Raw genomic sequence first — 252,037 nt, forward strand, 5'->3', positions numbered from 1 at the left:
GGGGTCCCCTGGTGTTTAATGCATGACTATGCTCCATCCAGTATCACCAGTGCTTCCTCCTCTGAGGTTGGGGCCCACATGTAGGTGACTAGTTCCTACAAGAAGTTGGCTAAACACTGCCCTTCTCCATGCATACCCAGCCTGCTGGTAACTAGAGTGGACTAATAACCGAAGACAAGGTGGTGGTGTTCAGTTGCTCTGTCGTGTTTCATTCTTTGCGACCCCACGGACTGCAACATGCCAGGCATCCCTGTTCTTCGCTATTTTCCACAGTTTGCTCAAACTCATGTCCAATGAGTCGGTGATGCCATCCAACCATTTCGTCCTCTGTCGTCCCCTTCTCCTTCTGCCTTCAATCTTTCTCAGCATCAGGGTCTTTTCCAACATGTCGGCTGTTTGCATCAGGTGGCAAAAATATTGGAGCTTCAGCTTGAGCATCAGTCCTTCCAATGAATATTCAAGGTTGATTTCCTTTAGGATTGACTGCTTTGATCTCCTTGCTGACCAAGGGATTCTCAAGAGTCTTCTCCAACACCACAGTTCAAAGGCATCAGTTCTTCAGCACTCAGTCTTTTATTGTCCAGCTCTCACATCTGTACATGACTACTGGAAAAATCAGTTTTGATTATACAGACCTTTGTCGGCAAAGAGAGCGTGAGTGGGTCCCAGTTAGCACCAACTCTAGACAGGGCATCTGTGTCAGGAACGAGCCCTGCAGTGGCGGCCGCCACTTCTCTTCCCCTGAAACTTTGTCTGGAAATTTCAGGCTCGCATCCACGTTCCCGAAGTTCAAGTGGCCAGCTGTGCACAGTCTGCGTAGGTCCAACCCCACACAGTCTGAACGTGGACATAGCTCAGGGGCAGTGCCTAGAAGGAAGGACAAATGACGGTTCATTGAAAGCCAACGTCACCTCCAACTAATAAAAAAAATTAAAAAAAAAAAAAAAAAAAGAAAGCCAACGTCAGCACCTCTGGCCTGACCTCCCTCTGATGACACCATAGCCTGCAGCCCTCACTCCCCGGGGAAGGATCCATATCTGCTGGGTCAGCCACCAGGGTCAGCCTCCCAGAGGCAGGCAGCCTAGCCTTTCACTAGGTAGAAAGCGGCTGGGCGAGCTTTGAACTTTGGAATCAGACGGATCAGCAGTCAACTTGGCCTGTCGCTGAGGACCTGGACACCTTTCTTTGCTTCCCGGGCTGGGTCTTTTCATGTGGGAAATAGAGATAAAAATGACATCTGATAAGGTTGCCCTGCAGAGTGGTGCTCATGGATATTAACTCACAAGTGCTCCATAAATGCACGTTCCCTCAGGCAACCTACTCTCTGCGGCTGTGGGGCTGGGGAGGGGAGGCAGGAATCCAGGCACAGATCACACCGCACACAGTGTGAGCCAGCTGCCGGGTTCATGGTGACTCAAACTCTTCCCCTCTGGCCCTCGGGACACCGCCGCTCCCTCCCTCACACACTGCCTGCCCTTCTCCTAGACTGCTCGCTTCTTACTGCCTGGCACGGGGAGTTGTTATTTACTAATTATTTTAGTTACTGCTTGGACAAATACAACCCTGACCCCTCACCAAGATACAAAAACAAAATAAAAAAGCAGTGATTTTATCACTGTATTTAGTTACTTAAAGCACCAATGAAAAAGTGAAAACCTCTCCTGTGGCCTTTTCGATGCCACCTTGAGAGGTCACCACTGATAACATCTTGATTCTTTTAGTCTTTTTTTTTTCTTTGCTTGTAAAGTCATCGTGATTCTTGTTATGCTACTTGCTAGCTGTGTGACCTTGGGCAATGACTGAACAACTTGATGCTTCAGTTTCCTGATTCATAGAATAGAGATATTAACAACCTTTGTTGGCTCAGACAGTAAAGAATCCACCTGCAATGCAGGAGACCTGGGTTCGATCCCTGGGTTGGGAAGATCCCCTGGAGGAGGGCATGACATCCCACTCCACTATTCTTTCCTGGAGAATACCCATGGATGGAGGAGCCTGGCAGACTACAGTTCATGGGGTCACAAAGAGCTGGACACGACTGAACAACTAAGCATATACAAATACTTGCAAAATGTTTAGAACAGCTCCTGGCACTCAGAGTAAACACATAAAACTTGTGAATAATAATTATTATTAGCATCTATGTGCATATGTCACATATAGCATTTTGTTTACGGAAGCAGGATCAGTATATCATGCCAGAAGCAAACAGTCTTTTTGCCTCTCAGTTCAAATCCGTTCTTATTAGCCTGGCTTGATGATTCTGTAGCTACATCATGTAAAATACCTTTGCCAGCCGGCACATTCTTAGATTTTGTAGGTAGAGGGCGCTGGAGGGGCAGGGCAAGCGAAAGCAGAGAGGGAGAAACTTCTCTTCCTGGTGGGGCAGCTCCTCTTCCCCCGTCAGGCACGGCTGCTGGAGGCTTGCAGAGGACCTGCGGGACCTGAGACCTGGGTGGGCACCCCGTGGGCAGCCCCCTGCTCGCCAGCCCCGCTTTCCAACTGTAGACAAGCTCTGGCTCATGACACACACACCCCCCTCCACCCCTCTATCCACTCCAGGGAAATTCTCTATCATCCGTGGACACAGCACATCTTCTTCAACCAGTTCTGATTCCCAACCTTGGGGTCATGGGGAGGAGTCTTCCCAATTTCTTCCCTCCTTGGGTACTCACCCTCAGCCCTGGAGACATTTTACCTTGAGCAGCTAACCTTTTCAACTAGTTAATCATTCTTCCTATGACATTTTCCCTTTCAAATTAAATTACAGATGTGGTTTCCATTTCTGACTGGACTGTAATATATAATGTATATATTATATGTATATTTGTATGATATGTGTATAATATATACATGTATATGCATGCGAGCTCAGTCATGTCCGACTCTTTGCAACCCCATGGACTGTAGCCCGCCAGGCTCCTCTGTCTGTGGGAATCTCCAGGCAAGAAAACTGCAGTAGGTTGCCATTTCCTCCTCCAGGGGATCTTCCTGACTCACTTTAATGCGGGATTAAACCCACATCTCCTGCATTGGCAGACAGGCGAGTTCTTTACCACTGTGCCGCCGAGGAAGCCCATATATATTTGTATATGTGTTAACATATATTAATATTTAGTTGGGGCTTCCCAGGAAAAGGAAATGGCAACCCACTCCAGTATTCTTGCTGGGAAATCCCATGGACAGAGGGGCTTGGCAGGGCTACAGTCCATGGGGTTACAAAGAGTCGGACACAACTGAGTGACCAAACAACAATATTCAGTTGGGGGCTATAATCATACATATTACAGCTTGCTTTCTTTTTACTTACCAAGTTATAATGGGCATCATTCCAGGTCTGTACGTAGAATCGCAATTCATTCTTTTAATTCATACCTGGCACGTCATTGCATACTTGTAAAATTTACTTAGCCATTCCTCTCTGTAAGGAATAATTTCCAACTTGAGTTTATGGGTAGTTTCCTATTTGGGCTACTATACACAGTGCAGTAATGAACATGTTTTTTTGGTGAACATGACTGTTTCTGAGGAAAATTCTTGGAAGAGTAATGAATCACTCTGTCCTAGAATTATGTAACTTTTGAAAGATGTGGTGAAGTTATTCTTCCTAACAGGTTAAAATTCCTCCTCAGTGTGTTCCTAAAGTATGTTTACCTTTGCAAATTTTGTTAGAGATTTTCATCCTTAGTTACTTATGTACTAAAAAAAAAAAGAAATAGGACTTTTAAAAGTATGTTTATGATGAAAGAAAAGAGATAAACACATACACATGTGTAACAAAAGTAGGAACAATAAGAGAGAATAGAAGAGAGATGAGTTGAGAATTCTAAACTCTATGGCTTCAAAATAGAAAAGCGCTACTTGCTGCAAGGGAGTCGCAGCAAGTCCATGGGATTTCCCTGGCAAGGGGCCAGGATGACATCTTGCTTTAGGACATGCTAGCTCTCAAGTGCCTTGGTCTTTGGGCAGGACTATTAAATACTGCCCTGCCTGTACCCTGGGAGGCCAGGCATCAGAGTGCTGCAGCAAAAAACAGAAATGAATGAACGGCCTTTGGTATACACCAGCCAAACAGGCCTATAAGAGGTAAACAATCTTGGTTATTCTTTAGCTGTTGCTACTAACAAACACTTGTAGCTAGACTTGTCCTTCACAAAGCTAAACAAAGCTAATCAAAACTAATTACTCTCTTCATATGAGTTGTACTCTGGACCTGGCATTCTTCCCCCATACTCTTTTGTACCATTCTACGTTTCAGAAAGAAGGTCATGGGCGGATAACTTCAGGGACACCAGATCCCATTGCTGAGTTGCCTGAGGCCAGCTGTGGCCGTTTTGAGAATTTGAAAAAGAAAGAAAGAAAAAATACAAGACCTTCATGGGGCTATGAAATCTCTCCCTTTTCCGGAGAGAGGTGGGGCATAGCTCTTGAGGCGTTAAGTCTCCTGTGTTTCCCTTTTGCCTGGTGAAAATAATGAGGCTCCTCTTCTGTTTCCTCCCAACTGTCTCTGCATTTCTGTTTGGCGTCGCTGGGCAGGCAGCCAAGATTCTGGCAACAAGGTGCAGGGGGACCTGGAAGGGGCGGTTGTTGAGATCTGAGAGCCTGTCCAGTGCCCCCATACGTGTTCTCGTCTAGCCGCTGAATTATTGCCATCAGAAACTTCCTATTGAACACAAAGAGCAAGCAGTGGGGGTGGCTTTGTCACCCGCAGGGATGTTAGACCTAAGGAGCCAGTGCTAGAGCCTGAGAAGATTGAATCCACCTCACTCTTCTACAGACGGCTGTGCTTCCAGTTACTGGCAGGATGAATCACGTTTCCTATAAATATCAGAACAGTCCGTTTTCATATTCTATCTTTAACCCGGGTGAAGTCATTTCTCACAGGCTTGAAACTGTGGATTAAATCGTCTTGTCCTAGACCATTTCAGGGTGATAATGCAAGTGGAAAGGCCAGACTTCCATTTCCAAGAACAGAGTTGTTGTTATTGTTGTTTAGTCGCTAAGTCATACCGACTCTTTGCAACTGTAGCCCACCAGGCTCTTCTGTCCATGGGATTTCCCAGACAAGAATACTGGAGTGGGTTGCCATGTCCATCTCCAGGGGATCTTTCTGACTCAGGTATCAGATCTGAGTCTCCTGCATTGTCAGGCACTGGCTAGCGGATTCTTTACCACTGAGCTACCAGGGAAGCTCCCAAGAAACAAGATAGGATGTAAATTATCCAATGCAGGCTTCTGTCCTTCAGGAAATATTTTCAAAAGAGCAGTGTGTTACACTCAGGAAGGTCAGGATCATAGACTTGGAGCTCAACTGAATAGAGTTGAAATCTGGTCCTTCCTACTTTCTAGCAGTGTGACCTTGTTTATTGCTTAGCATCTCTGAGCCTTGATTTTCTGATCTATAAAATGGGAACAGTAACACCTCTCTATCACTGCTACAGAGTCCTCATTTTTAGCCTCAGCAAGTGGCTAGACCCAAGGCCTGGAGTTGCTAATTTGGCAGCAGCAAGAAGCCCCTAGCCAAAACAAACTCACTGTCTCCTGGCAGGGTGGCCGGATCTGGAGTGCTAGGAAGGCATGAGTGAGGTTGGGGTGGGGAATGTTGAGGATTCTTTCAAATGATGGAACAAGCAGCAATGCAGGGTGATCAGAAGTAGTACTGAGCTTCTGATTGTGCATTTGGGGGCTGGAGAAATATCAGCAGCCATGGGTGGGAGTGGGGAGTCACAGACGTAGAAAATTAGGTCTGCATTTGAACCCTTTGGCTTATGCTAATTTATCAGAACAGGCTTGGGGCACTCAGAGGCATCCCAAGGGAGTTTCACATCTGCAGACATCCTGTTCCAGGCTATATATCAGAGTGGTTACTTTGCCACAGGATGGCTCGGGACAATAAAAAGTGAGCCAACAAAATTATCTCTGCCTTGGCAATGTTAATTATATCACCACCCCAGAAGCAACTACCACCGAAACTGTAGCAGGTACTGGTTCCATGTATTTCTGTATCCCTTTTCAGATATATCTATATATAGAGAGAGAGATGGAAAGATATATGGCACATACCATGTCCCAGTTTGTGGTTCATTCTTTAGTTTTTCAACATTGTTTTGATGTGTTTAAAATAGTCTGGAGAAGAGAGTGTTTCTGCTTAGATAAATTCACAAATGATAGATCTAGAGTGGGTTAGTAAAGAAAAGGTAAGGCTTTTTAAGAAATAGCTCTGACCTTTCAGTTTGAGAGCATAGAAAATTCTTCCACAAAATTCTGGGCTTAAGGGAACACTGAGCTAACTCTGTGACATTTTTCATTTTCCTTTGCATATATTAGGGCTTTGGGGCATCTGGAAGGAGCTGAGGGTAGTCAGAAAGGGGGCGGACTGGGGACCAGGGGCAGACACGCTAAACACCACGAAAATAATAAATCCTAACCTGGCCTTTCAAGTCATTGCAAAGAAGCAGCAGGAGAAGAGAATAATTTATATTCATACATATGATTTACGGCCCCAGATTTTACTGTGGCCCAGTGCAAACACTGGACAGATCTGAGGATGGGAAGACAGATATGATGTGGGGTCAAGAGGGATGCAGGGGGTGCCGGCAGTGCTCTTCACAGGTCTCCTCTCACCCTTTTTAATCCCCTGGGCTCCCCACCTTGCCCCCTACCTTCCCCTACCCCCGTGAGCTTGCCAGCTGAGAGGGGATGCTTCTAAAAGTTCACACCTTTATCCGAGGGGCTATGTTAGGGACTGCCCTCTACTTGGAAGTTTTAAGTTCCCCCACCTGGGGAAGCTCTTAGCCAAGGGTGGGGGGCTGAGAGAAGATGAAAGCCTGGCTCCCTGGCCCCTGGTAGACTGGGACTCTACGGATGATTTCCAGTCAACAGTTCTCCATCCAGACCAGGCTGAGATAACAGAGGCATGGCCTGTTTTACCCGCCTCCTCCTCTTCCCTATCCTGCTCCCCGCTTCCCGCTGGTGTCTCAGAGAGCACTTCCTGAGCAAACCTCTGGCACAAGAATCCTCCACTCAGAGTTTACTTCTGAGCCTCCTACAGAAGATAGGCTTTGGTGGTGGCAGGGGTGGGGGGTGGGGGTCAGTTTTGGGTTTGTTTTGAAGGAAGGAGAAATTACAGCATGTTTTGTATCCTGAGGGGGATGATCTGGGAAGAGCTGGGGGTAATGGAGATAGGAGGGAAGGCTGTGGAGGCAACAGCTTTGAGTAAGCAGGAAGGCGCAGTCCCTATGCAAGTCATTAACTCTTGGGAGTAACAAGGGCAGCTCACCCTTTCTTGACTGGAGAGAAATCAGCAAAGGAGGCTTAATGTGCAGGAGGGCAGGGAGACTTGGTGGTAGAAGGTAGAAGTCTCTTCTGACCACTTTCCTTAAATTAATGAGACCATCACATGAGCGTGAGGGACGTGAGGATGATAGAGGTCTGAGCAGACCAAAGAAGGTGTAAAATAATCTGAGAAAGCAAAAGCCTGTCAGAACTAGGGACGTGTCACAGGATTTCCAGGAGACACTGAACATCTATTTGAGGTTTGTAGTCATTGGCTTTAAGTGAGACCAGGTCTGCAATGTTGTCTTTTTACACCAGCCACAGCCAAGAATTTTAGGACAAACATGGAGTGAACAGACTTATGGGATCAACCAGAGTTTGGATTCTAGAGTTTAGTTTCTGAAGGCAAGGGTGTTGAGGGTTGGTGCAAGAGAGTGAGTTTAATGATGACACACGGAAAAAGAGGGAGAGAAGAAGAGAGGGGCAATGCTGACATTGGAAAGATGGCAGGCAGGGCCAGTGGATTGACTGAAGGTCCTGGTAGCATTGAAGACAGCTGGAGGGAGGGTCCCAGAGGAAGTGAGACCGAACGACTGAATGTGGTTGTCAGAGAGCGGCACACTTGAAATCAAGACTTGGGTGGAAATGCAGATATTGGTAATGACAAAATGTTGTGGATTCGTGATTGAGAGGGCATGGAGGTGAGGCTCACTTAAAGGAAATAGGGAAGATCAAGGACAAATGCAGTGTGAGATAAAGGGAAAGTGCATGCCAAAATGAAATTATAAGTGAATGAACTCTCCCTTTTTGTGTGTTCTTGTATTTCCCAAATATTCCACAATGAACATATGTCACTATGTAAGCGGGAAAAAGTTATTAAGTAAAATCAAAGATACTACTTGGAAGTAAACAGGGAAAATTTTTCTTTATTTATTGGTAAGGCAATTACTACTATTTACAAGTGGCTGGTTCACAAAGTTCACAGAGTTATTCCCAATCAAGAATTGTACCAATATTTCCAGGCATCTTAAACAAATATTTTAAATGAGACCAAATGAGAGATGTGAGTTTCACAGTGTTGAGTATATACTTTATTTTAAGAAATGCCTATTGTAAAATGCACCTATATTTGTATTTGTTGTATTTGCATTTGCAGTAAGAAACCCTGAAATCATCTATGGGATAAAGAGGAGGGAGAATGGAACATTCAGTGGGCAGAAATGGGAGCAACACTCTTCTTGAACACTTTTTCATGTTTTTTTATCTTTGAACAATGTAAAGATAGCACCTGTTCAAAAATACATTTAAACAGTAAATTTTAATACAATCTAAAATTGTTAATAGAAAAACTTCCTTTTAAAATTTTGTATATGCAAAAGTTGTGTTAAATACAATGTTTATATTGCCAAATGGGTCTTTTTTTAAACAGGAAATTCCCTTAGTGTTTTTTAAAAAGGGTTCTACTTTCAGAAATTTAGTTTCTGCTTAAAGATATAAATGTGTCACTTTTACCACATCTTTAAGAGAAAACGTCAGACTTTGGACAAGACTCAGATCCTGCCAGAAAAAAAGTTAAAAGAAAAACAACTTATTACATACAACATCTCACTAGAGGTATCGAGTTGAGAGGATGCACTGGAGCAGGTTTCATACAGATTAACCACTGGCCCTGACAATAAACCTGAGAATTCCGAACCATGGACCCTAATCTATAGTCAGGGACCAACCCTGAGGGCCCTGGCCGAGAGAGATGCTGTGTGCAGATTTCAGCCTAATTCAGGCCACATCTGGAGGCAGTCTTCCCATTTATGTGTTTTCAGGTGAAAGAAGCAACCAATTTTCTTCTTTGCTTTAGTTGGTTTGAGGTGGGTGTTCTGCATCTGAAATGTCCTGACCCCAACATGGAATTTAATACAAGATTGTAAGTTTTCTGCTCCCAGAGCACCTGAATGTGTCTGTCTTCACACTGGGCTGTCATCTCCCAAGAGCCAATCCCGTTCACGGCCCAAGAGAAGCAGCTCCTGCACAAACACCTTCCTCACACTAAAGCAAGAAATGAGTGTAGCATGGACCAAATTTTAGGGGAGGACAGAGAGAGGGGCAGTGAACCACCTTCTCATCACCAACCAACATCCAAAACAAGACTGTGCAAAGGGGACACAGAATTATAACAATAGGTGGGCATATACAAGGGAAACTGAAGCTCAGTCAAAGCCATGGACAGTGGTTCTGAGCTAAAACGAATCTTAAAATATACCCGGTCCCACCTTTTATTTCACAGATGCCCAAATTGAGGCCAATCTCTTTTTTTCTCAGGGTGCACAATTAAATTCAAGACTACAATCCAAGGCTTCAATAAAGAAAGTTTTTACTATTTAGGCTTATCAGAAAGAAAAAAAAGACAGAATCTGTGTTAGAAAACAGGGCACGTTTTATTACTATAATGAACTGCCACTGATTTCTATGATGCTTGGGAGGTTGGAAGTGATGGCCAAAGGGTCTTTCAAGTCTAAGAACCAATCAAAACTCTCTTCCATGGTCACTGTTTTTCCTGTGGTGCAAGGAACACTGCTTTTTTACATAGTGGGAAAGCAGCCTGAAGCATCCATTTTTTAATTTTGTTTCTGGAAAAGAAAAAAAATAAAATAAAATTCTTCTCTGATAGTAATTTTTGAGAATATGAAAATTTTTATGACGTTCTAACAAACATATTCCAGCAATGTGTATTGAATGCTCACTCTGTGCCAGACATGCATTTTTAAGGAATTACATCATTTAATCCTCAAAAAAAAATCACGAAGCAGGTACAATTATTGTCTTCACTTTACAGATGGGAAAAGTGAGACATAGAGGAGCTGAGGAAAGGGCCTCTGAACCATTAATAAGTGGAATTCTGGCAATCTGACTCCATGCATTCCACTTTTAATTCCTATGCCATTCTGCCTCCTATTTTATGTCATTTCATTCAAAACCATTTCTGTTATTCTCATTCCTATTTAAGAATCAGAAGAAAACATTTGTCTAAAACCACTTTTTCCCACTAGAATATAAGTGCCAAGAGGGTAGGAGCTTTGCTCTATACCTTGCTGTAGCTCCAACTTCTAAAACTGTGCCTAGTACAAAGTATGCATTCAATAAACATGTGTTGAATGAGCAAATAGATTTCAAGAGAATATTATCAGAGTCATGAGTAAACATCATACATGGCCAATTGATTTAAGAATTCCCATGGTCTGGTGCAAACAAGCAAGCAAGCATAAGCTAATTACCTCTCTTTTGTATTTATCTAACTTTTCCATAAGCTTTGGCACAATATGTTGGCAGAGATTCTCCAGTAATGTCACATTGTCTTCACCTATTTTAGCTTTTTTCTCCAGATATGTCAAGAAACTTCTAGAGGTCTGCAAGAGAATCAATGAAGTCACTTTTACTTGCCCACTGATTATCCATTGCATTAATAAATAAGGCAGAGTATATATCCAGGAGGACCTAAATAGTATGGGGAAAGAGACAGTATAAAAATTGTAAATCTCTATACAATCTATATCAGTGTGTGTATGTGTGTTAGTCACTCAGGCATGTCCAACTCTTCGGGACCCCGTGGACTGTAACCCGCCAGGCTCCTGCCCACGGCACTTCCCAGTCAAGAATACTGGAGTGGGGTGCCATTTCCTCCCTAGGGGATCTCCTGACCCAGGGACACCACATAGCAAATAGACACAGCTCACTAACTACTCAGAAACAATTTGATGAGTAGATGCTATTATTATCCCCATTTTAAAGATGATATAACTGAGGCACAGAGAAGTTCAGTAACTTGTCCAAGGTCACAGAGCCAGTAAGTGGCAGAGCACTAATTATGCAATGTTTTGTGGCTCTAATAATGAGTAAGACTCATTCCCCATTCCCGAGGATCCCACAACCCATCTTTGGGATAAAGACTGAAGAGAGAAACAGTGGAAAGTCACAAGAGGCTAAAATCCCTGAGGGCCCTGAAAAGGTGGTGGGCTGGGATTGGGGGGGGGGGGGGGGGGGCGGGGCGGGAAGGACTCAAAGAGTATAGCTAGCCAAAACAGAGAATTAAACTGCAGATTAGTTAACCTAAGATCTGACACCAGGAAACATGTTTAATGGATTATGAAACATGGTCCTTGTTATACCTACCACATGTAAAACAGCTTCCCACGCCTCAGTGATTTTTCTTTAAAAAAAGAAGTTATTGGGATGTCCCTGGCAGTCCCAGGGAAGAGTGGTTAAGACTTTTTGCTCCCAAGGCAGGGAGCAAGGATTTGATCTCTGGTCAGGGGAACTAAGATCCCACATGCTACACAGCACAGCCAAAAAGTTTAAAAAAATAGAGAGAAGAAAATATTTGTCAATAATACCAGTTAGTCTGGGAAGAATGTGATATGGGAGGGCTACACTCAGCCTTTTCGCATGGGTGATGTGCTCTTTTCTGAGTTGGACAGGGGATGCATGGCTGCTCACTTGGTTCTACATTTTATAACTTCCATACATTTTACACATCTTTTTTTGGTGTTATCAAATATTATATAACTTAAAACCTAAAGAAAATAACAGTTGAATAACAAAATTAATGTTATAGGGTAAAATTTGAAAATTGGCCCCTTCCCAAGTTAAATAACTGGCTTGTCACAAGCTGTTAGAAACTCAAAAAACAAAAAGTTCTGTGGCCTGGAAGAGATATGGGCAGCTACTTTCCAGCCCTTGATTGTGATCAACCTAACAAGAATATCAGCAGACAGCATTATGTTAATATTTTTAAAATTACTATTGGTTCCAAGCTCCTGTACAGCCCTGTAGAAAGGACACCCTCAAACATTCGTCTCATTTGATTTTCACGAAACTCTTCATGGAAGACACTGCAGAATCCACTGAAGAGGATAGTCTCCCTCGAAAACCTCAACAAATGGAGGTGATGAACAACTGAATTCCACTCTGCCATTAGCTACCAGCGCCTCATTCCTTCGTGGTGCCCTGCACAGTTCTGTATCATAAGACCCAGTGAATGCCCATAGCAGTCAATCATTTACTGCATGGTTACCATGTGCAAAGGGCTTCGCTGATGGCATAGTGCTAAAGCATCTGCCTGAAATGTAGGAGACGACATTCGATCCCTGGTTTGGGAAGATCCCCTGGAGGAGGGGATGACAACACACTCTAGTTTTCTTCCCTAGAGAATCCCATGGACAGAGGAGCCTGGCGGGCTAGAGTTCAAAGACTGACAAAGAGTTGGCCATAACTGAAGGGACTCAGCATGCACACATGTACTATGTGCGAAATACAGGCCCCAGCTGACAGTTGATGTACCTTATTTCATCTACTCCTCTTCACTGTCCTGGAAGGAAGTAGTATAATTGTCTATAACAGGCTGTATTAGAAAATGGAGGGAGACTCAGAAATGTTCAGTCACTTGCCCCACATTCAGGAGTTAGTCTGGACCTAGACTCCAGGCACATCACAATCCATGTTTCTAACCCTTGTTTGATACTGACTCCCTTTCCAACATCTTTCCAAGCACTGCTTAAGGTGGTGTTCACAAAGATCCCATCGGGTATGGCTCACTCACCATCTGGATGTTTGGAACTGACCCCCTCAGAAGGAAGATCATGCTCTTTAGGTCCTCTGAGGTGATGCCTTCTGACAGTTCGTAGAGCAGGTTTCTAAGACATAGAGCAAAGAGACAAATTAAAGCCTCACACTTGCAGGACAGGCAGAAAATGGAGAGCTTTTATCAAACGTTATCCTCGTTTGAATAATCACAGCCCTGTGAGTAGACAACTGTTAATCTCATTTTATAGATTTAAAAACAAAAACTTGTAGTATTTCAATTTGACCTATTCCACTATGAGCCTTGTGAATAACGGTGAGATTTGTTGATCCCAGGTCTTCTGATTCCAGGTCCAGTGCTGTTTCAAATCCCACTAAGACGGTATAAAACACCACTGTGGCACGCCCACCCTTCTCCAGACCCCATTCCAGAAAGCAGGCTTACTTTATAGGCCCTCGTCAGGGAGCACCCAATGCCAGTGAATATGAAGTTCACTTACAGAAAGGAAACTATCCCAGCTTCTGGAAAGCCATACACTCAACAATTGGAAAAACTGAAATTAGGAACTTCCCTGGCAGCCCAGTGTTGGGCATAGGTATAATCCCTGATGGAGGAACTAAGAGCCTACATGCTGGGTCATGTTGCCAAAAAAAAAAAGAGAAATTGAATACTTCATTCATACATTAACAGCTCTGCATGCCCAAGACCATTCCTCAGCTTTTTAACCAACAGAATGGAGTTAATAATTTCCAGAATTCTCTCACTGACCCAAGGGTCACTCAGGTTCTAGGAGTCAGTTCAATTGTTCAGACCTGAAGCATTGTAATCGTCCAAGCTATAAAATAATATCACAGAGGCTCCTCCTTGCGAGGTTGCTTGATGTAGACACTGTCAGTGGACAGTTTATAATAGTGTTGCCTCAGGTCTGTTGCCTTTGTTTTACCTCTTTGGGCAAAATGCCTATATTTTACCTGTCTGGGTTTCGCCCCGAATTGGGGAAATTGGACAAGGCATAAATGACGACCTCCCTACCCTAGAGACACATCTCCTTTTTCATTTTGTCAATTTGGCTCCAAGTGTGCTTCCCTGGTAACTCAGCGGGTAAAGAATCTGCCTGCAATGCGGGAGACCTGGGTTCAGTCCCTGAGTTGGGAAGATCCCTGGAAGAGGGCATGGCCACCTGCTCTTGTATTCTTGCATGGGGAATCCCCATGGACAAAGGAGCCTGGCGGGCCATGGTCCACGGGGACAAAAAGAGGCGGACATGACTGAGCAACTAAACACATGCATGACTCTCTTTACAAACGGCAGACACACCAGTGACTCCCAGGAGGGAGGAGGCTGAGAGCACGGAGGCTGACAACGAGGAAGGCTGGAGGTGGGGCCTGCTGCCTGGAGCTGGGCCTCCTTCCTCAGTGAGAAGCAAAACAAAAGGAGGCCCCTCTCAGGCCCTGGCTGGGTTTCAAAGCTTTGTTGATCTCCCAGCCTCCCTTCTCATTAGCACCTGAAGCTGAGAAATCTCCTGGCTTAGAATCACCATACCATCCAAGGAGGTAGATAAGTGGTAAAAAAAAAAGCTTAAAATTGAATTCATTTTTCATCTTAAGATTAAAGGTCTTAACCCCGGCCTCTCCCAGCCCGATGGCCCTGCCAGGTTGATCTTGATCACCTGAAGTGGGAGACCCTGCGGCGGGCGTGCAGCCAGCTCTGCACCTGCTCCTTGGTGTAGCCAATGTGCTGCAGCAGGACCTCCTGCTGAATGGTGTAGAGGAGCTCCGCTAGGAAGAAGGGGTCTTCCGCACTCAGCAGCTCCCGCTGCAGCAGGTACTCGAAAATATCCAAGGCTCTGCTGCACTTTTCCAGTTTTCTGGGGGTGATGTAGTCTTGGCAGAGAAACTTCAAGCCCTCCACGTCTCCATCCCCCAGGGCCAAGTTAATAATCAGAAGCTTCTTTCGAAAGTTCACTTGCCGGTTGTCATCTAAAGAGGAATTGAAACGTTGGCTTGGTGATGCCATGACCTTTCTGAAAGAGAGAAGGTGGTGGGGGGGTCGCAGGTTAGAGAATGAGGACAACACAGCAGCCCAACTTCCCAGGCCCTCGCTCAGTTTAAACCTTCTCTGTTCCAGGCCTTAGACTTCTCCAGAAGTGCTGAAAGATGAAATTCACTGGGAGGTCACTTCAAAAACCTATAGCCCAGAAAACTTGATTCAAACAGTTAACCCTTTAGGAGGTCTGGAGAGAGCTTTCATTGGAACTCAGTTGACCCTGAGTTCTCCCAAATCAAAATGTCCCCACTGGGAGAGTTAGGTCTATTTGGTGGGAATTATTAGGACTTCAAGCCCAGGAGACAGCATCTCAGGTGACCCCGAGAGAACTGTTTGAGGGGGTAGGTGGGGGTTGGGGGGGGTGTTGAGTGGGGAAGGAGCCAGGTTATATATTACTATATATATATATATACATATAGGCTATATATATTATATATTATATAATAGAAGTTTGCAGCAAGGGACAGGTAATCTGAATATTAAAAGATTATTATTAATTAAGGAAAACCAGTTATTTCTCATTAAGGGATTTAGTGCCCTTCTATGTATAGGAAGATGCAAGCGTCTGGGTTCACTGAATTCGTTCCTTTCATATGCATCTCAGCTATCTGGGGCCAAATCCTGCTTCTTAACTGTTCACATCCTTAATTCTTCATTCACCATAAGGGGTGACAAACTTTCTCCCACACATCCCCCGACACACACCCACATATCCAGCTCCTCAGCGCTTACTGGGGAAGTGGCTGATGGCTGCCAGATAGAGGTATTGTTCTATTTGGGCTCAGAAATTTACATTTGGAAGGTTGAAATCCCTGATGGCTATGATATTGTTTCCTGGTATGGCAGGAAATATTAATATTTCCTTTCACAATCCCTTTCCATAGTGGGAAATTAGACCATATTAGGAGACATTTCACGACCATCTTTTTTGTCCCACTGTGCTGGGAGGCTCATCCCAGATCAGGTGAAAATTCTTATTGATATGTCACTCCAGGTGTTAATTTCTGGATTAGGCCCATTGATAGATAATAAAAGATTCTCTGGATCCTCTATCTTCTAACCTATTAGGATCCAGGAGATATTTCCCTCCTTGCTTCTTCCCATACCAAGAATCACACTATTACAATTATTCTATGTTATAAATGTGACCTGTTTCTTTAAGATGTTTAGCTATCATTAATTTGGTCTAGGGCCTGGTTACACAGTGTATAATGCAAGAAGACCTTTATAAAGTAGACAGATTACAAGTAATACAGCTAATAAAGTTATTTAAGTTACAAGTAGGGATTTAAACCATGAGCTTCCAGAACCAAACCATCTTCCCAAAAGATTATCAAGATTAGGAAGTGGATCATCTAACGCAGTAATCTGATTTTCCATGTGACTCATTAAATGTGTTACCTTAGAAGATTCACCTGGTGTGCAAACACAGCATTCAGTTTGAATGATGGCACAAGTGCTCCCTTGAGATGCTGTTAAGTTTATCAAGGGCCACACAATTTTGTAAGTCAGCTTTACTCATCATAGAGACCTCAAAATTTAGAAAGCTAATAACCTGGTTGCTAGCATTTAAGGCCTTTTGAGTGAATTCTGTTAAGGCTTTAGTGTGAGAAATAACTTTTTCCAATCCTACTGAGAGCACAAAAATAGCTGCTAAGTGATCATACCAGTGAAACACAGATCTCTTGGTCCATCAGGCTCATACTGATAGTAAATTTGCTAGAGTAACATCTAAATTTGTACGTAAGTGGACTTGAGCCCAAGGGAATCCTAAAGTACACCTTTCTAACCGTCCTGTTGGAAGCCAGGGCCAGAGATTGGTCCCACAAAGCCATTAAGCCCCGTTAGCTACCTCCCAGTATATTTCTGGTCATCTGACCCAATCTGTTCCGTACCAATCACTATCTTTAAGGGAAATGATATATGATATACTGGCAATTTTCATAAGGCATCCAGCCTAATTTTTTACTGTTATAATGCTGATTATCTTTAGTATGATTTAATTGTTCCCAGATTGGGGGGTCTTTAGGCTTAGATGACCAGAGCCTGGTATTAGCCAGATAAATCCAACCCATAACTGAGGAAGTGTCCTTCCTAACAGTCTAGAGTTTACATTTTTTGACCAAAATGTAGCTTCTTGTTCCTGTTGAGCTTGAGTAACCTTAAGGGATATTGTTTTTGCTTTGGCTCCATCCCTTCATTCTCTCTGGAGTTATTTCTCCACTGATCTCCAGTAGCATATTGGGCACCTACTGACCTGGGGAGTTCCTCTTTCAGTATCCTATCATTTTGCCTTTTCATACTGTTTATGGGGTTCACAAAGGCAAGAATCACAATAAACTGTGGAAAATTCTGAAAGAGATGGGAATACCAGGCCACCTGACCTGCCTCTTGAGAAACCTGTATGCAGGTCAGGAAGCAACAGTCAGAACTGGACATGGAACAACAGACTAATTCCAAATAGGACAAGGAGTACATCAAGGCTGTATATTGTCACCCTGCTTATTTAACTTATATGCAGAGTACATCATGAGAAACCCTGGACTGGAGGAAGCACAAGCTGGAATCAAGATTGCTGGGAGAAATATCAATAACTTCAGATATGCAGATGACACCACCCTTATGGCAGAAAGTGAAGAGGAACTAAAGAGCCTCTTGATGAAAGTGAAAGAGGAGAGTGAAAAAGTTGGCTTAAAGCTCTACATTCAGAAAACTAAGATCATGGCATCCAGTCCCATCACTTCATGGGAAATAGATGGGGAAACAGTGGAAACAGTGTCAGACTTTATTTTTTTAGGCTCCAAAATCACTGCAGATGGTGATTGCAGCCATGACATTAAAAGAAGCTTACTCTTTGGAAGGAAAGTTATGACCAACCTAGATAGCATATTATAAAGGAGAGACATTAGTTTGCCAACAAAGGTCCATCTAGTCAAGGCTATGGTTTTTCCAGTGGTCATGTATGGATGTGAGAGTTGGACTGTGAAGAAAGCTGAGTGCCGAAGAATTGATGCTTTTGAACTGTGGTGTTGGAGAAGATTCTTGAGAGTTCCTTGGACTGCAAGGAGATCCAACCAGTCCACCCTAAAGGAGATCAGTTCTGGGTGTTCATTGGAAGGACTGATGTTGAAGCTGAAACTCCAATACTTTGGCCACCTCATGTGAAGAGTTGACTCATTTGAAAAAACCTTGATGCTGGGAGGGATTGGGGGCAGGAGGAGAAGGGGACGACAGAAGATGAGGTGGCTGGATGGCATCACCAACTCGATGGACTTGAGTTTGGGTAAGCACCAGGAGTTGGTGACGGACAGGGAGGCCTGGTGTGTTGTGATTCATGGGGTCACAAAGAGTCAGACACGACTGAGTGACTGAACTGAACTGAACTGAACCTTAAGGGAAAATTCATATTTATGGCCAGGGTCAGAATATGCATGTTAGTTTCGCCAAGTGAGTGGGTCCCACTGAGTGATATCAGTAGTAGCCCAGACCAAACTATAATTCTTTTTTTCTAAAATAAACTTTCTAAGAGCCATCTAGTCAGAACCTTTAGGGGAGAAACCCACCAAGATAAACCAGAGGTACTGGATGCAGGTAATTGACTGCAAACCCAACAATTTAATTGATTTCTAAAATATGCATAAGAGAGGGCCCATGATACAAAAAGATTTGATTCATGTGCAAGTCCAAGAAATCAAGAAGAAAACGTAATGAACAATCATACTGGTCAGGTCTAGTATTTTGGGACAGTTGTCTGCTTCTGATATTGTCTTCTGATCATTCTGGCATTGGTACTTTATTATTATCAGAGCACTGCTTTAAGATGAGTTTGAGGTCAACAATTCTCTCTACAGTCCAGCCTGGTGCAGAAGCCCTTTTTAGGGGAGAAAGATGAATCCAAGAGTCAATTTACTTCAGTTTTGCTGCACATGAGCTTGTTAAAAGAAACTGATAAGGGCCCTTCCACCTAGGTTGGAGGGAGTCCTTTAAATGCCATCTTTTCCAATATACATAATCCCCTGGTTGTAAGTCACAGGACATCTGATCTTCATTTGAAGATAGATTACTGTGATAAACTTTGGAAACAAGTTTAGAATGATTTGCCAATAATTTGATTAAACACTTGCAATAATGTAATATATCTCCCTTTAGTAATGTAGGATCATATGATCCTCATCCAGTCTCATTTGTCTCCCTGTAATGATCTCAAAGGGAGAGAAATGGTGTTTGCCAAAATGAGTGGATCTGAGGTTGAGGAGGATCAATGGAAGAGCCTTAGGTGAGCATAAGGAATAGGCAGCCGTAATTTTAGCCAGCTGAGTTTTAATTGTTCCATTTGTCGTTTCTATTAACCCAGAAGACTGGGGGTAATAGGTACAATGGAAGTATTGCATAATTGGCCACATTTTACAAGCTTCCTTAACAATTTGTCCAGTAAAATGAGTTCCTCTGTCACTAAGTAGTTCTGAGGGGATTCCGCAGATGGGAACAACTCTTTCTAAAAGCATCTTTTCTCCTGATTGTGCCGTGGCCCTTCTGCTTGGGAATGTCTCAACTCGGTGTGAAAACACACAGATCATAAGAAGAACTGGTTGGTAACCTTGCAGGGGAAGCATCTGTATAAAACCTATTCTGCCACATTTCCAAAGGGCCTGGAGGTAATGGAAAACTCCCCTGAGAATTTATGCAATGGCTTTCCTGGATTATATTTTGGACATGTACTGCATCCTGAATAGATCTTCCCAAACTGTAGTAGAGGTAGGTTTCCAAAAATGTTGTTTGCCCCATAACACCATCTTATCTGTGTTCCAATGAGTTACCTCATGAATATATTGTAAAACAGGATACTGAGCTCCAAACAGAAGGACAGGCTTCCTGTTTGGACCTATCCACAGCTCTCTTTTAGAGTTGAATCCTCCTCCTTTCTGTATCTAGGTGTATTTTTCCTTGTCTGGTGCTGTTCTCTGAAATCTTAATAACATGTTAGAGAGGTTACTGGGAGACTGAAAGGGAAAGGCAGTAGTTAGTTGGTTGTGAATAATTTGAGAGGCTGCTGCTTTGCCGGTGTGATTAGTCTAAAGTTTCTTTTTGCCTCGGCAGTGTCGGTCCTTGAATGGCCTGATACCTTAATAATATCCAGCACACTTGGTAGCGGAATTGCATCTCAAACTCCACTACTGGTTTCCCACTTTTGATGGGCTGTCCTGAGGATGTTAGAAACCCTCTTTGTTTCCGAAGTATACCAAAATCATACGCCACTCCAAAAGCATACGCCACTCCAAAAGCATAGTGGCTGTCCTTTGTAGATATTGACAGATTTTCCTTTTGCCAACTGACAGGCTCTGGTTAGTGCTATTAACTCAGCCTGTCGAGCAGAAGAGACATTAGGCAAATGACATTTTCAAGGATAGACATTGGGGAAGCAGCAGCATAGCCAGCCTGGTATTTTCCATGAGGTCCTTGTAAATATAAACTGTCAGTGAATAATATAAAATCAGGGTTATCCACTGGACTCTCTTGAAAGTCAGTCCTTATAAATATAAACTGTCAGTGAATAATATAAAATCAGGGTTATCCACTGGACTCTCTTGAAAGTCAGTCTTAGGGGATAAAAGATTGTCAGTTAAGGCAATACAATCATGCTTTGTTTGCATCATCCAATTTTTCTGGGAGCAACGTAGCTGCATTGTTTGATACACCCGTGGAGAGTTATATTTGATGAGAGCAGGACAATCTCATGAGAGGTTAATCAACTTGCTGAATAATGCTGTGTGTGATGAGAGTTTAGTCAGGCTTCCACAGTGTGTGGAACAAAGACAGTGAGAGGGTGATTCATAACTGTCTCCTCTGTGGTTTGACACATCAGAGCTGCTGCAGAGATAGCTCAGAGGGAAGGAGAAAGGCCCTTGGCTGCTGCATTTAGCTGTGGGCTGTGTATCCTATTGGTCGATAGTGGCTGCTGTGCTGTCGGGTTAATACTCCTAGTGCAGTTCCCTTGTTTTCATGGACAAAGAGGAAAAAGGGTAAATCATAATTTGGATGCCCTAAGGCTGGGGCCTTTGCCAGGAAGTCCTTAAGGGTCTCCATGGCCTTAGAGTGTCCTGTTCCAATAAACAGGTTCAGTTTGATCTTGTTTAAGTAAACCATATAATGGATGAGCTATTAAATTTGGAATCCAAGTCCTGCAGTAGCCTGCAAGACCTAAAAATCCTCCTTAGTTGTCTTTTTGTTCTCAGAGCAGGGAAAGCCAAAATGCTCTTTACTCTGTCTAGATCAGTTAAAAGCCCATCTTTAGATAGCACATGCCCTGGGTACTTTACATTAGCTTTATAAAACTATAATTTCTCTATAGACACTTTATGTCCTTTTGAAGCTAACTGCTAGAGCAAGTACAGGCTGTCTTACTGACTATTAAGGAACTTAAACACAACAGAGAGCCACCTACGTACTGTATTAAGACCGATTTATGAGGAAAAACTAGATCTTCTAAATCTGCTTTTAATATCTGAGAAAAGTAAGTGGGGCTGTAAGTGTAGCCCTGTGACATCACAGTCCACGTACGTTGCTGTTCATTCCAAGTGAAGGCAAAAAGATACTGATCATCAGGATGCACAGGGCTAAAGAATGCACCGCAGAGATCTGTCACTGAAAAGAAGTCACTATTTTTAGGGATACAGGATAGTAAGCTGTGGGGGTTAGGTACCAACCACAGAGTGTCAAGGAATAATAATAGCATTGATAGATCTTAGATCTTGTACAAATCCCCAACCCTTGCCGTTAGGTTTAACTGGCAGAATGGGAGTATTACAAGGACAAGTGCACGGCACGATAAGCCCTTTATTAATGTAAGCTGATATCAAGGGTTTCATTCTCTCTATAACTTTCTGCCTCAATGGATATTAGCGAATATTGGGCAGGGGTTTATTTTGGTCCAGGGTAGTTTTAACAGGTGATGTAGAATGTATTCTCCCTATTTTAGTGGAATTACATGCCCATAATTCTTTTTTTTTTTTCATTTATTTTTATTAGTTGGAGGCTAATTACTTTATAATATTGTAGTGGTTTTTGTCATACATTGACATGAATCAGCCATGGATTTACATGTATTCCCCATCCCGATCCCCCCTCCCACCTCCCTCCCCACCCCATCCCTCTGGGTCTTCCCAGTGCACCAGCCCTGAGCACTTGTCTCATGCATCCAACCTGGGCTGGTGATCTGTTTCACCATAGATAATATACATGTTTCAATGCCGTTCTCTCAGAACATCCCACCCTCACCTTCTCCCACAAAGCCCAAAAGTCTGTTCTGTACATCTGTGTCTCTTTTTCTGTTTTGCATATAGGGTTATCGTTACCATCTTTCTAAATTGCATATATATGCGTTAGTATACTGTATTGGTCTTTATCTTTCTGGCTTACTTTACTCTGTATAATGGGCTCCAGTTTCATCCATCTCATTAGAACTGATTCAAATGAATTCTTTTTAATGGCTGAGTAATATTCCATTGTGTATACGTACCACAGCTTCCTTATCCATTCGTCTGCTGATGGGTATCTAGGTTGCTTCCATGTCCTGGCTATTATAAACAGTGCTGTGATGAACATTGGGGTGCACGTGTCTCTTTCAGATCTGGTTTCCTTGGTGTGTATGCCCAGAAGTGGGATTGCTGGGTCATATGGCAGTTCTATTTCCAGTTTTTTAAGAAATCTCCACACTGTTCTCCATAGCGACTGTACTAGTTTGCATTCCCACCAACAGTGTAAGAGGGTTCCCTTTTCTCCACACCCTCTCCAGCATTTATTGCTTGTAGACTTGGATAGCAGCCATCCTGACTGCATGCCCATAATTCTTGAGGTACCAAGCCTAGCAATTTTTCTTTTTCTGCAACACCTTTGTCATGGACCATGAACATTAAGTGATGAGAGAAATCTGATGATCTTTTAGGTCTAAAAACATTTCTCCCTTAGCAGTAAACAAAATCTGGGCTTCATAAGTTTCTAATAAACTATCAGATGAATAGGGGAAATTTCTACTGGGAAAAAAAGAGTGTTTATTATTTAAGTTCTCCTAAGTAAAATTCTAAAGGAAGTGATTTAAAAGCCTTGCTGGAAGCATTGGAAACCCCGACCACTTGCACTGAAGTATTACTTCAAGGAAGGGAGCCTTTGATTTGGGTACAGCTTCCCTGGTGACTCAGACAGTAAAGAATCCATCTGCAACGCGGGAGACCTGGGTTTGACCCCTGGGTTGGGAAGATTAACCTGGAAGAAGGCATGGCAACTCACTCCGGTATTCTTGCCTGGAAAATCCCTATGGACAGAGGATCCTGGCTGGTTACAGTCCTTGGCGTTGCAAAGAGTTGGACACCACTGATCAACTAGGCACACACAAAACTGAAGAGATGGCTCCAGAATCTACTGGGGCTTTAGTCGATTTTCCTTGAATATTCATTTCCACTTCCCCAAAGGTATTAGAAGGGAGGAGGGGAAAGACTCCCCTTGTCCTCCTCTCAGAGTAGCCCAATTTAGTCTGTCCTCAAATTTTCTTTTAAATTTTCTGCAGTCCCTTTTTAGGTGACCAGACCAGTTGCAGTAAAAGCTTTCTTTGTCAGTTGTGGATCAAACAGAGATTTGTTAACCACCAACTGTCCTGGTTTACTTAATTGGCACAATTGAAGTTTCGTAATTTTTATAAAGGTGTCTTTTTCTTTTTAATGGTTTTGAAAAGCTTGTCTGCCAGCATGGCAAGGGTGTTTGTCTATAATGCAGACCAATCTAAATTATGTCTCAATTCAAGTAGCCACATCCTCAGCGAAACCTTCTAGAAAGGCAGAGTGGAATAAAGGATCATTTTGGCGGTTAGAGAATGACTCAGGTGTTATGCTTGAATATTGCTTAAAAGTTTTCTCAAACCTCTCTTAGTAATCTGGAATTAATTCATCTGGTCTTTGTTTACATTGTTGAATCTTTGATCAATACATTGCTTGTGGAAAAGCTTTGGAATATGTTTGAGTTTTTAATGAACTAATTCCTTTTGCAGTTATCTCAATCCTATGAGGTATATAAATCAAAATCTGCTAAACAGTCTTTCCACCCTGTTCTCTCTATCCATTCCTTTGCTTTACTTTCAGAAACCAATAGATATATTCACTGATACAGCTCTAAATACACCAGCTTATAGATTCGAATGGTTAGCTCAAGTTCCTTAGCAAGTCCTGCTGGATCTTGACTAGGTTTAGAAAATTCCTTAGCTAGAGCTCTAAGTTTTGTTTGGGTCCAGGATGTACAAGTAAACACTGAGAATGGCTTGCCCTTTCCAGTAATAGGTTTCTCTCTGCAGGGAGCTAGGATTACTTCTGATGTTCTGCCTTCCTTTACTGGGGAAGGGGAAATGATAGGAGGTGGAGTTAACAGGGGAGAGGGAGAGACAAAGCTTCTGGGTTAGGCAGTTCAGATAAAGGAGGAGCAGAGATTTCACTTTTCTCACAAAACTCAGTATAATCAAAGCTATAACTTTCCAGTAGTCATGGACAGATGTGAGAGTTGGACCGTAAAGAAGGCAGAGCACAAAAGAATTGGTGCTTTTGAATTGTGGAGCTGGAGAAGACTCTTTAGAGTCGCTTGGACAGCAAGATCAAACCAGTCAGTCCTAAAGGAAATCAACCCTGAATATTCATGGGAAGGACTGATGCTGAAGCTGAAGCTCCAATACTTTGGCCACTTGATGAGAAGGGCCAACTCACTGAAAAAGACCCTAATGCTGGGAAAGATTGAGGACAGGAGGAGAAGGGGACGACAGTGGATGAGATGGTTGGATGGCATCACCCACTCAAAGGACATGAGTTTGAGCAAACTCTGGGAGATAGTGAAGGACAGGGGAGACTGGCATGGTGAAGTTCATGGGGTCTCAAAGAGTCAGACAAGATTTAGTGACTGAACAACAGTAGCCACAGGAGGAGCAGAGCCAGAGACAGGATGAACCCTAGAAACTTTTAAAAATTCTGATATATTTTCAAACAACCTTTCTTTGGTTTCCTCCAAAGAAGTTACTGTATCATTTCCTCTTTTAGAAGCTTCTAAATACCAATCAAAATAAGTATTCCATTCAGTCTGTTTGATCTTATAGCCGGCTTTTTCTGACTGCGTATGCAAAAAATCAGTTTTGGAATGTGAAAAGAACCCTAATTTGGCCATTTTAAGTTGATGTCTCCTTTAGTATAATTTCCCCAGCCAATTAGATTATACTTGCAAGTATAATCTCCATGTGTATTGTACAGGAACCTGGCTGGGGTATTAGTTGGAGGCTGGTGATTGTTCATTCTTTTTTGTTTTGAAAACCTCGTTTCCCATTCTGAAATCGGTTTGTTGACATAAAATTGCTGTTGACGATTGTGTGGTGGGCCCAGTGTGCTGCTTAGGGGCTTGCTCCTCTGGTTTGGCCCCAGAGTTTTTCTGTCCCGTCTTTCATGCCTCGGGTGTCCCAGTGCAGTATAAGACTTCCATGGGTGCTCAGATCTCGGGTTATTCAGTCCCTGGTTGACAGATTGTTAATTATGTGAGTGCATTTCCCTATAGGGCCAACTTGCCTCCACCACTCCTGCAAGTTTCTCAGTTGCCTGAGAAAGGCCAGCCAGGAGGAGAGAGTCCTTTCTTTGGAGCTCAAAAGCTCTCAAACTTTGGTTTTATTTTGACAAACTCTAGTAAGGTAGCCATTTCAAGGAAAAATGACAGTCCAGTCTTCCTCCCAATATCCCAGTCTTACCTTATTCAGGGTTTAACTGAGCTGTCTCCCCAGTTTCTAAACTGAGATTATCCACCACTCAGCATCCAAGCTGAGCCTTCCCAGTGCCTCAACACTGAGGGCTCCCTGGTCCAGCAAAATCGTCCCGGACCTCCGACCGAGGGTGTTCCTGCTCAGTAGTAAACCTTAGTGACCCAGGCACCTCTTCTTGAAACCAAGTTTCAAGGTAACATCTTCCCGCAACGAATACAAGTTAGGATCAGAGACCAAAGATGGGAGAGCCTAGAACCAGGAGAGACTCAGAATTGCCTGGACTCCTGAGGAGGCTGGAGGGTACAAGGGGCTCCTGATGGTCCCAAGGTTCCAGGCCCTCATAGAGTTCAGGCAAAGGAGAGGAATCTGCTCTGGTCCCTTCATCAGTCAGCCAAAAAAAACTGTCAACTGAAAAAAAAAAAACCACACATGATCTAAAAGTTGAGAGTTAGAGTTATTTGGTGGTAATTACTAGGATTTCAAGCCTGGGAGACAGCATCTCAGGTGACCATGTGCAAACTTCCGAGGAAGCAGGGGAGGGTGATGGGAGAGACGGAGAGCAAGGCTGATCAGAGGTTTGCATCAAGGGACAGGTAATCTGAATATTAAAAGTTTACTGTGTATTAAGGATAACCAGTTATCTCGTATTAATGGGTTGGGCCCTCTTCTATGTATGGGAAATGCATGTATGAGGAAATGACAAATTATGCAAGTCAGTATTTCCACCTGGCTAGTTCAAATGTATTTTCTACAGTAAATGTCATTCTAATCAGAGGAATAGTGAATTGACAAAACTTTCCATTCTTTATTTATTCATTCTTTAAGAATTGAGGTATATATTCACTATGCAACAGTATTTCGAAATAAGAAACGGCTTTCTAAAAGAAGAACATAGGAAAAAAATCAATAACAAAGAGTAGTATAATTAGAGATAAGATAAATTTTATTCTTGGCTCTTGTTTGAGTTTCTCAAATTTTATGCAGTGAGTATATATTACTTTTGTTGTTAAAAACAAAAACAAACAAAAAAAGAGGCATTTTTAACGTGATCATCCATAGGGTCTTCCCCTGTCGTAACTCTCTGATACTAGAAGCAATATGGCTGGATTTCTGGGGATGTATTCTACACGGTAAACTTGTTCTGCAGTTTCCTGAAGATTCTGAACTCTGGCTCTGGCGAGTCTGCCAGACTTTGTCTCCGTTTATGAACTAGCAAATCTCGACCAGGAAAGGGCTGTGTTGGAGCCTTCCAGGGGGTTTCTAAACTCCCCCACCCCCCGCCCCGACCCGGTACAGTTAGTAAATAAATACAGGCAGAAATACTGCCTTTGCTGACAATATGAAAGTTTTTGCAAGTTTCTAGGACATCAAGCACGGGAAAAGGCCGACGCAGCCCGGGGTGGGGGCGGGGCGGGGAGTGGGGTGGCGCATTGACAGTGTAACTTCTGATCAAATTTCATTCAACCTCTGGAGATTAAAAATTCGTGGAACAATTTTCTGAAAACAGAATTTAAGAAGAAATTAGAATCCTCTTCACGCTCCAAATTCCAGGAAGCTCCCCTTTTTATGGAAAGAGAATTCAACTAGTTTCTGACCCAGCAAGTGAAAACTGGATCACTTGATTTTGGTAACTTTCACGAATTGCTGATGTCATCTCAAATTCACTTGCCTTGCTTCCTCCCCTTTCCTGGGGTTAGGATAATTCTGACAAAAAGCGTCTCCTAATGGCAGATGTATAACCTTCTCATTGTAGAGCTGGAGATTTTCCCAGGGAAAGCCAAGAGCCCCCAGATGAATTTCTGGAAGACACTTAATGCTCTAGCCTTTCCCTGGGGTCACTCCCCATAACAATGAGTCAAAAAAGGAAGTATTGGTTTTTCCTAACCATTCCTTCCCCAAATGCACTAACCTTTCAAATAAAACTCAAATAGCTCATGAAATAGTAGTCAGCCATCTTAGGACATGTGCAAATAAACAACAAAAAAATTTAAGGCAAAAAAAAAAAAAACAACGGAGAGGTCAGGGGCTGGACTATAAGCGTTTTGGGAAGTATTTGCAAGGAACTCAATTAACAGTAGGCCAAGTTGGTGATGTCTCTGTCCTTCCAGCACTTTCAGTTCAGCAGGAAAAGACTTCAAAGGCGTTATATCACATAGTGAAAACAGTACCCAACACTTGTATCCCAACTGCTATGTGCCAGACAACTATTTACTCATTTAATTATCCCAACAACTCTCTAAAATAAATACTATTACTGTGACCCCTCTTTTAAGACATGAAAATTAAGACACAATTAAGCAATTTGCCCAAGATCACAAAAAGAGCTGGTGAGAGACCCAAGATTTAAACCAGTGAGTTTGGCTTTAAGACACCACGCAATAGTTCAGCTAAATCAAATGCACAGAGTTCCAGATAGAAAAGTTTAAAAAGATACTTTATCTCTGAAATAAATTATTAGAGTGCCATTTCCAAAACCTAGGCATGATCTGAACTTCTACGTCTAAGACAGACAAGACTGGACTCCACTCCACAAGAGTGGAGGTGATTGCATAACTGTACTAATTACAGTTACTAATTACTAATTGTGACTGTACTAATGCCACTGTACTGTACACCTGAAAATGGTTAAAATGATAAAGTGATGTTACATATATTTTACTACAATGTTTTTAAAAAGATAACCAAAAGACAGACAAGCTCCAAGTGTTGGTCTTTTATTCATTTCTTCAATTGTACATATTGCACCATCTGGGGAGGCAACTTGATGAAACTATCGCTGCTCACCTGGTTCATGAGATGCATTACTTTCCCAACTTTTGTTCAATAATATTAAATATCTAGCAAGCTCTTCCTATGTGTAAAGCATGAATTCTCTAAGGTCAGTGTTATTATCCACATTCAATAGATGAGGAAGTCAAAGTTCAGAGAGAAAAAGTACTTTGCCATCATCCCAATCCTAAGAAGGACTGGAAATTCAGAACTGACAGTTAGGCCTCTCTAACTCCACATCCTATGCTCTGGATCCCAAGGCTACTGCTGCCACTAACTCCATATGAGGTCATGTAACTTCTGTAACAACTGGGCAGGGTAAGGCCACAAAAGGAGCTCATCTAAGTGCTATTGGAGCCCTACAGAACAAGGCAAGAATCCAGATGGGGATGCCTTGTTGGAGGAGGTATTTAAGCTAAGCTTGAAAGGCAGAAGTACAATAGAGACACCTGAAGGAAAATTTAAACTTTATCCTAGTACTCTAAGTCCTCAAGGGAGATATTTGAACCAAGCTATGGAGGGGTGATTGTGTGAAACCCTCATACTCTGCTGGTGGGAAGGTAAAGTTGTATAGCCACTTTGAGAAATAGTTTGGCAGTCCTGAAGTTGCAGGTAGTACAAGATAATGGGAATAACACCCACGTAGTTCCAGTATTTCCCAAACAACCCACAGAAATTGCTAGTCTAGTTATACAGAAAGTTGGGCCTGAATGCAATTACACTTCAACTTAAATCTTTAGACATATCAGGGTATATTATAAAATATTTATTTTATATTAAATATTTATGTCAATACAGAGTATCAAAAATGTAAAAAATTGAGAATACATGTGCAATATGCAGAATAAATGTACAATAGCAAAAATCTGAGAGCAAACCAAATGTGTGACTATAGGAAAGAAATTTAAAAATTACTTTGTATGATGAATACTGTTCTTCCATTGACCAGTTAAGCCATTTAGTTATTCTCACAAGTCTGTCATTTATGTGTACTGTAAGATCATGTGAAATAACAGAATAAAAACTAAGAACTAACACTAAAAATTTGACTTAAAAAAAAGAAAAATAGTTTGGCAGTCCTCAAAAAGGTAAACGTAAGAGTTACTAGCAATTCAACTCTGACCTTATCGCCCAACAATTCCACTTTTATGTCTATACCCAAGAGAATTACAAACATATATCAACACAAAAACTTACACATGAATACTCACAGCAGCATTGCTCATAACAGCCAAAAATTGGACACTATCTAGATGCTCATCAATTGATGAATAGATACACAAAATGTGGTATATCCATACATTGAAATACTATTCAGGCATAAAAGTAAATGAAGTCCTTTTATATATTCTACAAAAAAATGAACCTTGAAAACATGCTAAGTGAAAGAAGTCAGATGGCCACATATTGAATGATCTGTTTATATGAAATATTCAGAATAAGAAAATGTGTAGAAAAAGAAAGCGGTAATCCAGGGACTAGGAGGCAGGGAGGAGTAAGGAGTGGTAGCTAACAGGTACGGGTTCTTTTTAGGTAGATGAAAGTGTTCTGAAATTAGGTCCTGGTGATGAGTGCATAGCCGTGAATATACTAAAACCCACAGAATTGTATGCTTTAAAAAGATGAAGTTTATAAAATGTGAATTACAGCTCAATAGAAAAAAAAAAAAGGAATATCTAAGATATGTCAAAATCCCAAGTCACAGACAGCCTTGTTATGGTTGATTTTATGTGTCAACTAGATTGCACTTGATGCCCAGAGATCAAGTGACCCTTATTTTGGAGTGTGTCTATAAGGATGTTTTTCAGAAGAGATTGACATTTGAATCAATAGACTAAGTAAAAAAAAAAATTGTGCCCTCACCAAAGTAGGTGGGCATCATCCAAGCCATTGAGGGTCCAAACAGAACAAAAAAGGAGAAGAAAGAGTGAATTCTCTCTCTCTCTTCTCCTCTTGGACATTGGAGTTCTCTGGACCTTTAGACTCCAAGATTTAAAACCAGCAGCACCCTACTCTCCCATCCTGTCCCTCATCCCAACCTCCAGCCATAGTCTTATTGTGTATGCACTAGAGAATCTCGAAGGCTTTTAAGGAGGAAAAATGACAAAGACATGTCAAGAAAGATTTTTGCAATTGCTGTGATGTTTTGCCAAAAGTTTTACTTTCGTTTTAGGTTGGAAGAATTCATTATAAAAAGAAACCTCTAGTTACAAACAAATAAATAATTTCAATTTTTAGTAGAAACTTAACTAAATTTCAATACACAGTCACTAGAAGAAAAGAAATAGAAACAATAGAGAGAAGTAACAGCATGTACATTACCAAATTACGCAGAAACTTACATCTAGACGTGAACAGCGCTGGCTGGAAAAGTCCGAAGCAACAGCAATCTGGAGTCTGAACTGAGAAGGGTCTCAGACAGAGCGTCCAACCCACGGGTGAGAGTTTGCATAGTGGCTTTGGGAGTTCTTATTTATATTCCTGGTCCGAAAATTGATATGATAATCTGTCGGCGCACAAAAGTGCAACTCTGGTTTTCCTTTAACTTTTACAGTGCTATTTGATTCACCTTGTGAGTCAGAAGATTCCTTAGACCCTGGTGGTGGTGGTGGTGTTGGGGGATGATGTTGCCTAGATCTCCAGGGCTGAAGAAATTCTTAGACCTGCTCCCTTTATTATCTAAAGTGCCACTTGACTTGCTGGTAACAATTGTTATGTTTGCATGCGGGCGGTAGGTTCCAGGCAATTTAGAAGTTCGTCAGAGGCCTGCTCCTCTACTTCCGAAGCCTGGATAAGACTATCTCCATTTTAATTTCCCTAGCATGTGATCATAGGATTGAGAAACTGGGGGCAATATCAGTGAGAAAGCTATTTTCCTAGTTCAGTGGAGTAGTGAAGTCAGAGGAAGTGTAATGATAAGGATAGATGGAAAAGACATCATAGATGCAAAGCTAACCTGATTTAGTTCCTAGCCAGATATAGAAACACAGGAGAGGGTACACTAGAATGAAAATGATGTTGGGGTGATGCTGTTACCTAAAACTGGAGGTGCAGGTAGAAGAGAAGTTTTGGAATGGAGGTTTTTTTACGTTTGGAATACACTGAGTTTGAGGTCCATGCCTGCCTACTCAGTCGCTTCGGTCGTGTGTGATTCTTTGTGACCCCATGGACTGTAGCCCACCAGGCTCCTCTGTCCATGGGATTCTCCAAGCAAGAATACTGGAGTGGGTTGCCATGCCCTCCTCCAGGGGATCTTCCTGACCCAGGGATTGAACTCACGTCTACCTGCATCTCCTGCATTACAGGTGGATACTTTACCCACTGAGCCACCTGGGAAGCCTGAGTTTGAGGTGCCAGAGGGAAAATCAAGCAGAAAAATCTACCAGGAAGTTAAAGGGTGAGATTTGAACTTGAAGAGTGGGCTTAAATATCCATCTTGTTATTGGCAAAGGAGTAGTCATTGAAGCTACAACATTGTTAAAAGAAAAATAGAGAGAAAACAAGAGAGTGGTCTTTGGGGATATACACATTTAAGTACTCCATAGAGTCTAAGGACCACTGGTTTCGTAAGTATGGTTAGTGTGACTCATGGATCTTGTACGTTTGTTTAAATGAGTAATGTGAAATCCTGATTGCAGGGGAGTATGGAATAAATGGGAAAGGTGAAATGGAGAATATAGATTAACCTAAACTTCATAGATGGAGAAGGAAATGGCAATCCACTCCGGTATTCTTACCTGGAAAATCCCATGGACAGAGGAGCCTGGCAGACTACAGTCCATAGGGTTGCAAGAGTCAGACACGACTTAGCAACTAAACCACCACCACCAAACTTCATAGAAGGCAGTGGCTTGAAAGAAAGGGAGTTTATTTGAAGGGGAAAGCAAAGTTTGTTTTCAGACTGAAGGATCAAAGAAGAAAGTAAGAAATTGAAGATATATAATAAGACTTATAATAATGCTCAGTCTTGAAAGAGGACTTACCTATGCCAGCAGAGGGAGTAAGAATCCTAGGTCTGGGGCAGGAAATCCTTACCAACTCAGGAGGAAAAGATATTTCTTGTATCCTCATACAAACAGTGAAAAACTGGAAATGACTCAAATATCATACTGAGACATATAGGTATAGGCTTGACTACATAAATAAAAAGTGAACAGTGTTAAAATATTATGTCATTTATGTTTAAAGTGAATACATTGTGTTTATACATATTAAAAGAGATGTTTTTAACAATAAGCAATTATTCTATATTTTGACATTACAATAATATGTGCTCTGTATAAAATGAGACAAAAAATACAGATGTGTTTATTCAAAATTCCCAACTTACCCATCAGGGACATCGAGCTTAATATAGGCCAAAGCATTCTTTAGAAAGAAAATCAGAGTTGGAGGAATCAGGATCAGATTCAGACAACACTACAAAGTTATAGTCAACAAAATATGGTATGGTACTTGCACAAAAATAAAAACAGAAATCAATGGAACAGGATAGAAAGCATAGAAGTAAACCCGTGCACATAAGGTCAATTAGTCTGACAAAGGGGCATGACTACACAAAGGTGGAAAGACAGTCTCTTCAACAAATGGTGCTGGGAAAACTGGACAGCTATATGTAAAAAAAAGAAAGAAAGAAAGAAATTAGATCATTCTTTAACACTAATGTACATAAGTAAGCTCAAAATGGATTAAAGACCTAAATGTAAGCCAGATACTATTTTCCTCCTAGAGGAAAATACAGATAGAACAGTCTCTGACATAAATTGCAGCAGTATCTTTTTAGATCTGCCTCCCAGAATGATGGAAATAAAACAAACAAAAGCAAATGGGACCTAGTCAAAATCAAGCTTTTTAAAAACCTTTTTTATTTATTTTTGCCTGTGTAGGGTCTTCATTGCTGTGTGTGGGCTTTCTCTAGTTGTGGCAAGTAAGGGCTACTCCCCAGCTGGCGTGTGTGGGCTTCTCCTTATGGGGCTTCCCTTGTTGCAGAGTAGGGACTCTAGGGCACACAGGCTCAGCAGTTGCATTGCAAGTCCTCTAGAGTGCTGGTTTAGTTGCCCATTGGCACATGGAATTTTCCTGGATCAGGAACGGAACCCATGTCCCCTGCATTGGCAGGTGAATTCTTAACCACTGAACTACCAGGGAAATCCAAACTCAAGAAAGTTTTGAACAACAAAAGGAAATCATAAACAAAATGAAAAGACAGTCTACAGACTGGGAGAAAATATTTTCGAGTGATATGACTTACAAGGGCTTAGTCTCCAAAATTTACAAACGGCTCATGAGGCTCAATGTCCAAACAAACAATCCAATCAAAAAAATGAGCAGAAGACCTAAATAGCAGTTCTCCAAAGAAGACATACAGATGGCCAAGAGAAGCATATGAAAAGATGTGCAACATCACTAATTATTAGAGACATGCAAATCAAAGCTACCGTGAGATGTCACTTCATACACGTCAAAATGGCTATCATCAAAAGATCCACAAAAAATAAATGCTGGAGAGGGTGTGGAGAGAAGGGGAACCCTCCTGCACTGTTGGTGGGAATGTAAATTGGTACAGTCATTATGGAGAACAGTATACAAGATCTTTTAAAAACTAAAAATTGAGCTACAATGTGACCCTGAAATCCCACTCCTCGGGTATATCCAGAGAAAAGCATGGTTCAAAAGTATGCATGCATCCCAAAGTTCATTGCAGCACTGTTTACAATAGCCAGGACATGGAAGCAACCTAAATGTCCATCAACAGAGGCATGGATAAGCAAGATGTGGTGTATACCTATGCAATGAAATATTACTCAGCCATTGAAAAAAGTGAAAAAATGCCATCTGTGGCAACATGGATGGACCTAGAGACTGTCACACTGAGTGAAGTCAAACAGAAAAGGAAATACAATATGACAGCCTCATATGGGAAATCTGAAAAAAAATTATACAAATGAAGTGATTTACAAAATAGAAACAGAGACTTAGAGAATGAACTTATGGTAATGAGAGGCAGGAAAGGGATAGTAAGGGAGTTTGGGGTGGACATGTCAGTTCAGTTCAGTCGTTCAAGTCGTGTCCAACTCTTTGCAACCCCATGGACTGCAGCACACCAGGCCTCCCTGTCCATCACCACCTCCCAGGGTTTACTCAGACTCATGTCCATCGAGCCAGTGATGCCCTCTAACTATCTCATCCTCTGTCATCCCCTACTCCTCGTGCCCTCAATCTTTCCCAGCATCAGGGTCTTTTCAAATGAGTCAGCTCTTCGCATAAGGTGGCCAAAGTATTGGAGTTTCAGCTTCAACATCAGTCCTTCCAATGAACACCCAGAACTGATCTCCTTTAGGATGGACTGGTTGGATCTCCTTGCAGTCCAAGGAACTCTCAAGAGTCTTCTCCAACACCAGAGTTCAAAAGCATCAATTCTTTGGTGCTCAGCTTTCTTTATATTCCAACTCTCACATCCATACATGACCACTGGAAAAACCATAGCCTTGACTAGATGGACTTTTGTTGACAAAGTAATATCTCTGCTTTTTCATATGCTGTCTAGGTTGGTCCTAACTTTCCTTCCAAGGAGTAAGTGTCTTTTAATTTCATGGCTGCAGTCACTATCTGCAGTGACTTTGGAGCCCCAAAAAATAAGGCCCGCCACTGTTTCCACTGTTTCCCCATCTAATTGCCATGAAATGATGGGACTGGATGCCATGATCTTAGTTTTCTGAATGTAGAGCTTTAAGCCAACTTTTTCACTCTCCTCTTTCACTTTCATCAAGAGGCTCTTTAGTTCTTCTTCACTTTCTGCCATAAGGGTGGTGTCATCTGCATATCTGAGGTTATTGATATTTCTCCCAGCAATCTTGATTCCAGCTTGTGCTTCCTCCAGCCCAGCATTTCTCATGATGTACTCTGCATACAAGTTAAATAAGCAGGGTGACAATATACAGCCTTGACGTACTCCTCTTCCTATTTGGAACCAATCTGTTGTTCCATGTCCAGTTCTAACTGTTGCTTCCTGACCTGCATACAGGTTTCTTAAGAGGCAGGCCAGGTGGTCTGGTATTCCCATCTCTTTAAGAACTTTCCACAGTTTATTGTGATCCACACAGTCGAAGGCTTTGGCATCGTCAGTAAACAGTATGAAACAGCTTTGCACACTGCTATATTTAAAATGTATAACCCACGAGGACCTACTGTATAGCAGGGAGGGCTCTACTCAACGTTATGTGGAAGCCTGTGTGAGAGGGACGTTTCGGGGAGAATGGCTACGTGTATACTTATGGCTGGGAAGCTCTGCCATGCCATGAAACTACTACAACATTTTTAATTGACTATACTCCATAAAAGTTTTTTTTAAAAAAGACTACAGTAGACATATTAGAGAAACAATAGGCAAATAGATCAGTGGAACAGAATAAAGAGCCCAGAAACAGACCCATAGAAATACAATCAACCAATCTTCAACAAAGAAACAAAGGTAATTCAGTGGAGAAATGTGTTATTGTACTGGTACAACTGGACATGCGAAAAATTAATATAGATACAGATCTTACACTTTTCACAAAAATTAACTCAAACTGGATCATAAGCTTATATGTAAAAGGCAGAGCTCTACAACATCTAGAATAAAACTAACAGAGAACCTAGGTGACCTTAGATTTGGTGATTTCTCACATACAACGCCAAAAGCACAATCCATGAAAAAAATGTGTGGTACGCTGGACTTCAATAACACTTCTCTCTGTGAAAGACACTACTAAGAAAATGAATAGACAAACCACAGATTGGAAAAAAATATTTGTAGAACATACACCTGGTAAAAGACTTATATCCAAAATATATAAAGAACTCTTAAAACACAACAGCAAGAAACTACCATTTAAAAATGGGCAAAGGAGTGGAGCCAAGGTGGCTGAGGCAGAAGACACGGATCTCCGCGTCTCCTCCTACCTGCGATACTCCCCAGATGCTGGCAGGGAACATTCAACCACCAAGGGAACAGGAGGATGCCCCCTCCCTGCCCAGCAATGCCCAGGTACAGTCCGGGGGGAGCCAGGCAGGGAGGAGAAGCCCAGGCCAGAGGTGGCCAAGGGGACCTTAGGAAAGGGGAGGGGAGGAGAGTGGTTTAGCCCCTGGAGAGGCACGCTTGTCTGCAGGTCAGCAGGGGAGGGGAGGGATCCCCGGTCTGAGAATCTTCTGGGAGAAGCGCCGGGCATTCCCCACACACTCAGCCCCAGGCAGCCTCCGGGCCCCCCTACATCCGCAGGGGCCCCCCTCCACCTTCCAAAAGCCTCCACCGTCTGGGGCCCCCTCTGCCCTCTGGCGCCCACTCCGAGGGCCCCTCTTTGCCTGGGTACGTTCTCTGGGGATGGCCGGGAAAAGCCCGCTGAGGAGAGTGCTTCAGGGTTTGGCAGGGGAGCTCCTGGTGTGACCCCAGCCCCACCCAAACCCCACCTCTGACCAAGCCCCGCAGCTTAGCCTTTCCCTACCTAAGCCCTGCTCCCCACAACCAAGATATTTTTCTGCCTTTTAAATTATTTATTTATTTTTAGTTGGAGGATACTTGCTTTCTAATGTTGTGTTGGTTTCTACCATACACCAACATGAATCCGCCCTAAGTATACACATGTTCTGGAGGAGGGCACAGCAACCCACTCCAGTATTCTTGCCTGGAGAATCCCATGGACACAGGAGTCTGGCAGGCTACAGTCCATGGGGTCGCCAAGAGCCGGACAGTACTGAGCATGCACACCCAGCGGAGGTTACCCTCCAGTGGTTATTTCATATATATTCTTATTTGTCTACTATTTCTGTTGGTTTTTGAAACATTTTTTATTCTTTATTATTGTTCTACTCTCTCTTTTTTTGTTTTTGTCTCTTTTTTTGTTCTACTCTTTATTTTCTTCTCTCTTTACTATCAGACTCCGATTTCACCCTCCAATGATTATTTCATACATATATTCTTAATTTTTTTAAAATATATCTGCTGGTTTTCCAAATCAATTTTATTTTTAACTCTTTGCTACTGTTCTATTTCCTTTTATTTTTTGTTATTATTTTGTTCTCTTTGCCATTGAAGTTTGGCTTTACCTTCCAGTACCTGTTTCATATAGATTCATATTTTCTCTAATATACCTGTTAGTTTTCTTTTTTTTTTTTTTTTTAGGCGGAGAGCGCCGGTCCTCCGGAGCCGGCCGGGTGGCGCTGGCCCTCCCCGCCCTGTTAGTTTTCTAAAATTATTATTTCTGTATTCTTTGTTATTATTCTGCTCCTTTCCTTTTTTTTTTTTTTTTGCCTTGGCCTGTGGTTTTTCCAGTAGTCGTGTATGGATGTAAAGGTTGAATCATGAAGAAAGCTGAGCACCAAAGAATTGATGCTTTTGAACTGTGGTGTTGGAGAAGACTCTTGAGACTCCTTTGGACTATGAGGAGATCAAACCAGTCAGTCCTCAAGGAAATCAGTCTTGAATATTCATTGGAAGGACTGATGCTGAAACTGAAGTTCCAATACTCTGGCCACCTGATGCAAAGAACTAACTCATTGGAAAAGACCCTGACACTGGGAAAGATTGAAGGCAGGAGGAGAAGGGGATGACAGAGGATGAGATGGTTGGATAAGATCACTGGCTTGATGGACATGAGTTTGAGTAAACTCCAGGAGTTGGTGATGGACAGGGAGGCCTGGCATGCTGCAGTCCACGAGGTTGCAAAGAGGTGGACACGACTGAGCAACTGAACTAAGTTAAACTGAACTGCAGTTTGTGGGATTGTGGTTCACAGTCCAGTAATCAGTCCTGAGCTCCTGTGGTAGGAACACCAAGTTCAAACTGCTGAACTAACAAAGAACATCAGGCCCCAGGGAATGTTAACTGGAGTGAGTTATCCAAGAGGTCCACATCTCAACACCAAGACCTAGCTCTACCCAACTTCCTACAAACTCCACTGCTGGAAACCTCAAGACAACAATTAGTAAGACAGGAACACAGTCCCACTCATTTAAAAAAAAAATGAGATGACAAAAAATAAGTTACAGATGAAGGAGCAAGGTAAATACCTACAAGGCCAAATAAATGAAGAGGAAATAGGCAACCCATCTGAAAAAGAATTTAGAGTAATGATAATAAAGAAGTTCCAAAATCTTGAAAGTAGAATGGATTTTATTCTATTTAATGTATTAATGGGCTTCCCTGGTAGCTCAGATGGTAAAGAATCTGCCTGCAATGCAGGAGGCCTGGGTTCGATCCCTGAGTCAGGAAGATCCCCTGTAGAAGGAAATGGCAACTCACTCCAGTATTCTTGCCTGGAGAATTCCATGGACAGAGGAACTTGGCAGGCTACACTCCATGGGGCTGCAAAGAGTCAGATATGACTAAACTACTAACACATAATGTATTAAATGTGTTCTATTTAATGTATTTATTCTATTTAAATGTATTAAATGTATTTAACAAGAACCAAGAAGAAATAAAGAATAAACAAACAGTGATAACACAATTGCTGAAATTAAAAATACTCTAGAAGGAATCAGTAAATAACTGAGGCAGAAGAATGAATAAGTGAGCTGGAAGAAAGCATGGTGGAAATAACTGTCAAGGGGCAGAATAAAGAAAAAAGAATGAAGAGAATTGAGGATAGTCTCAGAGACTTCTGGGACAAGATTTAAAACACACCAACATTCAAATTATAGGGGTCCCAGAAGAAGAGAAACGGAAACGGTCTGAGAAAATGTTTGAAGAGAGTCTAGTGAAAACTTTCCCTTACATGGGAAAGGAAATAGTCACCCAAGGACAGGAAACACAGAGTCCCTTACAGGATAAGCCCTAGGAGAAACACACTAAGACACATATTAATCAGACTAACAAAACTAAATACAAAGAAAAAATGTTAAAAGCATCAAGGGGAAAGTAAAAAAGTAAAAAATAACATAAAAGGAATTCCCATAAGGCTATCAGCTGATTTTTCAGCAGAAACTCTACAGTCCAGAAGGGAGTGGTGGGATATATTTAAAGTGAAGAAAGGGGGAAAACCTACAACCAAGATTACTCTATCCTGCAAGGATCTTATTTAGAATTGATAGAGAAATCAAAAGCTTTACAGACAAGCAAAGGCTAAGGGAATTCAGCACCACAATATCAGCTTCACAACAAATGCTAAAGGAACTTCTTTAGGCACAAAACATAAGAGAAGGAAAAAAACCCACAAAAACAAACCTAAAACAATTAAGAAAATGGCCATAGAAACATACATATCAATATCTATGTTAAATATAAATGGATTAAATGCCCCAACATTTGTTTTGTCTGTGCCCCAACACAGACTGGATGAATAGATAACAAAATAAGACTGTGTATGTGCTGCCTACAGGAGACCCACTTCAGACCTAGGGACACATAGAGACTGAAAATAAGGGGATGGAAAAAGCTATTCCATGTAAATGGAAATCAAAAGAAAGCTGGAGTAGCAATACTTATATCAGGCAAAATAGACTTTAAAATAGCTGTTGCAAAAGATAAGGAAGGACTCTCCATAAGGATCAAAGGATCAATCCAAAAAGATGTAACAATTATAAATATGTATGCACCCAACATAGAAACATCTCAATACTAAAGGCAAACGCACAACTATAGAAGGGGAAAGTGATAGTAACACAATAATTGTAGAATTTAAGACCACATTTATTCTAATGGACAGATCATCCAGACAGAAAATTAATAAGGAAACACAAACCTTAAATGACACATTAAATAACACATATGGACCTAATTGATATCCACAGGAAATTCTGTCCAAAGGCAGCAGAATACACTTTTCCTCAAATACACATGGGACATTCTCCAGGGTAGATCACATCTTGGGTCACAAATCAAGCCTTGGTACATTTAAAAAAATTGAAATCATATCAAGCATCTTTTCTGACCACAATGCTATGAAATTAGATATTGATTACAGGAAACCAAACCGCAAAAATTACAAAAATATGAATGTTAAGCCATATGCTTCTTTCTTTTTCTTTTTTTTTAAAGCCATATGCTTCTAAATAACCAAAGTCACTGAAGAAATCAAAGAGGAAGTTAAAAAAAAAAAAAAGCCTTGAAACAAATGACAATGGAAACACTATGACCCAAAGCCTATGGAATGCAGCAAAAGCAGTTTTGAGAGGGACAGTTATAGCAATACAATCCTACTTCAAGAAATGAGAAAAACATCAAATAAACAACTTAACCTTATACCTAAAGAAAGAACAACAGCAAAAAACCTCCCATCTAGTTAGTAGAAGAAAGGAAATCATAAAAGATCAGAGCAGAAATAAATAAAAAAAGAAAAGAAGCAAACAATAGCAAAGATCAAAAACTAAAAGCTGGTTCTTTGAGAAGATTAATTGACAAACCATTAGCCAGACTCATCAAGAAAGAAAGGGAGAAGGCTCAAATCAATCAAAACAAAGGATCATGAGAGACTACTATGAGCAAATCAGTTCAGTTCAGTTCAGTCACTCAGTCGTGTCTGACTCTTTGCAACCCCATGGACTGCAGCACGCCCTGTCCATCACCAACTCCCAGAGTTTACTCAGACTCATGTCTATTGAGTCAGTGATGCCATCCAATTATCTCATCCTCTGTCGTCCCCTTCTCCTCCCACCTTCAACCTTTCCCAGCATCAGGGTCTTTTCCAGTAAGTCAGCTCTTTGCCTCAGGTGGCCAAAGTATTGCGGTTTCAGCTTCAACATCAGTCCTTCCAATGAACACTCAGGACTGATTTCCTTTAGGATGGACTGGTTGGATCTCCTTGCAGTATATGCCAGTAAAATAGACACCTTGGAAGAAATGAACAAATTCTTAGGAAAGTAAAACCTTCCAAGACTGAGCCAAGAAGAAATAGAAATTATGAACAGACCAATCACAAGCACTGAAATTGAAACTTTGATTTAAAAAATCTTCCAACAAACAAGAGCCCAGGGACAGATGGCTTCACAGGTGAATTCTATCATATGTTTAGAGAATAACTGACACCTATCCTTCTCAAACTCTTCCAAAAACATTGTATAGAGAGGAACACTCCCAAACTCATTCTACAAGGCCACCATCACCCTGATACAAAAGCCAGACAAAGACATCACACACAAAAAAGAAATTTACAGGCCAGTGTCACTGATGAACATAGATGCAAAAAATCCTCAACAAAATACTAGCAAACAGACTCCAGCAACACATTAAGAGAATCATACACCATGATCAAGTGGGGTTTATCCCAGGAATGCAAGAATTCTTCAATATATGCAAACCAAACCATATTAACAAACTGAAAGATAAAAACCATATGATAATCTCAATAGATGCAGAAAAATCTTTTGACAAATTTCAACACCCATTTATGATTAAAAACTCTCAAGAAAATGGGTATAGAAGGAACTGACCTCAACATAAAAAAGGCCATGTAAGCCAAACCCATAGCAAACATTATCCTCAATGGTAAAAAACTTAAAAGTATTTCCTCTAAGATCAGGAAGAAGACTAGGGTGCCCACTCTTGCCACTAGTTCTAGCCATGGCAATCAGAGAAGAAGAAAAAAATGTAGATTAGAAAAGAAGTAAAACTCTCAGTGTTTGCAGACGAATTTAGTGAATTCCCCGGATACAAAATTAATGCACAGAAGCTCCTCACATTCCTATACACTAACAATGAAAACTCAGAAAGAAAAATTAAGGAAATAATCCCATTCATCACTGCAACAGAAAGAATAAAATATCTAGGAATAAACTTACCTGATGAAATAAAAGAACTGTATGCAGTAAACCATAAGACACTGATGAAAGAAATAAAAAACGACACAAACAGATGGAGTGATGTATCATGTCCTTGGATTGGAAGAATCAATATTGTGAAAATGACTATACTACCCAAAGCAATCTACAGATTTAGTGTAATCTCTATCAAATTACCAGTGGCATATTTCACAGAACTAAAATAAAAAATTTTACAGTTTGTATGGAAACACAAAAGACCCCCAATAGCTAGAGCAATCTTGAGAAACAATGGAGCTGGAGGAATCAACCTTCCTGACTTCAGACTATACTACAACGCTACAGTAACCAAGACAGTATGGTACTAGCACAGAAACAGAAATATTGATCAATGGAACAAGACAGAAAGCCCAGAGATAAACCCATGCACCTATGGGCACTTCATCTTTGACAAAGGAGGCAAAAATACATAATGGAGAAAAGACAGCCTCTTCAATAAGTGGTGCTGGGAAAACCAGGCTTTATTTTTCTGGGTTCCAAAATCACTGCAGATGGTGATTGCAGCCATGAAATTAAAAGATGCTTACTCCTTGGAAAGAAAGTTATGACCAACCTAGAGAGCATATTAAAAAGGAGAGACATTACTTTGTCAACAAAGGTCCGTATAGTCAAGGCTATGGTTTTTCCAGTAGTCATGTATGGATGTGAGAGTTAGACTATAAAGAAAGCTGAGCACCAAAGAATTGATGCTTTTGAACTGTGGTGTTGGAGAAGACTCTTGGGAGTCCCTTGGACTGCAAGGAGATCCAACCAGTCCATCCTAAAGGAGATCAGTCCTGGGTGTTCATTTGAGGGACTGATGTTGAAGCTGAAACTTCAATACTTTGGCCACCTGATGCGAAGAGCTGACTCATTTGAAAAGCCCCTGATGCTGCGAAAGATTGAGGGCAGGAGGAGAAGGGGACAACAGAGGATGAGATGGTTAGAGGGCATCACTGACTCAATGGACATGGGTTTGGGTGAACTCCAGGAGTTGGAGATGGACAGGGAGGCCTGGAGTGCTACAGTTCATGGGTTGCAAGGAGTCAGACACGACTGAGCGACTGAAATGAACTGAACTGAACTGATGCATAAACTTCCTAGCACCATATACAAAAACAAACTCAAAATGGATTAAAGACCTAAATGTAAGGCCAGAAACTATAAAATGCTTAGAAGAGAACATAGGCAGAATGCTTTTTAACATAAATTGCAGCAGGATCCTCTTTGGCTCCCCTCCTAGCATACTAGAAATAGAAACAAAAACAAAGGAGTGGGAGCTGATTAAACTTAAGAGCTTTTTCGCAGTGAAGGAAGCAATAAACAATGAGAAGACAGCACTCAGAATGGGAGAAAATAATTGCAAGTGAAGCAACTGACAAAGGATTAATCTCCAAAATATAGAAAGAATTCAATATTAGAAATACAAACAACCTAATTAAAAAATAGGCAGAAGACCTAAACAGACATTTCTCCAAAGAAGACTTACTGATGGCCAACAAATGAAAAGAGGCTCAAATGGCTCCTTATTAAAGAAATGCAAATCAAAACTACAATGAGGTATCACCTCACACATCAGAATGGCCATCACCAAAAATCTACAAACAATAAATGCTGGAGAGGACATGGAGAAAAGGGACAATTCTTGCACTTTTGGTGGGAATGTAAATTGATACAGCCACTATGGAGAATGGTGTGGAGATTCCTTTAAAAACCAGGAATAAAACTACCATATGACCCAGCAATCTCACTTCTTGGCATATACTCTGAGAAAACCATAATTCTAAAAGACACATGTACCCCAGTGTTTATTGCAGCACTATTTGCAATAGCCTGGACATGGAAGCAACCTAGACATCCATCAACAGATAAATAGATAAAGCTGTGTAGTACATATATACAATGGAATATTACTCAGCCATTAAAAGGAACAAGTATGAGTCAGTTGAACTGAGGTGAATGAACTTAGAGGCTGTTATACAGAGTGAAATAAGTCAGAAACAGAAAAACAAATATCATATGTTAACACATATATATGAAACCTAGAAAGATGGTACTGATGAACCTATTTGCAGGGCAGCAATGGAGACAGACATAGAGAACAGACTTGTGGACCTGAGAGGGGAAGGAAAGGGTGGGATGAGTTGAGTGAATATATATATATACACACACATATATAGGCTTCCCTGGTGGTTCAGACAGTAAAGAATCCATATTATATGCATATATGTTATATACATAAATATATTACCATGTGTGAAATAGCTAGCAAGTGGGAAGTTGCTATATAACACAGGGAGTTCAGCCTGGTGTTCTATGACCACCTGGAGGGGTGGGATGGGAGGGTGTGACGGAGACTCAAGAAGGAGTATACTTATGTATACTTATGTATACATATATACTTCATTGTTTAGATACACCAGAGATAGTTGGTTCACTTACAGAAGGGTATCTTGGTTGCTTAATATACATAAGTATATATGTATACTTATGACTGATTCAAATTGTCATATGGCAGAAACCAACACAACACTGCAAAGCAATTATATTCCAATTAAAAATAAAAATAATGGGCAAAAGATTTTAATATATATCTCAACAAAGAAGATATACGGGGAATTTCCTGTTAATCTAGTAGTTAGGACCCCACACTTTCACTGGGCCAAGGGCCCAGGTTCAATTCCTGGTTGGAAGAAGACATACAGATGTCAAATAAGGATAAAAAAGTACTCATCATCTTGTCATTAAATAATTGCAAATTAAAAGAACAATATGAATATAACATGTAAATCAACTATACTTCAATTAAAAAAAATATATATAGACATAATATCACTACAGATCTACCTAAAATAGCTGAAATGCAAGCCACTAACACCACCAAATGCTGGCAAGGATGTGGAGCAAAAGAACTCTGCCAAATAGTACAGCCACTTAGGAATACAGTCTTTCCATTTTTTCAGAAGTTAAACAAAGGGTAACTAGACAATATAGCAATTTCTCTCCTACATATTCACTCAAGTAAGTTGAGCACCTACATTCACACAAAAGTCAGCACACGAATGATTCTAACAGCTTTATTCATGATGCCAAAACTTAGAAGCAACCAAGATACCCTTCTGTAAGTGAACCAACTATCTCTGGTGTATCTAAACAATGAAGTATTATCCAGAAATAAAAAGAACTGACCTGACCTGCCTCTTGAGAAACCTGTATGCAGGTCAGGAAGCAACAGTTAGAACTGGACATGGAACAACAGATTGGTTCCAAATAGGAAAAGGAGTATGTCATGGCTGTATATTGTCACCCTGCTTATTTAACTTATATGCAGAGTACATCATGAGAAATGCTGGACTGAAAGAAGCACAAGCTGGAATCAAGATTGCCGGGAGAAATATCAATAACCTCAGATATGCAGATGACACCAGCCTTATGGCAGAAAGTGAAGAGGAATTAAAGACCCTCTTGATGAAAGTGAAAGAGGAGAGTGAAAAAGTTGGCTTAAAGCTCAACATTCAGAAAACTAAGATCATGGCATCTGGTCCCATCACCTCATGGGAAATAGATGGGGAGACAGTGGAAACAGTGGCGGGCCTTATTTTTTTGGGCTCCAAAATCACTGCAGATGGTGACTGCAGCCATGAAATTAAAAGACACTTACTCCTTGGAAGGAAAGTTAGGACCAACCTAGACAGCATATTAAAAAGCAGAGACATTACTTTGCCAACAAAGGTCCGTCTGGTCAAGGCTATGGTTTTTCCAGTGGTCATGTATGGATGTGAGGGTTGGACTGTGAAGAAAGCTGAGTGCCGAAAAATTGATGCTTTTGAACTCTGGTGTTGGAGAAGACTCTTGAGAGTCCCTTGGACTGCAAGGAGATCCAACCAGTCCATCCTGAAGGAGATAAGTCCTGGGTGTTCATTGGTAGGACTGATGCTGAAGCTGAAACTCCAGTACTTTGGCCACCTCATGCAAAGAGTTGACTCATTGGAAAAGACCCTGATGCTGGGAGGGATTGGAGGCAAGAGGAGAAGGGGACGACAGAGGATGAGATGGCTGGATGGCATCACTGACTTGATGGGCGTGAGTTTGAGTAACCTCAGGGAGTTTGTGATGGACAGGGAGGCCTGGCATGCTGCGATTCATGGGGTCACAAAGAGTCAGACATGATTGAGTGACTGAACTGAACTGATCATGTTATAAAAAGACATGGACGAATTTTAAACACATTTTATTGGGTGAAAGAAGTCAGTCTGAAAAGGCCATTATACTGTATAGCATTCTAGAAATGGCAAAATTATAAAGAAAGTAAAAAGATCAGTGGTAGTCAAGGGCTTAGGGGGAGAGAAGGATGAGTAAGTGGAGCACAAAGTACTTTAGGGCAGTGAAACTGTTCTGTAAGATGCATTAATGGTACATACCTGATACTATGTATTTGTCAATATCAGGAGCTGTACAACACTGAATGAACCCTATAGTAAATGCTGGTAGACTTTAGTTTAATACAAATGTATCAGTATTGTTCCTCAATTGTAACAGCTGTACCACAATAATGCAAGGTGTAAATAGAGGAGAACTGGGGGGAGTGGGAGAGTATATGGAAACTTTGTACTTTCTGTACAAATTTTCTGTAATCCTAAAATTATTCTAAAAAATAAGGTGTCTTAGAAAAAAAGTTGGGGAGAAAGGTTCATGGAACAACAAATAAATTATCTTAATCTTCTCTTTTTCCCCTTTTTAAAAAAATTTGAGGTGAAATTCGCATACAATGTACTATTTTAAAGTGTACAATTCAGTGATGTTTAGTACATTTACCGTGTTAATGCAACCATTACCTCTATCTAGTTCCAAAACATTTTAAGAACCTCAAGGGTCAAGGAGACCTTGACCCTGCTTAAGGGTCCACAAGGAAGAGGTCTAACTGAATCATTAAGATGGACCAGCTTTTGGACCTGGTGTACAGTGGGTAAGAGTTTGAAAAATACATACACAGAACTGGGTATAAAGAAGAAATAGTAAAGCTGCACATATGTTTAGGATTACCAAAGATAATGACTCCAAAGGACCCACTGTTTGTAAATCCACAATTTCTTGTTTCCCAGCCAGACCCTTTCTTGTCTACAGCAGCCCCAGAGGTGGAAATGCAGGACTCAATCAAGGCCATTAAATGAAATGTCTGATTTTTCAAGAATTTATTCTCTCCTCTATTCCAAGAAACATTTACTCTAAACATCTTGTGCCATACCAAAGCTACCAGACACATGCATTCAAATTTTTCCACTTTGGCTCTATCCAACACTTGATAAGCAAACATTCAAGAAATACAAATTCTCTTCAATAAATCCCTCTGCAATATCAGCTGGTATACACCAAGGACCACGGATTAATCAAACTCCCCACTAGATACATGGAGGGTCACTGAAAAAGTAGATTACAGGTGAACAAATACTTGTATATACATGCTCCTAGCAGTAAATTCACAGCAGCTGGAAGCCACTGGAATGTACATCAGCAGATGAATGGATTAAGCAAACGTGGCACATCCATAAAATAGTTATTTATCCATAAGAAAAAATTAAGTACTGATCAAAGCTACAACACAGATGGACCTTGAAAACATTATGCTAAGTAAAAGAAGTCACACACAAAAGGTCACATATTGTATGATAGCATTTATGTGAAATACCCAGAAGAGGTAAATCCATAGAGAAAAATAGCAGATTAGCAGTTGCCAGAGACTGGGGTAAGCGGGGGTTGGGGGAATGGACATGAGTTTGGGTAAACTCTGGGAGTTGGTGATGGACAGGTAGGCCTGGCGTGCTATGGTTCACGGGATCGCAGAGTCGGACACAACTAAGCGACTGAACTGAACTCTTTACTACTAGCACAAGCTGGACAACTAGGCTGTATTCTGTGAGGCTTTGTGCTCAGTATCAAATTAAGACTTCTATTACTAGGGATAAAGAGCATGGTATTTGGGACAGTAAGCAGGGTCTGCTACACAAACCGACAAGGCTGACCTCAATCCTGCAAACTTGCTCCTAGAATCTTAGCGAAGAGATCCCCATTTCAAACACTGCAGAGAGAAGAAGGTGTCAAGTGACACCAACCATGGCTTATTCATTGAACAGGATGGAAGGGGTTGGGGGCTGGAATGGAACTGAGGTTATGAGTCAGTCCTCCTAGCCAGTGGCCTGGAACAGCAGCCCCGAGAATATGGACCCTGCTCCTGAAAAGGACTAAAGACCAGACAGAAGTGAAGACGGAAGTAGAGAAGAGTTGTTCCTTTACAACAACTGAAGAACCAATGAGTCAAAAGTTGAAAGAATTACCTAGTCTTTACTAGTATTCTCAAATATATACAGATAAGGATTTGGAAAACAGAAAAAATATCAGTTATAGTCCTGTCATCAGTATACCACTTTTGAAATATTTATTTCTGGGCTTTTGTTTTCCTGAGACATTTGTTTGTTTTTGCTTTAAATATACTTACTATAAAAATAAAGGCTCTGTTGGGATTTCCCTGCTGATCCAGTGGCTAGGACTCCACACTCCTAATGCAAGGGGCCCAGATTCAATCCCTGGTCAGGGAGCTAGATCCCACATGTCACAACTAAAAATTCCTGCATGCTGCAACTAAAATCCTACATGCCACAGTGAAGATTGAAGAGTCCATGTGCTGCAACTAAGATCTGGCACAGCCAAATACATAAATACATTTTTTGAATGCTCTGATTATGGCTTGAGTTTTTATCCTCAGCCAGGGTGACCACGGATAATCTACTTAACATCACTGTGCTCACCCTTCTCATCTATGAAGTGGGAATAAATAATAAAGGGGACAAAAATACCTACCTTGTAGAGCTGTTCTGAGGATTAAATGAGATAATTCATGTGATGAGCTAAGAACAACTTCTGTAAACCTTTATTGTTTGTATATATAATTTTAACAGTTATATAGAATTCCAACCACTGGACTTCTCAGCATAATCACGCTCCTATTGCTGAACACTGGATGAATTTTCAGTTGGGGGGTTACTATAAAGTTTGAAGTATTTTAATACATTTATCTCTTTTATACTTAGGCCTATTACTTAAGCAATATCTTCAGAGTCTTCTCTGAAGATTTTAGAACATTTCATTTAAGCTGGGTTGTGGGTACATGAGTATCCATTGTATTGATACCTAATATAGTTCTCTTTTAGAATGCCTAAAAAACTTCATTTAAAAACTATACTCCATGAAATAAGGCATTTAATAATCAAATGCTTATATACAAAAGTGTCAAAGTAGTTCAGACTCCACTATTAAAGTGAGGAAAAATAACTTACATGAGAACTGACTAAAAGACAGAGATGGGGATCTTTTCAGCTCTTCACAGGCCAGCCACATGCCAGGCACCTCCTGGCTTGTCACCATCGCTCACATTCTCTACACTGCAGCTAAAAGTTACACTCACGGTTTTTAAAACATGCCTTGCATTTCCCCTGCTCCTTCATTTGATCTGTTTCTTCTGCAATGTATTCTCTTCTCCATCTCAACCTGCCAAAATCCTTACCAGTTTTCAAGCTTTGATTCAACGTTTTCAAAATAACTCCTCCACAGTGTGCTATTAATAATAAAAGCTATGTGCGCATGGCATCACCAGTGCAGTCACTGGGTATGATCATAAAAGCTCTCTCATTTCATCCCGGGAACAATTCTGTGAAGTAGGCAAGGGATGGCAAGTCCTTATTCCTCCCATCTTGGAGGCCTGCTCCTGGAATCAAAGTCCCTCTGCTCCGCCCTATAATCCTTGCCAGTGAGCAAAACACACAAGCAAACCCTTAACACTCTTCTCCCTGAAATCTGTGGGCTGACAAATGGTGTTAACAAAAGTAAACAGACAACATAATATAATTTAATAAATAATTGCTTTTTTATTGCTGCTTTGTTTTTTGCTTTGTATTTTTTTTTTCCTCCAAGTGCCACGTGGGATCAGTTTCCCAAGAAAGGATCAGACTCAAGTCCCCTGCAGTGGAAGTGCAGAGTCTTAACCTCTGAACCGCCAGGGAGGTCCCACTTTAAGGATAATTTTAAGCAATAATACTCTTCCAGGCCATGCTCTCCAATCCAAGGAGGAAAGGTATGTGTGTGTACCAAGTCATTTCAGTCACGTCCAGCTCTTTGAGATCCCATGCAGCGCGCCAGGCTCCTCTGTCCATGTGATTCTTTGCACCTTGAGTGAGCTTTGGCAGTTTGTCTCTCAAGGACATAGTCAATTTCATAAAAGTTTATCAGCATAAAGCTGCCAATAAACATTATTGCTGTTTTAATGTCCCTATGGGATCTGCAGTGGCATCTCTTCTTACTGCTGCTGCTGCTGCTAAGTCACGTCGGTTGTGTCCGACTCTGTGCGACCCCATAGACGGCAGCCCAACAGGCTCCTCTGTCCCTGGGATTCTCCAGGCAAGAGTACTGGAGTGGGTTGCCATTGCCTTCGTCTCTTCTTACTAACACTCCTCATTTGTGTCTGTCTTTTCCCTTATCATTCTAGCTACTGCATGCGTGCTCCGTGGCTCAGTCGTGTCTGATTCTTTCCAGGCCTGCCGAACTAGAGATCGATCTTACTAGCTGTATGCCACAAATTTTGCTATTTGCATTTTCATTTTATTCAATTAAAGATATTTTCCAATTTCCCTAGACTTTTTTGAACAGGGGGTATTTATAAGTGTGCCGTCTGATTTCCAAATATTTGTAGATTTTTCAGATGCTATTTTTAGGCTAATTTCTCCATAGTCTGAGAATATATTTTGCATGGTTTCAATCCTCTTAAATATATTATTTTATGGCCCAGAATATAGTCTGTTGTGGTGAATGTTTCATGAACATTTGCAAAAAATGCTCTACTGTTTTTGGGTGGTGGTGGTTTAGTTGTTAAGTTGTGTCCAACTCTTGGGACCCCATGGACTGTAGCCTGCTGGGCTCCTCTGTCCATGGGATTCTCTATGCATGAATACTGGAGTGGGCTGCCATGAGTCCTCAAAGGGGATCTTCCTGACCCAGGGATTGAACCTGCTCTCCTGTGACTCACTCTTGCATTGCAGGTGAATTCTCTACCACTGAGCCACCGGGGAAGCCCAAGGAAAGGTATACTATACCTAATTAGATGTAGAAAGCTATGTGAATCCTAGACAGACAGGCAACCTCAGATCTGAAAGCCACAATTTTAAACTGAATGTCTGTGTCCACCCTCCAATATGACAGTATTAGATAGCCTTCGGGAGGGGATTAGGTCATGGTGGTGCAGTCCTTATGAACAAGATCAGTGCCCTTATAAGAAGAGACATAAGACAGCCTGTTCTCTCTGTGCTTTCTGACATATGGAGACACAACAGGAAGCAGGTTCTTACACGCTGTGACTTTGACTTTTTATTTGTGAGAGAGGACGAGCTTCTTTCTCAAAGTGTGCTGCAGCCAGACGTAGTACCGCTCCTTAGCAGACACTTTGATGTTCCAATCATACACCAGGCTGTTGAGTTCAGTGTGGAGCTCCAGGAGCGAGTGCTTCCTACAGGGAACGGAAAAGGCAAAAATTAGTCCCATGCGATTATCAGTGAGGAGACAGATTATCATCAGAATGAAATCAACTCACAGATATGAAAGTGCTGTAAAACTGTGCCTTTCTAAATAGTCTACAAGCTGCTTAGCACATGATCTGAACAGGTTTGCTGCAGTCTGGTGCGATGACCACAGTCCACTCCCCCAAGGGGCAACTCTGTGCAAATGCATAATGAATGTAAAAGGCCAGGCCAACGGTGTGGCTGGCCCATGGCGTTTCCACCTTGGAAGAATGAGTCACCCCTGCTCTAGCCCTCCCCTTACTGTTGAGCCATCTCCGAGGAGGCTAGGTGTCCCAGACCCTGAGACTTATTCCTGGGGTCCCCAAGTGACAAAAGATGCCTTTCACAAGTGACTTGGAGATACTCTAAATCGTAATTAGTGGGCAACTGAAAAGGGACTACTAATCTTACATTTGAGGCACAGTGAGGCTTGCTTCCACCTAAAGGAACACCAGATCACTAATGGTTCCCTTAGAAAAGTATTCTTGCCAATAAACATCAAAAATGTCCAAGTAACAAAGACTTGCAAACCTGTACACTCTGGTACCATTTTTTACTCATCAAATTGTCAAGACACGGGGAAATAAAAGAGCACACACCATTAGTGAGAACTCAGGCATGTAGACAGTCTCATAAAAGTAGGCCTATGGGGACTCCCTGGCGGTCCAGTGGTTAGGACTCAATGCTCTCGCTACCAGGGTTCTGGGTTCAATCCCTGATTGAGAAACTAAAGTCCCTCAAGCCACATGGCATGGCCAAAATATTTTTGAAAAGCTGGTCTAACTGTCCTAGAAGACAATCTGGTAAGATGTATCAAAGGTTTTTCACATGCTTATTGGAATTCCCTGGTGGTCCAACGGTTAAGAGGCTGCCTGCCAAGGCCGGGGACAAGCGTTTGATCCCTGTTCTCGGAAGATTTCACACGCCACAGGGTAACTAGGTCTGTGTGCCACAATCACTGAGCCCATACTCTAGAGCCTGTGCTCGGCAACAAGAGAAGTCACTGCAATGAGAAGTCCGCAGACTGCAAGGAAGAGCAGCCACCACTCTCTGCAGCTAAAGAAAAGCCGGAGAGCAGCCAGGAAGACCCAGTGAGGCTGCAAATAAATAAACATATTTTTTAATGCTGGTCATTTGACACAGCAATTCCACTTCTGGGAATTTTCCCTTCAATAAAACAATTATGAATAAGCACAAATACTGACCTGAAAAAACGTAAAGACATTGCCCAATGCAAAACGTTGCCCAACAACTAAAGACTGGCCAAGGAAATTATGCTATAACCATATTAGGGACTACTCGGCAGATAGTAAAATGCTATAGAAATGTGATTCCTGGCATGTAAAAATAAGCTGTTACACAAGCTAAAAGCATGTTATAAAGTAACAGTAGATTATGATTTCACTTTGGCTTAAAAAACATGTTTATGTATAATTGTATGGGATTCAAAATAGATCTGGAAGGCAATACATTGAGATTTGGTTAAACAGGTTGGTTCTGGTAAGTTGGATTAAAACTGCTTGCTATGTTCTGCTTTCAGCATCTATATCTCATGGTTTTGTTGTCGTCGTCGTTTTTTCAGTAAGGAGCATGCATTGCTTTTGTAATAAGAAAAAACAAACATTTCTTAATTTTGAAGAAAAATATCCAAACCACAAGCTCTACTAAATCCCTTCTAAGGCACAAAGCATTCACAAACTGTGCAGAATCTATCTCAGACTGTTAAGGCAACCCCATCAAGGAATGAAAAAATCCCCCTGAAGAGAAGGGCATCAAACAGTGGCACTTCCATCTTGGTGCATGTGCGTAAGCTAAGTCGCTTTAGTCGTGTCCATCTCTTTGTGACCCTAAAGACTGTAGCCCGCCAGGCCCCTCTGTCCATGGGATTCTCCAGGCAAGAATACTGGAGTGGATTGCCATGCCCTCCTCCAGGGGATCTTCCCAACCCAGGGGTCGAACCCGCATCTCTTATGTCTCCTGTGTTGGCAGGTGGGATTTTTACCACTAGCATCACTTGGGAGGACCCTTCCGTCTTGGCCGCAGAAAATAAACAACTGGGGCCAGGATCCACCTCAGCTTGTGTGGCTCACCTTTCTTGCCACAGTTTCTGGGAGAGGCACTGCAGGTACAGTGAGGGTGAGCTGGAGGGCCCCTCCAGCAGGGACACATCTGCTTTGCACAGGCTCCAGAAGAAGTCAGCTTCTCGGTGAATCAAATCTCGGTAGGCCCCAGGCTTCCCGGCCTTGGATTCTGCACTTTTCACTGACGGCCCGTCCACCTCCAGGAAGCTGCTGTCCTCCAGCTGGCCCTCTGATTTCACATAGCTCTGAATAAAAAAGAGCTTTGGCTTCCCTGAGAGAGAGGGGCACATGTCTGCCATGAACATCCTTCTGATATGATCTAAAGGGACCCCAGAGTGAGTCTGATCCACGCCAAACACGCTCTGGGAGCCCCCTCGGCTCACCAGGATACACACGAAGCTGTCAGAGTCACGGTGCTGGGGCATCTGGGCAACTTGGCACAGAATGTCGGTGATATCTTGCATAGTGAGATATAAGAAACGCTTGACTTCATAGCCCAGGGAAGTGAAGGTGTCTCGAAGACTGTCTGGAAAAAACAAACAGGAAAAACAACACAGGAGTAAGGAATGCTCAAGGGACACTGGGTCACAATCCTCAACATGGTCTCATCTCCATTACTTGTCTGTTTCTACTTTTTGTGTCATGGTTTGAGGCTTTAACCTGGTGGCTCAGACGGTAAACAATCTGTCTGCAGTGAAGGTTCTATCCCTGGGTCGGGAAGATCTCCTGGAGAAGCAAATGGCTAGCCACTCCAGTATTCTTGCCTGGAGAATTTCAGGGGCCAAGGAGCCTGGAGGGCTACAGTCCATGGAGTTGCAAAGAGTTGGACATGACCGAGCAACCAACATTTTCTTTTCTGAGGCTTTAAAGGTCCTGAGCAGAGAAGGCAGTGGCACCCCACTCCAGTACTCTTGCCTGGAAAATCCCATGGACGGAGGAGCCTGGTAGGCTGCAGTCCATGGGGTCGCTAAGAGTCGGACACGACTGAGTGACTTCACTTTCACTTTTCACTTTCATGCACTGGAGAAGGAAATGGCAACCCACTCCAGTGTTCTTGCCTGGAGAATCCCAGGGACGGGGGAGCCTGGTGGGCAGCCGTCTATGGGGTCGCGCAGAGTCAGCCACAACTGAAGCGACTTAGCAGAAGCAGCAGCAAAGGTCCTGAGAATGGGGCAGGAGGATAGAATCAGCCTGAAACATGACTTATGAGACTCATGTCCCCGGTTCACAGTCATGGTCTGTCCTGTTACATCTCTTTCCCTGACTGAGGCCACCACCACATCTGGCCTCAGGCATGGACTGAGCCCACCTCTCATCTAAATGAGAGTGAAAAACACTTTTTCTTTTCAACCAAAACTTTTGTTCAAGGGGCTCCTTCTCAAAATAACCCACAAGTTCATAGGAATGGGTGCATTTGCAGAGTGCAGATCTAAATCTAGATCCAACGGCCACAGAAAGGTTGACCCAGGTCGTGAGTTCCCTCACCTCTACCCACTACACTTTTTTCTCCTTTTTTTAAAAAATTTATTTAATTGGAGGATAATTACTTTACAATATTGTGTTGGTTTCTGCCACACATCAAAATGAATCATCCATAGGTATACACATGTCTCCTCCCTCTGAAACTTCCCTCCCACCTTATATTCTGGGCCTCCCTGATGGCTTAGACGGTAAAGTATCTGCCTGCAACACGGAAGACTTGAGTTCAATCCCTGGGTTGGGAGGATCCCCTGGAGAAGGGAATGGCAACCCACTCCAGTATTCTTGCCTGGAGAATTCCATGGAGAGAGGAGCCTGGCGGGCTACAGTCCATGGGGTCACAAACAGTCGGACACAACTGAGTGACTTCACTTTCACTTCACTTTTCAATTCACCAGGTAAGTCAGCAAAAGGCAGCAATGATAACCATCACCTAAGAATGTAGTTAAGCTATTCACTGTTGTCCTTCTGCCTGACCAGGAGGCGAGGGCAAAAAAAAACAATGAATTATATGTATATAGTGTGTATATATATATATATGTAAAATGCCATAATGAAGAGATATAAAGAAGGTGTCAATCTCTCTAAAATCCTATGACAAGCAACCTCACTTGTCTACACAGGGTCTCAGAGTGGCAGACAAGGTGCAGCAGCATCTCCCGCTAGGCAAGGATTCCGAGGGTGAGGGCGCAGGCAAGGATTCCGAGGGTGAGGGTGCAGGCAAGGATTCCGAGGGTGCAGGCAAGGATTCTGAGGGTGCAGGCAAGGATTCCGAGGGCCTAGGCAAGGATTCCGAGGGCGCAGGCAAGGATTCCGAGGGCGCAGGCAAGGATTCCAAGGGTGCAGGCAAGGATTCTGAGGGTGTAGGCAAGGATTCCGAGGGTGTAGGCAAGGTTTCCGAGGGTGTAGGCAAGGCTTCAGGGTGCAGTTTGGGCTCAGGTGGGGCTGTACCATGAGAGAACCTGGGCGGGAACCCCAGAGCCATCCCCTCTGCTTTATTCCAAACTCTCCCTTTCAGGGGTCACTCTCCAATCATGGAGCATATTCTCCCCTAGGGGGCAGAAGCAAACAGAGAAACACCGGACTCAAAGCTCTTTTGTTTCCTTGTCTCAGACTGACTTGAAAGCGAAAGTGAAGTTGCTCAGTCGTGTCCTACTCTCTGCGACCCCATGGACTGTAGCCTACCAGGCTCCTCCGTCCATGGGATTTTCCAGGCAAAAGTACTGGAGTGGGTTGCCATTTCCTTCTCCAGGGGATCTTCCCAACCCAGGGATTGAAACCGGGTCTCCCGCATTGTAGGCAGACGCTTTACTGTCTGAGCCACCATGGAAGTCCAGACTGGCTTAGTCCCCTCAAAAGCCTCTTTTTGCTGACAGACTGACTCCCTTATCAAAGCCCTTGAAAGAAAGCCACTTCCTCCCTTTCCATCCTCGTATGCAAGGGTCTGAACAGAACCCATGCTGTCCTGCGCCTTACTTAATTTCTTGTTTTGATCTGGGCTGCCTGCAGGCTCTGGCTGGGCTGTCGCAAGGCAGTCAACAAGCCATTGCATGAATCTGGGTAAAAGAGGAAGTCTTGGAACCACAAGGTCTGAGTTTCAGTCCTGACTCCTCCACTCACATATGGGTCTAAACCTTGTCTGGTCCTGAAAGAAGGCTAATTTACACTAACAGAAGAGCTAAGAAGGAGATGGGAATCTGAGGTCTAGAAGAACAGAAGGAAAAACAATAAAGCTGGAAGTGGATCCAAAAGCCATACAGGTCCTCAAGGCCAAGTATAAGGCCAATCAGACCACCAGACCTGGATGGGCCTCAGACCAAGACAGAAGATCTCTTAAAATATTCCTGAGACACCCACTGAAATGTTGTGAAGTAATTAGCCTCCAACTAAAAAAAAAAAAAAAGATCATCACAAAATAGAAAAAAAAAAAATATTCCTGAGACAACAGCCACTCAATGGACACGGTCTGAAGGGATCCCAGCTGGCATTTCCCATTAATAACACACCTTTTCTCTATCAGATGATGAGGACTGAGGCCAGCTGTTGTCTTTTCTTGACCCAGCAAGAACATGGATATAAGCCAGTCTATACAGGATCAAGATCATGATAGTGTGGCTTTGAAGAAACGACGTCTGTAACTTACTCATCTATAAAATGGATCAGTGACTATACCATGTCCTCTAGAAGGTAGCTGTAAGGATTCACTGACATTTCTGCCAAGATGCTTTGCAAACTGTAAGTGGTTATTCAAACATAAGATATTAGTTTGGGGACTTCCCTTGTGGTCCTGCGGTTAAGAATTCACTTGCCAATGCAGGGGACATGGGTTCAATCCCTGTTCTAGGAAGATCCCACACGCCATGGGGCAGCTAAGCCCACGTGCTGCAACTACCAAACCCTACGTGCCTAGAGTCTGCACTCCGCAACAAGAGAAGCCACTGCACTGGGAAGCCAGCATACCACAACAGGGCAGCCCCTGCTCACCGCAGGCAGAGAAAGCCCATGTGCAGCAACAAAGACCAGCACAGTCAAAAATAAATATAAGTAAACAAAAATTTTTTCAGAGATATTAGTTTTAAAGAATATAAAGGCAGCCACTTCATCACAAACTATAGAGCCTGCCTGTGATGCCTCTCTTGCATGGAATCTACTTCCTTAGAAACCAGTGTGCTAAGTCACTTCAGTCACGTCCAACTCTGTGCAACTCCATGGACAGAGGAACCTGGCAGGCTACAGTCCATAGGGTTGCACAAGCAAGAATACTGGAGTGGGTCGCTATTTCCTTCTCCAGGAGATCTTCCCAACTCAGGGATCAAACCCATGTTTCTTCTGTCTCCTGCATTGGCAGGCAGGTTCTTTACCACTAGTGCCACCTAGGAAGCCCCTTAGAGTGAAAGCTAACTAAAATGGACTCAGAGTAGCCAGATTCAGATTCTGCACCCCCATGTATCAACAGTAACTTCCCTGTCCTTCTTTGCAAATAGGGGAAGAAAAATGTGGGTGTTGAGTTTGGAAAATAAAACTTCAACTGACTGCAGAAGTCCCACTTCTTCTTCTATGCATCTTAGAAACCACACCTGACCCAACCCTAGCTCTGTAAAATTCAGCTGTTCCTTTATTAACCTCCTGAGAGGGGTTTCTTCTGGTCTGACAGTTAGTACAGGGCTGTTAGGGAAAAGCAAGAAGCAGCAGTGCCCACCAGCTTGCAGACTACTGAGATGAAATCCAAAAAATTAAATACAGTAGAATGTCACGACTCCATTCAGTTAGAATGTGTTTTGACTGAAATGAGCTCACATTTATCTTAATACTGTCTACAAAATGGGATTCATTAAATAAATGTATAGAATAAAAAAGAAAGGGTGGCTGCTTCACCAGACTATTTACAATCACTTATTGAGTAACTTTAATAAGCCCAGCTCAAGTTATTATAAAGCACATGAATGCAACACAAGTGTGCAGAATATTCTTAGTGGAAGGGGGAGTTTTGAGGTCAAACATGAAGGACAACTGCAAGATTGACAAGACTTAACCAGGTTCCTTTACTCAGAAGTAAAGACTGCTCAGAAGCTTTAAGGCCAACATGCATCACAAAGCTCCTAAAGGGGAACAAATTATTCTCTTCTCTTAAAACATGCTTGACCTCAAAACTCATGCTTTACAAAGTTCCCCTTCCTGTGTTAGAGAAACACTGTGGTGACAGGATACAGATGAAATAAACCATGTAGTTCCTATTCTTCAAGAAGCCCATATTCTTGTTGGAGAAGCAAAGTGTATCAGTCATTTCAGTTGCTCAGTTGTGTCCAACTCTTTGCTGCTCCATGGACTCCAGCACGTCAGGCTTCCCTGTCCAACACCAAGTCCTGGAGCTTGCTCAAACTCATATCCATCGAGTCAGTGATGCCATCCAACCATCTCATCGTCTATCATCCCCTTCTCCTCCTGCTTTCAATCTTTCCCAGCATCAAGGGTTGCATCAGGTAGCCAAAGTATTGGAGTTTCAGCTTTAGCATCAGCCCTTCCAATGAATATTCAGCACGATTTCCTTTAGGATGGACTGGTTGGATCTCCTTGCAGTCCAAGGGACTCTCAAGAGTCTTCTCCAACACCACAGTTCAAAAAGCATCAATTCTTCAGTGCTCAGCTTTCTTTATAGTCCAACTGTCACATCCATACAAGGCTACTGGAAAAACCATAGCCTTGACTAGACGGACCTTTGTTGACAAAGTAATGTCTCTGCTTTTTAATATGCTATCTAGGTTGGTCACTGCATTTCTTCCAAGGAACAAGTGTCTTTTAATTTCAAGGCTGCAGTCACCATCTGTAGTGATTTTGGAGCCCAAGAAAATAAAGTCTGTCGCTATTTCCATTGTTCCCCCATCTATTTGCCATGAAGTGATGGGATCGGATACCATAATCTTAGTTTTCTGAATGTTGAGTTTTAAGGCAGCTTTTTCACTCTCCTCCATCACTTTCATCAAGAGGCTCTTTAGTTCCTCTTCACTTTCTGCCATAAGGGTGGTGTCATCTGTGTATCTGAGGTTATTGATATTTTTCCTGGCAATCTTGATTCCAGTTTGTGCTTCATCCAGCCCAGCATTTCTCATGGTGTACTGTGCATATAAGTTAAGTAAGCAGGGGGACAATATACAGTCTTGATGTACTCCTTTCCCAATTTAGAACCAGTCTGTTGTTCCACGTCCAGTTCTAACTGTTGCTTCTTGACCTGCATACAGGTTTCTCAAGAGGCAGGTCAGGTTGTCTGGTATTCCCATCTCTTTAAGAATTTTCCACAGTTTGTTGTGATCCACCCAGTCAAAAGCTTTGGCGTAGTCAATAAAGCAGAAATAGATGTTTTTCTGGAATTCTCTTGCTTTTTCTATGACTGTCAAAGGATATCAGCAATTTGATCTCTGGTTCCTCTGCCTTTCATAAATCCAGCTTGAACATCTGGAAGTTCTTGGTTCACATACTGTTGAAGCCTGGTTTGGAGAATTTTGAGCATTACTTTACTAGCATGTGAGATGAGGGCAATTGTGCAGTAGTTTGAACATTCTTTGGCATTGCCTTTCTCTGGGATTGGAATGAAAACCGAATTTTTCCAGTCCTGTGGCCACTGCTGAGTTTTCCAAATTTGCTGACATATTGAGTGCAGCACTTTCACAGCATCATCTTTTAGGATTTGAAACAGCTCAACTGGAATTCCATCACCTCCACTAGCTTTGTTCATAGTGATGCTTCTTAAGGCCCACTTGACTTTGCATTCCAGGGTATCTGGCTCTAGGTGAGTGATCACACCATCATGGTTATCTGGGTCATGAAGATCTTTTTTGTATAGTTCTTCTGTGTATTCTTGCCACCTCTTCTTAATATCATCTGCTTCTGTTAGGTCCATACCATTTCTGTCCTTTATTGAGGCCATCGTTGTATGACATGTTCCCTTGGTATCTCTCATTTTCTTGAAGAGATCTCTAGTCTTTCCCATTCTATTGTTTTCCTCTATTTCTTTGCATTGATCACTGAGGAAGGCTTTCTTATCTCTCCTGATTATTCTTTGGAACTCTGCATTCAAATGCGTATATCTTTCCTTTTCTTCTTTGCCTTTGGTGTCTCTTCTTTTCTCAGATATTTGTAAGGTCTCCTCAGACAACCATTTTGCCTTTTTCCATTTCTTCTTCTTGGGGATGGTCTTGATCCCTGTCTCCTGTACAATGTCAGGAACCTCTGCCCAGAGTTCTTTGGGCACTCTGTCCATCAGATCTAACCCCTTGAATCTATTTGTCACTTTCACTGTATAGTCATAAGGGATTTGATTTAGGTCATACCTGAATGGTCTAGTGCTTTTCCCTACTTTCTTCAATTTAAGTCTGAATTGGCAATAAGGAGTTCATGACCTGAGCCACAATCAGCTCCAAGTCTTGTTTTTGCTGACCGTATAGAGCTTCTCCATCTTTGGCTGCAAAGAATATAACCAATCTGATTTCGGTATTGACCATCTGGTGATGTCCATGTGTAGGGTCTTCTCTTGTGTTGTTGGAAGAGGGTGTTTGCTATGACCAGTGGGTTCTCTTGGCAACACTCTGTTAGCCTTTGTCCTGCTTCATCTGGGCCAGGTGTGGGCACCAAGGTGGCACAGAGCGGCTGGTGTGGAGGTGCTGGGTTCAGCAGGAGCAGGCCAGGGGCAAACCCCTGATGCTCCACGGTGGTACAGCGGTTAGGATTCACCGCGGCCCAGGGTCGATTCCCGGTCAAGGAAGCCTTTCTTCTTCCTCTCCCCCTGCCACCTACTGATCTCCCTGGCACAACCCTACTATCCTTTTAGCTCACGCTTGCTCTGCCGGCCTTAGCGCTGTGACACCAGCCCCCTGGGACCCTGCAGCTCTAGCCCTAGCACAGTCAGGCCACCTCAACTGTCCCCCAGGACAAACCTTTTGGCCATAGTAGCAACCTTGCCCACTCCTAGCTTCCACCACCAGCTTCTTCCTTCTCAGATGCCCCCACCACTGCCTGGACTCTCCAGCAGCACCGCGCCCACCAGGACGCACCTGGGGCCTCCCGATGCCTGCCTTCCTCCCTCCTGAGGGGCTGTGGCTGGTGCTCCTGGCGGCTGCAGTGATGCTCCTGGGCTTGCGCTGGGGCTCCTGCCATTGTTGGTGGTAAGGCGGTGGGGTTGGACAGGGTGGGGTTACGGGTGGGCTGGGGTGGTCGCCGTGGGTGTGAGCAGCAGAAGGTGCGGGAGGGGTATCTACATCTGTGAGTGGGGCCAGTGGCCATGAACACACCTCCCTTCCCACGTGCCTCATGCCAGCCACCGCTGTGGGAGGCTTAGCCGCTGTGCCAGGTCCTGGGCTGGCTGTGACTCTCGTGCACCAGTAGTGGCTCCAAGAGGGTCCTGGTCTTAAGTGGGCTCTGGGAGGCAGGCCAAGGCACCCGGGAGGCATCGGTGTGAAGATGAGTGTGGACCCATGCTGGCAGTTACACGACCGCGCGGTGAAGTGACAGGGCACGCGGAAACCAGTGGGGCCGGCCGGGAAAACCTTGCCAACCAGGTGGGAGGCTGCAGCTGTGCTCCAGGCAGAGACGCCTCCAGGGCGGACCACCCGACCAACACGGTATTCCACCTGCCTGACCACAGCTCTCGGTCCTACAACAGCGAGGCCAGATTTACCCAGAAGACCTCCCTCCCTCACTCCTAACCAAAGGTGGGCATGCGGGCACGCACACACACACAGCTCCCTGTTCCACACACCCCTCAGCTAGTTATGACATCCAATCATTTACCATTCCCTCCAAACTATCTATCTATCCAGGATACACTCCATCCCCTCTCCCCAACCTGTCATCGACTTCCCCTAAGAATTCTCCACGGGGGTAATCGCACACCACAGTCTCCTTCTAGCCCAATCTTGGGCTCCTCTATCACCAAAGGGTTTCATGTCTGTTTACAGACTGTTTTCTTCGGAGGTGAAGTGGACGGCCGATAAAGTGCACCAACATGGGGCAACGGCGGAATCCCCTGCGGAAAAGCAGCCGCTGTGGGCCGACGGGTGCTTGCCATTGCCGCAGGTCTCCTCGACAGCTCTGCCGGGGCCTTGGGCATCAGTGTGGCTCGGTGACAGTGTGGGGCAAAGGCGCTCGTGGCCGTGGTTGGTGCCCACTCCACGTGTCTCAGGGCATGGAGCAGAACGATCACATAGGAGAGGGGACGGTGGTGAGCCGTGTGCTGGGAGGCAGGACTAGGGGTACTTGGATGTGTATCAGTTCAATTCAGTTCAGTTCAGTCACTCAGTCATGTCCGACTCTTTGCAACCCCATGAATTGCAGCAAGCCAGGCCTCCCTGTCCATCACCAACTCCCGGAGTTTACTCAAACTCATGTCCATCAAGTCGGTGACGCCATCTAACCATCTCATCCTCTATCGTCCCCTTCTCTTCCTGCCCCCAATCCCTCCCAGCATCAGGGTCTTTTCCAATGAGATGTGTATAAATGCATATAAAACAATAACTGACATGTCACATAGAGCAGTAGGAGTTTATGTAAAATAGGAGATCAGAGTAGGGAAAGTCAGTGAGGTCTGAGACACCTGAAGAGGAAATTATGGGAAAGGTGTAATTCAGCTGCGGTTCCCCCCAAAAAAACACCAGGGCAAAGGAAAGGCCTCCAAGTGGAAGGAAAATGGTGAATAAAGACAGAAGCGGCGGGGGAGCGGCGGGCGCGGCGGGGCGGAGCGGAAAAAAACAACAACAACAACAACAAAAAAAAGACAGAAGCATGAGAAGGGAAGTGGGGAGTGGCGGGGCGGGGCTTGTATAAACCTGACTTTCCATTTGTTCAGATACACTAATCAGGGGGTTTTACTGGACAATCCATTTACTGGACACACAAAATTATAAGCTACTTTACAAACGTCATTTTTTTTTAGCTACACATGATGACTAGTAATTCCTTCCAGACTAGCTTTTCTTAGGAGAAAACAATATTAATAATAAACATGTCAAGTGCATGTCAAGAGAAGCTTCTGTGGTCCCTCAGGCAGCCTTAAAGTCCTCTGCTTTTCCACATACCCACCACGCCTTTTCCACAATTCCAAAACTCCAGAATCTGAAAAACTTAAGTTCTTTTCCCTAGTTTGTTTTGTAGCAAAATCTTTCCTGAACTGATGAAAAGCTATTTATAGTCTTTATTACACTTAGTGCAAATATCTATTTCTTTTGCTGTAGAAATAATCACAGATTATGGGGCACTACCCTAGACCCCACTGGAATGTTCTATAAATTACAGTATATGTACCACATCATTGTTCTGAACTCTTAAACTTTTAAATTTTGAAATACAAGGGTCTCCAATAAGGGCTTGTGGACCTAAAATTCTTCTTTATATCCTAGATTTATGCTGTCTGTGAAAAAAGGGTTTGCTATGTAGCACTGATTTAAAGGGTTTCCCAGGTAACTCAGTGGTAAGGAACCCGCCTACCAATTCAAGAGACGCAGGTTCGATCTCTGGGTCTGGAAGATCCCTTGGAGAAGGGAATGGCAACCCACTCCAGTATTCTTGCCTGGAGAATTCCACGGACAAAGAAGCCTGGTGGGCTGCAGAACCCCAGAACTGGGGTTCGCAAAGAATCGGACATGGCTGAGGGCACACACACACACACACACGCACTGATTTAAAGGGAAATTTCATTAGTGATGCTAGGTTTCCAGCTGAATGGTTGCTTAAGTCTCAGAGGATAAGAATGCTCAGAAAGGGCTTCCCTGGTGGCTCAGTGGTAAAGAACATGCCTGCCAATGCAGGAGACACAGGATCGATCCCTGATCTGGGAGGACCCTACATGTCGCAGAGCAACTAAGCCCATGTACTACAAGTACTGAGCCTGTGCTCTAGACCTAAGAGCTGCAACTGCTGAAGCCCACATGCCCGAGAGCCCACGCTCCTCACGAAGAGAAGCCAGCGCCACGAGAGGGCCATGCACTGCAACTCGAGAAAAACCTGCACAGGAACCAAGGCCCAGCACAGCCAAACTAAACAAGAATGCCCAGGAAAAAAAGCATCCACCACAGACTTCCTGGCTCCACACACCCTCCCCCTGCCCAATTCCCAGGGAAGCTATCTTTAAGAGTCTGCTAATGCCGTGGAAGTTGAGAGAGGGAGGATTCATCTTCCTTGGCACTCAAGCTGGCAGGCAACAGTGGCTGCTCTATGGGAGTGAAGCCTCCATCACCATCTCAGGTCAGACTTCCACGTGTTTTCAAAGCTCAGGAGCAGAGGCCACCATGGCTGCTCTGATTCCCCTTGCTGAGATTTGTTTATATCTATCAGCATAGGAAAATGCTGCTGATTTGGGTTGTCAACCCATTCCATTAAGCAAAATTGAGGAAAAGGGCTGCGTAACCCCAAGGAGCAGCCAAGCTCCAGTCAACACCCTTGCAAAAGAAGCTGTCTGATCAACTTTCGGCCTTCAGAACCACTGCTGCTCTGTTAGAAGAGAAAGTTTACTTGCGCAAACTTCTCAGAGATGTGTGCAGCATCAGTTAGAGAAATCAACACCTTAGCCTAGTTAAAAGAGCACACAAAAATCTTCAAGCTTTTCAGAAACAGTGAGGGAGAAAAGACGAATAAACACATCCTCTTAAAATCTGCAAACACCATCTTTCATTCAGTCTAAAAACCTCAGCCCCAAGGTCAAGGTCCAGAGTCCACGTGTCTGTGATCTGGGGCTTTTATTTCTCCCCTCCTTAACAAGATGCTCTGTCAGGGCACCCTGAAGCAGGGCCTCATGTAAGCCTAGCTTTGCGAAGTCTCTGACACAAGCGACTCAACAGTGAGGACGCCAGGCACAAAGCCACTGAACTGAGACAATTAGCCCCAAATCCTTAAGCCTCTACGTCTGCTCCAAGTAGAGGTTACTGACTTCTCTAAAGATCTTCTCAAGAATGAGCCACTAATGAAAAAAAAAAAAAAAAACTTAAAAAAAAATTTTTTTTAAAGAATGAGCCACTATACCTGCTTCACATAGGGCCATGCGTGGTGTTTTGCACATAGTAGGTGCTCAATAAACATTTATGGAATAAAGGAAGAATAAATCTATAAAGCTTTGGGGAAATCACATACTCTTTGGATAGAAGTCTCATTTTTTTTGAGGACAGGAACAGATAAGTGTAAGGGAGTCTGCTAAATTCTACAGGAACAAAGGAATGGTTTTAGAAACATACCAAGACCAATAGAGTTTGTTCCTTCGTTCATTCACCCAACAAATATTTACTGAACTCTCATGTGCCATCCAGTTCCAGGTTCTGAAGACACAGAGCAGAGGCTCATGTGGCTAAAAACAGAGGCTTTGTAGTCAAGCTTTCAAATCCCAGTTCTATTCCTTAATGAGAAAAGATAGAAAGGGAGTTTACTGTGCTCTGGTTGCTCATCTTGAAATGGGGATAAGAGTGATACTGTGCAGGGGCCCTGCGGGGCCCTGCATTTCTTTGATTATAGAAAACAGCCTTCACCCAGCTTCCATGACCCTCCCTGAGTTCCAATGGGCAGATTCCAGCAGCTGTTAATCAGGAATGGAAGGAATGGAGGGAACGCGAGACCAGGGAGAAACAAAGTCAAGGACAGTGTTGGTGCAAAGTCCTGCGTACCCATCAACAGACAATATCTTTGAGCTATTTTGCAGATACTGATACAGGCCTCTGGATCCCAGTTCTCTGGTCCCTCACTGGTTTGGGGTCAGGGTCCATGTGCTAAGCTCAGCCATGGCGAGTTCTAGCCCAGCGATCTACAACTAAAATTAAACAAACAAAATGGACAAATAACATTAACCAATGTCCACAAAATGGATATTTTAGTGCCTGATAAATGTGTGTGTGTGTGTGTGTGTGTGTGAGGCACTGCCCTAAGTTCTTAACAAGTACGACTCACTCACTCTTCCCAATCTCCCTGTGAGGTGTGTCCTGTTATGAACTCAGTTTACAGAAGCAAAATGGAGCTACCGAGAGGCTAGAAAAAGTGCCCCAGGGAACCAACTAAGACATGGCAAAACCATGACTCACACCTACGTGGTGGAATCCCAGGGCTCAACTCTGATCGTAACTCTGTAACACAGAAAAATACAAATACACGCTCCGTCCCGGCCCACAAGAGGGTCATAACTCAACAAGGGACGTAGACACTGGAGTTTAGCCACGGAAATCACAAGTCATGGCTTTATCTTTGTGATTCTCCTCACGCAACAGCTCTACATCCTACACCAAGTTCAGTTGGGAACCTCTCGCTGATGCGTGAAACCAAACTGGTGACAACTAAAACAGGAGGACGATCACACAATCTCTTTCTGAGAAGGTATTTCCTCATTTTTAAGTGAACACTAAGGGCTAAAACAGAATGAACAAATCTTGTACATCAAATACACCTCCGTTTAAGAAAAATAAAAATAAATAAATATGGGACACATCTATAGCTCAGGAGATAGCATTTCTCACATCTAACCAAATACAGGACAGGAGAGAGTGAGATCATATCTGAAATCCCAGGAAATTCAGTGTAAGAGTTGCTAACTGGACCTTTCTTGGATTCTCTTCCCATAAAACTCACCATGGTAACATTTAAATATACATATTTATTTTTACTTGTTTGGCCACACCATGTCTTAGTTGTGGCATACAGGATCTTTGATCTTTGGGGGGCATGCAGGATCTTTAGTTAAGGCAGGTGGATCCAGTTTCCTGATCGGGGATTGAACCCAGGCCCCAGGCACTGGGAGCAGAGTCATAGCCAGTGGACCACCAGGCAAGTTCCACCATGGTGACATTTTACGTGAGCCTAAAAAACACAGTTCTGACCCATTCTAAGAGAATGTTGCGAAGCTGGAAAACTGTGGAAATAAAATGATCAATCCTTTCAGGAAAGAGATAAATAATGAAACCAAATTTTATTGCACATATATAAGCTCTTCTCCTTATTTTTTGATGCATCACCAGTGATTGATTCAGTTCGAGTCAGACATCCAACGACTGAGCAAAAGAATCCATTCAGATCCAAACAAGGATAAGCAGGTAGTATAGACTCAGGCCAATAACCAAAGGCCAGGGTGGCAGACACATTGCCTCTAAATGAGCACAAATTTATCCTATTTTTAATATTCCCCAGAAAAGCTTTTCATCTAGGTGAAATGATGGGGCATCTGATAATACTGAAGCCCAGAAAAACCTTCAATTTTTAACCCCTCTTTGGACTTCAGGACTCCTTCCTGCCGCAGCATCTAGTATGGAAAGACAAGACAGAACCTCCCCAACTTTCACAAAATTTGCCTTTGTGCCCGAGACAGCACTGTGGGTTCCTCCAGCTCCCTTTCATTTTCCTCTTGACACACGGCTAGCCTCAGTTCCTTGTCTATTGTGGTTGGAAGGGGCCATGAGTTCTAACCAAAGGATTGTGGGTAGAAATGATACGTATCACTTTCAAGCCTGTCCCTGAAGTCCTTCTGAGCTCCTCCACTCACTTCCTTCACCCACCAGCCATACACAGAGGATCCAAAGAAACCTCCAAGCCCTCAGACGATGACCCCACTGACGTTCACCTGCAGTGACGCTCCCCAGCCCCATCCCTACCAGACGTGAGTAAGAAACTACCCTTCCTGTGTGAAACCACATTTCTGGCAGTGGTTTGTTAAACAGCAGCTAGTGTCGACACCTCTGATGAATACTGCTTGTGTGTGCCTCGATATCACCATGGGCATCAATTCACCTGGAGCATCCACACCTACCTGTGTCATTGCCGATGCAGTCAATTATCAGGCAGATTCCCAGGGGCTTGCTCTGCATCTTATATCTCTCTTCCACTACGTGCTGGAAAGGAAAGCAGGGATTGTCAAAGAAGCTAAACATTGTTCTCTTACCTCAACGTCCCACCCATACTATCTTTTCTTTTGGATTTCCTTAACTTTCCTTTCGGCAGATGAGTTACTCAACAGGCACAGGCTGAAGTCACCATGACTGACATTTCCCGTCAACATCAACCAGTTATTTTAGTTTCTAATTAGTTTTAATGAAGCCCGCAGTCCCTTTACACATTAGCTTTGTGACATAAAGATAACGTAAAACACAGAGAAAAGATGGGTCATAAGTTTCCACAGCAACCTGAGTTTGTACAAGTGATATTTTTCCAAACCCACACAAAAGCAGGCCTTCTATTGCCTTCTGTTATAGAGAAGACGTACCAGCATAGAAAAAGTCATAACAAGTCAAGGTTCAGGGTCACTGCTTACTTATTTACTCAGCAATCACTCAGCTGAGAAGAGAAATGCCACTTTGGAATTTCCCTGTATTCCAAAGTTCACTAATGGCAATCCACTTCAACATCTTTTTCTTTGCTACATCCAAGGTTCCCCTTTAGAACAGAAGAGTTCTCGGAATAGCATCCTCAGCATCCTTCTGTCACAAAGAATTCTTAATAGACAGATATTTGTAAAGCCACCAGTGTTCTCCACAGATACTGTGCTTACACTACCAAGTCAGATCATTTATTCTGTACCTGAGGCAAAAATGCTCCTGATTCCTGAATGGATCTCTTCACTGGTTCTCCTGGGGGTGAGAGAGAAATCATTAACAAAACTGAAGGAGAACTAGGACTGTTCCTAGTCCCTGCTGGCTTTTATGCCACACCTGTTCTCTTTCCCGATTTTCTTCCCCCCACTATCTCTTTCTTCCCCAGCTATACTCAGCCCCAAGCGTCTAACCTCACACTGAAACACTTAACTAACTGATAACAAAACACAAGTCACCATGCTAAACAGGAGTTGTGTAGAAAACCCACCTAAATAGAAGTGAAAGAAGGTTCTCCCTTGCCCTTTTCCAGGTAAGAACCCAGTGACGGGGGAGTTTTTAACCTGAGAGGGAGAATTTGATAAACTTACTTCCCAACATATCAATAGTTTTACTGCATATGCTGAAATTGCACACAATGCCTCAAGGGAACAGCCTTAGGACTCAGAGAAGGAAAAGCTTTTATGAGTTTGCCACTTAATGGAAGAGATGGCCATGTTTTCTTAATCCAGTGTCAATGGAAGATTGTAAAATAAAATGTCAATGGCAAGATATCGGACAGTGGGCTTAGCAAATGTAGATGAGCCTAAAGCAAAGTAGATAAAAAATGACTTTACTAGTCCCAGGGAAGTGGAGAAACCAACCATTTTGAAGCCATGAAGGGCTGGCTGAAACCCTAGCACCATCACTGATAAGCTCTGTGATCTGGGGCAAGTTTCTTCCTGAAGTCTCAGGGTTTGGTGGGGTTTTGTTTTGTCTTGTTTTGTTTTTTAATCTCTGAGATGAGCACCTAATTTATAAGACTGCTGCAGAAATGAGGAATAATATCTAAAGACAAGCAAAGAAAATGCCAGTGTTGGTCAAGCTTGGGGAAATGAGCACTTTCAAATGGTAATGCTGTATAAGCCGAAACAGAATTTTTAAGGGACAATTAGCAATACCCTTTAAACCAATGTTCTGCTTCTAGAAGTTTATCCTAAGGAAATAACAGAACAAGTGTGCAAAAATGTCATGGAGAGGTACTGAAGGACTGTAATGGCCCTAAGCTAGAAAGAGCCTGAAAGTCTACTAACAAGAAACTGGTTAAATAAATAATGGTACATATAATAGAATACTATGCAATGTTAAAGCAGATAACAGAGATTTTATGTACTTGACATGAAAACATATGTAGGATATATTAAGAGAAAAACAGATTACTGAATAATATGTTTAATATTGAGCCAATGTACTTAAAATCATGTATTTGTGTGTGTATATTACATATATTTATTAGAGGTACACAGATCAAACATTAATAGTGGTTATGTCTGAAACTCAGAATTAAGAGGAAATTTTCACTTTTTTATATTTTAACAATCATGGTTTGACAGAATTAAAGGAAAACACACAAAATAATCTATGTAACATGTCCATCTCAGTTCAGGGTACTGCAGTTCAGTTCAGTTCAGTTCAGTCGCTCAGTCATGTCCAACTCTTTGTGACCCCATGAATCGCAGCAAGCCAGGCCTCCTTGTCCATCACCAACTCCCGGAGTTTACTCAGACTCATGCCCATCGAGTCGGTGATGCCATCCAGCCATCTCATCCTCTGTTGTCCCCTTCTCCTCTGGCCCCCAATCCCTTCCAGCATCAGGGTCTTTTCCAATGAAGTAACTCTTCGCATGAGGTGGCCAAAGTACTGGCGTTTCAGGGTACTTAGCACTTACTAAAAGTGTTAATAAATTATAGTTATTGCAATCATCATCCAGTTGAAATCTATTTGAAAGTCCGAAATAATATGAACACTTGGTTTGATTATTTTAAACTTCTATTAGATTGAGGGCAAGTTATCAGGATGCTTTTCTCTTTTACCAGCAAATGAACCATATCCAGGCAAGAGCAGGCAACCAGCTCTCCTAAGGATCTGCAGGGCTATTGAGAGCTCCTCTACCTCACCTGTATCATTACCATTAAGGATAAATCGGCCATCACAGAGCCCAGTGGAAAGAGCTCTGATTATTTTAAATTCCTATCCAAATCTACCAGGTCTCCCAATTTAAACAGCTAACTCTCACCACCCTCACCGGTGTTTTAAGAAACATGCTGTCAGAAATTAACTCACTCTTCAACAGCTCTGGCTGGAGGGCCGAATTTTATGCATGGAATGATGGACATTCCACCTGCTCCATCTGGCTGATGTGGGCAGAATGTTTGGAGGTGCACACAGACAGTATATTGGCTGAGTCAGGGGATGTTGGCAAGGGGCCTGCCACATAAAGGAGGCTTCCATCCAGCCACCACCCTGCTTGGTACACTCAGGATCGCCACTGCACAAAGGACAAATTCCAAGCTCCTCAGGTAAGACTGAGCCCTCCTGACCTGTCTAAGCAGCCCCGCCTCTTAAGTACAATCACATCCACTACAGTAAGACTCAGCCCTCTCTTCAAGGAGGACTCAAGACAAGCAAAAAGTACCCTTCCTGAAAATGATAGCATCAAGAGCTGATGTTTTAAGAGTGATGACAGAGATCTTACATCCCTTAAATCTTTTGGTTGAAATGACTCAGTCCAGTCGCTCAGTCACGTCCCGACTCTGCAACCCCATGGACTGAAGCACTCCAGGCTTCCCTGTCCATCACCAACTCCCAGAGCTTGCTCAAACTCGTCCATCAAGTCGGTAATCCCATCCAACCAACTTATCCTCTGTCGTCCCCTTCTCCTCCTGCCTTCAATCTTTCCCAGCATCAGGGTCTTTTCAAATGAGTCAGTTCTTTGCATCAGGTGGCCAAAGTACTGGAGTCTCAGCTTCAGCATCAGTCCTTCCAGTGAATATTCAGGACTGATTTCCTTTAGGATGGACTGGTTGGATCTCCTTACAGTCCAAGGAACTCTGAAGAGTTTTCTCCAACACCACAGTTCAAAAGTATCAATTTTTCAGCCCTCAGCTTTCTTTATACTCCAACTCTCACATCCATACATGACTACTGGAAAAACCATAGCTTTGACTAGATGGACCTTTGTCGGCAAAGTAACGTCTCTGCTTTTTAATATGCTGTCCTGGTTGGTCAGAGTTTTTCTTCCAAGGAGCAAGCATCTTTTAACTTCATGGCTGTAGTCACCAACAGCAATGATTTTGGAGCCCAAGAAAATAGTCTATCATTGTTTCCATTGTTTCCCATCTATTTGCCACTAAGTGATGGGACCAGATGACTAGGTTTTTTTTTAAATTCTTTTATTTGTAGAGGTGGCGAATGTCATCTTACAGTATCTACATTTATTAAATGGGCTATAAAACAAGATCCTAGTAACCTTTTTTCTTCTTGCTCCTAGATATTTGGTTTAACATGGCTTATGACCACGGCTCGATTAATGTTTAACATGGCCTGGTTATAGTTCTGTTTGAGGTATAAATGTCACATCTTTTAAAATATATAGCCAAAATGATGAAGTCAGAGGTATTTACATTCAAATAAGCTAATTTGATGGATAACTAGAAATGCCAATGAATATACTTTAAGAGTTTAACTGTTCATTTTGAGAGCTTAATTAAAATATGTAGATAAAGGAATGGCCAGCTCTAAACATGCAACATTTTGTACTTGAATTATCAAGCATTTATAAAGGCGAATATAAAGAAAAGCTGGTCTTACTTTGAATGTCAGGTCGTCCCATCATAAGCCTTTGTTCTTTACTCCTGCCATTCTGGATCTTCAAACATAAAAAACAAGGTCACACTCCCCGTTCATTTTTCAGAGGCATATTATATTACACCTCTTTAAATATCTTGATAGGATTCTTACTTAGGAATAAATAAATGTATCACATCCACTGTTAAATTATCTAAAGAAAACTAGCAAGAGACATTAATTCCATAAAACTATAGTCTATGACCAAAGCAGCAATTCAAAGTAATACAATAAATGTGTCAATATATTCAACTAGCATGTTAGAATGTTTCAAAAACAGCTCAATAAAGTCAGACGTCATGGTACAAGACAGTTGCCACAATAACTCCAAGTTAGAACAAGCTGTTGGAACTTGCAACAATCAACATTCTGTGTTAAAGATCAGGTCATTCACCCTGATCTTTAACACAGAGGCAAGGCAGAGGTATGATTAAGAGTGGGTGTGGAATTCTGCCACTTATTAGCTTTGAGCAAATTCTTTAACTATATGTCTGTTTATCTTCAAAACGAGGACAATAATAGTACCTACCTTATAAATATTTTTTTGAGGATTACATGTATACAAGGCACTCAGCACAGTGCCTGTTAAGCATATGGAAGTGCTTAATAAATGTCCAGTTTTTATTTTTCTATGATGCCTAGCTATGCGTAAGCCACATGTGGGCGTGGCTCTTGAACATTAGCCACCCTCTCCGAGGGCCAGAATGGGATGAATCAGAGAATGAAAGATTGAACAGACCCTTTCTCCTCCAAGATGACAGGTCCTGTATAAGGCACACATAGCACATACTGTCAAGCATCTGATACGCTCAGCTTTCAAATGACAGCTCTCCTCTGAAGCTACCCTAGCCAAAAGAGAAAGTACACTATTCATTAAGCTGTGTCTAGAGCTAAGTCTGCGCAGCTAAATCAAAGAAAACACATAAACTGCTTTTATCAGTAATAACCAACGACTTAGCCAGAGGATAATGATATTAGAATCTGGAACCCCACATGGGTGTGCATTCACTCTTACATACTATTAAAGAGATACAACATCAAATCAAAGCTAGATTTACTCTAGATAAATATTAAAAAAATTATAGTACAGAGTTACAACTTTTTTTTTTTGGCTGCACCGTGTGGCTTGCAGGATCTTAGTTCCCCAACATGGGATCAAACCTGTGGCCCTCTGCAGTGGAAGCACAGAGCCCTAACCACTAGATTGCCAGGAAAGTCCCACAATTTGTTAATTCATATGTTGGTATCATGTGTCCTACAATGACACTGCAATTTTTTTAATAATAAAGAATGTATTTGAAAACCATTCAGCCAGCTTGAACTAACTGCAATGTATCCAACATTTCACTCAATAGTTGAGAACATTCTTCTTTTTTTTACAAAGTGCATATAGCATTCACCAAAACAGACTGTATAACGTACCATAAAAAGCAAACAAAAAACTCAGTGCGTTCTGAAGGACAGAAATCATACAGAGCAATTATTTGACCAAAACAGAATTAAATTATAAGTCAATAATAACAAGGAAATGTTTATATCTCTGGAAATTAACTTTAACATTTCCAAAGATATTCTGTCACATAAAGGGAAGTATTTGAACTCAGGGGCTAAATTTGGACGAAATTTTACAAAGAGATGGGGCATTTAGAATAAAGAGATAGGACATTTAGGGTGGGGTAAGCAGATAAGACTTCTCTAAGGGCATCCAGGAATCTTTGGAATTTGGGATGGCAAATGCTACTGTAATTTTAAAAGCACCTTTGCAAACTTGTATGAGTTAACATCCAGGCTCCTGAGTCTTGTGAGGAATTCACTGAATTCATACGCCATAGTGCCTGCTAACTAAATGAATGCATGACCAAGGCCACAGATTAATATAGCAAATTTAAGGCAAAATTTACAGAGCATGTGGGTTCCTAAAAAGCCACATAGACAGTGAATACAATTACTTGCATTAACAAAATAGAAAGGCAATAATGAAAATACGGCAGGCTTTTAACTAAGAATGACAGTATAATTTCTGTTAGATACACCATAGCAAAGAAAGTTCAGAAAATCTGGATCTGAATCCTAGATCAGTTTTCTCTCATGATTTGGTATCACAGAGGTTCAGAAGGACAAAGAAAAGCATATTTAATTCTGGAAAAAATACACCACGGTGTGGAAGGAGTATGGATGGGCCTAGGTCTGGCGGTAGGTAGAGTGGGCACTCAATGTTCCTTAGGCCTGAGTGAAAGTTGCTCAGTCCTGTCTGACTCTTTGCAACCCCATGGACTATACAGTCCATGCAACTCTCCAGGCCAGAATACTGGAGTGGGTAGCCTATCCCTTCTCCAGGGGATCTTCTCAACCCAGGGATTGAACCCAGGTCCCCCACATTGCAGGCGGATTCTTTACCAGCTCAGCCTCAACGGAGGCCTTCTGGTCCTTAGGTCCTTAGGCCCTTAGGTCCTTAGGCCTAAATGTCCTAATTTATTTAATGAGAGGGTTGGGCAGTTAATGCCTACCACCATCCATCTGAGTTCAGAAATTCTATTGCTTAATGCTCTCTTACAACTTATCTTCTCCACAAAACTATTTTTATTACAGGTACAGTCAATATTTTCATCACATACTTTTAGGAAAGTGCTTATGATTTAATCACAAATGATAAACTGTGGTCCTAACTATATATTCCCTATATCCTTATATGTGGATGAGGATGAGATTACAGTAAGATTAAATTCTCAATATAAAAAATTAACCAAACGATTATTCTGATGATGACCTTGCACTGCTGACTAACACGACCACCAGAAGTGACTATCTGTTATTTATGATTACAAATCAATCACTCAGTGACAAAAACACTTTTACACTTTTGTTGAAATCACTAAAATAAGCTCAATGAAAAGCAAATGCACAAAGAGGTAAATACAAGGATATTTATTTTGAAGTACTGTTTTATAACAAATGATTAGAAAAAAATATAAATCCACATATATAAAACATATTGTGATACATCTAGAAAGTGAAACTATGTCCAATCACTAAAAACAATGATTAAATAGAGGCAGTCCCATATGATTCATACGAAAAAAATTTCTAAGAATTCTCAGGTCAGGACAGTGGGCACAGTGTGCTACCATTTGTAGAGAAGAAAAAAAATAAAAATTAATATGATATGTGCATAGATTATCTCCAAATGGTCAGAGAAGAAAATGGGTAACAACAGCTGCCTCTGGGGAAAGGGACTGGGTAAGAGGAAACATACTTTAAAAATCATTTTAGCACATTTTGAACTTTTTGTCCATGGGCATGTCCTACCTATTTTTATCTAAAAAGTTAAATTCTCTAGACTTCCTTGGTGGTCCAGCAGTTAAGAATCTGTCTTGCAGTGCAGGGGACACAAGTTTGATCCCAGGTCAGGGACCTAGATCTCACATGCCACAACAAAGAGTTCACATGCTACAACTAAGACCTGGTGCAGCCAAATAAATAATAAATAAATACTAAAAAATAAAAAGGCAAAATTTCAAAGGGACACACAAACAATGGAAAAAATGTCTGTATGTGTGGATACATAAGCACACAGGGAAAAAAGACTAGTGGGGAACAACTATTAACCTGGGGGTGATTTACATTCTTTCCTTTATATATAGTTCTCTGTATTTTCCAAGTTATCTCAATAAACACATTAGCTTTGAAATTATAAGAATTTATACATATTTTATAAACAAATGCATATTTCTGTCACAATTTTTTTCAGATGTTAAATTTGAAATACATGCTAGGAGAATATGTACATTTTTATTAAAGTTATGAAATTGTTTCATGCCAGGATTCCACACATTTGCCTCAGACTCACCCCTAGTGTATATGAAGGATCTTTAATACTCAAGTTTGGCAGAGATGCCTGGAGAGCATTTACATAATTTTTGTCCGGTCCTTGAGCTACAAGCAGAAGAGAGGCACTGAGTTAAGATTGACAAATTGTCATCAAATGAATCTTCAACAAAGGCTCAGTTCAGAGTCAGTCATGATCTTTCAAAATACCCAAAACTTTCCAGCCACCTACTGAACTCAAAATGTCAGATCAGATGACTCTTCTCACAATGTCATTAAGAACAGACTAAAAGTGCTACTCCTATTCTTGATCTTGACTCATTCATGGGCATGGGGGAGGGCTGTATGCAGATCACTGGGTATCAGTCACACCCTCAGGCTCTATGGTGGCAGTAGACTGCTAGCAGAGCCCATACTGAGTGTGAGTCTAAAAGACATGGGAACTGAGGGACGGGATGGGGAGGGAGGTGAGAAGGAGGGTCAGGATGGGGAACACATGTACACCCATGGCTGATTCATGTGAATGTACGGCAAAAACCACCACAATACTGTAAAGTAATTAGACTCCAATTTAAAAATAAAATAAAAAATAAATAAAAGACATGGGAAGGGGTGCCATGAGAGAGAAGGCCAGTGTGAGCTGGTCCCCTTTATGGAAGGGGTTCAGCAGACAAGATGCCCCTTTCCATGAGGAGGTTATATGCAAGGCAGTTACAGGACCCCAGGGACAGGATGTCTCCAGAGCTTGGATGGTGGTCAGGCAAGGCAGCAGGGCGTGGCATAGACTCAGCAGCCCTGAGTGCACACAATGCCACTGGCCAGTGCAGGAAGCTGGGTGCAGACTCCTTCCTGAAGCCCAGAATGTTAACAGCTGCTTGGCGGCATTTTATAGAGGGCCAAGACTCTGTCGTCAGGGGTGCTGGGTGATGAAGTTAGCAGATATGGGGTATAGAGGATATAAAGGATTCCGATGGCTAGCCTCAGGCTGGTGAGGGCCATGGACATTCGGGTTCTGTACAATGAATCTCTACCAACCTAACCCACTACACATAGGCACTTCCTTAGGCCACAGAGAGGGCCAAAATGCTGCTCACCTGACTGCCTGTATTTCTGGATTTTTGTCTTCAGGTCTATCCTGTTGATGTTCCTCAGGCATTCTTCTAACAAATCCAGTTGATCTGGAGCAACCAGATTTAGCTTCTCCAATTCAACCATAAGATCCAAGAAACTCTAAGAGAACCATCAACAAGAAACAAATGTCAGTAAGGCTGACCATCAGGCCTCATATGCAAACATCAGGCTGCATAATTTATGACAACAAGAAAATATGACCAGAGGAGCCCTCTGAGCGACCTTCAAGGATCCTAAACCAGACTGCTTTGTTTTATTGTCTCTTCAAGGCCATGAGCAAATTACACTCCTAGAATTTACCCAGAAAAGAGGTAAGTCTTTGGGGGGTGCCAACTGCACCTAGGTTGGGAATAGATGCATGAATCATTTTTTGTATGAAGGATTAAGAAAGCAGGCCGAAAATAAAATCCTCCTGCATTAATTCTCTTCCCAAAAGCCAGGCTGGTGTCATACTGAAAAACTCTAAGGGATTTACTGAAAAAGGGAAGTGAGAAGGTAGCTGGGGAAATGGTTTTACTAGAAAAATTCTAAATGATATAATCTTGAAGTTCCTAAAATGTTTTAATCAGTGCTGGAAATTCCAGTTCATTCGATACAGTGGACAGACATGAGGTGGTAAAATTATAAGGTGAGGGTATTTTGCTACTTGTTCAGCCTGGAACATAGGGATTGCAAAGAGAACTACATTTCAGAAATAGGCATCACTTTTGGTTTTATTTTCTTTCTGTTTAACATTTGGTTACCAATGTGCTATCTTTATTTTTCAATTAATAATCATAATTAAATCTACATAAATGATTGAGAAATAAGTAGATTAGGGGATGCCAAAAAATGAGTTCTATTTTTTTAATTTTACTTTCCATTTTGCATTTGATAATGGGGGCATACAGTTGCCCTATAGATCTCAGAAATGAAACAACAATCATTAAGAAACATGAGGAGATTCTTAAGCAATGATTTACCAAAGTGCTCAGAAGCAGGTCCTTGATACTAGAGACCCGAGCTTTTCCTGGCCTGTCCACAGGTCAGAAGTACATATCAGGCCAGCTGGGATTTAAATACTTTTTCAGTGACCACAGCATCCCTGAGATTTCACCCCTAGCTCATTTTCAACTGCAAATCTCTACCTCTGCCACTCTCTGGATTCATCCGTCTCAAGGACCTTCCCCTGCCCATCTCCCCTGCAGCCTGATGACGCCACGCTGACCCTGAACTGGCTGAGGACAGAGAGACAGCAGAGAGCAAGGTGGCAGTGGGCCAGCCCTTCCCATCTGCCTCCACTCGGCGTGAGCAGATGGGACTTCCTAACCCTCCCGGATGACCTGTCAAACCAGGGAGAGCAGCTGAAGGATAAGCCAGGCACAGATAAAGGATAAAATACAAGGATGAAACACACACCCAGGGCCACACCAGCCAATATCACTCTATTGCCTCTCAATTCATGAACCAATTTTCTTCCCATCAGTGTTACTATGAAAAAACCCTCATACTCTTCTCCCTTCCCACCTTCACCCTCAATCTGGGCCTCCTTGCTTAAGTGCCTGATTCCCTCTCTTCATACCATAGAGAACAACTCCCAACTTCTGATAAGACTCTTGGGAACATGAATCAAGAAAAAGAAAGAAAACTCACCTTATCCTTGGCCATCTTGCTTCGGCCCATATAATCTCTCATGAGGAACATTAACGAGGACACGTCAGATTTATCCAAGTCCTCACCAATCTCCATTATCAGCACCCTGAAAACCAGACAAGGTTCTTTAGTAAATTCAGACACAAGTCCTAGTGAGAATACCAAGAGCACAGGTCTCCTCTAGGCCAAAAATCAGTTAAGAGACAAATTCTTGCCCCTATTTTGAATGTGTCCCCCAGAAAACAGAAAGCATAGACCACCCCAGGAGATCTTAAGGAAATTCAAAAAGGAAACTTATCCCTTCTGAGTTTTCAGTAGAACGTGGTACCTCTTTTTCCATCTGCTATGAAAAGAACAATGAAGAAAAACTTCCCCAAAGAATACCCCAGCTCTCCCAGAAATTATAGTGAAATAAATGAAGAACCTAAATGACTAAGATGAAAGATGTAAATAGAATTCAAAATGATCTCATCCTCCCAGTTTAACAAATTCCCGGGTGATGCTGAAGCTGCTAATACAGGGACAATACTTTGAATCACAAGACTGTGAAGCAAAGTAACGCCTGAGCTGTCCTGGCTCACTCCAGAACTCAAAGGGTAAAGCATCTACACCCTGGGGACTGGGACTGTGCAGAAAGCCCCTCCTCACTTAGTCATCTCTGTTACAGCTGGAGTACCAGCATGCTTTATCGGGACTCCCAAAGACATCTCATGATTGTCATTGGTACCTTGTCATTGTCATCACTGCTTAGAAGCCCATTTTCCCAATTAGACTCTCAGATTCTTGAGGATGGAAGATTCTTCTTTTTGCTCTAGTGCTTACCAAACACTTCGCATATGTCAACCCACAATAAAGCCCACTCAATAGCTGAATAAATGAAACTAGCACTCCCTGGCCTCTCTACTCAGAGGTCCCCAAACTGTCTCCATTCACTACAGCAAGGAAACAGAAGATGGAGAGAGCCGCCTGACTTTTTCACAAAAACCCAGTCAGTGCCTCCTGAAAAGTTTTAAGATTTCTGACATCATATAATGGTTGGAGAAAGGGAAGATGATTAAGAAAAACAGCAACAACGATAATTAACCCTTATATTGGTAGAGTGCTACCTGGTTTTAAACAGTGCCTTACATAATTTAAAATATAATAATTTTTAAAAGTACTTCACAAACTAAATTATCACAATCAATCCTTACAGACACACTTGTGAAATCAGATATTATTCTTAGCTTCACAAGCAGGAAAATGAAGGCCCAACCGATGGCAGCGGCTGGCTCAGCCTACATGGCTGGTAATTGGTTCTGAGGCTTCAAACAGACTTTAATCTCAAGTCTCATCCACGTTCCAAGGGCCACACTGCTTGCAACCCTCTTTAATACAGTTTTTAATCATGTATATCATCTCCAAATATACCTTAATGATATAACTAAAGACCAGTGGTCCAGAGAAAAAAGAATCACTAATTTAAGGTTACAAATTGTCTTTCTTTCCCCAGAAATGCAGCCTTTCCTGTGGTTTCTGTGCACCTCTGAGCCTCCAAGAGAATGCTCTGTGACCAGGAGGAAGGAACAATTCGAAGGCTGTCTGAACTAAAGGGAACTCCAGTGGCCATTCCCCTCTGAACTTAAGGGAGGCTAGATGTGGTTAATTGAAGAAACCGTCAATCTGGGCTCCCCAGAGCCTTCGGGAGCAGGGACCTCACAGACACTCACAGAAAGCTAGCTCCCCCACTAACTTCCTTGGGAGGGGAAAGACCAGAAGGGATTCAGGAAGGATCACAAAGCTCTACAAAGGTCAGGAAGATTACTGTCAGGCTTGTTATTTTCCTTTCTCAGAAGAGGAAATTGCCCAGCTCTGACATCACAGGCTAGCAAAGAACACAGCGGACCTCATAATTAGAAGCCTGCAAGAGCCCTAGCTCTTAGTCATTTGTCTGTACCATTCTACCCATCAGGCAAACACGTACCATCTGTCCTTTCCAGTTTCATTCTGACCTTCTACCCAGTCACTTTAAGCAAACATGTACTAAGGATTCAAACATTTCAGAAGAATGAACATCAATAGGGAAATAAGGTCGGTGGGTAGATAAAGGGATGAACCTGCTTTTCTTAATGTCCTCATTTCTATGGTTCTGAAGTCTAGACCTCCCTCCCTCCCTCCCTCCCACTGGGGCGGCCTCGGGAGGGGCTGATGCATTACCTATAGTCTGAAATCAGACGTGGGTGCCTGTGCAGGAGGGCCTCCACTGTCGGGGCATCCATATTCAAGACCTTCTTGAGCAAGTCAAACCGCCTCACCCTGTAGAGCAGCTCAGCCAAGCTCACAGAAGACAGCTTTCCTGTCTCTCTCAAAATATCCAGAAGATCCCTGACATTCAGTGGAACCACATCTGCAGCAACATCTCGGCACAAAAAAAGCAGTGCATCCTTCTCATCTTCATCAAGTGCTTCTTCCACCTGATGGATGACCTCAGCAGACATCCTGTACAGTGTCATTCCAAGGAACGGCAGGAAGAAAAGTCTAGTCCAGTCAACAGAAGGCCATGAAGCTACTGATTTCATTTCTGGTGGTTTTCTTCATTTCTTTCAGAATCCTTTCCAATGGAGGGGTTCTGTGGTTAAAAGGGAACTTTTTTTTTTTTTAATCCTCCTAGCAAAATAATGTATGCCTCAAAGTCCAGGTATAGGCTCTTCTTTTCTTGCTGGTCTCTCTAATTTAGCAGATAAAACTCACGTTGTTAAGTCTACAGAAGTGATCCTCTCCGGAGACAAAGCAACTCATCGCAAAATCAAGACAAAGAAGACAACCTACATTTTAAAGGAAAGGAAACCAGAGACAAATTATTTCCAAAAAAAATCCCACATGCTTTACCAGAATTTATCAGAGTGTGAAGTGTGGTAAGGGGAAAATCACTACTAAGGAATTAATGATGAAGTGGCAGGTGAATGGTGAGGGGCAGAGGAAAAGCCCAGTGACTAGGCTGCTCTCTGGACCACAGAAACTGAGGTCACGGGGGTTAACCACCTTTTGGTGAGCTCCTGGTAAGCTTGAACAAACACAAATCTTAGCAAAGGGGATTCTGCAATGTGTCAAAAATGATGGGAGAAAACCGGTTTCTGTCTCTACCTCACCCTTTTTTTCCCAGGTGTTCTCCTACTTGGAAATCCCTCATTCACACCTGCTGCCAGCCACCCAAAGTCCCAGGCACTTTACACAGTGTCATCATGAATGCTCACAGGACCCATCACCATGGCTGAACATAAGCCTTGCCAAGTTTTGATCACCTCTTTGGACCCCGAGCCCCTTAGGAGGATCAGAAGCCCACACTCACAACACAATTGCTGCGGGACAGCAATTGTCACTAGCATTGCTGACTGCATCAGTGGGAAAAAGGAAGCTGAGCAGATCTGCGGAAAGATCCAGGAATTGGGTGGGAATGGTGGGGTGTTCATGCCATGGGTATATTCTTCTTCCATTGGAACTCAACCTATTTTCTTTCAAAATTTAAGTTCTAAATGGGGATCACTGTTTAAAGTTTATTAGCTATACTTTATTTTAAATAAGCTTACGTTCTGGTACAATACCCTGTTGGTTTCTAGCAGAGAACATTCCAGATTAAAAGCTAATCTTAGCAAAAAAAAAAAAAAAAACCTGGAAAATAACCTAACTATAAGTTGATAACTACTGCTGCATATTTGTGTACACATGTATTAAACTAGCAGGATTTACTAAAAGGAACACTGATTCTATATTATTTACTGATATGCAATCTTGGGTTATAAAAGATGAGGCATCTTACAACAAACACATAAGTAGAAAAAAAATTTATATGAGAACAATAAATATATATGAGGAAAATAATTAGATTAGAAAGTCAAAATGAGGTGGAGGGATAAAGAATACAATGCAAATATGCAGGCCAGGAAGGCCTAAACAGATTTTAGCAGACCCTGAATGTGTCCTGAGCTTCCTGGCAGTCAAAGCAAAAAGGGATATATAGGATGTTAAATAGCCCTGCTGTCAAAAATAAGAAAAACTGAAAGATTCTTAGAGGAAGCACAATTTCCCTAGAGTTCCAGAGTTCCCACCAATGGAAATATTAATGAGTACTTTAGTGTCTGAAATTAACAAAATTATGTTTATTTAAAATTTTATTTTTTAAAAATTTTAAATATCTTATTTTAAAATAAGCCATCCATGCATACCTTTCACACTAACCTTCCTCTCAATAGTCTAAAAGGGTTAGTTTTTAATAAAATAGACACTTTAGTTAATGTACGCTTGTTAATAAGTATTAATGTGTCTGTGCCAATCCCATGCTCATTCATCCAAGCCTCACTTAAACACAGCCATTCTGAATAACTGGAGAAATGAAATTTAAAATGATTGTTTACTCAAAGTAGAAAAACTGGTACTCAGAGTACTTCATTATTTTTCTAATCTGAAAGCTCAATACTAATTTTATGTGTTTTGCAGAGGCTAAATCTGTACTCTACTCACAGGCTAACAGGAGGACTTTAAACCTAACTACTGGTTTCCAAAAAAGGAAGGCACGTTCTTTTTCTATTCATTAAAAGTCGTAGTTCTGCAGTTGCTATTATTATAAATTAATCTATAAAATATTTATACAGCACTAGAAAGTATAAAATAAGTAAACACAAGAAGAAATGAGGGGCTTCCCTTGTGGCTCAACGGTAAAGAATCCAGGACACAGGCTTGATCCCTGATAGGAAGATTCCACATCCTGTGGAGCAGCTAAGCCACAACTATGGGGCCTGCGCCCTGGAGCTGAGCTCCACCACAAGAGGAGTCACTGCGATGAGAAGCATCTAGAGAGTAGCTCCCTCACACTGCAACTGGAGAAAAGTCAGCACAGCCAAGAGTAAATAAAATTATTTAAAAAAAAAAAAAAGATACGAGATGTTATGTACATTCACTAGATATACTGAAAAAGAACCAAACAGAGCTATTAGAAATGAAATGTTCAATTCCCTCTTTTTAAAAACAGTAATTTTTATAATTCATAACCATCAATGATATAATAATGCCATCAAGAGTTAACAAAATTAGATAACTGCTTCTTAAAATATTATCAGCTCAGTTCGTTTCCTCTAGCCGTTACACCCAAGGCTGCCTTCTGCCTGTCACACACACTCAGCAAGAGAGCTGGCGTGCTGTCTTCCCTCGGTACTAATGGAAGTATAGCTTGGCAGCAAAATCCAGATTACTCAGTGGCAGCATCTGGCATAGTCAAAGAAAATATCAAAAGGAAAACTACAGATCCTGTGCTGACCCAGGCCAACCAGATGCAGCAAAATACCAGTGCTTATTGTTGGGGCAGTGTTGGGGTTGTGTTGGGGACAGTGAACTGAGGCTAGCAGTGATTGGCACTTCAAAGAAGGGAGCATGAAAGGGGGAAGTAGGGCTACAGTCCAAATACTCACTGCTTTGTTAGTTTCTTTTCATCCCAAACCAAGAAATTAACATAAAAACCACTTTCAGACTAAGGAAGTTCAATAAGGTCTTGAGAGGCAAAGCCCAAGCCACCCCCATAAGGTCACCTTCCCAACCCAGAGGATATGAGACATACATTCTGCTGAAGGTGAGTTCATGATTAAAAATCACCTGCATAAACACAAAAAGCACTATGACAGCAGACAAAGTGAAACTCACATACTAGGAATCTGTATCTGAAAGAGTTTAAAAATAAGTATCTTCTGCTCAACATCACTCATTATCAGAGAAATGCAAATCAAAACCACAATGAGGTACCATGACATGCCAGTCAGAATGGCTGCTATCCAAAAGTCTACAAGCAATAAATGCTGGAGAGGGTGTGGAGAAAAGGGAACCCTCTTACACTGCTGGTGGGAATGCAAATGAGTACAGCCGCTATGGAGAACAGTGTGGAGATTCCTTAAAAATCTGGAAATAGAACCGCCATATGACCCAGCAATCCCACTTCTGGGCATACACACCAAGGAAACCAGAACTGAAAGAGACACGTGTACCCCAATGTTCATCGCAGAGCTCCTTAAAATAGCCAGGACATGGAAGCAACCTAGATGTCCATTGGCAGATGAATGGATAAGAAAGCTGTGGTACATATACACAATGGAATATTACTCAACTAAGAAAAAGAACACATTTGAATCAGTTCTAATGAGGTGGATGAAACTGGAGCTTATTATACAGAGTGAAGTAAGTCAGAAAGAAAAACATTAATACAGTATATTAACGCATATATATGGGAATACCAGAACGCCTGACCTGCCTCTCGAGAAACCTGTATGCAGGTCAGGAAGCAACAGTTAGAACTGGACATGGAACAACAGACTGGTTCCAAATAGGAAAAGGAGTACGTCAAGGCTGTATATTGTCACCCTGCTTATTTAACTTATATGCAGAGTACATCATGAGAAACGCTGGGCTGGATGAAGCACAAGCTGGAATCAAGATTGCTGGGAGAAATATCAATAACCTCAGATATGCAGATGACACCAGCCTTATGGCAGAAAGTGAAGAGGAACTAAAAAGCCTCTTGATGAAAGTGAAAGAGGAGAGTGAAAAAGTTGGCTTGAAGCTCAACATTCAGAAAACTAGGATCATGGCATCTGGTCCCATCACTTCATGGGAAATAGATGGGGAAACAGTGGAAACAGTGTCAGACTTAATTTTTGGGGGCTCCAAAGTCACTGCAGATGCTGACTGCAGCCATGAAATTAAAAGATGCTTACTCCTTGGAAGGAAAGTTATGACCAACCTAGATAGCATATTAAAAAGCAGAGACATTACTTTGCCAACAAAGGTCCGTCTGGTCAAGGCTATGGTTTTTCCAGTGGTCATGTATGGATGTGAGGGTTGGACTGTGAAGAAAGCTGAGCGCCGAAAAATTGATGCTTTTGAACTATGGTGTTGGAGAAGACTCTTGAGAGTCCCTTGGACTGCACAGAGATCCAACCAGTCCACCCTAAAGGAGATCAATCCTGGGTGTTCATTGGAAGGACTGATGCTGAAGCTGAAACTCCAGTACTTTGGCCACCTCATGTGAAGAGTTGCTTCATTGGAAAAGACCCTGATGCTGGGAGGGGTTGGGGGCAGGAGGAGAAGGGGACGACCGAGGATGAGATGGTTGGATGGCATCACCGACTCAATGGACATGGGTTTGAGTAAACTCTGGGAGTTGATGATGGACAGGGAGGCCTGGCTGCTGCGATTCATGGGGTTGCAAAGAGTCAGACAGGATTGAGCCACTAAACTGAACTGAACTGACTGATGGAATTTAGAAAGATGGTAACAATGACCCTATATGTGAGACATTAAGAGACACATATATAAAGAACAGACTTTTGGACTCTGTGGGAGAAGGCGAAGGTGGGATGATTTGAGAGAAGAGCATTGAAACATGTATATTACCATATGTGAAATAGATGACCAGTCCAAGTTCAATGCATGAAACAAGGCACTCAAAGCCAGTGCACTGGGACAACCCTGAGGGATGTGATGGGGAGAGAGGCGGGAGGGGGGTTCAGGATGGGGGCCACATGTACACCCATGGCTGATTCATGTCAATGTATGGCAAAAACCACCACAATACTGTAAAGTAATTAGCCTCCAATTAAAATAATTAACTTAAAAAATAAAAACAGAAAAAAAAAATAAGTATCTTCAAAGGTTCACGAAGATAAGGGAAATTTTTGAAATTTGACAGGCCAACTCAATGGTTCTTAATCAGGGGCAGTTTTGCTCTTCAGGGACATTTCACAATTTTTGGTCAATTTGAGACATTTTTGGTTATCATAACCAGGTGGGGCTATTGGCATCTACAAGACAGAGGCTAGGGATGCTGCTAAATATTACACAATGCATATTCCCCTCAGCAAAGAATTATTCAGCCCTAAGTGAAACAGTGCCAAAACTGAGAAACTGTGCACTAGATAATCTGAAAAAAATGACTATAATACACACCGAAATCCTAAAGAAAACATAAAAAATATTTGCTCAAATATACAGTTGAGCATGTACACTTGTAGGAAGGCAAAAGGAAAAAACAGCTAAAAACCACAGTGATAAGCTAAAAAGATGAGCCATATACAATAGTATAAAAACAGAGAACATGTAGGAGTGAGTCTAACAAAGATACACAAAACATTAACAAAAAAAAATTAAAAAACATTATTGGAAAGACATTAATAAAGACCTAGATAAATGGACAGTTTTACCTTGCTTGTGAGCATGGAGATTGAATATAATAGATATGTGAGTTCTCTAAAATCAATGATCTACGGATCTAAAGCAAGGGACTTATGAGGCAGCAATTTATAAATAGTTTAACAGTAATTATTAATATGAGAAAAAGAAAAGTCAGCAGCAAATATTATGCTTAGTGGTGACATGTTAGCAACATTCCCTTAAAAATGAGGCTCAAGACAAGCATGATCACCCCTTCTATTCAACACTGTACTAGAGGACGGAGCTTAGCACTGAAATAAGAAAAAACTTTAATTAGAGCATAAGCATAGGAACCAAAGAACCAACTATCAATCTTCACAGGCAATAAGAGTTTCTACATAGGAAACCCAAGTATACCAACAGACAAAATGCTAGAATTCATAAGAGGTTAAGGCTTGGAGATAAATGGTTAATAAAGGAAAGTCAATTATATCTCTATCCATTAGCAAAAAATAGGAAGAAAATGTAAATTTTTAAAAAAAGATATCATCTACAAAAGCAGCAAAAGTTATATGGTATACAGAAAAAATCTCTCAAAAGATACACAAGACATTAAAGAAGAAATTATAAAACTTTAAGGAAGACTTCAGTTAAGACAAAGATAACTAAAGAAATGTATCATAATCATGGACAGAAGATTCAATATCATCAGGATATCAATTTCCAAATGAATTTGTATAAATTTAAGTCCAATCAAACACCGAAAAAATTTTGCCATGGACCATGGCAAGCTGATTTTTAAGCTTATATGGAGAAGAAGGGCCAAGAATACCCTTGTATTCTTGTACAAGCTTTAAGAACAACCAGTTGAATGAAGCTGCCTTACCAGATATTAAGATTTACTACAAATGTATAGTAATATGACACAGGAATAGGTAACAGAACAACCAATACACAGATGAGAACTCAGAAATAAATCCACACAGTGACGACTAAGGTGGTCCTGTAAATCAGGAGGGAAAGGACATTCATGTCCAGAAATGGTGCTGAGACAACTAGTTCTCCATACACACAAAGAGGATAAACTGGGATCCTTTGCTCAGACCATTTACAAGCCCATTCCACAAGTACTAAAGTCCTGGACATAAAATGTCTAGAAAAGATTCTTCAAGAACATTATTATAACCTACAAATACAAAAGTGATTTTGTAAGACGTAGCCAGAATATGGAAAGCATTTCTGCAAATCAGTAAGCATATGATAAGCAACCCAAGGGGAAAATAGGCAATAGGCAATTCCCAGAAGAAGAAACCCCAAACAGCCACAAACCATATGAAAAGATATTGAAGGCAAAATAATATTCAGAGAAATGCAAATTTAAACTACAGTGAGATATTATTTCACATTGGTCAAATCTGTTACTACATGTCAGAGAAAATATAGTGAAATTAGAAACTTTACACATTGCTAGAGGAATTGTAAATTGACTTGGTCATTTTAAAGAACAAGTTGGCAATACTTGGTAAAGATGAAAGCATACATTACTCTATGACATGAAAATTTTATTCCTAAATGAATACGCTTTTAAAATTCTTAGATATACCAAGACATGTACATAATGTTCCAACCATCAGTAAATCTTACTGCAAAATAATGGTAACCACCTAAAAGTCTATTAAAAGAGACTGAATAAAATGTCCCAGTCCTTTGTAAAATACAATATAGCCATGAAAAATGAAAAACTATGAATGAATCTCACAAACAGACAAAAAATAAAACAAATATTTTTGCTAAAGCAAAAAGTTGTTAAAGCATGCATATCATATCGTGTGATCACTCACCTAGAGTCAGAAATCCTGGAATGTGAAGTCAAGTGGGCCTTAGGAAGTATCACTACAAACAAAGCTAGTGGAAGTGATGGAATTCCGGTTGAGCTATTTCAAATCTTGAAAGATGATGCTGTCAAAGTGCTGCACTCAATATGTCAGCAAATTTGGAAAACTCAGCAGTGACCACAGGACTGGAAAAGGTCAGTTTTCATTCCAATCCCAAAGAAAGGCAATGCCAAAGAATGCTCAAACTACCACACAACTGCACTCATCTCACACGCTAGTAAAGTAATGCTCAAAATTCTCCAAGCCAGGCTTCAGCAATACATGAACCATGAACTTCCAGATGTTTAAATTGGTTTTAGAAAAGGCAGAGGAACCAGAGATCAAATTGCCAACATTCGCTGGATCATTGAAAAAGCAAGAGAGCTTCAGAAAAACATCTATTTCTGCTTTATTGACTATGCCAAAGCCTTCGACTGTGTGGATCACAATAAACTGTTGAAAATTCTGAAAGAGATGGAAATACCAGACCACCTGACCCGCCTCTTGAGAAACCTGTATGCAGGTCAGGAAGCAACAGTTAGAACTGGACAGGGAACAACAGACTGGTTCCAAATAGGAAAAGGAGTACGTCAAGGCTGTATATTGTCACCCTGCTTATTTAACTTATATGCAGAATACATCATGAGAAACGCTGGGCTGGATGAAGCACAAGCTGGAATCAGGATTTCTGGGAGAAATATCAATAACCTCAGATATGCAGATGACACCAGCCTCATGGCAGAAAGTGAAGAAGAACTAAAGACCCTCTTGATGAAAGTGAAAGAGGAGAGTGAAAAAGTTGGCTTAAAGCTCAACATTCAGAAAACTAAGACCATGGCATCCGGTCCCATCACTTCATGGGAAATAGATGGGGAAACAGTAGAAACAGTGGCTGACTTTATTTTAAGGGGCTCCAAAATCACTGCAGATGGTGATTGCAGCCATGAAATTAAAAGATGCTTACTCCTTGGAAGGAAAGTTATGACCAACCTAGATAGCATATTAAAAAGCAGAGACATTACTTTGTCAACAAAGGTCCATCTAGTCAAGGCTATTGTTTTTCCAGTAGTCATGTATGGATGTGAGAGTTGGACTATAAAGAAAGCTGAGTGCCGAAGAATTGATGCTTTTGAACTGTGGTTTTGGAGAAGACTCTTGAGAGTCCCTTGGACTGCACGGAGATCCAACCAGTCCATCCTAAAGGAGATCAGTCCTGGGTGTTCATTGGAAGGACTGATGAAGCTGAAACCCCAAAATTTTGGCCACCTGATGCAAACAGCTGACTCATTTGAAAAGCCCTTGATGCTGGGAAAGATTGAGGGCAAGAGGAGAAGGGGACAACAGAGGATGAGATGGTTAGATGGCATCACCAAGTCAATGGACATGAGTTTGGGTAAACTCCGGGAGTTGGTGATGGACAGGGAGGCCTGGCGTGCTATGGTTCACGGGATCGCAGAGTCGGACACGGCTGAGCGACTGCACTGAACTGAACTGAAGATCTCAAATGTCAGTAATAATTTGGGGCTTCCCAGGTGGTGCAGTGGTAAATCTACCTGTTAACGCAGGAGCCACAAGATGCGCAGGTTCAATCCCTGGGTTGGGAAGATCCCCTGGAGAAGGAAATGGGAACCCACACCAGTATTCTTGCCTGGGAAACCCTATGAACAGAGGAGTCTGGTAGGCTACAGTCCATGGGGTCGCAAAAGAGCTGGACAGGACTGAGTGGCTGAGCATGCACACATGCTGAGCACTCTCAGCTTACATTAAGACCCTAAATGTTAGTAACAATACCACATATTGTTTAGGGATATGTGTATTAAAAATATTAAAACATATAGTAATAATAAATAATTAACACAGAAAAGTGGTTTCTGTTGTGGGAGTAACAGACCATCACTAGATAAAAATACAGAGGGGAAGTGACTAAATTTGTAATATTTTACTACAAAAGCTCAGCAATAGATGTACAGACAGTAAAATACATACACCTCTGACCACATTCTCTGACCACAGTGCAATAAAATTAGAAGACAATAATTAGCCAAAAGGAAACCTTGTGCGTTCTTGAGCTAAAAACAGGAGTTTCTCTCTCTCTACTACATTTAACACTTACCAGTTCAGTTAACAAGCACTGCATAAAAACAACCAGAGCATGCCATATAGAAACTATCTCATAGCATTGAAAATGCCTTCAGAGCTTTTTTGGTGTATACATAGACAATCCTCAGAACAAGAAAGCCTAGAAGCATCCCAAAGTTACCATCAAAAAGAACAAGTCTGATTTTATTTAACATGATTCAAGAGATAGGGTAGAAGGGGGGCTTCCCTGGCATCTCAGTGGTAAGGAATCTGCCTGCCAATGCAGGAGCCTCGGGTTTGATCCCTGATCTGGGAATATCTCACATTCCACGAAGCACTAAGCCCCTGTGCCACAACTATTGAGCCTGCGCTCCAGAGCCCGGGAGCTGCAGCTTCGGAGTCCACATGTCCCAACTACTGAAGCCCAAGTGCCGGAGAGCCCATGCTCTGCGATAGGAAAAGCCACCTCAATGAGAGGCCCATGCACAGCAATCGGAGAATAGTCCCTGCTCTCCGAAACAAGAGAAAAGTCAGCAATGAAGACCCAGCACAGCCAAAAATAAATAAATAAAATTTTTTAAAAGATAGGGTGGAAGGGATGGGGAAGGGAGTGGCAGGTAGAATGAGTTCTTGGTGAAAGGAGGGTGCTCATTACTTACCAGCCCCGTCCTGCCTGAGCTTCCTAGTTCAGCACCACACACCACCTCTGAAGTCAATGGCTTCACCTCACTCAGAGACAAGGAGCTGTCCAAGCCCAGTTCTTTCTCTTTCCTCCTTTCAAACACCCAGCCCTCCCGACTGATCGAGACTTCTGTTAGTGTTCTTTCACACCGACTGTCTTAAGTCAATTCACCTTTCCCAGCAGGGCAAAACTGGCAGCTCTGTGTGTGTTTCTAGAATTTTTATGGAATTCCCCTTTCTGTCACCCCCTCTCTGGCAAATTTTAATTTAATGACTGTCTCTCCTTCGTTTCCTCACCCACACAAAATTTCCACAATGGTACAAACTGTTCCCCACCTTCAGAGTCAGAGCAGTTCCAGTTTCACTTCTCAACTAGTTGCGAGTGATCACTGAATACACCAAATAAAGCAGATGTAAGTCATGAGGGTTCCTTTCCACTGGTTAACGGAAAGGGAAAGGCTGTCAGCTTCTAGAAGAAGAAACCAATCCAGGTGTTTTGAGTAGAAAAACATTGATATAGGTGGATACAGGTGCTTACAAAAGGGCTGTAAGGGCTTGAGGAATGGTCTCCTAACAGCTTCTGAGAAAGACTCCCAGGGCTCCCAGAAAGACCTCGTCTTGGCCAAGGCAGTGAGGACGCAAGAGGCTGTCAACAGTAGCATAGAGCTGAAGAACACCTCGGGGCTCCCCTGGCGGCCTAGTGGTTAAGAATCTTCCTGCCAATGCAGAGAATACGGGTTCGATCCCTGGTCCGGGAAGATCCCACAGGCCGAGGAGCAGCTAATCCCACGTGCTGTAACGACTAAAGCCTATGTGCCCTAGAGCCCTGCTCTGTAACAAGAAAAGCCGCTGCAATGAGGAGCCTGCACACCACGACAGAGAGTAGCCCCCGCTCACCACAACTGGAGAAAGCCCGCATCCAGCAAGGAAGACCCAGCACAGCCAAAAATAAAATAAGGAAATTTAAAAAAAAAGAAACAGCTCAGTCAGTGATCCCAAGATCAGAGGATCAATCAGCCCCCCATCTGCCTCCTCTGTCCCCACAGCTGGTGACTGGACTTAACAATGTGCTGCTCGAACCGCCAGGCTTGCCAGCAGGGAAACCAACAAAAGCAGCCATCTACTTGGTCCCTCCTCCACTTGTTTACATTTCCTGCCCACATGTACCTTAATTCACATCCTGGTTGTAGAGGAGTCTAGGAAATGCAGTTTGTGGTTTTCCACTCTCTAGACCTAAGTGAGACGGGGTCCTGAGCGCCAACTGACGCCAACTGACAGAAGGATATCCATGAGAACATTGTTGCCCTCTTCGTGGTTAAAGTTTCTGCACAGACCCCAGTGCCTGACTCCTAGGAAGCACTCAATTAGTATTTGAATGAGTGAACAGTTTCAGAATCCGCTTCAAGGCAACGGCCTCACTTTCCTAGCTCCCCAGATAGGACCTAGAAGCAAGGGCTACAAACCCTTTTCTGGCTAGCACCTCAATTCTCTTGCCCTTTTGCCTCCTCCCTGCCAGCTCTGCCATCCCTTGGCATGCCAGAACTTTCCAGTTTGAGCACTAAAATTTCCATTGTCCACGAAACCCCTCATCGGCGAACCGGGATGGTCATGCCAGCATCCCATCCTCAGATGGCGAGCGTCCACCACTCACAGATTTATTAGAGTAGAAGCCGTGCTGAGTGGAGGGGAAAATCATCCCACACTCTTGTGGTTTTCAACATCAGCTGGCCCCTTACTGCTGCTTGGCATGCTATTTCAGGACTGCGGTCAGTTCCTTTCAAAAGCCCCTTCACCCCTTCCACCCTCACAGCTTTCTTCTGTCCAAACACCACACACTGGAGCCACTTCTCATTGACTGACCCTGCAGTTGATCAAGTGAGCTCTTGCAACCTTCCACCTTCCCCTGCTGTCCCACACCTTCCTGGGCCATCCACTCCCCATTTGCCCTCTTGTCTCCACCCTTTCATCAACCTCTCTCTACTTTCAGGGACTCCTCCTCCTTCAGCTTGTAAACATGTTCAGTCTCTTCGACCTTAAAAAATAAAGAAAACAAAAAACCCCTTCAGCCTGAGATCCCCTAGACGTAACCAGTCTTTCACTCTTTTTCCTTTCATGTGAAGCTGGGATCTCAGAAAGGGAGAGCCTGCAAGGCGTGCCCCAGGTCCTACAGTGTCTCAATTCACTCAAGATGCCTCCACTGGCATCCCCTCCACCCCACATCCTTCACACAGTGACACTCGGTGCCATACTGAACTTGAAACAAAGGAAACATCAATAATGTGGATACTGTCTTTGTTGAGAATTCTGATCATTTCTTCATCATGGATTTTTGGCATTCATGTCAATTTTTTCAAAATCTCGCGTTAAAATATTATTTATCTTGATTTTTCACACCCCCTAAATGATGGGCCTGAAATGAGTGCCTCACTTGCCTCACCCTAGTGTCCTCATCTGACGGTGCTCTTCCAGAGGCCGCGGTGGCCTCCTAGTGGCCAAATCCATGGTCACAGGGAAGTCTATTTTTACCCAAGCATTCTGATACCCTTCCTTGCAACTCTTCTCCCTTGGCTGACTTCACACCACTACATTTCACACTGTCTCCCTCTAACCTTCTCCAACCCCTCAGCACTCTTTCTGTACCTGCTTCTTAAAGGAGGAGGTGCCCCAGCATCCATCTCTCACGCTGGCCTGTCTGTTCCTCCTGCCTGTGGCCTCCCCATCTCCAAAGAGATCAGAAGGAACTTTCTGAAGTTCGTGCTTGGACCAAAGCACTTTCCTAAATTCAGACCTTTCAATGACTCCTCATGTCCCATCGCAGGTTCCAATCTCCTTTGTATTCAAGACCCTTCCTGGTCTGGCACCTGCCTTTACCTCTCATTAACACACACCTCCCACATTCAGCTTCAAACCAACCTCAACAAGGAGTTCTTACCCACGCCTTTGCACCTTTGCCTGGATTACCTGGCAAAACCATGCTCAGCTTGCAGGGCCAGCTGAAGCATCTCCTACGTGTAAAGCTTTTCTGGGAAGAACTCACCCAGACTTGGTCAGTAGCTCCTTTGTTCCATCACCATAGTATGTATACCAAGCTTTGTGGCACCCAGCATAGCCCCAGTAGGTGACAGTGAAGTGTCTCTTTATCAGGCTTTTCACTGTTTCTCACAGAATGCCAGCCTTGCCCACAAACCATCTGGTATCAAAAGCACGCAACGTTCCCAGTAGCGTAACTGCCAGTGTGACTGGTTCCCGGCATACTTAAACCTATTTCAGGACAGATACACTTAATATTCCCTTCTTTGTATCGCTTTGCTCATGGCATGGCCTGAAAGCAAGGTCATGTTCACTGAGCCACAGCAGGCAAGCATATGTAACTTCCCAGCAATACAACACAACTGAGCAGCAATGTGGAGAAGCCTGCCTTGCCAGGTGCAGAAAGCATCACGCAAATCTGGAACTTTCTGGGAATGTGTCTGGGAGGTGTCTGGGAATCCCCAGAGACATGAAGATGAAGTGCCTGAGAGAGTCATCCAGAAGCTTCTAAAGAGATATGGAAGAAAAGGCTACATGATCCTGACCATGTTATAGGAGTTCAGAGCATCCACGCTGAACAGCACAGGCCCCACCCTCCTTCTCCTCCATCCGTGTACAGAACCTGTGGATGGGGGCTCCGTGTGTGGCAATTTGAGCAGCCAATATAACAAAAGAAGCTTTTCTCCATCCATAGGCATGTTAACCCTAAGATAGTGCACAAAATGCCATTTTGTGCCCAATATTTAAAATGACATGTTTAGTAACAGATCATCACGTGGGTCCTGATTTCTGGAATGCTACAGAAACAGTCTAGAAGACCATGTACTGAAGCAGAAGCATAAATGCATTCCAATTTGGAATTATTTATTGTGCACTTTTAATTTTTCATATGTTTCATTTTTTAACTTTAATATTTAATGCATACTTTTAACCACTGATACATTATGTATATGAAAATACATAATGTATCAGTGGCTGTGCTGTGCTTAGTCACTCAGTCGTGTCAACCCTTTGCAACCCCTGCGGACTGTAGCCCGCCAGGCCCCTCTGTCCATGGGGATTCTTCCGGCAAGAATACTGGAGTGGGCTGCCATGCCCTTCTCCAGGGGATCTTACCGACCCAGGTCTCCCACACTGCAGGCAGATTCTTTACCAACTGAGTCACCAGGGAAGCCCATCAGTGGCTAAGATGATGCATTAAAAAATTATTATATTTGGCTTCCCAATCATACATTTCAATTATAGCAAACTGCCCACAAACTATAGTTGATCTCAATTATAAAATGACATAAAATTAGAAGGTATATCTTATAAAGTTCTTTGATGAAGCTCAGTCCCATGACTCTCATGGAAACTCCTACAAGTTTCAACATAACTTCACGTCACTTCTCTGATTCACAATAGCCGGATCCGGGCTGCAGAAAATGGGGGTATGGAAGAATCCCAGAAGGAGAAAGAATCTAGACGAAAAGGAGATGATGAATCATCTAACTGTACTAAAACATGAGCAGAGTCACTAGGGAAAACCACTCAGTGCAGTGGCCCACTCCTCCTGAACCAAAGCAAATTTTCAGTAGGGCAGACTTCCCCTAGAGAGCAAGCACCCAAAATTATCTCCCCTCCCTTACTTACTTTCTTCTTGAGTACTGTCATATGCGGCGTGCTCCTATTCATCTACACTCAGTTGTAGTGGAGTCCTGGCCAGGACGGCCAAGTTTACCCTCCTCGGCCTTGAGCAGACTGGTCAGCATTACAGGGCCGCAGCAGGCCTGCACTTTCGTCATGCCTACTCAGCCTTACATAACCTACAAGGAAGCACGATGGAGATGGTGGTAGAATAAGAAACATGCTTAGAACCTGGTTGTCAGATCCGGGAGACAGAGCTTGTGAAACGAAGATTTTGCAATTCTATGAGGTAACAATGCTGTTGTTTAAGAACTGGATGAGGCCCCATAGGGGCTTCACTGTTGGCTCAGTGGTAAAGAATCTGCCAACCAATGCAGGAGATGCGGGTTCAATTGTTTGGTTTGAGAAGCTTCCCTGGAGTAGGAAATGGCAACCTGCTCCAGTATCCTTGCCCGGAAAAGTCCATGGATAGTGGAGCCTGGTGGCTATAGCCCATGGTGTCACAAAGAGTCAGACCGACTGAGTGACGGAGGACACACACTGTATGGAATACAGTAGTCCATTCACTGGATGCCAGCCCCTGAAGGCCAGCTATTTACTGTACTACTACACTTTCAAAGTACTCTACTGTAAGATTTAAAATGTTTTCCTGGAACATCACTGAAGGTCCACTGTTTACGACTCTGCGCTTTCAATGCAAGAGGCTTGGGTTCTGAAGCAGGAGGGAGATGGGTAAAGTGATAGGAGATTCATTCCCTGTGAACAGAAACTCTAAGACAAGAAGAGCAGGACAATTAAGAAAGGAAGGCTGAGGGCAGCCATAGGACGCTTACATAGCAGGTAAACCCCTACATTTAGCTGGACTGTTCCCCACTCCTTCCCTAATACTTTAATCTCTGTCCAAACTCTATAACTTTGCAAGAATGTTTACCTCCATCTGGAATGTCCTCTTTACTCTCCACCTCTACAAATTAATATCTAAACTTTTCTCCGGCTTCCCAGGTGGCATAGTAGTAAAGAATCCACCTGCCAATGAAGGAGATTCAAGAGACGTGGGTTCCATCCTTGGGTCAGGAATATCCTCTGGAGAAGGAAATGACAACCCACTCCAGTATTACTGCTTGGGAAATTCCATGGGCAGAGTAGCCTGGCGGGCTACAGTCCAAAGGGTTGCAAAGAGCTGGACATGACTGAGCACGCAGGCAAACTTTTCTCAAAGCCTAACTCAGATTTCTAATTCAGGTTTCTCTATTCCTTGAGGCTTCCTGAATGATTCCAGCCCACATAAATCTCCTGAATAGACTAGTATAATGTTTACTGTATAAACGATATCACTTAGTCCTTAAAAAAAGAGACATCGAGGAGGCTGGGCCCTGTGCAGGCCACACATTTCTCATTCTCAAAGTCAGGAGACCTCTTAGACTATACATGTGCAGAAAGGCTCCTTAGAGGTCAAAAGGGAAGAAGACCAAGAGATACTCCACCCAAACACTTCTGCGGTAGAATCTATTTTAGCTTAGAATGCATGCACACGCATGGGAGGAGGATCTTGAGATATACCAAATACAGACTCTGAACCAGGCAAATCAAAATAATTGGCCAAAGGGAAACCAGAAGAAATGCCTCCTAAACGTGAGCCACAAGGGCAAGATTCAGGGACTCTCACTCTGAGTCTGCCCGTGCATCTATTCACACATATGGTACTCTTTCTCCTCCTAATAAATATTTAACTTGTTTCATTACTTTCTGTCTTTGTGGGAATTCTTTTCCTCAAAACCAAAGGAGCAGGGTCTTGTCACTGAGCACTGGTCAGGCGGCTTGGATGTGGTGCTGTCATTGCTGTGACCTGGCCTCAGTCTCTGGCCGGGGAACAGAAGCACCCCTACAAGTCACCGCAGGCTGAGGCCACCTGAGATCATCCCAATCCCTGGTCAAGGAATGAGATCCCAAATGCCATCCAGTGCGGTCAACATTAAAAAGAAAAACAAAAAGTAACAGAATTCTTGACCCATCATAAAAAATACAAATTAAAAAAAAAAAAAGAAGAAGAAACTGGGGGATGGATGATTTTAAAAAACCAAAGAAGAAAAAAGATTAATGACTCTATCATTTACCCCAGAGGAACAACAAAACAGAAAGCTTTGGTTTTGTGTTTGTTAGATATTATTTGTTTGAAAAGTATTGTACACCTAATACAGTACAGTACTGTATAGCAATGGAGAAGGAAATGGCAACCCACTCCAGTATTCTTGCCTGGAGAATTCCCAAGGACAGAGGAGCCTGGCGGGCTACAGTCCAAGGGTTCGCAAGAGTCAGACACGACTTAGCGACTAAACCACCACCACCACTGTACAGCCAACTGTGTTAGTTGGGTACCTAGGCTAACTTCATTGGACTTAGGAACAAACTGGACTTACCAACATTCTCTCTGAATGGAACTTACTACACTCGGGACAGAACAGAAACTGGAGGACAGCATCTGACGCTTGTGGTGGCTTCCACGGCAAGCATTAAGCTCCTGCAGGCTTCCTGCCTGGCAGCCTGACAGAGACCACAGCCCAAACCAAACTTCCTGCTCCAGAACTCTTTGCCTCCACACCTTAAAAACTCTACAGGTGCACATCACATGCTGTCTCTCCAGACAGTAGACTCTCCCGTGTGTGGGCAAAGAACCCACCTGGCGTTGGGCGGGGGGTTGGGGGGGACCTGGGGATTACTTGTCCCAAGCCAAGACAACAGTGGGCATGGCCGTTGCTGGTAATGGGACTTGAGGTCGCCCCAGGGACCAAACCTATACTTCCTTTTCAGTTGTGAACAAGTCCACTGCCATAGCTCAGAAAAACTACCCACAACTATCGCCCCACAACACCCCAGTTGTACAAGATTCCCAGGGGACAGAGGCAAGGGGCCCCTGCAGGCCTGCAGGTGGATTCACCTTCCAGAGCAGGTTCCAGATGATAAATAGCAGTGTTAAATGAAGTGCAAATGTCACTTTCAAATATAAAACATGAAGTCCCTAGGAAAAGCCATTTTAATCAGGATGTCCAATCCAGAAGCTATAAATAGAACAAGTGTTCACACTAAAAATGCAACTTCTGTAGGGCAAACATTCAAAAATTCCCTTACAAACTCGAGTATTTTTTCTTTTTTAAGTGTTGGAGTTAGGCCAAGTTTCTTTTTTTTGGCTCTCCCAAAGAAACTTCTTTTTTTTTTTTTTTTCCAAAGAAACTTTTTAAAGACTATTCAGGGGAACCACTGAAGGGAAATTACCCAGAACTCCGTTTATCATATCTGAAATCTCTTACCTGAAGCAGGTCAACCCTCAGAGCCCTTAGTTTTAAACCATGTTTTGTTGGTGTCCAACAAGCTCCCTATTGGCTCTGGTCTCAATGTGTAAACAAATTTCAAATGTCAACAAATGAAACTGTTGGAGAACTTTGGCGTCCTTGAACTTACTTCCTGTAACCTTCAACTGAAAACTTGTTCTGAATTTCAGTGGCCTTTGTTCTATTGCCTTCCACTGTTAATATTTAAAAAAATATATGCCCTGACCAGGCATTCCCCAGTTCCTTTTAAGGGAAAAAGCAGGGGAGGTAGAAACAAGTTTATTTCAAGGCTCTGCAAAAAGTCTTATCAGTCAGCCATTGCGAACTTCCCTAAGGCAAGCTGTTCTTCCAGTTTGCCAAAACACACATCACACACTGCTTTAGGAAACAGCAGCCCTAACCTACTTCACCAGGCTATTTCAAAAGAGTAAAAATTTCCGTCCTACCAGTCGTTTCCGCGGAGACACATACTACGCCACAGAAAGTCCCAGTTCTCAGCAACTTTTTCAAAGGAAGGCTGCCAAACTTTTCATCAGGTCACGCCCGGAAAGGAGCAACCCTCGGGATGTCCTTAAGCAAAGTTTACAAGACCCTGGGGATCTGCCACCAAAGTTGCGGTTCTGCGGCTTCATTGCTGGGCGAGTCTCTGGGTCTGGGCGATCCCGCGCCCAGACGGTACCTGGGATGCTGGGAGACTCAGAGAATTGGGCTCCAGAGAACTGGGGGCGCGGGGCAAAGCGAAGACAACAGATCTATGCGGGGGAGAGGGCGGGAGGAACTGAGAGGGGCATTGCCGTTTGTACCCTGCGATGTGTAAAACAGCTAGCGGGAAGCTGCTGCTTGGCACCGGAGCTCGGCCCCACGCTCTGCGAAGCCCTAGAGGGCTGGGATGGGGGCCTGGAGGGTGGGGCGAAGCTCGAGAAGGAGCGGATGCCCTATTGATTCTCGGCTGTTGTTCCGCAGAAACCAACACAGCATTGTAAAGCAATTGTCCTCCAATTAAAAACTTAAAAATTCATGAACATTATATATACATATATGTATCTCTACAGGACTGAGTCACCCGCTAGAAGTCCCACCCCGCCCCTGCCCCCGGCCCCACGCCCCCGCCCAGGCGCAGGGCCAGGAAGCGCCGGTCCGAGGGAGCTCGGGAGGCAGCGTGGGAGGGTCGGGGGTGGGGTGGGGGGCGCACCTACCGTCCGGCCTGCGGCTAGGCGCTCCTCTGGCGGCAGCCCAGACTTAACTCCGACGCCTGAAACTCCGCAGGCAAGATGGAGAAAAAGAAACCAAAAGTCTGAAAGCAGACGTGGCTTTCCTATCCAGCCCGCAAGCGCTCTGGCCTTCCTCTCTCTGGACGCGTCTCTCATCCTATAAAAACGTTTCACTTTATAAAAGTCCGATGGTCCGACATGCACTGTGTTAGACCCAGAGACCCCACTCACCCGCCCTTCCAGTAGAGCCGGTGCCAGGCCGCAGCCGGCTGTTGGCTATTTCCTGTTTTTACTTGCCTTCGTGTTTGCTATGAACTCTGGGCGGTTGCTTACCAAGCAGTTCTAGTTGTCTCTAGCAACAAGCACTAGTAGTTTTGTTACTGATGTACTGGAAAAGAATAAATAGCAAATGTAAAAGCGCTATATGCTTTATTCCTCACAACTACTTTCTTCTGATTTTTTTTTTTTAAGTTTCTGAACTTTTTCTTGAAATATATTTAAACGTACAGGAAAGTTGCAAAAATAACTGGAAATGGAAATATTCCATTTCCCAGAGCCCTGCTTGAATTTCTATAATACCAGATAAACCTCTATAAACCTCAGAAGAGGTTTAGCGAAATTTAAGGGGTGGGGGTTGGAGGTGGGAGGGGATAAACCTCACTAAAGTGATCCAGTCAGCCACTAAATAAATAAGCATGCACGCAACAATAAAAGAGGCTGGTGAGGCTGGTGAGTGAGGAGGAAACAAGTACCCAGAGTTGCTATATTATCTAAAATGTCCCGTTTTCTGTACACCTTTCTATATTTAAAACGTATAACCAGCAAGGACTTAATGTATAGCACCTGGATCAAAGTTATGTGGCAGTCTGGATGGGAGGGGAGTTTGGGGGGAATGGATACATGTATATGTACGCCTGTGTCCCTTTGCTGTTCAACTGAAACTATCACAAAGCTGTTAATTGGCTATATCCCCATAGAAAATAAGCTGTTTAAATTTTTAAAATATAAAATAAAATATCCAGTTTCTAACAAAAAATTATGAGGCATGCAAGGAAACAGGAAAGTATGACCCAAACATTGGGAAAATAGGCAATAGAAACTGCCTTTGAGAGCAACAGGATGTTGGATTTATCAGAAAAATAATTCAAAGTAACTATTATAAGCATGTTTACAAAACTAAAGAAAAGCATGATTAAAGTATGACAATAATGTCATACCAAATAGAAATATCAATAGAGATATATTCAGCCCCTGGATCAGGGATATGACTGTAATTATAGAAATGAACCAAACAGAAATTTCTGAATTTGAAAAGTACAATAACTAAAATAACTTTATTAGAGGCTTAACAGGAAACTCAAACAGGCAGAAGAAAGAATAAGCTACCTTGAAGATAGATAGAGATTATGTTCCCAAGAACAGAGGAAAATAAAAAACGCCTCAGAGAAATGTGGACATCATTAAGCACACGTGCATAGTAGGAGTACTAGAAGGAGAGGGGAGTGAAGAAGGAACAGAAAAAAAATTCAAAGCAATAATGGCTAAAAACTTGCTAAATTTATTGAAAAACTATCTCACATATCTAGGAAAGTCAATAAGTTCCAAATGGGATGAATGCAAGAGATCTACAAACACAACATAGCAAAAATGCTGAAAGTCAAAGGAAGAAATCTTGAAATCAGCAAGAGAAAAATGACTCATGACTTACAAGTTAATGCCAGTAAGATCAATAACTGACTTTTAAGGAAAAACAAGAGAAACCAGAAGGCAATATCATAACCTATTCAAAGTGCTCCAAGAAACAATCTTATGAAAGTGAGTTGGTGAAATAAGGAGAAATGGTTTCCCAAACAAACAAAAACTGAGAGAATTTTTGCTAGTAGATGTGTCTTACAAGAAATACTAAAGGATGAAAGCAAGTAACAAGTTGAAAGCAATAATCCCAGACAGTAATTCAAATGTATACCAAAAGAAAAACAAAACATCAGAAAAGGCAATTGTATAATTAGAAGAGACAGTATATATGAATTTTTATTAAAAAAATATAATGGATGATTGTGCCTATAACATAAAATTAATATGTATAATGTATTTGCTAATAACAGCACAAAAGAGGTGGGTGGGAGAAAAGCTACATTGGGATAAAGAAATGATTACAGACTGTAAAGTAGTATAATAACAATGTATTGTTGGTTGTATAACATTAATTGATGTTTTATATACATATATATATAAAATAAAATACTAAAAAGTGGTAGTGGCACAAGAAGAAGGGAGTAGAGCTATATAAGTAACCTTACATAAGTAACTATGTAAGTAAGCTATATAAAGTAACGTTTCTATATAAAACTGGAATTAACTGGTGTAAATCCAAAGCTGCTTCTGATAAATTAAGCTATATATGGTAAACCTCAGAGCAACCTCTGAAACAATTAAAAAAATATATAGTGAAAAATCATTAAAGAAATAAAGATGCTTTATTAGAATATATTTCCTTAATGCAAAAGAAAGCAACAAAAGAGGAACAGAGGGACAAGAAAGACATATGACAAATAGAAAACCAAAAGAAAAATGAGCCATGCGAATCCAGCTGTAACAATAATGACATTAAATTAGAATAGATTAAATGATCCAAACAAAAGGAAAGTTTGCTAGACTGGATTTAAAAAAATAAAAAATCTATGGAGACTTCCATAGGTCCAGTGGTTCTTACAAGAATAAATAAGAAATAGAAGAATCAACAATGACAGTTGAAAACTTTGACATTCTACTTTCAATAATGGACAGAACAACTAGACAGATAGTAAAAAAGAAAAGTAGAGGGCTTGAGCAATGCTATAAACCAACGAGACCTAACTGACAGCCATAGAACACTCCACCCAACAACAGAATGTACATTATCACTATATAGGAATATACATTCAAGTGCACATGGAATATTATCCAGGCTATACCATCTGCTAGGCTCTAAAACACACCTCAATAAATGTAAAGGAACAGAAATAATATAAAGTATGTTTTCTGACCACAGTGAAATGAAATTAGGAGCCAATAACAGGGAAAATGGGTAAAACTTACAAGTCTGTGGAAAATAAATAACAAATCTGTGGAAAATAAATAACACACTCCTAAGTAACCAGTGGGTCAAAAAGGAACTCAAAAGGAAAATCTGAAAATACTTTGAGGTGAATGAAAATCAAGTGTAACATTTCAAAACTTGTGAAGTAGAGCTAAAGCAGTGCTTAGAGAGACATTTATAACTTTAAATGTCCATATTAAGCAAAAAGAAAGCTCTCAAATCAATAACCTAAACTTCGACTTTAAGATATGGGTAAAAGAAGAGCAAACAAAACCTAAAGCAGCCAGAAGCAAGAAAATAATACAGATTAAAATGGAATAGAAAAACAATAGAGAAAATCAATTAAACCAGCAAAAAGCTGATTTTTGATAATTTAATTAATTTATTTTTTAACTGTGCTGGGTCTTCATTGCTGTGCTCAGGCTTTCTCCAGTTGCAGCGAGTGGGGGCTACTCTCTAGCTGTGCTGTGCGGACTTCTCACTGCAGTGGTTTCCCTGGTTGCCGAGCACACGCTCCAGGGCCTGGGCCTCAGTAGTTGCTGCTCTTGGGCTTAGTTGCCCTGAAGCACGTGGAGTCTTCCCAGACCAGGGCTCAAACCCATTTCCACTGCATTGGCAGGTGGATTCTTAACCAGTGGACCACCAGGGAAGTCCCCCAAAATAATTTTTTGAAAACGTCAAAAAAATTGCAAATCTTTGGCTCCATTGACCAAGAGGAAAAGAAATTTCAAATTACTCAGAAATGAAAGAGGGTACATTACTACTGATCCAACAGAAACCAAAAGGATTATAAAGGAACACCATGAATAACTGTCCTCCAACAAATTAGATAACCTAGATGGACAAATTCCTAGAAAGACACAAAGTATCAAAACTGACTCAAGAAGAAATAGACGATCACTCAGATTGTCACTTTGTAGATCTATGCAACTAGAGAGTAGTCCTCATTCTCCACAGCTAGAGAAAGCCCTTGTGCAGTGATGAAGACCAAGTGCTGCCAAAAATAAAAAAATAATTATTAATTTTTAAAAGGTGAAGAAATTAAAAAATCTACCCACAAAGAAAAGCTCAGGTTCAGTTTCATTTGAAAATTCTACCAAACTCTTAAGGAAGAATAATCTTTACAAACTCGTCCAAAAAACAGAAGAGGAATGTATTAGTTTGCTGGGGTTGTGTTAGACAAATTAAAATGGGAATAGTCTTGTTCGGGCTTCAGAACTAGAGCAGGCCTCTGACCGACTTCTGACCCTTCCTGGACTACATACCTGCCTGCAAGCATACCAACTGTTACCACCAAGCCAAGTGGCACTTTAGATAAGAAAAGGAGTGGATCCTGGAATTTCTTGAGCCCTGTGGACCTGTCTAGCCTCTGGGGTCTGGAAAATCTTGTGGTTCACAAGGTGAAACAAACAGCATTGTAAAAGTTACAGAAAAGCCAGAACTGCGTTTTTTTTTCATGCAAACTGACTATGATATCAATTTGCAGCCTGGGGTTATACATGGGAGCCCCCCCATAATTTGAAGTCTCACCTATGGAGTGGATGCACCTCAAAACAAGTTTCCATAACAAAACCCCACAGACTAGGAAACTCAAAACAACAGAAAATTACTGTTGTCGAGGTTAGAAGTTTGAAGCCAAGACATCAGTAAGGTTGGTTTGGTTACTTCTGAGGCCTCTGTCCTGGACTTTAGATAGCAGTCTTCTCACTGTGTTCCAACAAGCTCTTTCCTCTGTATGCCGGTGTCTTTCTGCATGTTTTCTTATAAGGACACCAGTCATATTGGATTAGGGCCATCCTAAAAGCCTCATTTTCACTTTACCTCTTTAAAGACCTTATCTGTGACTACAGTAACATTTCGAGGTACTAGGAATTAGGGCTATGGATACCAGGGAATCCACAACTTTATAAAGGGCATCTAAACTTAGGAATAAGTTTAAAAAAAAGAATTATAAAATAGTGTGGTACTGGCAGAAGGATAGACATATAGATCAATGAAACAAAATCAAGAGCCCAAAAATAAACCCATATATGTATGGTCAACTGATTTTGGGCAAGAGTGCTGAGATTATCCAATGGGAGAAATAGTCTTTTCCACAAATAGTGCTGGGACAAATATATTTCCATGTGCCAAAGAATAAAGTTGGACCACTATTTCACACCATATATAAAAATCAATGTGAAATTAATCAAAGATTTAAGCATTAGAGTTAAAACTATACATTTTTAGGAAAAACATAGGGGTAAAACTTAATGATCTTGGATTTGGCAAAGGATTCTTAGATATGACCCCAAACACTCAGCAACAAAGGAAAAAATAGATAAATGTGACTTCCTCAAAATTAAAACCTTTCGTATTTCAAATGATATAATCAGGAAAATGAAAAGACGACCTACAGAATGTGAGTTAGGGCTTTAACATATGTACTGGAGTCGGGACAAGGGTGTAGGACACAACTTAACCAATAAAAAGAAAGGAATACTCTCCAACTCAATATATGAGACCATTATTGCTACAATACCCAAACCAGACAAAGACATCACAGGCAAAGGAAACTGCAGGCAATATCTTATGTATATGTATGCAAAAGTCCTCAACAAAATACTAGCAAACTGAATCCAGTAACTTTTAAAAACAAGTGTGGTTTCCACCACAACCAAGTGGGATTTATCCCAGGAGTGCAAGGTAGGTTTAACATACACATAAAATTAGCAGGATTTTTCAAGGTTCGTCCATATTATGTCATGTATCAGTAACTCTATTCTTTTTTATGGCTGGGTAATATTTCTTTGTATGAATATAACACATTTTGTTTAGACATTCATTAGTAGATGGACATTTGGGTTGTTTTTGACTAGAATACGGCTATAAACACAAATTTGTGTAAAGTATTTTTATGGACATACGTTCGTTTCTTTTGAGTTTATACCTAGGAGTAGAATTGCTGGTTTATACAGTAGCTCTATTTTAATCATTTTTGGAAGTTCCAGGCTATTTTCTACACTCCATTTCTCATCCCCACTAACAGTATATGAAGTTTCCAATTTCTCCACATCCATACCAACACTTGTTATTATCTGACTTTTTGATTCTAGTGAGTATTAAATGGTATCTCATTGTGGTTTTGGTTTGCATTTCCTTGATGACTAGTGATGCTGAACATTTTTTCATGAGCTTATTGGTCATTTGTATATTTTTCTTGGAGAAATGTCTATTCAGATCTTTTACCCATTTAAAAATTATTTGTCTCTTTATTATTGAGTTGTCAGAATTTTTTATATTTTCTGGATACAAGTCCCTTACTGAAAACGGTAAAGAATTTGCCTGCAATGCGGGAGACCCTGACTTGATCCCTGAGTCAGGAAGATTCCCCGGAGAAGGGAATGGCAACCCACTCCAGTATTCTTGCCTGGAAAATTCCATGGACAGAGGAGCCTGATGGGCTAGTCTATGGGGTCGAAAAAAGCCGGACATGACTGAATGACTAACACTTTCACTTTCACTTGCAAGTATTTTCTCCCATCCTCTACTGCCCTCAAATGTTAGTGTTCTCAATTCTTGGACCTTCAGACTTGGACTGGGACTTACACCACCAGCTTTCCTGGGTTTTTAGCTTGCAAATCATAGGATGTAGTGTCCATAACCAATGAGGTGATCCCTCAAAATAAATCACTTTAAATCTCTTTATACACCACTGGTCCTATTTTTCTGGAGGACTATGACTAGTGTAAGAAGTATGTAGCGTCTTTTCGTTATTCTTAGGTATTCTGAAATTTCACAGTACATGCTGTACATCCACTATTTGACTTCACTGTGCTTCACACTCAGAGTCTTCAATCTGGAAATACATTCTTAAGTTCTAGGAGACTTTAAGTATTTAACTGGTGATCTGTCCTATCCATTTTTCTCTACTTCTTTTATTTTCCTTCCTTCCTTTCATTCTTTCCTTCTTTTTTACATTGCCCCTCCTGAACTTGCTCTGTACTTTTTGTCCTATTTTCTCCTTTTTTCTTTGTCTTTCATCTCTATTTTGGGGGATACTTTTTCTATTTTCCAACCATTCTATTAAGGTTTTCTTTTCTTTTTCTTTAATCCCAGAATTAAGAATAATAATGTAGTTAAGGCTCCTTGAATGTTTGAAGATTGTGAAATGCAAAAGAATTCAGAAATGTGCACTAAACATAAATACATATATTAATAAAGAATGGTAAAAACATCCATGTAACTGCCACCCAAGGGCACAAAATAGGACCATTTCAGAGGCCCCTGTGTGCCCATCTTTTATCATAACCCACGTTCTCCCCTAAGAGGTAACCACTATCTCAAATTTGGAGATAAGAATTTTCTTGACTTTATAAGTTTTACCATTTACATATGCATCTCTAAACAATATAGCTTAGTTTTTACTATTTTTGTACTCTATATGGATGAAAACAAACCATATTCATTTGTGCCTTTCTTTTTATGCTCAATATTCTGTTCATTGAGATTTATTGTGTTGTATGTCAGTACAGTTAATTGATTTTCATCACTGTATACTATAAAATTCTTAGAAGAAAACAGAATAGAAAAATCTTTGAAACTTTGGGGTAGGCAGAGATTTCTTAGAGCACAAAAAAGCACAAATCATTGCAGAAAACATTTACAAATCAAAAATTTTAAATCTGTCCTTCAAAATATCCTCATTAAAAAAAATAAATAAAAATAGGACTTCCCTGGCAGCCTGGTGGTTAAGACTGCACTTCCACTGAGGAGCATGGATTTGGATCCCTGATCGGGAACCAGATCCGAAACACCAAAACTAAAAGTTTGCATGCTACAACTAAACATCCTGGGCGCCACAACTAAGGCCTGGAGCAGCCAAATAAATATATGAACGTTTTGTTTTGTTTTATCTAAAGAAATGAAAGGGCAAACCATAGATTAGGGCTTCAATATATATCTTCAAAGGACATAAAGCCTGAATATACGAAGAATTCTTACTCTGAATAATAAAACAAATGACTCATTTTTTTAAATGGGCAAAAACTTTGCCCAGACACCTCACAAAATAGGATACACAATGGCCAATAAGTGCATGAGAAACTATTCAATATCATTAGTTATCAGGGAAATGAAAATTAAAAGCCTACAAGAATGGCTAAAATCAAAACAGTTGACAATACGAAGAATCAGTGAGAATGTGAAATAACTATAACATACATTACTGGCAGAAATGTATAATAAAACTTGGAAAACATTTGGCTATTTGTTATAAAGTACACTTAGCATATAATAAAACAAAAGCCCTCCTAAGCACTTACTCAAGAGAAATAATATATATACAAAGACTTGCATATGCATTTTTATAGCAGCTCCTCTAATAATAATCCAAAACTAGGAATAACTTACTCATCAAAAGGCAAATGGATAAACCATGTGAGTGTATCCATAAAAGGGAACAGTTCAGTTCAGTCAATCAGTCGTGTCCGACTCCTTGAGACCCCATGAATCGCACCACGCCAGGCCTCCCTGTCCATCACCAACTCCCGGAGTTCACCCAAACCCATGTCCATTGAGTCGGTGATGCCATCCAACCATCTAATCCTCTGCCATCCCCTTCTCCTCCTGTCCCCAATCCCTCCCAGCATCAGGGTCTTTTCCAATGAGTCAACTCTTCGAATGAGGTGGCCAAAGTACTGGAGTTTCAGCTTCAGCATCAGTCCTTCCAATGAACACCCAGGACTGATCTCCTTTAGGAGGGACTAGTTGGATCTCCTTGCAGTCCATAAAATGGAACAGTAGTCAGCAGTAAAAAAGGAAGAAATAGAAGGGGCTCAAGAAGGTGGAGGAATAGGTGGACATGGAGTACATCTCTCTCCACGGATGTATCAAGAATACATCTATAGATGCAACAGTTCTCACAGAACACGGCCTGAATACTAGCAGGAGTCCCTGACGACTGGAAAGGATTATATGGATATTCGCATATCTGGGTAGGACAAAAGAAAGAAAGAAGGAAGAGGAGAGTAAGCGCTGGGGGAGCTGAAGCAGGGGAGAGATCCCACATCCAGAGGAATCAGTTGGGACAGAAAGGGAAGCATCTGAAGCTGTCGGCGGGTGAAGAAGCTGATCCACGACAGTCTGGCAAGAGTGAAAACCACACAGACAATCCGAGTCGCGGCCCTACATAACCTGTCCCGGGATGCACGTCCACCGACGCGTACGGGCGAGGACTGCTCTTGATTGCTGGGAGATGACCTGAAGGAAAGGAGGAAATCTGCACCAGGGAATGCCTTTTAAGGGAAACAGGGCGGCTCCGGAAGCAGGGCGCTACTGCTGAGTCACATGCAGGGGGTGGAGCCATCTATGTAGCCTCTTTCTCCCCAGTATGAGCACTGGCCCCTGAGCAATAGAGAAGGACCCCAGCAAGGGCATCCCTTCAAACACCAGCTGCCAGAAGCTGGAAAAGATTCCTAATAGAGTCGTATCTCTTCTGCCCATGGCCACTGGCTTCCCTGGGCACCTGGTGATCTGGGAGTCCCCACGATCCAAGCAGCCACGCCATCTCCGCTGCTGATCATCACTCGGGCCGACCCAAGTCCTCCAGGGCAGCCTCGGCAGTAGACTCCGATGGATGGCCAGCAGGTAGATGTGGGGATAAAACCACAATTGAGCTCCAGGGGCAGAGTGCCTAAGGAAGAAGATCAAGAACCTTTTCATCAGCCGCGGAAGCGGCAGATTAAATCCATACGATCAATCTACCATACACAGGTAGACTCTGTGTCTGTAGAATATATGAAGACAAAGAACGTTCGCCGAAAAGAAAACCCTCTAGCTCTGGCAGCTGCAGACATTGGAGACATTGGTCCACAGGCCAGCTTTCCCCAGCCCTGGAGGGCCTCCTAGGGAAGTGGGGATGGGCTGTGGGTCAGTGAGGAGAAGGATGAGACCTGAGAAAATATTTATTATTATTCTTATGTTTTGATTCCTTCTGTTGTGGGTTCTGATTTTTTTCCTTTTTTGTTGTTTTTGTTTTTTCTCTCTTCTTTTTTCTCTGTTGTGGTTGTTATTTTTATTACTATTATTATTTCTATTTAGGTTTTTGAGATTCTTTTAAATCTTACTTTTTCTTTTATATATTCTATTTCTATTTAGCTTTCTCCTGTTCTTTGCTTTTTCTGCTTGTTTTATTTGTTTTCTGGGGGTTCTTTTTGTTGTTGTTTTTCTTTAATATATGTGGATCTTTTTTACATACTTCTGTTTGACTTTGCGTTTCTATTTTTTCTTTTTTTCCCCCCACCATTTTTGTTTGCTTTGTTTTCTTTGCTTTATTGTTCAGTTTGCACTCTGCTTTGGTTTTATTTTCTGTTTTAGTTAGTTTTGTTTTTAACTGATTGATCTAATTTTTGTTTCTTTTGTTCATCAGGTTCAAAGAACTGACCTGACTTTGTTGGAGTCTCTTGGATTTTGTTTTCCTTGGTCTGTTTTGATTTCGTGTGTGTATATGTGGGTGTGTGTGTGTGTATGTGTGTTCCTTTGTTTTTGTTTCTATCTGCCTGATTTTTCTTTTACCCTTTGTCTGGGTTTTGTATTTTGCTTTTTTTTTTTTTTTTGGTCTGTTTGTTTTAATCCCTTTTATTGCCATGATACCTTGTGGGGTCTTGGTTCCCTGACCGGAAGTTGGACCTGAGTCCCTGGGATGGGAGCGCTGAGTCCAGGATGTTAGATCACCAGGGAACTTCTGACCCCGGGAAGTATTACTCAATGAGAACTCCCACGAAAGCCTCCACCCAAATCCAAGACCTATACCACTCAACCGCCTGCAGCACTGCAGCACTGGACACCTCAGCTAAACAACAAGCCAGACAGGAACACAAACCCAAGCACCAGCAGACAGGGCCACCCACAGACACCCCGAAACACACCACCTCGCACGGCCCGCCCATCAGATGGAGAAGCTCACCTCCCACCGGGATGCAGGCACAAGGCCTTCACAAGCCACCAGACCAACCTCACCCATCAGGGCAAGAAACCAGAAACGATCCTTTCTTTCTTCGCTGCTGGCAACCAACTCTGTCCAGATATATCTCCCACCTCTCTGATCTTTCCTTCTCAATCTCTTTACAGACTTCCTTTCTTTTGCTTGTCCCTTAAATAATGGTTCTGCCTTTGACTCTCTTCTTTTTGTCAACTAGAATTTAATGATCTTTTGTTTTAATGGTCATATATCCCTCTACTGGTAGTCTCTTTAGATTGAGGAGACAGAGTCTGGGGAGCCACAGTGGCTAGAGTTCACAGGGCGAAGTCCCAGAGCTGAGAGTGTCCCTCAAGTTTTCAGCTGAATACTAATTAGTGCATTTGAGGAAGGAAATCATCCAAGTCTGGGGAAGAACTACCTGACAGGAGCAAAGGAAACAATTCTCAAAGCTCATACGGGGACAAAAATAGTTCAAATTCATATCAGACAAAATGGAAAATCTTTTAATTTGTGTTTCATTAAGTAGTAGAGAAAAATTAGTCCTACACTAACAGTTCCATACAACAAAGCTGAAGAGAAAGCCTCAGAAAGATTTATCTCTTTGGGACTTCCCTGATATTCCAGTGCTTAAGAATCTGCTTTGCCATTTAGGGAATGTGGGTTCAATCCCTGGTCGGGGAAATAAGCCTATGCACTATGCAATGTCTGCAACTAGAAAGTCTGCACACCACAACAAAGACCCTGCATGCTGCAACTAAGACCTGAGTCAGCATAATAAGTAAAGAAATATTTTTAAAGATTTAACTATTTATAAATAATTTAACTGCATTTCCAGACCAAAACTCAAAAATACAGGAATATCCAGCACCTAGAAATGTAAAGTTCACAATGTCTAGCACTTAACTAAAAAATTACAAGAAAATGCAAGGAAATGGGAAAATATAAACCAAAATGAAGACAACAATCCATCAACAAAATCAGGCTCAGGAAAACCACAGATTATAGAAGTAGAGGGCAGGGATATTAAAACAGATACTATTCTATATGTTCAAGAAGATAGAGGAAATATTGAGCATGTTCAGTCAAGATATGAAAGATTTAAAAGACCCATATTAAAATCCTAGATGCAAACTACAATGTCTGAGGCGAAAAATATACTGCATGAGGTTAGCAGCAGATGAAATATGCAAAAAGAAAACATTAGTGAATCTGAAGGCAAAACAACAGAACTATCCAAAATGAAACACATGAAGGAAAAAAAAACTATCAGGGAAAGTTAATAAAACTTTAAGCAACCTAATATATATGCAACTGGAGTCTCTGAAAAAGTATTTGAGGGGCAGAAAAAAAACCTGGAATAAATAGTGAATGAAAACTTCAAGTTAGATAAAAACTATAAACCCATAGATCAAAGAAACTCAATGAAACACAAATACAAGAAACATGAATAAAATGGTACCAAATAACATGAAAAGTTGCTTTAAACCAGTGATATGAAATGACTGACTGATCAACCTAACCCACAACTTTCCTTTTGGACCAGAACTGACTGAACAATAGACATGGTATTCCTGAAACTTCGACAAAATATTAAGTTTAGTGTCTGTTCCATTCCAGACTCTTTAAATGAATCAGATCAGCCCTAAAACATGAGATCCAGCCTCAGGCAATACCAGCTGTCCCCAGCTCTCATTCAGATGGTCTGTCATTTACTGTCCAGAATTGTCCTACTTATTTTCTTTGCCTTCCTGGATTGACAATCCCCTTGAATTTTAATCTACGTACACGTTCTTTGTAATTGCACAATCCATTTGGAAAGAATTTCCTATTTCTGGCTCTCAGCACTCTGTTCAGACCTGACTTGGAAATGTCCCCTATCCCAGCCCTCAGGAGCTAAACCAGACAGGCCACGACCATTTTTACCAGTTTTCCTATGAATAGTTTCTAGGAAATGTTTAAGAGAATAGGTCTTAAAAAGTTCTTATAGCAAAGAAAAAAAAAAGTGTAACTGTGAGATGATGGATGTTAACTAAATTTATTGTAATATATACATACACCAAATCGTAAGTTAATGCTGTTAAAGTGATGCACTCAATATGCCAGCAAATTTGGAAAACTCAGCTGAGGCCACAGGACTAGAAAAGGTCAGTTTTCATTCCAATCTCAAAGAGGAGCAATGCCAAAGAGTGTTCAAACTACTGCACAATTGCACTCATTTCACATGCTAGCAGAGTATTGTTCAAAATTCTCCAACTGAAGAAGGAATTCATAGGGCCTGGACTCCATCTCAGGCCTGTCTGTGCTGATCGTGCGCGGCCACCTCTCCAGTGGACTCTGAACTCTGTGCTTAGCGCCTGTGGGAATGACAATGGAAGGATAAGACCCCCCTCTGGGCAGGGGAATCTTGAAGAACAGACACTAATCACCCCTGCCTCCGGACACTATCTATCAGAATGTAAGCACAGGCTTATCAGTTATTAACTATTTGGAATGTAACTGCGGGCTTATTGATTATTGACTGTTTGAACACATAACACGTGAATGATGGGGTTATTGTAGTTGTATTTACCCTTCCTTTGTTTATGTAAGTCTCAAGGGAATTGGGGTAGTGGGTTTGGACACATGGGGTATAAAAGATTTTCACAAATGCTGGTCGGGGCCCTTGGCTAAGAGGAGACTCTGCCTTGGGCCCGCCGGTGTAATAAACTGCACTCCACTATCTGCATTGTCCTTCTGAGTGAGTCTGTTTCCTGGAAAGCGTGGCTATAACACAACCTTGGCTCCAAAAGTATGTGAACCCAAAACTCCCAGATGCTCAAACTGGAATTAGAAAAGGCAGAGGAACCAGAGATCAAATTGCCACTGAGAGGGTAACAGGCAGGAAGGCCAGGGGTCTCCAAACAGAGGAAATAGGTTGCAAGTGCCAGACATTTTCATCTCTCTTAAGCGGCAGGAGGAAAAAAACCAGCGATATTTTCTTCTTCTCTATACAAATTTAAAAGGAGGTTTCTCTTAAAATGTTGTGTTGCCATGACACCTGGTTTCACCTGAAGCTAACTATTCTCAAACCTTGAGTTAACCAATACATTTTTTTATGGAAATGTTTGTCTTAAGATATGTTAATTTACCCCAGACTCTGTAAGTTCCGCCAAATGGCCCAACCTACTTACTCAGGTATTGTTCCCTAATCTATGTAAACGAAACTATTTGTTTGGTAATCTGCCCTTCTACAAGATTCAAGTCAATCGTTTTATGGCCAGGGATGAATTATCTGGTGCCATTCTAAATTCTAAGACATTCCTTTCTTTTCATTAACAGACTGTGAGTGACTATATAACTTACAACTAAAGACTAGGAGGGGAGCACTCTTTCTGCCCCCTTCTGATGCCTATGTCAGAAGCTTTCTCTATCTCTTTTATACTTTAATAAAACTTTATTACACAAAAGCTCTGAGCGATCCAGCCTCGTCTCTGGCCCCAGATTGAATTCGTCTCCTCCGGAGGCCAAGAATCCTGACGTCTTATTGTTCAGCAACAACCTTTCACCACCATGAATCATAGATCATGGATCATATGGATCCATACGTTGGATATGACCCATATGTTGGATCATAGAAAAAGCAAGGGAATTCCAGAAAAACATCTACTTCTGCTTCATTGACTATGCTAAAACCTTTGACTATGTGGATCACAACAAACTGTGGAAAATTCTTAGAGATAGGAATACCATACCACCTGACTTGCCTCCTGAGAAACCTGTATGCAGGTCAAGAAGCAACAGTTAGAACCAGACATGGAACAACAGACTGGTTCAAAATTGGGAAAGGAATACGTCAAGGCTGTAAATTGTCACCCTGCTTATTTAACTTATATGCAGAGTACATCATGAGAAACGCTGGGCTGGGTGAAGCACAAGCTGGAATCAAGATTGCCAGGAGAAATATCAATAACCTCAGATATGCAGATAACACCAGCATTATGGCAGAAAGTGAAGAGGAACTAAAAAGCCTCTTAATGAAGGTAAAAGAAGAGACTGAAAAGACTGGCTTAAAACTCAACATTCAAAGAACTAAGATCATGGCATCTGGTCCCATCACTCCATGGCAAATAGATGGGGAATCTATGGAAACAGAGACAAACTTTATTTTCTAGGGCTCCAAAATCACTGTGGATGGTGACTGCAGCCATGAAGTTAAAAGACGCTTGCTCCTTGGAAGAAAAGCTATGACAAGCCTAGACAGCATATTAAAAAGCAGAGACATTACTTTGCCAACCAGGGTCCGTATAGTCAAAGCTATGATTTTCCAGTAGTCATGTATGGGTGTGAGAGTTGGACCATAAAGAAGGGTGAGTTTCAAAGAATTGATGTTTTTGAACTGTGGTGTTGAAGAAGACTCTGAGAGTCCCTTGGACTGCAAGGAAATCAAACCAATCAATCCTAAAGGAAATCAACCCTGACTATTCACTGGAAGGACTGATGCTGAAACTGAAGCTCCAGTACTTTGTCCACTGATGCAAAGAGCTGACTCATTTGAAAAGACCCTGATGCTGGGAAAGATTGAAGGCAAGAGGAGAAGGGGATGACAGAAGATGAGAAGGCTGGATGGCATCACTGACTCAATGGACATGGGTTTGAGTAAACTCAGTGAGTTGGTGATGGACAGGGAGGCCTGGCGTGCTGCAGTCCATGGGGTCACAAAGAGTCAGACATGACTGAGTGACTGAACAATGACAACAACCAAATCACTATAATGTATGCCTAAAACAAACACAGAGTTATAGATCCATCATATCTCAATAAAAAGATTTCCAGAAATAATTTAAGCCTTCTAACCATGTGACCAGATGCTAAACAAGTAATGTTGGGATCCACCTGGGTGTTGTGAAAATTTCATCAGGTTGAAAATTGAGAATTCCAGTAGCATTTGTTATATAAATTTGGAGACTAAATGGAAATATGTCCTCACATCAAATATGCCTTAAGAGAAATGCCTGTATTCTTGCTGCTGAAATCATAATTGAGCAATAAATGCTATTGGCACAAATACTAACTCCACAATAGGGCACTTTTTTATAAATAAAGTTGAAGAAAGTATTTGGGCAGCTTTTACATTACTGAAAAAATTAGCTTTTTGGAATTGATGGCTTTTATAGCTGTTACTTAAAAATTCTCCTTCTGACAGTGAATTTCTAATCATGTTGCTCTTTGTTAAAAACACCTGGTCACACTTCTGCTGTATAAACAATGCTTACCTGTAGTCACATGTGGCTTATGTGTTCAATCCTAAAATAAATCAGAATGGGTGGTACAGCTTCACTGGTCCCAAAGGAGGCTAAAACCAAAGAAGTTTTGAAACACAACTTCATTTTTATTTTGGTGAACCTTTGGATCCATCTGGACCCAGAATGGGATGACAAAGGAATAGTGAGAAGATAAAGATGAAAATACCTGGTCTTAGTCTCAAAGAATTAACAATCTAGAGGCAAGATAACAGTCAAGCAAAGTAGAATGAGGCTGCTCATGCTCAGTCATGTCTGACTCTGTGACTCTTTGGACTGTAGCCTACAAGGCTCCTCTGTCTATGGGATTTTACAGGCAAGAATGCTGGAGTGGGTTGCCATTTCCTCCTCCAGAGGATCTTCCTGACCCAGGGTTCGAACCTGCGCCTCCTGTGACTCCTGCCTTGCAGGCAGATTCTTTACTGCTGAGCCAAAAAGTCAGCTTTCATTCCAGTCCCAAAGAAGGACAATGCCAAAGAATGTTCAAACTACCATGCAGTTGTGGTCATTTCACATGCTAGTAAGGTTATGCTCAAAATCCTTCAAGCTAGGCTTCAGCAGTATGTGAATCAAGAACTTTCAGATGTACAAGCTGGGTTTAGAACAGGCAGAGGAACCAGAGATCAAGTTGCCAACATCTGTTGGATCATAGAAAAAGCAAGGGAATTCCAGAAGAGAAACATCTACTTCTGCCTCACTGACTATGCTAAAAAGCCCTTGACTGTGTGGATCACAATAAACTGTAGAAAATTCTTAAAGAGTTGGGAATACCAGACCACCTTACCTGTCTCCTGAGAAATCTTTATGCAGATCAAGAGGCAATAGTTAGACCAGACATGGAATAGCAGACTAGCTCAAAATTGGGAAAGGCGTGTGATAAAGCTGTATATTGTCACCTTCTTTATTTAACTTATATGCAGAGTACACCATGCGAAATGCCAGGCTGGATGAATTGCAAGCTAGAATCACGTTTGCCAGGAGAAATATCAACAACTTCAGATATGCAGATGATACCATTCTAATGGCAAAAATTGAAGAGTAACTAAAGAGTCTTTTGATGAAGATGAAAAAGGAGAGTGAAAAAGTTTGCTTAAAACTGAATATATATATAAAAAAAATAAGATCATGTCATTCAGTCCCATCACTTCATAGCAAATAGATGGGGGGAAGTGGAAGCAGTGACAGATTTTATTTTCTTGAGCCCCAAAATCACTGTGGATGGTGACTGCAACCATGAAATTAAAAGATGCTTGCTCCTTGGAAGAAAAGCTATGACAAACCTAGACAACATATTAGAAAGCCATTGCTTTACTGACAAAGGTCTGTCTAGGCAAAGCTATGGTTTTTCCAGTAGTCATGTACAGATATGAGAGTTGGACCATAAGGAAGGCTGAGTGCTGAAGAATTGATGCTTTCAAATTGTGGTGCTGGAGAAGACTCTTGAGAGCCCCCTGGACTGCAAGGAGATCAAACCAGTCAATCCTAAATGAATGCTGAATATTCATTGGAAGAGCAGATGCTGAAGTTGAAGCTCCAATAATTTGGCCACCTGATGCAATGAGCCAACTCACTGGAAAATCTCCTGATGCTGGGAAAGATTGAGGGCAAAAGGAGAAGGGGACAGGAGAGGATGAGATGATTAGATAGCATACCCACTCAACGGACATGAATTTGAGCACACTCCAGAAGATAGGGGAGTTTGGTGTGTTGCAATCATGTGGTCCAAAGAGTTGGACATGACTTAGTGACTGAACAACAACAACAAAAATGGAATGAGGTAAATTGTAAATTGAGTATAAGCATTGTGCTGAGGGCTTGAAGAAATGGGGCTTATTATATTTGTGGCAGGAGTTAGGTTTCAGTAAGTAAGACGGAGTCAAAAGCAGTGTGGGACATCAGAGAAAACAGCCTGGGGCTTCAAGGAGTTGCTAGATGTTGAGCCTTGAAACTCTTGTGGCAGTGCAGCCAAATGGATGTGGTTCTTGGCTGAGCAAACAGATCATGTCTCCTGAGCAAACATCATGCCTCAATGTCTCCTGTGACCTATGGAGACCACAGGACCTGAGCACAGACAAGAATGCTTCCTGTTAATCTGTAAGACCAGGTCAGTCCCACTCTACCATTCACAGCTCTCTCACACAGCCCAGGCTGCCACACAGACCCACTATAGAGCTGCAAAAGTAAGCCACTAGGTGATTTTAGCTTTTGTAACTCTTTGGAATCATACATTTTATTATGCTATTCATTAACCTTAGCAAGAATAATTGATTGACTTTGAAGGATAGTAGAAAGGGGGAAGAAATGATGTAATATATGAAGTAAGTATGGTAAATGCTTTTATGAAGATAAAAAAGAGAAGAGATCAATATATAAATTGGGTGAAGTTCTCTAGTTTGATCAAGATGAAGATTTCTGACATATTATGAAACTCTCAAAATCTGATGGCTATGTTTTTATTTCCTCATGTACTCTTTTTTTTTTTTTTTGCCTGTGCCAAGTCTTACTTGCAGCATGCAGGATCTGTACTTGTGACATGCGAACACTTAGTTGCAGAATATGGGATCTAGTTCCCTGACCAGGGGTGAAACCTGGGTGCCCTACATTGGGAACATGGAGTCAGCCACTGGACCACGAAGGAAGTCCCCTCACTTACTTTTATTTCTTCCCCCTTTAAACGATATATTTTAGGTGGTTAGGCAAAAAGAGAAATTTATAGTCCTCATAAAAACTGATTTTAAAAAAAATTTAAGTAAAACTACTTTAAATATGCTCAGTTCAATTCAGCAAATATTGAGGGTTTCCTTTTCACAAAGTACTGTGAAAGAACAAGTGTAGTTGTGTATAAATAGTTTAAATGAGGATTTATACTCATTATAAGAATTGTGATAAAGTCTGTTAAAAAACAGAATTAATGAATGGACTTTTAAAAAAAAAGAAGACATACAGATGGCCAACAGGTACATGAAAAGATTGACAGATGAATGAATAAAGTGTGGTATGTATATATAAAATGGAACATTATTCAGTTACAAAAAAGAAAAATCTTGTCATTTGTGACAACAGAAATGGACCTTGAGAGAGAGAGTTTTATGCTAAGTGAAACAAGTCAGAGAAACAAAAATATCATATGTGCAATCCCAATTATATGTGCAATTCAAAAAGACCAAAAAAAAAAAAAAAAAGGCAACCAACCTCATAGATAACAGAGAACAGATCTGTGGGTGCCAAGGTATAGGGTGGGGGATGGGTTGACATGGGTGATGGAAGTCAAAAGGACAAACTTCCAGTTATAAAACAGATAAGTCATGGGGATGTAATGTACAGCATGGTGACTATAGCTGCTAATACTGTATTGTATATTTGAAAGTTTACCAGGGAGTAAGTCTTAAACATTCTTTCTCATCATAAGAAAAAAATTTCTGTGTCTGTGTATGATGATGGGTATGAACTAAAGATTGTGGATCATTTCACATTAAATACAAATATCAAATCATTGTGTTACACACCTGAAACTAATGTAATGTGTTAATTATGCTTCAATTAAAAAAAACTCAAATTAAGTCCAAATCAAACATTTGCTGAACTTTTATCATGTGTAAGGCACCGTGTAGGAGATAAAAGAATAAATCAGTCAAGTTTTTCAAGGATTTATAACCTGCTAGAGAATAAAGCAAGTATAAAAATACCTGAGTTACAAGATAAGGCAAGATATATTTTTACTAGGAGAGTACAAAGTTCTGTGCAATTTTCAGGAGTGAAAGATCGCTGTCAGGAATCAATCTCACCGACTCAAACTGCAGAATCAGTTCCAAATGTAAGGAAACAATTACAAGCCATGAATGAAGGAATTAATACCTTGAGTTTAATCCTTGTGTGGCTGAAAATATGAATTGTGATGTTTTCTTGTTGGAACTTATTTAGCATCTACAGATACAGTTTTAGTTTTAAATTATGTTTCACTATAAAGCCTGGTCTAAATATAAAATCTAATTTTAAGCTTTTATATCTGTATTAAACCCTCATGCTCTTGGATTGTGTTACTATCACATGGGATTCCTGGGTCCAGGTGATACCACTGCCTGTGAACCTGATTCTTCCTCAGTAAGATGATTCCATCTGTGCTGATATAGGGATTCTTTATTTTTAGGACAGTTATTGCTATGGTTACTGTGAACCATAGTACTGAAGAGTTGGCCTTCAGTACTATGTCTCTGAACAGCTAGTATTTCCCACAGAAATTTTGTAGCAAGAGAATAAATGAAATAAAATATATCATACATTTAACACCAGAAAAGCTATAATCACAAAACATGCACTTAATTGTCATCATCTAAATATATAATGCAAAGATTTTTTTAAAATCTCTTCGCTCTTCTACAATAACATAAAAAAGTCTGACCAACGTATTTAAAATAAGTACATTTACAAAAATATTTGATTAATTATCAAATCAGCAGGAAAATGCAAGTTAAATGCTGTTATTTCCAAATTCGGTTTGGGAACTGAGTAATTAAAGTAGGTGAAAGATTTGCAGAGGGTATTAAATGTTTTATTTATAATGAGATTAAATAATAAATTACAGATACTATAATTGGTAAGAATCCAAATGCAAAATATTTCTTTCAAGCCATAATTTGCTTTGCAGAGCACTGTTTGAAACATGATTAAGAATTACTCTTTCAGTTTTAAAACAAAAATTGAAAATATAAGACTCTTCTAAATGACACAAAATCTTCAGATTTACATCTTAAGTGTACTTAATGTTCTTATTTCACAATGGGATTTCCAGAAACCTAAGTCTTTAGCAACAACCAAAATCCCTTTTAGTCAGTTTTGGGGCCACATTTCAAAGGAGTTACTTTTTAAAAATTCTGTATGTTATATTCACCAGAAAAATATACAGACCTTGAGACAAGATTTTGTTTGTTTTTTTTAATAGCTAAAGCCATGTTTTAAATTGTTTATACCTATCAAAGGTAACTCAATCTAGTAAGTGACATTTAATAATTTAATGAGTTAGCATTTTGAATAATTATATTTGTAATATATGATAAAGGTAATACTATATAAAAATAAAATATATTACATATTTTATATATAACATAACATGTTAAAATAAAACTCTTTACAGTAGATCCTTTCTAATAGAACTATTGGCAGGTAATTCAATTTCCATTGTGTGATCTAGTTTCTAAATTCCTAAAGCTTATTTTCTGACCAAAAAAAAAATAAAAATAGAAACAAAACAAACAAACAAACCATTTCCTTGTTGCTAACTGATATTGAGGTAAGTCAGGATTCACATGGAGGATTGTAATCTCAATAGTACAGCTGTTTAATTTAAATATCTTGAAATTCTAGAAATTCTGAGGACCCATGAGGATTATATCAAAATTTGAAACTCATGTTACCAAGTGAGTGAGAGGTCATCATGAAATAACATTTAATTTTTGTTGCTAAACTACCAAGCTTTTATATAACAAACTATATATTAAAAAAAAAAAAAACTTAATCTGATGAGTCCTCTGAATGCTATTTTCTAGTGATAGTTGAATACTCTGAGGAGAAAGTACAGTAAATTCCCCCATCTTTGTCTTAACATTTTATATGTAGTATGTAAATATCATCTGCATTAAGAATGTAGAAATTAAGGGTAATACAAAAATTAAACATTTTTAAGTGTTTAATTCAGTGATTTTTATTATATTCACAGATATTTGTACCATCACCACAGTCAATTTTAGTAATTTTTGTAAAACATAATTTTAATTGTTTTCCTAATCATGATTGACTACATGCCATCATTAGTTAATATATCAATTTATATACTCTTAGGGCAAGGTTCATTGCACTAACAGTGGGTCCAATCCAAATTTTGGTCTTTCCTTTTTTGTTGTTGTTGTTTTTGGTTGACTTTCTTTTTCACGGTTAAATCGTTATATTTACCTGGTAATAATGCTAACAGAGTTCACAACTTATTTTCTTCTTGTTTGCTTATTCTTGCATATCGTTATTAGCAATTTCTTTGTAAAACATCTTTTTAAGGCATTTATCCTTCACAAAGTTTAGTTTGGTAAAGCTAGTAGATAATAAATTCCATGAACCAAGTACACATCAAGTATTGTATATACTTCTGCATTAAGGTGAATTCTTTAGCATCTGAACCATCAGGGAAACCTATAAAAAGTATCATCTGTAACAATTCACTTTAAAAATTCCCTTTGTCGTAGAGTGTTTTGCCTATGTTCTCTTCTAGGAGTTTTATAGTTTCTGGTCCTATATTTAGATCTTTAATCCATTTTGAGTTTATTTTTGTGTATGGTGTTAGAAAGTGTTCTAGTTTCATTCTTTTACAAGTGGTTGACCAGTTTTTCCAGCACCACTTGTTAAAGAGGTTCTTTTTTCCATTGTATATTCTTGCCTCCTTTGTCGAAGATAAGGTGTCTGTAGGTACGTGGATTTATCTCTGGGCTTTCTATTTTGTTCCGTTGATCTATATGTCTGTTTTTGTGCCAGTACCATACTGTCTTGATGACTGTGGCTTTGTAGTAGAGCCTGAAGTCAGGCAGGTTGATTCCTCCAGTTCCATTCTTCTTTCCCAAGATAGCTTTGGCTATTCGAGGTTTTTTGTATTTCCATACAAATTGTGAAATTATTTGTTCTAGTTCTGTGAAGAATACCATTGGAAGCTTGATAGGGATTGCACTGAATCTATAGATTGCTTTGGGTAGTATAATCATTTTCACAATATTGATTCTTCCAATCCATGAACACGGTATATTTCTCCATCTATTTGTGTCCTCTTTGATTTCTTTCATCAGTGTTTTATAGTTTTCTATGTATAGGTCTTTTGTTTCTTTAGGTATACATACTTCTAAGTATTTTTTTTTAAGTATTTTATTCTTTTTGTTGCAATGGTGAATTGTATTGTTTCCTTAATTTCTCTTTCTGTTTTCTCATTGTTAGTGTATAGGAATGCAAGGGATTTCTGTGTGTTAATTTTATATCCTGCAACTTTACTATATTCATTGATTAACTCTAGTAATTTTCTGACAGATGTACAGAACAGACTTCTAGACTCTGCGGGAGAAGGCGAGGGCGGGATGTTCAGAGAGAACAGCACTGAAACAAGTATACTATCAAGGATGAAACAGATCACCAGCTCAGGTTGGATGCATGAGACGGGTGCTCAAGGCTGGTGCACTGGGAAGACCCAGAGGGATGGGATGGAGAGGGAGGTGGGAGGGGGGATCGGGATGGGGAACACATGTAAATCCATGGCTGATTCATGTCAATGTATGGCAAAAACCATTACAATATTGTAAAGTAATTAGCCTCCAATGAATAAAAATAAATGGAAAAAAAAATCTCCAAATTAAACAGAAAAAAAAAAAGTCCCTTTGTCCTCCACTTCAGAGGGCTGAAGTCCCACTTTCCCCTCAGGATATCTTAGCTACCAACATTTCTGTTGGATCATTTGGTATCCACCAAAAATGGGGAAACCCCACTGTCTATCTGTACATTAAACATTAGCAAAATTAATTCATTTTTATTAAATATGAAAATAAATATGTTTAAATTTCTCCTCTTCTCACATCAATGCATAGTCTTGCACATTCCCTGAATTATCTGTATCCCATTTCAGGGACCATCATGTTAGAAACTGAGTCTATTCTCTAATATGTAAATTTTTAAAAAGAAAAATGACAAATATGACCAGTAATAGGAAAGATAAAGGAACTATTTCTACTGGAATAGTTTTATTTAGTCTCTAGTCAAGCAAGCCTTGCCAATGTCCTATCATTCAGAAGTTAAACAAATTTATATTAAGAGGTAGGCTGACGTGTTGAAAACTCAACATACCTCAGATATTTTACAGATTTGGTTCAAGATCGCTGCAATAAAGCAAATAGTACAATTAAACATATATATATATAAAGCACCTTCTTTTTCCAAACATCATTAAGGTCTATATTTGATTGAAGTAGCAAGTTGATAATTGTAAATACATCCTATTACGCAAGTACTGCTCATTTCTGCTGTTCCGTCTTGTCCATATTCTGCAATCCCTTTTTCCTTTTTTTTATTTTCTCCTATTTCTTCCATCATAGTAACTGTCCACTTGGATAAACTCTTATTCTTTTCATGTTTTTGTCTTTGTATAGATTTTCTATGCCAACTTGTCCCCCAGCATCTTCACGTTACTTTTAAAAAAATGTCTGAATCTGTTTCATTAGGTGTATCAAAGCATAGTTCCATTCAAACTACAAGTATATGGTAAAATGATTATATTCATTATTTCCTTTTTCAATAAAATATTACACTCCATACTTTGGATTTTTAAAAATCCCTACTGTTTACTTCAAGCATAATTAGAAAGTAGCTCTGAGAAGAGATCCAAAAGTATACTTTAATGGCATTTTATAGTGCTTATCAGATACATGATAGGTAACATATTTTAGTGGTAACTATGGATTATAGAGTCCGACCTGGATTCAAAATCTAACCCTAGAACTTACTAGCTATGTCATCTTGTGTTTTGTTACTTTACTATGGACTTGGCCAACATACAAAAACAGATAATAATATTTTAATAATCATCTACAGTAGTCATGTATGGATGTGAGAGTTGGATCATAAAGAATGCTGAGCACGGAAGAATTGATGCTTTCAAACTGTGGTGCTGGAGAAGATTCTTGAGAGTCCTTTGGACAGCAAGATCAAACCAGTGAATCCTAAAGGAAATCAACTCTGAATATTCACTGGAAGGACTGATGCTAAAGCTGAAGCTCCAATACTTTGGCCACCTGATATGAAGAGCTGATTCATTGGAAAAGACCCTGATTCTGGGAAAGATTGAGGGCAAGAGGAGAAGAGGGCGACAGAGGATGAGATGGTTGGATGGCATCACTGACTCAATGGACATGAGTTTGAGCAAACTCAGGGAGATACTGAAGGACAGAGAAGCCTGGAGTGCTGCAGTTCATGGGGTTACAAAGAGTCAGACACTACTGAGGGACTGAACAATAACAACAGTGCTTACTTGTGAGGCTAGTAAACATAAAATCGGCATTGTTCTCAAACATACTTTCATTTTAAGAACAAGAATCACATTTAATTGGCTCTAGTTCAAGTAATGGCAACAGCTAAGATGACAGTGGCTTGTAAGCTTTGCAACTCCTTAGAAATTCAGGCAATAATTTTAAAGTTAAAGTATAAAGAAAACTTTACTTCTTGCTTCCAGCAAAAATTTGGTGGACAAGGAAAATCAATTCTAAGAATGGAGAACAAAACTGTTATTCTCTATTATAAATGTATCAAGCACTGAATTTTCCATTTTTTTCTCTACCTAACAGAGCAAATGAATTTATAATTAACAAGAAATTCAGTTTCTTTAATACAGATATGGATATTCAAGTTATCTGCTTCTTAAGTGAGCCTTGGCACTTTGTCTTTTAAGGACATAGTCAAATTCATAAAAATTTATCAGCATAAAGTTGCCAATAAATATTATTGTTGTTCTAATGTCCCTATGGGATCTGTAGTGGTGTCTCTTCTTTCTTTACTAACATTCCTGATCTGTGTCTTTCTTTTCCCTTATCATGCTAACTAGTGCATGCATGCTCAGTGCCTCAGTTATGTCTGATTCTTTCCAACCCTGCCAAGCTAGAGATCAATCTTTTCAGCTGTATGCCATGAACTTTGCTATTTGTGTTTTCATTTCATTCAATTAAAGATATTTTCCAATTTCCCTAGACTTTTTTGAGCAGGGGATATTTATAAGTGTGCCGTCCAATTTCCATATATTTGTAGATTTTCCAGACGCTATTTTTATGCTAATTTCTTCATAGCCTGAGAATATATTTTGTTTGGTTTCAGTCCTCTTAAATATATTATCTTATGGCCCAGAATATAGTCTATTGTGGTAAATGTTTCATGAGTATTTGAAAAGAATGCTCTACTGGTTTTGGGTGGTGCTGTTTAGTTGCTAAGTGCTGTCCAACTCTTGGGACCCCATGGACTATAGCCTGCTGGGCTCTGTCCATGGGATTCTCTATGCAACAATACTGAAGTGGGTTGCCACTGGGTGGTGTGGTCTGTAAATATTGTATCAAGATATTTAAGGGATTTCCCTGGTGGTCCAGTGGCTAAGACTCTAAGCTCCTAAATACAGGGGGCCCAGGTTTGATCCCTGGTCAGGGAACTAGATTCTGCAAGCTGTAACTAAAGATTACAAACACATACACAAACACACACACACACACAAGTTAGTCATTCAAGTTGTGTCAAACTCTTTGTGACCCGATGTACTATAGACTGCCAGGCTCCTCTGTCCATGGAACTTTCCAAGTAAAGATTCCACATGCTGCAACTAAAAGAGCTTGCATGAACACTATACTATGTGCTGCAATCAAGAGCTGTTGCAGCCAAACAAATATATTTTAAAAACAGATGTTAGTGTTGTTCAAGTTTTTTAGAACCTTACTAACTTTCTATCTACTTAAGAAGTTCAATTACTAAGAATGCACTGTTGAAATTTCTAACTACAGACTTGTCTATTTCTCTGTCAGTTCTGTTTTTGCTTTATACACTTTGGAGTCCTGTTCAGTTCAGTTCAGTTGCTCAGCCATGTCCGACTCTTTGCGACCCCATGAACTGCAGCACGCCAGGCCTTCTTATCAATCACCAACTCCCGGAGTCCACCCAAACCCATGTCCATTGAGTCAGTGATGTCATCCAACCATCTCATCTTCTATCATCCCCTTCTCCTCCTGCCCTCAATATTTCCCAGCATCAGGGTCTTTTCCAATGAGTCAGCACTTCGCATCAGGTGGCCAAAGTATTGGAGTTTCAGCTTCAACATCAGTCCTACCAATTAACACCCAGGCCTGATCTCCTTTAGGATGGACTGGTTGGATCTCCTTGCAGTCCAAGGGACTCTCAAGAGTCTTCTCCAACACCAGAGTTCGAAAGCATCAATTCTTTGGCACTCAGCTTTCTTTATAGTCCAACTCTCACATCCATACATGACCAATGGAAAAACCATAGCTTTGACTAGATGGAACATTGTTGACAAATTAATGTCTCTGCTTTTTAATATGCTGTCTAGGTTGGTCATAACTTTCCTTCAAAGCAGTAAGTGTCTTTTAATTTCATGGCTGCAATCACCATCTGCAGTGATTTTGGAACCCAGAAAAATAAAGTCAGCCACTGTTTCCCTATCTATTTGCCATGAAGTGATGGGATCGGATGCCATGATCTTAGCTTTCTGAATGTTGAGCTTTAAGCCAACTTTTTCACTCTCCTCTTTCACTTTCATCAAGAGGATCTTTAGTTCCTCTTCACTTTCTGCCATAAGGGTGGTGTCATCTGCATATCTGAGGTTATTGATATTTCTCCCAGCAATCTTGATTCCAGCTTGTGCTTCCTACAGCCCAGCGTTTCTCATGATGTACTCTGCATAGAAGTTAAATAAGCAGGGTGACGATATACAGCCTTGACGTACTCCTTTTCCTATTTGGAACCAGTCTGTTGTTCCATGTCCAGTTCTAACTGTTGCTTCCTGACCTGCATACAGGTTTCTCAAGAGGCAGGTCAGATGGTATGGTATTTCCATCTCTTTCAGAATTTTCCACAGTTTGTTGTGATCCACACAGTCAAAGGCTTTGGCATAGTCAATAAAGCAGAAATAGATGTTTTTCTGGAACTCTTTCTTTTTCCATGATCCAGCAGATGTTGGCAATGTGATCTCTGGTTCCTCTGCCTTTTCTAAAACCAATTTAAACATCTGGAAGTTCATGGTTCATGTATTTGCTGAAGCCTGGCTTGGAGAATTTTAAGCATTACTTTACTAGTGAGTGAGATAAGTGCAATTGTGCGGTAGTTTGAGCATTCTTTGGGATTGCCTTTCTTTGGGATTGGAATGAAAACTGACCTTTTCCAGTCCTGTGGCCACTGCTGAGTTTTCCAAATTTGATGGCATATTGAGTGCAGCAATTTCACAGCATCATCTTTCAGGATTTGAAATAGCTCAACTGGAATTCCATCACCTCCACTAACTTTGTTCATAGTGATGCTTCCTAAGGCCCACTTGACTTCACATGCCAGGATGTCTGGCTCTAGGTGAGTGATCATACCATCGTGATTATCTGGGTCATGAAGATCTTTTTTGTACAGTTCTTCTGTGTATTCTTGCCACCTCTTCTTAATATCTTCTGCTTCTGTTAGGTCCCTACTATTTCTGTCCTTTATTGAGCCCATCTTTGCATGAAATGTTCCCTTGGTATCTCTCATTTTCTTGAAGAGATCTCTAGTCTTTCCCATTCTGTTGTTTTCCTCTATTTCTTTGCATTGATCGCTGAGGAAGGCTTTCTTATCTCTCCTTGCTATTCCTTGGAACACTGCATTCAAATGGGTGAATCTTTCCTTTTCTCCTTTGCTTTTCACCTCCTTTCTTTTCACAGCTATTTGGAAGGCCTCCTCAGACAGCCATTTTGCTTTTTTGCATTTCTTTTTCTTGGGGATGGTCTTGATTCCTGTCTCCTGTACAATATCAGGCCCTCTGTCCATAGTTCATCAGGCACTCTATCAGATCTAATCACTTAAATCTATTTCTCACTTCCACTGTATATTCATAAGGGATTTTATTTAGCTCACACCTGAATGGTCTAGTGGTTTTCTCCACTTTCTTCAATTTGAGTCTGAATTTGGCAATAAGGAGTTCATGATCTGAGCCACAGTCAGCTCCTGGTCTTGTTTTTACTGACTGTATAGAGCTTCTCCATCTTTGGCTGCAAAGAATATAATCGATCCGATTTCAGTGTTGACCATCTGGTGATGTCTATATGTAGAGTCTTCTCTTATGTTGTTGGAAGAGGGTGTTTGCTATGACCAGTGCGTTCTCCTGGCATAACTCTATTAGCCTTTGCCCTGCTTCATTCCATACTCCAAGGCCAAATTTGCCTGTTACTCCAGGTGTTTCTTGACTTCCTACTTTTGCATTCCAGTCCCCTATAATGAAAAGGATATCTTTTTTGGGTAGTAGTTCTAAAAGGTCTTGTAGGTCTTCATAGATCTGTTCAACTTCAGCTTCTTCAGCATTACTTGTCCGGGCATAGACTTGGATTACTGTGATATTGAATGGTTTGCCTTGGAAATGTACAGAGATCATTCTGTCGTTGATGAGATTGCATCCAAGTACTGCATTTCGGACTCCTTTGTTGACTATGATGGCTACTCCATTTCTTCTAAGGGATTCCTGCCCACAGCAGTAGATATAATGGTCATCTGAGTTAAATTCATCTATTCCAGTCCATCTTAGTTCGCTGATTCCTAGAAAGTTGATGCTCACTCTTGTCATCTCCTGTTTGACCACTTCCAATTTTCCTTGATGAAGTTCTGTACCTATTTAAATTTTTATGTCATCTTAAAGAACTGACTTCTAGTATCATAAAACACCCCTCTTAATAATATCTGTTTTCTGATATTAGATAGCCACTTCAATGGTCTTTCCACTACAACTGAATTCATTAGTGTTTGTACAGAGTATCTTTTTCCATTCTTTTACTTTTACCCTATGCCTTTAAAGAGGTTTCCACATACACAGCTTATAGTTGGGTCTTGCTTCTTTCCCAAGATGCCAATCTATCTTGTAATTGGAATATTTTTGTTTATTTTCAGACCATTTATATTTGGTGTAATTACTAATATGATTAAGCTTAAATCTAACATTCTGCTATTTCTATTTGTCCCATTGCTTTGTTCCCTGTTAAATGCACTCCTTATCCTCTTTTGCAGTCTTTTTTATGACTCCATTTTAGCACATTCCACTTACCATTAACACCTTATTAGGAGTTCATCTGTTTCATTTATTTAGTGATTTCCCAAGTTTGTATTTATAAATAAGAAATTTACAAAGAAAAAAAATCACCCAGAGTTTTATATTAGTTTTATTTTTCAAGCAGAATTATTACCCATCTTCAGCAAGCTGAGTTTTAAGTCTCAACTTTAATTAGAGATTTAATTAAAATTTAGAAATTCAATGATATGGGGAGAATGTCTATTGTTAGAAAATACAGGAAAAAATGTCAAACTTCTCACTATGTGGGAACAATTAGGAGTAAACAAAGAGTAGAAAGTATCGTAAGAAAAACTAACATGACAGATGCACATGTTGTATTATCATAAACAAGGCAGTCAAGTATTTTATAGTATGAGCTATGTCCCTCTAAACTCCCTACAGATGATGGTAAAAGCAGCAAAGTCAACTCTTAAAAATCTGGGGACTTCTTTCTGCCTGTGGATGCCACCGAGAAAGCATTGTTGAAGTCTCCGCTCCCCCACTCCACCACTGCCGTCATGTCTAAGTCAGAGTCTTCCAGAGAGCCCGAACAGCTGCAGAAGCTCTTCATCAGAGGATTGAGCTTTGAGACAACCGATGAGAGTCTGAGGAGCCATTTTGAGCATTGGGGAAGGCTCACAGACTTGTGGTAACGAGGGATCCAAACACCAAGCGCTCCAGAGGCGTCGGGTTTGTCACATACACCACGGTGGAGGAGGTGGATGCGGCCATGAATGCAAGGCCACACAAAGTGGACGGAAGAGCTGTGGAACCACAGAGGGACGTCTCAAGAGAAGATTCTCAAAGACCTCATGCCCACCTAACTGTGAAAAAGATTTTTGTTGGTGGCATTAAAGACACTGAAGAACATCACCTGAGAAATAATTTTGAACAGTATGGGAAAATTGAAGTGACTGATATCATGACTGACCGAGACAGTGACGAAAAGAGAGGTTTTGCTTTTATAACATTTGATGACCATGACTCCGTAGACAAGATTGTCATTCAGAAATACCACACTGTGAACGGTCACACTGTGAAGTGAGAAAAACCCTGTCTAAGCAAGAGCTGGCTAGTGCTGCATCCAGCCAGAGAGGTTGAAGTGGTTCTGGAAACTTTGCTGGTGGTCGTGGAGGTGATTTCCCGGGGAATAACAACTTTGGTTCTGGAGGAAACGTCAGTGGTCGAGGTGGCTTTTGTGACTGCCATAGTGGTGGCGGATATGGTGGCAGTGGGGATGGTTATAATGGATTTGGTAATGATGGTGGTTATGGAGGAGGCAGCCCTGATACTCTGGAGGAAGCACAGAGGCTATGGAAGTGGTGGACAGGGTTACGGAAGCCAGGTCAGTGGCTGTGGTGTGAGTGGAAGCTATGACAGCTGTAACAATTGTGGAGGTAGAGGTGGCTTTGCTGGTGGTAGTGGAAGCAATTTTGGAGGTGGTGGAAGCTACAATGATTTTGGCAATTACAACGATCAATCTTCAAATTTTGGACCCATGAAAGGAGGAAGCTTGGGAGCAGAAGTTCTGGCCCCTAAGGCGGTGGAGGCCAATACTTTGCCAAACCATGAAACCAAGGTGGCTATGGTGGTCCCAGCAGTGGCAGTAGCTATGGCGGTGGCAAGTTTTAATTACTGACAGAAAACAAATGTGACGTAATTAGCCTCCAACTAATAAAAAAAAAAATAATAATAATAATAATAAAATAAATAAATAAATAAAAGAAAACAAAGCTTATCGAGAAAGGAGAGCCAGAGAAGTAACAGGGAAGCTACAGGTTACAAAAGATTTGTGAATTCAACCAAGCACCGTGGTGGCAGGGCCTAGCTGTTACAAAGAAGACACATGTTAGACAATACTCATGTGTATGGGCAAAAAACTTGCACTGTACTTGTGACTAATTGTGTAACAGGTTATTTTAGTTTCTGTTCTGTGGAAAGTGTAAAGCATTCCAACAAAGGATTTTAATGTAGATTTTTCTTTTTTTGCACCCATGCTGTTGATTGCTAAATGTAATAGTCTGATTATGACGCTGAATAAATGTCTTTCCTTAAAAAAAAAAAATCTGGGGACTTCCTTGGTGGTCAAGTGGTTAAGACTCCATGCTTCCATGGCAAGGGACATGGGTTCAATCCCTGGTTGGGAAACTAAGATCCCACATTAAAAAAAAAAAAAAAGAGTACACCTATGTTCGTAGCAGTATTATTCATAATAGCTAATATGTGGCAGCAACTCAAGTGTCCATCAGCAACCCAAGTGTTAATCAATGGATGAATGGATAGACAAAATGTGGTATATACATAAAACAGAATTTTTATTCAGCCTTAAAAAGGAAATTCTGACATATGTAACACAGATGAACTTTGAGGACATTATGCAAAATAAAATAAGCCAGTCATAAAAGACAAATTCCGCATGATTCTACATAGTCAAAAACCACAGAGAAAGAAAGTAGAATGATGGTTGCCAGAGGCTGAGGGGAGGATGGGTGTTATTAATTAATCACCATTAGATTTTCCATTTTAAAAAATGAAAAGAGTTATAGAGATGGATGGTGATAATGGTAGTACAATATTATGAATGTATTTAATGTCATTGACTGTTCACTTAAAAACAAGATGGCAAATTTTATCACAATTTTTAAAAATTAAAAAAAAGAAACCTATTAGAACACATCCATTTGTTCAAATATATGCTGGCTGTCAGCTATTTGCAGAATGTCCTGCTGCCAGTATTCAACCTCTCATGTATTCCAAGCCAAATCTGATATGGCTCGAGACACTTTTTTTAAGAATGAAAAAGCAGACTGGTACATGTTTTCTTATTTTATTAAATCTATTAAATCTTACTAGTATTCCTTAAGGAATAAACACACAGGTGAGTAGGCTACAGTGAAGAAATCTTTTCATAAGAAAGTTAAGACATTAAAAGATATTTCCAGGTATTATCTTCAGTGATGTTTCTTATCTTTTTTCTGGGACTCCAGGTAATATTCAGCCCCTACAGCTACCACAAATGCAGCAAATCCCCACTTGAATCCTTTTAATAATGCTCCAACAAAGGAAACATTATTTGCAAAGCCACCCATGTATCTCCAAGCTTCATTGCTAGAGGGGAAAAAAAAGGGGGGAAATTATAATCACATATGACTTATTAAGTAAAATGAATTTGATTTTCACCTTTCTAACAGACTTAAATGCTACCTTACATAAGATAATTTAAGTAGATCACAATAGGAATTGTCTGTGGTATAAGATAAGTAGCTCTATATGCTCACATTTCATATATGAAATACAAGAAAAAGCACTTGATGGTTTCATATTTCACAGTCATAATACTCAGAATGTTACAGAATTCTCAAATGCGAGACTCACCTTGGCCTATCCATCACAGGTCAGTTGTGTAGCTTTGCCCATGCTAGTCATTATAGCGTCATGGAAAGAGGAAGTTAAGAGACTTAGGTATTAATCTTAGCCCTGCCACTTTACGAGATACACACCTTTTAGGCTCAATAAATTACTTAATCTGTCAGGGCCTGTTTCTCTACTCAGTAATTATTACTATCAACCTTATAGTGTTATTATAAAGATTAAACAGAGTAAGATATGATGTATTTCGGCACTAGATACTACTGTTACTATTCAATGGAATCACTGCTATTCCCTGTCATATAAGTCTGACTTTAGAAGATTAATTTCTTGCTCTGGCAACAGTTCTTTTGAGTATCCAGAACACAGAAAGAAACAAATCAGAGAGTTATAGTGAGAAAAAGGGTTCTATCACAGGTAAGTATAAATCATCCTACTTAATGATGAAAGACTGCATGCATGCTTTCCCCAGTTAGGAACAAAACTAGGACGTCCACAATACACCACTTTTATTCAATATTATATTAGCAATGTTAGCCAGTGCAATAACTCAAGAAAAAAAATTGAAAGAAAAGTGCGGTCTTTGTAGATGAAATCATCTTCTATGAAGTAAATTCTAAGAAATCTCTGAGAAACATCTGCTAGAACTAAAAATTCAATTTAGCAAGTTAACAAGATAAAGTCAATATATAAAAAGCAATTATATTTTTATATACCAGCAATGAACACTTGGAAACAGAAGTTTAAAAATACTATTTATAACAGCAAAAAATATGGAATAATTCAGGATAAACTTAACAAAATATGTACAAGACTGCATAAAAACTGCTAAGAAAATTAAAGGGGATCTAAATTGTCCATGGACTAGAAGATTCAATATTGTTAAGACATAAATCATCCTCAATCGAGCTAAAGATGCAAGGTGATCCCAATTAAAATCCAAGCAGGCTTTCTGCAGAAACTGAAAACCTCATTCTAAAATTTAAATATAAATACAATGAACCTAGAATAGCTAACACAATATTTTTTTAAAAATCAGACATCTCGTTTTATACTATCTGATCTGAAGATAGTGTTGTATTGACAAAACATAGACATATTGATCAAGGTAACAAAAAGAATCCAGAAATAGTCCACACAGGTATTGTCAATAGATTTTTGACAATGGTGTCAAGGTCAACTAATGGGGAAAGACAGTCTTTTAATATACAGTGCTAGCACTGGATGTTTATGTGTAAAAACTTTAACCTTCATCCTTACCTCATATGACATTAAAAATTAACTCAAAATGGATCATGTACCTAAATGGAAGAAAGAATACTATAAAAGCTTCCAGAAAAAAGATTAGGAAAATCTTAGGATGCAAAAAGCACAAACTATAAAAGAAAAAAATGCTAAATTGGGGCTTCATCAATATTTAAAACTGTCTTAAAGACATCATTAAGAAAATGAAAAGATAAGTCATACTCTGGGAAAAAATCTGCAAAACTTGTATCTGATAAAGGACTTGGGGACTTCCCTGGTGGCCCAGTGGTTAAGACTCTGTGCTTTAACACAGAAGGCCTCGGTCTGATCCCTGGTTGGGGAACTAAGATTCCCACATTCTTCAGTGGGACCAAAAATAAACAAATAAAACCATTTAAAACAACATATATATACTCTTATAAGTCAATAAAAGAAAAACATTCTGATAAATAAAATGGGCAAAAGATCTGAATAGACATTGCACCAAAGGAAATATACAAATGGAAAATAAGCATATGAAAAGATTCTCATGATCTTCATTCTTCACGGAAATGCAAATTAAAACCAAAGAGATGTTACTATCACATTCACTAGAATGGCTAAAATTAAAAGGCTGATAATACCAAGTATTTTTTTTTTTTTTGCCACACCACAGGGCACGGTGGATCTTAGTTCCCCAGCCAGGGACTGAACCCACACCCCCTACGATGGAGGCACGGAGGCAGAAGAATGGAGTCTTAGCCACTGGACTGCCAGGAAAGACCCAACACCAAGTATTAATGAGGACACTGAACAATTGAAATTCTCATACGTTGATGGTTGAGAATGCAAAATGGTACAACCATGTTGTAAAACAGTTTGGCAGTTTTTCATTTAAAAAATAAAACAAAACCAAAAAAAAAAACCCACTTTTCAAAAGATTCAGAAATCCCACTGTTAGGTATTTATCCAAGAGAAATAAAAGCATATGCTCACACAGAGTTGTACTTGAATGTTTAAAGCAACTTTACTCATAATAGCCCTAAACTGGAAACCCAGACAGAACTGGTGAACAGTAAACAAAATGACGCACATGCATACAGTGAAGTCGTACTCAGCAATAAAAAAGGAAGAACCTATGCTGTAAGTTCACAACATACCTAAGTCTCAAAGGCATTATGCTAAGTAAAAGTGGCCAGAACAAAAGGTTATAGATTGTGTAATTCCAGTTTCATGAAATTCTAGAAAAAGCAGATCCAGGGTTGCCAGGATCCAGGGGAGGACAGCACTGAATACAGAGGATCACAAGGGGGCTTTTGGGTATGCTAGAAGTGTTCTGTGTCATACTGTGATGGTGGTCACGTAACTGTACATATCTGTCAACACTCACAGAATGATACATTTAAAATAGGGTGAATTTTACTGTAAGTGATATTTTAATAAAGCTGATCTTAAATGTAAAAAGTCATTTTCACTCTTTTTTTTTTTTTTGAAAGAATATATTGAAAAGGAACATAGATACTGTTTCTCTAGGATAAATTCTATCAAAATTATTTGATTGTTCTTACCGGCCCCATGGATCCCTTAGTCCTCGTGCAGCCAGTTTCTCCTGGACAGTTTCCAATGGTGTCCCTTCTATCTTCCATTGTTTATAATCTGGAAGTTCCATTTTACTAGGACCATGTTCATGTCCATGTCCATGGGCCATGTCTACAGAAAAAATTAATTTAAGGGAGAAATACATACATTACAGATATTGAAGTACCAAGTTTACTATTTTTTTTAAGGCAAAACATTTAAAGTGAGTTTTAAAAAGAGAGCATTTGAAAACTCTTTAAGAAATTTTATTAAAGTGTCTTACTACATAACTAGCACATGTTCATGGTTTGGAAATATACATACACAAGATATAAAAAGAGCCCATCACTAATAGAGTACATTTACTATTTGGTTTTTCTTACTTATAATAATAGCAAACATTTATCATGCTCTATGTGCCAACTGCACTATGTTAAAGCAATTTAAGTGTCGACTCTGTTACAGTCTTCCTAAAACAACTCTTTGAACTTAGATTACTATTATTATCTTCATTTTATAGATGAAGCCAAAGAGGCTCCAAGAAGCTAAGTACCTTTCTGAAGGTAACAAAAATAGTCAATGGTATGACTGGGTTTTGAAACTTAAAGCTTCATTTCAGAGCCCTCACTCCTAACTTTTAAGCAATACTGTCTACTTTTTTTTTAGTCTTTCACAGTGCATGAATATGTATAATAAAATATTGTACATACTGTTTCATTACTTGCTTTCTTCAGACAATTCTTTAAAACTGCAGTATTACTGTGGTTAATATATATGGATCACATGAACTTTTTCTGTGAAGAGTCACACAGTAAATATTTTAGGCTTTGTTGGTCATGAGGTAAAATCAAGGATAGTATGTGGATATTTATATAACAGGAGAGAAAACAAATTTCCATAAATATCTTACTGATATAATTCAAAATATAACAGCTGAGTATAATTTTTGTAATACTAGTCTTCCGATGGAAAAAAAAATGCAATTCCCGTTCAGTGGGTAACATTTTGCTTAACTGGGGCTCAAAGTTTAGTGTTCCTTAGTATCAAACTGATTGTAAACGTTCATCTGTAAAAATTCTTCTTAGCTCACTGGCCACATAAAAACAGGCAATAGGCTGAGTTTGGCCAGCAGGCTGTAGTTTGCTGACTCCTGTAGTAGATCAACAGAGACTTTTAAAAACAATTTTTATTGAAATATAGTTGACCTATATGTGTTGAGTTTCCCCAGTGGCTCAGTGGTAAAGAATCCACCTGCAATGTAGATGTGGGTTCGATCCCTGGGTTGGGAGATCCCCTGGAGAAGGAAATGGCAACCCACTCCAGTCTTTTTGCCTGGGAAATCCCAAGGACTGAGGAGTCTGGCAGGTTATAGTTCATGGGGTCGCAAAGAGTCAGACATGACTCAGTGACTACACACACACACACACACACACACACACACAATGTTGTGTTAGTTTCACGTGTGCGGCAAAGTGATTCAGACATAAACATCCATAAATATAAGTATTCTTTTTTATATTCTCTTCCATTAACAGAGTCCTGAGGACCCCCTCTTAATTGATAAGTTTGCTTAAATAAAATTGCCCCCAATGGGTATATAAAATTTCAGTTTTCCAGTTATTTTTAAAAATAATACAGAAATAAACTTGAGCTCAGTCCCCAGCTATATTGTTATGAATTTCAAATAACGAAGGTATAAATTAATAATGCTATACTGTAATTTGTGTAAGATTAGCAGTAGCAATTCTATAATCACTGCTTTCCAGAAATAAAACCAAACCAAATAATTATTACCATTTTGTCTGCATTTATAACTATAAACAAATCCAATAAGGCAGGATTCCTACACTGCATTTCAGAAGACAGAGGTAATTATTAGATAGTGTATACTAGAGACATATTATATGAAGCACTCATTTCATTAAATAATAGTTCCCAGAATATGGGGGACAAAATTGTACAAAGTAATTTCGACAAATCAGCCAACACTTAATATTTTTATTTATAGACATTAAATTGGTTTAAAACATTTATTTATTTAAAACATTATGTTGATGATTTCACATTTAAGGAGAATAAAAACCAATACCCAACAAACACAAGTTAAAACTACAACATTCACAGCTTTGAATAAAACATTTAATCCACTATTTCATTACTGTTTGGTGGATTCAATAATATAAACAAATTATAGTTTCAGATTTCAGTCTGACTTTTGAGATTCAATACATTATCACAAAAGAAATACTTTTAGAAGCATTTAATTATAATGATAAAATGTTAGCATCTTCAGATTATGTTTTCAAAAAAATTTTTAAATTTATTTTTAATTGAAGGATAGGATAATTACAATATTGTGATGGTTTCCGCCACATATCGACATGAATCAGCCATAGGGATATTTATCTCCCCTCCCTTTTACATATACATATGAGCCTCCCTCCCACCTCCCACCCCATCCCACCACTCTAGGTTGTCAAAGAGCCCTGGTCTGAGTTCCCTGAGTAAAAAAAAAAGAAATTTTTAATAATGTTTCATTCCAAAAATCTTTGGATTACAAGGCAAACTCTTTTTTTGGAAATACCAATTCTAGAACATTAAACCTGCTAAAGTATCAATGTACTTTAGAAGAAAATACAAAACCAAAGGTCAATTTTTTATTAAAAAACTTGATTTTTAAAATGAAAATTGAAATATTACTATGGTATGAAGGCTATCTCAAAGCTACAATACTACTATGCTCAAAATATTAATTTGGAAGATAAATCTTTGGAAAAAAGTAAGTATACATGAACACTCATTTCTCCTAATTTCCTCTAATAAATTCAATGTATTTTCTCTTCTGTCTAATTAAAATACTTCAGAAAGAGTCCCTTCATAGGGAATTACTAAATATTTCAACAAATTTTCAAAAAGAACAAAAAGTTGAACAATATTTTTAGGGAAGTTTCATTTACTCTTAAAAATTATTTCTACTTCAGAATAGCCATAAATCAAACAATGATATCCTAATCTTGGAATTCTACTGAAATGCAGACTTTGGTGCTGTACAGATCTGGTATTAAACCCTGAGTGCACCATTAACAGCTGTAAAATCCTGGTCAAATCATTTTAATCTTGCTGAACTTCAGTTTCTTCATACAACACGAAGTTAGAACCAACCCTTCAAGACTGTAAAAACACACTGTGATGATGTGACTTCCACTTTCACACCCAGGTGCTGAGAATGCAGCCACTGTAAAAACTCTGGTGTGACCCAGGAAAGTTAAACATGTGTGCATGTTTATCTCGCACGTGTGCACGCTCAGTTGTGTCGACCCTGTGCGACCCCATGGACTGAAGCCTGCCAGGCTTCTCTGTCCATGGAATTCTCCAGGCAAGAATACCGGGGGTTGCCATTTCCTCCCCCAGGGGATCTTCCCCACCTAGAGATAGAATCTGCATGTCCTGCATTGGCAGGTAGATTTTTGTTTCATTTTGTTTTTTTAACAACTGAGCCCCATGGGAAGTCCCTTGAATATTTTATGGACTAGCAATTCCAGTCACAGGCACTGTGTTTTTATATATATAAACAGCATATGCTGTAAGGGTAAAATAAAATACATCAATTTTGAAGACAGCATGAAGAAAATGCATTTCATTAGTAGCTTTTAATACTAAGTACATCTCACAATGATAATATTTTGAATATATATACTGGGCTACATAAAATATACTCTTAAAAATAATTTTATGTTTCTTAACCAACACAACATTGTAAAGCAGCTACCCTCCAATTAAAAGCAAATATATTTTAAAAATTAATTTTGTTTCTTTATACCTTTTTTAATATGGCTGTTAGAAAATTTTAAGTACATGGTTTGTAATTATATCTGCATTAGACAGCACTGCTCTAGAGAAGCTCTTGCATTTGGATAACAATTTAATATTATAAGAATCTTTCTAATCATATTATTTATGCTTGCCCCAAACTGTAAACAACTCAAATTCACAACCATGAAAGAGTATGAATGAATTTCACAAACAATGAGCAAGGGGTAAGTCAGAAAACATATATATAACTTTTAATGCCATTTACATATATGAAAAAAAACCTAACAATTCATTTTTTAGGAATGCATTGTGGAAAAAATTTAAGTGAAACAAGTACATGATTATCACAAGTTAGGAGAGTGGTTCCCTCCTGGTAGAGATGGCATCACAGAAACTCATTCACAGAACTTCTAAGGCAGTGTTTTTCAAAGTATTGTAATTACTGTACCCCGAAAGAGCTTTTTTAGACCTTTTTGCCCCTGTTAATTATGTTCTCACCTTACCCTTCCACATGAAATTTTAATACCCCAGTTTATGTACTACGGCTTTTTGGAGGGCCACAAACCATTGTATTGTTAATATCTAAGGTTTTTTTTTTTTTTTTTTTTTCCTTCTCACCCCCATCCAACAAGAACCAATTTTTACTGACTTAAAGACAATCATCTCTGCTGAGAATGCATATTTTAAACTTTTGGCAATGCTTTATTTCCTAATCTGAAGGTTGGCAATAGACAGGAAAACAATGGAAACAGACTTTATTTTCTTGGGCTACAAAATCACTGCAGATGGTGACTGCAGCCATGAAATTAAAAGATGCTTGCTCCTTAGAAGAAAAGCTATGACAAATATAGACAGCATATTAAAAAGCAGAGACATTACTTTGCCAACAAAGGTCCGTCTAGTCAAAGCTATGGTTTTTCCAGTAGTCTTGTATGGATATGAGAGTTGGACCATAAAGAAAGCTGAGCGCCAAAGAACTGATGCTTCTGAACTGTGGTGTTGGAGAAGACTCTTGAGAGTCCCTTGGACTGCAAGGAGATCCAACCAGTCCATCCTAAAGGAAATCAGTCCTGAACATTCATTGGAAGGACTGATGCTGAAGCTGAAACTCCAATACTTTGGCCCCCTGATGGAAAGAACTGACTCCTTGGAAAAGACCCTGATGCTGGGAAAGATTGAAGGCAGGAGGAAAAGGGGATGACAGAGGATGAGATGGTTGGATGGCATCACCGATTCGATGGACATGAGTTTGAGCAAGCTCCGGGAGTTGGTGACAGACAGGGAAGCCTGGTGTGCTGCAGTCCATGGGGTCACAAAGAGTTGGACACAACTGAGCGACTGAACTGAACAGGATCAGTTGTTTGCTTGATTATAATTTGTTTAAATGTACTTATGTTTTATATAGCCTTCTTATATGTATTAGGCCCCTGTGTCCATGGGATTTTCCAGGCAAGAACACTGGAGTGGGTTGCCATTTCCTTCTCCATCTGCTATGTATATGTCACAATAAATATTAAAATTAGATAAAGTGACTTAAACTGTCTCAAGGATTCAGTAAGAGGTGATTAATTTTCATTTCAGAGCTGCTCAAATAAGAACAGCAAGGAAATTAGTTCAACAAGGAAAGAACATGTAATCACTAATTTTTTTCCCCCACCTCATTCTATCTATGTCTGAAGTGAACCTAAAGTTTGGTGAAGATCAACCTCTACTAAAGGGAGCCGGCTCTAGTACAGGAAGAGTGCAGGCATACTTTCCCTAAGAAGGAAATAAATGGGTAATGCCACTTACAATACACATAATTTCACAGTTTACCAAAGACTTTGAAATGTATGTTTCCATTTCTCCTGTTTTAAAAAATTGTGATTACTATAGGGAAATTAGAAAATTAAACACAAACGAACTGGTTTCACCTTTAGTGTCCCTTCCAGTCCCTGCACCTCTGATAGCCAATTTAAAAAAAGAAATCACACTAAACATTAATGTGATGACTTTGTATCTCCTTTTCACTTTAACTGTGTCATAAACATTCATGCCAGAAAAATCTTATTTAAAAGTTACTACAGGGACTTCGCCGGTGGTCCAGTGGTTTAGAATCTGCCTTGCAATGCAGAGCAACTAAGCCTGGTGTGCCACAAGTGCTGACTGCCACACACTTATCCCAAACACTGCAATGAAAGGCCACGCATGACACAACAAAGATCCCATGTGCTGCAACTAAGGCCCGACTGCAACCAGATAAATAAATATTAAATCTTCAAAAAAAAAAAAAACCAAAACAAATAAAAGTATACTATACATCTCAGGTGGCTCAGCGGTAAACACTCCGCCTGCAATGCAGGAGATGCGTGTTGGAGCCCTGAGTCAAGAAGACCCCTTGGAGGAGGAAATGGCAACCCACTCCAGTAATCTTGCCAGGAAAAATCCCACGGATAGAGAAGCCTGGTGGGCTACAGTTCATGTGGTCGCAAAAAAGCCAGAGACAACTGAGCAACTCCCAGGTGGCTCAGCGGTAAAGAATCCGCCTGGGTCGGGAAGATCCCCTGGAGAAGGAAATGGCTACTCACTCCAGTATTCTTGTCTGGGAAATCCCATGGACAGAGAAGCCTGGTGGGCAACTGTCCATGGAGTCGCAAGAGAGCCGGACACGAGTTAGCGACTAAAGAACAACAACACACACAGGCTCGTGAGGCAGGCATTGTAAATTTACAAACTTTCCATTCGAGGATGGTTGCGCCATCATTCGACTCAAAGGTAAACCAAAACAACACGGTGTGGGGGATGTTGAGGGTGGCAGAGGAGGGAAAAAAGGGTCTGGACTTAACTAGAGTGATTCTCACTGCATCCTTCTACAGCCACCCCTCACTACTCCAGGACTTCATCGTTTTTCTCCTGCTAGTTCTTCGATTCTTTCCCTCTTGAGCATTCTCATCATCCTCCATTTAGTCTCTCCCTTTTGACAATCCTCAGAATAGAGTCTCATCCTTATTCCCGAGCGAGAGCTCTCCCAACAGCACCCCAATTTACCTGACAGCAATCTGACCTCTCAGGACACTCAAGATTCACCCCTCCAGCCAGAGGTAAACGGAAACGGAAGTTGTCACCTAGAGTTACTTACGGCAGGAAACCAGAGGAGAAATTAAACATTCTTGCCCTCGGTCACAGATTCCTGGGCCAGTGGAAGTGACATGAAGCAGGCTTGAAGTGGACATTTTCCCCGCATATCTGTGCATCTGTAGTTTGACCGAGGTAAGGGAAACTGTGGAGGACAGAGGGTGGGGAAGACGCGACGTCGTCCTTGCTAGGAGGCCGGAATCTTTAGACACTGCACAGTGGGAGGGCCTCAGGCATTCTGCTACCAATCAGCGGCACCGTTGTTGGAGCGTGGAATCACCCAATGAGAGGGTGGGTTGTTGCGCTGCAGTTGGCAGGCTGCTGCGGGAGGCGGTGGCGGTAAGAAGCCGGAGGCAGCGGGGTGACAGGTAGGCGGCGGCGCTGTCTTTGGGGGACGCGGAGTGCCAGATAGGAAGGATTTTCTTCTTCTCCGGCCGCAGGAGCTATAGACGGGCTCTGCCGACGGTGGTCTGGGAAGGCGTTAGCTCGAGTTTTGGTGGTTCCGGAACCACTAGGAGACAGGTAGCCGCTTGGAAGGGTCGCGAGGAGAAGCAGCCGAGACGGGTGGAGGCTGAGCCCTGCGGGGCGACGTGGGAGCCTCGGGCGTGGGGGCTGCGGTGGCGCTGGCGGAGACCGGAGAGAGGCGGGAGCAAGACGGTGTTGTGAAGGCTGGAGCAATTCCTTGTATGGAGCTCAGAGAGAGAGGAGGACGCGGCATTGCAGACACCTGAGAGAAATCCTAGGGCTTGCTTCTTCCTAGGGCCGTTTCTCAGAGTGGGAACGGGGGTAGCGGAGAAGAAAGATATATATTGGCGGGGAGATTCTTGAGACTCTTCATAGCTATACATTATGTAACCCTTGGCTATTATTTACCCAAGCAACTAGGTTGTCCCTCCTGGGAAGAGGAAAGAGGAGGTCTGCAACCTATTAATGTGTCTGAGTAGTTTTTTTTTTTTTTTCCGTTGGTTTGACTGTTTTCTATCCCGGCAGGCTCTGTGGGCGAAGAACCATGAAGGATAGAGTAGTCACGAAGAGCTTATCCCAAATATGGACTTGGGTTGAGAGATGTGTTAGTTTGAGATGAGCGTGGCCAGGTTCACGTTTTGTAGTTCGTGAATTTATTTGTTTTAAGGGTCATGACTGACTACAATTTTTTTTTTTTTCAAATCTTAAAGGAAGTGGAGACGCTGAAAAAATCTATAGCAGAAGGTAAGTGCAACTTAGAAAATGACTAGAAAATTAGTTGGTAAATTTTTTTTCTTTTACTTCCTAAATATTGTGGACGTTAGAGACTGAAAATGGGATGGTGGTCTAATTTTTTTTGGGGGGGTGGGGGGGAAGGGGAAGTTATCTTTTAAGTAATTTGCTCTGTAAGTCTGGGAAACTAGGTATGAATTATTTATTTCTTAGGTTTAAAAAGTATGTCCTTTGACTCTCTCCGATAGAGGTAAACTGTATTTACAGATATAATTCTAAGTTTCTGTCACTCATTTGAACTTTGAAATGTAGAATTAAAATGGAATTCCATTCACTGTGTGTTATGGAATGACATACTACATTAAAAACTTGATTTTTTATAGCTCACTGGAAAGCAGTTTTAAAAGAGGCATTGTACATTTCTAAAATGTAAGCTGATTGAAATGTTGCCTTTAGCTTAGACTATAAAGACTAATAGTATTTATTAGCAAGTATGTAATTTTCCTGAGCTTATTTTAATACTGCATGTCAGAAGAACTTTCCAAAATTCTTTTTTTCCTATTATTGATGATTTATATTATATATCCCTGAAACTAAATTAGAAAGTTTTTTTCTCTAAATGTCACTTGGTAAAGAGTGTTGGATCATTAAGAGTTTGTTCTGAAATCTTTAGAGTACTGAGATATTTATCAGTGTTTCAGATAAAATTTTGATACTTGGTATTTCACTCTTTTTTATCTTTTGGCAAGAATAATTCTCAGTCACAAAGAACAGGTCTGCTTCTATTTTAGGTGCAGTTCTGTAGTGTGAGTACTTATGAACAAATCTCTGCTTTCATGCAGGTTATGTGTATCTTGTGTGTATATGTATGTGTTTCTCCTTATTATGTAACCAGTCTACTAGAGATGTCTTAGAGAATGGCTGATTCTAAATGGCCAGTAGGTGTCATTGTTGAATGCAATAATGTTGAACACTGAGTAGGAAATAAGCAAGTGATTTAAGGAACACTAATCTAAATTAGAATATAATAATAATTGGCTGATTATTTATATGTGATTAGAAATTCTCTTTTCTAGTACATTTCAGTATTGAAGCTGTTTATAAGGGATTTGAAACAAAGGCCGTGAAGAAGTATAATTGTTTGCTCGAAAATGGACCTTGAAAGCCTGTTTTTCTAATCCAGCTCTTAAACTGTCTTGACAAGCAATATAGATTAGGATTGTTTGATTTTTTATTCATACAGTTTTGGCATTCTGTAGTAGTTTATTAGGTTTTAGAACGGTTAAGGTTTTTAGCTTGACTAGGTTTTATAATAGAAAAATAATGCTACATAATGAAAAACTAAAATAATAAAATATGGGCAGAAAGTCTCCAAACAAGTTATCAGCTGCACAAAATAATACTTTGTTATTGTTCTTTTAATGCAGGAACAGAGGAATTTTTGTCTTTCTTTATCTATGGCTTAGTTTTTTTGATGTTCAAAATAGCTTCTTACATTTTATCTGACTAGTAGACTGTGTGTTTTCCTCAGGATGATGAGCTGAACGTTCATGTAAAATGTAATACAATGGGTTCTGGAGGGAGCTGGCACAGAAAACTCAGGCTGCTTAGGGCTGCTGTTAGTACAGCCCCTTACCTGCTATGCTTTCTGCTGTGCTCTGGCCACTTTGTAGTTCTGCTGCTTTTGTTTGCTGTTGATACATGCTTAAAAATAGGATTGGAAAATATTTTAAAATTTTTAAAAAGCAGAGTTGGACCTAATTTCAGGAATTCTCCATGAAAGTGAGGAGTTACATATATGTCAGAATAATCTAAAGAGTTAAAAAAAGGTCCACATGCATATCTATTATATCATCTCCACTTTGCTGAAGAATCTTAGTGGTAGGGAGAATATGAAGGAGGTAGATCTATTTTGAAGGAAAAGTAAATCCCCTAGATGATACGGTTTACGAGAATCATTGATCTCATTTTAGGCTCTCCCAATGTGGTGTGAACCAGAACAGTACTTTTAGCTTGAGACAAAGGGCTTCTAAATCTAAAATCTTCTAAAATATCAATATGTTATAGCTCAATAAATTTTTTCCATTTATTGTCATAACTCGGATGGGTTTTCTAGCCAGCAGCTAAAGTTGCCAGAAATAAAAATTGTGCTCAATGTTTTGGTTGGAATTAGTTTTTACTTGGCACTTAGCTCCTTTACATAAACCACGCTAATTTCTTTCATTATTCAAACCTGTTCTCTTAATGTCTCTGAAAGCTATCTAGTTCTAAAACTAGAATTGGGAAATAAGAATTTGAAGTTTCTTCTTTTTGGTTGTGCTGGGTTTTTGTTGCTGCACAGGCTTTCTAGTTGTGGAGATCAGGAGCTACTCTCTAATTTCAGTGCGAGGGCTTCTTATTACGGTGGCTTCTCTTGTTTTGGAGTGTGGGCTCTAGGGCTTCAGTAGTTGTGGCTCTCAGGCTGTAGCGCATAGGCTCAGTAGCTGTGGCACATGGACTTAGTTGCTCTGCGGCATGTGGGATCCTCCCAGATCAGGGATCGAACCCTTGTCTCCTGCATTGGCAGGTGGATTCTTTACTGCCGAGCCACCAGGGAAGCCTGGAATTTTTCTTGATGAAAGGATTTTTCTTGCAATATTGGTATGGTATGATGAAGATACAGACTTATCTTTTGGTAAAAAAAAATAATAATACATATTAAAACTTGAAATTGTGAATGTGTTCACTTTGACACAGGATATGTTTAGAAATTCATGGTTCATCCTTATAAAACCTAGATGTTCTATGTAGGTGTTTGTCTTCCATGGAGAAAGGTATGAGAAAAAATAGATGTGTAGACTTTATTTTTGGAGAAAGGAATAAAAAACTCAATTATGTAATATATTAAAAGGTGTGACTTTGTTTATAAAATTATAATTCTTTCTCAGTTTGAGATACAACTGCAAAAAATGTAGTCATAAAATAATGGTACATGGCACTTAAACTGTTAAATGGCAAAGCATGGATTCCATAATAGTTAATTTATTCTGTTGCAAAATACTGAACTTCCAAAATGGTTACAATCAAACTTACCTATCACTTTTATCTTTATGAATCCTTGGCTTTTTTTTATTGCGGTATAATTGACATTATTCATTGACTTTTGATATTGCTTGATTCTTATTTAGCTCCTAAGATTTGTCAGTTTACCTCTTTAAATTCCTTTCTACGTATCTTTTTTTGAAAAATGGGTGGAGGGAGTTGGATGCTGAGAGAGGAGTGAAATTTATGCTTTTTACATATTCTTTTGTACTGAGGCTTAATTTTATTTTTTAATTGACTTTTTAGAGTAGTTTTAGGTTCATAGCAAAATTGAGTAGAAAATACAGAGATTTCCTATACACCCTTTCACACATGCATGGCTTCCAATACACCCCAAAGAGTGGTGCATTTGTCACAGTTGATGAGCCCACATTGATATCACCCAAAGTCCATGGTTTACACTAGGGTTCAGTTTGGGTATTGTGCACTGTATGGGTTTGGACAAGTGTATACTGACATATTAAGACTTTTTAATCAGCTTGTATTCCTTTTATATTTCTTTTTAAATGAGAAAGAGTGGGGGAGGGGAAAGTATATTACTCTTTATACCTCATACTCTATAATAGCATTGTAAAACTGATAAAGTGGACATGAAATGCTGTAAGATCTAAAGTTAATATAAATTTGCAGTCTGTCATAGTACCTATTGTTTTATTGTTAGTGGGGAGAAAAACTAAAGGGAACAATTATTTCTATTCTTCAGGGTTCTGTTGTCAGATCTCTTGTCATTTTGTACCCTGTCTGTCTCTTGTTACTCAGCATCTAAATGTGATGATTCTCAAATCTCTGTCTCTAACCAGAGTTTTTCTTGATACCTAGTTCTGTTTTGTAATCTAATTGCCTGCAAGATGGGAATGATCTGCAAATCACCTGTGTATGCGTACTCAGTCGTGTCCGACTGTTTGAGACCCCATGGACTGTAGCCCGCCAGGCTCCTCTGTCCACAGGATTCTCCAAGCAAGAATACTGGAGTGGGTTGCTATTTCCTCCTCCAGGGAATCTTCCCGACCCAGGGATCAAACCTATATCTCCTACACTGGCAGGTGGATTCTTTACCACTGTGGCACCTGAGAAACCCTGCATATCCCGTAAATACAGCATATCTAAACTTCAATTCATATTTTATCATCTATCTAATGTGCTGAAGCTGGAACCTAGTGTTAGTCTTGACACTTTATTCATATACCCCTCATCTAAGCAATGCTAGGTTCTGTTGACTCTACCTCCTTACTGTTTCTTTGATTCCGTTTATTTCTGTCAGTTTCTACAACCACTGGAAACAGTGTGAAAAGTTAGGACCTAGAGGCAGATTATCTAGATTAGAATCCCGGCTTCACCATTTATAGCTTCAGTTTCTTTGAAAAAACAGAGTTGTACAACCCAGAAACTGCACTATTGAACATTTATTCCAGGGAGATTGAAACTTAAACTCATATAAAAACCTGTACCTGAATGTTGATAGCAATTTTATTCCTAATTTCCAAAAATTGGAAACAACCCAGATGTTTTTCAGCAGGTGAATGGTTAAACAAGTGGTGGCACATTCATAGGATACAGCAGTAAAAAGAATGAGCCATTGGTGCGCGCAGCAACTGGGATGAGTCTGAAGTGAAAGAGGCCGCTCTCGAAAGGGTGCATTCTGTGTGATCCCCTTTATGTAGTGTTCCTGAGATTCCAAAATTACAGAGATGAAGAGCAGAGTGGTGTTTGCAGGGGTTAGAGATCAGGGAAACGGGAGTGAGTGACTATAAAGGATCCTCTTGGTGACAGAATAGTTCTGTGTCTTGATTGTGGTGGTAGTTACACATGTCTACATCTTTTATAAAGTTGTATAGAACTGCACACACACACGCACAGGCAAATGAATGCTTGTAAAACTGGTAATATCTGAGTAACCTGAGTGATGGTATCTGCGGACTATACCAATGTTGGTTTCCTGGTCTTGGTATTTTACTATAGTTATGCAAGTTGTTACCATTGGGAAGAGGATACGTGGGACCTTCTGGCACATAGTTTGGGAATGTGAGTCTGTAATTGTTTTAAAAATAAAAAGTTCTTTAAAAGGGTTGTATTAAGGATTAAATGAGCAAATACATAACAAATTTCTAACTACAGTACTTGGTGCATCATAAATGTGTTATACCACTACTATATATAAAATAACAGAGACTTACTGTTTAGCAAAGGAAACTATGTTCAGTATCTTGTAATAATGTATAATGGAAAAGAGTCTGAAAAAGAATACATATTCTGTATATACACATCTGCATATATGTAACTGAATCACTTTGCTGTATACCTGAAACTAACATAACATTATAGATCAACTATACTTAAATAAAGATAAAAGTTTTTAAAAGAAAGTCACCAAGTGACATTCTATAAAATAAATACATAATGCATGTAATAGTAGCAATAGCAGTAGCAGTAATTATAGTCTAGGCACCTAATTTCCTACTAGACCCTTTCTAATTTCTCACTAGGACCCTTCCAAAGTATTCTTATTGGTCACCTGCCTTTGTAGGTCTTTCCTCCCTCTAGTCCATGCTACATTGTAACCAGGGTTCTCTTTTAAAAAGTGCCTATTACATATTACTCACTTCATACAAAATCCTTTAATGGCTCTCTACTGTGTTTTCATACGTTAATTTCTTTTTTGTTTTTAATTGTAGTAGAATGAAGTGTTGGGGTCAGCATGGCTTACAAGATACTATAATAGGTGAACTAAAGATAAAAACAGAAAAATCTGAAGCAGTTGTTCTCACCTTCAAGAAGCTATTGTTTTAAGTATTATCTTAAAGTTTGTTGCTGCTGCCTAAACCAGTACCCCAAGATTTAATAACTCAGGACTAAAAGATGTTTTTATGTTTCCTGATTCTGTAGGAAGACTAGCCTACCAGAGGATGAGAAGCCACACTGAGAAGAACTGAAGCCCTTTAATGAACAGCCAGCACCATGTGCAAACGTGCGTGTGCGAACATCTTGGACCTTCTGACTCAGTCAGCCCTCCAGGTGGATTCAGCTGCGTGAGAGAGCCAGGTGAAACCAGCAAGGGACTGTGCAGCCAGCCTGCAGATGTTCACACTCGCATGTTTGCCCGTGGTGCTGGCTGTTCATTAAAGGGCTTCAGTGCTTCTCGGTGTGGCTTCTCATCCTCTGGTAGGCTCGTTTGGCATCCTTACAGGGCATTCTTAAGGTAGCCTTCTAAAAAGGTGAAGGTGGAATCTGTAAGGCTGCAAGGCCTCTTTGAGGATTAGGCTTTGGAACTTATATAACATCCCTTCCACCAAATTCTATTGGTCAAAGCAATTCACTAAGCTAGCCCAAATTCAAGGGAGTGGAGAAATAGAAAAGGACCTTTCTCTCCATCAATTTAGGCTGCTATAATAAAGTACCATAGACTGGGTGGTTTAAACAACAAACGTTTATTTCTTTAGTTCTTGAACTTAGGGAGTCCAAGATCAAGGTGCCAGCAAATTTAATGTCACCTGGTGACCCATTTCCTATGTCTGAGATGGCTGCATTCTCATTGTGTTTTAACATGTGAGAGAGCTCACTGGGGATCTTTCCTATAAGGGCACTAATCCCATTCATGAGATGCTACCCCATGAGCTAATCACCCCCCACCAAAGGCCCCACCTCCTAATCACATTGGGGGTTAGTATTTCAGTATATGAATTTTGGGGAGACACAAAAATTCAGTCCATAATAGTCCACAGAGAAATCAGGTTACTTTCTATTTTCTTAATGTATGGATGAAAAACAACCCCCAAAATTATACAGTCACTATAAAAATGTGAAATTTTTTGTTGATTTAACAAAAATAAAAACACAGTTACCAAAGACGTAAAATGGCAAGCCAAGAACAGGTTCAAAATCTTTATGAAGTAGAATATTGATCATAATATGAGAGAATCAGCCTTATCAAACTGTTGTGCTACAGTAGTATTTCTTGGAAATTTGAAGGAGTTAATATGTAGAAAATTCACTGGTTTTTATTTGAACAGGTTTTAAATAGCTGATTTAACATTTTCTATTAAAATGTTTATTTTTCTTAACCTCTTATTTTCATATAATTTGGTTTTGGCCAGTCACAATAAGTCACATTACTTTTCTAGAATATAACTCCTAAATGTTGGCAAGAAATTATAGTACTGTATTATGCAATCTTTTCAGTGTACTAAACTGTTATAAACACCCCTCCATCTGAGCTATAATGGTGGTATGCTTTCAGAGTAGATTCTTTAGTCAGTTTTGCTTCCTATGCTACCCCCCAACTTCCCACCCCCCCCCCCCCGTTTCAGTGGAGATGAACACTTTATTAGCATTGAAGCATAACTGAGATGGCTTGTTGATATCTTAGACCATAGATTTGTTGCTGGAGTCTCTTTCTTACCTTACCAGTTAGGAATTGTTTGGGCTGCTAGAAAGATAAGAAATAACCATTGCTTAAATAAGATAGTAGTTAATTTCTTTGTCTTGTAAAAACAAATTCAAAAATAACAATATAAGACTTATACAGCAGCGCCATAGGCTTGTCAAGGACCAGTCACATTCTGTTTTTCCTTTGCCATCTTTAGCATGTGGCTTCTATTTTCATGATCACAGAATGGTTGCTGTATATCCAGTTGTCATATCCATGATCTAGACAGAAGAAAGGAGGAAGAAGAGATAAAAGGGGCATACCTTTCATCTTTTAAGAAACCTTTCTAGGGATTTCCCTGGTAGGCCAGTAGTTAGGACTCAGTGCTTTCCCTGCCATGGACCTGAGTTAAATCCCTGATTGGAGAACTAAGATCCTGCAAATCATGTCGCGTGGCCAAGGCAGGGAAAAGGAAGGAGAGAAACCTTTCTATAACTCTGATCTTGATGACCAAAACTTAGTCACTTGGCCATACTTAGCTGTAAATAAGATTCAGAAATGGCTTTAGCTGACAGTGTAGACTAGATTATTGCAGATGGAGTGTGGATCTATATCAGATGGGAACTAGTAATCTTTGCCATACTTGCCTCCCTATCTCCTCTCCTGAAGGGCTTCCCAGGTGGCTCTGATGGTAAAGTATCTACTTGCAATGCAGGAGACCTGGGTTTGAACCCTGAGTCGGGAAGATCCCTTGGAGAAGGGAATGGAAGCCCATTCCAGTTTTCTTACTGGAGAATCCCATGGACAAAGGAGCCTGGCGGGCTACAGTCCATGGGATCACAAAGAGTCAGACATGACTGAGCGACTAACACTTTGACTTTTCACTTTCACTCCTCTCCTGAGTCTGCTGCTAACTGACCGCTTGTTGCTGTTCAGCCCTTCATTCAGTCGTCATGAACGAAGTGCTGACTGTGTGCTGAGCCCTGTCGGGAACTGCGAATACAGGTACATCTAAGACATACTCCCGGTCTGGAGAAGTTACAAATCTTCTAGCTTTCCTGCCCCGACCCCAACCCCAAGCAATCACAGATCTCTCCTTAGGGTGTTACTGATACCCTGTTCTAGTCTTTGACTTGCCTTTTCACTCTCTTAGTCTGCCTTTTAATGACAGGTGTGATGCAGTCGAATTTATTGTTGCTGTGGTAGTGGTTAGTGCCTTTTTGTTTGCTTAAAAAATATTTGCCTGCTGTGTGGATGGAATTGAAATTTGAGGGAGAATGGATACACATATATGTATGGTTGGGTCCCTTTGCTGTTCACCTTCAACTATCACAACATTGTAAAAAAAGAAAAAAATGCCTGTTTCAAAGACACAAAGATATTTTGCTATGGTTTTTTTTTTTTTGTTTGTTTGTTTACTTTCATTTTTAGATTTACATTCTATTTGGAATTTATTTTTGTGAGTTGTGTAAGGTTAGAGATCATGATACAATATTTTCTATAGGGATATCCAGTTGACCCTGCATCTTTTATTTAAAAGAGTCTTTTCCCAAATGCACTACAATTTGCCTTTGTGATAAATCAGACAATCCTACTTGTATGTGACTTTCTAGGCTTTACTTTTTCATTGGTAAGTTTTAGTTACTGTACTTGTACAGTTAATTACTGTGGCTTTATAATAGGTTTTAACATTTTGGAGTATAGTCCTCCAGTTTTTGTTGTTTTTAAAGGTTGCCTTGGTTATTCTTGGCTCCTTGTATTTCCATAGGGATTTCAGAATCAGCTTGTCAGTCTGTCTTTTACAGGAGAGCAGTGGGATTTTGATTAAGATTGCTTCAAAACTAGAAATCAGTTAGGGGAGAATTGACATTTTTACTCTGAGCTGCCAGGCTGTGAATGTGATATGGCCTTCAGTTTATCTCTCAAAAATGTTTTCTTGTTTTCAGTATAGTGGTCTTGCATATCTTCTGTTAGATTTTTTTCTCTCTCTTTTTTAGTGCTATTGGAAGTTGCATTTTTATTTGTTTAGTTTCTTTTTTTTCTTTTTAAGTTTTTTGGCCATGTTGTACGGTGTATGGGATCTTTGTTTCCCAACCAGGGTTCAAACCTGTGTCCCCTGCATTTAGAGCATGGAGTCTTAACCACTGGACCAACAAAGAAGTCCCTGATTTTGGCTTTAATATCTTCTTTGACCCATAGATGTTTAGAAGTATAATTTAAAATTTCCAGGTAGCTGAGGTTTCTTTAGGTTTTTATTTATCCAGTTCAGGTCAGTCGCTCAGTCGTGTCCGACTCTTTGCAACCCCATGGACTGCAGCACGCCAGGCTTCCCTGTCCGTCAGCAACTCCCAGAGCTTACTCAAAACTCATGTCCATTGAGCTGGTGATGCCATCCAACCATCTCATCCTCTGTTGTCCCCTTCTCCTCCCGCCTTCAATCTTGCCCAGCATCAGGATCTTTTCAAATGAGTCAGGTGCATCAAGTGGCCAAAGTGTTTGAGGTTCAGCTTCAGCATCAGTCCTTCCAATAAATATTTAGGACTGATTTCCTTTAGAATGGACTGGATTGATCTTGCAGTCCAAGGGACTCTCAAGAGCCTTCTCCAACACCACAGTTCAAAAGCATCAATTCTTCAGTGTTCAGCTTTCTTATGGTCCAACTCTCACATCCATACTTGACTACTGGAAAAACCATAATTTTACTAGATGGACCTTTGTTGGCAAAGTAATGTCTCTGCTTTTTAATATGCTGTCTAGGTTGGTCATAGCTTTTCTTCCAAGGAGCAAGCATCTTTTAATTTCATGACTGCAGACACCGTCTGCAGTGATTTTGGAGCCCAAAAAAATAAAGTCTCTCACTGTTTCCATTGTTTCCCCATCTATTTTCTATGAAGTGATGGAACTGGATGCCATGATCTTTGTTTTCTGAATGTTGAGTTTTAAGCCAACCTTTTTGCTCTCTTTGACTTTCATCAAGAGGTTCTTTAGTTCTTCTTTGATTTCTGCCATAAGGGTGGTGTCATCTGCATCATCATCGTCATTTAGTTGCTAAGTCGTGCCCAATTCTTGCGACCCCGTGGACTATGGCCTGCCAGGATCCTCTGTCCATGGAAGTCTCCAGGCAAGAATATTGGAGTGGGTTGCCATTTCCTTCTCCAGGGGATATTCCCGACTCAGGAATTGAACCCAGGTCTCCTGCATTGCAGGCAGATTCTTTACCAACTAAGCTACAGTATTTCTCGCAGCAGTCTTGATTCCAGCTTGTGCTTCATCCAGCCCAGCATTTCGCATGATGTACTCCGCATATAAGTTAAATAAGCAGGGTGACAGTATACAGCCTTGACGTACTCCTTTCCCAATTTGGAACCAGTCTGTTGTTCCATATCCCGTCCTAACTGTTGCTTCTTGACCTGCAGACAGATTTCTCAAGAGGCAGGTTAGGTGGTTTGGTATTCCCATCTCTTTCAGAATTTTCCACAGTTTATTGTGATCCACACAGTCAAAGGCTTTGGCATGGTCAATAAAGCGGAAATAGATGTTTTTCTGGAACTCTCTTGCTTTTTCGATGATCCAGCGGATGTTGGCAATTTGATCTCTGGTTCAAATTGATCTCTGCCTTTTCTAAATCCAGCTTGAACATCTGGAAGTTCATGATTTGTGTACTGTTGAAGCCTGGCTTGGAGAATTTTGAGCATCTTTACTAGCGTGTGAGATGAGTGCAATTGTGTGGTCGTTTGAACATTCTTTGGCATTGCCTTTCTCTGGGATTGGAATGAAAACTGACTTTTTCCAGTCCTGTGGCCACTGCTGAGTTTTCCAGATTTGCTGGCATATTGAGTGCAGCATCATCTTTTAGGATTTGAAACAGCTCAACTGGAATTCCATCACCTCCACTAGCTTTGTTTGTAGTGAAGCTTCCTAAGGCCCACTTGACTTTCATTCCAGGATGTCTGGTTCTAGGTGAGTGATCACACCACCGTGGTTAACTGGGTCATGAAGATCTTTTTTATATAGTTCTTCTGTGTATCCTTACCACCTCTTCTTAATATCTTCTGCTTCTGTTAGGTCCATACCATTTCTGTCCTTTATTGAGCCCATTTTTGCATGAAATGTTTCCTTGGTATCTCCAGCGGATCTTCCCAACCCAGGGATCAAACCCAGGTCTCCCGCATTGCAGGCAGATTCTTTACCAGCTGAGCCACAAGGGAAGCCCTTTTATTTATTATTGTTATTTTATTTGTTATTAGTTATTGTTAATTATGGGCTTCCCTCGTGGCTCAGTTGGTAAAGAATTCGCTTGCAATGAGGAGACCTGGGTTCAGTCCCTGGGTTGGGAAGATCCCCTGGAGAGAGGAATGGCTACCCATTCCAGTATTCTAGCCTGAAGAATTCTGGGACAGAGGAGCCTGACAGCCTACAGTCTGTGGGGTCACAAAGAGTCAGACATGATTGAGTGATTATTGTTATTATTTATTTATTTTTGTAGTTAAAGAACATACTCTGAATGACTCAGTTTTCTTATTGTTTGCCCTGTTGGGTTTTCTTGTTTGGTTTTGTTTTCCTCAACTGAGAGCCTAGTATCTGTATCCTTAACTTTGAAAGTCTGTCAGAGACCTATCTCTACAGAGCTTCCCAGCATAGCTCTCAAGTCTGCCTGCCTGCACTGCTTCAAAATCTGGCAATTGTCTCGGTGGTTCCAAATTCCCAAAGTTCAAAAAGACAGTCTCCTTAACATCAAATGTCTCTTCCCAAAGTGTTACCAATTTCTTGTATATCTTTCCAGAGACATTCTGTCAGTCCTTTTCAAGTTTTTTCCCCATGGCAAAACTTCTCATGAAATAAAAAATTTCATGGGATAGCCCAGTGTGTAAGAGATGAAAAGTCAGCTGCCAATCTTGGAGTAGGAGGTTTCCCGATGCACCTTCAGTTTGAAAAACTTTGGAGAATTTAGTATATGTGCTGCCGAAGCGAGTACAACTTTGGAGAATTTAAAGTGATAACGTCATTTAACTCCAAGAGAATTTTATTGCAGTATTCCTTGTATTAAAAAAGTATTTTGTGATGAACTATTTCAAAATGTTAATTTACTCTTGATGTTTTGGATTCTGAAGTTGTGATGAATTTTGAATCAAAGAAGTAGAGTATAATGTGGTCAGCAACTGCATGACAGTAGTTATGACTTTATGAGAAAAGTATACATTTTTTAAAGTATACTTTAAGCAGTTTGAAAATAATTTTTAATGTTTTTGAACTTCAAGTAGTAGCATTTTCTGTGTTCTTTCTCAAAATGATAAACTTTTCAGTCTGTGAAATTCATGCAAAATTGTAATGTGGCTATTTATATTCATTATTTAAGTTCTATTTTATGCTGCACATTAAAATTTTATTGATTGTTACGTCTGTGTGTGTGTGTGAGATCACTGTAATGTTTCAAAAATTGGATTTATAGGCTTTTTGACTAGGAAGTAACTTATTTTTGTAGATTATTCAGGTTAACCTCCAGAAATTTTAAATAGCTTACTCGAAGTCTTTATAGATATTTAATGGTAAATTTGAAATAAAACTCAGACTTTTCTCCAAATCTGATGTTTTAAAAATAAGTTTGATAGTGGTATTTGAGTATCTCCTGGTCATAATAGAAAACTTAAAAATAATCCTAATTATTTTTTAAATTAGGTAAATTGTATTATAAATGTATTTTCAAAATTATTCTTTCTCCTTTACTTTACATTCTTGATAATATTCTCTCTCGGTATTTCACAGTTTTTCATTTTCACTTTTTGTAGAGTTGGAAAATATTTAAGTCTCAACAAATGAATTCCACACTTGAACTCTGCTGCATTCCTGTGCCACCTCCTCCATTAGAACACTGATCTTACAACAGAGGTAAAATTATAGAATTTAACTTTTTAAAGGATAAAGAATGAAGTTCCCATAGTTAGACAGGTTGGAATTTTTGGTAATTTTTGGTGGGTAGCTTCTATTTACTAAGCAGTTTTTACCTAGGAGACTTGAAATAATCACATCTTAATTATTGCCTTTTAATTTTACTTTTGAAAGTGTTTCCTTTTTAATTGTTGTCTTTAAAACTTTTTGTTTCCTAAACTTTGTAGCTCTTAAATTATTGAGTTTACTCAGCATAATTGTGTTGTCTAACTACATCTAGATCAGTGCTGTTTATAGAATTTCTTTGATAATGTCTGTGTTCTACGTCTGTGCTTCTAATATGGGAGACACTAGCTACATGCAGCTACTAAGTGCTTGAAATGTGGCTAGTGCAAGTAAAGAATTGGTGGGTTTTTTTTTAATAGTACAGTTTTTTTTTCTAAATTTTTTGGCCATGCCATGTGGCTTATAGGATCTTAGTTCTGTGACCAAGGATCAAACTGAGACCCTCTTCTGTGAAAGCTCTGAGTCCTAACCACTGGACAGCCAGGAAATTCCCAGGAATTGATTTTTAAATTTTATTTTAAAACTGGACAGTGCAGCTCTAATGTTTTACTTAGAGTTTGGTATTTACAATAATAGCGTGTGTTAAGTGCTTTGTTTCATACTTATACCTTGAAATATGTAGATAGATAATGACCTTGTTTGAAAGTTTGCAGTAACAAAACCATTTTTTACTGTCATATGTCACCCTGATAATTGTATAGCTTTTTTTATCCAATAATTTTGGTCCATTAGAAATCCTTGAGAGCCTTTAGAAGTCCTTGAGAGCAGTTATCATCGTTTAGCTCACTGCTGTCTGTGAACTTATTTAACCTTTAAAAAAAATTATTTGACATAGGTAATCTCCATTTTATAAATGAGGGATTTGAGACCACAGATTAGTTAAGTAACTTTCTCAAGTTAATATAAGTTGTAGGTCATGGAGCTGGAATTCAAACTCAGGCAGTCTAGAGCAAAAGCCTGTACTCCTTATAACTAGTAGGCCCTATTGCCTGTTACATCCTGTTAGTTGTTCAGTTGTGCCCAACTCTTTGTGACCCTGTAAACTGTAGTCCACCAGGGGCCTCTGTCCATGGAGTTCTCCAGGCAAGAATACTGGAGTGGGTAGTCATTCCCTTCTCCCAGTCTTCCTGACTCAGGGATATGAACCCCGGTCTCCTGCATTGCAGGTGGATTCTTTATCATCTGAGCTACCAGGGAAGCCTAGTTCTCTCTAAATTGTCCGTTTCTAAAGAAGAATATATATCCTGATGATCAGATAAGATACAATATATATCTGTGTAGGTAGTGGAGAACTTAACTGTACTTGTACAAGTATTGTGAATTTGCTTTCTGACAAGTAGTTATTGATCTCTTTAAGATCATATTTTAGCACTTTATTTTTTTTATTATGTTTTATTCAGATCTTACTAATAAAGGTTGCCATTTCCATGGTCACTGAAAAGATAGTCATTTTCTGTGATAGCCTTTTTAATTTGTTTCATACTCTGGAAGTGAGGCAGTATGGGCCTGAGTCAATCTGCATGCTAGAACATCAGCTTGATTTTTGCTTTTAAATATAGCTTTTATATACCAAGTGATGGGATGAGTGTAATATGCAGCAGAAGAAATGATTTTCAGAATTCTGTATTGTCTATTTAAATAAAAAGAGGACTTGCAGTATGTTAATAACTATGTTCATAGCCACCTCTAAATGCTAAAAGATGCTGATTCTAGTTAAATACATATATTTAAATTTTTTCTTTGTAGCCTACTGGTTACAAAAGAAGGCACTAAAATATATTTATAGGATTTTAGATTTAGAAAGTAACTTATCATTGTAGCGACCTGAAGCCCAAAGGGTTTAAGTTATTTGTCCAAGATCATATAAGCTTTGCGGTTCATTGATTCAGCAAATAGACATTAAGTACCTGTGATATGTCTGGATACCATAAAATACTTGTTAGCTTTGAGTTCATAGTGAGCACTCAGTTGCGAGCAAAACAGAAAAGGACCTTTCTATTCTCATGGAATTTGTAATCTGTTAGGAAAGATAGACAATAAGTAATAAGGTTTAGTAAGCAAGGTATAAAATCCATGTCCATAGGAAGAAAATGAACTGTTTTTGTTGGAAAAGGGGAAAAGGACTTCTGTCTAGATAAAGTGGTCAAGAAAGGCCTGCTGAGACTGACAGGATTGGAATAATTATTGTAGGACAGCACTACAGGCTGGAACAGAATCCCTGGTGTGAAGGTGTGCATGAAGTGATAGAGACCCTGAGAAGTGAATATGGTCAGAACATAGACAGCTCTGGGGGGAGAAGTATGAGCTGTGAGAAAGGAACAATTACATCTTTCAACCATAGATTTTAGTAGGTATTAAATTCAAATTCCAGCTCTGCCACTTAAATTGTGTTGCCGTGTGTGGATCACTCAAACTTTACACTTTAATTTTCTTATCTGTTAGATGGGGATAACAGGTGTTTTATAGTACATAGTATCCTGAAGATTAATTATGTACTGCTCAGTGTTTACCTTGTTTGTACAGTGTTTACCTTCAGTTCAGTTCAGTCGCTCAGTCGTGTCCGACTCTTTGCGACCCCGTGAATTGCAGCACGCCAGGCCTCCCTGTCCATCACCAACTCCTGGAGTTTACTCAGACTCATGTCCATTGAGTCGGTGATGCCATCCAGCCATCTCATCCTCTGCCGTCCCCTTCTCCTCCTGCCCCCAGATGTTTCCCAGCATCAGAGTCTCTTCCAGTGAGTCAACTCTTCACGTGAGGTGGCCAAAGTATTGTAGCTTCAGCTTCAGCATCAGTCCTTCCAGTGAACAGCCAGGACTGATCTCCTTTACCTTAGGACCTCTATTACCTGTCTTTTTGAAATGAAAGGAATGAAACACAGGGTTTAAGTATAGCTAGTAAGGAGACAGAAGCGGCAGCTCACCCCAGTGTTCCTGCCTGGAGAACCCCAGGGACGGGGAGCCCGGCGGGCTGCCATCTGTGGGGTCGCACAGGGTCGGACATGACTGAAGCGACTCAGCAGCAGCAGCAGCAGCAGTAAGGGGGTACGATGATTTAAACGTAGAATGATGTCCACACTTCAGTTCAAAGATAAATAGGTCATAGGTATGTAATGCACACATAGGGAACGTAGTCAATAATATCGTAACAAATTTGTGTGGTGAAGGTTGGTAACTCGTCTTATTGCAGTGATCTTTTCATAATGTATAAAAATACCAAATTTTTATACATATCAAAAATATCAAATATAATATTGTATGTTAATTATAACTCAATTAAAAAAAATAAACATAGCTAGAGTTAGTGACCTGAAGCTTAATCTGGCTCCAGAGTCTGTGCTCAGTATGTGTCCTGGGAATCCTTTAAGTGGATCTGTGGAGTTAAACCTGATTTTCATACTAATACTAAGATAGTATTTGACTTCTTCTTCACTGTCATTCTTTGGTGAATATACCTTGAAGATTTCCAGCAACAGATTGGATGCAGAGGCAAGTATAAGATTTGCAGAAATTGTAAAACAGCACTATTCTTGTCACTATAGTTGTTTTTGTTTTGGAAAAAGAAAGTTTCTTTTTAAAATGTTATTTGTTAACATGAAATGGGCTTATATTAGAAACTTGAATTTAATGGGTTTATATAATAAATTTGAATTTAATGAGTTAATAAACTTGTAAAATGTAGGGGTGAAACAGTGTCTACTGAGACAAAAATTGAGGCTAAACCACTACATTCTGTTTCCTGTCATTAAATCAGATAAAGTCCAAAAGCAGCTGATACAGTGTTTATACTTAAAAGGCTCACTGATAACTCTCTTTTTTCTCACTTTCAAGACACGTTTTTTCACATTTTTGAAATCAAGATGTATATTGCCCAAATATGCTTTTCAGCAGCCAGGCAAGTAAATTTTGAAATAGCAGTAATCATTCATATTTGGTGTTTTGGGAATTTAGCTTTGTGTATTCATTTAGTCAGTTATCATTTCAGTTGATTTTAGTAAAACCACATAGGGTTGAATTGTTAACTGAATTTTTGCCCCTAATTGTTACTTAAAATGTCTACCAAAAAAAAAAAAAAGTCTACAAAATATCACAGTATAATACAGTTTTGCAGTAATAATTTTCTCAGCAGAAGATTGCCTGACACATGGCAGTTAATTCAAAGACGGCAAAATTGCCAGATCTCTGTCTCTAATTTCAGACCTGAGCAAGGTTAGTATGAATGACTCATGTATCTGGGAGAATATCTGCCTGTCAGAAGTTTCTGGATGATTTTGAAAGAGGCTCTTAGTTTCCATCTGTATTTAATTTGGAAAAAATAAAATTATTAAGCTTAATTAAACAGAAAATGCAGAAGATATTTCAGGTTTTGTTGTGACCAAAAATAAGTGTCATTGCGAAGGTGCTAAATAAATTGAGTTCATGAGCACAAATAATTAAATCAGATGTTTGAGTACCTGCTGTGTGCCTGGCACTTGGGACACAGTGCCTATCCTTGTGAAGTACAAATTCTAGTGGGAAGGCCAACAATAAGTAAATAATTAGAACATTGTACATGAGCTATGCCTCATTTAAAAAAAAAAGATTATTTACAGATTTTGCTAAAATGATATGAAGGAAAGGACAGAGTGTTAAGGGTTGGAGGGAAGAGCATGTGGAGGCAGCCAATATAAATAGAGTAGACACAGGGGACTTCTGTGAAGAGGTTAACATTGAACAGCCATATACAGAGAACTAGGAGAGTGTGGCAAGTGTAAAGAGACTAAAGGTGGCCAGAAATGTAAGGGATAATTTTTAAAAGTCTTATGGGATTATATGGATAAGCTTGTGCTCTTATCCTTTAATTAAGCATTTTGTTTCATTTTAATAAAGGATTATTTCTTAATTTGTTAATAAACTGCTGTCTTAAAATTAGTATCATAAAATCAGGGAAGTATGGTGTTTTGGTTATAATTATTATTATCACCACTATATTCTCCTGTCTAAAGTTAATTAACTTGCAGTCACATAAAAAAACAGTATTGATAGAAACTAAAGTGATTTGACATGGCAAATTTGTTTTTATGGGAGATACCATATAGAAATTTAAAATGAGAAATTAAAAAAAAAATAAAATGAGAAATTTAACTTGGATGTAATACTTTTTTTTTTTTAACTGAAGGTAGTCATCAGGATTACTTGGGGGAACTTTTTCAAAATGTATATTCTGGGCTCTGTATCAAGGATTCCAGTGAAGTAAATATCAGATTAAAAAGTTTTGTGCTTCTTTCAAAAAATAATGTTTGATTTTCTTTTTAATTTTAAAAGCTGTTGATGTTCTTTGTAAAGAATTTGAAAATTTTTTGATTAATTGTACTTGCTTTTTGTTGTCCTTTTCTATAAAGAAGTCAGTTGTAGTCAAAGTATAGATATTTCCTAAAACATAGAAATAAATCTTAATTTAAGTCATCTTCAGTATTTTAAATATTTATCTAAAAACTTGTTCATTTTGATTTTTTTTTAAAGTATTTATTTTTGTGTGTGTAACAATAGCTAGTTTGAAATGATGAAAAAGAATCACAGTTGCAACAAGAAACTATAAACTGTTGACCCTTGAACAACACTGGTTTGAACTGAGCAAAGCCACTTATACTCAGATTTTTTCAGTAAATACATGCAGTGCTGCACAGTACATGGTTGGTTGAATCTGCTGATAGGGAGGGCCGGCTGTGGGAATTGAGTATCCTTGGCTTTTGGTATCCACAGTGGATCTGGAACCAACCAACCGAGAAGATTTTACGTAGGAATCAACTTAATTTGAATGTGTTGATCTGTGTGAAGAAAACACGGAATTTATACAGGCATAAAAGAGAAGATTTTTAATAAAGAGCAATGCTGTGCTTCTGTATTGGATGACTCAATGATGTGAGGATGTCATTTGAAATTAATTTGTAAATTTAATTCCTATGAGGATGGAGTATAGAAAAGAAAGTTAGAAGTCTAATATTTAACTAGAAGAATAAAGCAGGCAATAATAATGAAATACATTTTTAGGAAAAAATTAATATGGGACTTGGGTACTATTATAAAGTGTTAAGTCATTCAGTCGTGTCCAACTGTTTATGACCCCATAGATTGTATATTTACAAAGTGCATTATAAAGCCACAGTAATGAAAATATTACAGTCCTGGTACAAAATTGGGAATAATAGCTCATAAATAGTTCCAAATATATGTGGGACTTTTTGTTGTTGTTCAGTCACTGAGTCATGTCCGACTCTTTGTGACCCCAGAGACTGCAGCACGCCAGGCCTCCCTGTCCATCACCAACTCCCAGGGCTTGCTCAAACTCATGTCCATTGAGTCAATGATGCCATTCAACCATCTCATCCTCTGTTGCCCCCTTCTCCTCCTGCCCTCAATCTTTCCCAGCATCAGGGTCTTTTCCAATGAGTCAGCTCTTCACATCAGGTGGCCAAAGTATTGGAGTTTCTGCTTCAACAACAGTCCTACCAATGAATACCCAGGACTGATCTCCTTTAGGATGGACTGGTTGGAGCTCCTTGCAGTCCAAGGGACTCTCAAGAGTCTTCTCCAACAACACAGTTCAAAAGCATCAATTTTTTGGCGCTCAGCTTTCTTTATGGTCCAACTTTCACATCCATACACGACCACTGGAAAAACCTTAGCCTTGACTAGACGGACCTTTGTTGGCAAAGTAATGTCTCTGCTTTTTAATATGCTGTCTAGGTTGGTCATAACTTTCCTTCCAAGGAGTAAGCATCTTTTAATTTCATGGCTGCAGTCACCATCTGCAGTGATTTTGGAGCCCAGAAAAATAAAGTCACTGAATAATGTATGTATTTTTCCTCCCAGCTTTTCACATTTACATAATTTTTAATGGAATTATAACTTATATACTATTATACAACTTGCTTTTTCTACCTGGACATTTTTCCAGCCTTATTTTGTATAGTGTGTATGTATGTATATGTTTATCATCATTTTGCTATACATACATGACCCTTGATTTCTAACTTTTTTACCTTTGTAAAAATCTGTCACATTGTTTATTCTATTATGTATAACTTATTCCAGTTGTATATTTGGTAAAAGCAGGGCTTCCCTTGTAGCTCAGTTGGTAAAGAATCTACCTGCAATGCAGGAGACCTGGGTTCGATTCCTGGGTCGGGAAGATCCCCTGGAGAAGGGCATGGCAACCCACTCCAGTATTCTTGCCTGGAAAATCCCATGAACGCAGGAAACTGGAAGGTTACAGTCTGTGGGGTCGCAAGAGCCGGACACAACTGAGCGACTAAGCATACACACTAGGCATGGACTGTACGTTTGTCTTGGGTAATGTGCAATTTGATTTTACTTAGTAAACTAGATTTTGTTACTTTGGAATATAGTTGTTGGGGAAAATATAAAAGCATTAGGAAATTAGATTTCAAACATATCATTAAAGATAGAACTTATTTCTTTATAAACAATTTTGTTTTAATTGAACACTAGTCTGAAACTGGGGCTTGCCCGGTGGCTCAGCAATAAAGAATCCGCCTGCGATTCAGGAGCCACAGGAGACACAGGTTCGATTCCTGGGTCGGGTAGGTCCCCGGAGTGGGGCATGGCAACCCACTCTAGTAAGCCTCCTTAACTAAAATATGCACTAGATGAGTTTCTCCTTCAATGAAAGGCACACATGATTTACTGTCCTCAAATTCAGTGCTTTTTTTTTTTTTTTTCCCTTTTTTTTCTTCCAGAAAAGAGGAATAGAAGGTAGAAGAAGATGCTGGGAACTGAACGTGGTGTTGTGGAAGAATGGTTATCAGAATTCAAGGTAAATTGCATTGAGAATGAGAATGTGTCATATGATTCTGTATGTCGTAATTCAGTGTATATGTGTTCATGGAGAAACTGACACAAAAGTTATAAAATGGGAATGGCAAAATATGAAATAACTTGTTTCTATCATTGCACCTCTTTAAAAAGACACTAATGTGAATAATTGCAAAAGACCCTGATGCTGGGAAAGATTGAGGGCAAGAGGAGAAGGGAGCAACAGAGATGGTTCGATGACTTTAACGACTCAGTGGACATGAGTTTGAACAAGTCTGGGAGATAGTGAAGGACAGGGAAGCCTGCTCTGCTGCAGTACATGGGGTCACAAAGAGTCGGACATGACTTAGTGACTCAGCAACAACAAATAATGTGAATTATGGCCAGAAGATACTACGTAAAAATGAATCTAGTTGTTAGGATTGATCAGGTAATATATAAATTTTAAGATATATTCAATAAAAGAAGGGAAGCCTCCAAGCTTTAATAAGGCATGGAAATCAAATTTGTGCCTTATGTTTTTATTTCCTGTGATTAAAAATCACTCATTAATTTGACTAAAAACTGTATAATTTATTAACAGTATAGAAATAAGTGTTTTGTGAAAATAAAATACAGGAATTGAAATATATCCCACGCTGTTTTTTTTTTTTTACTAAAGTGACTCATTTCAGCAAAGCTTGTGTAATATTGATTTCTAATCATTTCTCATGGTTGACTAGTTGGAAGAATTGTATAACATCCTAATTTATTTGTTTTATTAGCTCATGGTTATTTCATGTATTAATTATTTCTTACTTTTCTTAATTGACTCTGTTATAAATTTTTTTGAGAGGGACTCATATAAATTTAAGTTTTTGACTTCTCAAATATTAAGTTCACTTTAAGTTTCCTTTGATGTTTCTTTTAGGCATTACCTGACACCCAGATCACCAATTATGCAGCAACTTTACACCGGAAAAAAACACTGGTACCAGCCCTCTATAAAGTTATTCAAGACTCAAATAATGAGGTAGGACAGTTTATAAGAAAAATGATTTCATTGTACTACATAAGAAATACGTGTACTAAAACACATATATGTAAGTTTTGTAGTTTTCCTTTTTTTTGTTTAATCCTTCCAATGGGACTGGAAAACTTTCTTTCTGCTTTTTTTCATTCTGATAGTTGCTTTGGCTTTCCCCATGACCTCCCTCTCCATATTTTTTAATGTTTTGATTAAATTTGTTCCAGTTGAGGACGGCATATTTTAATTCTTGGTTTGAGTGACCTCCATCTTAGGAGAGTATTTATTTAATTTGAAACTTTCCTTGTTTCATGTTTTGGAATGTTTCCTTCCTGGAATCTAAATTTTAGCCATACACTGTTTGAGATTTATTTAAGTATTGTTTGCAGTCCTTCTATTGACAGTATAGAACTCTGTGTAATCACTGTAATCAGAGAATTCAGTCAAACTGGTAACGTGAAATGTTGCTGCTAGTAAATTTAGCTTGAAAATGACCAGAGAAAGCCTAAATAGTCACGATCAATAAACTTAGAGTAAGAGTTTGCTATTGTTTAGCCTTGTGCTAGAAGGGGAAAAATAGTGCAGCTATTGACTCTATATGTTAACTTATGCAAAATACACACATTATCTTTCCATTAACACAATAGTATGACATACAGTTTTATCACCACTGGATTCATGTATGCTTTAAAATTAAATGAAAGGAACACACAGGAAAGTAGCTTCTTATCTTCCCAGATACAGCCTCCAAGAGTGCCTCTGCTGTGTACTGGAGTGAGTTTGAAGAAGTTCAGGTAATCATCTCCTAACCAGCAGCTTAACTTAAAGTGCATCTTCATTTTTGTCCTATCACTAAAAGCTTGCTTATTGACCTCTTTCTTTCCTATCTCCTAAACTTGGATTGGCTCTCAGTTGGGCTTGCATCTGTTGCTATTTGTAGCAGCAACCGCAGGACTCATTTGCTTCTTTTTCTCTTGCTATGTATTTTTGAATGTTTTGTAACTTTAGGTATGGTAATGGACACATATGTTTATCCTTCTTGGTCAGGAGTTTTCAGAATTCTGTGTGAATATTGAATGTATGTATTCCCTTGTTTTGTCTTAACATTAAGCTTTGCTTATTAAAATATATTTGTTTTATGCTTTCTTTTTAAATTGTAAGTTCTTCATGGGCAGCGGTTATATATTTTTATATCTGTTTATATATGTATAGAAATATGTATGTTAATTCCCTAGAATGTAGTATTTTATCACTAGTAAATATTGATTAGAAGAATAGTGAAATACATGAAGGGAATTCCCTGGCCGAGTTCTAACCACTGGACTGCCAGGAAATGCCTGTAGAAGTTTAATATTCCATATCATGACCAATCTATACTGTATAACTCGTTTAATCTCTAGACCAACATGTTTCTTTTTCTCCTTTCCCTCCTTCCCGATCCCTTAGTCACTGCAGCAGTTCTGCTTCTTCCACTTCCAGAAAACCATTGACCCTACTGCTTCTCTATGCTTTAATTGCTCACTTCCCTCTTCTCTTAGCCACGTTCCTCGGTCCCTCATTACAGTCGTTCCCTCGCACACCTTCTCAGTCCCTTCATTCACATTCTTCAGGCAGAACCTCAGCACTGGATGAAACCCGCCTATCCATCTGCTTCATGCCTGTACCTGAGCAGCTCATCGTACCTGGAGAAAACAGTTTTGTTGACTTTCTCCGCTTAAATGCAGGACTGAAAATTAAAAATGAGCATATAATAGTTCATTGTACACTTTCCCACTGTTCATTTTATTCCTTCTTTTTCCTCACACTTACCATTCTTCCTCATTTTCAGTTTGCTTTCTGTGTCATTATAAAAGAAGGAAATAGTTGGAAACTATTTTCCTACTCAAATCTGCCACTCTGCCAGCACCTCTAGTCAAACTCTCGTGCTATTTCTGCTGTTCAGTGGATGAAGTGTCTCAGATTGTATCAAAAACTATCTCTTGCACTTAGGCCTGGATCTCATCTTCTCTAACCACCTCAAAGATTGCTCCTGCAATTGCCGGCTATTTTTCTTCTATTGATTTTTTTTTCCTTTCTTGATGAAAGGAATATGATAAACAACAATATTCTGTTTTTTAAAAACCTTCTTTGATTTGCCTCCTGTTTTATCTACAGCATTTTCCTGTCCCCCTTCCCAGTGAACTTTATAGTATTGCTGTTCAGCCTCTGCCTACTTGTGCTCATTTCCTGTCCTCATATTCTTTCATTACCCACTCATATTTGGATTCAGTCTCCATTATTCCACCCAGACTGCTCTCAATGCATTCATCATATGGCATGCCTCTTAGTAATTATCATGTCAAAACTATTTGCTAAGTTTGAGAAAAGTGTAAGTTATTCTTAACATCTTTTGCTGTAGGTGATAGCACCATTTAAGTATAAGTGTTAGTTGCTCAGTTATGTCTGACTCTTTGCAACCCCATGGACTGTAGCCTACCAGGCTCCTCTGTTCATGGAATTCTCCAGAAAAGAATACTGGAGTGGGTTGTCATCCCCTTCTCCAGGGGATCTTCCTAACCCATGGATTGAACCTGCATCTCCTATATTGGCAAGAGGATTCTTTACCATCTGAGCCACCAGGGAAGCCATATCTACCTATATTTCTGTCTGTTTACTTATTTATATGCTGTGCCACATGGCATGTGGGATCTTAGTTCCCCAACCACGGATTAAACCCAGGCCCTTGGCAGTGAAAGGACAGAGTCCTAACCATGGGGACTGCCAGGGAAGTACCTTGCTCTTTTTCAAACTCTGTGGGGAGGTCATTTCTATACTGAGAAACTGAGAACATGATGGCATGATACATATGCTTGGAATTAAAGATTTTAACAGTATATTGGCAAGTTTTTAATAGTCTTATTTTGCAGTGGTATCTGATGAAAATTTACTGGATTGCCGTCACTCCTCTGCCCTCCTTTTAAACAAAAAAAGTATTAATTTTGGTTAATCTATATTTCTTTGCAGTGCTTATTAAAATACGGTCTCTACATGCTAACGTACTTGCTACTGAGGACAGGAAATAAGGTCTTTATAACATAGACAAATCATAATAGTACCACAGCCAATGAAATTTAGAGAAGGCAATTTTAGCATCTTACTGAAGAGGAACGTAGATTTAAAACATAGACATATATTTTCAATTCTTAAATTTATGAAGGGAACAATGTTTAATTCCCCTAAAGAGCTGAATGTTGTTGTCAGTACTTTAAAAAGCTACCAGCAGTTGGCCATTTTCAAGAGTTCATTACTTCATTATTGGCACTACATAGACTATACTGCTTGAAATTAAGCAATCCTCACCTCTTCCTCCACCTCCTTTCTGGTATAAGAAAGTCGTATAGTGAAAACATCATCTGTGTCAAAAGATCTGAATTCTGGTGTCTTTCTCCACCACTAATTTCTGTGACCTTGGGCAAATTGTCTTACTGGTCTAGACTTCAGTGTAAGGGGAGAGTTGGCATGATTTTTAAGATTTTAAATTCTATGATAGTGATTTCATATAAAGCATTTGGTGGTTAGTAGACTAGAAAGTATGTAAATTTTTTTAGCTTTAGAGTTCTTAAGAGTTAAGCTTAAGTCATCTAAATAATATTAACTGTACAAGCAGTGTAGGATTTGTTGACTTTAATTTACTATTGTGAAAGTAATGACTCTGTTCTGAAGTGTTACATTATTAGAAACATATATCTACATTCAAGCAGTTTTACAGGTGTGTATATATATTATCAATTAGAATAGAAGTGTATAAATTACTGAATTATTCCTTTTTTAAAAATTTATTTTATTTTATTTATTTGGCTGCACGGGGTCTTAATTGAGGTATGCAGGATCTTTGATCTTTGCTGCTCCATGTGGGATCTAGTTCCCTGACCAGGGATCAAACCTGGGCCCCCACCACTAGGGGCATGGTGCTTTAGCCTCAGGACCATCAGAGAAGTCCCTGAATTATTCCTTTTTTTAAAGCTACTGTTACATTATTATATGTAAAATAGATAACTAATATGGACTTAATATGTAACACAGGGAACCCTACTCAATAATTCTGTAATTACCAATATGAGAAAAGAATCTAAAAAAGAGTGGATATTTTGTTAAAATGTCTAATTTGAAGAATCTCTCTCATGACAACCATTAACAGTGAATACTCCTCCTTTAGTATGTTAAATGATAACTTTGACCTAGTCCAGTAATTTTTTCCCCCTGTTATACCTAAGCTCATGCTTTAGTCAGTCACTCAGTCATGTCAGTCATGTCTGACTCTTTGTGACCCCATGGACTATAGCCCACCTGTCTCCTCTGTCTTACGAAACTCCAGAATACTGGAGTGGGTAGCCATTCCCTTCTCCAGGGGATCTTCCCAACCCAGGGGTTGAACCCAGGTCTCCTACACTGCAGGCAGATTCTTTACCTTCTGAGCCACTAAGGAAGCCGAAGCTCATCCCTTAGGTCTGTCAAACTTTAACAAATTTATTCAAATACAATTCTGTGAGCACTACCAAGGGCCAAGATGGTATGTTTCATCCTTCTTAAAAAAAACACGAACCTACTTCCTGAATCTCACAGTTTGAATGATGTCAGGCCCTCTCTAAATTTTAGATGGTTAATAAATACAAGAAAAGGATTCAGCAAAATAAAAAGAGTGGGTATATGTGTATGTGTAACTGATTCACTGTGCTATATACCTGAAACTAACACAACCTTGTAAATCAATATACACCAATAAAAATTTTTTTAAAAACAAAAAGCTGGTGTTAAATTTTAATTTATATTATTTTATAGTTTCCTTTCAGTGTTTTATCTACATTTTAAGATCATAGGCAGTTTTGTGTAGTCTAGCAGTTTTGTGAAGTTATTCTAGCAACACCATTCTAAATTAGCAGTATAAGTTTAGGAGGAAGGAAGCGGTTTATTAAAACCGCTCATTTTCTTCTTAAGATTATGAAGTTCCTTATGTTATATTTTGTGATATTATATGAAAAATTATCAAGTTAAACATTGGAAGGGCTATTTCTGTATACTTCCTCCTTTTCAAAGTCTTTCCAGTAAATACAATTAGCAAGATTTAAGTCAGTCTTAAAATATAAAAGTAATCTATTTTATTTATATGTCTTTAAATGAAAAGGTCAGTTTTCATTCCAATCCCAAAGAAAGGCAATGCCAAAGAATGCTTAAATTACCACACAGTTGCACTCATCTCACACGCCAGTAAAGTAATGCTCAAAATTCTCCAAGCCAGGCTTCAGTAATATGTGAACTGTAAACTTCCAGATGTTCAAGCTGGTTTTAGAAAAGGCAGAGGAACCAGAGATCAAATTGCCAACATCTGCTGGATCATCGAAAAAGCAAGAGAGTTCCAGAAAAACATCTATATTTCTGCTTTATTGATTATGCCAAAGCCTTTGACTGTGTGGATCACAATAAACTGGAAAATTCTGAAAGAGATGGGCATTCCAGACCACCTGACCTGCCTCTTGAGAAACCTGTATGCAGGTCAGGAAGCAACAGTTAGAACTGGACATGGAACAACAGACTGGTTCCAAACAGGAAAAGGAGTACGTCAAGGCTGTATATTGTCACCCTGCTTATTTAACTTCTGTGCAGAGTACATCATGAGAAACGCTGGGCTGGAAGAAGCACAAGCTGGAATCAAGATTGCCGGGAGAAATATCAATAACCTCAGCTATGCAGATGATATCACCCTTATGGCCGACAGTGAAGAAGAACTAAAGACCCTCTTGATGAAAGTGGAAGAGGAGAGTAAAAAAGTTGGCTTAAAGCTCAACATTCAGAAAACTAAGATCATGGCATCCGGTCCCATCACTTCATGGCAAATAGATGGGGAAACAGTACAAACAATGGCTGACTTAATTTTTGGGGGCTCCAAAGTCACTGCAGATGGTGATTGCAGCCACGAAATTAAAAGATGCTTACTCCTTGGAAGGAAAGTTATGACCAACCTAGACAGCATATTAAAAAGCAGAGACGTTACTTTGCCAATAAAGGTCCATCTAGTCAAGGCTGTGGTTTTTCCAGTAGTCATGTATGGATATGAGAGTTGGACTATAAAGAAAGCTGAGCGCAGAAGAATTGATGCTTTTGAACTGTGGTTTGGAGAAGACTCTGAAAGTCCCTTGGACTGCAAGGAGATCCAACCAGTAAATCCTAAAAGAAATCAGTCCTGAATATTCTTTGAAAGGACTGATGCTGAAGCTGAAGTTCCAATACTTTGGCCACCTGATGCGAAGAGCTGACTCATTTAAAGAGACCCTGATGATGGGAAAGATTGAAGACAGGAGGAGAAGGGGACGACAGAGGATGAGATGGTTGGATGGCAATCACCAACTGATGAACATGAATTTGAGCAAGCTCTGGGAGTTGGTGATGGACAGGGAAGCCTGGTATGCTGCAGTCCAAGGGATCGCTAAGAGTCGGACATGACTGAGTGACTGAACTGAAAAAGTTGAAATTTAAAGTTTATTTCCAACAATAACATTTGACATTCTTTTCTTCCAATAGAAATTTTTAAAAATGGAAGATTGTAAGGTTGGTAGGAACAGAAAAAGAAGCTCACTAACTATAAACTAGTATATTAGTTAAAGGACTGATTATCTAAGAAGTTAAATAGTATAGTGTGTTGAAAGAGATGTTGATATTAACATGGACATGAACGACTTCTTATAGAATTGGTCAGTTCAGTGTGTAGTTTCTGTATAAATAGAGATTGAGGTTTTGGTTGCACTGATTTCGAATAAGCAAAAATTAATATTGAGAATTTATTTTTAAAATACAAGTATATGTGCCTTAAAAAAAACACAGTTACAGCCGAAAGAATGGAAATAGCTAATGCACTTTATTTTCTTTTTAGCTCCTGGAGCCTGTCTGCCACCAGCTGTTTGAGCTCTATCGTAGCTCTGAAGTTCGACTTAAGAGGTTCACACTGCAGTTCTTGCCAGAATTGATGTGGGTTTATTTACGGCTTACAGTTAGCCGAGACAGACAGAGTAATGGTTGCATTGAAGCACTTCTGTTAGGAATTTACAATTTGGTAAGTGGCAAATAATAGTTTGGAAAATGTCAATTTTTTCTTTTAAGTCCTCTGAAATAATACTTACAGAATAGTTAGAGGAAAAGAAATTTAAATGTCTATTGATTAACTTATTTGAATTAAATTGAGTACACAGGTGTTCAATGTGTGCTTGTAATGCGTTTTATAAAGTAGGTAAAGCTGTTGTAATTGATGAAATTATTAATTTATGGCTTATTTTTCTGATTTCTAAATTGACTAATATTTGTAAACGCCTTGCATTAAAAATTTTTAAGTTTATTTTTAATAATCATTTGATAAAACATCATGTATCTGATACTGTATTGTTCATGAAATTGTTTTCTTTTAAGAAATTCTTAAGTACCTTAAACATTCTGGGTTTTTTTTTCTCATGGTGTCCTATTTAGAACATTGGTGTTGAAATTCCAACCCCTTGAATTCTTGTATTCTGTGTATACCCTGTAAACAAACACTCCGCATAATAAAACTATGTAGATGAGAGGTACCTCAACCAAAGTACCTCACAAAACATTTGAGTCTACAAAAAATATTCTTCTGCACCATTTCTCTTAAGCATTATCTCTTTAAAAATATTAAGGAACATTTCCATCACTGAAATCTGAAGGAAGAAACCTCACCTTTGAAGTCACTTGTATTTTGTTTAAAAATAGGCCCTGCCACTTACTAGCTGTTTTAAATTTAAGCAAGTTACATAATATCTTGATGTCAGTTGCCTCATCTGTGAAACAGAAATTAAACATTGATAGTAGTATTAAAAGCAGTTAGAAGAACTCAGTGTGTTGCCTGAGGTGTTTATTGAATATTTACCACTATTATTATAAGTAGTAGTAGTAGTAATAGAAGTGGTATCATAATTAAAGGTGAGTTTTAATGAAAAGCTGGTGTAGGTATAAAGTTATTTTGCTACCTTGCCTGATTTTTTTTCTTTGAAAATAGGAAATTTTGTTTCATCTATCATCATGTCTCTAGTGCTTAGCAAATGTTTATTGATGTAAGTTTTCATTTGTATTGTTTGGTATAATAAACTTCAGTGGTGGAACAAATGAAGCAAAAAATTTTGGGATGCCTGATAAGTTCTTGACAGTACTTGTTGGTGCTATGGTTTAATTATCTTTTGGTATCTTAAAAATGGTGTACTATTTTAAAAACACTCAATTATGTATCATAAATATAACCTCAGGTTTCTATCTTCTTTTAATTCCCTTAATATCTTTGTTTCTCATCTCTGTGGTTCTCAATTTTTCTTACCACCCTGGATTTCTTTGGTGTATTCATTTCTCTTTTTTCTTCTATTCTCACCCCAACACTTCTCCCTTGCTTCAGTAGCCTAACACCTTCTTCACAGATATACCTGGATAAAAATCAAAAGTATTTGACTTAATTTGAAATTTAGGGAAAGAATTAAAATTTTATCCCATAACTTAAATCAGGCCCATTCATCTTAGTATAGACTTTCTCTGAGACACAGTGGCTCGGATGTGGTAACTAGTTTGACTACAGAGTGGTTAAATGATTTCTCTAGGGATTTTTAAACCAATTTCCTGCCAAAATTAGAGGTATGGCCATTGTTTACAGGCAGCTGATACTCTCCTATGACACGTTAAACTCAGAAACTGGTTCTCAAGGAAAGTTCTTTTGGGTTTGTGTTTTGGTGATGATAGTTGTTTTTTATTGTTGTTTCTTCCTTTTATGCTGTACAACCACTCATCTCTCTGACCACCTTCCTTCTTAGGTCTACTAAGGGTAGTCTCTCTCTGGATTTTATGCCAGTCATGTATACTAATATGGTTTTAAAAGAAACAGATGATAATAAGACATAGACAAAAGGATTGGTGGAGGAGGGGCATTTCGCCCCTCTAATTGCTGGCGTGTGTAGGCAGGTTTTTACTGATACCTGTAGAAGACTGGAGGTGCCAAAGACTGTAGATATAAATGCCATGACCTTTTCAGTGAAAGATAAATGCTTTTTAAAAATCACAGGGATGTTCCTGTAGTTCACTAAAAACTATTAAGTATGAACTTATGATTAATCACTTGGACTAGTACCATATAATTATGTTAATATGTAGCTTATTTCAGGTCATTAATTTATTACTGAATAATTGTAAGATTTTCTTTTAATAAATGTAGATCTCTTGGCTAAGACCTTTAATTTTAATCTTTTATATGGGAATTCTATTTTTAGTTTTCTGAAGAACCTCCATACTATTTTCCATAGTGGCTTTACTAACTTATATTCCCACCAACAGTGTAGGAGGGTTCCATTGTCTCCATACCCTCTCCAGCATTTGTTATTTGTAGAGTTTTTAATGATGGCCATCCTGACTGGTATGAGGTAGTACCTCGTTGTAGTTTTGATTTGCGTTTCTCTAAAATTAATGATGTTGAGGCTTCCCTGATAGCTCAGTTGGGAAAGAATCCACCTGCAATGCAGGAGACCCTGGTTTGATTCCTGGGTTGTGAAGATCCCCTGGAGAAGGGATAGGCTACCCACTCCAGTATTCTTGGGCTTCCCTTGTGGCTCAGCTGGTAAAGAATCTGCCTGCAATGCAGGAGACCTGGGTTCGATCCCTGGGTTGGGAAGATCCCCTGGAGAAGAGAAAGGCTACCCACTTCAGTATTTTGGCCTGAAGAATTCCATGGACTGTATAGTCCATGGAGTCACAAAAAGTCAGGTACGACTGAGCGACTTGCACTTTCAGCATCTTTTCATGTGCCTACTGGCCATCTGTATGTCTTCTCTGGAGACATGTCTATTAAGGTCTTCCCTTTTTTCAGTGCGGTTGTTTGTTTTTTTGTTCTTGAGTTGTATGAGCTTTTGTATATTTTATCTGTAACATTTGCAAATATTTTCTCCTATTCTAAAAATGTGGAACACTTCACAGTTTTGCATGTCATCCTAGGGCCAGGGCTCTGCCAATCGTCTCTGTTATCATTCCATTAATCTTTTAAATTCAGCTAGTTTCTACTAAAAGATGTGATTACTTGTAATCTCCCTGGCTGTCCTGCAAATTTATCGTGAGGATTTATATGTGTCCTATTTCATGTCTTTATTTTCATGGTATTTTTGATTAATTGTATTATTATATCTCTCAGTGTCTCCCAAAGCATGTCAACTACCAAAGTGTTCAAATTTGCTAATTGGTTAAAGATACACAAGGGTAATAATATTTTTATTACCATTTCTAAAAGTCTTCCTCAATTGCCAATTATATATTTGTTAAATTAAGAAAGCAATTATTATTTTTTTTAATAGACTTGTGTGACTATTTCATTATCTCTAGATTTTTTTTTTTTTTTTTTACCGTAGGAAATTGCTGATAAAGATGGAAACAATAAAGTTCTGTCTTTTACCATCCCTTCCTTATCCAAACCATCAATATACCATGAGGTAAGTAAGATTGGAGAGGTAAAATTTTTTAAAATTATCAATATATTTAGCAAAAGTCAGTTTCTACTAGAGATAAATTATTCCTAACACATCTTTACAGATTTATTTCTTTAAATGTAGATGTTTGTTATTAGTGATATAAAGCTGAGCTGTTGTCAGGAGAGATAGAAATTAATTATTGGAAAATTTTCCTCTAGTTCTGGTTTATTTCTTTTTTATTCTTCTACCAGTATCATCGCTGGTCTTTTCTATTATATGAATTTTTATAAATATTCCTTTAAATTTTTAAAATCACCCATATTAATTAGAAATGATCTATGTTAGATTGATTTTTTATTATTTTTTAGGAAAATAACTACTTAGAAGAATATTAACACAGTAATTATTTCATTTCCATTTAAAGTAGTTTGATTGATGCATTCTAGATATTCAGTAACCTTACACTTCTGATTTTTCCAGTATTTATTTGGTTGAAGATTGTGAGAACACTAATAATTATGTAGGTGGATGGCTCCTATTGACCTGAACTCCTGCCTGCTCTCTTTAAGGATATATGTTATGAATCAAGCTTCTTGTCTGTCAGGCCTTTAGTGCATAAAGTTGTGAGGAAAGCATTTAAATTAACTAATTTACTAGTAGTCTAAAAATTAGATTCAAAGCAAACAGTATCCAGTTGCTTCATAGCTCAATGCAGCTATTTATTTTTAATTAATTCCCCTGGGACTTTGTTTTTCGTTGGAAATAGAATGCCTCTTACTTAACCAAGGCTGATTTTAGCATAGAACATTTCTGAATATTAGATTTTAACTGTGTTCTGTGTATCAAGTTATAAAATAAAATGGAGAGTAGTGAGACATTTACAAATTGATGGTTCTAACTTTAGAAACATGAAATCAATTATGTCACTATTAAAGAGACTTTTGATCATAATATTTATTCTTGTTTGTAGTATGCAATTATAACTCTCTACACCTTGCTTTCTTAATGTAAGATTAATGAGAGTACCAGCCTCTCTGAAGTTAGACATACCTCCGGGCTTGAATGTATAGTCCCCAAGAGTGCTCTGAGTTCTGGAAGCAAATTAAAGTTATTGCATTTGTAGTCTTTATTCTTTTAAGCAACTTTTCTTTTTCTGTGTCCTAAATATAGATTCATTCCATAATATTTCAAAAACCAAAACAGTGTATTTTTAGTTTTATATATCGTATATATGTTTTAAAAGGAGCTATAGAACATACATAATTGAAAAATTGAAGAGGTTTTGAAAGAGAAGAAGAAATGGTCTGAATTGCCTTTTGTTGAAGCAGAATTAAATATCCTTATGTTACAGATTTTTACTTTATTTTAAAGACACAATCTCATACTTTACCTTGTTTTTATAGCCCTCCACAATTGGATCCATGGCCTTGACAGAAGGGGCATTGTGTCAGCATGATCTCATCAGGGTTGTTTACAGTGATCTTCATCCTCAGAGGGAAACATTCACTGCACAAAACCGGTAATAATCAAAACTGTAGATGTTAAAATTGTTAATTTACACTTAATAGCTAGCTGTAATTACTTTGGTTCACGTTTGGTATGAGAAGAGACATAATTGTTTTCCAGAATCGTGTACCATGGTGGCTCAGATGGTAAAGCGTCTGACTACTATGCGGGAGACCCGGGTTCAGTTCCTGGGTTGGGAAGATCTCTTGGAGAAGGAAATGGCAGCCCGTTTCAGTATTCTTGCCTGGAATATCCCATGGACGAAAGAGCGTGGTAGACTACGGTCCATGGGGTCGCAAAGAGTCGGAAACGACTAAGCGACTTCACTTTCACGTTGACTTGTAGTCCCACCAGCAATGTGTGATAGTTCCAGTTTCTCAACGTCTTTACCTACTCTTTTTTTCCCAATCTTTTTGTTTATATCTATCTTAGTGGGTATGGAAAATGGTATATCATTGTGCTGTTGTTTCTGCTATATGTTTTACTTTTTTGTACAGTCAGCTATATCAGAAATACACACTTTTTTTTCAAAGTTAAACGTGCATTAGTTCTAGAGATTATTAAGAAAAACTGCAGTCTCTGGCTCCCCATGCCTTCCACTTTTCCTTTCCTATATGTAACAGCTTTTAACCAGTGGTTCTCAACCAGGGCACTTCTGCCCCTTCGGTGAACGTTTGTCATCCTCTGGAGACTTGTTTGATTGTCACAGCTGAGTGGGAGGGAAGACTGCTATAAGCATCTCAAGTGTAGAAGTCAGGAGTGCTGTTCAGCGTCCTACCACGCCTGGGCCGGCCCCCCACAACAATCTAGGCCAAAATGTCGATAGTGCTGAGGTTGAAAAATCTTGCTGTTAATATTTACCATCTTCGTAGTAATTTACTGCCTTAAAATGTTTCACTTTGGGGCATTATCTAATAATTTATCTCTATGAAAGATAAAAATTTAGGTTGTTACCTCTCGTCCTTTCTTCTCAGTATAGTTATCTTGTAATTCTGGAGAATCCGTTATTTAAATTTCTCATTATTATGAATGATTTTTTTTTTTTTTTGGCCATGCTGTACAGCATGCAGGATCTTAGTTCCCCAACCAGGGATTGAACCCATGCCCCCTGCATTGGGGCTGTGGAGTCTTTAACCACTGGGCCACCAGGGAAACCCCTTGAATGAACATTGCTCACCAGAACTATTCAGAGCTGAGCTTTGTAAGTGGTTACTTTTCCTCTCCTGCTATCTTTTTGTTTTCCTTGAAGTTCATCTTTGACCTTTTGTTTTCTTTGTTTACTATGTGCTTTGTAATTTAACCCTGTAAATTTTCTATCAGTTTTTTACGTAGCCTTCCAAAACTTTGTTTATACCACTTATTTTCTCAATTTTATTTTCCTGAAAAAGGAGCTCGCAGAGCCTCGACTTACTGCGATCTGGCCTGTGTTTCCCGCTTTACCCGGAGTTTACTTGTTATCTTGGTATTTCCCCTCACTGTTACCCTGGGAACTCCCTTTGTCTTCTTCCTGTGTGGATGGAGCCACTGTTTCTTGCACCCTGTATCCTCATTCTTTGTTCCTAGTATTCTGAAATTCCATGTGGTATTTCTTGGTGTGAGTTTATTTCCTGTTTGTGCTGAGCAGTACATGGGCCTTTTCAATTTGGACACTCATGTCCTTCAGACTGGGAACTTTGCTTAATTATTTTTTGTTAATTAGTTTAGCCTCTCCATCTTACCTAGTCTTTTATTATTTGTCCTTTATTTATTTGGTCTTTTCTTATCTTGCTTGTGGAGCTTTTATTATTTGGAGCTCCTGTTGTGGTACTCTTTCCTCTTCCATTTGCCGTATCTTTTTCCTTTGGCTTCACTTTTTATGGTATTTCCTCAACTTCATCCACCAGTTCTGTTCCTGAGTATTTAATTTCTGTCATCATATTTTGTATATCTGGAAGAGAATTTGACCACCCTAAGAGGAAAGACTTAAAGATATGGACAAAATACATCATATTTTGTATATTCTGAATGGTCTTTTAAAATAGTTCCTATTTGGATTTTTTTTTGTTGTTTTTTTATTTTTGAAACAGCATCTCATTTTTTAGAATATTAATGATAATTTGCTTTATTTAAAGTTATTTTTTTCTCTTTTATGTTTATCGTGTGCTCCAAATTGTGTTCCCCTGCCCCTGTTTCTTTATTTTGACCTTATTTTTCTATTAATGAAGTTCATCAGATGTCTGATAATCCATTTTTCCCTACTTATGTTTAAGAGCAGGGAATTTAAAAAAATGAGACGCCAAAACCATGTTGGTAGGGGCTGATTGAGTATGAACTTCACAACTTCTCACTGGGCCATTCATCTGGGGAACTTCCCAAGTCCGTATCTTTAAGTCTTTCCTTTTAGGGTGCTCAAATTCTCTAAAGAAAACTCTTCTAGTTTCTTAACCAGAGGCCTGCTAGCATTCTGATGGTCAAGTGGGGAAGGAAAACTTGAGGTCTCAGTATCCAGTAAGACCTATTCTACTTAAGTTTTCTATTTTCAGTATCTTCCCATCCTCCCCACTCCAGCCCAAACCATAATTGTGCTTGGTGGTTCCCTGGTAGAAATTTCTCTTTTATCCTTTCAGAAAATAAGTCTTCAGTTTCAGAAAATAAATCTTCAATGAACCTAGCAGCATAGAGAAGGAGAAAGGATCTGAAGATGTGAACTGCTTCTGTGTCATACTTTGAACTCAATTTTTAACTTTTCATTTTGAAATAATTTCTGACTTAAAATATTTCAGAAGTAGCACAAAGACTTTCAATATACTCTTCACTGCCTATGGAAAGCTTTTTAGAAGTACTGTGTTCCTGGGTCCTGCCCTCAGAGATTCTAATTGGGTCAGTCTGTGTTGAGACACAGGAATATATTATTCCAAAATGTCCTGAAATAACTATAGTGTGCATTCAGGCTTAGGAGCCACTTTCTTAGTGATTGTACAGATTAAGAAAGCATTCATTTATTCATTCAGTAAAAATTATTTGAGCAATAATAATATTTTAAACACTGTGTCTGACACTAGAGTTAGAGATGAGTAAATTAGGGTCTCTGTCCCAAAGTTGCTTATTACTGAATGGATAAAACAGAGGTAGAGACAGAGAACTGATTTAGTGGGATAAATACTGTATTAGAGCTATACAAATGAACAGTTTTTGTTTGTTTTAGTTGGGAGAATTAAGAATGTCTTTATGTCTGAAATTAAAATTTGAGCCAGGATTTGAAACCTTGGTAGGGGTTTTCCAAGTGAAAAGTGTTGTAGTAAGAAAGGGTAGCATCAGTAAAACAAGGAATTATGAAAGATTATGGCATTATTCATGGAATGATATAGGAAAACTGTTATCCTATGGTGTATGTGGTAGACAGTGGAGGGAAATAAGGTTGGAGAGGTAGGTTGAGGGTGGATTTTTAAAGGACCTTGTATGCCTTGATGAGTTTGGGCTTTACGATGCAGTCAATAGTAACAGTGAATTAATGCAGATAGAGGAGTCATCTATTCAAGCATGATGGGGATTTTTGAGGAAGAAAATAAAGATGGCAGCAAGTGCTATGACCTTTAATAAGGCAAGTGGAAATAGGGGAATTATTGAGGAGGATATTACAATCATCTGATTGAGAAATAATTAAAGTCAGTATTAAGGCGTTGTTATAACCATCCAATGAAGAAATCATTTACTACAGTCTGTAAGTAGAAATAATTATTTGTGATCTTTTTCTCCTTGTTTTTGTTTTTTCTAGGTTTGAAGTCCTGAGTTTTCTCATGTTATGTTATAATTCTGCTATTGTGTATATGCCTGCTTCATCTTACCAGTCTCTTTGCCGAATGGGCTCCAGGTAAGCAGAATACTTATATTATTTCATACATTTTTATTGAGCACATTCTCGCTGGTAGGCGCTGTTCTAACCCCTGGTGATACAGCAGTAAATAAAACTCAGGGAACTTACATTCCTGTAGGAATTCCTTATCATTCCTCATACAGCATGACTTCTTGAAAATACTTCAGTATTAAAGAAGTATTTTGTGGCTCAACATCAAGCTAAGCCAAGATGATTTAGGTCCAAGGTGGTTTATTGTTACACTGGATCACTGCCTGGATGCCAGTTTTTATAAATTACTTTGAGTGTTTTGAATAAATAGTCTTCTGTATAGAGAAAGTAAAGAAATGTGAACTTTTTCCTTTTTGTATCTCACAAATAACTGTCTCTTCTTTGGATAAGATTAGCAGTAGCATGAATTATGTGTATATCTCATTTATATTTGTATATTCTAATCTTTACCAAACCAGAATTTCTAATAATTTGAACAGACCTGAACTAAAATTTTTATTTCCACCATTGAAAAAAATTAATATAAATGGGTTTGGAGACAGAGGAGGGGAATTTTAATTACAGAAGGAACACTCAATTTATCCTGCCCGGTTGATTTGTATTTGAGGAAATGCAAATAAAAAGGGTGAGCCTTCTCTACCCCCTGAAAGTTAAATGCTGTATTAGTTTTTCTATCGCCTCATAACAAATTGCCATGAATTTAGTTGCTTAAAATAGCATACATTTATTATTTCAGTTTTCTGTGGGTCAGGAATCTAAGTGTCACTTAGCTGGGCCTTCTGCTTAGGGTATTACAAGCTGCAGTTAAGATGTCCGCTGGAGTTGCCATCTTATCTGAGGTTCATTTGAGGAATTATATGCTTATCTTGGCAGAATTCAGTTCCTATAGTTGTAGGACTAAGGGCTTCAATTTTGTATGGACTGTCTGCTGAAGGCCAGTGTCAGTTCCTTGCCGTGTGAGCCTCCCAACTTAGGCAGCCTACAGCATGGCAGCTCACTTCTTCAAAGCAGAGAAATAAGAGATGTTGCACTACAGTCTTATGTAATATAATCACATAATCATGTACATATATGCATGAAAATCATATCACCTTTGCCATGTTACAAGCAAATCGGAGGTTCCACCCATGCTCAAGAGGAGGGGATGACATAAGGGTGTCAATACCAGGAAGGTATCATGAGGATCAGCCCTGCATGCCCCACCCCCAACCACTACTACAAATGCTTTGCACAGGTTCATACTGGTGTATTACTGAGAAGAAACTGTGGTCCTATTTATAACAAAACTCACTTTTGCTAATTGGAGGTAGGCCCATCTAAATTAGTTGCTAATTTGATTTATAGATTTGTAGATTATTTTAAAGTGTATTATTTCCACTTGTGTATAATAACAAGATTAATGACTAACAGAATTCTTGTCTCTTATCTACATGTTGTTTGTTTTTTTAAAACTTTTTATTTTGTATTGGGGTATAGCTGATTAACAATGTAATAGTTTCAGGTGAACAGGGGAAGGAGCTCAGCCATACATACACATGTATCTATTCTAACCTACATGTTCTTATCAAGAGAGTATGTTGTTTAAGCACTTACTGCATAGCTACAGGTAAATTTATTTATAGATGACTATTTTTGGCTCAATTAAGCAAATTTGCTATATCTCTAATAGGTAACATTTAGTATGGCATCTTACAGAGTTCCTTAATAACAAATGATAGAGTTTAGTAGTCCTCAAATTTTTACTCACATATCCCCTAATGAATTTTGAAAAACTTTATAGCCTTTATACATTAAGTTAACATTTAAATTAAACATTAAAGTTAACATTTAACTTTTTTATTCTTTTTTAAATAGTTGTAAATTATATGATTTCCAGTATGTAGGTATTAACATAATAAATAATTGTTAATTGCTATTTTAAATGTATATCATGTAAATACACAGTGATCTAATTGATACCATCATCCATATATGGAATAAATGAAAAATAGTCTTTCTTTAGTAGTCTTTCTCCTTAAAATTGAGTATCTATTGCACTTTATCCACATAAATTTTGTCCTAATATAGTGCCGTTATATGTAAAGATGTTTTATTGATCAACTAATTATAAACCTCTGCCACAAAGAAAATATGTAAATTAAAATATAAAAATATTGCCAGAGACCAAAATGCACTAAACACTAAAAAATTTCTTCTGAACTCACCATTGCAGTTATTCTAATAAATTAATTTATTAAAATAGTAGAGGTATGTAACATCTCTGCTAATTATTAAACATAACTTTTCTGGAAGCATCTTTTAATGAGATGGAAAATAGAGGATTGTTTATGACACTTTAAATTTGTTTTGAGAATTCTGTATCATCCACTAATCCATCCTGATAAAATTTGGGACGTGTGAAAGTTATGCATTTCTTTTGTGAAGAGGGAGAAGGAGGATTATGAAAGAGATACCTATTTGAGAAAAGGTGTTGCTTTGAGGGCTTGTTTGGTGGCTCAGACAGTAAAGAATCCGCCTATAATTCAGGAGACCCAGGTTTGATCCCTGGGTTGGGAAGATCCCCTGGTGAAGAGAATGGCTACCCACTCAAGTATTCTTGCCTGGAGAATTCCATGGACAGAGGAACCTGGTGGGGTCTGTGGGGTCACCAAGAGTCGGACACGACTGAGCAACTTTCACTTTTTCATTTCATTGCTTTTATTGCTATAGTCCACTAGAATGTGTGTTTTGTGAGAGTATAGATTTTTTTTTATCTTTTTACCTATTTACAACTGTATGCATAGGCCCATTGTAGTGACTGACACATAACAAGTACTTAAAAAATATTTCAGTAAGTGTTGAATATGTGAACTTATAAAAACAAAAATATTTTATTTAATGAATCAGCAAATCACACTTAAGTAATGTATTTTCCTAGGGTTTGTGTGAGTGGGTTTCCACGGCAACACGAAAAACAGTGGAAGGAACTCTGTGGTCGAATAGTGTTGGATCCCGAATTTATGGTGCAACTTCTCACAGGAGTTTATTATGCCATGTAAGTAGGTGTACTGTGAAATTGTGTGGATTCTTTCTAGTCTTTGAAAACTTAATATTCCCCTTTTTTCCTTATTAGTTTCACAACATTGAATTTTTTGTTCCATGATGGATCCATTATCTTATTTTTCTAATATGAATTTCTTTCAGTAGTTTTAAATGAATTATACTTTTTATATCTGCTCTCTCAACAGCTTTCTAATATTCAATACTGTATTGTTAACTATAGTTAGCATGGTGTACATCATATACCTAGGATTTTATCTTATAACTAGAAGTTTGTACCTTTTGACCAACTCTTTTGTACCCTTTTTGCCTGCCTCTGACAACCACCAATCTTTCTGTATCTATGAGTTCAGTTACTCTTTTTTTTTGTTTTATTTTTAGATTCCACATGTACATGAGATTATACAGCATTTGTCTTTGTCTGACTTATTTCACTTAGCATGATACCCTCAGGATCCATCCATGTTGTCACAAATGGCAAGATTTCCTTTTTTTTGACCATGTGACATGCTGGAGTTCCCCAACCAGGGATCACATCCATGCCCCCTGCATTGGAAGTGTGGAGTCTTAAGTCCTAGGATTTCCTCCTCCTTTTAAATGAATAATATTCTATTGTGTGTATGTAATTGTCTATATAATATGTGTGTGTATAATAAGTATGTATATACTTATGGGTACACACACCTTATTTTCTTTATCCATCATCGTGTGTGTGTATAATAAATATATTTATACACATATATACATGTATAGCCCATGTTTTCTTTACCCATTCATCTGTGTGTTTATCTAACACATATTTGTTGTTCCATTGCTCAGTCATGTCTGACTCTTTGCAACTCCACGAACTGCAGCACGTCAGGCTTCTCTGTTGATAGCTATCTCCCTGAGTTTGTTCAAACTCATGTCCACTGAGTCAGTGATGCCATCCAACCATCTCATCCTCTGTCACCCCCTTCTACTCTTGCCCTCAATTTTTCCCAGCCTTAGGGTCTTTGCCAGTGAGTCAACTTTTCACATCAGGTGGCCAGAGTATTGGAGCTTCAGCTTCAGCACCAGTCCTTCCAATAAATATTCAAGGTTGATTTCCTTTAGGATTGACTGGTTCTATCTTCTTGCTGTCCAAGGGACTCTGAAGAGTTGTCTCTGGCACCACAGTTCAAAAGTATCAATTCTTCAGTGTTCATTTTTCTTTATGGTCCAACTCTCACATCCATACATGACTATTGGAAAAACCATAGCTTTGACTATATGGACCTTTGTTAGCAAAGTGATGTCTCTGCTTTTTAATACACTGTCGAGATTTGTCATAGCTATTTTTCTAAGGAGCAAAGCGTCTTCTAATTTTGTGGCTGCAGTCACCATCCACAGTGATTTTGGAGCCTAAGAAAATGAAATCTGACACTGTTTCCACATTTTCTCTATCTGTTTGCCATGAAGTGATAGGACCGGATACCATGATCTTAGTTTTTGAATGTTGAGTTGTAAGCCAGCGTTTTCACTCTCCTCTTTCACCTTCATCAAAAGGCACTTAGTTCCTCGTCACTTTCTGCCATTAAAGTGATACCATCTGCATATCTGAGGTTGTTGATATTTCTTCCGGCAATCTTTATACATACTTACATGTACATATATGCCATATTCTTTTTATCCTTTTATCTGTTAATTTACAATTAGATTGTGTCCATGTCTTGGCTGTTGTACATAATGCTTCCGTGAAGGTGGAGGTGCGAGATATCTTTTTGAGTAATTAAGTTTCCTTCCAATGCATAATAGAAGTAGAATTGCTGGATCATATGGTAGTTCTATTTTTAATTTTTTTAGGAATCTCCATATTGTTTTCCATAGTTGTTCCACCAATTTACATTTCTACCAGTAATGCACAGGGTTCCCTTTTCTTCACGTCTTTGTCAGCATTTGTTATTTCTTGTATTTTTGATACTAACCATTCTTGACAGATGTGAGATGATACTAATTTGCATTTCCCTAGTGACTAGTGACATAGAGCGCTTTTTTTGTGTACCTGTTGGTCATTTGTATGTCTTCTTTGGGAAAAAGTCTATTCAGTTCTCTGCCTATTTTTAATTGGACTACTTGGTTTTTTGTATTGACCTGTATGAGTTGTTTGTATATTTTTTATATTAACTCCTTGTCATATATATGATTTGCAGATATTTTCTCCCTTTCCAAAAGTGCCTTTTCATTTTGTTGATGGTTTTCTTTGCTGTGCAGAAGCTTTTAGTTTAGTGTGGTCCCACTTGTTTATTTTTGCCTTTGTTGCCTCTGCTTTTGATGTCAAATCCAAAAAATAATTGATGGGACTAATGTCCAGCATTCATCTTATAAGCAATAAGGGGCTTTTGTCTTCTTTTAGGAGTTTCTTGTTTTCAGATCTTACATTGAAGTCTTTAATCCATTTTTAGTTGATGTGTGATAAGAGACAGTTTTCTACTTTCCCTCTTTTTGCATGTGGCTGTTGTTCAGTTATCCCAGCACCATTTATTGAAAATAATATCCTTTTACCTTTTTTATATTCTCATATTTAAATTAATTGATCATATATATATATATATGTATGTTTATTTCTCAGCTCTCCATTCTGTTCCTTTGATCTATATGTGTTTTTATGCCAGTACTATACTGTTTCGATTACTAAAGCATTTTGATACAGTTTGCAGTTAGTAAATATCATGTCTCCAGATTTGTTGTTCTTTCTCAAGATTGCTTTGGCTATTCATTGTCTTTCGTGATTCCATATAAATTCTAAGATTGTTCTATTTCCATGAGGAATGTCACTGAACTTTGATAGGCATTATATTGAATTTGTAGATTTCTTTGGGTAGTGTGGACATTTTACCAATTTTAATTCTTTCAGTCCTTGAGCATGGCATATCCTTCTGTTTATTTGTGTGTTCTTCAGTTTCTTTCATTGAAGTATTGTATGAAAACTTTTAAGTGTACTGGGTTCAGGTCTTTCACCTCCTTAGTTAAATTTATTCCCAGGTATTTTTTTTCCCCCAGGTATTTTTTATGCAGTTGTTAATGGGATCGTATTCTTAATTTCTCTTTCTGATAGTTTGTTACTAGTAGCTTCCCTGATAGGTGGTAAAGAATCCGCCTGCAATGCAGGAGACCCTGGTTCAATTCCTGGGTTGGGAAGATCCGCTGGAGAAGGGATAGGCTACCCACTCCAGTATTCTGGCCTGGAGAATTCCATGGACTGTATAGTCCATGGGGTTGCAAAGAGTCGGATGTGATTGAGCGACTTGACTTTATAGGATGGTTTTCTTAATTTCCCTTTCTGATAGTTTGTTAAGTGCATAGAAATGCAGTAGATTTTTGTATATTGTTTTTATACCTACAACTTTACTAAATTTGTTTATCCTAACAGTTTTTTTGGTGTATTCTTTATAGTTTTCTACGGTTGACTGTTAAACAATGAATGGGTTTGGGTGCCAGTTGCAGAGTTGAAAATCGGAGTATAACTTTATAGTCAGCCTTCCATATCCAAGGCTTCAATCAAGCACAGATTGTGTAATACAGTAGTTGGTTCTTATTGATAAGAATTCACATATAAGTGATCTCATGCAGTTCAAATCCATGTTGTTCACTGGTAAACTGTCTATATATCATGTCTTCTGCGAACAGAGACAATTTTACTTCTCTTATTTTTTATTTGCTTGAACTTCAGTGCTGTGTTGGATAAAAGTGGCAAGAGTGGGCATCCTTGTCTTGGTCTTGATCTTAGAGAGATCTTCTTCTTGATCATTTGTCACTGTTGAGTAGTTGTTGACTATGAGCTTGTCATATGCAGCCTTTATTGTAGTACATCTACTCTGTACCCACTTTTCTGAGAGTTTTTTTTTTTTAAATCATGAATGGATTTTTGTCAAGTGCTTCTTCTACATCTGCTATTATGATGAAGGATTTATCCTTCATTTTGTTAATATGGTGTATCACAGTTGATTAAATTGCAGATGTTGAACCATCCTTGCATCCCAAGATAAATCCCACTTGATCATGGTTTGTGATCAGTTGTTGAATATAGTTTGCTAATATTTTGCTGTGGATTTTTGCATTTATGCTGTGTTTGTCAGAGGTATATTGGCTTGTAATTTTCTTTTCTTATCGTGTCCTTGTTTGGTTTTTGTATTAGGGGAATGCTGGCCTTGTGATATGACTGTGGAAGTGTTCACTCTTGGAAAAATTTAAGGATTGATATTATTTCTTTAAATGTTTGGTAGAATTCACTCATGAAGCCATCTGGTCCTTATTGGGACCATCTTTTACTTATTGGGAGGTTTTTGATTACTGATTCAGTTTCCTCTGGGTACAGTGGTGGGTGTGTTCAGATTTTTATTTCTTAATGACTTAGTCTTGGTAGGTTGTATGTTTCTAGGAATTCATCCATTTTCTAGATTGTCCAGTTTGTTGACATGTAATTATTCATAGCCCTTTCAGTACTTTTAAAATATAGCTAGTCATTAAACTGAAGTCTAAATACTGTCACATAGTTCATAACCCAGATTTTCATGAATTCAAATAGATAACCCAAAATATCAACACATGATAAAATCCAATTATTTTGAAGAGATATCTGTGAAGTATTTTAAATGTTAATATTTGAATTTTTCTTTTTGTTCTTGTAGCCAAAAGTGGGATAGTTTAGAAATGCATGATGCAAAAATTAATGTGAAAATCTTGTTACAGAACCAAAATAATAGGACTTGGATCAATAAAAAAGATTGTTATTGAAAATGAGAGATATTTGCTAGAGACTGTAATTTGCTTCTCCATAGGTATAATGGACAGTGGGACCTTGGCCAGGAAGTCCTTGATGACATCATCTATAGAGCTCAACTAGAACTCTTTTCTCAACCACTATTGGTAAGTTATTATATTTACTTTTTGTTAAACTTTCCTGCACCTAAAAAGGGTACTACTGGTATAAAATTCAGTATGCAATGTATGAGGCAGTACTAATCATTGAGGGGGAAAACAGGTTTATTCCATACCAACAGTTGGAAAGGAAACAAAATTGTTTTAGACCCTCTTCTTTTACAACATAGCAAAATAAAGTTCAAATAAATTAAAGAATTAAGTGTCTTGAAATCCTTTAAGAAAAGAAAGAAGAGAGGCTATAAATATTTGCTCAAATTCTGGAGAAGGAAAGGCTATATTTAAGTGATGGAACACATCACCAAAAAAGGTTGATTTTTTTTTTTTTTTTTTTTTACTATATAAACATCTAAATTCTAAACCATCAGATTTTTGTTTTGTTTTGGAGGGGAGAGGGGGTTGTTGTTTTATTTTTTGGCCATGCAGTACAGCATGTGGGATCTTAGTTCCTTGACCAGGTATCAAATCTGTACCCTCTGCTGTGGAAGCACAAAGTCTTAACCACTAGACCTATAGGGAAGTCCGTAAACCATCAGTTTTTTAAAACCGAAATTAATATGAACTAATTATCAACGGGCATGACAAAAAAGCAAGTTAATATTTAGTTTTATATAAAAATATCATACTCTTCCACAAAATAACTATATCTCCAAAAGGTAAATGATCAATCAAAAAATAAATTTGAACGTCCAGTAGTAGGATGAGGAAGGCATTTTCTGTTACCAGTAACAGTATGACATAACTCTGCACATCCTTTTGGTAATGTATGTGTTTTCTTTGAGCTACTATCCCATCTTTACCAACATTTCCCAAGAAACTATTTAAAACTTTTTAAAATGAATTGTGAACACTAGATCAAGGTTTGTTTTAAATGCAAAGGAATCTGAACTCTAAACATTATTTTACAACAGAGACTCATTAAGTTATGTTATTTACTTGATGACATTATATATTTGAAAATTAATATTAAGGGAACATGCTAGCTGTGTTAATGGTAAAGTAGTATACAGCTATTTTTTTTAATGCTAGACAGGACAAAGGAAAAATAACAAATATTAATAGTCATCTAGGTGATTCAGCTGTGGATAGTTTTTCTTTGCAATTTTCTGTATTTTCTAAACTTTTTCTAGTATTTTTAGAGTTGTATTTTTTTAGTTATGTAATTTTACTTGCAACAATTTAAGAGTATAATTTTTGAGTCATTTTTTCATATCTTTTTTATAGTTTAAGCTAAAAATAAATTTATTGAAGTAACATTTATATTAATTCTTTCATATTTGAATTTTCTTTTTTCCTCATGTCAGCATCCCTAATTTTACCCTAAAGGTTACTGTAAAAAATAAAAGAGATTGCGTAGGGAATTCCTTGACAGTATTAGTTAGGGCTCTGCTCTCTCCTTGCCAACGGCATGAGTTCCATCCCTGGTTGGGGAACCAGGATCCCCCACAAGCTGCACAGTGTGACCCAAAACAGAAAACAAGTGGACAAGAAGATAAAAAAGTTACATCTTGATAATAACACCTTGCATTTGCAAGACTCTTTAAATTTATAATTTTATCCCTGTCTTATAAATTAAGTAGAAGTGGCATTTCCAAGGCAGTATAGGTAAAGAGATTCGTAATCTATAGTTCTAGAATAATCCTTTATTGTTATGGGTCTCCAAGGGACCCAGTAAATGACGTTCCTTTTCTCTATTCAAAAATAGAGCCAGATGATAAATAGATAAAATAGTTGGTAGATAGAAAAACAAGTACCATCTTTATTGCTGATTAAGGTTAGATTGAAAGACTTCACTCCCTACCCTTTAGTCTAGATGTTGGAACAGCCCACTGGAGAGAAGGTTTGAGTTGGCAGAGCAGACAGGGGTATCCAGCTTGCTGCATTTCAGTTGTCCTGTCCAAGTGGAGAGTGAGGGAGAAAGATGGTCCTCTAGCTCAAGATCTTTGCTAGGTCAGCACTACTCCGTTAGGAATCATGGAGCAGCCAGTGGCTGTTGCTTTCCAGCCAGATTACCTCACTCTCCTCCACAGACGGCAGAACTTGGTGGAACAAAGTGCCAGACTTGTTTAGGGAAGATGTCTCCTCGTGAAAACAAAGCTAATTTTTTTATTATAAATTAAATTTTGCATGTTATTTTATCATCTGAAGAATCAGAAAGAAACTTACTCCAAATTTTCTTGTATCAGGGTTCAAATGTTAAAAGCTCTTTGGAATGTATTTTCTCCTTGAAAGCCAGCAACTTCAGAGAGTCCATGAGGGTGTGTGACTCATATTTTTAAATGAATTTTCATCTTAGAAGTCTACCTAAAAGAATACAGACTAGTGGAAATATAAACATTTCTGACACATTATACTTTTCTATTTTGTAGAACAACTTTTAAATACATATTCAAGATAGTATGGAAACATGAAATGTACAGTAAGCATAAGTTGTATATTGGATGTAAGTACATATAGACTTATCATTTTAGGTTGCCAATGCCATGAAAAACTCATTACCATTTGATGCTCCTGATTCTTCACAAGAAGGCCAGAAAGTACTTAAAGTCGAAGTCACTCCAACAGTGCCGAGGATTTCTCGGACTGCAATTACAACAGCTTCAATCCGTCGCCATAGATGGAGGAGAGAAGGTGAATATAAAATCCCTATAGCCCACTCATGGATTAAAGTAAATTTATCACTGTTTTTACAGAGTATATTTACACATGATGTTATAGTACTCTATGTAGTTAAAGTAAAATTGTTTAGTTGTTAAAAATAGCACTAGAAATGTGGTTTGTATACCTGAATTCATTTTAATATAAATATGTATATATATTTTATAAAGTAGAAAGATGTTATTTAAACTGTTCTCTGAATGTTAAAACAGAAAATAAGATGAAGTTAATTTTTTTTCTAACTAGTAATAACAATAGAAAAGAAATTTCTTTAAGCCTGTTTCCAAAAAAAGGTACCTGTATGAGCAGTGTGGGAGAAAATTATGTAACTGGCCATACTACTGGTATAATACAAGCCATGCATAAAATAACTGAGGTTTATCTATCTTTTCCTTGTCCTGTAAGTGCTGAGTCCAGCAGTATTTCATAGCACATGCTACTTGAACAGTCAAGCTGTCTTGCCTAAGAGAGGTTAATTGCCATTTTAATGATCTCTATTTTTCTCTCCTATTCATTTGCAAACCTCACATTGTTCATCTGCTGCCTTATGTGTGTGCATGCTGTGCACACACATGTAACTATATAAATAATGTTTGTGTTTATGTCATATCCATATATACATTCTCTTATCTGCCTGGGTCAAAATGCTCAGAAAAGAATAGAGCAGCAAAAAAGCACTAAAATTTTATATGTTGAATCCCAGATGGCTTTGACTTCTCAAACGAGGCTGACCCGAGTATTCCTGGCTCCCCGATCCAACACGGCTCCACTGACCTAGGGATCAAACGTGTGCAAGAGGGGGAGGTGCTGGTGCACAGGACTCCTGAGCACGGCTCGCCGGAGCCCAACTCAGCAGCAGCCACAACAGAGGGTAGGACAGAGATGAGGAGGCAGAAGTCAGTGAGGCAGTTGCTGGAGGAGGATCCTGGCTCTCTGTCCCCAAGCAGAGCATCTTTCCATTCTAGTGTGTGTTTCCACTATCCCAGAGTGTATTAGACTCTCCTTGCAAAGCGCACCCCCCCCCCCCCATTTGCTAGCGCCAGGTCAGGTACAATCTTTAGTTACCATTTGTGCTGGCCTGGAGTCTGCATCCCGGTGTAATTAAAGAGCAGCTTGGCATGGCTACTAACAAGGGAGAGGCCTGTCTCCAAAAGGTCTGCAAATGCTTGGGATTTCTTCATTACTGAGCATGTTTACTCTAACATCAGGAAAGGAAAAATGCACCCCATGGACCTGAGCCTTATTATTCAGTATGTATCAATTTCATTTATTTGATAATGTATTATTTGGAAAATAGGTGAGGAGAGTTCTAATGCTTTAATACATTATTTTTGAGAAATGGGACTGAAATGGAGCTGGCCGATTTGTCTCTAGGCCCAGGGTGGCCAATTAACAAAAACTTCGTTATCTCTTTGACAGAATAAACCAGTATTGATTGGCTTCTTATAATCTTCAAATCAAGTTGCCTGGGTCTGAACTACTGACATCTTTCCTCTATAAATGTGCTCTCCTGGTGCACACTACATTTTTATCATTTATTGTAAATAATGATTATCTTATATAGCTCCCAAACAGAAGTGAAATGTATTATTTAGAAGCCATAAATCCTAGTAGATCCTTGTTTATACAGTATGGGTATCTCAAATGAGAATTTTTTTTTACCCCTCCACCACCACCACAGCCATGATCGTTATCTATAAAAGAACACTTCTCTCTGATAGGAAAGCATTTATTTACTGTTTAACATGTGATGCCATAGAAATTGGTTTTATGAAAGAGGAAACTGTGGCCTAATAGTTTTTTCATTATTTAATGTATTGCAGCTGTGGAACTTGTACACTAATTTATGAAATATAGCAAGTAGTTTTAAAATAGGTTACATATTTTTATTTATTCTACTTTAGGAAAATCTCTTGCTCTTTGGTGCGTTAAAAATTTGAGCATGCTCAGTAAGAATCTAAATCTACCTTCTGTTCCCTTGCCCATTTGCCCAGAGTGACCTGACTTCATTTAACAGTGTTGCATGTGCATGATCTAGGGACCCAAAGAAGTTGGTACTATGAAGAGAACCGTGTGAAAGACACAGCCTTTCGTTTTCATTTTTTCTGTATCTCTTTATGTTATCCCTGGGAGTCAGTTGTATCTTGTATAAGGCATAAAAATAAGTATATGAATAGATGTCAAATTCAGAGTTGGCCTAAATTGATCAACATCTGTTTCTCCAGTTTCTTGATGACTAAATGAGCCACTTGAAGTGTATCTACTGCTATTGTTAGAATATTAGAGTATCCATGCTAAATATAGTACAATATTCACTAACATTGATGAAATTTTAAGAAGTATGGGATTGGGTAGAATCATTTCTTCCTATTAATCATAAGTCATACACTTTGAAAAAGGAAAAAATAGTAATTCCTTTAAAGTGTCCTATTAAATGTTAAAACATCCTGATTTAATATCTCCTCTATTACTGGTAAAATTTCGGTTTGTGAAGGTGGGGTATAGCCATTTGGAAAAGGAATGAGTCCCATTGGTGTGTTTGAAATTTCTCAAGTTATTTTGCCTTTTAATCTAATTTAATTGTAGCTTTAAATCAGTATTAGTAAAAGCTAATTTATAAGGAAAAGCAAACATGAATAGGAAAGTTCATTAAAAATCCGTTTGGTTGTCTCATCTTTGGATCATGAATAGTATTATCACCCAAGGAGAAAATTAGAAAGGAAAATGTTATTAGACACAATAGCCTTTTTATTCCTTGGGGTTTTTTAGACAGAAATACGGAAATTATTAAAACTAATGAAAAGTTTTGGTAATTCTGAAGTCTGCTGGAGCTTTTGGATTAGCATCAATAATTGACCTTCTAAAAGAAAAAGAAGGGAATTTCACTGGCACTGCAGTGGTTAGGACTCTGCTCTCTCAGCTGCTGAGGACCCAGGTTCAATCCCTGGTCAGAGAACTAAAATCCCACAAGTTATGTGGTGCAACCAAAAGAAAAAAGAAAACATGTTTTCTAATGGTTTTAAACAGTTTTACAGTTAAAGTTGTATTTATTACGTGTTGGAATTGAAGGGAGAATTCATCACCTACCTTTATCCAGATTGTTAAGTAACATTTATAACTTTTAAAGCTGTATTTAAAATTATTACTAAACTGAGGACTATGTTGTGATTAAAGTATATTCAGTGTTCCACTATACTGAAATAGCATTTCTTAGTATATAAAATATCAGTAGGTTCTCTTGCATGGTGGTTTCTACATTGTCATATCTCTTTTATGGCCATATTGCTTGGGCATCAGATCTGCATGTGGCAAAATTCAGAAGCTAGCACTAAGTCTCTCAGTCTCTTTTCCTAATCATATATATAGCCAATGACATATTTCTGTTCACTTCTAGTTTTATATTACTGATATTAATTCTGAACCAGTGGCTATCTTTTCCTGGGCATTGTGGAGTTCTTCATAGTAATTATAAATAAATTGCTTAGATGTCACATAAATGTAATTTAAAGGTTTTGTTTTGATGCACAGTATATACTGTTCTCGAGGAAGGGGTTGAGAGAATTGGTGGCAGCTGCATTTTCATACGGCTCTGCATGATGAGTCAAGATGACTAAACTGCTGGATATAACAAGAAACGCCTTTTGCCCTAAGGATAGGCTATTTCATTCTTCTTTTGAAGGAAAGAACTAATCCATATGAGAAAATATTTATATTTTTCCAAGTACTATGTTAAATAAAGATTGTGTTTAACTATTTTGTGTATATTTTACTTAGGTAACTTGTATTTCAAAGTGATATTTTTTTGGATTTCTGTCCTAACAGTTTACCTTAGCTAAAATATTGATATCTGTATGTAGATTCAGACTGAACTTTCTTACAATCTGGTAAACATATTTTAAAGGTAGCAAACTTCTGTCAGTTTTTGAAAGAAGCAAATGTTCTATTTTCTAGGAGAGTGTTGATCATACTTTCAGTAAAGAAATCGGGCTTTCTGGAAACCCCAAACTGAATACGTGCTTCTTTTCTTACAAAATCCCAAGATAAGAATTCTTTTGTTAACTGCAGTTTCTGCATGAAACTTAATGGAATACTATAAGTATTTTGTGATCCCCAAATAATATATCTCAATATTTAAAATCTAAAATATTATATAACTATATAACATAAAATTTTTGTATATTATTTATTATTATATTATAAAATCGTAAAAAATTCTTCCTCAGTATCCTTGTTGGTTCTTACCTTTGTTCTCTGATAATCAAGTATTTTCATATTAACTGATCAAGAAAATATGGAAACCAGTGAGTAGGCATGTTCATAAGACAGAATATGACTGAAGTTACTAGAGGCAATGTAGAGTTTTTAGTTTAGAGTTAGGAAATGCACGAGCTCCATGTTAAAGATTTTAAAGCCATTTAGAAGCAATTAGCTGTTAAATATAAAGTTTCACAGTAGTTAAAAGGGGTTTGGGGATGAGTTTTTGACATTATTCTGGGTGACTGAAATTAGAAGGGTCTCATTTCCAAATTCTATTTTATGATAGATTAAGAAAGATAGGAAAAGTTTTGTTTTTTTAGATAGATATACTCACCTCAGATTGACAAGGTGTATCATAAAGATTTACGATCACTAAGTATTGTATTTTACCAAAAGTTGTGTGTCTGTTGATATTAATAGTATGCTAGGCTTGTTTGTGAATAGTTTTACATAAGCTAGCCTAATTAAAGCTAAATGAACAGAATGAATAACGTTAGAATTCTGTATAGATTGAGGCTCCTTCCCCTAAATTACTTAGGGAAAGTGTTGGTAGCAAGGGTCATTGCTGACCTATAGCAAACATTACCTAGGAGAAAAGGTCAGTTGAGTTGTTATTCACGGCTGCTGCTTATTTAATTTAGCTATTGCTGAGTCTGTCTGATTTGTTTTTTAGGTGCTGAGGGTATAAATGGAGGAGAGGAGTCGGTAAACCTGAATGATGCAGATGAAGGATTTTCATCAGGGGCTTCCCTCAGCAGCCAGCCAATTGGGACCAAACCATCCTCCTCTTCTCAGAGGGGAAGCTTAAGGAAAGTAGCAACTGGGCGTTCAGCCAAGGATAAAGAAACAACTTCTGCCATCAAATCCAATGAGAGCCCTCGAGATTCAGTAGTTCGCAGGCAGTATGTACAGCAACCAACTGATCTTAGTGTAGATTCAATTGAGCTGACACCGATGAAGAAACACCTGAGCCTGCCTGCTGGCCAGGTGGTGCCAAAAACTAATAGCATTAATCTAATCCGGACAGCCAGTGCTTCCTCAAGTAAATCATTTGACTATGTAAATGGCAGTCAAGCAAGTACCAGCATTGGGGTTGGCACTGAGGGTGTTACTAATTTAGCAGCTAACAATGCTAATCGCTACTCAACTATCAGTCTACAGGAAGACCGGCTAGGTCAAGCTGGAGAAGGGAAAGAGCTGCTCAGCCCGGGAGCTCCCTTATCCAAGCAGTCTCGATCCCCAAGCTTCAATATGCAGCTGATATCCCAGGTGTAGTCTTGATATCCTCTCTCATCTTTCTGCTTATCTTCTAGACCGAACATTTCGTTGTGCTTCAAGGAGACACTTCATCCCACATTGTGAAAACATTGGTCATCATAAACAGATCTGATTTAGTTTAGGTATCTTCATACTGTATTTTGTATGGAAACAGCAATAAGGTTTTCTTTTCTCTCTTTCCTATATCTTCTCTTCACCTGTTCCTTGTAAACGTGTTTGTGAAGCAGTAGAAAATGTTTGCGTTTTCCACACCTTCCTTTCTCCTTGGGTGATGTGCAATCCATCGTAGGCTGATCAGTCCCATTTCAACACTGTGAGACTGAGGTTATGTTAGAGGAAATGGTGTATATGATCCCTATGAATGATACTTTGGCTTTTGTTTAAAAAAAAGAAAAACAAAAAACGGGTTTGTTCTCATTATCTGTAGAACTATGAAGATAACTGGATCATATTTTTTCTCTCTTAACCAGGAGTGCCTCAGAGATTCTGCTATGACTTTGGACTTCTCTGAGTCTGTGCAATCATTTTCTTGAGAAGCATGGGGAAAGGTGGTAGACTGCAGCACCTTTTCATTAAAATGAGGGTGGCTCTTTTTTTCCCCCTTCTCCTTTATCTCGAGGATACAATGTTCAATTACTGAGGCATTTGAATCAAGTTGTGGCCACCTCTGTTGGAGGACAGGGCTCTAAGTTGATTGTGTAATAGATAATGCACTTTCTCAATGGCTCTATAGTCATTATTAACATGTCTTCCCTCCTCCCCACAGGACATAAGGTCATTTCTGTCCTTTGAGTTTGAACAGCTAATAAATCAGAGAATCCAAGGGGCTTGTTCTATTTCCCAGGAATGATTGCCACTTCGGTGCTGGGGTTTTATGGGGGGGAGGGGGCAGTTTCTGTTTAGCTTGTGTGGGATTGTTTGTGTGAGGGGAAGTTTTGATTGTTTTTTTTTTTTCTTTTCCTTTGTGAGCTGATGATGACTGAAGTAGAACAAGTACGTCTTCAGGTAAAGAGAGGGATTTCTCAACCCACTTTCTATGATGTCAGACTATTGGAGAAACCCTTTTAGCTGCTTTCTAGATGTACCTAAATTCAGTCAGATATTTTGGATTAAGAAACCTGAAGTCCTGATAGGTCATATACTCCAAGGAAATACATCAGGGACAGATAATTGGCTGAAAACACTGACGCTTCAATGTGACACATTTTTATAGAACATTTCTACCAGGGGGTACTGACTTGATTTCTCCTATAAGGACCACACTGCCTTTGTGTTTAATGTAATGCAATTTGTGTACCTTCTAATCATATATCTGCAAAAGTTCTCATTTTTATAAATCTTTGAAATCATGCCAGTAAGCTAGATGTTGAATGTATTAAGTAGCATTTGGTAATTGCTAAGAGGCTACGAAAATGCATCATTGGTTTTTTTAGAAATTTTTTTTTTTTAAGTTATGATTTGGTTGGATAAGATTTCATTATGACCTCATCTGGGTCCCAGGCTCTAATGCTTGATTGAAATAGAAGAAAATATATTGGTTTTTGAAAATCAGTGTATTATGACTTGAACTGCTATACATTCTTCCACACGATATTCAGAGCGATGAATGCTTTGTACATTTAGACATTCTTATTTTATTATTGTAAAAGAAAAACATACTGAATTTACAGAAAGCAAGTATTCTCCTAATTAACAAAGTTTGAAATATTACCTCTACTGATTAAAATTCTAATAGATTTTGATAAATAAAATAACCAGAAAAATGCTTCTCGTTTTTTTCCACACCTAAAAATCCAGCCCCTTCCTTTTTATTGTAAGAGGTTTTTATTTTTGCGGGTTTTGTAAGGTACTTTCTGTTAGAATCTTTATGAAAACAGTGAGATGCTTGTTTGAATTTGGTGGTGTGTAATATTTTTCAGCTCATATGAAAATGGAAAACTAGAACCTGAACTGTTATCTATAACATTGCCAAAGTCTGAAGAAAAGCTAAACGTTGATAGAGATTTATTGATTTGTGTATATATATGTATGTGTGTATGTGTGTATATATATGGTGTGTATATGTATATATCACAAAGACATATTTTGGATATCTTTTCTTCTAATTTAACTAAGGGATGTCAGATAAATGAATTAAAAGCAGCCAAATAAATGAGGTGTAAAGATCTATAACAATAAGGAAAGCAAAGTTTCGGGTATGAAAAGAGAAAAGCATTATACTTAACAGGGGGTGAGATCTTGGCCATGGCTCGAGATCAGTCACTTTATGGTAACACTGCCAGGTTGATTTAAGAGACTGAAGGGTTGTTTTTAATTTAGCAAGTTGTACATTTATTGGCACCTAAATCTAGCATGCTTTTAGTCATAGCACAGAAAACCCCAGATAATACCAAATTACAGCAAAAACTGTGAAAGACATAATAAACTCTCCCTCTGATTTCTTAGAAATCTTATGTTACACTTGAAAAGTTGGTTTTGAAAAACTTTCAACTTAGAGGATTTCATTTATCTCTATGTATAGTCATATATATTTTGTACATACACATACCCATTAATGTTTCATGACCCTCTAACATTTGTGTTCCATTCTTTTAAGTAGTATAATTTAGCCCCAAAGAAGAAACATTTCATTTAGTTCAAGTTTTGCATTCGGTGTCTTAGAACAGATTTCCTGTTCAAGATGTAGTTAAAATGGGATGAGTCAGTCATAAACCATAGTCACATTTTCTAAGAGATTTTTAAATATTCATTTGCATTATTGCATTTAATGTAAAATAATTTTCAGATATACAACTGTTAGAAATATATGCCAGCAATATTCACGCTTTATCCTTTAACAACTTTTTGTTTTTATACTTCCTAACTTCCATTTTAAAAAGTTCTTTGATTTATGGACAAGCTAGTTAGGGAGAAAATACTTGTTTTCTATAATAAAATAATTTGATTGATGTTATCTATGCCAGGTTCAATTAAGAAATACAAACAAATTATCTGTAGGTTTTGGGAATTCTTCTCTATGATGTTAATTTGAAATCATGTTACTAGAACACATATATGTTTTAGAACAAATCACGTGTAAAGTGAAAGCTAGCTTAGAAGTAAGATTTTTAAATACAAAAATATTTTGAGAAGCTGTGTGGGAGGGTGATGATTGTAATTTGAAATCCTGATCATTACCACTAGTCTTACCTTCCCAATGAGTCTCCTGTGCCTGTTTATTATAAAGTCAAATTTTTTTGTGCTAAAGAGACCATAGAGGTAATCTAGGAGTCTCCCAGCACCCACTCCTTCATATCCATCCTCAGGAAACTGAGGCTCAAAAAGGTGGTAATGTGGTCAAAGTCACATAACTTAGAAGCAGAGCCAGAGTCAAACTCCTGTCTCCCATCAAATGCATATTAACACCCCACTGCCTCCTTTCACTCATCATATGGTGATCGTAGTATGGGACACTCTCCACTTCTGCAGTTTCTTTACAGTTTGGGTCTAATAGTGGTGAATACAGCACATTAAGAAAAGTATTAAATCCAGAAAAAAATGTAGGGTAATAAACATAGATGGGGAAGGATAGATAATTTTTCTTACTCTAATTTATGCCTTACTGTTTTCTGCCACTTAACAGTTGTATGCTGCCATTTTATAGTTGATTATGTTTCTGGGAATTTATTTAAATGCAAAAATAAACCCAGTGAAAATGACTTTAATCAGTGTTTCTAGGTATCTTAAGTAATTTTTGAATCGGCCAGCTTTCACAGTCACCTAGGTGGCAGGTTAACTGTACTGCACAATGTAGTATTGCAAAGATAAATTTTACTCCATAATTTCTAATGTAAAGAGATTGAACCTTGTGCTCAGAGCAGATAGATAACAAGCAGTTATTTCCTTCTGTGATTGAAAAAGATTTATAGTGTGAAGCTTATGGTTCTGTAACAGAATGGTGACCCATGTCATTTAAAGTGTACATATGGTACAAAATGTCTTTAAATGCGGTAGTCCCAGCTATATAAGCTCAATATTTCCAACCTACATTCTCAAATTCCACTTGGTAGCTTTACTGAAGAATTGAGAATAACTCCTTTTAAGTTGTTTTGTTTGCACTATTTTTGTGAATATTTTAATGAAGTGGGGTGTTTTTCCTACTCGGACGAGTTAGTATGGGTCCATTTTTGAGTACTTTTAATTGTTGACAATCAGCACGTCTCATTTAATTCTCTGCATGTTCATCTGTAAATAAAAATAATAGTACGTGTCTTTAGTGGGTAGTACACTATTTATACAGACACTAGCAAGGAAGATCTCCATTTCTGATCTTGGAATTACAAAGTAAGTTTTATGGTTTTGTTTTTTTAAAATCAGTATTTCAGTTACATACTTGTTTTTTAGTTTAAAAATGACAGTGGTCAGAAAATCTACAAGAATTTTAGAGCAATTTTTTCTATACTATGGCTATGTAAACAGTCTGAACCTGAGAACTTTTTATCTTTCAAGTTGAATGATTATTGTCATGTTTCAAACCACTAAGTCGGTTGAGACACTTATTTGTAAAAATACTTTAATTTTTAAAAAAGTGCTTTTTAGAAACAAGCTGTTTGAAAATCAGCTAGAAGTAATTGATAGCTTAAAGTCTAAGTGTTAGGATATTTGCCAGATTATAAAATGGAATGCAATATAAAATTGTTAACAGTGCTAAAAAAAAATCATGAGTCACCAGATTGATACAACTTTCCATTGCTAAGGTGGTCGTGTTGACAATGTAAGACATAAATTTTAGTATTACCTACACTGTATACCTAATGGGTATATCATATTGGCACTAACATATATAGGAAATACTATTTGTAGAGTCAACCAATGTGCACTTAAACTATTGGATTTTTGGTGGTGCCAGAAATTTGTGTGGTGATCCCAACCCATTAGAATTAGAGGAGTCATAATCATCCAACCTTCCCCTGCCCATGTAGGTACATTGCTTCTGAACCTGACCACATAACCACAAAATTTAACTTCAGTCTCTTCAGTATGTTTATAATCTTAGCCATTAATCACATGAGAAATAGAAGAGCAAATAGTTTAGGATAGAAGTTAGCAGATAGCTGGCAATGATGTGAAATAACTGGCAGCATAGTACAGATACGTAAGTTCTATGTTTTGTTTCTGGATTTTGTGAAAATGTTTACAAATTAAGTCATACTCAGATATCTGCTGTTAAGCTATTCTGTTTAATACAGATTTTTACACCCAAAATTAGAATTAGGCATAGCTTAAAGTATAAATGAGTCTCTTTTTTTTTTTTCAGAATTGTGTATCTGAAGGTAGGTTTAGTAAAGAAAGTCTTCTATTTTCAAAGAAAATGAACTTAATTGGACAGTCCATCCCCAACTACAGAATTCATATCAATCTGGTTTGCTGTATTTGAGTGTCAAAAGTGTAGTGTTAATGATACCAGAGGAAATTCTTCACATCTTCATAAACTACAAAAGTTACCAAAGAAAATGAATCAACCAAATATAAAATTTGAAGTACCCATTAAGGAATGTGGCCCCTTTAACATGGAGGATTGATTTCTAGCCCTGGGGGAAATAGTCTTTCCTGTGGAACAGATATACAGAACCTACAAGATTCCATTGGAGGTTTTCTTACCATGTCTGTAAAATGTCAACATTTATACTTCCAGCAAAAGTACCAGTTAAGGGATAAATCCAAATATTATTTCTTATGGCAAATTTCATGTCTCCTTAATTCAAATTAAGGATTTTGTTCATCAGTATTAAATAAAAGGAGGGAGAGAAGAATTCCTATAATCAGTATACTATATAATATTGTGACTTTCTAAAAAAATTGAGGGTAAATTATAGAAATGTGTATTTTTAAGTGAGCAATGTCAATTATTTCTAGTAAGTGTGACATTGGCTAAAACTATGTTTACTTAATTTATGTACTCGATTACTCTGGGTATTTTTTTTCTTCGCAGAAAAACATGATTTTTAACTTTAAGAAAAGTTAAAACACTCATTTTTAAAACAACTCAGCACTAAAGAATTAAACTATTAAATAATGATTTGGGGGGATATGAATTTGTATATTACCTGATGTCCCAAACAGTCTCTATGTATTATTTTTTTTATATCAGATAGAAGTTAAAAAGTAATGAATGTCTTGATCTGTTATCTTAGAAAAGATTGGCTTTCTAACAATTACGAACGTCGGTTTTTGTGGGTTTTAGTTTTATCATCCAAACTGAATTGAGACGTATGCTAAATGTACTTTGTGTTGTTTTAAAATATTTGTAAGAAGTTCGTTAACTGCTTTTCAGTGGTGGCTTTTTGATTCTTATTCTAAAACTTACACTGGCTTTACATTCATTTTAACTGGTTAAGTGAAACGGTTTTCATGGTGCAAAGATAATTTTCCCACTTTGTCATCATAATTTGACACTCCTGACCTACAATTTCTGAAGAGTTTTTTACTACTGTAACATCATGTATCTGGTCTCTGTCACAGTGGACAAGTATACAGGAAATATTCAACTTTCACGTTTGCTTCATAAAAGGATACAGGTTGAATAGGTCAGCTCTTCTGTTTTTGTTTCTTAATCATCATCAACCTGTAGCTTGGTGTAAACTTGCCAAGTATTCAGAGAATAGTGCTGGTTAAAATTTAAATATGATAGGAAGAAAATATGATCTCTATTGACTGATGTCCTTTCAAACTAGGACTAGTGAAAACATTTTTTTCAGAGCTGAAGAAAAAAAAATGCACATTTAAGATCATATTTATTGGTGCATGTAAGCCATTATCTTAACTGTCTTACTGAACTGGTTAATGCTGTTGATTGTTGAAATGTGAAATATAGTCACTGTTGACCTTGTAAATATCTGCCAGAGATGAAAAAATATTTTAAGTTATAAATAAAGATGTATAAAATTCATTATCAGTCTGCAATGCAGAAACATATCTAAGATGTTAAATATTGTGTTTCTTGAGAGATGTGTAATTTTTCCCTAGATGTATCTAGTTACATTAAGGATGTAAATTTTCTTTTGTACAGTATAAAATACAGCTTTATTTGGCTTTTGACTGGATTTTCCTGAGTTAATTTATATCATACCTAAGTTTCATAGCTTAAAATGGTCCTTTGTTGCATTTTTTCAAAGCATGCAATTTTATTCATGTATGTCTGAACTTTTTAATTTATATGATACCCTATTAAGGAAATTTATAAAACTAAGGTAATATATAAAATTACATATAACACCCAAAATAAGAAATAACATGTAGGCAGGAGTGAAATTAATACATAAAATGTGTGCCATACATTTATGTTAATGTTAAGGTACAAACTTATCTGTGAACTTTAAAGCAGCCAAAGAGAGAGAGAGAGATTAACAATGTGATTTTCAGATATCCTTAAGATAAATCAGTTTCTCAGGTGAAGCACAACTGTTTCTAGTACTGAGACATTAGAACTAATTTTCTTTCCTGGGTCTTACAAGAGGAGCCATCATTATTACAGTGCCATTTACATTCTTCAGTAATGTATGAAAGTGCTTTTCTCATACTCTTACCAGCAGTTCATTCTCTAGCATTAAACTTCTTGATCAATCCTACATTTTCTTTCTAGAGATACTTTAACCTCCTCTTAGAACATGGATTTAACAAAGGCCTGAGCCCCAGGCCGCCTTTTCTTTTCCTTTTACATGCACTTTCTAGAAAAATCTCTTTTGTACCTTTTTCCCTCATGCCTGGTATTCCTTACTTATGAGCCAAAGCTTTCTCTTCCCTTTTATATCTTGTTATGCCTTAATGCAAAATTGCTGGTATAGATTAGCAGTTCCAGAAGAGTGGTTTAAGGCAACTCACCAGACCTTTTTATTTCCCTCAACTCTAGTTCTGCATTAGTTAGGAAGAATGAGTTTTACCAGTTGACAGTTTCAGTATTCCTTTCATTAAAAATGTATTACTTGGTGGTCCATTGGTTAAGATTCTGCACTTCTACTGCAGGAGGTGCAGATTCAGTCCCTGGTTGGGAAAATAAGATCCTCCATGCCACTCAGCAGGGCCTGAAAAAAAAAACAAAAAGTACTAGTTAAGTTTGAAAACCTTAGAAAATACAGAGAAAGTACAAAGGAGAAAGTCACTTTAAGGTGCTGTAATAAAATAGTGGGTATTAATAAGATAGTGGGGGCAGTATCCTTCCACACAAATACAACTCTGGTCCAGGTCACAATATCTTACGGTCCAAGGATGAGTTAAAAACGACACTCGTTCAGTGGTAGGATGTGCCAAGCACCATTATAAACACTTTAAAGAAAATACCGCTATTCAGTTCTCAGTTAATACAAGTGTCTGATAGGTACTGTTTGTGGTGGTGGTGATGGTGTAGTTGCTTAGTCGTGTCCAACTCTGCAACCCCATGGACTGTAGTCCACTAGGCTTCTTTGTCCATGGAATTTCCCAGGCAAGAATACTGGAGTGTATTGCCATTTCCTTCTCGAGGGTATCTTCCCAACACAGAGATCGAACCCATGTCTCCTGCACTAGCAGGTGGATTCTTAACCACTGAGCCACCTGAGAGGCCCCAATAGGTACTATTACTCTTCCTTTATAAGAAAAGGAAACTTCATCTGAAGTATCAACAACCTCAGATATGCCGATGATACCACTTTAAGGCAGAAAGTGAAGAGGAACTAAAGAGCCTCTTGATGAAGGTGAAAGAGGAAAGTGAAAAAGCTGGTTTAAAACGGCTGATTCATGTCAATGCATGGCAAAACCACCACAATATTGTAAAGTAATTAGCCTCCAAGTAAATTAATTTTTTTTTAATTCAAAAAACAAAGATCATGGCAACTGGTCCCATCACTTCATGGCAAGTTGATCGGGAAAAAGTGGGAACAGTGTCAGATTTCATTTTCTTGGGCTCCAAAATCACTGTGGATGGTGACTGCAGCCACGAAATTAAAAGACTTGCTTCTTGGAAGAAAAGCTATGACAAACCAAGACAGCATATTGAAAAGCAAAAGCCAAAAAAAAAAAAAAAAAGAAAGTCACTTTGCTGACAAAGCTCTCTATAGTCAAAACTATGGTTTTTCAAGTAATCATGTATGGATGTGAAAGTTGGACATAAAGAAGAATTGACACTTTCAAACTGTGGTACTGGAGAAGACTTGAGAGTCCCTTGGACAGCAAGGAGATCAAACCAGTTAATCCTAAAGGAAATCCACCCTGAATATTCATTGGAAAGACTGATGCTGAAGCTGAAGATCCAATACTTCGGCCACCTGCTGTGAAGAGCTGATTCACTGGAAAAGACCCTAGTGCTGGGAAAGATTGAGGGCAAGAGGAGAAGGGGACGACAGAGGATGAGATGGTTGGATGGCATTACTGGCTCAGTGGGCTTGAGTTTGAGCAAACTCAGGGAGATGGTGAAGGACAGGGAAGCCTGGCTTGCTTCAGTCCATGGGATCGCAAAGACTCAGACACAACTTAGCAACTGAACAACAAGGTCACAAAGCTAGTAAGTGATAGAGCAGACACACTCAAGACATTCAGGCTCACAGACTTGTGCACTTAAGCATCTAGACACTGCTTTGTATAATGTTGATTGTTCTCAGCTATTCTCACTTGCCTGAGGCCAAGGCCCCTGTGGAAGTTGGGAAGGAAGGGGAGTTTGGATCTCTGTAGAGCTAGATTACTAAAAGGCAAATTAAACCCTTGCAAGAATCAAGTCCTAATACCCTAGATATCCGTAGTTATAAATTAACTTTTATCCTACATACGTTGGGATGGCCAAAAAGTCTTTTTGGGTTTTTCCATGTTACAGAAAATCCTGAACAAACTCCTTGGTCAACCCAATATAATGTTTCTAATCGACTACTGTCCTTAATTATATCCCATTCTTATTTGTCCAGAGTGCATGCGTGACTGGAGAGATGAGAAAATAGTCTTTCTATGGTTCATATGAGGAACCTCAGTTGAGAAAAGCTGGTTTAGACCATTAATAAAGAAGAGGAGACTCCCAAAATACAAAACTTAAAAAATTTTAGTTCCTCCCAACCACCCTGGGAAAAGCAGCTTAGGAAGTTGGACTTGCAATTATTTGTAATTTAATGTTATTTTTAACTGCATGGGAGAGGGTAGAAATAAAGTCTTTCGTGTTTAGGGCCTGTAAAGATCTAAATGTGGCCCTGGGTCATAATTTTAAATAGGTTGGATGTAATCTGTGGTAATATCCCTAGTTTTGTTCCAAATGTTACATCAGAAAGGGATGGTACTGACTTCTAAAACATGAAGGGCCAATTAGTTTTGGCACTTTATCTTAGGGAACAATGTTTAATACACATTAGGAATGAAAACATTTTTTTATGGCTAGGTTATGTTAATCAGTCTGGAGAAGGAAATGGTAACCCACTGCAGTATTCTCACCTGGAAAATCCCATGGATGGAGGAACCTGGTAGGCTACATTCCATGGGGTCGCAAAGAGTCAGACACGACTGAACAGCTTCACTTTCACTATGTTAATCAATACAGACTTAACGTTCTGAGATACCTATAGCTTAAAAAGTTACATTCAAAGAGATTAATCACAGGATTTTAAGAAATCTATAGACATTATCAAGTGCTATAAATAATGATTTTACACTGTGAAATTCTGAATTGAAGGTTATATTCTATAACTAGTTTCTCAGAACATGAATTACTATGTACACATTTTGAAGAGCTTACTCTGCCAAATCTTTCACTGCTAATTTGTGTGTGGTTTATGAAGACCTCATTATCCCAGGTTCAAGAGAATACTAGAGATAAAATAGCTTCTGGTTACTATATTCTCTTTTATTCCTGGATTCTGATATTTTTAAAAATCTCTGGGTAGAAATTATTTGCTGAGGCATCTGCTATTGACATTCTAGACCTATTCTATTGACATTCTAGACCTATTGTACCCTTATCAGATAAGTGTGTGTTTAATGCATAGTATCTAGGTCATTTTATATCATATTTTGATCTTCTAAAATATGGTTTGGATAAAAACCTTTGTTTCAATATGAAAACAAAACTTGAAGAAGTAATTTCACATTTAAAAATTCACTATCTTACTGAGGAAATTTATAGACATTCTGATTTGCTGTGCTGACAAATGAGATCATTGGTGAAGAAAAATGTGCAGCTGACATCTTGATGCTGCAATCTGCTGTCTAAACATTAATTAAAACTTTATTTTTTCTCTAGAATCTAAATTTGATGGCCGACATTCCTTTTTATATTCCTTCTTTTACAGATATAAAATCTTTGAGGTATTCTTAATTACAGTTTGGAATAAATCTGATTCCTAAACAGTCTTTTTGCTCCTGGTCTATTTGTTTTGTCTCAGAGTTGAGGCTTTATTCAAAAGTTGGTGAAGCCAGAATTGACTGGAACTCTGCCTGCAGGGTCAGGGATTATCAGCTGATGGGTTTCAAGGTGGATCAGTAGATGAACTGACTTTTTCAATTGGGGCCGCCTCTTCTGATTAGTCTTCTGAAAAAGAAGTGTTTAAATAAATGACAGTTGCCAGTGTTCTGGGAGCCAAACAAGGAGATTCCTACTGTCCCACATAATCTGTTCAGTTACACTGGCCAAATTCAGTATGACTTCTCATTTCTACTCTGTTGAGTCCAGATCCTCTGGTTCACCTTGTAAACTCCTGCTGTTATGCCAAGTATGAGAAGAGATCTAGGATCTAATTGGTCCTTGTTTCAGACTTGGACCAGTCCTCCAGTGCTCAGTTCCAGCCTGCTCTTCTGACTTCAGAGGTTCCTATAGACTAATTCCTGAGCCTAACTGGAGTTCTTTGAGAGGAACAGACACTGTCATCATCCTTTCCTGGCCTGCATTTCAGCTTACTCTGCTTTGCCTGATCACTATACATCTTCTAAAATTTTATTAAATTATCTCACTTCTTTTCCTGATTATTTGTATGTTTATATTTAAAACTTTCTTTTGACTCTGTTATTTTAGTGGCAGTTCAAGACAGTATTCAATTCACCATGTTAATCAAATTCTGACAAGTGAAAGTGTTAGTTGCTCAGTCCTATCCAACTTTTTGCGACCCAATGGATTATAGCCCACCAAGCTGCTCTGTCCATGGAATTCTCCAGGGAAGATTACTGGAGTGGATTACCATTTCCTTCTCCAGGGGATCTTCTCAACCCAGGGGTTGAACTTGGGCCTCCTGCATTGCAGGCAGATTCTTTAGTCAAATTCTAAAGACTTTTAAATTCAGAGACTTTTAAAACCTGGCCATAAATTTCAAACTATAACCTAATTAGCTGCTGGCATCTCTACCCACTTAAGATGTATTTAAAATTGGCTTGGTCTTCTCCTCCTCTTGGAAAAGTCTAATGTTCTCCCCAAACTATGTGTGGAATACATGGGGAAATTGCCATTTTATGATCACCTCTATCTTCAACTTCCTGCCACTCCTGAATTCTAGATGTCCATTCTGAATGGTATGACCCTTTGTTTTTATCTATCCCAGTACCAATCTAGAAGGGAAACTCAGCTCCTTCTGTCTCTTTCCCACATATGCATGCAAGCGTGCTCAGTCATGTCCGACTCTGTGATGCATAGACTGTAGCCCACCAGGCTCTTCTGTCCATGAGATTTTCCCAAGCAAGAATACTGGAGTGGGATGCTATTTCCTTCTCCAGATCTTCCTGACCCAGGGATTGAATCCGAGTCTCTTGCATCTCCTGCATTTGCAGGCTGATTCTTTACCAACCACACCACCTGAGAAGTCCCATTTCGCACATATATACCTTAAAAACAATTAAAGCCCACCACTCACACCAAGTCTGAAGAAGACTAGTGAAGATTTGAGAGGGAGATGGAAGAAAGTTTCCATCATAGAAACATAACTTATTAGTTGAGTATTATTATCAGATCTTCCATTTTTAAGAACTCTTCAAGCACGTCAGTGTTAACTGTTGACTATGTTCCTTCTCCCCACTCAACCCCCAAATTCTGTTTTTGATTCCAATGTAGAGAAAATTAATTTCTCTTTTTTCTTAAATTTTGCTAACCAAAATGGAATACTAAGGTAGGTATCCAGGCTATGACTATTTCTCTTTCCCAATCAGATTTCCTGAACAGCGTCCAAAATGATGTAACTGTCTCTTCCTTCCCTCCACTCCATTCTTTACCACCTTTATCCACAATGATCTTTCAATACAAATTTGGCTAGTGCCCTAAGGGCCAAACTAGCCCTTCATAAAAAACAGATTCAACTTTGGGGCTTGCCTCTTGGCCCTTTATACACCCACTATATTGATTTGGGCCTTCCACCTGGAAAACTTTACCCCTCCTTTTGTCTGGCTTAAATCTATTCAATTCTTAGATTTCAGTTTAAATATCTCTTCCTCCAAAGAAAATTTTTTCTGAATCCTTCTGTCCTTTCATTAGATAATTCTGCCAGTGGTTCGATACACACTGGGCTTTCCAAAATCGTAGCATTTCCCCCCCATATATTCAGTATCTTCTATAAGGGCTACTGTGAGCACAGAGAGCAGGCTCCGCTAGCTCAATAGTGTAACGTTATTATCTGGTATGCAGGTTTTGTTCTGAATGAATGAATGAATCCAAATGAAATCGTAGTTAGGGGGTAATACTGTTATTCCAGCAGGTTCACTTCTTTTTCTTCTTCGTTACCTTTAGTTCTCTCTGCATCCATTCCTTCCATTTTCCTCCTCTCTTCATCCTATCAGCAGTCTGATTCCAATCTCCACATTCAGTGCCCCAGCCCTAATTCTCTCCATACTAGAGAGCACTGCTCCCCTCCTCCCTACCCCAAATCCCTAAGATGCACGGGGTCCTACCTTTCACGCCAAATGAGGTTACGTTTAAAAATAAATAAACCCGAATTCATTCCATTATCTTTTCCCTCAAGGTATCCAGAGAAACCAATGACACTTTGAAGACTGCGTTTGCACAGAGCACACCCAGTTTCCTCGAATCTAAGCAACGCTTCCTACTCCCTTCCCCGGAAACGGAAAGAGCAGAAGCAGAGCTTGGGGATTCCTTTTCCTCAGTTTTCTTGTGGGCGGGGCCACCAGGCCGGCGTTGACTGGTGAGCAGAACCGTCGCTCTCAGCCGACTCCATGTGCTATTGGCTACACGGGGCTCCGCCTCCTGAGCAGGGCGGGAGATTTGGTGTGCCTCAGGGAAGCTTCCCATCCCCCTCTGGCTGCCGTTGGTCGGCCCTGCGACCCTGCGGGTCTGCTCCTGCACTGCCTACAAGAATTTGGCATTCTTGCTAGGGCCGAAGCCTTCTTCCCAGAGGCGACCTTTCAGCCGCATAGCGTCCGGCTGGCACGAGGCGGCCGCAGCCGCTCCGGGTGGAGACCTGGCGGTTGCGTGGTGGGCGGCGGGCAGCCTGCCTTCCTCTCCTGCTTTGCTCGGGGCTTCTGAGGTGAGTCCAGGTGCACCCAGTCCCCAGCCTTCGCCCGAGCACCCTGGGCGGGGTGGCTGCGCCTCCCTCTCTGCGCTCCCCAGGCTGCCTCCAGCCTCGCTGGCCTGAGAACCCTCGGCTGCTCGAGGCCCAGAGCGAAGTCAGTAAAGGTGAGAGGCTCCCTCTTCAAAGACCGTTCCTCTGTCCAGCAGTGATGGGTCTAATGTTCAGAGGATGTCTGTTACCAGAATATGTGTTTCCTGGCATGAGGAGCCTTCTGCTTGCAGAGAGAACTGTAAAAATCCGTAAAGAAAGCAGTAAGGTGTCCTGGGACAGGAGCAGGTACAGTGGGGGCTGAAGAAGAAGGAATCTTGTCCCAGAAGTGCCACTGGAGCGGGAACGCTTTGATGTCATCCCACCCTGCAAGCACCAAATGAATCCGAACTGAGCACAGTCACCCTGGGCCAGGGGTTGTAAAGCGGTTGCCAAACCAGGCTCCTTTGGTAGAGCTTTTAAGTTAAAAGGATGCTGAGGCATTACTTTTCGCTTTACATCTGAAATCCACTACGCCTTCCTCTAGCTAAATTGCAATCTGAAGAAAAATAGCATGGCCCCACACCTTTGTGTGGTGGCACTGCACGTTAAATGGACATCATTCAACTCTTATTGAGCACTGTTTCTCTTTAATGTGCTGACGAAAATTAATCAGTAGTCGATCTAAGACAGAAGTGGAAAATTTTATTAGAGCCAAACAGGGTTATAATTCCGAGAACTGTTCTGTTAGAGGTCAAAGTACAGTTATGTGGGGTTTTTGTTGTTGTTGTTGTTATATGTTTTTGAGACTGTGGGCTGTACATTCAATTAAATGACATATTATTGACAATTTACACTATCCAAATCTACACGTATGAAGCATATAAGTGGGTCGTGGGTCATCGTGGCCCCTTACAAGACTAAGAAGGAAGGTTATCTTCTAAAGAAGTCTGGTTAATGCAGATGCACAACACACACGAAAGTGGACGGAGGAGGGCCAAGTAGGTAGAGAAAAATTTTATATTTAAATTATGTTTAAATCGTCTTGCCATAAAATATGAACTTTCATCAGATGTTATTTGGGATATGGAGTTGTACAAGAGATCTGCACGGTTAAGTTGAAATTTTAAGTAAAAATGCCTGTAATGAGGAACTTGGTTAGCATTTTCATAGGTCAACCACATGCTCCCATTTAATCATCAACTTTGTCCTAAGTTAGACAGTTGTGTGGAGTTAAGATCAGAACCTAGGTGTATCTGATATTAAAATTGGTGAATTACACTAAATTGAAGCACTCTTTTTTAAAGGATTATGTTTTTTAAAAAGTTTAGCAAATGCTTTATCTGCTCTCAACGGAGAGTGTAAGCTGTTAATGCTCATTTGTGTTAACTCTTTGAGAAACATCCACTTAAAGTAAAGCATCAGGACAGGGTCTTGAAGAGTAAATGGTCACCAGATATTTTCATGTTATTTGGTTGTACTGGGGTTGTTTGTTTTTGTTTTCAGAAATTGTGGAGAAGGAAGGAAAGGTTTATTTCAAGGTTTCTGTAGAAATTTCAATCTTGTGATTCTGTCCTATATAATAAGATGCCTTAAAATCTAGAAAAGGGAATTATGTATAAATGCATTTGGCTACAGATAAGACTGAGTTAGATTGCCTCTGCCCAGACAGTTCTTACATAAAATACCATAGGGAAACTGCCTGGGATAGTGTTCAGTTATCTACAATATTTGCTTTTAAGTTTTTATTGAAAATCTTTTTTTCCCCCCTGAAGGAACTACTGAACTTTTGCTAATAAGGTTTATGTAACTGACCTTTAATCCTTTTGATAGCGAGGAAGCTCAGAGCTAAAAATTCTTTGTATGATTTTATTTTCTGGCTTTCTTTTTCTTTTATTTTCCCTGATCCAGATTCCCTGTTAGTATTTATAGTTTATCATTTGTTTTATTGCATTGTTTATTGTCATTGCTTCAAATCCTCTGTACAACATCGCCGACTCATTGGGAAAGACTGAGAGCAAGAGGAGGAGGGGTGACAGAGTAAGAGGGGGTTGAGTGGCATCACTGACTCAATGGATATGAGTTAGAGCAAACTAAGGGAGCTAGTGAAGGACAGGCAAGCCTGGCTTGCTGCAGTTCATGGGGTCTCAAAGAGTTGAACATGTCTTAGCTACTAAACAACAAAATGCCGCTTGCTCTTAAAAGCATGCTTGATAGAACTGATGTTTAACCTAGTGAATTGGAAACCTAGAGAGACTGTAGAAGTCCTTGGATATTTGAACCACTGTGTGGAAAAATGACTACACATGCTGTGAATAGTTTCCAGAGGTCGAGACAAGCATTTAGGATAACAGGTTTGTATTTAATGGCAGGAGAAGTGTGTCATTTGATAAAATGATCTGGGTCTTTGGAATTAGTCAAACTTGGATTTCAGCCCTAATACACTTTCTAATTGTGTGAATTTTAGTGAGTAATGGAATATTTAACCTCAGTTATCTCATCTGTAAATTGGAGTTATATATATTTTAACTACCTCAGGGAGTCTGAGGATTTACTGATCTGGTGTACATAAAAGTGCCTCATACAGTGCCTGACAAACAGCCCCTCAGAAAGCTATTTTGTACAGATAAAAAGAAAATATTTCTTAATTTTATATAAATGTCACATAGATGCATTTAACTTTTTCTCTAATACATCCAATTCCCCATATTAAGCAGTATCATGACTAGAAAGTTGGCAAAGAACAAAAGAAATGTTCTACTGGCAATGGTCATATAAATTATGGGTGAAATATTATTTCTGCCAAACTCTGTATTGTTGTTGTTCAGTTGCCAGTCATATCCAACTCTTTGTGACCCCATGGACTGCAGCTCGCCAGGCCTACCTGTCCCTCACCATCTCTTGAAGTTTGTCCAAGTTCATGTCCATTGCATCTGTGAGGCCATCCAGCCAACTCATCCTCTGATGCCCTTTTCTCCTTCTGCGCTCAATCTTTTCCAGCATCAGGGACTTTTCCAGTGAGTCATCTGTTCGCATCAGGTGACCAAAATACTGGAGCTTCAGCATCAGTCCTTCCGCTGAGTATTTAAGATTGACTGGTTTGATCTCCTTGCCGTCCGAGGAACTCTCAGAAGTCTCCAGCACCACAGTTCAAAGGCATCAATTTTTTGGCACTCTGCCTTCTTTACAGTCCAGCTCTCACAACCATAGGTGACTACTGGGAAGACCATAGCCTTGACTGTGAGGACCTTTGTCAGCAGAGTAATGTCTCTGCTTTTCAACATAATGTCTAGGTTTGTCATAGCTTTCCTTCCAAGAAGCAATTGTCTTCTGATTTCATGGCTGCAGTCACCATCTGCAGTAATTTTAGTGCCCAGGAAGAGGAAATCTGTCACTACTTCCATCTTTTCCCCTTCTATTTGCCATGAAGTAATGGGATTGGATGCCATGATCTTAGTTTTTTCAATATTTAGTTTTAAGCCAGCTCTTTCACTCGCCTCCTTCACTCTCATCAAGAGGCTCTTTAGTTCCTCTTTGTTTGCTGCCGTTAGAGTAGTATCATCCACATATCTGAAGTTCTTGATGTTTCTCCTGCCTATCTTAATTCCAGCTTGTTATTCATCCAGCCCAGCATGTGCTCAGCATGTAGGTTAAATAAACAGGGTGACAGCAGACAGCCCTGTCATATTCCTTTCTCAATCCTGAACCAATCAGTTGTTCCATACTGTTCTAACTGTTGCTTCTTGACCCGCTACAGGTTTCTCAGGAGACAAGATGGTCTGGTATTCCCATGTTTTCAAGAGCTTTCCACAGTTTGTTGTGATTCACAGTCAAAGGCTTTAGCATGGTCAATGAAACAGAGGTAGATGTTTTTCTGGAATTCTCTTGCTTTCTCTATGATCCAACGGATGTTGGCAGTTTGATCTCTGGCTCCTCTGCCTTTTCTAAACCCAGCTTGGACATCTGGAAGTTCTTGGTTCACGTAATGCTGAAGCCTAACATGCAAGATTTTAAGCATGACCTCACTAGCATGGGGGCTTCCCAGGTGGTGGCTAGTGGTAAGGTATCCACCTGCTAATGCAGCAGATGCAAGAGACCATGGTTTGATCCCTCGGTTGAGAAGATCCTCTAGAGAAGGAAATGGCAACCCACTCCAGTATTCTTGCCTGGAAAAATCCCATGCACAGAGGAGCCTGGTAGGCTACAGTCCATGGGGTTGCAGAGTCATATATGACTGAACACTTGTTGTTTTGTTTTTACTAGCTTGGAAGATGAGTGCAATTGTCCGATGATTTGAACATTCTTTAGTACTACCCTTCTTGGGAATTGGGATGAGGATTGACCTTTTCCAGACCTGTGGCCACTGCTGGATCTTACAGATTTGCTGACATATTGAGTACAACACTTTGATAGCATCATTCTTTAGGGTTTTGAATAGCTCTACTGGAATTCTATCACATCCATTAGCTTTATTGACAGCAGTGATTCTTAAGGCCACTTGACTTCACACTCCAGAATGTCTGGCTCTGGGTGGCTGATCACATCATCATAGTTATCTAGGTCATTAAGATGCTTTTTTGTACAGTTCTGTGTATTCTTTCCGTCTCTTCTTGATCTTTTCCGTGTTTACTAGGTCTCTACCGTTACTATGGTCATACAAATTATAGGTGAAATATTATTGTTGCCAAAATCTTAGCTCTGTGTACACCAATGTCAAATAAGAATATGAAGACAGAATTTTGAATGAAAGAGTATAGCTTTATTTCTTTGCCAGGCAAAGAGGGAGCACCTCAACAACTGTACCCCTTTCTCTGGGGAATAGGGAGAGGGCTCATGGTCAGGGGTATGTGATAAGGATTAAGGCAGTCTTGCATTCTTCTTTTTTCTGCAAAGTTTCAAATGGCCTCAACACTGGATCTCCTAGTCTCCAGGGTTATCAGCTTATGACCTTGTTTCTGAAATGAAGAATGCTACAAGGAAGTGTTACAAGGGTGTTGGCAGGGGGAGGGGGGAGGCCAGGTGCAAGATATAATTCCCATAGAGAGTAACTAAGAAATTAACTTTGTGAAGGACAAGCCTTGTTATGGGCACTATAGATTAGAAACAGCTGAAGTAAAACCAGGATTGCTAACTCTCACGGACCTATTCTTGGGGTTTTTATAGCCGTTTACTTCGTTTCCCTTGTTTGTTAGCATTAAAAAATCCCATTTTCCATTTCTGTTGAAACAAATTCCCCACTGCTGGTTTATTTGCTCCATTCCAATGGAGAAAGAGAATCGGGTATCGTTCTTGTTTGGCTTAGGAGAAAACTTCAGTTTTACTCCACTTGACAAATACCAGCTGTCCATCCTGGGGGCCCATCTGTCTCCTACCTTATTATCTTTGTACACAAAGTATGATCCAAATAGAATTGTTATGAGGATGAAATGAGAATACATGTAGAACATTCTAAATTTTGTCTAGCACATAGTACTCAAAATTTTGGCCTCCCTCCACCACCTGCCCCTGCAGTTTAGATCTTCTCAGCCTCCGAGGCTTCCTGGCCAAAATGGTAATGGTCATTTTGCCCTTTCCTGTGCCGTCATAGTAGCTTTGGCTTTGTAAGATCTGCCTTTACTCATCCTGTTTGTTAAAACTCATGAACTTCTTTGGTTGCTCTCATTTTCCTGTTTGCTGGCCTGACTGAAGTCTTTTTCCCAAAACAGGTGACTCTTCTTGAATTTTCCAGCTGAAGAATATGTAGTACCTTTAAAGGTAAATGAAAACTGAGACAAAATCATTTAAGTGTGCTAGTTACAAAAGAAAACTTGGCAATATTTAGGAAGTCATCTGCATGCAAAGAACTGACTCATGGAGGACACAGCAGTGTGATCCTCTTGTCAGGGAAAAGCGTATAAATAGGATTTGTCAGAGACGGGAGAAAAAAGTCTTTTTTTGAGTAAACTGCTGATTATCTGACACTTAGGTGGAGTTATTAATTTGTTTCAGGCAGTAAGTAACATTTAAGTTCTGAAACTAAGGAAGTCAACGAAGTTAAGAGTTGATCAAAGTTTTGCCTGCCAAACTCTGAAATTTATTCAGTGAAGAGCTGACTATAAAGTATTGGAAGGATTCATGTTTACTACTTAGTTACCGAGATACCTAGAAAGCCATATTCATAATTATAAAGTTGTTTGGGGAACATGCAATTTAATAGTAAAGGGAGGTCCTTGAGGATTATTTGATCCAGGTTTGGACCCAGTGATGTACACAGGCTTCCCCCAAGAGACTGTATCTTTCTCGTGAACAGATATTAAAATCCACCAAACTCTCATTCCCTGTATGAGAATTTGAGGGCTGCTCCTTTTCTAAGCTCATGTATTAATCTCCCCCTTCTCATTAATGTTGTTATCCTATAAATTGGTTAGAGCTTTTTTACCCACAGAATTGTTTTCCTGGCATCATATTTCAGTTGCCTTGATTGGGCTTGGCTTTTTCCTAATCTCAGGCACTTTGTCATCTCTCCCATTTTTCAGATAAAGAATTGAGCTACTTATTATCAAAAACATAATTTTGATACAATAATGAATAATGTGTCCTTCATACTTAAAGACTTTTAAAATTATTATGCAAATATATGGATTCATTATGTGAATGTTTGACTGTTGATATGAATTTTTCATCACTTTTGAGTACTTTATTGCTTTTGTTTAGGTTAGCAATGATGAGCACGCTGGAATTAAAGGAAGACAAGATGCTGAAAGTTCAATTTGTGGGAGATGATGATGTTCTTAGTCACATTCTTGATAGAGAAGGAGGTATTAAATGATTATACAATCGAGGGGATGTTTATTTAATGGTTATGTGTTATTTCACTTTTAAAAGTCTAATCATCTATTTTGAAAATATAGCACAAAGTATTTGATCTAGTAAGACTGCAAATAAATACTACCTTAATTTTTAGTTTATTCCATTAAAAATGTATTAAAAATAGGAGGACTCCGCTGATAGTCCAGTGGTTGAGAGTCTACCATGCAATATAGGGGGCCCAGGTTGAGTCCCTGGTTGGGGAACTAAGATCCCAAAAAAACAAATTTAAACAATTAAAACAAACATTTAAAAAAAATAAAATAAGCAAATTAAAAATAATAAAACCTCACCTCATATAAAATGTTCAGCAGTGGTGGTAAGAGAGAAGATAACCATCCACTGTAATTAAAATGTATAGTTATTTTGAGCCCCCAAAATATATAATTTCTAGGTTTTTTTTTTAACTTATACAAACTTTCACAAACTGTGATTTCTCTTGAATCAAAGAGAAAACACAATTTTTTTTCAGCTTTTAAATAATGACAATGTAATAGTATAGTTTATTTATTTAAATGTAGTGTTTACATTTAAAAGAATTTATACTACCTGTCATGTTCTAATTCTTTGGATGTTTATATAGGACCTAAAATAAAAAAGGATCGAGTCCAGCTTTTGGTCAACACAAAAAAAGTAATTAAGAAGCCAGAAAATGAGTTGGAGGAAGATGACCAGGAAATTTTAAAAGATAAGAACTATGTTGACGTTTTAGGACAAGATGTTCAAGGTATTTGCAGGGTAGGGGTGGTGGAGTTGGGAATGTACCCTCAAATTTCTGCAGGTAGCTAAAATTGCTTTGCAGGTTACATAAAAGTAGTCCTGTTGGTTAGGTAGCGTTTTGCTACAATTTTTTCCCAATTTTTTAAATTATAAAATACACATGTTAATAACAACATTTACCATCTTTACCAATTTAAGTATACAATTTAGTTATATTAAATACATTCATAATATTGTGCTACCATCACCATTGTCCATCTCCAAAACTCTTTTTGTCTGGCTTGCTATATTATTTCTCGTCATAAAAGCATTCCTTTAGATTCTTTCTCTGCAGTTAGAAAGATTGAAGCACTGAGTTTCTACTATAGACTTTTTAATAAACAAGTAGTCTTGTTCTTACTTTAAGAAAGAGTCTACTGACCTAGCACTCTAAAGATATTTTTTAAAAGATATTTGTACTTTTAACTAATTTGAAATAATTTCATAAAGCAAGTCACTTTATTATTACCTTGATCATCTTTACAGAAATAGAAGGATTATTCCAAGAAGTAATGTGTTCCAACTAGGCATACTAATGTTATGTTTTTCTATACCTAAGCCAGATTCCTGCCAGATTATGCTTAAAAATGTTAGGCTTGAATTATAATTTACTTTAAAATGTTTACTTAAAATTTAAGTAAATTATAATTTACTTAAAAATGTTAGGCTTGAATTATAATTTACTTAACTTAGGACTCAAAGAGCACAGATTTATATTACAGTGCAAGGAGCATGGACCTGCTTAAGTTGACTTAAAAGAAAATTAAGATCAAGGAACAAAATCAGTACTGCTGGGCACTGGGGCGTTGGATCTAGGAGCAAAGTCTCTGCTCTCTCGGGTCTCCTGGTCTCCCTCATGTCGCCTCTGCGTCAGTTCTGTTCTGTCTCTGCCACCCGCCTCCCTGATGTGCGTGCCTTTTACCGTCTCATACTTGACTTATAAGTGCTCATTGTGACTACTCCTGACCTTTTTGTCACTTCTTGAGTGATACCGCTTTTGGATTTTTTCCCAGTGTTAAATGACATGATGCAAAAAATGACCACTACCCCTCAGTAGGCTTAGCAGGCAGGGTCGATTGTCGTGAAAGTATCCCTAACTAGACAGTTGACACTTTTAGCGGTTGTTATTTTTAAAGGGAAAATTAAAGAATGAAATTAAGTCAGGGTCTTTGTTGAGTGAAAGAGAACTTCTGTCATATGACTATTTTTGAATGTATCTGTGAATAGCATGTTTTCTGTGTTTTAAAATTTAAACAGTATCATGGTCCATTGTGTATTTTAAACATTTTATTTATAAATACATATTGTTGAACCTTTATGCAAGACAGTGAGGGGTACATATCCTAAGTTTTTAGGTAAAATTTTACCATTTTTTTCTGTTAATTAACCTCACCCATTTTTCTTGCATTATTTTTTTATGTTGCATTTTTTTCTTTCAGAATCCTTGAAAAATGGCTCTGCTGCAGATGGTGGGAATAAAGTTTATCCTTTTCAGAATAGAAAACACCCTGAAAAGATGGCTAAATTAGGTATGTTGCTTTTCTGATTTCTGTAATCATTATTCATCTTTTCTAAGAAGGTGTGTTTAACCACATTTCCCACAGTTATCACCCCATTGCTTTCACTAAAAGAATGATGAGGGATGTCATTTTATATTACATATTCAAGCATACTTAAAGTCATTAGTATTTTTTCATACTCAGATGTCTTCTGTTCTCAGCTAGGTTCTAAGCTTATAGAAACCTTGTCTTAGATTCCTTTCCACAACATCTAGCACAGGTTCTTAACATTTACTTCTTTTGTTAAGTGAGTGACTTAAGTTGCACGCAAATATTCTGAATTTATTGAAAATAAGAGTTTTACACTATATGTAGAAGAAAAATGTTGTTTGTACTAGAGAAAATTATTTATATAAAATTTTTAGGAATGAGCTGTTTTAATATTTTTCTTACCCAGTTTACCAGTTATACTAATTACATGTGAATTACTGAGTTTCAGAGAACTGAACTATAGTTAGATCCTGTGGCATGAGGGATCATCAGTTTTGACCATTTTGAGGAAAGGAAATAACATGTGAAAGCATTTTAAAATTAAGGTGGCCCATAAGTATATGAAAGCTTGAGAATACCAAAAAGTTAAGAGCAAAGGGATAATAATTAACTGCCTGGCAAAATGTAGTTGTTTGTATTAATATGAAAGGACTTATAATCTATAATTATAGAACATCTATCTATATATATATATATATGTCTTAGGTGGCTTATTTTTATATAATCATTGTAAGCAATGATCATTTAAATGTTCAAGGTTAAAAAAATCACACGTGTTGAGTGTTAAAACTGATGAGGGACATATAAAAAGTAATTATATTGGTAAGACCTGTGTTTTGAACATAATAAATTTTAAACATTTGTAAAATTCAGTTTTCTGAAAGATACTGTATGCATCAATAATTTTGAACCTAACATGGCACATACAATAATTTGCACTGATTGATGTTTTTCTTAGAGTTTATTATCTACATCAAGAAATTAAAAAAAAAAATTTTTATACAAATGAACTTATTATTTCCCTGGTGGTCCAGTGGTTAGGACTCTGCACTCCCCGCACAGGGGGCACAGATTCCGATCCCTAGTTGGGAACTAAGATCCCACATGCTGTACCATTAGGCCAAAAAAAGATGAGAATAGGTACTAACCTATAGTAGAGGAAATACTGAGTATGCTCAGGCGCATCCTTGCCAGCAAGCCAGGTGCAGTGAAGGGAAACTTACTATGACCATAAGTATGTAAAATTATTTCTGCAGTGTTTGTGATGTAAGTTAAATACACAGTTAAGGTTCTAGGAGACCCTAGATGGTCAAAAATAAAAGGACCAAATGAACTTATTTACAAAACAGAAATAGAGTCACAGAAATAGATAACCAATTTATGTTTACCAAAAGGAAAAGTTGGGGGAAGGATAAATTAGGAGTCTGGAATTAACAGATACACACTAATATTTAGAAAACAGATAAACAGCAAGGACTTATAGTACAGGAAACTATATTCAGTATTTTGTAATAACCTGTATGTGAAAAGAATCTGAAAAAAATAAAACCAAAATCACTTTGCTATGTACCTGAAACTGACACGCCATTTTAAATCAACTGTCCTTCAATAAAAAAGAAATTAAAATTTTTTTGATCTGTAAAAATGACTGAATTCTATGTTGGATCTCTGCGAAACCAGAGGAAAATCCTGAAATAATTATTAGAGGAAAGATCAGATAGACCCCAAAGCCAAAATGAAACCCTAAGGACAGTGGGGCATTGAAGAAAGAGGAGAACTAATAGTGAAGAGAAGAATGGAACCTCAGTGGGATCATCAAGCAGAAGTTCCATACACATCTTCTATCTGTATGCCCTGTGAGGAACTTAAGTATTGTTATGATGGGCACTTCTCTCACCACATCTGAAAGAAATATGCAGTTATGAAAAGGTAGCTTTTTGGATAATGTGACTGATCATACTATGCAAAAATCTCTATTTAGTTATGATGCTCTTTGACTCGTTAAGTATTGTTGCTAACTGGGTTTACATCTAAACATATCGATAAAATAGAATGCCTTCATATTTTTAAATAAGTGATCAGTCAGAAAATCGATATTACTCTTGAGTATAAAAGATAATTAAATATAATTGCACTAACCAGGATATAGTTGGGCTAGAAATTGAGTAGGAGTTAGTTTAGAAGGCTTTGTGAACTACAGAGAACACTTGCAAAATTGAAATTAATTTGGTCAGATAGGATCAGATAAAATCTGATGAGAAGTTATTTTTAGACAGAGAGGAATTTTTTTTAATTGGTTGACTTTTGGCTGCACTGGGTCTTCATTGCTATGCTCGGGCTTTCTCTGGTTGCAGTGCACGGGCCTCTCATTGCGGCGTCTTCTAGAGCGTGCAGACTTCAGTAGTTGCAGCATGTGGGTTCAGTAGTTGGGGCCCAAGGGCTCTAGTGTGAGGGCTCAGTGGTTGAGGTACATGGGCTTAGTTGCTGTGGGACATGTGGAACCTTCTCAGACCAGGGATTGAACATACGTCCCCTGCATTGGCAGGTGGATTCTTATCCACTGCGCCACCAGGGAAGTCCCAAAGAGAAATTTTACTTTAAAATTTTGAATATGTTGCAGACCACTCGTTGTGTAAATATACAGTACAAATGAATAAGGAAAATGAAAATTAAATAAAATATATCCCCCATTTTTTTATTATGGAAATTACCATCCATACATGGGTGACTCTCTTGTTCTTTTCCTCTTTAATTCTTCCTTTTTTTTCCTTTCTCCTTTTTTAATTTAAAGTTATTTAAAAGCAGAGAAAGTCTATGTTTTAAAACCGAAATGATCTCAGCTAAGTTACTTTGTACTTTTGTGGCTTTTTGTTGTGGTTATTTTCCTATATTGTGGATCAGCAACCTTTAATGCAAACTTGACCTACTTTTCTGGTGTAAAGAGAAGGCAAGGCCTGAGCCTTAGATAGATTGCTTGGGAGGATGAGGACAGTGAAGAAAAGATGGAATAACTACCAACAGTAGCCAGGGAGCAGGATAATACCATGGAACCCAGATGGAGGAATAATTTCAAAGAAACATTTTGTGAACTGTAATGAATGATACAGAGGACCGAGGAGGTTAAGAAAAAAGTAGCCAGTGCATTCGTGGGGACTGCATAAATATCTTGGGTCAGTTCCAAGATTGGAGGATAGAGCTGTGTGAATTAGGTTAAAAAGAGTTTGAGTCAGTAAAATGGTTTTAACTTAACAAATCCAACTATATTTTGTCTTTAAAAAAAAAAAGATAATTTAAATAGTGTATACTTTTTTCCTCAGTGAACAATGTTCCAGTGTGTGTTATTGGGGAAATGTAAATCTGTTCCTTCAATTCCCATGTGCCTATTACAGTGAGAGAATGTGAGCATCTTTAACATTTGTGTTTTTTATTTTAAATGGCCCCTGCTGTTCAGAAGCCAGGTATTTCATCTGATGCTCAGTTGAAGAAATGCCCTGTTTAATGCTATATCATATTTTATATATTATTAATATGTGTTATAGAGTTTTAGACATAAATAATAGAGTAAACCATGCTTTTGGGAGATTTAAGAGCTTTAAAATTAGTATAATTTTTAATTTATACAGTTTTAACTTTGGACTCCACTCTCTGGCCATTCTTTCCTATGCCCTTGCAAAGATGTTCCTCAAGTATATATGGTAGAGAAATGGAAGAACTGTAAGCTTATCAGTGGAGAGGCGAAGGAGAGCATATGATGAGTAGAGAAACCAGCAAGGTCAAAGTTAGCTCTTTTTTTTTTTTCTTTTTTTTTTTTTTTTTTTTTTTAAATAACTCCTTATTTTTTTTTTTATTTTTTTTTATTTTTTTTTTTTTTAAATAACTCCTATTTTTTTTTTTTCTTTTTTTTTTTTTTTTTTAAATAACTCCCAAAGTTAGCTCTTTATTTGTTTTTTTTTTTTTTGGCAAGACCTTGAGGGCAGACTTGAAGATGCTTGGAAAGCAGTGAGTAAAGGTGGAAGCAGTACTGCTCTTACCATGACTCGGTTTATTTATCTTTCTGATAATAGTAGCAGCAAGTTTGTTTTCTTTTTTTTTAAATTTATGTAAGTGAAATAAAGATACTTTCCCTCTTAATCTGTTATACATTAAAAAATTGTTTTATGTATTTCTTTTGTCTATTTACAGCTTCCGAACTAGCGAAAACACCAGGAAAAAGTGTTTCGCTCAATACGAAGAATGATTCTGAAACTACAATAGACATTCCTCAGTGTAGCAAGGGTAAGATTTTAGCTCAGTTGTTTAAGGAGAGTTTTCAGAGTTGCTTCAAATTATATTGTTTAAGGAGAGTTTTCAGAGTTGCTTCAAATTATATATACTACTTTTTTTTTGGTCTAAGTGCATGTTTATGTATTTTCTGTTCTGTTCTGAAAATGCATTTGGCAGATGCAGTTAATACCCCAACCTATGTGCTATAGTGTATTTAGCAAAAATACAAAAAGTAAAGGGCACAAAGATCTGTGCAGGTTGAACTTGTACAAATTGACAGAGCCAATAAATACTGTTGTCATTTGCCTAAGTTAGCCAAATGTTTGTGGAAGATTTGCTTTGGCAAATACTATTTGAAATAAGGTTTTGGGGATTCGCAAGTCTTATAGTTTGTGGAGAATTGTGGATCACTTGTTTTTGAATAACCCATTCCAACTAGATTAAATAGTGTATTATTAAAGTAATGAGCCGGGTATTCCCTCATGGTCCAGTGGTTAGGGCTCCACACTTTCACTGCTGGGGCCTGGGTTTGATCCCTGGTTGGGGAATTAAGATCTCACAAGACACATGACATGGCTAAAATAAATAAATTTAAAAAAAAAGAAACAATGAAAAGATGTAGTTTTTCTTGTTACATGAATGCTACAGAAATGTCACTAATGGGAGCAATCATAAAATTAATAAAAACAGTTCAGCCTCTAGTGGAGACGTAATTAATTGAGAATTCAGTAATATAGTGGCTTCTGGATAGAACTGGCAACTTTGTTTTTAATGAAATTAGGTTTTTATGGAACATGAAGTGTTTGTAGTGAGTATTGACTTTTTGTTTCATTCTTCAGGGCATTCTGCTTCAGACCAATCTCAGTTGAAGGTAAGCAGTTGACTAAAAATAAGCAAAAACCATAGCATTACAAAGTAAGACATGATGAAAAATAACCATTTCACCTCTTAATTTAGATAGTACTTTATCATTTACAAATATCATTTACAAGTATGCTAATTAAATACCTAACTTATAGATGAAGAATGTGAGGTTCAGAGAAGTGAAGTGCCTTGTCTAAACTCAACCAACTAGGAACGGGACAAGCTGGAAAGTGGAGCCAGGTTTTCTGGCCCCAACTGTCCTGCCTGTTCTGTGTCAGAACTATCCCTGGGTATTTTCATCAAGTAGAGTTGGCTTGGAAATTTTACAGTTTGGTTTGGTGTTGCTTTTATATGTAATGTGTTTTTTTTTGGGGGGGGGGTAATCCTAAAATCCACTAAATCCATTAATCTATCCCCCTATCATTGATGTTTGAAACCCAAGTTGGCTTTGGTAAATTCATTCCGGGGTAGCAGACAGTAATGAACCGTTCATCCTTTCCTTTGTGTTTTGTGTTTTCATTCTTTCATAATACTTTGTCACGTGGCCCTGCCTAGATGTGGGCAAGCTCAGGTAGGCATGGATGAATCCAGGATAATGAATATGTGAGTGGTGAGTGTTCCAGGCCTAGGTGGCTATAGATTTAGACATGTCTGGACTTGTGTACAGGCTCAGTTCTGGGAACCCCTCATAAAATTTTGAGTATAGACATTCAGGGCCATGGTTGTAGCCTGTGCAGGAATGTCCTATTTTAGGCAAGTGTAGGTGTGAGACTAGGCATGTCAGAGCCTCCCGCGCCTTTGATAATGCTTTTTTCCTCCATATTACATCTTGTATCACTATAAAAGAATAAAGCTCATTTTCATAATCCAGTCAATGATTTAGATAAATTAGCACATTCTTTTTCAAGTTGTGGATCACAACTTAGTGGATCTTGTTGATTCCCTAAGACATGGCCAGAAAACCTGTTAATCAGTGGTATTATACCCACCATAATAAGAGACCATCACCCTGAGAGAGTCTTAGTGTTTTATCTTAGAAGGGGTCAGTCAGGAGAGAATATGTACAGGGCTTTGGGATCTGGCCTCCAGGGTTTTAAGGCACATTTGTCAAGATGGGAAACTGATCTGTATTAGACAAAAATTCATGGCATAGTATTTTAGGATTAGTGGACACAGTGAGGAGAGGGTTTTAAACTGAGTTTTGTCCAGGGTAGCAGACAGTAATTGACATTTACTTATCAAAATTTGAGTTTTGATAAGTAAACAAGCATTTGATAAGTAAACAAGTAAGCAAGCTATTTGCCCTGGTGAGTAATCTGCTATCCTAATGGGAGAATAGATTGCCCAGATGAGCAAACTGTCGGGATAAATTAGTTGCAGAAATTTCTGTAGAAAACAGTGAAGTTATTTGCTAGTTTCTAGCCTTACCTTTTTGAGCAAGAATTTTCTGAAATGATTATTTTGACACAGATGTTCTCAGACCTGATAATTAAGCTATGTGGACATAGGTTGTCTCAGTTCTTAATCCAGAAATCAGTTTGGTAGGACATGATCTATAATTTTAAAAAAATGAAATAGGATAAAACAGGAAATTTCTATTTTATAAGTATTACTATAACTTAACTCAGTTATAAGCAGGGTATTTTATCTTTTTATCAATACTGTTATCATGTATACAACCGTAGGCATTTTATTGTACAGCAATTGAATAGTGTTAAAGTATTAGATTTTATAAAGAAAAGAAAAACATGTTATATCACTATAAATGTTTAAAAAGTTAAAAATACAGGAGTAAAAAGTAGAAATCTCTGTTTCTGTCCTCACAAACTATTTTTTATTTCTGGCTGCGCTGGTCTTTGTTGTGGCACACAGGTTCTCTAGCTGCAGCGCATGGACTTCTCTAGTTGGGGCATGCAGGCTTAGTTGCCCTGCAGCATGTGGGATCTTAGTTCCCCCACAGAGGGCGCAGCCCATGTCTCCTGCATTTTGGAAGGCAGATTTCTTTACTGCTGGACTACCAGGGAAGACTCCTCACAGACTACTTTAACACCAGTCAATTTTTTGTACATTAAAAGGCCCATTGCTGTAAGTATAGGAATCCCATTTAAGCAAATCCCATTTGCTTATTCATCATCACTGAACAGTGTTACCTTTTTTAAAAAAATATTCTGCTAATCTGATAGGTGAAGAATGGTTGAATAGGTTTGAATAGGGTCAAACACTGATAAATTTATGCTTTTTCTTTACATAATAATAGAAGTCCATACTTTACAGATGTCTGGAATACAACTTATAGAATCACTCTAAGAATCCTTTGGAATTTGTTTGTATCATTTTTGTTGTTATAGTCTTTTTTTTTTCCCCCAACAAAGTCCTTTGTCATTGTCTTCTAGTTCCAGGAAGTAGCTCCTCTAGTTCTAATATCTATTGAAAACAAAATATTTTTCTTTCCAGCCTTTCTTGCACCCAGATCCATTGTTAATTTCCATGTCATCATTATTATTTGACTATTTAAACTATGTTGCTTTTTTATTTTTGAACAGAACAATGATAAAAGTGAATTTCTGTCAACAGCACCTCGTGGGCTAAGGAAGAGATTAATAGGTGTGTATTTCTTTTAATACTGAGTTTTTTATTAAAAAGCATCTAAACAAGAGGCAATAATGGTTAAATATACAGGTTCTAGCCTTAGAATGCTTACTTTTTCTTTGGCCTGTCACTTACAGGGACTTCTCTGTGCCTCAATTTTTTTCATTTGTGAAATAGGGACAACAGTGGTACCAGCCTCAGAGTTATTTTGAGATTAATTGAAATAAAGAATGTCAGATGTGCTTAGTAGTGCTTGACCATGATATATGCTTAACAGATGTTAGCTATTACTGTCTTTTATTATTATAACTACTTATTGCTGTTTCTTTTTGTGACGGAAAGGATATGTTCATGTCATCAATTGAACTGTAAATTGCTTAAGGGCAAGGACTATATCTTATATTTTAACTCTTAACACTTAGCACCATGTCTTTAACATTACAGTCAGTGGATATTAAGGTTAGTTAAAATTCTTCTTCAATATAATAACATGCTTTCTGGTTTATTTGCCTAAGACAGTTTTAGAAATGGTTCTATTGATTTATTTAAAAGTTTTATATTGAAATAATTCAAAATATTCAGTTATACTGAATACTATACAAAGCCAAGTAAACAAACATGAGTCCCACCTTTGGGGAAATTAAAAGTGTTTTGGGGTTTTTTTGGTTTTTTGGCTTGTTTTTTTTTTTTGCAGCACTGTATGGTTTGCAGGATCTTAGTTCCCTGACCAGGGATTGAACCCAGGCCACAGCAGTGAAAATGTGGAACCCAAACTACTGGAACTATAGGGAACTCCCTGTTTTGGGGTTTTTAAATGTTTAACTTTGGGGCAAATTTCTTGTTGACGTTGGTTTCCTAAAGATATCAGCGCCTTTCTTGGGGTTGACTCCTTGACAGTATTAGCTGACATTGTTAAGTCCATGCCCCGTAGCTGTTCTTTTCAAGGTATAAAGTTGATGCTACATTTTTAATCAACATAAAATTTATAATACTAAATTAGGGGATATCTGAAGTAGTAAAAGATGATATGTGCAATTGTTGTTATTATTTTATGTCAAATACATCCCACATCTTAATTTCCTCCTTACTCCACAGAAGAATCTTTTTTAGAGAGAAGGTGAACGTCCTTTTCTTTCTCAATAACCATCAAATAAATACACCAACACGTATGATGTATTCGTGTAGATAGGATAAAGACATTGTCTGGTGCCTCCTACCACTTCTTACCCATGCATCTACCATGGGCAGCAATCACCAAAATCTGAATCTTCTAAGCTACATATGCCCACAAAATCAAGTCTTTTTTTTTTTTTCTTCTTCAGTATCTATATTTCTTACATGCTGACTGTATATTCTGAAGTATATCTACTCTTCAAAATAAATAGTGATTTGCTTAAAATTATTTATTTTGGAAGTTAACCTTTTATGATAGTTTTTTTTTATGATAGTTTTATACTTATTTCATTGAGTGTAAAAACTAGTTTTATCCTTACTTTATGATTATAAAACTAGCCTTACTACTTCTAGAGAATGGTTGGGGTCATTATGGTTTGTTTAAAAATATAACTTTTATATCAACTCTGGGATGGATTGTGCCTAGGTATTAGAAGTACTTAAAGTGACTGTCATGTATTGAGTGCTCTGTCAGCCAGGATGGCATTTTCAAGGGGCAGCAATGGAAAATTCTGTAACAATTGCTTAAGCCATGGACAATGAGGTATCTCACATCATAAGAAGTCTAGAGATACACAGTTCATGGTTGATGTAGTGACTCAACAGTGTCATGAAGGATCTTCCTGTTCTTCCTGTCTTTTTGCTTTATCGCTGGCATTTTTCATCTTTAGTTTTGATATTTTATATGCAAAATGGCTTCCATAGCTTTAAGCTATGGGTGTAAGTCTTTGGGACCCCATGGACTGCAGCCCACCAGACTCCTCTGCCCATGGAGTTTTCCAGGCAAAAGTACTGGAGTGGGTTGCCATTTCCTCCTCCAGAGGAGGCTGACCTAGGCATCAAACCCGTGTCTCCTTCATTGGCATCCCGCCGAGCTGCCAAGGGGCTTTCCTTCCACAACTGAGGAGACTCTTTCCCAAAAGCTCCCAGCAAATTTTCCTTCAAGTTTCATCAGTTAAATGTTTACATAGCCAACTCTGGTAGCAAAGGAGGCTGAGAGAGCATGTACTGGGCAAAGGAAAAGACAGTTAAATTTACTGTGATTATTTATTCCTTAGCACATTACCACATTTTATAATCAATTCTATTAGTAAGGAAGAAGGAAAGAACATAGTAGGTATGATCGACAATTTCTGCCTCAGTTCCTATGTGTTAGGCATTGTTAGTTGCTTTATATGCATTTCAGTGTAAACTTCACAATGTTTTATTAAAAACAGTGTTTTATTAAATTAGGCATTGATAGCCTCATTTGATAAATGAGGAAACTGGTGCTCAGAAAAATTACAAAACTAGCTCTGGTGAGATTATCATCATGTAATGACAAAACCAGAAGTCACAATCTCTTACATCAATGCCCACACTCTTCCTAATACCCTACAGTGTCTCTCTTGTCAAGCTGTCCAATTTTCCCAATTACTTCTTCCCCCACAGTTCCACAGTCTCATTCTGACAGTGAAAGTGAATATTCAGCTTCCAACTCAGAGGATGATGAAGGAGTCACACAGGAACATGAAGAGGACACTAATGAAGACGTATTGAACCAAAAGATTCAAGCTCAGAATAGAGTAGTCTCAGCTCCTGTTTGCAGAGAAACCCCTTCTAAGAAGATGAAGAGAGAGAAAACAGTAAGTGAAGAGAGAACTTTAACCTGAAAGAAAAATTAGTAATATCTCAAAGATGAGCTACCTAAAAGATCCAAATGGGAGGGTCAGCACAATTTTTTTTCTTCACTTTTCTACATTTTCTCAGCCTTTCACATAAATTCCCACATATATATTTCTGAACTTTGTATCCTGGCCTCTCTCTCCATATCCATATATCAATACCGTAGCATATGCTAAAGGTGGCAATTCAGTTGACTGAAAAAGAGCTTTTCAATAAATATTAGTTGGATAATTGGAAGGCAAGACTTCTCAGTATGTACCTTTTTATGTAGTTTTATTTTGTAACGCTGTTGATGTATTCAGGTTAGCCTACGTATATAATAAATGCTGTGACTCTGGATCCAGGTTGAGTTGTTTGGAGAACACTGCACATGGCCTGAGAAAAGGCTAATTGTCCTCTCATTCTCTGTAAAGACTCAGGGCAGAGCCTCCTGCTTGATGCCTTTCCATTCCTTCCTTCCTTTCATGGAGGCCAGTCATGCCCCAAATCAACAGAACACATGGTCAGTCATCTTACTGGAATAGTAAGCAAGTCATTTTTTTTTTAACGTTGGTGTTGATATCTGTCTCATTTTCACAGTCCTTCACCCATACTAATTAAAGAATTTGCTAGGACTGTGTGAGGCAAAACAAAGGTCCTGATATATAAAACCTTTTTTTTCTGTAAGTCTGAATGGGAATAATATGTTGGAATTTAGGAATCATTTTTGGACAGACTACTTCAAACTAGTCACTTTCTTCAACTTTTATGATCAACTATTATGAGTAAGAGTTACTCAGTTTTATCACTGGAATTAATTTTGCTTGGTCGTTAATCAAGGCGTTGTTGCTTCAAAAAGAAAATACTGACTGCCAAATAAAGAATTTCATTGATCTTGTTTTACACTGCTGTTACTATCTAGTTTTGATATAAAACAAATATCTGAAACTAAGAGCTGACTTTGCTTTGTCCACTTTCAGAGTCACTTAGTAGAAGAATATTTTGAAGCCCACAGCAGTTCTAAAGTTTTAACCTCTGATAGGACACTGCAGAAACTAAAGAGGGCTAAACTGGATCAGGTATGTTGCAATGAATGCTACTTCTAAATTTTTCTTATTGTGAGCTGAAAAATATACTACATAAGCAGCAAAATCTGAAGAGTACTATAATTATGTTTTTCCCTTATTTATCATTTCTTCAGGACCTACAGTAATCATCAGGGTCATAGTTTCTTTATTTTATTGACATATATATGCTTGACTTACAATGTTGTATTTCTACTGTGCAACAAAGTGATTCAGTTACACATGTATATATATTTTCACATTCTTTTCAATATGGTTTATCACAGCATACTGAGTATAGCTCCCTGCGCGGGGTCATCGTTTCTTTGAAATCCATGTACCATTAATCTCTATTGTTAATTTAACCCATATATTCACTGAACCTCACGTTGGTCATAAAACACTGACTGACCTGATTCTGAGTTAAAAACCTTGCAAAACGCAGTGGGTATTCTGCTTTCTGATATTATGGAAAGCCTGTCCAGTACAGTAAGGTAACAGGGTTACTATATACTATGATTCCAGCATGTCATATAAAAAATACCATACAGGTATACTCGGGGCTTTATTCATACCTCACTAAGGCAAGACACAGAACCATCTGAATAAGAAAATGTTTGATTAGAAAGTGGGCTTGATAATTTAAGTCAATAAGAGATTGTTATTGACTCAGAGAATCAAGATTTTATTATTTTCTGAAAGTAGAGTTCAGTGCAATTTTCTGAGGGACTTTTGACAGAGTTCTCAAGCTATAGGAAAGAGAGGAGATTATTGGGTAAATCACTGTGACCTGGATGACACGGTGCTGTGTGGTTAGTTTTTTTGGGTGTTTCATTTCTTTCTACCTGGCTCATTGGTTTTGCAGCTCAGATCAGAGACTAGCTGAAAACATGTGTCAAGAAACCACATTGTTCCAAGGAAGAGATGGCACTAACATCTTGTTAGTGCATCTGCTTTTATATAAGCAGCATGGGGGTGGGGGGAAGTGGATCTAGGGTCAAAGTAGGCTTTCACAGGACCTAGAGACAAAGATCTCTCAGAGAAGGAAAGAAACACCTGTTACTGATAAAGAAAGGAAGGTCTTTCATTAATTGCGGACATAGCTGGTGGATGCAGTCTTAGTAGCCCATGTCAAGAAGCATTGATTTCTCGTGTCTTCAGTTAGCTGGGAGTTGGCTGGTCTAGGATTTGCTCCACATACCTGTCTTCCTTGTTGGACCTCCTTGGGAGGCTACCAGAGGCATGTTCTTTTCATGACAATGTCAGAGACGAAGTGAAAAAACAGAAGACCTCCTAAAGCCTGGGCTCAAAACTGTCTCTGTCACTTCTGCCTCATTCGGTAGCCACAGTAAATCACGTGGCTGAAAACAAAAAGTCAAAGCGCAGGGACTAGACTCACTTGTTTAGTGGGAGGGATTGCAGAGTCACACAGCACAGGGTACGGAGGGGGGAGCAGCAAGGGCTGGGGCTGGTAATGCCATTCTGCAAGGATGGAGAGAGAAGCTTTAAAGCTACCTACTTAACAGTTTCACTTAGAATTTGTCCTGTTTCTCCTTAAGTATATGAATAAATAAAAACTGTTGGCAAAGAATACAAACTGTAGGCTAGAGTGCACTAGTCTTCAGTATTAAAAAAAATATTTTACTCAAAGGATAAAATGATGAAAACACAGTAGTGCCAAGGTTAAAAAGGAATATACAGCTTTTTGCTAGTGTTTTCATTTCAAGAAGTGAGCTGTGTTTAGTCACCAGAGTGTCTGGATTTGTTGTCAAAACTGGGAGGCAGATTTAATCATCTCATGATGGTAACAGTTTTTTTTAGAAATTAAAACCTTACATTTGGAGTTCATTCTCATGTAAATGGTTCTAGACAAAACTTAGCAAATTCATTACTGTTGTACATGTTTGTATGTAAGAGTATATAACACATTTTACAAAAACAAATATTGAAATACTATGTATATTCAGTAGATGCACTCATTACCAAACCTGATTAAAGTAATATTTCCACTAATAGCCTCTTCTAACCTTGACCTGTAAGGGAATATTTTTTTTTTTTTGGGGGGAATATTTTTTACTATGAATTGATTTGATGTATGTAACTTGAGAATGATCTTCTTCCTGCCCTCTTTCTTTTTTTTAAAGCGAACTTTGCATAACTTATTGAGCAAGGTTTCTCCTTCCTTTTCTGCTGAACTTAAACAACTAAATCAACAGCATGAACAGTTATTTCATAAATGGATGTTGCAGTTACAGTAAGTACTATTATCATTGCAAACCTCTGTAAAATAAATATATTTACATAATAATATATGTACATAGGTCTATGCTAAAATCAAAGCAGTTAGACATTTTAATTTCTTTTTGCAATGACCTTGATATGCATTTTTACTTACGTGTAAAAATTTGAAAAAATAGGTGTTTTCCCAGTTTTATGACCCAAATGTAGAAATGTTATTATATGACTCTTCTCAGAAAAAGTTAATCAAATTTGAAAGCTTTTATAAACTAAATAGCCTTTCTTAGAATTATAAATTATTACTTATAAAAATATTTGAAAATGTAATTTGTCAAGATTGATAAATATATCAGATTTTACTTCAGTTTTTCACAGCCAAGTTCCTAAAATGAAAGAATATATATTTTTCTTTTAATCCCATTTTATTTACATGTACTATAGACCTTCAAATTTCATGAGATCTGTTCTATAAATATTATTTTACCATTTTTAAATTGTTTCTTAGAATATTTTTCCAATTTTATAATTTCTCAAATACTTAAGGTAAAATTTTAAACTTTCATTAAAATACCTAGAATGATAAAAATTAAAATATAGAAATTTTTTCTATAATTATTTTTATATTTGTATTTAAAAGAAACTAAGTATAAGGAAGTGCTTAAAACGTATGCTAAAATGTGAATGCAGTAAGAACATGGAAATTGCCACAGTTTTCCCCAGTTGATCCAGGTTTTCTTTTGCCAATAATAAATCAAAGGGTTATGCTAGTAAGAAAATTATTTTCTTCCCTGTTAGGACCTCACCTTCTCTGAGTAACTATCTATGGATCTGTTCATTATAAATTTATATAGCAGATCTTCACTCTAATCCTACCCCACAGCCCACCAATTCTTTTCTTCCCATATGTCAACTTTGATAACTTGATTTGCTTTGCTTCCCAGCCTAGACCTCATAGTCAGCTACCCCAGTGGAATCACTAGTTCACTGAATTCCTTTGCTTTGTTTTTCCTGCTGCTTTTACCTTGCTAATCTCTGCCTTTGGGGATTTCTCTCTTCTTTTCTTCTATTTCTAGGCTATCCTGCATTGCTGCAGAGCATCTCATAAATACTGTTTCTGATTGACCTCCATAAACAATCATGGAGTTGAACTTTAGCTTGACACTTCATGCTTGATGTTCTGGGTTGTCTCATCCACTCTCTTGACTTCAGTTGTTCTTTGTATGTGAATAACTCCCATAACTGTATCTCTAGCCCAGCGAGAATTCACTTCAGCAGCAGACTTGAATTATATTGAAAGTGTCCATGTAGAAGTTCTATAACTAATTCATCATACATAAAATTTAACTTATCTTAAACCCATCATTTCCACTTGCCCCAACTACATAGGGTAGTGAATATCACTTCATCATATAGTTGCCAAAAAACTGAGTTATTCTTAATAGTCCTTTTCACTTATCTTCCATGTCTAATCATTCTCCAAATCCAACCAATTTGATCCATAAAGCTCTTGACACCTTATGTTTTTCTCCATGACACCTAATTCAAGTCCATAGTCTTCAGTTTTACCCTCCTTCCTATCCATTCCCCAACTCAGCCAGTGTAATCTTTCAAAAAAGATCATGTTACTTTCCTACTTAAAACCTTTCACTTAACACCTGACTACTGACTTTAAATGATCATATTCCTTAGAATAAAATCCAATTAGTGTCTTAGTTGGTTTAACAAGACCTTTTGTGACCTGGCCCCTGCTTACTTTTCCAGTTTAATCTCTCAATCAAAACTCTACTTCAGCCTGTTAAAATTTTAGTTTCTTGTACCTAGTGCCTAGTTCTCTCTTTCCTCCTGTTACTTGAAAGGTTATAGGAAGCTCTGATACTTTGGCCGCCTGATGCAAAGAATAGCCTCATTGGAAAAGACCCTGATGCTGGGAAAGATTGAGGGCAGGAGGAGAAGGGAGTGACAGAGAATGAGATGGTTGGATGCACCACCGACTCAATGGACATGAGTTTGAGCAAACTCTAGGAGATAGTGAAGGACAGGGAAGCCTGGCCTGCTGCAGTCCATGGGGTCGCAAGAGAGTCAGACATGATTTGGCAACTGAACCACAATAGGAGCTAAAGAGAAAGCTACTGAAAGTTGGAACTGCAAGCTTGATGTACAGATAACAAAACTGTGCTCTTTCTTTATGTATGTTGGGAAACACTATATTAATCATTATTTAGCCACGCCAGTTCTTCCTGTATTCTTGATAAGCTTAAATTAAGGAAACTGGTTGATTATAAAATTGGCAATAAGTAATGAATTTTAATTTCATGCGTGCTGTTTTTCTTACAGCCTGGGGTTCAACATTGTGCTTTATGGTTTGGGTTCTAAGAGAGATTTACTAGAAAGATTTCGAACCACCATGCTACAGGATTGCATACATATTGTCATCAATGGCTTCTTTCCTGGAATCAGTGTGAAATCAGTAAGTTTTAAAAATGTTTAAAAAAGGGTAACATCATATCCCCTGCCAGTCCATACCACCATGTTAAAGAGGATGCTATTTCATATTCTGGAGCATTCGTTTTTTGTTTTTAGTTTTTACACTAGTATGATTGCTAAGTGTTTAAGATCACGTGTTTGGACTCAGAGGGTCCTAGCTTTGACTCCCCCTCCTTGAATTTCCTGTTTGGTAACTGAGCATGTATTAAATCTTAGGGAAATGTTAGCTTTGTTTACTCTGTTGACTATCTACAAGACTTCTCTGAAGGATAGGATTATGGAAAAATTCAATTTTATTATGCTTTTTTGTCACTTTGATACTCTAAAAATAGTAAAGATTTAAGTAATAGTTTATCGTTCTTTGATCATTTTTACACCAGGTGCTCATTTCTCTTCATCATTTGAAAATGAATTTAAGCCTTTTGGGCTCTGGATATTAACCAGTGTAATACTCCTTTTTAAAAATGTCCTAAATGTTTGGACCCTCTTTCATTTGATAAATCTATAGTTTTATAATATTTCTCATATTGTTGGGTTTGTTTTGTATTTTCACTGCCCTGCTTTTATTATTTACACCTTTGCTTCCCCATTTCCTTTTAGCAATAACTTATGCAAAAAAATAAATTAGATCTACTTAATCTACTTACCTTAAAAAGTAGGACTCTTGAAGTGATTTTTCAAACTTGGTGGGAAATCCAAATTTATTTTTAATTTATTTTTTAAAAGAAAGGCTTGACTTGCTAGTTGTGTTTATCCTACATGACAGAATAAGTTATAACTGATGTATCTCTTGCACTTTTATGACATAGATCCTGAATTCTATAACAGAAGAAGTCCTTGATCATGTGGGTACTTTCCGCAGTGTGCTGGATCAGCTAGAGTGGATAACAAATAAATTTAAAGAAGGTAATGTGAAGAAGATGTTCTGTAGTTATAGGGTGAAGCTAACTTCTACTTGTTTGTGTACTAATGTACACAAAAATGTGGACAGTTTTAATAATGATATTTCTCTCATTGCTGATTAAGATTTCTTTAAAATAATTTCTCCTTTCCTTTTCTGTGAACCTCACTTAACTAACAGGAAAGAATTGCTCCTGCTACCTTGAACTTATATAGCCAAAGCCTTTTTTTTTCTCCAAAACCTTTTACTTCAGAATAATTTTCCAGTTTTGTTTGGCTAGTGTAAAGTGCTTCCAGCCAATTGGGACATCTGTGTCTAATAGTTTTATATTGTTTAATATGTTTATAAAGTATTATTTCTTTATCCTGAGGAAATATCAATGCATTTGAATAATCTCGTATACTAAAATCAGAGAAATAGGGGGGAAAATTTGTTTTTTTGGTATGTGTGTTTTGGTTATATGAACATTTCAGAAAAATAAAAATAAAATTATTTAGGGCCTAACAATTGTCATTTAGTCATTGCTTAACAATTAATTGGGGGCTTCCCTGGTGGCTCAGATGGTAAAGAATACGCCTGCAATAACTAGACCTGGGTTTGATCCCTGGATCGGGAAGACCCCCTGCAGAAGGAAATGATAACCCACTCCAGTATTCTTGCCTGGAGAATTCCATGGACAGAGAGCCTGGCAGACTACAGTCCATGAGGTGGCAAAGAGTCAGACATGACTGAGCGACTAACAATTAAATGGAGTAATTGGTTATGCTTAATGATTTAATAGATGATTTTGATATTATTTGTATGCTCATTAAAATAGGTGCCTGAGTCATTTTCAGTATGTATATGTAGTATATAGTCTGTATTATATAATCTATATTATAATAAATGTATATTATCTATAATTTCTATTAAATATATTTATAACTTTGTAAATCATAAATATTTTAGTTATGTAACATGCATGTTATCCAAGTTTTACCTTCACTGACTTTTATATTTTACTTCTCTGACCTCCTTTGTGCTTTGAGGAATATCCTAGGCCTCCCCCCTTCTCTTGTTGTTTTTGTCTCTTGGCTTTTGTGATAACCGAGGTTTTCTATATTCTCTCTTAATGCTTAGTGTGAACTCTCTTTTAGGAATGGGGATCCATCCCACCTTGCAGTTCAACATGCACAGATTCACCTGCAAATCTAATATGTATCTTGCCTTATTTCCTATGCCTTATTAAAACTGGTTACTTCATGGACTGATTCAAGTGTTAACCATTCCAGTTGTCTTTAACTGCTTCAGAGTCTACTGATTTTCAATGAATTTCATTTTTTAAGAGTATAATAGTGTCTTGCCTGTTTTATGAGTGACTGACATATCTTCTCAAATAAATTGCATACCCCTGAGAATAGCTGTTTTGTCCTGTATTACCTTGATATGTTCTTCAATACATAAGCCTTGCGTGTGGTGGGGACTTTACAACTACTCATTGAAAATAATAATTGAATTCTCTTTCCTTTTAGATTCTTCTTTTGAACTCTTTCTTCTTATTCACAACTTGGATAGCCAAATGTTGAGAGGAGACAAAAGCCAGCAAATTATTGGACAGTTATCATCTTTACGTAATATATACCTTATAGCATCTATTGATCACCTCAATGCTCCTCTCAGTAAGTTGAATGTTAGTGTTTTTTCTTCTTGAGATAACAGTCTTTGAAAATTACTTTTCTTAATGTTGTAAGTCATGGCATTTGTATTGTTTTTACATATACATTTCCTTTGTTCCATGTTTTAAAAACACAGTTGACAAAAATATAGGTGTCCTCAATCTGATTTAGAACATAATTCTTGGAAATAAAAATTCAGATAGTAAAGGGTGTGTTTTATGGTAAAGTTTCTTGAAGAAGAGGAGACCCAACTATTACTTTGGTTTCTTTCTAATTTTTCTTTGTGAGACTGCAATATTTATTTTATGCCTTTAGTTCAGAGACTTTGTGATAATCCCATAAAACAAAATGCTAAATTATTAAACTTTTTAAAAGAATGCCTTGGTAGTGTTAATATATTTTAACCTGAATTTAATATACACATAAAGATTCAAATGGTGATTGACAATGAAATTAGATTGTGAGGTACTGATTTGGATGGGGAAATAGCAAAAATGAAAATTTTCAGGATTCAGTTTTTATTTAATGCTTTCTTGTTCTTTCCTAGAGTGGAATCTAGTAACAGGAAAATATGAAAATAATTAGTCATTCTTATTTTTTTTGATCATGTACTCTAGTGTGGGATCATGCAAAGCAGAGTCTTTATAACTGGCTCTGGTATGAAACTACTACATATAGTCATTACACTGAAGAAACCTCCTATGAGAATTCTCTTCTGGTTAAACAGTCTGGATCATTGCCACTCAGCTCCCTAATTCATGTCTTACGAAGCCTTACCCCTAATGCAAGGTAAGGATGAAAACTGTTGTTTCTTTTTAAAAAAAACTTTACACATTTTAAGATATGCCTTGTTAGGTTTGAATGGCAGTACTTAAAGTCCTTACTAAGTTTGCAGGATTAAGAGAAATATTACCAATGATAATAATAGTTGCTAGTACTGAGTTATGCATTAGGTAGACTACGCAATAGTAGTCTCAAATTGCCCAATAATAAAGCAGGGGTACCAGCATTTTTAAGAGATTTTTATGTTTCTGAGTAAGAACATCTCAGTGGTCATCGTTGAGGAAACAGCAGAATTTTGATGGATTTTACTTACATGTGATAGTTATTTTTAATTACATATTGAACATTATGACTCAGACACAGGGCCCTTTACACAAAATAGCTTTTTTGATCCTCATAAGCACTCTAAGGTAGATGGTAAAGGGCACAGAGATTTTGATTCCTATCTATGTGGTTCCAAAGCTCATACTGTTAAACCTTGAAAATCTTTGTATATAGTGTCTCCAGTGAAACCCTTCAGCAGCCTAACCAAGATGCATATCTGAATTAATAACAGCTAGTTAATAAAGGCTAAGAAAAGTTGTATGTAGCATAAGCCAGCAAAAAATAAATTATGTAATTAAGCTGTTGAAAAAGGCTTTTTAGTAGCCTCACAGGGAGGCCACAGAGAAACGTACAGGCAGGTCCAGAGCATCCCTTTCCCATCCACCCCCTGCCAGTAGCTCACACCACAGAGCCGTGTTAAAACCAGGAGACTGACGCCGGCACAATCACAGCGCTCATCCAGGTTTCACTTCTGATTCGTGCACTGATTTGTACCTATGTGTTAGCTCTGTGCCATTTTCTCACATGTGTAACTTTGTCAAGATATGCAGCTTTATCATCACAAGACTCCCTTGTGATGTCAACCATCAAATGCTAATTTTAATGAATTTTATTATTCCTTAAAGCTATTTCTGTACACTTAAAGATTATCATTGCATTAACAATGAAATATGTATTAAATGACCTCCCAGATGGCTCAGTGGTAAAGAACCCACCTGCCAGTGCAGGTGACGTGGGTTCAATCTCTGGATCAGGAAGACTCCCTGGAGAAGGAAATGGCAGCCCACTCCAGTATTCTTCCCTGGAGAATCCCATGGACAGAGGAGCCTGGCAGGCTACAGCCCATGGAGTCGCAGTCAGACATGACTAAAGCAGCTTAGCACATATGTTAAATGGGTATCTAATCAAAATTTTTGATGGAATTGGGAATAGAAAAAATGTTCGTTCAATTTTACTATTATGCTAACTCCTAATGGACTGTTGCAAGTTACTACATATAAACTTGGGAATCCAGCAATGCAAATATTCTCAACATGATACTGACTGCTCTAAAGCAATTATTTTTAGTTTGGCATACCTAAATGTCTATATGCTAGCCTCCGGTGCTTCTTTGGTTCATCCTGTACACTCCAATACACATTTAGTCTTTACTTGGTATGAATGTGATTGATCAAAAAATCTTCACCAAATTCAGCTGTGTACCAAGTTATAAAGTGGTCATTGAGATGACCCAAAATGTACTTATAGAAATTATCTTCTAGACTGTAATAAAAATGAAAATGCAAAGGTTTAAAATTTTTGCCATATCCAGGGACTTTTGGGAAGGTTAGTTTTGTATAATACTGCTTCCAACTAGTAGTTCTACCTGGGACACTCGCCTACAGAAACAGTTCCAAAAACATGAAAGAATATTTATTATGATTTTATTTAATGTGGTGTTATTTTTTATTAAATTGGAAGTAATGTGAACATCCAAAACCAGTAGGAAAATGGTAAGTTTGTGGTATAAGCTGGCATTAAAAACTGTTTAGGAAGAATTTTAAGACATGGGAAAATAAATAAGTGAAAAAGTGAGGTTTAAAATGGTGTATACCATATATAAATGCTTGAATTTATGTTTTCACAGTGCTTCATTCCACAGAGACTTGAGAAAGCAGCATATGCAAATATGATCTCCACATCAAATGTTAGTGGCTGTAATTTTAGGGTTATAGAATTAATATTTTTCTCTTTAGTTTTTTCTTTAGTTTTTATTATATATTCCAGGTTTTCTATAATAAACTAATCTCTAGTCTAAAAAAAAGTTTGACCCTTGAACAACATGGGGGTTAATCTGTGTCTTAACTTTTCATAGTCAGCACTCCATATCCCACTGCATCTGCAGAGTCAATTAACTAGGGACTATGTCGTACTGTAGCATTTACTGTTGAAGAATATACATGTGTAAGTAAGGAAAGGAAGGTAATATAAACAGGCTAAGTGTTTCACAGTCTTTGTGTACTTGACTATTAACTGTTATCTGTGGATGTTAACGTTCTGGATTTCAATTTGTTTTTGTTTTTTTCCTTAGGGGAATTTTCCGGTTACTAATAAAGTATCAGCTGGATAACCAGGATAACCCTTCTTACACTGGTATCCAATATTTATGATATTAAATTGTGTGACCTTTGTTTCATCCCATAAATTCTTTTTCCTGGAATCTAATAATAGCATTACAGTGTTTCACAGCAGTGAATAAATGGTTTGCTCCGTGATCACTGTGTCTTCCATATCGAAAATTTTCAAGCAACCCTACAGATACACTGCTGAGCAGGCTATTTGTATTATTTGTCAATACAAATTGAAAAGCAAATCCAGTTTACTTCTTAAATTTCCTCTGCTATGGATGTATGTCTACCAACTACATATATTTCATATACTGGGCAACTTAGATTTTCTTTCATTTGCGTGAAAATAATCTGTTAAACACACATTTTAATAATCATTCAGGGGACTGCCCTGGTGGTCCAGTGGTTAACATGTCACCTCCCAATGTGGGAGTTTCAGGCTCGATCCCTCATTGGGGAGCCAAGATCCCACATGCCTTGTGGCCAAAAAACCAAAACATAAAGTAGAAACAATATCGTAACAAATTCAATAAAGACTTTGAAAAAATATTTAAAAATCATTCAGTTCTCACTTGACTTACTGGTTCCCTCTTTTAACACTGTTTACAACTGTTTACAACTGCCCATGAGATTATATTATACTTGGCCACAGTTGACTGCTTTCAACCAATCAGTTCTCATTAAAAAAATGTAAGCCACAGTATATAACACCTAAATATTCTCTAGTTCTGCTTCTTCGAGAGGTATTTACTCAGCATTTACTGACTGCTTTGACATACTCGGGTGATAGCACTTTTTTCCTGTGTTTTTCAGCATGGGTACGCATACATGGGGTCATGTCTTAAATACTGACTTATGTTCACATCTTCTTTTGAACTCTCCAGGACTTTGTTTTCAAGACTTTTACCAGCAGTGTCGGGAGGCATTCCTTGTCAATAGTGATCTGACACTTCGAGCCCAGTTAATTGAATTTAGGGACCACAAGCTTATAAGAACAAAGAAGGTGAGACTTTGCTCTATAACATTGTATGCCAGGAATAGGTCTCTTGTTTACTTAAGGACAAGTATGCCTATTATGAAACTGAGGTTGCCTTGGTGGGTCACAAGGATCCATTTAGGCGGTGTGCCATTTGAGTTCTGTAGAAAGAAGGTAGAAGTACTCCACTTTAGCATGGAGCAGAAGACTTATGTTCAGAGTAACAAACAGTTCTAGTTCAGAGTAACAAACAGGCCATAGAAATGAGTCAGATAATCATGTTCCCTTCTCCTCTATTCATTAATCCTGTCTATGTGTATTGAACACTAACTGTGTATATTGCACAAAGCATTAGGATACAGAAGTTAAGCAAAAACCTAATTTCTTGTCTGATAAAGCTTAAAGTCATAATGGAGAAGATGGGCATTTGTCAAATAATCACATACACGTAAAGTTTAAATTGTGGTTAAGTCCTATGATCAGGAGGGACATGGTTCTGAAAGAACATATTAGAGTAGGTGGATTTGACCTAATTATGTGTATCAGAAGAGAGCACTGAGCTGAGACCTAAAGGAAGACTAGGAGATTTACAGTCATCAGGGGAAGGAAGAGCATTCTAGGCAGGAGCAGCCTGTAAAGAGTCTCTGGAACAGGACAGCAGCCAGTGTGACACAATCCTGTTTCATTCTGAAATAATGAGAAGTCACTGAGAAAACTGTTCTGACAGTGGTGTGGGGAGTGGGGTGGGGCAGTGTAAGGTGGCCGCTGCCAAAGCTCAGTGCACACAGACCAGCTAGGAGGGTGTTGGTAGCCTGGGTGAGATGGTGGTAATCTGGACTAGGTTAAAAAGAGAAAAGTGGTTGGGACTCAAAATGGACAAGAACTGATGACAGACTGGATATGGGAACCAAAGGAAAAGAGAGTGTTGAGAGTGATTCCTGGTTTCTGGCCTGTGTTTTTCCTCCATAACCAGAGAGATGGTGGGATCACTGGATGAGAAGCTGAAAGAGCAACATTTGGGGGAGACAGAGCATGAGTTCATGGTCTTAGTATACTTGGACTTACTCCTGTTGAGTTTCTCCTGACATTTTCAAGTGGAGGTGTCAGCTGGGCATTTGGATTCCTGGGACAAGATACCAGAGAAAAGATCTGGGCCAGAGATAAAAGGTTATGATTCCTACATATTTAGATTATAATGGAAACCAGGCTTTGGTGAGACAGTCTAGAGAGAGAACATATAGTGAGATTAGAGGGCCAGGAACTAAGCCTAGTACTGTGATATTTAATGGCCAAGTAGAAGATAAGCCTGCAGGGGTGGAATAGCCAGAGAGCCAAGACGTCATGGAAGCCAAGAGGAGAAGCATGCTTTTAGGTCAGCAGTGTCAGGTGCTGCCGAGAGGCCCAAAAGGCAGAGACTGAAGATACGTAATGAATTTAGGAAAATGGAATTCCTTGGTGGCCTAACCAAAAGCTCTTTTGGTGTGACATGATAATGATGGCAGTAGGTAGGATGGCTTGGGTTGAGTGAAAAGTGAGGAAATGGAAACCACCATTTATAGACAACTCTTCTGGAAAGGTGCCATGGTTTTATGATGGTTGCAGAGAAATGAGGAGTCTAGTGAGGATTGTTTTAAAATTGGAGATACCTGAACCTGTAGCCAGTGGGAAGGATCCAGTTGAAAGGGGAATAAAAGAACAGAGGTATCAGTAGTGTAGCATTTTAGAAAGAGCAGGAAATACCCACCTTCTCATTCTTTAGTCTTCTTTTCCACTATAAAGTGGTTTAACTATAAACTCAGTGTATTTAATAGCTATATATCCCTGTGTGTCCCCTGGCTGCCCTTGTTATTTATACTTCTCTATTCATGTAAAGTATTAAGGAAATCAAGTCCATTTTTTGTTTAACATTTCAAATACATTTCTTACGAATGACTAACATTCAGGTATTCTCACATCTTTTAGGGAACTGATGGAGTGGAATATTTATTAATTCCTGTTGACAATGGAATACTGACTGATTTCCTGGAAAAGGAAGAAGAGGAGTTATAAAGCACTCCTGTACTCTTGAAACCTTCCGTGGAAGATTATTACCCCAGCTGCCACTCCTCTAAAGTGTTGCGTTTACATCCAACATTAGACTCTTCAGTGTACAAGATTTTAAGTGGGGAGGGGTAATGTCATCACCCAGAACCGTGATTAGCCTGGCTGGTATACCATCCTAGTTCTATGCAGCGGTCCTCAAATTGGAGAAAATGTGCCTTTCATTCATTACCTCTCTGGAGACTTCTTGCTGGAAGGAACAGTGTGCTCAGGGACTCTTTGGAACTGGATGTTTTTGAATTCTTTTATACCAGAGATGATGCTCCTAATTTTTTGAGGGCCTTTTATCACTGTATTTGCAAATGTGCTTGTTCCAGAGTGTGAAAATTATAGACAGTGGCATAAAGTAAATCTGCTTTATTTGCTATTCCGCGTGTCAGAACTGAAGAGTATAATGGAGTAGGCAGATCATCTTTTACTGTTTCTGAAATGGCTTAATAAAAGGTACAGGACTGGGGGAAAGTAAGTGATTTTCAGCTTTCTCCTTTTGGATTTAGGCTACATGCTGATGGAGGAAGGAGCATGATGCTATTCAGTTGGGAAAGTGGGAAAAACCTAACAACTGTTTAGGGTGTTCGCCCATCCCAAAAAGCACATGAACAACAACAGATCATGCTCCTCGAGACAGTTAATGTTTGTGCCATCACATTCACAACATGAGTGAGAAGTCAGGCTAGAGAAACACGATCCTGAAATTATGTTTTAGTTGTTTTTTTCCAAGGCAACAGAAAAATTTAATTATTCTTGTATATCAATGTATTTTTTTCTTTTCTTGAATAACATGCAGATGAATAGCTTATTAATGGCTGGCTTTAAGTTAATTTTATTTCTCTATCAAGTAGGCCCACCTAAAACTCACTGTAAGACATTTCAGTTTTTTCTTAAAGTGATAGTTTTAAGCCTCCTAAATACACAACCCTTTTTTCTTAGGAAAGAAAAAAAGGCTAACCTTGACCACTGGAGTCAGCAGATAGTCTTTACATACTCCCTGAAATGTTTCATACTTGGAAGTTAAATTCTCTGTCACTGTAATATACTGCATCAGCATTTCTCACTCATTTCTTATCCTGTAAACCCCTTTTACGAAAATATTTCCCAAAATGCCCAGCATTTTAAAAATCATTTCTTTGTGTCATATAATGAAGTAATTTTATATTAAATCCATGTATAAGGGGGGTTAGTCTTAACCATAATTACTAATCAATATTTAAACAAATTTGTACATGAATAGGATTCAAAAATTTTTTAATTGTACCAAAGGATATTCAGTGAAAAGTGAGTTTCCTTACCATTCCCCGATCCAGTCCTTTAGGCAGCCATTAACAGCATTTTAAGCATTCTTCCAGAGGTATTCTATGCACATCTAAGGGTATTTGTCTATATTTCTCCTTTTGAAAACACAAATGGTGGCATATGATACTTGCTGGTTTGCACCTTTTTTTTTTTTTTTTTTGCTTAATATATTTAGTTTATAATAACCTACAATATATAAAAAAAGTATACAAAGTCTTTAATGACCTACTGTGAAACTTTGCATTTGCCCTTAAATTTATCTACTGGTTTATTTTTATATTTTTTGTGTCTATACTGTGCAAGCAATATGTGTGAATAGTCTACTATTAATAAAGAAATTTGAATAGAACTTTTTTTTTTTCATTTATAGTACTGTTTTTTTACTTAAAACTCCCAGATTCTCTGGGACCTTTTTTTCCCCCCCCCCCAACTTTTGGCAATGCAATACAGCATGTAGGGTCTTAGTTCCCCAAGGAGAGATAGAACCTGCACCCCTTACATTAACAGCACAGAGTCTCAACCACTAGACTGCCAGGGAAGTCCCATAAAGTGCTATTTTTTTTACTAAAAATATTTTGAAGTACTTCAAAAATTTTATGAGTGCATCTTACAGCTCTGATAGTGATCTTGGCAGAATTATATGCTCTTCACTAACTTGTTCCAAAATCAGTGTAGCTTAAGCTCTATCAGTTTGACTGCTAAGGCCCCAAACTTCTGCTGTTACTTGCTTCTGGCAATATTAAACAGACCTGAAACCTTGAAAGATTCTTCTGGCTTCTCGTAATAAAATGGCTAAAACTGGGCTAAAAAGGTACAGGGGATGCAGGACAGATATTTGCACTATGCAAACTTGGCATAATACTGAATTCCTTATGCAGAGAGTTCTAAATGAGTTCCTGTTATATTCCATTAATATAAACAACTTTCTTAGTATATCATATTTGTCATTTTAATACATGAATATTTCATTCTTATAAAAGATCAGGCAATTTGAGGGGTGGTTTATAGATTTTGCTCAACTTAAAAAAATCACTAATGAAACTTTAAACATCTACAGTTGATCCTGAACAACACAGGTTTGAATTGTGTGGGTCCACTTATGTGCAGATTTTTTCCAATACTAAATAGTACAGTACTATATGATCCATGGTCCGTTGAACCCACGGATGTAAAAAGGGAAACCAAGCATACACAGAGCCAACTGTGGGTTATAGTTGGATTTCTTACTGTGCAGAAGGTCAGCACCCCAACGATCCTTCCAGGCTCAACTGTACTTCAGCTCCAGTCAATTGAAACCTGGAGCCAGTAGCATGTTCAGAATGTATTTTTCTACATGCCAGGTTTTTGGCTTAGTCCTGAGTAGCTGTGGAGTGACAGGCAAATTTGGCCTTGGAGTACAGAATGAAGCAGGGCAAAGGCTAACAGAGTTCTGCCAAGAGAATGCACTGGTCATAGCAAACACCCTCTTCCAACAACACAAGAGAAGACTCTACACATGAACATCACTAGATGGTCAACACCAAAATCAGACTGATTATATTCTTTGCAGCCAAAGATGGAGAAGCTCTATAGAGTCGCAAAAACAAGACCAGGAGCTGACTGTGGCTCAGATCATGAACTCCTTATTGCCAAATTCAGACTGAAATTGAAGAAAATGGAGAAAACCACTAGACCATTCAGGTATGACA

General features: G+C 39.0%; 5 protein-coding genes, 1 non-coding gene and 1 pseudogene across 20 annotated transcripts; 3 read left to right on the top strand and 4 right to left on the bottom strand.

Annotated features, from left to right (window-relative positions):
• Positions 1-789: 789 nt before the first annotated feature.
• On the bottom strand, positions 790-14,863 carry LOC122698204 (caspase-10-like). Its single transcript, XM_043908884.1, has 4 exons — positions 14,517-14,863; positions 12,866-12,959; positions 10,545-10,676; positions 790-867 (listed from the first exon to the last, which is right to left on the bottom strand). Exons 1-4 carry the CDS (start codon positions 14,861-14,863, stop codon positions 790-792), a joined length of 651 nt encoding a protein of 216 aa, XP_043764819.1.
• Positions 14,864-50,097: 35,234 nt separating this feature from the next.
• On the bottom strand, positions 50,098-101,916 carry CFLAR (CASP8 and FADD like apoptosis regulator). Of its 5 annotated transcripts, XM_043910407.1 has the most exons (11): positions 101,640-101,879; positions 97,124-97,296; positions 81,855-82,462; positions 79,659-79,764; positions 77,990-78,125; positions 76,918-77,003; positions 73,035-73,092; positions 69,394-69,443; positions 68,627-68,708; positions 53,899-54,415; positions 50,098-51,756 (listed from the first exon to the last, which is right to left on the bottom strand). In XM_043910407.1, exons 3-11 carry the CDS (start codon positions 82,214-82,216, stop codon positions 51,618-51,620), a joined length of 1,536 nt encoding a protein of 511 aa, XP_043766342.1. In that variant the 5' UTR covers positions 82,217-82,462; positions 97,124-97,296; positions 101,640-101,879; the 3' UTR covers positions 50,098-51,617. The 5 variants fall into 5 exon arrangements, with proteins under 5 accessions (XP_043766342.1, XP_043766345.1, XP_043766341.1 ...); XM_043910410.1 differs by lacking the exons at positions 97,124-97,296; positions 101,640-101,879 and adding an exon at positions 101,886-101,916; XM_043910406.1 differs by lacking the exon at positions 97,124-97,296.
• A 30,414-nt stretch (positions 101,917-132,330) lies between these two features.
• Positions 132,331-133,384, top strand: LOC122698205 (annotated as a pseudogene).
• Positions 133,385-134,625: 1,241 nt separating this feature from the next.
• Positions 134,626-145,124, bottom strand: NDUFB3 (NADH:ubiquinone oxidoreductase subunit B3). 3 transcript variants are annotated; one of them, XM_043910425.1, is made up of 4 exons: positions 144,824-144,888; positions 138,694-138,777; positions 137,974-138,115; positions 134,626-134,920 (listed from the first exon to the last, which is right to left on the bottom strand). In XM_043910425.1, exons 3-4 carry the CDS (start codon positions 138,111-138,113, stop codon positions 134,764-134,766), a joined length of 297 nt encoding a protein of 98 aa, XP_043766360.1. In that variant the 5' UTR covers positions 138,114-138,115; positions 138,694-138,777; positions 144,824-144,888; the 3' UTR covers positions 134,626-134,763. The 3 variants fall into 3 exon arrangements, with proteins under 3 accessions (XP_043766360.1, XP_043766358.1, XP_043766359.1); XM_043910423.1 differs by lacking the exons at positions 138,694-138,777; positions 144,824-144,888 and adding an exon at positions 144,915-145,124; XM_043910424.1 differs by lacking the exon at positions 138,694-138,777 and having other exon boundaries at positions 144,824-144,900.
• Positions 145,125-145,203: 79 nt separating this feature from the next.
• FAM126B (family with sequence similarity 126 member B) lies at positions 145,204-207,361 on the top strand. Of its 6 annotated transcripts, none has more exons than XM_043910414.1 (15): positions 145,230-145,278; positions 146,086-146,119; positions 154,488-154,556; positions 159,338-159,437; positions 167,242-167,318; positions 168,228-168,329; positions 175,228-175,407; positions 178,739-178,819; positions 180,202-180,317; positions 184,059-184,154; positions 187,066-187,182; positions 191,987-192,074; positions 194,558-194,717; positions 195,448-195,615; positions 199,675-207,361. In XM_043910414.1, the coding sequence occupies exons 5-15, from the start codon at positions 167,268-167,270 to the stop codon at positions 200,274-200,276; spliced, it is 1,761 nt and encodes a 586-aa protein (XP_043766349.1). In that variant the 5' UTR covers positions 145,230-145,278; positions 146,086-146,119; positions 154,488-154,556; positions 159,338-159,437; positions 167,242-167,267; the 3' UTR covers positions 200,277-207,361. The 6 variants fall into 6 exon arrangements, with proteins under 6 accessions (XP_043766348.1, XP_043766349.1, XP_043766350.1 ...); XM_043910415.1 differs by lacking the exon at positions 145,230-145,278 and adding an exon at positions 145,289-145,432; XM_043910413.1 differs by lacking the exon at positions 154,488-154,556 and having other exon boundaries at positions 145,204-145,278.
• Positions 178,292-178,393, bottom strand: LOC122698973. The gene has a single exon (XR_006342476.1). It is a non-coding gene; the product is annotated as a U6 spliceosomal RNA (small nuclear RNA).
• Positions 207,362-214,456: 7,095 nt separating the features above from the next.
• Positions 214,457-250,698, top strand: ORC2 (origin recognition complex subunit 2). Of its 4 annotated transcripts, none has more exons than XM_043910420.1 (18): positions 214,457-214,872; positions 220,441-220,489; positions 221,429-221,532; positions 222,165-222,308; positions 223,780-223,869; positions 228,073-228,165; positions 228,993-229,024; positions 231,561-231,621; positions 234,211-234,404; positions 235,404-235,502; positions 237,632-237,741; positions 240,060-240,192; positions 241,019-241,115; positions 242,622-242,768; positions 243,383-243,554; positions 245,944-246,005; positions 246,865-246,983; positions 248,919-250,698. In XM_043910420.1, the coding sequence occupies exons 3-18, from the start codon at positions 221,436-221,438 to the stop codon at positions 249,003-249,005; spliced, it is 1,737 nt and encodes a 578-aa protein (XP_043766355.1). In that variant the 5' UTR covers positions 214,457-214,872; positions 220,441-220,489; positions 221,429-221,435; the 3' UTR covers positions 249,006-250,698. The 4 variants fall into 4 exon arrangements, with proteins under 4 accessions (XP_043766355.1, XP_043766353.1, XP_043766357.1 ...); XM_043910418.1 differs by having other exon boundaries at positions 214,457-214,723; XM_043910422.1 differs by lacking the exon at positions 221,429-221,532 and having other exon boundaries at positions 214,458-214,872.
• The last annotated feature ends 1,339 nt before the right edge of the window (positions 250,699-252,037 follow it).

Source organism: Cervus elaphus, chromosome 8 (genome assembly GCF_910594005.1).
Source record: "Cervus elaphus chromosome 8, mCerEla1.1, whole genome shotgun sequence".
NCBI classification, from domain to species: domain Eukaryota; kingdom Metazoa; phylum Chordata; class Mammalia; order Artiodactyla; family Cervidae; genus Cervus; species Cervus elaphus.

What these genes read in the sequence shown, in the direction of transcription:
- NDUFB3 (XM_043910423.1), bottom strand. Translation starts at nt 145,029, where the DNA reads ATGCACAGATATGCGGGGAAAATGTCCACTTCAAGCCTGCTTCATGTC. An exon ending in TTCTCCTCTGGTTTCCTGCC is followed by an intron (nt 138,116 to 144,914) that starts GTAAGTAACTCT and finishes TTTTTTCTGTAG; the next exon opens with ACATGGCCCATGGACATGGA. An exon ending in CTAAGGGATCCATGGGGCCG is followed by an intron (nt 134,921 to 137,973) that starts GTAAGAACAATC and finishes TTTCCCCTCTAG; the next exon opens with CAATGAAGCTTGGAGATACA.
- LOC122698204 (XM_043908884.1), bottom strand. Translation starts at nt 14,863, where the DNA reads ATGGCATCACCAAGCCAACGTTTCAATTCCTCTTTAGATGACAACCGG. An exon ending in CGCAGGGTCTCCCACTTCAG is followed by an intron (nt 12,960 to 14,516) that starts GTGATCAAGATC and finishes TCTATGTCTTAG; the next exon opens with AAACCTGCTCTACGAACTGT. An exon ending in TAGATAAATACAAAAGAGAG is followed by an intron (nt 868 to 10,544) that starts GTAATTAGCTTA and finishes CCTTCCTTCTAG; the next exon opens with GCACTGCCCCTGAGCTATGT.
- FAM126B (XM_043910413.1), top strand. Translation starts at nt 167,268, where the DNA reads ATGCTGGGAACTGAACGTGGTGTTGTGGAAGAATGGTTATCAGAATTC. An exon ending in AATGGTTATCAGAATTCAAG is followed by an intron (nt 167,319 to 168,227) that starts GTAAATTGCATT and finishes TGTTTCTTTTAG; the next exon opens with GCATTACCTGACACCCAGAT. An exon ending in AACCATCAATATACCATGAG is followed by an intron (nt 178,820 to 180,201) that starts GTAAGTAAGATT and finishes TTGTTTTTATAG; the next exon opens with CCCTCCACAATTGGATCCAT.
- ORC2 (XM_043910420.1), top strand. Translation starts at nt 221,436, where the DNA reads ATGATGAGCACGCTGGAATTAAAGGAAGACAAGATGCTGAAAGTTCAA. An exon ending in CAGACCAATCTCAGTTGAAG is followed by an intron (nt 229,025 to 231,560) that starts GTAAGCAGTTGA and finishes ATTTTTGAACAG; the next exon opens with AACAATGATAAAAGTGAATT. An exon ending in AACAAATAAATTTAAAGAAG is followed by an intron (nt 241,116 to 242,621) that starts GTAATGTGAAGA and finishes CTTTCCTTTTAG; the next exon opens with ATTCTTCTTTTGAACTCTTT.
- CFLAR (XM_043910410.1), bottom strand. Translation starts at nt 82,216, where the DNA reads ATGAAATCAGTAGCTTCATGGCCTTCTGTTGACTGGACTAGACTTTTC. An exon ending in ATCCTTCATATACACTAGGG is followed by an intron (nt 73,093 to 76,917) that starts GTGAGTCTGAGG and finishes TTATGTTTGAAG; the next exon opens with ATCCAGAATGGCAGGAGTAA. An exon ending in CAGGAGCATTTTTGCCTCAG is followed by an intron (nt 68,709 to 69,393) that starts GTACAGAATAAA and finishes TTTCCTTTCCAG; the next exon opens with CACGTAGTGGAAGAGAGATA.